Source organism: Arvicola amphibius, chromosome 7 (genome assembly GCF_903992535.2).
Source record: "Arvicola amphibius chromosome 7, mArvAmp1.2, whole genome shotgun sequence".
Taxonomy (NCBI): domain Eukaryota; kingdom Metazoa; phylum Chordata; class Mammalia; order Rodentia; family Cricetidae; genus Arvicola; species Arvicola amphibius.
Window position 1 is genome coordinate 101,163,519 of NC_052053.1, and position 288,358 is coordinate 101,451,876.

Here is a 288,358-nt window from a genome sequence, read left to right on the forward strand (position 1 = left end):
CAGTTGCCTCCAAGCACACTCCGAGGAATTAAAGACCCTCCCTCCACTAGGCTTTACCTCCTGATGTTCCCACACGCCCACAGTGCCTGGACTGAGGACCCAGCCTTTATCACTGGGACCTTTGGAGGACACTTAGGGTCCACCTAGTGTGGGAGAAAAATACCAAGGGGCCTGGCAGGTGGTGTCTACATAAGCAGGGAAAGGAGCATGGTTTTATGCCTGCGCTCTCCCAAGCACCCACATCCCCGGAGGATATGTGAGAAATGATGCCAGCTGCCTAAGAGAAACAGGAAGATGGCTGGAAGTCTCAGATTGAGGGGAGAATTCTCACTTTAATATTTGTAAGATGTTGAATGTGACTTCTGTATTCAAAATGTGAAATGAAATCAAATCACTTGAAGCGAATGTGGGAGGGAGCGACCATTTATTGAAATTGTATCAGTCCCTTTGCCTGTTATTTTTACTTTTACATAATTTTTGAACTTAGAAAACCATATATAAGAAGTCTGAGAAACACAAAGGAAACGTGCAGAAGAAAAATGCCACCTATAATCTCAACTACTTTCAGAGAAAGTGACAGTTGAAACTTTGGTGTAAAGTCTTTCATTTAGAGAGCTGTTTTTATTTTTAAAAAAATAAAAAAAAAAAAAAACAGTACTGCATTATCCCCGCTGCTTCCTTGCTTGTTTCTGGTGCCTCTCATCACACCACGAACACTCTCTCATGCCCACACTGTTCATCTAAGAAATAATTCTGAGCGATTGCAAGGCACTGTTTCATATGGACGTACCACAACTTTTAAGCGAAGCCGCTCTTTTAAATTATATATAATGTTCATGGCATACATATGTATATATAATTACTTTATAATTTCTGTCTTTTCCCAGGAGGATTATTACTCACGTTCACACGATAGCACACAGAATAGCTGTTAGCTCTCAGTAAGTCTGCCTCTAAAACTGGAGTCCACTCCCCTCTTCCCACCCTGGCTGGGTCAGCTCGCTGTAAAGCAGGCTCTCTGATGGGGTTGGATAGGATGGTATCAGTGTTTTGAATAGCTCAAGTGTGAAGGTGTCAGACCACACCACAGTGTCCTAGAGGTGAAAACAGAAAAGCTTAGTGTCACTAGAGTGGGCAAGTGACATCTCAGAGCTGACCGGAAGACATTGTGGTCAATTCTACGGCACTAGCCTGCCGCCTACCCTGAGCTGACCTCTCTATGCCAGGAAAGAAGCTGGCATCACATTCCTGAGGATCTCTCTTCTCTGTGGGTCAGAGTTGTATTATGTCAATAGAAAGCACTTACTCAAGACTGGAAGCAGAAATCCATCTCCCCCCTGGTGATAAGTAGAACAAATGGACAGGTGGATAGCAACTGAGGTTTCCTCTGGTGTCTCGAGGAGCTCCTGAAAATCTGCTGCTTTGGTTGTGCAAACAGCTAAGCCGAAGAAGCTTCCTTGGTATGTAAGGCTGGCATTAACTATCAACTTAACAGAACCGAGATTCACCTGGGAGCGAGGTCTCTGAGTGTCCACAGGGGGTCATCTTGATTGTGCTAATTGAAATTGGAAGACTCATCTCAATTGAGGACAGGACCCTCCCTGGGCAAGGGGTCCCGGCCTCTGTGCTCATGGCTGTTTCCTGGCTGTGGATGCAATGTAGTCAGTTACTCAAGCTCTGGCCACCTGACTTCCCTGCCAAGACAGTGTTAAACCCTGAGCCAGGATAAACCCGTTCTCCCTTCACTTGCTTTCTTCAGAGCTCTTTATCATGGTAAGAGGAAAGGAAACCAAAGCAGTGGGGATCCCAGCACATTTGCACTTTGCAACGTCAAGCAATGACTAGACCTGCTTTTCATCAGCTTAGCCAAAGCTTGCCCTAGTCTTTGTCTTTTTTGAAATCTTTATCTTTTGGAATACCAAGGACATCTTCCATCTCCTGACCATCCCCTTTAAACGAGGAACTTGGTGAGTATCAGGAAAACTACCCATTACCTCTCCTTCCACAGCAAAAGATTTCCATGTCAGTTCAGAGTCTCCACCTGCCTCGGTCTGAATCATTTTCTGTTTACATTACTCTTATCCAGCAGGCTTTGATGGTGCCTGGATGGTTCCAAGAATCACGGACAACGCAGTGTCCTCAGAAAGTGTAAGATCAAATCCCCAAAGCCAGGAGTGGGGGAGGGTGGCAGGAGGCTGGAGGCTGAAGAGAGCGTGAGGAGTGACAGGCGGTAAGACATCCTTCATTCACTGACACACAAATTCTTATGAGGAGAGATGCCAGCAGGCATCCAGGCACATGACAGTATTCACAGACCACACACAGGTAGGTACACACAGAGAGAGATCAGCACACAGGCTACATAGATGTAGTCATATAAGCCTAAAGGTAGATTCATGCAGATGGCGTGGTGAAGGCTTCACCCCGATCTCAGGGCCGTATTTATACGGAATCACACAAAAGTAGCATTTTGCTAGGAATCGTCATATAATTGGTTATATCACCATTTGCTTTTGGCTTCGATGAACATCCAGTGTCAGTCAGGGGTTTGTTTTGTTTTTTTCTGCCTCAGAGCCCCACCCATCTCCAATCTTAGCTATTTTGGACCACACTGGACACCTGTACCAGTGCCGTGTTGTCTAAACATGCATTGGCTGTGCAGCCTTCTGTGCCTTCAGAAAGGCAGCCAGAATAAGCAACAGCACAAGTCGCCAGTGCACCAAGAATCACCCAGCTAAGTCTCTCCTGTGCCTCATCTAAAATATGGAAAAGAAGATGGTCGCCCCTCTGAGGATGTCTCCCTCCCTCTGAGAGTTATTCCTCCATGGTGCGTCCATGGTGACATGTACACTTATTACACTACAGCCCTCAGACACAAAAACCCATTACAGTAACTGGAGCTGCCCCACCATACCGTTATCTCCTCAAAGTGATGTGGGACCTGCTCACCAGTCTCCTCATGGAGGTGCTTATACATGGGATCAATTAATAGAGGTTTGCTACTGAGTAAATGAAATGAATGACTTTATGTTCCCCACGACTCTGTTTTTAGTGGCTGATTTCAGGATTGTACTTTTTTTTTTCCAACTGAAAATGGGAATTCTGAGTTCTGTTTATATCCTGGAGGGTAAATTGTATTGAGCACATTAATTTCCTTAACATTTAGCCAATGAGCCCTGGCTAGGGTCACGAAGTGCCACATACTTCTCTTTTATAGAATGTAAAACTGTGCAGCAGCAATTATGATTATTTAAGGATCACACCTGCTATTGTGAATGATGCCGCGATAATCACAGGAGAGCATATATTTCCATGAGATGCTGATTTCATGTCTTTTGGATATATGCCCAGAATTAGGATTGTTGGATCTTACAGTAATTCTGCTTTTAAATGGGGGGGGGATTCCCTTCATAGTTTGTAAGCCCACCTACAGAGCAAAAGGGCTCCCTTTTCTCCACATTCCCTTCAACACGGATCTTTTGAATTTTTGATAATTTTAAGTCGTCTTAAAGGTATGGGGTGACATCTGATTGTGGCCTTAATTTAATTTCTGTTTTTGTCATACTTAGTGGTACTGGAAACATGTTTATACCTCTCCCACTGTCTTCTTTGGAAAATGCCATTTGCTTCTCTTAATTTTTGTTTTGCTATTGGGTTATATGCTATCCTCTAAGACCATGAAACCCATTATGGACAAGTTCAACAGAACTGCCATCTGCAGGCTGCCCATGCACGTTTCAGCATTGCCAGGGCATAAATTTCATTTCACTCATTTTCATTGAGTTCGACGAGTTCCCTCTGGTCTATTTTGGATTTCATGCCCCTAGCAGATACGTAGTTTGCAAATACTGTCTTTCCCTGTGTAGCCTGCCTTTCCAATTTGTTGACCGTTTCTTCTGCTGTACAAAAACTCGTTGCAGGATCCTTCTCACAGGCGAAAGATGGAGTCCTGCCATTCTGACAGCATGGATGAACCTAGGCCATCACGCTAAGTGAAAGAAGCCAAAATGAAACAGATACTGCAAGAGCTCACTTATGGGTGGAACTTCAGAAAGTGAAACTCATGGGAACAGAGAATAGCATTTTCTGAAGGTGCTGAAGGACTTAAAAGATAGGATTTTAGTGGGAAAAAAGATCATATGAACAAGTTTAGAATCTCTAAGGTGTAGCTCAGTGACTGCTGCTAATAATGGCTGCAATTTGCTGAGAGAGTAAATCCCATGTTTCTGACACATAAAAACAAAGTGTGGTAAGTAGTAAGAAGATAACTGGAATAACATACATTACTTTATTGCAGTAATTATTTTACAGTGTAAATAATTATCAAGGCACCATGCTGCTCACCTTACATACACTCATGCCTTTTAGTCATGAATGAAACCTATGCATCTGAGAATGGTTACCTCCCCCTCTGCAGAGAGGAGGGAATGGAGATGTGGAGAGCTGTCCTTTGCCTAAGGTCACATACTCAATTTTTGTTATTAGTATCACCAATAAAGCTGCAAAATGTAAGCAGATTATAAGTATGTATATATATATATATAGGTGTATATATATGTATATATGTATGTGTGTATGCATAAAGATGAGGATTAAAGGGAAGAGATAAAAGGAAAAGTTAAGTACATATGGATTGTTTTTATTTTTGGCCATAAGTAATCTTGTTCTTTTCACTTTTGTAAGTGATAAACTTTTTACCCATAGTTATTGTTTTAAAAATTGCTTGAATCTTGATAGCATCATTTCTTTGTTTCCTCATAGGTGATTTGATGCTAAATTCCTCTCCCTTTTCATCCCACACATATACTGTCAGCAAATCTGGCTTTATCTTCAAAACATTTAACAAATAGGACCCTTTGTGTTCCACCATGATCACTCTGAGCCGGCACACCGGGATCTCTTACTCAGACAACAAATCCATGGTAACTTCAATAGCCTCAGACACAGACACAGACGGCATTCTATTATGTGTAGCTCATGCCAGAACTGCATTCGGTTTTTCATTTTGCTGGTCATGATAAAACTTAGTGAGATGTGTGCGCTTTGTTTCCGCTGCAGAGATGAGGAAACAGAGACTCAAAGAAATGATGTCATTTGCTTACTGTCCATGCAACCAGTGAGAGGCACAGTTAGGATGCGTTTCCTATTTTTTGGCTTAAACTCTGCCCTTAATCCTTGAACTCTATGCCCATTCCCAGATGAGTGCAGTATTCTCCAAGAAATCTCCCCATTTCTACCTCTGTCCATAGTATAAGTACTCTGTGGTGTGTGTGTGTGTGTGTGTGTGTGTGTGTGTGTGTGTGTGTGTGGTGGGGCATGTTATCCCACCTTTATTTTTTTCTACATGGAATCTCTCACTGAATCTGTATCATCCTGTTCTGGCTAGGATGCTGGCCAGCCATGCTCTAGGACCCACGCGTGCTGGCCCACACCTCAGGAGTAGTGGGGTTATGTAGGCACAACTGTTGTGCCTGGTATATGTAGATGTGTACTGCCACACTCAGCGTTTGCATGGGTGCTGGGAGTTCCTGTCTGCAAGGGAGTGCTTTACCCCCATAGTCACCTCCCCAGCAACCATCCCTATGTAAGTACTATATGGGTCAGAGCATGCATTTAACTGCTCATACCCCCTATAGGTCAAGCCCACCTGCTGGTGTGCAAGACTGTACACCATCACAACCTCTTTCCTCTCTTTACTAGCTGCGCTCCTTCCCAGCCAGAACAGCCTTGTGGTCCTTCAACAGCCCAGGCATGCCCTGGCCTCAGATCCTCTGCATCTGCTACTGTTCTTCATCGGATGCTCTTTGTCTTCTCAGCCTCTTCATTGTGCAGACTCTGGGGGTTTTTGCTCACACATTGTTCTGTAAGAGAGGCCATGGCTGACTAGCTTGTTTAAGACGTCCACCCTCAATCACAGCACAGTGTTCTCTGTGGCCCTCTCTGCTGCGTAATTCTTATCATTTCATACACTATAGTACCATGCATTTATTTATTATCTGTCTTTCTCCTTGATCATAAGTTTCAGGAGGACAGAAATATTTCCCTTTCTTCCGCACGATCTTTAAGTGTTCCAGTTGTGTCTGGTATATATGGCACCTGCTTAAAAAATATCTGTTGGCTTCCCATGCCCTTTGCTATTCCTAGTAACGAGAGCTACTTTGCGCCTGGGAAAACTATAGGCAATGAGAACCACCAGCTAACAGCTTGTGAAGAAAAGGGAGCAAGGATGGGAGAAGAGAAGAAAGCTGGGGTGAGGAGTTGGGTGCTCTGGGCAGCTGGACACAGCCCTTCTCAACTGGAGCTACTGCGACCTGCCTTGTTAACCACACTAATGGATTATGCTTTTGAAATTGTTTTAAAAGCCCAATTGTTCTGTCAAAGGCTTTTGCCTTTTCCTTAGTGGCTGCTACCATGGCGTGCTTGGAAGAGACTTTCCTGAACTCCACGGAATGGTCCAAATCCGACGTAAAATTAGCCAGCACAGAGTCTTCATGAGGGTCAGGCTGGCATGGAGGCACTGTCTTTGGGTAATTATCTTGATTACATTGACCAAGGTTGAAAAGCCTGCCCACTGTAGGTGGCCTCATTCCCTAGGCAGGGGATCCTGAACTGTTAAGAGCTGAGACAGCAAACCAAACACTAATGTGCACACGCTTATTTATTATCCCCCCCCCCCCCCCCCCGTTCCTGATTGCAGGTGTGCTGTGCTGTTCTGTGCAAGCCCCTGCCATGGTGCTTTCCTTACGGTGATGCGCTGTATCCTAGAACTGTGAGCTGAAATAAATCTTTTCTCCGATACATTACTCTCGACAGGGCGTTCATCACAGCGCAGGAAATGGCACTAAGTCACGTCGTCCCATTAATAAAGAGAAATGGCTGGCTGATAAATAAGTCAGCTCAGGAGAAAACTAGGAAAAATGCTGATGAAAGAACAGCCTGCAAGATAGACAAGAGAGGCAGTGTGGAAAAGGGTGGGCAAACAGGGCAGGTTCGAGTCTTAGCTTCCTTCACTACCTTGAGCAGCGGAAAGAACACACACTTAGGAGGCACTCCCAGGTTCAAATTCTGCCTTGGACATATGAAAGTGGTTTACACCTGGTTTCCACGTGGTAAAAATGTGGCTAGCAAACAAGAATATACCACCATCAAATTGCGGTGCGAGCGAGGTGTTGCGGAGAGCCAGGACTGTGCCAGGAACGCAGCAGGCACACTGAAGATTTCATCTTCTTTTTCATGTCCTGAATTCCCAGAGCCTCGCAGTCTAGACTATCAGAGATCCTCTGCATCTAGCCTAGATTCCGCCTCATCCTCATCTTAGATTTAAGAGAGGACGATGGTGATGTTGTGGGGAAACACCTGTGATAGGCCAGGCCCAGGGAAAGCAAAGATGAATGACATGTGGGACCCGAAGTTGAGAGGGAGAGACAGCTGCAATTACCATCACCATAGTGGTGAATCAGCCTACAGTAGGAACTCTATCCGGATCTCACAGACTACTTACTACTAGTAACTAATCAGACTGGGGTGTGGTTTGGGAAGGGCATCATCAGTTTTGCCAGAGGTCTAAGCAAAATACTGGCAGAGGACAGAGAAGAAAGAAGCATTCTGCTTCGAAGTGTCAGTCACAGGGATGTATCTCACCAGAGGCCACAGCAAGGGCAAGAACTAATGCGAAGTCACATTTACCAAGCACTCAAAGTCAGGTTCTGAGTATTTTGCAAGTATGAACTCATCCAGATCCTCACAGAAACCCTGTGAGGAAAGAGTATTGCTCATGGTGCAGGATATCCGTAGATTTAAGGATGAGGTCATGTGGTTTGGAGTGGCAGGGCTCGAGTGTGAGTCTAGACTCCTTGTTCTCAATCCCGAAGTCCTCTCTGAATCTTGAAGGAGGAATACTGTGGACAGCCTCCTCCCGCAGGAGACTAATAGACATTATGTCACCCAGCCAGCCATGCCACTTTCTTTCTGTGTCTATTTTGTGTGAGACTTTGTAAGAGTCAGAACCACAGGACCTGAAGGAGCCGCAAACACGGCCGTTTACTCTGCCTAGGAGCTGTTTTGTTAGGACTGTCTTTGGTTTTGAAGCCTAGAAAGTGGAATGGTGGGAGCAAGGAGAGCCCCCTGGGCTTCCTTATCACCTCTAATCCTCATAGACAGGAGGGTGGGCGCTGGGAGGGTCATGACATAAAGTAGTCGGAAGCTTCTCTCCCTTTTCCTCAGGATTGGAAGCCTTCTCTACTGCCCTCTTTTTATACAGAGTAAATAAAGTAGGATTGGACTCAGAAGAGGGATTAGGAGTTTAGAGCCCCGCACAACCAATGTTCTCTTTATCCCCCCAATCATCTCACATAGCTCTTAAAACATCCCTAAGAAGGCGGTGGGAAAGCCCCGACCTAGGTAGAGAATTGGCAAAACTCTCTCCTGAAGTGCTGCAGGTAGCACCTACGGCAGGCAAGAAGGATCAAAAAGCCAGAAGACATGTGAAGATGGGTACACATTTATGCCGACTCCCTGCCCTAATACACCTGGCTTGGAGTCAGGAAGAGGGATCGGGAAGAGTAGTCTGAGGAGAGAGAGCATAGCAATGGGAGGTGCAGGTGGAGCGAGCCAAGTGCAGGACAGACGGAGGCCCTGTCGAGGGAAGGAATAAGAGAAAAGTCATTCAGTAGATCGAGGGTACCACTGTTAACTCTGCTCTCTAGATAGTGCTTTACGTGGGCAGGGGACATACAGACTTCGCAGCTTTTCCTGTACAGTGCGCTCCTCCAAGGAGAGGGAGGTCCGCATTTTCGCTAGTGACACATCCTCAGCCCTCACGGCGAGGGGGTCTCACTGAGCCAATACTGAAGACTGAGAAGAGATGGCTCAGGAGACAGGAGGCTTGGATTTGAATTTGGGCTCTGTTGCTTGTAACTGTTGAACTTAGGCAAGTTACTACTTTTCTTACTTTCCTCTTCTTCAACACTGGAACAAGAGGAGTCTCCTCCTTGTTTTGTGAGGCTGGAATTAACTAAGGCAGGCAAAGCACTTACAACAGCGCCTCGCGTATAATGACCACTCGAGAAATGCTACTTCTGTTCTCATGGCATTACTATCCTCAGAGGTGGTTTGTTAAAGCTTTGGAGTCCCTAAAAAGTCAAACAACTACTCAGGGTCTCCTCCTGCTTCGGAAGTACATATGCTTAAAGTCTTGTTTGAAGATTGTGGGCAATTAAACACTGTACGTAATAACAGTGACCATTAATAGTCAATCTCTCAGGAATGTCATCGTCTACTACCCGTCCCTCAGTAGCCGGGAGGGGGTGCAGGAGGGGCTTGTTCTGCCCCTTGATAGAATTCTGAAGTCCCAGCTCTTTCACGCAGACTCCAGCACTCCAGAGGAGCTTTGGTTTGGGGGTCTTCACTGCATTTTTCCCACCCAGCCTAGAGGCAGCAAGGACTCTTCATGGTTAGAACTGACGTCACATGGTCTGGCCACAAAACACAACGTAGGAAAAAAGACACTGCTTAGCTGGGTTGATGCCAGGCTTTGCCACTCTTTCAATATTTTGCCATGCTTAATTTAGATACTACTAAACGCGCTTTGTTTTGGAACAGTGACTAAAACCGTAGAGAAAACACTGTGACAAACTTCCATGACATTTCCCACTGCCATTTCCAGCTGAAACGGTCTTATTTCATCTGCACTTCCATCTAATTCTGTCTTCCTCCTATCTTGCTTTAAAGCAAATCTAAGACCCAGGATCATAAGGTTTTTAATTATTTCAGCACACTGCTTTTATAGAATTTGCTATGTGCCAATCACTGTACAAGAACACAATTAAATACATTTTTTTGTTCTTAAGCCGCAGCCAAGTAAGTGGCTTACAAAACAAGGTTTATTGGGGTTAAATCATGGTGAGAATAGAAAGCAGCATTTCTTTTCTTGTTTGGTTGGATAATATCTTGATTTCCAGTGTGGATTTTAAGAAAACAATCATCATTGTGGTAATGAGATTGCTCAGTGGAGTAAAGGTGCCGAGTTCAATCTCTGCCATCTACACGGTGGAGAAAATCAGTTCACGCGGATTACCCTTTAACTCCATCCGTGTGAGGCGGCATGTCACCCTGCCCACATAAACAAAATGTAATAAAAAATTACCCTGAAAACAGCTGGTGATAATAACTGATGGTCTCGCTTTTCATGACCTCCCTATCTTACCAGACGCCCGAGCATCTTGACTCTGTGCACAGCTGCCCTGAGCGTCGTGCTAGCTCAGGAGCTCCGTGTGGTATGGTGCGTGGGCTCGCTTGTTCATGGAGGAATGTGATAACGGAATGGCTGCTGACAGAGGCCAAGAGGCCCTTCCTGGCCTAGAGAGCTCTAAGGGTGTCCACGAGGCGATGAGTTCAGGCTTACCTCTGTCTTTTCTTGGGAGTAGGAATGATAAGTGGTCTCTAAGGGTGAAGAGGCAGAATCTTAATAAAAATGAAACTGAGTGTTGACAGCTCTGCCGGCTTCAAGTTTTCTCTAAATGGAGCTCAGGACAACTTAATGGGTCACTAAACTTGCCCAAGATGCTGTGTTATATATCACCACTATCACAGCTAGGCAGACAAAGCCAGGATAAATCACTGTCTGCATTTTCCACCCCTTCAGTCTCTTCACCGTAAAGTCTGGAGTGTGGGCTTGGGCATGAGACAAGCGGTCACTAGATACAACTAACACCTCATCCAGGAAGAGTGTGCCCATAAACACATGTCATTCCTGCACCAACTTCAGTTACAGAGCACTTCCATTCTCTGAAGCACGCACAGGGAAATAGTTTCTGCTCCGAGATCTATCTTGTTAAGGGGAATGGAATCACACCTAGAGTTCTTTCCGCATTTAGCAACTGGGTAAGAAACAACTTGAGTGGCCCTAACAATTTAGCATCTCTATGTAGGGCAGAGGCTGAGCTGGGAGTGGGCATTGAAAGATACAGGTAGGCAATTGTAGGCAAGCAGAGACCCAGAGGGGTTGAGCCCAGGCACGCCTCGTGAGCCTATCAACTCAGAACCTTCAGTTTTTCTAACCACCTACCTGGTTTCTATTAGGATGGTTAAAGTAAGCAGGAAAAAAAAAGCATAAAATTCTGTTCCAAAATGTTTAAAGAATGGGGCAGGAGGTAAAATAATTTGAAAACTTTGTTAAAAAGATGTTCACCCATACAGTGAGATTGATTGATCAAACTTCAATTGATCAAATACCTTAAATGAATGGTATTTTTACTCAACAAGGAAGACAAGACTGTTTCAAAGCTGCAAGAACAGACTTCAAAATCAGGCAGTTTTGATGCAGGCTTAATTCCAATTGACCACTTATTAAGTATTTATCTTGCATATAATTTAGCTCAGATCTCCCTAGTCATGAATAGATTGGGAGTGTGCCATAAAATGCTGCTGGCCATAAGTTTTAATAATAGTTAAAGCAATTATAATGATACTATATTCTGTAAGATTGAACTACATTTGAACAGTACGTGACTCCCATGGAGACTTCTTGACTATAGCATTTGCTATTTTGTTGCATAATACTTTTTATATCTAGTATCCATTGTAGGAGCAATCTGGGTGACATTCACTCTTCCCTTCCTGATCACCTTAATCAAATTAAAAAGAGAGTACGGAAACATTTACCATCCCATGTACATGCCCCAAGTCCCCTCATTTCCCCCATGTTGCCAGATAGTAGAATATTTTGTCATGTGAAACATACTTAATTTCTGTGAGTAAATGTCACCTGGAAAATTAGAATAAATATACGTATTGAGTATTATGAGGTAATTATGTAAATCATTGGAATACAGTGAATACATAAAAGCAGATTCCTTTTCTCTTCTATACAGGATGGAGATAGTAACACTCCTGGCAGGGCTTTGATTGAGGCTGACGCACTGAGGTCATGCTTGCTAAGCGTGTCTGGCACATAGCAGGAGGTCTGGGAGAACTGTCAGTCTCCAGCGAGCTCAAATGTGCATCACTCGTGCAGTTGATCTTCCCTTTCCAGGGCAGGTCGTATGTGCACATCGTTAGAATCCTTCTGAAGGGTGCCTAAAGTGTGTTCTTCTCTTCAGCACTACTGCAGTTTTAGGACTGCCGAAACCATGCCAAACCCCAAGTGGTAAGTGGTTCTGCAGAGCTGTTAGCCTTTCCAAAGCATTTCCAAGTCTACTTTCTCAAAACAACTTGCAGTCTGGGGTGTAGCTCAGTTAGAAGTGCTTGGTTAGTGTGCATGAAGCCCTGGGTTCAGTCCCAGCCTCTAATAAAAGCAGGGGTAGTGGTGCACACCCGTAATTCCAACACTAGGAAAACGGAAGGAGAAGGATCAGAAGGAGGTCCATTTTGGCTACATAGTGAGTTCAAGGCCAATTTAGGACACTCAAGACTGTCTCTAAACAAAACTACAGTAAAACTCCCCACAAAAACCGTGTATGCCCGTCATCACAAAAGCAAGTAAACTAAGACCTAGCCAGAGCGTGAGGCTTGCCAAGGTGTCAGCAGTACAGATTTCAAGTCCAGCCTCATCTCACCAGACACACTACAGTGGAGTGCTTGCATTTGGGAGGAATGTGACATATGTTGTAGGCGTTGTAGATCTGTTTATTAAGCAGTTTCCTAGTAGACAGCAGTAAGGCTTCTGCCTATTCTAATATTTATGTTGAGAGGCGCCTTTACCAGCACATTCATCAGCAAAGGCCATGATACACCACCACTATACTTTAATTTTGACTTTGATGACTCAGTATTTTGGGATTTCCAGCCCTTTGAATTATGAATTCTAATTTAAATAATATGACAAGTTATAGCAGGGGTCAGTGAGCTTTTGCTGTAAAAAGCCTGAGTATTTTAGGTTTTGTGGCCCCTATAGTCAGTCTTGGTCACAATTCCACTCTGCTGCTGCAGTTGGAAACAAAGTGTAGACTTAGCATAAGTAAGTGGGCATTCTGTGTGCCAATAAAACTTTACTTACAAAAACAAGAAGTGGGCATAGCATGCCAACTCCTGACTTGCAGAATTCTGATTATTTGACATATGAGTTTCTTGAAAGAGTAGCCTCAGATGGAACCTGCTGAGGCAATGGATATGAAGCCAAGGCTGCAACTAGAGCAATCTTATTTTGAACCACTTGCTCTTCACCTTTAACAACAGACACACACTCCCATTCCTGCCTTGTAACCTATCAACACCAGCTATGAGGTCCATTTGTGAACGATTTCCACTGCTTGTGGCTCGAACTTAGGAAACAGTGAAAAGACCAGAAGGGACTCAGAACTTCCTCAGTCTAGTTTAGAGACTATCAACAGTCCAAACAGTCACATTTTGTGTTTTTTGTTTTGTTTTGTTTGGGTTTTATATATTTCATGTTTTTCGGTTTTTGGTGTTTTGTTTTTGTTTTGTTTTGCGATGGGGTTTTTCTGTGAACAATCCTGACTCTCCTAAAACTCGCTTTGTAAAGTAAGCTGGCTTTGAACTCACAGAGATCTACCTATCTTTGCCTCCTGAGTGCTGGGATTAAAGGTATGCACCACCACCACCTGACTTCATGTGTTTTTCTGTCTTTTTGTTTGTTTTGTTTTGTAAATTATCCTGCTGCAGTTTAAAATATCTGAAGATTGTACACAATAGATCTGGTTTGCCTGGGAAGACAAAGATGTGGTCACATTATGCCCTTGAGAAAACTATCAGCTGATGCTGAATCATTACTGCTTCATTTAGACATGTGAGATCCAACTGGACAATTTGCAGACCTTGAACAGGACTAACCAATTTATTCCATACATGAAGACTATAAAGTTCTGAAGAAGTTTTGCCCACTCACATTTGAAACCACAAGTCTAATTTAGGGACAATGGTGAGCACTGAAGGCTTGCTCTTAGAGTTCTGAGGTTCAAGGATATGGCCCGCACTTGTAGGTGCTCTGAATGGGAAACACCACTATTGATCATTTATCTTTGCCCCACTTCCTTCCATTTCCTTCAGAAATTCTTAGTGGCTGTCAGCCTCTATGGAATACTAGCTAGGAACACAAAGCCCATCATTCCTCAGGCTGCTGACCACACCCACGGACTAAAACATTTGTGCCCTGGGTACATTATAAAGTGATGCACATTCCCGCCTCCACAGATGCTCTCATACCCAGCTGGGTTATGAATCAACAAGCTTTTGTCAACGGCCTTTTCTCCCCACACAGGCAGTTAAGAAACAGCAGCCTCTAAAGGACAGTGATGTGGGAGGAGAGATTACTGAGAACAGTTACTGACAACAAAGTCCCTTGTGGCAGGAGGTCAACAGGAGATCTGAACTCTTCCTAAAACATTAAGTGGCCCATGGTCAGAGTCTTCAATAGATTGTTTTTTAAAAAGGTGCCGGGTCTGTCTAGAACAGCATACTTTTACATATAATGTTCCTATCAAGGGTAGTGACATTGATTTGTAAAACTCTTGGGCATGTTGAGTTTAAACAGACATGAATACAGGGGACCCAGCTTTACTATGTCTCAGATCCACAAATTACCTACCTGTAACTCTCCAAGGAGCTGTTTAATCACATTTTCTTACAGATGCCAACAACAAAACTGTGGTCTCTGTAAGTAAGTAGGCATATGAATGCCATGAAGAATGGACTAGTACAAGGGAACCATTTTCATGAGATCTTCTTCCACTAAGGTGGCAGCAACAGAAAACCAAGGTACTCTTGAAGACAGAAAGAGCAAGTGACATCTGAACTGGAAGTGGTACTCTGAATAGCTCAGGAGGACAACAGTCAGAGGTTTTGATTTGTAGAAACAACTCAGCCAAAGAACATGTCATCAAGCATGTATAACGTAGAGAACAAGAGGACTTTTAAATCTATTTCTTTTCTGCCTTGGAACAGCGCCTTCATATTTCTATAAGGGAAAATGCTGCCAGGCACTAGTAAGTATATAATTTCCTTTAAAAAAAATTCCCTGAGCTTGTATCTGCATAAATTGAGGTGTCATAGCCAAGTTTGCAAACTCACCAATCTCTAAGACTCCCATCTATTCTGCAAAAGTCTACTGAGCCCTCTGTAGTTTCCTGGAAGCACAAAGGACATACTGGGCAGTGAATTGTGGCCAAAGGGTTCCCTTTTTGTCCCTTAACCCTCAACTTCCACACTGGAGTTGTTCTTTATTTAATGGGATCTAGAAAACAGGCTTGACTAAAAAGAAAATGGAAAACTAAAATTCACAGAAGGAAGCAACTGGCCTTATTTATTTGGAGCCCAACAAAAATCTTGGTTTGGAGCCCTTTCACAATAGGCCTAAACTCTTTCAGAATCAGAATCTAAGTCAACATATAGTCTTGAGTGAAGGATCAGAAAAGCTTTGATACAACGGTTAACTGCTTTGCTACCAATATGCAGAATCTACTATCCACAGTTAATAATCTAGGGGTAGTAATGTGGTTCCGGGTAAGTCTTTTGAAAAATGAGTCACCCCAAAAGGAAAAGATCCAAATACTTCTACTCTAACCCTAACAGAGGGTTTCTAAGTACCAGGTCCTCATGGATCACACGCCGGGTGATGAAGAAATGTTAGCCTTACCAAGAAGGCAGTGTGTATAAAAGGAATCACTATCCTGCACATGATGGCATATGACATAACACCCCTGGAAAGCTTTTCTGGATATGGTCACCAGCGTTGCTTAGTCCCTTATTGTTATCTTTTCCACTGAAGTCTCTCAGAGTTATACTCATGTGTGGTGGAGTGAGCACCTTATGAATGCACTTTCTACCGATCAACTGCGAGGTTTCAAAACATATATGAGAATACTCAAATGCACAGAGCAGAAGACAAACTTCCAGAGGCAGACTGAAATATGGAGGAAGGTAACAGTACCAGAGAATGTCCTATTCTTAGGACTTTTGAGTTGACAGAGACCTGCAGTCTTGCCGGGCATGGTGGTGCACACATTTATGGTGCATGCATTTAATCTCTGCACTTGGGAGGCAAAGGCAGGTGGATCTCTGTGACTTTGAGGCTAACCTGGTCTACAAAACAAGTTCCAGGACAGCTAGGGCTCTTAAACAGAGAAACCCTGTTTTTAATGCCCCACCCTCCTCACCCCTACCAAAACAAAACCCAAAAAAACAAAACGAAAAAAAAAAAAAAACCAAAAAACTGCAGTCTTTCTGGACAAAGAAACTGAGCACACTACAGAGTCAACAACTGTAGTTGTTGGAAGTGAGAGGGAAATCTCAAAAGAAAGAAACAAAAGCAAAAAAGGTAGTACCTTAAATTCTGTGCATAATTTCTGCCCAGTTTGTTTGTTTGTTTTTAACTAAGCCCTGAAATATATGCACGACAAATGCCGGGAAAGATAAATGAACTAAAATAAAATTTGAGATGCTACCCAAGACAGTTTATAAGCAGAGCTCAATAATGTTTAAAACTATGCTCCTGCAAGCATCATCATCATCATCATCATTAGGAGCAGCAGCAGCAGCAGAATTCTTCAGAGGAATGTAGCAGAGCCTACTACGTGAAGCAGTTATGAAACCAGACATGCTGGTACGTATCTGCAGTCCTAGTACTTGGTAGATTAAGGTAACGTTGGGGGCTTGAGGCCCACCTACGCAATACAGTGAGATCTTGTCTCAAAAAACCTAAGTAGTAAGTAATAAAAACATCCTTATAATGCTCAGGACCTTACTACTTACTCAGTGTGAAGTGTTCTACCATTGGGCTAAATCCCCTACCCACCCCTCCAAGGAAAAGGATTCTTAAAGTAATTATTTAACTATCTTTAGTAAAGAAAAATATGCTTTTGGTGAACAAAGAAGAAATCCTAACAGAGAGGATGAATTAAAAAGAAACTGAACTAGAACTCAAAGATAAAATACACAGAATTATGTTTTTGCCTTCATTTGAGAATCGCTTATTTCGGCCACAAGTTATTCATTTCTTTCAGCCCTGGAACTGGGTCAGTTTGGTTCCACAGCAGTACAGATCAGACCCACAGTTCCCAATGTTCTGATGACAAGTCAGATGGGAGCTGAAGCATGACTCATTCACAGCCTATCTCTGCTCAGCTGGAGATCCCTCTTCACCTGATTTGTATTTGTGCCTAAACTAAATGAAAATTTGCTGAACACTATGGTTAAAAGTTTTGCTCTTTCAGAAGGGTGCACTTTGAGAGGTAGTTAAGACTTAGAGATATTTAGTGGAAAGATTTCACTTCCTGAGGTTATAAAGGTCAGATACTTAATACCAGGTCTATGACTGGCTCCTACGTGGACCAAATATTTCATCCGGGAGGCAACTGGGTGTGGTGTGCACACCTGTAGTCCCAGCATTACAGAGGCAGAGGCAGGAGGATCCCTATGAGTTTGAGGCCAGCTTGGTCTACAGAGCGTGTTCCAGGCCAGCCAGGCTACACAGAGACCCTGTCTTTTCAGAACACGTTATAAAATGCTCCTGTAGAAGGGGCTTCATACAGATAGAGGTGTTTCCTGTGAAAGCAGGGGTGTCTCACGCTTCTGCAGTAATTCCAACATGGGTTCCTAGAAGGAAACTTAGAACGGGTGAGTCTAGGTTTATTCTGGATCCCATTCCGGCCCCCTCTGTTTTGGTCACAAGATTCTCTACCATGAGGTACATACTTCAGAAACAATCAGCTTCCAACCCCTCAGATTCCTTGTGTCCTCAAAAGCAGGACATGACAGGAAGGGCATGTACCTGGATGAAACAACAGAATCTAATTCATAAAAAGTGACAATTGCCATAGTAAGAGAGATTACCACACACACCTGCTATGGATTAGTTTCCCTGGGAGCAAGAGAATGACTATTTCATTCAATTATGACAAATCAATAATATCCAAAGTAAGAGAATAAACACCTCCCCCAAGCACGTCTTGGCAACTTCATAATATGCACCCACTACAGCCACTTACCACTATTAGAGGGACCCATGCTTCTCTTAGTTAAAATAAGATTACTCTACCAGAAAAGGAAAAAAGTAGGACAAGAGTAAAAAAAATCTTAAGAGCTATAATTCCATTTCCCCCATAGTTCTACAAAGCCTATAATACATCATCCAGTGATACAGAATTCCAGAAACTTTACAAAATTCCTTTTTAAAATTTATTTTTTGTTATCAAAGAGAATGTCCAGAAACATTGAGTACTAAAGAAATTTTGTTCATGGCATTGTTTTACAAAACTTCCTAATGGACAGTGAATATTTCATTTTACTTTATTGGTGTATTCCTTCATTCATTAATGATGAGGTGGACGAACTGAACTGATGAAATTACTTAAAAAAAAATCCAGACAACCATATAAAGGAAAAACATCCATTCTCATTCTGAATCTGTTGACTGGAGTGAACTCAGTGGCCACACCACTACCACTGGCTAAGAACCAACTTCCCCACAGAAGGGAGCTGTTCGCATCTTCTCAGTAAGCCACAGAGGTCTCTCAGGTATAGGCACCATGTTTGAAGTCTCACACAAAATGTCTGTGTCACTTAAATTACACAACGTGGCAGTGTTTATTTCATGGGGACATAATATTTAAAGGGGCGAAGTAGAAAAGAATCCGTTTGTATGTTATGTGTGAGTACGTTATTGTACTGTGCATGGGTGTAGGGCGCTGCAGCCCTTCACAAAGAGGCGTTCCACCAGTGCAGCATCCGAGGGTCCCACTTGCTCTTGGTGCCGAGCATGCCTGTCAATGAACATGGTTAGTCTGGGTCTTCTTCTGCTGGCTGAGATGGTCTGAACTGAGTTCTGTTGTTACACGCCATCTCTATTTTTCAGCTTCAGGATATGTGGGGTACTTGACTGTTTCTATCTTCTCTCGGACTTTGTAGGAAGGGTACAGGCCTGTTTTCCCCAGTTTTCTGTTGACACCTTTAGAATAGCCATCCCAATGGTTTCCAGCCACACCGATGATATCTCCAGGTTCCATGGGAATTTCCGCGTCAGTTCGAGGTTGGTGAGGATAAACCGCAATCTGGTTGTGGGCATTCTGACCTCCAAAATAGTAGATGTCATCTAACGAATGGAAGTTTGCAGAAGCATCAGGATGCAACGTTTGCATGATTTCATAAGCAACCCGACAGACCTTGGAAAAGAAGGAAAATGAGGTGTTAGTACACAGTGCAAATACCCTGCCGCACATCAGTCTCTAACCAAAGACAGGCTCTAGGGCAAAGAGGGCTAAGAACAGTCCATTGCTGTCAGGTGATAATGGGTAGTTACTCTTTATGCCTGCCCACATGCGCGCACACACACAAACAGGTGTGCATGTGCACACACAAGTTTTAGAATTAAAACAGCAGGAGCTATAATTATATTGTACAATGTAATTAAAGAATATGAATTAATTGACTTTTAGTAAACATTATTAAGAGCTACAAGATCTTACAAGCTGGGAACTAGTGACACAAAAATAAGTACAATCAAGTTTTTATCTAGAGAATTTAAGGTTTGGGACTAGCACCTCAAATAACACAAATATTGTTGCTCTCATCCTTTCACCCACACTTTTTTTTTTAAAGTTAAATTAATTTTTATTTGTATTAATGTATATGTTCATATGTTCTCTTTGTTTGCATGTGTATTCATGTGCAAGTCCTGTGGAAGCCAGGTTGTCAGATTCCCCGGAGCTTAGTTATAGGAAGCTGTGAGCGGCCCCAGTGGGACTGGACTCTGATCACTGTAAACAGCTGAACCACCTTTCCAGCTCCCTTTATTGACTCTTAATCACAGTGTTTTCTCAGAAATCTCCTCAGTAGAGATTTATGTATTTACTGATGAGCAATGAGCAAGTGGGTTTAAACATATCAGCTATTCCTAAAGAACTCTAAAGCGTGCTCCATACGTAACAGCATGTTTAGATTGATACAAGCTAGACTAATAATCTTTAAGAAAGACGTATTTGCCCAACTTGTGCTGCTTTAAGATTACTTAAAAGATTCTTCTGTTAAAGAATGTTCTCGCTAGCAGGCAAAATGGCATACTCTGAACTTCACTTCTGGGATTTACTATGTTTGGTGACAAAAGCTAAGCTCCTGTCAGAGAAGGGCAGCACTTAGGCAATCGACAGAGTCACTAGAAAGTAAAATGGGCTTTAGATCCCTTCCTGAGTCAGGTAACGACAGGAGAGAACTATCATTTTGCCTACAACATTTTTCTTTTTTACATTCTGACTGAGGTTTCAATTCAGGTCAAATTTCTCTACATCTCTACTTTGGTTATCTCGGTTAATAAATTTTCATAATAAAATTTCATGTTGTCCTTATGCCAACATTTTGCATCTACTTAAAAATGAAACCACTATTAATAGCTGTTAATCTGCTAATGGCACTTTCAAATGATTCAGCAGATGTTTATAAACTGAGACATTCGTGGAGATCAAAAACTGAATGAAGATGTTCTTTTTCTTTCTTTCTTTCTCAGTTATACTGGGCAGTGAGCCCAGGGATTTGTACACAGATAAGCATTATAACCTGAGCAATACTTTATTCTGAGACACTCATCTTCTAACATTTAAAACACAAAACAAACAAACAGCAAAAACAACAAAAGACTAGGTTAACCCTCACCTCAACTTCCTGGAAAATTTGAATTTCAGAAACTGGAGCACAAAGGCTAGATGTAATTGGTAAATCAAACTATAGAGAGACAACTTTCTATTTTTTTTTTTCTGGAATTAAAATACAAAGTGATTAAGAGAAACTGACTTAAGTCTTAGTGCTATAGCTTCAAGTACCGACAGAAAGAATCAAGACAATGTATTTTGTTTGTTTTTGAGATAAGGTCTCCTGTAGCTCAGGATGGCCTCAAACTCTTCTATAGCTAAGGATGACCTTGGACTCTTAGTCTTCCTACCTCAATTTCTAATGCTGGGATATTAGCATGTGCCACCAGAAACTAAGTTTATCTTGGGGACTGCCATGGTACAGATTAGATCAATGATAGAAACAAAAACTATTATAAAACAAGAATAAAAGCAATTTGGAACTTGTAAACTACAAATTCAAAGACCTATGCAGAGAAAGAAAAATTAGATTGAACTCTGGAAAGAAACAAATATCATCAATGACAGACCAAATACAAAATGGTGGTCTCATAAGATTACATCCTCAAATTTCTGTGGCCATCTTAGTTCATAGTATGTCACATTCTGACAATCACAAAAATGCCTAATGACACCTTTCTCAGAATGTGTCCTCACTGAGACACATAACTGTAATTAAAATAATGAAGCTCTATTAATGACAATCTAAATAACATGGAAGAAGCTAATGTTTGCTGAGCTTTTGTTGTCAAATACTGATGTGAGACATTATTTGACATAATCCTCCTAGTATCCCATAAGATTCTTTCATCTGACAGATGCCAAAGGGAACTAAAAACAAAACATCTGCCCCTGTTACACTACTAGTAAGTGCTAGATTTAAGTTTGAACCCAGGCAACCTGCATAGATTTGTAACTGCCATACATATTTTCTCTTACAAATCTTATGCTCCATATTCGTTCTGTCACATCAAAAAGACACAACCTAAGAGCTAAGTCATCCTTGGGAAACCTGAGTTTTCTCTTCTGGGTCCTTCCTTCTACCCTTCAGCCTTTCTTAGCCCAAAATGCAAGGCTGTATTACTCTCAGGATGACCAGAAGTTCTACCATAGCAGTCACCCACAAACGATTCAACCTCTTCAGTTTTTAATGCATTGCTCTCATAAGAACACTGCCCCATGTTCCACAAGGTCTTGCTTTTTGTGAAAATTTTAATAATTAGTTTATGTTTTGTTAGTTATTTGTTAGCCTTTGTTGAGTACGTCTGTATCTTCCTAAACCAAAGGAATAATGATAAATTTCAGTTGGGACAATACAAGAGAGATCTCTGGACAATGTGGATTTGGGTACCTCCAATCACCCTGGTGCTGTAGGTGTGGCATTTTATCTTATAATAATGGTGATAATAGTAGCAGTTGACCTTAATGAGTACTGGCTGCATTCCAGGCTGTCCCGCCCACCAGTTCCTGATTAAGCACTCTGAAACTTAATATATAATTGTTTGGCCAATGGCTTAGGCTTCTTATTGGCAAGCTCTAACTGTAAATTAGCCCATTTCTATTAGTTTATATTTTACCACGAGCCTTGTGACTTGCTGGTGATATCTGAACCTCTTTTTCCTTTGGCAGCTACATGGCGTCTCCTCCATTCTACCTACTCTATCTGTGTTTGGACTTCCTGTCAACTTTCCTCTGCTAAGCCATTGGTCAAAACAGCTTTACTCATCAACCAATAAAGGCAGCACATATATAGAAGGACTTCCCACATCACTAGGCACAGTCTCAGAGCAAGCCCTCCCTACAAACTCCTTTCACTGCCACACCAAACCTCTAAGTACTGTTTCCACTCATTTTACAGATGAAGAAACTAAGTCACAGGGGGATTTTGAGACTTTACTCTAAAAAATACAAAAATCAGATAGTAAATACTACAGCAACAATTAGAATTTGCTCTGGTTTGAGAGTATGTGCTCTCAGGCACATATGAACCTGCTTCTGGATAAGCAACGGGAACTGTAGATGCCATACAGCAGGTGTTCAGTGATTATCTGCCGAGTAAGTGGCGCTCCAGTGATGGATGCTCGAGTCCATGGGTGATATCTAAAACTCAAGGTCCATATACAACATTCTAAATAAATAATGGTTGTTTATCTCAATCCTGGGGGCAATTTGCTGCTAAGAGCTAGAAGGATCATTATAGTATTGATGTCTGCATTCAACTACATTTGACTTCCTGGACTTTAAAATCTCAAATCATGTGTTACACAGAAAAGGCTTGCAGTTGATGGCAATAGTCAAGGTTGGTACTCTGAATATGCATGACAGAGAGGGTTACTCTTACAAACACAACATGGTTGTATACATTTTATTTTATTTCATTGTGTGCCAACATTTCGTTACTTTCTAGCATATTATTAAGCATACAGTGATGACTAACAGCAAAAATTCCTGCTAAACCATATAATACAGGTATAACGGTTTTAAAAAAGTATTTAAAGGGTAAATATCCATTAGTCTGACTATAACCCTTAGAAATAAATATTTAGCTTCCAAGCTTTCTCACAGAAGATAGGACCTTGTTTTTGCCAAATCAGACAGTCAGGCAGAGGCTTTCCTAGTATGAAAATCTGAAAGCCATTCTCAGGTTAGTGGGTGAAGTGGGCAATCTGCACACCTTTCCTTTAGATTAGTTTGTTTTTCTATATCATGAGAGAATGAAACCAGTTTTTGTTACACTGTATGAATGTCCAAATGAATGCAATAAGTGGCACAGTACAGCATCCAGTACCAAAGGTGAGTGGTACCCAGGCTGACTCAGGACAGACTTCTTGTCCTCCATGCTGGGAAGCAGAAACAGGGCTCACATTTTTTATCCTGTGTTTTCTCTTTGCCATTCTCAGAAGGTATTCACTACTGCTTCATGGGCTACACCTCAATGGAAATTCCTACCCAAAATAAATGTTATTCTTAATTTTGTCCTTTGGGATTTCCAAAATCTGATTCAAAGTATATAATGTCACCTGTACTGTGGGTTTGGAATTAAAGAAAGAATGAGACTGTTTTAACAACTGCTATAAAGGGAGGTGTCACGGGGAAAAAGTCAAATTACTAAGCAATGCTGCTCAAAAAACAAAGTAAACTTCAACAGCATTAAGAAGTATCTTTTATTTTGAAGATTCACTAAGTTTATTTTACAAATCATAAAAGATTTCTTACAAAAGAACATTACATTTTATGTGTATGGGTGCTTGCCTAAATGTATGTCTGTGCATCATGTGTGTGCTTGGTGCCAATGGAGGCCAGAAGAGGGCACTGGATCCCTTGAACTGGAGTTACAAATATTTGTGATCCACTTTGTGGGTGCTGGGAATGGAATTTGGATCCTCTGGAAGAACAGCAGGTGCTCTTAACTGCTGAGCCATCTCCCCAGTCCCAATGTTTAGGTCTTTAAGCATCTACAATTGCTTTGGCAAATCAGACTCCAGAGTAATAAAAACTGATTCTACAACTGAATAATCAAAATTTTCAGAAAACCTTTTTGATATTTCATTTATCTACCAATGAGCTGCCAACTACTTCCATTTCTTCAGCAATAATTTGTTTGCTTCAGTAAGATGGTTTTAGCAAAAAAGAACATAAATAATCATGTAGATGGTTTGTGCACGGCGTTTCCACTAACACATAATAGGATGACTAACTTATGTCTGAAATGTCAACTTGACATAAACCTAGACATACCTGGGAAAAAGGAATGGTTTTTTTAATTGATTGATTTTATTGAGCTTTATATTTTTCTCTGCTCCCCTTCCATCTTCTCCCGTCCCCGTCAACCCTCTCCCATGGTCCCCCACAGTGACTGTGTGGGCCCTAAGCATTTCCTACAACCACAGCGGAAATAATGGAGTTCTTGAGTCACACGTTTCAAGTGTCTTTGAAAATGTAAGATCATATAGCTTGGAGTGTAGCAGGTGGAAAACAGCTGCCTGCCAAACAATACTGAAAATTCTCTAGAACAGGCACGTGAATAACTACTCACATGCACAGTATACATATTAGCAGCTAGTGCGTTTAATACATTGCTGAGTACTATCGTTGCTTCACATTGGTGTAGGAGATCCTTCTGTATTTGCGTTGCTTTCATTGGTTGAATAAAGAAACTGCCTTGGCCTATTGATAGGGCAGCCCTTAGGTGGGTGGAGAAGACAGAACAGAATTCTGGGAGGAAGAAAGCAGAGACAGGCAGACGCCTTGATTCTCTTGCCGAAGACCGACACTGGTTAGACTCATGCCAGTAAGCCACAGTCAAGTGGTGATACACAGATTTATTGGAAATGGGTAAATCAAGATTTGAGAGTTGGCCAAGAAGAGGTTAGATATAATGGGCCAGGCAGTAATTTAATTAATACAATTCCTGTGTGGTTATTTTGGGTGTAAGCTAGCCGGGAGGGATGGAACAAAGGGTCCCGTGGTCCTTACTACATCACATGAAGCAAGTTTTTAGTTCTCATAAAACTATGTACTAGACCACATCATTATTACTGTTTTTAAAAGTAAAAGAAAAAACACAAAATACAAATAGTTGACTAACTGATCTGTTCAAGGCCAAACAGCTAAATGGTCAGAGCTGGTCTACATAATCCATCTGCAAAGCCTGTGTTTCCTCATTCCTGTTCTCTGTGAAATTCATGGCATGGTATTCTGACCTGTGAATGACTTTTTCTTTTGTTCTTTTTGTTTTTTTTTTTCTTTTTTCTTTTTTTGGTTTTTCGAGACAGGGTTTCTCTGCAGCTTTTTTAGAGCCTGTCCTGGAACTAGCTCTTGTAGACCAGGCTGGCCTCAAACTCACAGAGATCCGCCTGCCTCTGCCTCCCGAGTGCTGGGATTAAAGGCGTGCGCCACCACCGTCCGGCTCTTTTGTTCTTTTTGTGATGGTAAGACATTTCTGGACCACTTTGCATGCAATTCCAGTTTTAGCTTATGACGAGGAAACTCGAACAATTTTATTAAGCTGCACTAATTATTTCTTTATCAAAAAATATTTGTACAAAAATTCCTATGGTATAAGTGAGAGTAGATATGTGTAACTGAAAGTGGAATTAATCCACATTCTTAAATGCTACAGTTGTAGCCATCAAGTAAGGTAAGTTAATAGAAGCAATCGCCTTGGACAAACTGCCACTAACTGCAGACCATTGCACTGTGTTTCATGAACACTTCTATTCTGCACTCTAACACAAAATACTGCAGTTATTCCAGCCTACTTTGTTAGAAAATATTGTTTGAGATTTGCTTTGGTATAAATGGTCAAAAATTACTCTGGGTAAGCTGGCGGTGGTGGTGCACACCTTTAATCCCAGCACTGGGGAGGCAGAGACAGGTGGATCTCTGTGAGTTTGGAGCCAGCCTGGTCTATAGCACGAGTTCCAGGACAGGCTCAAAGCTACAGAGAAACCCTGTCTTGAAAACCCAAAAAGAAAGGAAGAAAGAGAGAGAGAGAGAGAGAGAGAGAGAGAGAGAGAGAGAGAGAGAGAGAGAGAGAGAGAGACAGAGACAGAGACAGAGACAGACTGGACTAGAGGACAGACTTCAGGCAGGCAGTGACCAGGAAGAGTTACTCCTTGTTAAAAAGTTAATTTTGTATCCCATTTATGAATACATGCATGCACTCCCCGAGACTGGAGTCTGAGCTTAGGTCATCAGGTGGGGCAGCACATACATTTACCTGCTGGGCTATCTTTGTCAAAATGACTCTTCTTAATTTTTTTCATTTATTTTTGAGATTATAATAATATAGTTACATCGTTTCTCCTTTCCCTTTCCTCCTCCTAGTTCTCCCACACACGCCTCTCCTTGCTCTCTTTCAAATTCATGGCCTCTTTCTTCATTAATTTTTTTTCTCATTTTTTTATTCAAGATTTCCATCTCCTCCCCTTCTCCTCCCCTCCCTTCCATCCATACCCCCACTCCACCCCTCTCCAAAAACAAAGAGCCATCAGGGTTCCCTTCACTATGTTTAGTTCAAGGTCCTCCCAGCTCCCCCTAAGTCCAGGAAGGTGAGCAACCAAACTGACAAGGCTCACAGTGAGCCCGTCCATGCTGTAGAGTTCATGTTCATTGCCATTGTCCTTGGTTTCTCAGTCCTCCTCCACCGTCAGCCACATTCAGAGAGTGGGAATTTACCCAAGAGATGCCCAATCATATTACAAAAGCATTTGTTCAACTATGTTTATAGCAGCATTATTTGTAATAGCCAGAACCTGGAAACAACCCAGATGCCCTTCAGTGGAAGAATGGATGAAGAAAGTGTGGAATATATACATATTAGAGTACTACTCGGCGGTAAAAAACAATGACATCTTGAATTTTGCATGCAAATGGATGGAAATAGAAAACACCATCCTGAGCGAGAACCTTCATCTTCATTAATTTTTATCACATGCATTTACGTATATGTACATACATATATGTTCCTAAGTATAACCTGCTCAGACTGTATTATCAGGTAGCTAGGTTCTCAGAAATAGAAGTGGGGTCAAGTAGACACACACCTGATCTCCTGCTATGGGCAAGGAAAAGGTGCTTTTTGCAGACAAAATCCCCAGTTAAACACTGCCATTAGATGCCTCCATGGGAATTTGAAGGCTAATGAGACTTTATGTTGAGATTAAGATTCCTGCTGTGAGACCCTGCTCTGTGTGGCTGTTTCACATAGTGAGTTATATTTCACTATATTCTTATTTCTATAAGAAATAAGCCTTTGCATTGAAAAGCACCTTCCAAAGGTCTCATCAACATCCCACTTTAAGGTACTGACTGTCATACTGTAAAAAATATGGTCCATTTCTTTATTCTTTCCCATGGAAACTGTGCTTTCTCTTATATATTCTCTTTACCATGAGGTTCTCAGCATCATGCACACTTACTTTACACCTATTTATAATTTTTGTAACTGTCCTCTAGTTGTATTTTGATTCTGAATGACAGCAAGACTCATATCTCCAAACTCCATTTAAGTACTCTTCTCACACTGTAATTTTGAGCACAGTCACTCAATGGCTGGTTAAGTTAATCAGGGATAAGTAATAGTGATAAATGGGGAAGTAAAAAATTCACAATAAATACTGCAGTCCCAGTATCTCATGGAGCACAGAAGACTGACTAGACACCACATAAACACATACACACACACACACACACACACACACACACCCCAAACCTGGAACATATATGCAACAACCAGACTAAAGGAGTTATTGCAACAGTGTAGTAAATAAATTTTTAAAACTGAAAATTTTGAAGTTAATATATAGCTCCTTGTTTCACAGAAACGTAATCAGATTCGTGAAAGACTTGCATTCACTATCTTTATTATAACACAAGGGAGGCAAAAGGCTGGGAACTTAAGTCTCATCGTATCGTTGTACTGATATGTAGAAATGGATGGATTCTGGTCACATACTAGCAGTTTGCAGAATCAGGAAGGTATAAACGTAAGCACTTGCTGTTTTTGTTAGATGCTACGAACAACCTTATTAACTGGCTTCAGTGGAGATGTATTCAGTCACTGCAGTAAATAACTAAATATTCAGTGCGCTCAAGCAGTTTTCTGTGGAATCTCTTCATTCTTTCACAAAAGATAGCACTACTGAGTATAAAGGCAATTATACCAGAGTCATGCTAACACTAAAACCACAAACACAATTTTCCTGCTCAGTACCACAGTGGGTGCTTACCATTAAAACATACTACCACTTACCTGGGATGAAAAAGTACACACTAGGAAGTCAGCCTGGGAAAGAAAGTGTATATCCAGGATCACACCCCGAAGTGAATTTTCTGTGTATCGGTTGTGAAGTCCAGCTGACCAAGAAATAGAGTTATCACTGATAAATTCGTAATTGGAGTACCTGAAAAAAGGAAGAGATTTATGCATAACTAAACTTACAGTATTCTACAGGAAGGAGACTGCTTCTTTATCAAAAGCTCCCTCCTTAACAATGAGAACTTGGTAACACTTAATAGTGTAGTCGAAGCATCTCTCAAGTCAACAGTGGAAAATAATATCTTGCACATTAAATGTTATTGAAGCCAGGAGTAGTGGCTATATTCTGTAGTTCAAATATTCAGCTGGCTGAAACAGAAGGACTGTGAGTTCAAGGCTGACCTGGACTACACAGAAGAACCATGTTTTAAAAAATATTATGGATCTAATCTACATGGAATGTAGAAAAAGACAAGATCTCCTGAGTAAATTGGGAGCATGGGGACTGTAGGAGAGTAGATGTGGAGGGGAGAGGAAAGGAGGGGAGCAGAAAAAAATGTATAGCTCAATAAAATCAATGAAAAAGAATATTATGGGTATATTATCTTAGATACACACATACGTCATTACTACCTTTAGCAATTCGTGAAAAACTGAAGACTTTTTATTCTCTTTGTAATGAGAACCCTTCTAAGAATTTATCCAAGCTTCCTCCATATTGGAATGAAGCTGTTTAAAAAATACATCATGACAGACTTTCATTTAGATGGACAACTTTGTTACTTCTGACTCTTTGACTGCCAGTGACTGTGTAATTTTAAACCCTCTACTGTAAACTACCTCAGCCCTGGCCCCTGAAGTTCCTGGGAAGCCAGTGATTAGACCTCGCGGATGAACTCTGTCTCAGTCTAAAGAAACCTGAGGTAATGCCAAGTGACACCAGATTCACGCAGAGCTACGTGGGCAATGCTCATCTTGACGCCCTTTTCAGATAAACTACCTAGAAAATGGTTTCTCTTCCTACGGTATGAACTCCACGAATCATTGAAACTTAAAATTTCATCTAACCTTCTTTTTTTTTTAACTTTGAGTATTATTTATTTCTTTTATATTATTCAGATTTTATTTTTTTCATGGTTTATTTTTTTATATTTAAAAATTTCCATCTCCTCCCCTCCTCCTCCCCCTTCCCTCCCCTCCTCCTCCCCCTTCCCTCCCCTCCTCCTTCCCCTTCCCTCCCCTCCCCTCCATCCATACCTCCCCTCCCTCCCTCTCCAGGCCAAGGAGCCATCAGGGTTCCCTACTCTGTGTTAAGACCAAGGTCCTCCCAACGTGAGGGGTGTGTTCACTCATGGAGACGGTGGGACAGAACTAATGGGAGATCACCAACTCCAGTTGGAATGGGACTGATGGATCATGCGACCAAACCCGTCTCTCTGAATGTGGCCAACAGTGGGGGCTGACTGAGAAGCAAAGGACAATGGCGCTGGGCTCTGATTCTTCTGCATGGACGGGCTCTGTGGGAGCCTTCTCAGCTTGGTCGATCATCTAACCTTCTTAAAGCACAGAGTTCTTACAATATTACCCTGAACACGATATATCCGTTGCAGAATAAATGAATGCTTTTGGTCTCTTATAAATAAGAACAGCACCCTGTCTAGAAAAACCAAAAAAAAAAAAAAAAAAAAAAATAAGAACAGCAGAAGTTTTATGATTTGCTTAGGTATCAAAACCTATCACAAGAGGTCTAAAGAAAGTCAATTCAAAATGAAAATATTTAAGTAAAATAATGAAGAGAAATGGCGGTTAAATTTCTGATTAATATATTAATTAATATATTAATATTATATTCCCAATGATTTGGGAAATTAAAATGAAAGGATTTCCAAAGAGAAAAGATATACATAAAGTGCTACCAGCGAATTTATAATAAAACAGAGAAAACTGCTGTCTAGAACACTACAAGGAGGAGGTTAAAGGTGCTAAGTACAAAGAAGAAATTTAGGTTTTAAAATTCCCACAATAATGGAGATACTTCCAACTGTACCTGGTTGCTCAGCATAAAAATGTCATGTGTGGGACTGGATCAATGTTGTAAAATGTTTATATCCTTTTATCTAAATAGTTCAAAGTCTGGGAACCCAGCTTGAGGAAATAATGTAGTTATTTTAGACACACTTTGTGTCATTATTTATAAGAGTAAAACACTGAAAATAACCTAACTATCCAGTATTAGGAAAATTCTTGCTCAAGTCAATGGCAGAATCACACAGTGGGCATACAGTCATTAAATACGGTGTTTGTACATCGCCAGTGGACACTAGAAGACTGAAATAAGGTATGGGGAATGATGCTCTAAGCAAACAGAGACCAACACAAAGCAGCAGCACCTGTACTTCTATCACCTCAGTCTGCAGGAGAAACAGCTCAACATAAAATGATGTTGATTCTCAAGAGGTTTTAACAATTGTAAAGCTGGTCACAGTGGTATGTACATATAACTCCTGCACCAGAGAGGCCGAGGCAGAAACAATGTGAATTCAAGGCTCGTCTGGGCTACATAGGAAATTGTTTCAACAAAACCAAACAAAATAATTATTAAAGATTATAAATTTATAAGTAATATTAGATAAATGAAATACACAAAGGAGCATCAAAGATCAAAGGGAGACATAGTAACAATACAATAATATCTGGAAACTTCACACTCCTCATTCAACATTGGAAAGTTTCAGACAGAAAAATCAATTAAAAAAAACTTAAAGAGGGTTGGAGAGACAAATCAGCTATGAAAAGCATTGGCAGTTCATTTGGAGAACCTGAGTTCAGTTTCCGCACTCACACTGAGTACACACACACACACACACACACACACACACACACACACACACCCCACCACATGAAAAATCTTAAGCAACACAGAACAAAACAAACAAAACAACATCAAAACATGAACTTGGACTATGCTTCATACCAAATTGATCTAATATGTTTACAGTGTCTTCTGTTCAAAAGCAACAGAATATATGTTCTTCTCAAACGTATACAAGCCATTCTTCTGAAGAAAGCATATGATGGCCATAAAACAAGTAAAAGAAGCTTTTACTGCTTATAATGTTCTTTAACTCGAAATGAGTCACAGATACTCACAAATAAGTACAAATTAAACAAGATGCTCTTGAAATGATGGGTCAAAGAAGAAGTCAAAGCATATCAAAGCAAACACGGAAACACAGTAGGGCAAAATGACCAGATACAACCTGAGAGTGACGCTCACAGCAATAAACCACACAGAGCAGAAAGCCCTCAAACACACAAGCTCAAGCTCAAGAAATGAGAAAAGGAACAAATCAAGACAATCTAAGAGGAAGGAAACAACTTAGACTAAGACATAAACAAAACAGAGGTTTTTAGAAAAACAATGGAAAAGATCATAGATGTTAAAAGTTTGAGTTTTTGACAAGATAAAATCCACACAGCTTCTAGACTTATGAAGAAACAAAAGGAAATTTAAAAAGAATTCAGGAAGTAAGAGGTAACGTAAAGCTGGAAGTACGTAAAGGAGCTTAGCATAAAAGCTTGCCAACCTGAGTTAGATCTCAGGAAGCCATGCTAAGGAGAAAGTTGCCCTTTGACCTCCACATAGAAGCTGTGGCACAGCAGTGTTCCAACACACACATCATATACACATAATTAATAATGATAATAATAAACTGACACCATTAGTACCAATACTATGGAAATACAAAAAAAAATTAAACAACCAACCATGAGACTCCTATGAACAAACTGGGTAACCTAGAAGGAACGGGTAAGTTTTAAAAACAGCAACTCACCATGATGAAATAAGGAAAAAACAGAGAATTTGAACAGAACAATACCAACCAAAGACACTTAGTAATAAAAAGCCTGCCATCAAAGTTCCACTCCTAAATTCCACCAAATATTTAGATAGCATACCAACTCTGCAAATCTTTTATTTGTCTTGAGACAGGGAATTGTTACAAAGACAGATAGCCTGGGATGCACACACCTCCATCCTTAGCTTGTGAGAGTCATACAGGTTTCTGCTCCCATAACTGGCAGTACTTCTAAACATTTTATGAGGCTAGATACCTAAGAGTAAAGCCAGTAAAGTCATCATAAGAAAACTATACAGCAACATTCCCAATTAACAGATAACAAAATTTCTATAAAAATACTAGCAAATTAAATTCAACAGCACATTTAAAAAACATGATCAAATGAGATTGTTCTAAGGATGCCAGGGTGGTCCACCACACAGCAGTCGGTAAACATGATCCATTGCAAGAACAGAAGGAAGAGCAACGGCAATAAACCCCTCCCCCACATGACTATCTCAACTGATACAAACAAAGAATCTGACAAGACTCAACATTTATTCATGGTGACGCTTTCAAAATGTGTAAGAAGAAATATATATCAACATAATACAGGTCATATATGACAAGCCCACAATAACATCACACTGAATAAAGGAAGGGTGACAATTATTTTCTCTAAGGTTAAGAAATAAGAAAATAGGTTAAGGCAGAAAAGAATGCATGAGATATCTGTTTGCTGATGGTGTGGTCTTACAATTAGAAAACCCTAGTGTCTACTAAGGTTTTAAAATTGATTGATAAATCTAGTAAAATTGTAGGTTGTTGATTATAAATACAAATGCAAACAAACAAGCAAACCAGTAACATTTCTATATGCTAACAAACTACTCAAAAATGAAATTAAGAAGCCAATCCTATTTATAATAGAACTAAATAAAACACTTGAGAGTGAAATTAACTAGGTGGAATATCTATATGTTAAAAAGTATAATACACTGAAGAACGATACTAAAACTCAAAAAGTGAAAATCTCAATAATATTGTTAAAAAAAATTCTTTACTCAGCAAGGTGGTAGTGGCGGCGTATGCCTTTAATCCCAGCACTCAGGAGGCACGGAAGGCAGATCTCTGAGTTCGAGGCCAGCCTGGTCTACAAGAGCAGGCTCCAAAGTTACAGAGAAACCCTGTCTTAAGACAAACAAACAAACAAAAACCAAAGAAACCAAAAAATTCTTTACTCAAAGTGACCAGCAGATTCCATGCAATTTCCATTAAAATTCCAATGTCATTTTCCACAGAAGTAGAAAAACAGTCTATAGTTTATACAGAACCAGAAAAGATCTAAATTTCAAAGCAATCTTGAGCAAAATGCCCCAACCTGGAGGGCTCACACTCCCTGATTCAAAGTATATTACTCAGTTGTTGTAATTAGAATAACATGGTTTTGGCATAAAAACAGACACAATAACCAGTGAAATGAAAAACTCCAAAATAAACAGAAGAATCTATGCCTTGATTTTCCAAGAACATCCAACACAGAAAGAACAGTTTGTCTAATAAGAAACTATTAGGAGCCAGGCGGTGGTGGCGCACGCCTTTAATCCCAGCACTCGGGAGGCGGAGGCAGGCGGATCTCTGAGTTCAAGGCCAGCCTGGTCTACAAGAGCTAGCTCCAGGACAGGCTCTAGAAACTACAGGGAAACCCTGTCTCGAAAAACCAAAAAAAAAAAAAAAAAAAAAAAGAAACTATTAGGAAAACTGCATATTTGCAGACAGAAAAAGAAAGATAGGCCCTTGTTAAAAACAAAAGAAACCTAACTTTAAATGCTTAAAAGAGAGGATGCCGGGAGTGTGTGCAGCAGTGTGGCAGGCCATCCAGACCACGCTGGTGAGGTAATGGGTGTTAGTTTGACACTTTCTATAACGTATACACTGTATACATAGTTCTAAGCATTACAAGCACAGAGTTTTTAGTTATAATTAAATAAGGGGGCCTTTTAAGGGATCTAAAAAGATGGGTCTAATGCTAAATATTAAGTTTAAAAATTTTAAATTATATGAACTCCTAACTATTAAAAAACAAAATAAAAACAAACAAATGAAAAAAAAAACACAAAGAAATGGTGGTGGTGTACTTCTTTAATCCCAGCACTCGGGAGGCAGAGGCAGCCAGCCTGGTCTACATAGTGAGTTTCAGGATAGCCAGAACTACACAAACCATCTCAAAAAACCTTTTAAAAAAAGTGCTAAGGCTGGGCTATAGTCAATTGGTAGAGTGCTTGCTTGGCATGGAAAAAGCCCTGAACTTGATCCCTAGCAACACGGAAACTGGATGAGATGGCACAGGCTTGCAATTCTAGTACTCAGGAGATAGAAGCAAAAACCCAGAAATTCAAGGTCATCCTCAGTTACGTACGGAGCTTGAGGCCAGATCGGGACACACGAGATTCCATCTCAAAAAATAAAACAAAAATATGATTATGCAAATTTCTGGGAGGAAAATACCATTTTTTAAATGATAGTTATTACTGGTAATGGGATTGTGGGTAGTATTTTTCCTTTATTCTTTGCATGTATGAACTTCTGTATTTTTTAATGGACATGAATTATTTTGCCAATCAAGGGAAGAAGTAAGTGATACATTCAAGAATAAGTCAAAGAGGAGACAAGATAAATATCCTTTCTTTAGCCAAGTTATAAATTGAGTCTAGTTCTTTAAAATATGTGAGCATGGTGAACTATTACTGCTTGCTTCTCTGATATATCTAAATATTAAATTAAACAATGAACACTTTAATGTCTTGTGCTCAATAATCACTTAATATGTAGTTCTTATAATAACTTAGTCTCACATTTGGCTGATGAGTTTCCTGGCTATGTGCACTCAATGACTTACAGAAACAGCTCTATTTTAGGCCTTACTCTAAAGCTTCTTTTTCCCACCCCCAACTAACAGAAAAAAGAAATCAAGCAGTATATTAAATAGGAAAATGATTAACTGCTAACAAAATGTTTACAAATTGCTTAAGTAAACAAGTCAGCATTTACCCAGTTAGGAATTGCACCAAAAGTGTATATATGTGTTGAAGGGGACAGAAGTGCACAAGTATTCAGCCATACACCAACAACATGCAGACGAGGGATACAACCCACTCAAAGCTTAGGGGTGATTTTTGGAGGAGATAGTATCTGAGCAAAGCTAATACTACATTTTTCTCCCTTCCTCTACTTTCATATATACTTAAACTATCTTATTGACCCAGATCTTCTGAGTAGAAATTTCCAATGTGACTCAAGGCTTTGTCTATGTGCTTCTTAATACTTTGCTAATCCTACAGGAGTACTACTAGCACGTTATTCTAGTAAACAGGAATATTCCATTCCTAGAATGGGAGTTACTCAACAATATAGGGTATCATGACTGGACGGTGACTACCTATAAGCTAAGGAAAGGAACTTCAGAGTGAAATCGACCTCACTAGCACCTTGATCTGGAATGTCCCAGTCTTCAGAACTGAGAACTTCTGTCCCTTAAGCCCCAGTCTATGAAATGTTGTTTAGGGCAACTCTAGTTACGTTAAAACAAATTTTGATACTAACAAGTGTGGTAATGTGTTTAATCACGACTGTTGATGATGCTACAAAAATCAGTAGTCTAGCTCATTTTAGATTTCTTATTACACTATATCAGATATGGCTAATAAGGTATGACTTGATTACATTACTATTTGCACAAATAGTCTTTGAATTTTGGAACCCATTAGTTAACAACAAGAACCACAAGTTTTCAGAATTAAGGATTCTCTTTAACAAAAAGATAATTCCACTGCAGAACCACTAGTTGTTCTAACTTACTTTGTCTTTGCCTCCTTTAACAAAGAAGGGTCATCAGTGGCCAGATACACTCTTTTTTTATCCACTTGCATTCTGCGTGCGAGAAGTTGAAAATGTTCTTCAACGTGTACCATATATTCCTCGATGGGATGGAAGGCTGCTTCTGTTCCCACTTTGTCAGTGCGTCTGACATGGACTCTGGGGAGAAGCGGAGAGTGTGCTGATAATGTACTGCCAACTCAATCAGTACCCTCAGTCACGGTGGCACTGGGGGCATAGTAAACCAATTTTTAATTTATTCTCACCTTAAATATATAAAACCAATTCAAAATAGTTTACAAATACTTTAATATAGTTGCATGTTATATAGTACAGGGCAATATAAAAGTTAAGTAAGGTTTTGAGAAACACTTTCTTACATAAAAAAATAATTGGCATATCCAAGAATATAGTTTTGAGTTTTTTGAGACCAAAATCATAGCAGGATTCACAGCATAAAGATACTCCTTGTAACATCCTGATGCCAAGGTTTATTAATTAATTTTCTCTTTCATTTTACCCTGTAGAGCTACTACCACTTCAGTTCATAGCATTCAAAGTCATCGAAGAAAACAGAAACCCATCTGAACTTTCCCTACAGTTTAAGACAGGCAAGCCTTTTAAAGATATTGGCTATTTTATGTCCATGAAGCCATTACAGACTTTTTGTTACATTTTCTCTATCAAATGTAAATAGAAACATCTCATTTTTTTGTACTGAAGAAAAGTCACAATGTTATAAAGCAAGGGACACAGACTTACACTGTCTACAATGGCTAGGACACTGACTTCCCAGCATTCTCCTGCATCTTAGTGTTGCCAAAGACAAGGTTGAGTCTCCAATCTGGAGTGAGGGCTGTAGAACACCAGGTAACTGTGCCATCTGCATGCTAATGTTTTCTTTGCTTCCAGACTGTATAGTCCAGATGTGAATCTGAGCACAGGGATATCTATCCAGTAATATTTCCTTTCCTACATTCTTCTTAATCACTGCTTCTCTCAGGAAATTGAACTTGTTTCGTGTGCTCTATACAAATGAAGTGGGGCAGGGAGAATTCGCCACACTGAATTTCAATGAAGTTTCAGGAGATGAACACTATTTAATATTCTGATTTCACTACGTACTTTCTTTAGCCCTAACATCTAGAATAGGAGTCAGTAACTACTCTACATATAAAGATTAGGAGAGGAAGAAAGATGTGGATGAGGAAATATAAAAATAAAACAAAAAAGCATCATAAAAAATGAGTGGAAGAAACAAAGGAAGAAGGGCATTTGAGACAGAAGGTACATGCACATTTGCTCTGCTGCCGAGTGAACAAAGGGAGAACAGGCTCTTAAGTGTCAGAACCTTCGTTCTTCGGTGGGATTAGGACTATCAGAGTCTATAAGAAATTTACAGTGAAAAGTAAACATATACACTGCTGCTATCTATTACTGTTCAAGAGGGAAAACAGATTCTTACCCAATCACTGGATGCTTGAAGCCAAGCTTCTTGGTGGCTTCTTCTATTTCCTTTTCCAGCCAAGGTTGTGGACGAATCAAGTATTTGACAAACTGGGAGACCCACCACACTGCAGGATCACCATGGACTCTTAGGAGACGATCTGCAAGGTCTTCTGGTACAGCCAGTGGTAAATAAGGAGGACGAGGATGGAGACTGTCTACAATGGGGAGCTCGACCACTTGAACATTTCTGTCCTTCACTTCACCTAACAGGACATCAAAACACATCGTCACTACATTGCACTCTGCATACACCTATCATGCAACAGAACTCAGAGTACTTGTACCTTGAGGGCAACTCTAAGGAAGTTTATGGTTTTTCACTTTACACAGGAAGTCAAGAAATCTGCCTAAGGTACCAGAAAAAAGTGAGAGAGCTGAACATGCATCTCAAGTCCATGGCCTTTCTAAAAATTTCTATTGTGTTGTCCCATTATCAGTTTATGTTTCAAGTTAGGATGGTAACCAGCATCCAAGGTATTTTACAGCCATATGGTTGACAGATACAATCAGCTACCAAGTTCATGGTTTTTGTTTGTTTTGTTATTACAGCTTTGGAATTATACAGTAAGTACCTCCAACTTCTAGTATGCATTTCTTTTATAACAGACACTAGAAATAACAAAGGATTACAATTATAAATCAAGCCATCTGTATCTTCTGTAGGAAAACAATAGGCAACTAAAAATATTTTTTTACTATATATCCAATTATGATAATAACAAAAACTTGTTCCTTATTTACCTCAATAGTAAAGTTCACAGATTAGATAATCATTATTATAGAAGATGACTGATTTTGGAATTCATCTTGAATTCATCATTGTTATTTCTGTCCCACTAAATTTATAATGTGAGGATAAAAAATGAACCACAACTGACAGGCAATACCCTCAGAGTTTACACATTAAAGATCACTCAGTAATAACTAGAAGGCCAAAATATTACACAGAAAAATTATACTGAGTTACAACTTTAAAAACAGAAAATATGAGCATAAATATACAAAATAAGTCCAGTTAAGAAGTAGTCATAATCATGGTACAATTAAGGAAACAATATACTTGTAAAAAAGAAAGCCTACATGTTGTAAATGTACTTAGCAGTATGAAACAGTCTATTTCTGTATATATTTATTTATTACATTATATCATGTATTTATTAAATTATATATAATTTATTATATATAAATTAAAATATTTTAAAATAAATTATCTGAAACACAGCTAGTAAAGCTAACTACATAGGTATTTTAAAATCAGTTTAGTATTGCTGAGATTTAAAGTCTTGGTAATATTGTACTTTTCTGCTATGTAAAATCATTTCAAGATTTTAAGAACAAAGTCTCTAAAATATGGCATTTGTAGTATGACTGCATGAATAGTAATAAACAATTTAGCATCAGCATTGTGGTTCATCTCGTATGCAACAAAGAAAGATCTGGGCACCTTTTTCAGAAGGGAAATACAGTTAAGAGTGTGAGGGGAAAGAATGACACGCAATTTAAATTAAGCTGTACCAGTCTCCCCTAAGACCAAGATGTCATTGTGCTTTCCCAGATATGGAAGTGATCAGAGGTAAGACACAAATAAAAAAAATACAGAATCAAGGACAAGGGGAAAGGTGGTTATTTTTAATAAAAACAAACAGAGAAAGGATGGAAGTCCCAGTGCTAGGTATAGTGAGTGCTTATAATTTCAGCATTTAAGAAGTTGGAAGAGGAGATCCCGAGTTCAAAGTCGGCATGGGCTATATAGTAAAATGTCTTTAAATGGCATCATCATTGGTCTTAGTGAAAGAAAAAAAAAGGAAGAAAAAAGAAAATAAAAAAGCAGTCATATCCAGTGTCATACGCACAAGAGCAGAATTAGTAGGGCTGTCCTTTGTTACTTCTTCCTAACAAGATTATTCAAAAATGCTCCGCCTAAGTAGCTCAAAATTCACTAAGAAGAACACATTATTCCTGAAGGCACCAACTCCTCAATGTCTTTATCGCTAGTCCTACTGACAACTTTTCGAACAGAATGAAAACTGTATCCACACCTTCCAGCTAGAGAAGTACAGTCTTGTTGATTATTCGTTCTTACCTTCATTAATTCATTTGCTTGTCAAATACTTGTGGAATTATATTCAAATATTTGAGGAACATTGCAAAACAAATACTGTAGTTGTCAGAATAGAAAATGATTACATGCTTCACCAAGCAAAAACTACAAGATTCCAGTTCGAAACCTCACTTAAACTGGACTGTTTCAGTAGAAGAAAAATAAATAAAACATTGCCACTATCAAGTGTGCTTTCACAAAGATTCTAGCAAAATATCAAAAAAAGGTATTTCTACTTACAACTAGTAAGGATTAAAACTTCACTTTCCTCAGAATTACACACACACACACACACACACACACGCGTGCGCACACACACACACACACACACATGCATGCGCACATATACACTTTAAAATACTAAGTGAATGAATTTTATAGATGCTAGTCATAATGATTAATCTACTGAAATTCAAGTCATGCTACTAAATTTTATGTTGGTATTGTTTACTCAAAGTTCTAAGCCCAGCCAGGTTTCTGTTAGAGGGATATTATTTATTAGAAAGGGTTTATTTGTGAATTATGTTTTAAAGGGTGAGAAATGATTTCTCTCTGCATAATATGTAATCTAGCTAAGTGTAGGCTGCATGTAAATGGTAAATAATCAAATATAAGGGGCGCAAGCATCCATGGACGTGAGGGCTTTGGTATCTCCTGCCCATCAGTACCAAGGGGACTGTATATACTGCCAACTGTGGTCACCTGGCAATACATTACTAAAGTTCTTTCTTTCACTGTAAACAAAACTTCGCCCTCTTTCAGCCGTCCTTCCTTCTTCCCTCAGTTCCTAGGCACCATCTTCTGTTGTCTCTATGAGATCTCTTTTTTCAGATTCTACATGTATACATGAGATTATACAGTAACTTTTTATTTCTGGATTATTTCAGTGTAAAAATTAATAAATTCAATAAAGTTGTAGAAATTTGGTGCGGGAGAATTGTCTGTATTCTGCCAATCATGTTTTAAATAAACGCTACTTGGCCAGGTAGGAAGTATAGGCAGGTCAACCAGACAGGAAGTAGAGGAGGGACGATGAGAATAAGAATTCTGGGAAGCAGGAAGCTCCCTCTGCAGTCCTGCCCATACCACATAAGAAGCAAGATGTAATCTGCCTGGCTGAGAAAGGTACCCAGCCATGTGGATAATGTAGATAAGAACAATGGGTTAATATAAGCTACAAGAGTTAACAAGAAGCCTGAGCTAATGGGTCAATCAGTTTTATAACTTATGGAGATCTCTGTGTCATTTTCTCTGGGATTAAAGGGCTGGGGGACCGGGCGGGACAGAAACCCCAACAAGCCCAGCCCTCATGTTACAGAAATTAGTAACATTTTAAAATAATCCTATTTGTGAAAGCACAAAAAAACCTTTAAATACTTAGAGTAAGTTTAGACAACGTGATGAAAAATCAAATTATTGAAAATGATAAACAATAATGAAAGAAACTGAAGACACAAGTAAATGGAATGATAACCCAAGTATATAGGCTAAAAAAATTTTAAAATATTCCTAATACCCAAGGTGATCTATAGCAAAGTATTCCATATCTTAATTCTAAAGTCATTTTTCAAAGAAATAAAAAAAAACCAATCTGTATGCAACTATACTATACTCTACACAGCCAAAGTGATCCTCAAAAAGAAGGGGCAGGAGCTAGAGGCCTTTCAGTTGGGCTCATAGAGGATTGCAATGCTTTTGTAATCAAAGCAGAATGGTGTTGGCAGAAAAACAGACACAGTGACCAACTCAAGGTACCGAGAGCATACACAGGTATCTACTTTGTAAATGGTATTAAGAAAAAATAGATATTAATACACAGGAAGATAAGAATGGACTCACATACCATAAACACAAATGGACTCAAAATGGATAAAGACAAACATAAAATCAGAAACAATAAAGCTACAAAAAACAAAACAAAAGTAGGCAAAGTTCTGCAACATTGGACCAGGCAATGATTTAATGGATGAGATTTCCAAACCACAGGCAACAAAACTAAAACCACGCAAGTGGGACTATAGCAAACTAAAATGTTTCTGCAGAGCAAAGCAAACAACTCAGTGAAGAGACAACACAAAAAATCAAGAAAAATGTTTGCAAACCACACAACTGATACGGTGCTAATCTCTAAAATACACAGAATTCAAACACTAAAAAGAACAAAAACAATCTGATTTAAAAAAAATAGGCAATGGATCTAAGTCAACATTTCTAAAAAAAAATGAAGTATAAATGGGAAACTATAAGGAAAAATGTTCAACATCTCTGATCAACAATAAAATCCAAATCAAAAAACCATGTTAGGATAGTTGTCAGCAAAAACACAGAGGATGATGAATGAACTGTCAAAGCTGTGGTGAAAAAGGAGCGTTTGTGCACAGGGGTGTAGATCAGTGAGTAAGCATTTTGAAGTAAAATTTAAAATAGAAATTATTTGAGAACAGAGCCTCTGATCAATCTGTTGAGACTTGACTACCAGCAAGAGGATGTTCTATGTGGATGATCCATATAGAAGTTGACAATACTACTCACTTGTGACCAATCAGCATCAACTAGCCTGTGCTTTATATAATGGACTGCTTAGTTCAACCCAAACCGACAATAATCATTAATGTTTAGGTGAGAGACTCATTTAAGCCTGCCTTTCTACTATGGTCTGAATGTTAAGATCTAAATAGGGGACAGCTCTATGACACTGGTCAAGGCAATGATTCTGACACTGAAATCCTAACCCCCAATATTAGTATCCTTATAAAAGAAACCCAGTTTATGCAGCTTGCTTATCCCTTCCATTATGTGAGCACACGGCAAAAAGATACTGCCTTAGTTACTTTTCTGTTGCTCTGAGGAGACACCATGACCAAGGAAATTTACAAAAGAAACTGTTCAATTGGATTTACAGTGCCAGAGGGTTTGAGTCTATGATGCCAATGCAAAGGATGGTGGCAGGAACAGCTGAGAGCTCACATTTGGAACTGCAAGCAGGTGGCAGAGAGTGCAACAGAAATGGTATGTGGCTTTTGAAACCTCAAAGCCCATTCCCACTGACACACCTCCTCCAGTGAGGCCACATTTCCTGATCCTTGCCAAGCAGGCCTACCAACTGGGGACCAAGTGTTCGAACATGGGTCTATGGGGCCCATTCTCATTCAAGCAGGACTTCACCTGACAAAGTGTCTACAAGTACCTTGATTTTAGATTTTGTAGTCTCCAGGAGGGTGAGAAGTTAAGACTTTGTTGCTTTAATTCCACCAAGTCTTACAGTACTTTGCTTCAGCAGTAGACTATGATATACCTCTTATTAAGGTCTCTGTTTTATAAGAGCATTCTTCTGTTAAGGACAGAAACTACTTACAGGCTTCTTAGTGCACTAACTTCCCTCTTCTGGAAGCATGACTCTTTGAAAGGGCTATCCTTCATGGACAGCCTCTGCAGAAAAACTTAAGCAGCTTAACGTATACCATGAATGGGTAGGTTCTGATGTTAAGGGTAGAGGATTTGGGATGCCAGGTATAAAAGCTACATCAGAGATTAGCAAAATTTAAGAGGGGATTATTTTTAAATACAACATGTAGGCTGGGCAGCAGTGGTACACGCCTTTAATCCTAGCACTTGGGAGGCAGAGGCAGGTGGATTTCTGTGAGTTCAGGCCAGTCTGATCTACAGAGTGAGTTACAGGACAGCTAGGGCTATACAGAGAAACACCCCCATTACAATATGTTTATTAATTATTTGAGAACTTTATACGATAAATTTTGGTCATATTCATTCCCACTCCCCATAACTCCGCCTGTATCCACTCCTCACCTCCACGCCCCCTTTCAACTTGTGTCTTCTTTTTTATTTTTTAAAATAACCTGCCAAGTTATACCAGGATGTCTGCTGTGAAGCAGTATCTCTCAGAGATAGCTGCATAAACAGACCTGAACAATGACAATATCAACAGATAGGCCAACATGAAAGGAGAAAAATCTCATATGGTCCCATCCTTACACCAACAACTATAGGAAACTAGTTAATGCCAAAAGAGGGAGAATTAGCTGCTCTTAATTATGAGCCTAATTTGCTATCTAATACAAACTGATTGGCCCTAAACCACAGACAAACATACAACAAAAATGACTCTCTCTCTCTCTCTCTCTCTCTCTCTCTCTCTCTCTCTCTCTCGTGTGTGTGTGTGTGTGTGTGTGTAAGCAAAGAAAAAAAGGATATCACTTTGAGAAGGGACATGCAAAGAGTTAGAGGGAGGGGCTAGAGGAAGGAAAGAGAAGGGGGAAAGTAATGTTTACATTCTAATTAAAAATGTATTCTTGAAAGCAGTTTCATTTCCCCTTTCTCAATAAACATTTTCTGAACCACTATGTCCCCCCCCAAAAAAAAGAAAAGAAAAAGAAAACAGACTCTTTCCTTCCTCAGAAGCTATCAACAACCCTCAATTAGAGGTGGAGATGTGTGAGCCCCTTCCCCTCCATGCTAGTACATTGACTGTCTTGACCTTGTCCAGGCGACCACAGCTGCTGTGAGTTCCTGAGTACCATGGCCCCATCATATCCAAAAGACATTGTTTGGTTATGTCTAGTCCTCCCAGACCTCTGGCTCTTACAATCTTTTTCTGTATATGTTTTTTTTTAGTAAACTTATAAAATATGTTTCCACATGGCTTTTTCAAACACACTTACTGTTAATTACACACACCCCACCCCTCATCAGGAGAGTCTTTCTTCAGTCATAACTCCTAAAACTGAGAATGGCCAAGACAAATCTTCAGAAGGCTTGAAGAAAACATGGGATATATATTTTGCTCGAGGGAAAGAGATTATCAACACCTTTCCAGTGGTTAGAATAGCTGTCTGCTTTCTAGATTCAAGCCTCAAAAAGAAGTCTCCTTTACTGCCTCTATAGACAGACAGACAAAGTGAGGTTTTCATATTCCCTTCCTATCACCAGCAATGGGGGATTCAGCCTAATGCCGCTGGCTGTAATTCCTGGGGAGTTCTCCCTCAAGGATCTCCACTCAGGTCTTGTCCAGATCTTGACTTATATAGCATAAAAGAATTTTAAGATGAGTCAGCGTGAAGGAAATTTGAGTTTATTAAGTAAGGATAAGTGATAGTACATTCTGAGATTTACGAGATCCTAAGAATATTACTACCTATGGCTTTTGAAGTTACAGTAATTTACAATCAGGTTCAAAGATGGTGTGAAGTTTAAAAATTAAGTAAAAGCATATAAGCTTGTTTACTTCATGTTCTGTTCTTAAAGAATTCCCTCTGTAATGAAACTGTAAGGAGGTACACTGTTCTGCTTAAAGATGAGAGAACTGTGCTGATAATGAACAGGGAGAGGAATCAAGGAAAATGCACTGAAGCAAATGTCAATTTACATGAGACCTGGACTCTAACACACAGTGATCAAGAGTAGAAATGTTGCAATCACAAACATTGATGTTTAATCCATTATCATTTAACAGCTATGTGATTCAACAATACACATTTAACTTCATTTTAGTTTCTTCATCTAGAAAATGTTATTAGTACTATTACCTATTTATCTGTAAATTAGGATAGTAATAGTTATTATTATCCATGATATATTATCAAGTTGTTTTAAGGAAATGGGATTCAGCAATAGGAATCTAAGCATTATGGACTGTGAGATGGCTTAGTAAGTAAAGTGCTTCCTGCGCAAATATGAGAACCCAAGTTTGGATCCCCAGGACCCAGGTAAAAAGCTGTGCAGAGCACACACCTACAGTACTGGGGGAAAAGATCTATAAGGATCTGAGGCTTGTTGGCTAGAGAGTCTAGAGGAATCTTCCAGCTGTAGGTTCAATGAAAGACCTGGCCTCAAAAAGAAAAAAAAGGAAAGAAAAGAAAAGACTGAGAACCAACGAGGAAGGTATTTGATACTGGCCTCTGGTTGGTACATGCAGGATTCCCTCACACACAAGAAAGCTAAACACAATACTAAATGTAGAGTTGTTTTTAAAATGTTATTTATCTTTGAGTCAATTAGGCTGAAAAATTCTCAAGAAGCAACTACAGTTTGTTCCGGAAGAGATGACCTGCCAAAATATAGCCTCTGAAAAATACTTGGTGGTGCTCTCATTTCAGTGACTGCTTTATACCCAACACATGTCTTATTCATGCTGTTTACCACAGACAATAAAAAATATGCAGCTTTCATCCTTTCCAAGTATTTCAACAATGATCAAGCTAAACAGCAGAGGGACTCCAGCTATTTAGATGTTAGGAAATTTGATGCTGCCACCCAACTTGACCAAAACTCTGCTCTGCCCAGAAACAGCGAGTTAAGCCACTGAGAAATCCTGTCCATATTTCAGTAACTGGTTTTCTTATGTTTAACTTATGTTTACAAAGACTAGATTGCTGGGATTTACATTTTCTTCAAGAGTATATGTCCAAATATGACAAATTAAATTCTTACTAAACTAAGACTTGATAGAGAAGTCAAGAATAAAAGGCGATTAAGAGTGAACACTAACTAGCTATGATGAGACCTCTACCTGTATAGAGAACCTTTAAAATTATTTATATTTGAATAAAATATGGTTGCTTACAAAAATAAATAAAAATCAAAAAGTATGAGGTCTATTCTTTCGCATTTTAACAATGACAGCATAAATATTTATATTCTGGTTTAATGACAGAGATCCTGTCTCATTTAAAATACAGAAGATAAGCTATTAACAAGTCAACACCTGGCTACTTTTCTTTTGTTTTCCAACCACGATCGCTTTTTGAACAAAAGTAAGATGTTGTCACTTGCAATATGAATTCTATCTCTGCTCTACTTAGGCAACTCAAAAGACTATTGCTACTGACAGTATGAAGGCTTCAACCAATTGAGGGAAAAGCTCTAAATCCAATCACGTGAAACACAGCACCGCATTGGCAACATTCTAAAGACAGCATATCACACCCTTAGAACGACTGAGCCGCATTCTGATGAGGTGCTCACTGTGTTTACTAGTAACAGAAACACCTTGGAAGACAACTGGACTCCAGACCTCCGTGTCATTCTGGACTGGAGACTAAAAGAACAGCTGACAGAAAACATGTTCTATCTTGGGGGTTTAGAATTAGGTGGACAGGACAATGTCAAAAGAAAAAGGCCAAGGAGGTTTGTCAGACCATGATGACACTAAATAGAAGGCTCCCGAGGTCATTCTGAATTTCTGAAATAAATTTGCTAATTCTATAGATACACAGAAAGATATAGACTATATCTCTACATATCATTACCCAGAGGTGGCTAGCCTATAGGCTGCTTATAAAATGGATACTGCCAGGCTAATGAGATGGCTCAGTGGGTAAAGGCACGTGCCACCAAGCCTGATGACTTGAGTTTTATTTTCAGAACTCATATGGTAGAAAATGGTAGAAGGGGAGACTGATTCTGTAAGCCGACCTCTGATCTCCACACTCACGTAATTGCACAAGTGAGCTGTGGCACATGCACGATGATGGTATGTTTGTGTATACACTAGATAAATAAATAATTAAATAAACAAATACAACAAAAATTTTAAAAGGATGCTGCCAACAGTCTTTCATTTCTTTCATTGCTTGTAAAACCCTAAGTTCACAGACAAAAATTTAGAGAAGGTTTTGGTTGGTTTTTCTATTCTTCTTCTTCCTCCTCTTCCTCTTCCTCCTCCTCCTCCTTCATTTTTTGTGGTAAGCTAATACTTTTCCTTAATTTGTTTCTTCCAGCCCCATGGATCCCAGAGACCCTAAAGCAGCTTCTCTCATTGGTAGGACGAGAAAATAGAGGAACAGGTACTTGGGAGGACAAGGGTCTTTTTTTTTTAATTAATTGTACCAGAGTCAAATTCCAACCTTTCTTTTTTCATAGAAAGTTACACTTCATTCCTTTACTATCGGTTATATTTCGATGCTGTATGCATCCACAGGAAAGGACCCAAAGGTAACTGACTTCTTTGAACTCATTGGAAAAGGTGACAGTAAACAGGTAAACCATCAGCATTTCAGTGTGACACTGTAGGTTGGGAAGCTGAAGTTCCTTTTGCTTTGTGGGATTTCCAAGATTAATATACTTGGGGAATTGGCAATGAGATGTGTTGTGATGGATTTAAGTCATTTGAAATTTTTGTGCTGCATTCTCTCTTGATTATGTTGACTCATATGGTTGAATTTCAGACCTATTGATAGGGTAAAGGCCAATCCTAGTACTCTAAGACTCAAGAATCATAACTAGAGTGGCTGCTGATAACTCCACTGAGTTTGTCTTGAAAGCATAAAGATCTGAGTTTAATCTTGTAATCCTAGTACTAGGGAGAGAGGGGCAGGCAGATTACTAGAATTTGCTGGCCTGCCAGCCTAATCTAATCTACAAGGTGAGCACCAGTCAAGGGTTGGCTCATTCTAATTTACACACACACACACACACACACACACACACACACACACACACAATTTTAACTAGAAATTCTAAGTACACTATAAGAGAAGAAAATAAAAATACATGTTACCAGGCAGTGGTGATGCACACCTTTAGTCACAGCACTCGGGAGGCAGAGGCAGGTTGGTCTCTGTGAGTTCAAGTCCAGTCTGGTCTACAGAGTGAGTTCCAGGACAGCCAGAGATACACAGAGAAACCCTGTCTTGAAAAATCAATCAATCAATAAATACATAAGTGAATGAATGAATGAATGTAAAAAAACCAAAAATGTATGTTTAGAAAGGAAATAATAATAAAATCAGGCAAGAATTGTGTGGCATTGACCAGAGGATAACTTAGCACAGCACTGTGCATCTTAGCCTGCTGAAACAAAGACTGCAGAGTACCAGTAACTCCAGCCATTGCCTCCATCTTAGACTCCTTGTCATGTCCCAGCTGCCTCTGCTTCCACTGTGAGAACGGGCTGAGATGGTGGCCATGACCTCCTGTGCCGACTACAACTGCTACTGTCACCACCGACACTGACATGGTTTAAATCACCCACCTTCCCTGAGTTAAGTAACACCCAGACAGAGAGCTAACATGTTACAACAGTGCAGTAAACTGTGTCATAGTTGGGACAAATTCTGCAAAGATGTTCCTCTAGAGGTGAGCACCTTTTCTGTTTACCTGGAGAAGGACAGGGGATATCCACACAAGAATAAAAAGAGATACCAAGCAAAATACACAAAACCTTAACTAGCAGATTAGAAGGCAGAAGAAGGAAGAAGGAAGAAGACACATGGAGAAAACAGGGCAAGCAGGGCATGTGTGGTACTGTGGGAAGCAGGTCTTGGTTTCTTGCTGCTTTAAAATTTATAGGATGATTGCAATTATAGTAACTTGATAATTATATTTCTCATGAAATTTCTAATTAGACTGAATATATGGGGCCCTGTCAGCAAGAACTTTAGAGCCTGGGCAAGGAAGGACTTTCTTTCCCTCCATGGCCACTATTTTCACTCTTTACGGCTGTTCAACCTGGTGCACTTAACTATCAGCAGGCTAGCTTATCTCAAAGCCACATATCAATATTTCTACCTTCATCTCAAGCGTAAGATAACAGCTAGCTCTCTCCAAATGCTTTGTTCCTTCTCAAACATATAATTCCTTCTTTGTTATCTCAGCAACTACCACAACATAAATGCTTAACTGAAGGAATGAATGATTTTAATCATACAAGCAGTGTATTTAACAGGGCCCCCACAGTCTGATGCAGGAAACAATCATTTGGTTATCAGCATCACAATCTCAGAGTTACATGTATATTTCGAGGTTTGTAAATGTTACCAGGTTTCCAACTTTTGAGATGTAAAACAGTCAATACTGTTCAGGCTCTGTCTTTAAACCCTTACCAGTTTGTAGATAACGTTCAACACCTTGAATGCTTTAGAAAAGTGTATACAGTACTTACAAAGATACCTACATATCTCTGGCCTTCTCATCACTTACATACTTTAGGAAATAGCAATCCTGCCTTAGGTCATTCAAGAATTTCATTAATAGATGCTATCTACATGGCACATGGCAGGAAAAGGCATCACTTTTGTTATGCCAATGTATATTTTCTAAAGAGCTAGACACAACTCCATGGGGTGGGGGGAAATCACCCTTAAGAGTGATAAATATTGTAGAAAATATAGTTTAATTACTAAATAGTATCAGATGCTATGATTAGTTTTTATATGAAGCACAGAGCCAGAAGAAATTACTCTGCTCATGCTTTTGCTAAAACATTACCTGCATACAGAATTTTGTGAGCATCACACTGGGTTTTAACTTGAAGTTTATAATGAAATTCACTTAGAAGAATCTTACTTTGAATATTTCTTATAGCATAACATAAAACATAAAAATAAATGAAGCATTTCATTTAAAACTTATTTTCAAATTCCTTTTATTACTATTTGTGATCTTTATATCATTATAACAAAACATACTGTACTTTATTCAGTTCCAGATAATTTTCATGAATTATAATAACTCAATTTGCACGTAAGAGTCCTCCGTACTCCTTAACAGTATCTGCCTAGTAGAGTTTTAGCAAGACTCACCTACGTGAGGGAAATGACAGACATAACTAAGGCTCACTGAGGTCTAAGAAATTGCTTTAGAATGTCCTTCCTCCCATACTACCACATCAACAGGACTGAGGAATAATAACGCAGAACTAGAGCTAAAAGAGTTGCCCTTAAAGGAGTCTAGGAAAGTTTAGGACAACAGATTACTAAAGAAAATTTCTGCATCTGAGTCCACAGCTGAGTCCACAGTGGACAGAAACACAGCTTGACTTCCAGTCAAACATAAAACCTTATACTAAATGTTCATTTCCTTCAGTTCCTTTTATTCAGCTCCATGATACCTTGCTTTCAGCAAAATCCCATGCTAAAGGGTATAAAACCAATATAGTCTGAGAGTTAAAAAAAAAAAAAACCCACCAGAACCTAACTCAGACATGGCAGAGATTTTTGGAAAAGACTGTTTATAAATTTAAAAATAACTATGATTAATATCTTAAGAACTTTAATGGAAAAGGGGGGCAACATGCAGGAGCAAATGAGTAGCATAGATGGAGATTAAAAACTCTGAAAAAATGAAAACACGGTGCTAGCACACAAAAACGTTATAACTGAAATGGCAGAAACTCTGAATGGCCTCGTCAGATCAGACAGGATGAAACAGGACCTAGTAAAAAAAATTAGTAAGCTTAAAAATATCGTAATACACTTACAAAACTGAAAGGAAAGAATGAAAAGATGCAACAGGACTTCAAGAAATAGTTGAGGCATGATAACACTTGCCTGTGACCCCAGAATTTGGGAGCTTGAGAGGAAGACTATGAATTTGAGGCCAGTGTGACTTGCCCAAGAATTCTACCTTTCCAATAAATTTGTTCAGAAAGTGCAATGGATAATAATAATGTTACAAGGGTTGGGAGAAAAGAATTGGGAATACTCTGATTATAAACTGGTAGTGACAGCCAAGGAAAAATATATATATATATACATATATATATATATATGTATATATGAAAGAGAACCTAGATTAGTTATAAACATATTACAAACTCTGGAGGACTGCTAAAAAAGGTTATAACTGATAAGCTAAAATAAAAGAAAAATCTAATCTTTACACAAAAACAAGGCAGAAAAACAGAAAAATTTAAAAAGCAATGAAGAACTAGGGCCACAAACAGAAACACAGTACAGACTCTATCACACCATCTTATGGATTCAGCTTGCCACTGACTATGGCCGTCTTGACTTGTAACTGCTATATTTGTTCCTGAGGAATTCTGGTCTGTTTTCTTTTCTTTTTCTTTTTCTTTTTTTTTTTTTTTTTTTTTTTGGTTTTTCGAGACAGGGTTTCTCTGCAGCTTCTTTAGAGCCTGTCCTGGAACTAGCTCTTGTAGACCAGGCTGGCCTCGAACTCGCAGAGATCCGCCTGCTTCTGCCTCCCGAGTGCTGGGATTAAAGGCGTGCGCCACCACCGCCCGGGCTTTCTGGTCTGTTTTCTATGCATAGTTTCCCCAGCACATTAGCCAGAGACAATGTCTTCAGAGTAGTACAGGGGTTCTGATGATTACACTCTGGAACCAGGAATGTTCCTGACTCTTTGAAATAAAACAGGTACATTCTGACTTAGATGAAGTCATCTTTGCCCTGATGTATCTATCCCTATATTTCTTATTTCTGACTAAATCATGGAGATTCACCTAATCCTGTTACCACCCAGGGTCATGCTTCTGTTAACACCCAGTAAGTCACCATACAATCTTGGATCTATCTTCAGTCTCATGGTATCTGGGGCTGGTTCTCATATATTAAGCCTAAGTTGTTCTGGAAAACCAAACATGCCAATAATCACTTTAAGTGTCAGTAGTTTAAAATATACCAATTTAAAAGACAGAGATTATCCAACTTTTTATTTTTTTTTTTAAAGAAATGAATGAGGAGAAAAACTCAACTACATGTTGTCTACAAGAAACTCATTTCAGGTATGAAGATATATTTGCTAAACTTAAAGGGATGAACTACTCCCAAAATTATGCTAACATCAACTGAAAGAAAACTGAAGTAGTTCTTTGAATTTCAGGCAAAATAAATATCAACAAAGCAAGGAATATAAGGAGATTCCACAATGATCTCCAGCATGAAATAAATCCCTTACTTTTACAGAATTAGGGTGGGGGATGTTGAGCCTTCAAAGGGAGGGGAGGAGTGTTTGAGGGAAGTTGAGCTTAGCAGACTAGTAAAGTTTCAAAACAGGATATGAGGTGTTGCTGATCCCCTCTACAAGGGCAGCCTCTCTGATCAAACAACATTGTGGCCAGTCAATACAATTTCTAACCTTGCTTTTTGGTCCTCTAATAAATACAAACAATGCCACTTCCCTTAGGCATATTTTTGGAAGGGTTCTTTAAAGACTTCCTAGTAACTGTTAAATATTATCAGAGATAAGATTTTTTTTTTTGATGAAGATGAGGCTAGGAAGAGAAAGGATTCCACAAAACTTCCAGCCAACCAATAAAAGCAACATGTATCTCAAATTAAAAACACAAAGAAAGTGTTTTGTTAAATCAAAGGCCTGTTTAGTCCAACTCTAAAGCCACAAATGGAAACAGCTTAAATTAAGTACGCAGGTATCATAGGTCACCTGAGACTTCTTAACCTGAAAAAAAAATTGTTCTGTTTGAGCGAATTTACTTTCTCCTTCGAAGTAGATGGTTTTCATTTTGTAAGCAATAATTTCTAGTCAGTATTGATATAAAGACTATATAATGTGATATGAGTGGCAATACAACTTTGATAAAGCCCTCTCATGACAAATACATAAAATTGACTTTATTTTTACTGATGAATTTCTAAGATTCAAAATAAATAAAACCGATAACCAACCCTCTCTACTCATATATGATTATGTTTTCAGTCAGTAAAAATCATTATTCAGATTGACTTCAACAACAAAAAATAAAGTCAACTATTAAAATTAGCTTTATTGATAACAGATTTGATGTAAAAAATATCTCAAATGTTAACAGGCCCAACCCAGCTAGCTCCATAATAATGTGTTTGTTGTTATTCCAGTATAATATTCATACTGAGCACATTATTTTTAAAGACAGACCAAGATCAGGTATCAGGCTAGAGTTTGAATTTCACAAGTGTAACTGAAGAAAACCAGACACCAAGTGTCAGGTCCGAAAGAAAGCTGGGACAAGGTTCAAACAGTACCTGTGGCTCCCCCTAGCCCTTTTCATCCCTTCCCTAAACTGCTCCAACCCAGAGGCTTTACTCTCTTACTCCCAGCTCTCTTTCCCTCATGATCCTCAGCTCCTCTCTTGGTCACTTGTTCCCTTCTCTTCACTCCTCTCTCCCCCACCCCTCCTCTCTTCCAGATACCTCTGGCAACAATCTCCCTCTTATTTAAAAGAAAACCCTCTTCCTAACCACACCTAGGAATGGTTGTGTCCTCATTTTCATTCATCAAATGCAAAGAGCATTTAACAGATTGAGAAGCTAAATAAAGCTGTTTGCCCCAAAGGTTCAAGCTTACTGGTTTATAGCTATTTAGCATTCTTTAACAAAACCTCAAAGGCTCTATTTTCTGGGTGCTTTTGTCCACACAGAGGCCACAGCCTCTGCTCATCATTTGGTATCCTGCTGTTAAGTAGTGACAGCATAGAAATGAATCAGACAAAACAAGGAAAAATAACTTTTTGGATATTCATTCATTTTAAATTATATACAATCATAACACTTTTAATTAATGTGGGAGATATCTGAATATATTGTTCTTAGTGTTCTATGTAATGACTACAGAGAAAAAACAAATTCTTCCACTTGGTATTGACAGAGAAAACTGTTCAAATCTCTTAATTTAACTGGCATGCTCTGTGGCAGACGGTGAAACTATGTCTAATAATTCTCCTGACAAGAGACTGAAAAATGACAAGTTAAGAAAAAGTGCCTGAGCTGTTCCCTTCTACTTCTTCTTTCTGTAGAAGCTGAACTACAGAAAGGAGGAATGACAGGTGCAGAAGCAATGGTCTGTAAAAACGACTGAACAGTCTTTCTGTGTCTTTTATTCATGAGCCTTAATATAAAATAATAATCGATTAGCTTAAGTTGAACTAAATAAACATAACCTGATAACAACATACTATATTTTAGCAAAAAATAAACCCACCATCTTTAAAATGCTAATTTGCTCTCATCAACAGCAAATAATTCTATCACAATACAGCTCTGTGGAACCACTCCCTTGTCTGGATGTCTGTGAAATGGCATGACTAGATAAAGGTTTCAGGGTGGAATTTAGTCACAACTCAAAAAGGCTGCGTTCAAATACTCCTAGAATGATTCTTTTCATTCATTTCTTCAATCATCTCAGCATGTCCTTAAGTCCAAGAGGGACTTAATTTCAACAACACAGAGCAGCAGCACACTCTTTAAAAAATGCTAAGTCAAGCCGGGCGGTGGTGGCGCACGCCTTTAATCCCAGCACTCGGGAGGCAGAGGCAGGCGGATCTCTGTGAGTTCGAGACCAGCCTGGTCTACAAGAGCTAGTTCCAGGACAGGCTCCAAAGCCACAGAGAAACCCTGTCTCGAAAAAAAAAAAAAAAAAAAAAAAAAAAAAAAAAAAAAAAAAAAAAAAAACAAAAAATGCTAAGTCAAAAGTATTAATTTATGAATGTTTTTATATGGATCTGTGGCTACTAATGTTTTTATAACATGACATACATAATTTGGCTACTAAAACGGAGGAATAAGTGCTGATAAGTAGTTATGGGCACATTACAATCACTATAGTATTCATCTTGTGTGAAAAGCAACTGAAAATGCTAAATATATATTTGAATCAATGTTAAACAAAATATCTACTCAAACAGAAAACACTAATAATATTCTTTTCAAGCTGAGAAAAAAATGCTCAAAGAATGGATTTCACTTAATGAGAAACATTTAATTTAAAATATATATCCCCAGAAGAACAGGGAAAAGTGATCTGTTCACATACACATTAATTAGGTCAATGATTATGTATTAATATTAATGATATTCAGAAAATGAAATAGCTTACAGCTATTACCACACTTTTAAAAATGTTATAAGCACAGACATAACATTTATAACTCATACAATATATGCCAGTCTGCATAAAATACAAGACTAGTTAATCTTTATATCCTGTCTACTTTTATTGTTGATATTTTAGAGTATTTTCCAATCAACACAGAATAATTTATCCTTTTATTGCCTTGACTTCAGAATACAAACAATTACCTATTAACTGTCATATTCTAAGTTGCATAAGATAACACTATCTAGTAATGTAACTGGTTTATGTGTGTGCTAGAAATTGGACTAGGGCCTTGCATATGTCAAACACACATCAACTCTGCCACAGACCTATACTTCCATCTCTTTCTAACATAATATAAAACTCAACTTATGTGCTAATTTTAGGAAGTACAAGTTTTTTGAGTTTACATTCATTATACCTTAGGCAATGCTTATAGTGAGGGCTTAAATCACAAAAATGGCAATCCTGTGTTATTTCCTCAATTTAGTTAAATAAAAATCCCCAACAAGCAGTACTATATTAACTTGACTACTTTGGCAATATCTTTCAGAAGATTGCACTGTTTGCCACAATTATTGTACATGTATTATAAAACTGCAAGCGGAATAATCGTAAATAAAAAAGTAATACAAGGGTTACAATAGTGTGACAGTTAATAATGAATACAAAATTCAAGGTGTATTTACTGAAAGAACCATCATTTTTAAACATGTACACCTAAAAATACTTGCATCTAGATGGTGCAATAGTGGCACAAATGTTATGGGAGCAACTAACCACTTTTTTAAGGCCCATTCCATAAGATGGAAACCACACACGACACTGCTAAAGTGGCCTAGAATCTTAGACTAGACAGGTAATGAACCTAGGGTTATCTACCACTAGTATTCTACTAAAGGAAAATAGCAGTAAGATGATTCCTAATGACATATTGCTATACCCATGATCAGTGCATAGGCTCAACTCTTATCAGAGAAGCTTTTTCTTGAAGAAGATAGAATTAACACAAAGACTAGCAGCTAAACAAGGTGCAGAGTGTGTGAGACTTTGGAGCACTTAGCCCTACTTGGGATGTCTTTGTCAAACCCCTCTCCTCAAGGCTTAGGCATCTATGCAGATGAGGAAGATGTAGAAAGATTATAAAGAGCTAGAAGTAGTGAATGACTCCAAGGAAACATTTTCTAGACAAAACAGGACTGAAACACATGAACTCACAGAGACTAAGATAGCACATATAAAACCCACACAGGTTCACACCAAACAGAATCCCATTCCTGAGAAGGGAAAGTGAGCACCAAGAAGTTATCTGAAATTGATACCTGCTGGGGAAATTAGTTTTCTTCAGTGGAGGGTCACTGGGTATATCAAACACATTCCAGGGTGGGCTCTATGCCCAGGAACAGTTGGCCAGAATAAAATGGATTCCATGGTTTTATATGTGCATGCTTTTGTTTTGTTATTATTATATTTTTTAATCTTATTGATTTTTTAAAGTTTGTTTTTCTCTTTTCTTTTTTTTGAGACAGAGAATATGCAGTTGCACAGGTAAGAAGAGGGGAAATATGATCAAAGTATATGTACAAACTATATGAGAAGGCAAGAATATGGAGTTGGGTAGGAAGAGAGATGGGAAAGAATATGATCAAAATACATTGTATGAAAATTTTTAAATAGAAATTACTTAGGTCCAAGTATCTTTTATCAGATATTTTGGTTTTACTTGAAAAATGTAATCTATCAAAACTGAGTTTTCAGTCACATCTGACTAAAGGCTAAACTGAGGAGTAGATGATTTACATATCTCTTCTATGTAATTCAGCAAATTAGAGGCTGAAGAAAAAAGTTTTCCCAGTTTTGATATTTTGGAACCCTCTCTAAGCAAGATGTGACAGGCATGTGGCCATTTTATCTTTATCTGTCAAGTACTCCAAGTGAGTAGGATTCCACCCCTAACATTTCTTGCCATTTTAACAACCCTGCCAAAAGCAGTTTAAACATGCCATTTCTGACTTTTTTGGCTAGAATGGGTATACTTTCCCCTATCCTTTTGAGTCTTGTTTATGGCTTTACAACACCACAGACCACATTTAATTCACAAGTTAGACTTCCTATTATTTTCTGTTTAGACTTGGAGTTTTCTGAGTATAGGAAGTTCAATTATTAACTGTTTTTTTTTATTCTACAAAGGGACACACTGAAACATTTGATGCCTTATAGGCTGTATATGTCCTGATGCTAATGCTTAAAACAACCCTTAAAAATCTAGCAGGTTGAGACTTCTGAAAATGATATTGTGCTGATTTTTTGTTCATTAAAGATCATGTTTTAAAGGTACACTGGGGTTCTGTATCTTAATAGCTGCAGCAACTCTGGCAAGTCACTTACCTATATAAAATGTGAGCAGTGCAGGTTATCGTGGGCATTAAGTAGACGGAGTTCTTGGCAGTCTAGTTAGCAAGGCTCACGAGATCTAGTTACTGCTGTACGAGCCTCCACAGTACATAAACTGGGCAGCATCTAAGCATTCAGCTAACTGTTTACAGAACTGGAGATATCCATTATTTTGGGATGGGGCTTACTAGACTGCCCAAGCAGGCCTTGAATTTATAGTTCTCCTGCTTCAGCCTCTCAAATACTCAGCTGGAAGGAAAAACCATGGTGCTTAACAAATTAGGTGAAGATAAGGGAAAAAAATCAAATAACCTTAGATGCAACATCTGTCTGGTGTCTCATATGATTAACTACCTGAGTCTTCCCCCAGGATGTCTAATCTGTGTCTAACACTGCATGCACCCCAAAGGAGTGATCCATCAATCTGTACATGAAGTGACCTCTCTCCTGTAGGACGCACAATCTGGTTGCAAAGGTGACCCTGATCTCATACAATGGTTTGGAAAGTAAGTGTTCTATTTTTTGGACTGGTATTTAGTCCTCCCTAAATGTTCAGCTTACTGGGAAGACATCTAGACCTGAAACTTCATGGAAAGTTTTAAACCATAAATGAATTCCCTTCCTCCTCTCCTTCCGCCAAGATCCATCCATGTTGCCCAGACCAGCCAAGAACACATCATCCAAGGTCCCACTGCCCAGCTCACCCCAGTGCCACTCTTGGTGTTTCTATGGTAGAATTGTTTGGTTTTCTTTTAAATACTGGGGATAGGTGCTAGGGACTGTGTCTACTAGGCACTGAGCTACAAATCTGGGCCTAAATTCAATTTCTTTATTGAAGGTTATCTATTTTTTGAGCAAGTCTTGATAATGTCCTATTGAGGCAGACACTCTGAATCACACCTGCCAGAGCTGAGTAACTTGTATTCCTATAAATGCTCATGATCTTTGTTGCTGAGTAACTTGTATTCCTATAAATGCTCACGATCTTTGTCGCTGGGTGCATTAAAACTATTTGGAAACAAACATTCAGTAATTTCAAGACTTTCAAAGAGACTTACATAAGTGAATTTTGTAAGAAAAAATACCTTAGTTAGAAAAACATCTAAATTAATATTTTTCACCTTAATTATTTGCAGCTTTTCTGGAAATACCAAAAATAAGAATCTTAAAGCATGTTTTTGATATTAGGACTATTTAAACCAATGCAGACATGTGAATATAAAATACCATAATAAATTAAAGCTCATCATAAAATACCATGCAAATTAGTTCTAATGGAATGCTATAAGAAATAAGGGTGTATTTTGAAATATTTTCAGATATTCTCACGCACATTACCCTATTTGCTCCTCCCCAGAAACCCAGGAACCATATAGTATGGATTTATTTTCTTGATAGATTTAGAAGCAGTTTAAGGGTTAGGGTTGTAGCTTTGTAGTAGAGTGCTTGCCTAATGTGTGTAGCTCTGAGAGTGAGGGGCGAGGGAAAAGGGAGGGAGGGGGAAGAGAGGGAAGGGAAAACAGAGGAAGTGAGCACAAGTTTGCGTCTAAGGAATACATTTGTAGGTAGACTAGTGAGACAAGGAGTACAAAAGTATTTTGAGAAATGAGTAGACGTGAAAGGGGCTAATTTATTATACTCATAAGTTTCTGGATATTGAACTAACTTGTCAGACTTAAACAATAAAACCCTATTTGTTTATGGCAATATTTTAATGGAAGTACTGAAAATGCATTAAAAGAAAAAAGAATGAATTCTAAAAGTAATAGACACTGAAGGAATTATTCCACAAAGGGATAGGTCTATGTTGACAAGTTAACAAAATGCACACTTACTATGACCTAGCAGTAGTACTACTAGACATATGTACTTTACACTAAATGATACAAAATACTTGAAGATTAGCAAAAATTCAAGGTGAAGCATAGACAAAAAATAGAACAGACAAACAGAATGGAGAAAACAGAAATAGATGCTTTTCTACACTGCTGACTACTTTTTACAAAAATGCTAAGAGAACACAATAGAAGGAAAAGATGTTTCGTAGATAAGATTGGGACAACTGGAGAAAAATGTAAAGTAACCACTCTAATCTTTATCTTGCTTTTGCTAAAAATAAAAATTAACACTAGAGGAATAACAGATATATGACAGCTAAAAGTGACACTCCTGGAAGAAAGCAGAAAGAGTCTGAGGCATTGAGTTATCTGCAAATGTCAGACCATGGGATTTCTCATGATCATGTAAGTCAATTCCTTCTAATAAGATTTTCTAAACACACAAATCAAACACCTTTTTATTCTTTCTCTCTGGAGAGCCTTGATTCATGCAGAGGGCCACAAGGTCTCTTACCTATTCTACTCTGCCACAGTAGTGTGAAAGCAGCCATAGGTAGTCTTAGCAAATGGGCAATGTGTTGGACTAAAACTTTATTCTAAGACAAGTAAAGGGGTTTTGTTTGGTCTGAGGACTATAGTTTGTCAACCTAATTTTCAGAGCCTAAAATTTTATATGTAACATAGTGCCATAAAGACCTGTGACTTTACCATATGGCAGCCACACTAAAGTGAAAATATGGGTAATAAAATATATTTTATATGATGTGAACAAGTTTAATAAGGGCTAGCATAGAAAAACTAACATATTAATTATATATGCACAAGGAGTCACACCTGGAGATAACTATTAATCATTGTTTATAATAGCAAAGGCTTGAGATGTAAACGCCCATCACAGAGGCAATACACAAGCTAAGACTTGTACAGTAAAATACAATAGTAGGATGAACTAAACTCTACTTTTTAAATAATTAATAACAGGTGCCGCTAAGATATATGGTAGGCTATAAAACAGTAATATTTCTCTGAAACAAAAATATCATGTTACTTTAAAAATATACATATCAAGGTGTTAATCCAATCTAGATCTTAAATGCTAGACACTTCCTAGAGATTTAGATGGAACACTCTACATACAGAGTAGTGGACAATGATACTCACATGGGATGAGGGAACCTAGAGAGCCACCGCCTGTTTTTGGAGAATGCTTATCTTCATTTTCACTTTGTTCTCTTAGAATTTTCCTCCTCTCCCCACTACCACAAATTATGCAGTAGTTTCCCACATGTGGGGAACTCACAGGGGTCAGCACATCCAGAGTGCAATGAATGAGCTTTGCCTGGGAACACAGCTTTTGTATCTTCCTTGCCAGGTAAGTATATAATTTCCCCGTTTTATTTCCAAATGATTTTTTTAAACCTATCAAATAGTTCTGAATTTTATTAATGTTGTTTGTTAATCCTCTTCAAAAGAAACCTTGCTAAAATCCTAACATTTGATTATGCAATTATTGTTATTTTGTTTCTAAAAAACTAAAGTTGTAATCGTAGCATAAGATTAACTTAGACTGTATGAATTGTCAACTATGTTTCCATGGTAAATCATATTAACAACTTTGTAAAATAAAACACAAAGAACAAGGAGGGTACAGGTACTACCAATCTTAGCTACTGTTCCATTGCTATGAAGAGACAACAAGACCAAGGAAACCTATAAATAGACACATTCAATTGGGGATTTGCCTACAGTTTTAAAGAATTAGCACTCAATACCATGGCAGGAAGCATGGTGGCAGGCAGGCAGAGACTGGACCTACAGTGGGCTTTTGATCCCTCAAAGCCCATGCCCAGTGACACACCTCCTCCCAATGACACACTTACTTCAACAAGGTCATATCTCCTAATCCTTTCCAAAAAGCTCCACCAACTGGGAACCAAATATTCAAACATATGACCTTATGAGATCATTTTCATTAAAATTATTACACTACCCAAAAGTCACATAACTAACTTTTGGCTTAAAATAAATGGCATTGATTTGTCCTTGTGGATAACAACTTTCTGCATTCCATACAGACTTTAGTCTATGCTTCCTTTATGAAAGGGACTTAGTAAAGTCTCTTATTCCTTAAGCCAAAAAGTTACTCTAATGACTCTTAGAACTTTGCATTTCTCCTTGAGCACTGAACATATCCATCTGCTAGAAGTATTTACAGACAACTGTCTTATATAGTCACTGGCAAGTTCCTGAAGAATAGGAACTAGACTTTGTTCTTTTTACACACCCTATAGCACCTACAAACATTTCAGTTTTTAAAACTGGATAACCACTGAACTTCCTCATTTATGGCGATAATAAATTTTACTAAAACTACAAACATAAGTATGCCATTATTGACACCTATATAGTAATTTTTGGCAATTGTATTTAAAAGTGAATTTGTACACCAAAATTTTGAACAGTAACTGATAATACTGTTATTCTTGAGAAAAAACCCCAATTTGACTTATAGTTTTGCTATGTGCACTTTCTCTATGAACTGTTTTACGTTTAAAGATTCTTAGGTTAAAGTTTAATCAAATTACAAAAAATATCTCTTTAAGATGAAGTGGAAGTCTCAACTCTAACTTTTTCCAATATTCAATGTATTTACATAGTTATACCTGAATATTTAAAACTTGACTTGGTTTGGAATAATTTAATTTATATTACATATTTAAGGAATACATGTAACATACAAAGCATGTAAAGTCTTTACAGAAACGCTCATATTTGTGAAAAAGTTATCCAGACAGCTCATAGGAAGTTAGAACATCTGGACTCTATTAGCTATAGCAGCCTTCGGTAGGTTCTAAATAGATCTGAAAAGATTTTTTTTAGAAACCCTTCACTGATGAAACTGTTTTCAGGCTACAGTGACTTTGATGCTAATTGTGTAGTCCTTCTTAAGCCATGTCTCTATCCCTGGACTCATTCTGCTGGAAACTTTCAGGGCAAAAAATTATTGCTAAGAAGATTCATTCTTAACAACAGTCTGTTATCTTTCTACTATTTTTTAATCACTTGGGAAAGCCTGAAATAGTGCAAGCTATCCATCACCAAATGTTTATTGATTATACTTAAATTCAATAATCGAATAATATTTCATTGTCCTCCACTGTAAAATGATGACAGTTACCCGCACAGTCAATCTCAATGATTCTCAAACTTGGTCTCAAGATACAGACATTTTCTCATAAATGAAAATTCTTCGGTCCTACCCCTGACAGCCTGTATCAGAATCCACCATTTTAACAAGTCTTCCAGGCATGCTAATGTTATAGATTCTTGGGTTCTTTATGCAACAGTTATGAAGAGTAAAATAAATTCAATAACATCATCTTAAAAGTGAGTTACATCATCCTTATTAAAATATTAAATTGTTCTCCTTGGGAAAAAAAACCAATAGCAAATTCACTAAATCAAGATAAAATGAACATCAAAGTGAAATAAATTTTTTTTAAATATTTATTTATTATGTATACAATATTCTGTCTGTATGTCTGCAGGCCAGAAGAGGGCACCAGACCTCATTACAGATGGTTATGAGCCACCATGTGGTTGCTGGGAATTGAACTCAGGACCTTAGGAAGAGCAGGCAGTGCTCTTAACCACTGAGCCATCTATCCAGCCCCTGAAATAAATTATTAAATAATCTGTATTTGTTTATTTTAGATACAGATTTTTGTCATGTAGCCCAGACTGGCCTTGAACTCTCAATTTTCTAATCTCAGATTCCCAAGCACTGGAATTATGGGTATATGCCGCTACACACAGGTATACAATACTTAAAACTGTCCCTAGAAACCCACTAATCTGACCTTACCAGAGATCTGTGACAGTGCACAAACTCCTTACCTGACCAGTGTCCAGTGGAGAGGCCAGACCTGTCTGTGCATGTCTCACTTACAGGTCTAAACACAGTCTCCCATCCACCAGTAGCATAGCGCCAATTCTGAGATTCCAAAATGAGTGTTCGCTGGGTGCCATAAGCAATCATGAAGCAGTAAACTACATGATGGAGTTGACAACCATAGCCACAGCCTTTGTTGATGTTACATACCAGCTTCCTGGCTTTACTGCAGTCCTTGGGATTCTGTCAGTGAAACACAGAAGATAAAGATATAAGAAATATATATAAGAACTTCCCATTTTGGTTACAGGTATTGAAAAATCACATAATAAGCCAGAGCTTGTTTGGCATATTTCTTATTTAAATAAATAAAGTCTTATGGATAGTATCCAACAAAAATTTGATTTGCACATTAGCGGATATGGCACAAAAAAAGAATGACTTTGGAAATATCACTAAATAAAAGTGAAATTAAGAAGTTAAATTAAAAACAGTCTCTAACTTTTCTATAACTCAGAACATGCAAGTGTGAACAACCCTGAATTTAATGTTATAACTGCTGAGATCACGCTGGGAGGAGTGGTTTCTCTTACCCCAGCAGCACTTCAGCACTCTTAGAAGATATTCTTTGACAAAATCCAAGGCAGCTTAAATGAAAAGCTGTAACTTTTGTGGTAAGCCATTCCCAGAATTCTGAATGCTACAAAGAAAACTAGGTTTCCATCAAGAAACAAGGGGTATAGAGGAGCTGGTGTGACAGGTAAGTCAGGGAAGGTGCTTGTCACTAAGCCTAATGACAGACACACATGGCAGAAGATGAGAAATGAACCCTAAACATTGTCATGCAGTACATACACGCACACACACACACACAATTTTTAAGGTATTGAGTAAAAGAATCTCAAATTTCAACATTTACAAAATATCAGTCATTGAACTTTATACCCAACCTGATAATAGCTACCAGCAATTTTCACAAGTGAATATAAAACACTTCTATTGTGCCTACTCTGAAAATGTGATATGCCTTTTTAAATTGAGACCATTTTTTATATTTCTATATTTCCCCAGATAACAGCAAATGTTTAATTAGTATGAAAATTTCTTGATTTTCATTGTAAAATTTCAAATCTGCTCTTAATATAGATGAGGAACTACTATATGTTCCTAGCCATGTTAATTTCTTATAACAACTTGTCTTGGTTGAGACTCTTTTTGTTGTTGTTGTTTTTCTTTTTGAGAAAGGGTTTCTCTGTCTGACAGTGCTGGCTGTCCTGGAACTTGCTTTGTAGACTAGGCTGGCCTCGAACTCACTGAGATCCACCTGTTTCTGTCTCCCAAGTTCTGGGATTAAGGTGTGCACCACTATTGCCCAGCTTTGGTTAAGACTCTTGAGCCTGAGTTTCCATACTGATTTTTTTCCCCTGAAAGGGAAGAGAAGATAAACATTTTTAGGAACAGAAAGCCAGCCCTCCTCCCCCATACATCAAGAAACAATTTCTATGATCTTTGACTAACACAGTCACTGAGCTCCTACTAATGGGAGCCCCACTTAGAAATGCTAAGATAGTGAAATGATTCTGAAGGAAACCTGAGGAAGGGAAATGCAGGATTATCACCTTCAGAAGCACCTTTTACATGCACACGTTATAGCAAGCTGGTCATATTTAGATCAAAGCCGAACTGCCATCTCCAAGAAACTTGTGTTAAAGCATTAATGAATCTGAGACCACCCTGAAAATATTGTGTAGATTTTGTCAATATTGTTGCCATAATCAAGCATAAGAATTGTAGATTTTTTTATTTGACTACCAACTCATGACAGACTCATGAGGAAATTATCCCTGTTGTCACAGCCACAAAAGGCATGCATGCATGCATGCATGCGCGCGCGCGCACACACACACACACACACACACACACACACACACACACACAGAGCAAAGGCAGAAGGCAGGTTGACAGTACATTGCAAAGCTGCTCAGTAGCATGTACCCTAGCATATAAGGATCTGGGAATGACACTTTCAAAGTGGTTTGAAGCATTATTACTGATTCAGCAATTTATCAAGGGAGCAGATAAACATCATTTGCCAGATTTTTTTATGAGGCATTAAAAATACAGAACTTAAATAACTCTAAAAATCATATCAAAAAAAGAAAAAAAATGTCCCCATACATGCTGATTATTCTTTGAGGCATTTCAAAAATAGCAAAGACAGCACAGAATGTTCCTAGCTATCACTATGTTTTACATGTCATTTTTGTGTGCGTGTTAAAGAGCAAATGTGAGAGAACAAAATTAGCCAATCATATAGCCTTTACTATAGACTCCAGAGTAGATTGCATCTACATCTAACAAAAACTGTGTGAAGGTTTACTGGAAGAATGCACTAATTTTTTCATGTATGCTATAGGTAACAGAAAGAAAAACATTTATTATGCTTGATTATGAAGAGAAGGATCTACATGTAAAAGGTCTCAATGGAGGACTCCAAGGCAGAGAATGACAAGAGAAACTGGATGACTGGAATAATGGCTATGAGTAAAACAAAGGAAAGCCACAGTATGGCTTCTAGTTTTGCCAAAATACTAATATTTGAAAGTATGGAAAATTCAAAGGATGTTTTTCATAAAAGATCCACAAAATGCAGAAGGAGAAACAAAAACAGAAAAGGTATTTATGTTTATAGCATAAAATTAGGTACACTGGAATAAAAATCTAGAAAAATCTAGAAAAATACTTCTCGGATAATAAAGAGGGATTAATTCTTTTGAGAACAAGTAACAAATCTGAGACTGACAAGGATTTACTGGAACACTCTAGTCTGAACGGTCTTTATCATCCACTGTTGTTACAATAACAAGTATTATTTATAGATTTATAGAGAGCTACAAAAGGGAAGGGAAATAAATTCATAGTTCTGTAGCCTTTAATTACCAAGTAGCTTTTATCAATCACCATTGGTCCTGGCCTTCTACTATCTGGCCGTGGAGGTCTTGAAGGTGTGTCTTACTAAGAACTAGGAGATGGAGACATGCCTTGTCACTGAAGAAGCTTTGCTCCATATGCGAACACTTAATCACTTTATCTAATGATAAAATCTGCTCTGCAGTTGCATTTGGTATACTTAAAGCATCTCTTCTATGTAAATCTCTACCAGTTATGTAAGACTATAGGTATGTGGTTGCTTTATATTGTGATTCTTATCAACCATTCCTTTCCTTTTATAGAATTTCCTTCCCCTGCTACAATTCATACAGAAGATTATGGTGTACTCCAGCAGAGGTAAGCTCACTAGAAAATAATTTATGAGAATAAAAGATGAGGGAATATATATTGAAGATGTTCCAGTAAGTCCCGAAGGAGAAAGTCTTCTTCACCTTAGCATCCTTCTGACTTTAGCATCACAAATTAACCAATCAAAACTTAGGCATTTTACACAGACATTAAGTATTTAATATACTCAATGAACCTTGGATGAAGTATCTAACAAAAATAAGAAAACATACATACAACTTAGTAAGACAGTCTGAATATCCTGATACTGTGGTATATCAAAAATTAAAAAAAAGACTATAAAAACTTATTTTCAGCTAGTCTGAAAGGACTCTAAATAAAACTGCAATCATTAATATATTAAGGCTTTAAAGATACGGCTTATTATACTTATGAAATGCAAAAGTAAACGAAAAGGGAGTGTTTCTTTTAAAAACAAGTTACAAATCAGATTGACAGAAATTTATCCTGATAGAAAGATATTTTATAGAAAATAAACTTAAAATTATTCAATATTATAGAATTACTGTACAAAGTTAAAATAGGAGTTATAATTCATGGCACTTCCACAATCACACATAATGTGCATACATATACACACAAACATCACTGTACTTTGCTCACTTGCTTGTGTGAGAGAGTGTGTGTGTGTAAGGTAGTGGAGGAGTGCATCTGGGGTCTCTTGAAGGCTAGGAAAGCGCTCTACTACTTATATTCTCAGTCTTCTTTTTACTCTTCATCTATTTAGTCAGTAGTTTGGGGTTTTGTTGTTGTTTGGGGTTTTTGTTGCTGTTGTTTTGTTTTTGAAGACAGAATTTCACTATGTAGCCCTAGTTGGCTCAAAATTTACTATGTAGACCAGGAAAGTTCAAACCTGTGGCATCCTCCTGCCATTGCCTCCTATTTATTTTTTATTTTGAGAAAAAGGCTCACTAAATGGCTTAGGCTGGCCTTCTAGGCCTTTACCAACAAGGCCGGCTGTAGGTGGTTTTCTTAAAACAAGATTCATCAATAGACATGTAAGCTTCACTTCTTTACAATGAAGATAACTGTTCAGATTTTAGAATGACAAGATCAATGTCAATCAAGTTCCCTAATTACCCTAATGAATGAGCTTTGGAAGAAGAGGTTTCGAGATGTGTTTGTTCCAGTAAAGACTTTGCTATGAATTCAAATGCATGGCTTTGCTTCAATTTGGTAATTTAAAAATGAGACAAAATAATCTCAATTCTTAACCTCTCCCTGTCAATCCATCTTTTACTACAGAGATACTTTAAGACTAAATGAGATAGAATACACTCAAAATTAATTTAAATATGATCTTACTTATTCATATAATCTGAGGACACTATTTGACTCTAAGTGTAGTTTGGAGATGCTGGGACTGAGATCAGAGCCTTGTGCCTGTCAGGCATGTTCTTTATCACTGAGTAATATTTCACCTAAATCACTGATTTTTGCTACTTAATATTTTCCCATATATACATAAATAAAAGCTCTTTGAAGTACAAATTCCATTCACAATGACATTTCTCACTTTTTTAAACTGACCAAAAATATAATGAAGAACAGCTAATAAGCAACAAGTAAAAACACGCAGTCAATATAAACAGGACATAACATCTCCATATATGTCTTAAAGAGGAAACATTCTGTAAGCTCAACTAAATCTGTTAAAAGATAGAAAAGATGTTCACACTCACAAAACTAAATTCAAAGTTGGCTGGCCTATCAATTATAAATTTCGGTTTCTTAATCTACCTTCCTCAATATGTCTTCAATACAAGAAGTAGCAAGAAACACAAGCTTAGAGCACCAAGCTGGTTACTTTTATAGTCAATAATTTGAATCAGAATTCCAGGGGAACCTTCCACCTCCCTCTTAACCTCCTTCCATTGGGAGGTGTCAAGCCACAGACAGCTTCTCTTTCTAATGAAGAAAGCTTGGTAAAGGAAACCAGGTAAGTTAAATTTCATTGTGCTCTAATCGTTTTTCATAAGATTAGAGAATACAAAAAGCACAATTTTTTAATTTGTTTGATTAAAAAAATTGCAATATCTAGTTTTGTGTTGGTAATGAAGAAATGATTCATTAATAGTGCGGTAAAAGCACTTCATTGTATTGGAAACGATCTGATTTCATTTCTCTAAAATTATTTTCAAAGCCAATGGAGAAAAGGTAATGAGGCAACTAAGAGAAGTGAAGCACCGCATGTTGGAAATTAAAATGAAGACTCTGGACAAAGTTAATAACCATGAAAGTGAAAGTTACAAAAAGCATTCTCATTTTTAAAAGCCAAGACTGGAAACGAGTGGCTGTGGACATATTAAACAAGAATATTTCACCATCTTTGGTGGAGGTGTCCTTTCCATGCTTGCAGAGACAAGCAAGGAGCTTGGTTCAGATGATAACAGTCAAAAAATCTTTTCAGCACTGCAGTGCAGTCATTCTGCTTTACCTGATCCCCAGGACATGTGGCAGTATGACTTTATGATTTATCACTAAATCATACTTATGACTTATTTGATTTTAGAAATGCAGCATCACTTCTATCTTTTAGAAAACTTTTACAATAAGATGTTGAAAAATACAGCAAAAATTAAAGAATTCTAATTGAAGTTCAACTTGCATCCAAGTAAATAAAAAGAATAAGGTATTTGCTAGGTGCACTGCTACCCAAGATGACATGGGGAGGGAACAACAACTGCCATACTACCAGCTATTCCATTTCTAGGATCACAGATGTTAAGAGCATCATATGCAATTTTTCAACTTAGTAATAAATCACATAAAGTCTTTTTATTACTAACAACTAAGAATAGTGTGAACATATAAAAAAACTTAAAACGACAACATGTAGTGAGCTATAGATAGCACAGTGCCACAAATTCAGAAAAGTTCCTTTAGTACCACTAAATATTTCAAGAAATATTTACATTCTTGCCAAAAATGCCTAAACTGTAAAACCACTTTGGCAAGAACTTTGAATGAAGGAACTAAATTTACAATTTACTGTAAATCATGCCTAAAGTTTATACTACTCTAAATTAAGAATTATAAAGTGACTATTGCAAATGTCACCAAGATTAAAGATAAAGAAACAAAGTTAATGACATAATAATCTATGTAGTAAATCCAATAAAATCTGCAAAAACTTTACCTGCCCTAATAAGCAGTTTTGGCAAAATTGCAAAGTTAAGGTCAATGTATAAAATTCAACAGTAGTTTTACATACTTCCAGTACTAAGATATGCTTATTATAGAATATAAAAAATGAAAAGATATATAACCATATTTTGAAAAGAAGAACAAGGTTAGAGAAATCATACTATCCAATTTTAATATCTACTGCAAAGCTATAGGAACCAAGAAGGTGTGGGAATGAAAGAGCAGACGTGACTATACTACTTGGCTTTCAACAAAAGCAATAAAATGATGGGAAAAGGCGAGTCTTTGAACAATGGCTCAAATAAGCAAGAAAATGAACCTGGATTATTGGTTCATATCAGAACTCCAAATGGATCATAGACCTGAATGTAAGAGCTTAATTATAAAACTAGAAGTGGAGAGGCAATGATTCCATTTTAGAGTGTTTGCCTGGCATGCACAAAGCCCCGAATTCAATCCCTAGTGCTAGCAAAAGAGATAAAAAATATAAAAATAAGCCAGTTGGTAGTGGTACACATCTTTAATCTCAGCTCTCGGGAGGCAGAGGCAGGCGGATCTCTATGAGTTTGAGGCCAGCCTGGTCTACAAGAGCTAGTTCCAGGACAGGCTCCAAAGCTACAGAGAAACCCTGTCTTGAAAAAAAAAATAGGCAAATAAAGAAAAAAAAGGAGAAAACAGGAAAAAGGTCTAGCGACCTTACCTTTAGCAAAAGTTTCATAAGTATAAAAGAGCAAACTATAAATAAAATAGGATTTCATTAACCTAAAAACTTTTGCTCTTCATAAGACAGTGATAAGAAAATAAACAGATGCTAGAGAGATGGTTCAGTGATAAAGAGCACTGGCTGCTCTTCCAGAGCACCCAGGTACAGTTTCCACTCATATGGCAACTGATAACTACCTGTAGTTGCCTTGCCAGGGGATCTGACATTCTCTTCTAGACTGCAGGCACCAGGCATGTGCACACACTGCATATACAAATAATGTAGGCAAACACTTATACACATAAAAATTAATTAAAAAAAGAAATAGGTAAGCTACAGACTGGAAAAAAAAAGATTTTCAGAATTCCTAGTAAACTCAAATCTAGAATAAAGAGCCTCAATAACTCAATCATAAGAAAACAAATATCCCTGATAAAAGTTGACCAAAAGATTTGAACTGGTCCTTCATTAAAGGGAGGGGGAGATAGCTGAATTGGCTGGCCTCAATAGCATGTGGACCTGAGTATGATCTCCAGCATGCACGTGAAAAATGCTGGGCATGGTGGTGCATCTCAATAAAACAAAATAAATGGTGGTAAGCACCTGAGAAGTGGCACCTAATGTTGTCCCTACCTGCCCCAAATACATTTGCACTGCTACACACAATAGGATACAAAGATGATAAATAGACAAATATATACCATCCAACTACAGTCAAAAGAAAATATATATATATATATATATATATATATATATATATATATATATATATATATATATATATAAAACTATATAAACTGAACCCATATTATACTAGTAAAAACCTAGTAAGTGGCTAAAATAAGAAGACTGATTATATTAAGTGTTAGCAAGGATGTGGGAGAACTGGTTAAGAGTGTAAACAGGGATATCTAAGACAGAACAGTAGTTAAATGCATTTGTGTTAAACCTGATAACCTGAATTCAATCATTGGAACCCAAATGGTGAAAGGAGAGAACCAGTTCTAGCGAGCTGTCCTCTGTTGTCACATTCATGTGTGTGCATGCACACAGGCAGGCAGGCAAGCACACACACACACACACACACACACACACACACACAAATAAAGCCAAGAAAAAGAGATGTAAATAGTATACCCATTTCTGAAATCAGTACCAGATGGGATTCTAGAACTGAAAGAAAAAGTGGACACATGACCCTATCCCTAAGCCTGAAGCAATCTCCAATAACCACTAGCAAATGAAATTTTAGTGTTCTCCAAGGGAGTCTCTCACTGGGGACATAAACTACCCTTAAGGGTAGGCTGCATGTCTAGCAGAAGATGGTCAACAGAAAACAAATCAATGCATCTTTGCAAGTTCCTTGTTTCATAATGTCATGTCAGGATTTTTCCTTTATGCTTTTTTCTCTTGTGTGTGTGTGTGTGTGTGTGTGTGTGTGTGTGTCTGTATAGGCTTCAGGTTTTGTGTTTTTACGGTATTCCTGAGTTAATGAGTTTCTGTATCTATATGTTTCTTGTGCCTTTTATTGGGCTCTTTTCCTTCTGTTTGTTTTGCCCTGTTCTGATGTGTTTGTTTTTGTTTTATCTTATTTTATCTTATTATTATCCCTTACATGCATGTTTTCTAATGAGACAGAAATGCGGTGAATCCAGATGGGGGAAGAGTTGGGAAGGAAATGGAAAGAGCAGAGGGAGGGGAAGCCATAATCAGGATATATTGTATGGAAAAAAACTATTTTCAATTTTTTTTAAAAAAAGGAAAAAAACACATTAGTGTTTCAATACTGGGATAGTTGCTCTAGAATATTCAAATACATCAGTAGCAAAGGTTATAATTCTGAGAATTGTGCTAGGTAGATATCTCAGTGTTTTCTGTATCACACCATTTCCAATGAGAACCTGACGGGAGATAATAAATTAGTGATGGAGGGCTCCCATTGGCTAATAAAGAAACTGCCTGGCCCATTTGATTGGCCAGCCTTTAGGTGGGTGGAGTAGACAGAACAGGAAGAAGGAAGTGAGGTAGATGGCTCAGTGAGATGCCACACCTCTCCTAAGTGAGACAGACTGCCGTGCCTCTCCAGAGAGAGAAGCCAGACGCGATGAAGCTCCAGCCCAAGATGGATGTATGCTAGAAACTAAACGGTAAGGCACCACTTCATGGTGCTACACAGATTATTAGATATGGGTTAATCAAGATGTGAGGAAGAGGCTGAAAATAATGGGCCAGGCAGTATTTAAAAGAATACAGTTTCTGTGTAATTATTTCGGGGCACAAGCTAGCCCGGCAATCAGGAGCAGGGCAGGACAAAAAGCAGGCCTGCCTGCAGCCCCTCACTACAGAATGGCGCCCAACGTGGGGCTCGAACCCACGACCCTGAGATTAAGAGTCTCATGCTCTACCGACTGAGCTAGCCGGGCAATCAGGAGCAGGGCAGGACAAAAAGCAGGCCTGCCTGCAGCCCCTCACTACAGAATGGCGCCCACGTGGATGACTGGATCCACAGATAGCTTGAGAAAGCTTGGGAAAGACTAGAGTAAAGCATGTTTTCTTGATAACAGCAACTTCTCAGGTCTGAGCAAGCGCTCTCATCTAAGAGAGGCTTCCTGACTCAGCTTCAGCTGCAAAACCCTGCGGCTCATTAAGAGGTCCTGCCACAAAACACTTAAACGGTGTTGATGAAAAGCTGAACGCATGATTTTCAGTTTTCAGCTGTAGCAGGAAAAGAGTTGTGCTGTTTTAAAATGCTGGCTTTCTGGGCCATCCTGCCAGGGCAAACTCTGACTCTTTCAAGCAGGCAGTCCTGACTATGGAGCTTTTGATTGTTTAACACTGTTGCAGCTTGCTTGCTGGCAGGGACCTTGAACCGCCACAGAGTTGTGTGATGAACATGGGTACAGACAGTACCTCTGCCAATGAGGCTGGAAAGCTAAGGAATGGGCTGGATCTTGCTGTCAAAGCCACGGCTCTAGTCCTACCGATATTGTTTGGTAACTTAAAGACTCATATAGTCAGAAAAAGAGAGATATACAGTAAAAGAAAGATTCAAAGTCGAAGAAAAGTCAAAATGGTTTACAATGTGTTGGAAATATATGTAGGCTAAAAATTAAAGTTCTTAAGAAAAAAAAAGGAAGCAGTTGGGTGTGGTAGTACACACCTTTAATCCCAACACTTGAGAGGCAAAGGTAGATTGACCTCTGTGATTTCAAGGGGCAGAAGTGGATTGACCTCTGTGACTTCAAGGTGTGGTGCATACACCTTTAATCTGAATGCCTGGGAGGCAGAGACAGACAGATCTCTGTGAGTTCAAGGTGTGGTAGCATACACCTTTAATCCTAGCACTTGGGAAGCAGAGACGCGGATCTCTGTGAGTTCAAGGACAGCCTGGTCTAAAGAGTTATTCCAGGACAAAGATATGCAGAGAACGTGTCTCAAAAAATAAAAGTAAAAAATAAATGAAATAGAGGCTAAAATAAAGCTGCACAAAGATGGAAAATACACAGAGAATCTTGATGATGTATACTATTATGCTCTCTTTGAATTGTTTGAATGCTGAGGAAGGAGCAACAGCTGCTAAAAGATATTTGTTTATAAATGCTGCTGAACTAATCCAAGAAAGATATCTTGAAAATACCTTGACTTTAAAATTTGGATCTAAGGACATAATGCTTTGGAAAGGAGTTTCTTTTGTTTTTACAGAAAATGAAACCCTACGGATTGCTTCTATCCCAATGTGGTATGATAGACCACGCCCTCCTGAAAGGTTGCTGTGAACAACTTCAGAAAATTACTTCACCCAACTGATGACTAAGATGAACCTGGCACACAGGTTACATTATGAAAGATCTGATTAACAGCGTCCACATTCAGCAGGAAGCAGTTTGGAGAGAAATAACTGCGCCCATTTTCCCAAATATTGTTTATAAATGTTCTTTTACATTTAAAGGGGGATATGATATAGATATGAATAATTTGCATTGGTATGGATTTTAAGGTCAATTTTGTTATATGTATATGTATTTCTGATACTGATTAATGTATTGTGATTGTGTAGTTCATTTAAAAATGTAATGTATATAGGTTGTTAATGGATAGTTATCAATAATAGTAAAGCTTGTAGTCACGTTAGTTAGATTTTCTAGATATATAGAGATATATTTAAGTTAAATATGCATTCTTCATATCTTTCAAAGACTATAGAATATGGCATTTTAAATGTTTTAATAACTTAGGGCTTTTCATGACAATGAGACACATCTGCTCCTGGCAGCACCAATCTACTTCAAGAGGAAGATGGGCATCGAAGAGGCTACTTATGGAGTTTGATAGCCATTTGGGCAAGAAATTGCTCTTGCCTGGACTATTGCATAAACTGGACACAGAGAACCCTCAAAGAGAGGATTGCTGAACTTGCCTATAGGTGAGAAGATCTCTCTGGGTTCCTGATTCATGAAAGAGTCTGCAAGACATTCTGCAGGACACAGCAGATAGTGACTGAACTGTCTTTGAAATTTCCTGCTTCATGGGAAAGTCTGCTGGATACTGTGGACCTATAGGCCGAAGATAGATGCCCCAACAATACAAAAGAACTTTGGGTGACTGTCCAGGCAGCGAGATGTCTCTATCATTTCTAGAGTTTGGAAATTGCATATTTCTTATTTACTTAGGTAATATGGTGTCCTTCTGGAGTCTTTGATGGAGCTGAAGAAGAATAGATAGATAATTATAGTTGTTTTCCTTTGTTATGATAAAAGATAAAGTAGATATAAATATTGTAACAGTAATACTTACTTGATAACTGTTTTGTTATATGTAATTTTACTATGTTAAAGTTAAAGCCTTTCTTTTTTGTTTAAACAGAAAAAGGGGAAATGATGGAGGGCTCCCATTGGCTAATAAAGAAACTGCCTGGCCCATTTGATTGGCCAGCCTTTAGGTGGGTGGAGTAGACAGAACAGGAAGAAGGAAGTGAGGTAGATGGCTCAGTGAGATGCCACACCTCTCCTAAGTGAGACAGACTGCCGTGCCTCTCCAGAGAGAGAAGCCAGACGCGATGAAGCTCCAGCCCAAGATGGATGTATGCTAGAAACTAAACGGTAAGGCACCACTTCATGGTGCTACACAGATTATTAGATATGGGTTAATCAAGATGTGAGGAAGAGGCTGAAAATAATGGGCCAGGCAGTATTTAAAAGAATACAGTTTCTGTGTAATTATTTCGGGGCACAAGCTAGCCCGGCAATCAGGAGCAGGGCAGGACAAAAAGCAGGCCTGCCTGCAGCCCCTCACTACAAATTAGATTTTCAATGAGGATTATGAAGCTGAAATTATGACATCTAATATTTTCTTCATCTATTAAATGGGGAAAATATCGAAGTTATGAACATCTGAATATTATGGAAGACAAATGGTGCAGTATTATGAATGCATCCACTTCTGTCAGTTTGGGATGCATGGCAAAGAGAATAATGGGTGAAAACCTGATAAAGTTTTCTCAATTTGAAAAACAAAACAACAATAACAACAAGCAAACAAACAAAACAATAACAAACTCCCTAAGAAATTAAACATACATTCTACCCTTAGGCAATTTCAGTGAAATGAAGAAGAATGAAAGCATAAGCATGGGTGAACATCTGTCCACAGATGTTCAAAAGAGTTTCTTCATAATAGCCTCAAACTGGAAATAATTAAATGTCTCTCAAAAGGCAAATGAAGAAACAGTGGTGTATCCACAAATGTAGTATGATTCATAAGTAAAAGTAATGAAATACTGATATATACAATGTGACCCAAGGAGTAATTTTAAAAGAGAAACAGAAAATACAGCAGATGGCAGGTACCTGTTACAGTGTGAGGTACTGACTATGACCAGATCATAGTTTAAGTACAGTGGCTGAAAGTTTAATGAGTATGTGGAAGCTTACAAATCATTGTTATTTCCTTTTTATTAATAAACGAGATGATGGTTCTGTACCACCAGCTGTTCACAGTTCATTGAATGAGCATCTAGTTGATAGGAGATAATTACCTCTTCCCTGTAGGAGGTAAAGTGGTTCTCATTCTGCAGACTCCTCTAATGGTCATGGGAGTATGAGACCAAGAGAACATGCCAAAAACAAGTTTGTTTTTAATGACCCCTAAACACTTGATCACCCCATTTACCTGTATGAAAACAGATGCCTTAAAATAGGCAGAGTGATGTCAAGGACTGCCCTTCTGCTTCTGATCTTTAAGAAAAAGCCATTCTTGTACATGGAAACTATGCAAGCATAGAATTAGAAAAAGGATTGAGTGGAGGATATTTTATGGTTATTTCAACTAAAAAAATTCTTATTCAGTTTTAAATACATCTATGAATTCACTATTTTTTCTCAAAAGTTTACTCTCAGTTTATTTCCAGTTAAAGATGCTTCTATTCCCAACATTTCAGCTCTTTCAATTACTTAGAAAGGTCCACTGATCCTATTTTTTCCTCTCTCCAATTTGTCTCTACTTCTAAGGCAAACTCAACACCTCTCAATTCTTCCTGCCTGCACTACAATTTCTTTGTTCTAAATGCTCTCGCTGATTCTAGGCTCTTCAAATATTAATACAGTTCAACCAAATACTACTTTTAGATTCTATCATCCATTGTATCTTTTATGCATAAAACCCTTTTAAAACTAGGTCGTCACTAGTGTACCATGCCCAGGGCCCTGGGTTCAATCCCTAGCACTCTGGGGAGAAACAAACAAAACTAGGATGTAAAACAAAAACCAGAAAGTGTCTAGAGAATAGTAACAATAAAATAAAATTCAAAAGTTTCTCCTTACAAATATCTAATGCTATATATGCATATAAGTAAGAATTTAAAAAGAACACATAAAAAAGATGGAAAAGGCCCTTAAGAAGTTGATCAGTATTTATTTCTTATCAAATGGCATCTATAAAATAGATACCTTTTGGTAATCATTTAATGTTCATATACCATAAAGCCTATCTTCTATAATCAAGCTCCAAAATCTCTTTGCACCTTACTTTTCATCCCTCCTTTTCCCATCCAACCCTAAACTCCCGACAAACTAAAGAGTTCAAGCCCCCTCCACACTCCCGCAATGGGCCAGTGCTCACAACATACTTTTCAGCTAGCATACATATCCTTTGCCTCCATTTCTGGATGTAGAAATCACACTTGACCACCTTCACAGTTCGGGTCAGATAATATATCCTCCATAAACTATCCCCAATGTCTCCTTTAAAATGCCACTAAGCATTTACAACAGAATACAGCATGCTCATAATTACATAGTTTGTGTATATGTGAACAAGTAGCTCTGTTTTAGGCTAGATGGGAACTTTGTTTCAGTCACTGTCATATTCCTGAGGCATAAAATATTATCTCTCTGTTATACGTAAAATGAGTGAGTAGCTATTTTTTTAAAAAAGCACTAGAAAGACTTTTAAAAAGCAAAACTTAATTTTCACTTTTTATTTTATTATGTTTTTAAGAAATTTCTATTCAAGGTTTATTTCTTAACCTAACCTTCTTACCTGGAGATATGTTATTCTCCGCTGGACCAACTCTGTCAGATCTTTGGCCTCTTTTTCCCGCCAATCACCTGCTCCATCTGTTTGACTGAGGTAGTATAGATCTGTCATGATAGATCTGTGAAAGCAAGCAACATTGGAGGTCCACTTATTTGTACTGTTTCAATGGATTATACAAAACTACAGGGAGCCAGGAATATTGTGGTATTTATCTTTTATTTTCCATTAAGACTATGAAATTTAAAAATTAAGCCTCTACCACCCATGACTTATTCCTATAGAAAATCTTTTCTGACAAAAAGATAGACAACTTTTCCCCACAGGCCAACCAGCCACAGTGTCGTTCCCCACCCTCTCCCCCCTGAAAACAGAAAAAGTATAAAGAATGCAATTCAGTAAGCATGGTATTGCTATTTGAATGGACCACTGTGTCCTCTTGTCATTTGACGGCCCCTCTTAGTATTCCACTCTGAGTGATTGAAAAAAGAGTGTCCTAAACAATTAAGGATTACAAATTCTTTCTTTTAAAGGAACAAGTACTAAGATTTTAGGTTATATGAACATCTGCTCATTTTTTTTGGAATTATGCAATGCTTCATAAATTTTCATGTGCAAAGGCCATGGAAATCTCTGTATCACTCCAGTTTTCATATTCCTACTGCCAAAAGGCGTATCATCTGTTACCTTTGTAACAGAAAAGTTGCCATAGAAAATAAGTGAATAGGTGTGTCTCTGTTCCAATAAAACTTTATTTTAAAAAAGGAGGGAAAGAGCCCGATTTAGCCCTTGAACTATAATTTGCTGTTCTTTCATCAAAACTAATGTGGTGGTTATGATACTTTCTCACTGTGTAACCATCATTAATTTCAATGATAACATGTTAGATTTCCTGCCAATAAACTAAATTACCCTGTAAATTGCAAAGAGATAATGTTAGAGTTGGTACAAATGTTTTTACTTATTTTGCACTGAATAAAAACAATTGTTTGCACTTAGTATTAAAGAAAGTTCAAAAGCATTCTCTAACAGGCCCCAAGTAATCTGTCAGTATCTGACTATGATGTCAGTATATGACTGTCACAACCAGTATCTGACTATAAATCTCTACTAGTACTGATAACAACTAAGCTACCAGAATTATTGTTACAGTTTTCTGACAATTCTCCCAGCTCCCAGCTTTGCCTATGTGTAGAGTTTACTCATGGTGGCCAGTTCCTCTTAATGATCAAATAACACTTCTGCTTTGTACTTAACATTGAGTTGACCCTTCAAATCACTTAAAAGTCAAAGCCAAAGTCACTGCTTTGACTTATAAGACCCAACACATCATGATCCACCATTCGATCTGGTCTCTTCCTAATGACTTCTTTGCCTACTTTATTTCAGTCACACTGGCCTCTTTGCAAACATTTAGGAATATGAGCGTATTGCTACTGTGGGCATTTACAATTGCTCCTTTCCATACTGGAGTACCCAGACATCCATCCACATCAACCAAATGTCCTGCAAATATTTGTTCAAATGTCACCTTCTTCATAAGGCTTCCTGGATTAAACTACTTTTAAATAGCCAACATCCTACCGCCACCATCGCCCACCTCTGCTCTTTCCCTCTCCTTCCTCTCCTTCCCTTCATGGGTTCCAATTCTAAAAACTCTCAGAAAGTTGTTTTGCAGAGCTTACCTTGAGAACAAAAAGCACAGACTAATACTTACACAATAAGGGAAAGGAGTTACTCATTGGGGATAACAGTAATATGTGGTAAGGACGGCTAGGCATAGAAACTATTCAATATTCAGTCCCCTGTAAGAACTGAAGAGGACTTATCAATCAGAAGGACTCGGTTAACAAGTGTTGAAATGAGTCCTCAACAACTGTGAGTTAGTCACCTAGGAAGACACAACATGGTTTCAGTAACTTTTATTTCTACCTCTTGACTAAATGTTACATCTGTTAGCAACTAAAACTGGCAGCTCACATAAAGCCATTTGGACTATGAATGATTGCACAGTGAATAATGATATCACATTTGAAAAAAAGAAAATATTGATGTAAAATGACCATTAAAAGCCTAAGACACCATTCAGAATATTCAGCCTGAGTTAGCAGAAGAAGGGCTCTATATATGTTTTGGAACAATGAGTCACTATCAAAGGATTTCTGGCATTTATTGGTGTCAAAATTACCTACTCACAGGACACTCTGAAGCTTAGCTTAGTAATTTCATTTTCATCCTTTTTGAACATGGTTAAGAGTATAAAACACCACAGTGTTTTTATTAATTTTTATACTTGTTATTCTATTTTAAGATTGAAACAATTTCTTTGTATGCAGAAAATTTTAGCTACCTCTTTAACAAATTAACCTGCTAGGTCACATACAGAACAGTTTCAAATTTAAATCTTTTTCTTATCAAACTGAGCTCTGTCTGAAATATTGTATAGCCTACAATATTCTTTATAGTTACTAAGTTAAAAGTTACTATTTTCCATGGCTTGAGTGTTTTCTGAGTGTTCCCAAGCCCCATTGTGTTTAAAATCTTAATATCCAGGGTAGCAGCATTGCAAAGTGGTTAGAATGGGGTGAGGTTATCTAGAAGGGGGTCCTAAGATTCTTGGGTGAGGTGCACCCTCAAAAGAGGCTATGTGACATCATTCATATCCCCCCATGGCCTGATTGTTTCTCCCCTCCTCTTCTCTTTGACTATCTGGCCATGTAACCTCTTCCACACGTCTCTCATGATGCTGGGAGGGCTTCAGCTGAAACTGAGCCAGAACAACATCAAGCCTGTAAACAAGTCTCTTGTCTTTATGAAACTGACTCTTTCAGACATTTCCCTATGGTGCTGCAAACTTGCTTAACACACTGACCACATGGAATTATGATTTCACCTGAGAAGCACAGAAATCTTTAACTATAATTGTGCTGTAAGGCTCAGCTGGAAATTTACAATACTTTCTCAGTTTTATAAAAATCTACCACAACACAGTCATGGTTCTCTCTATTTCAAAGGCACCACAACATCCACTCATTTCCTCCTAGTCATCAAGTAGTAATGGTCACAAAACATATTGCAAATCTCCATGTTAAACAGCAATACTGGTGTAGATAAAGCACAGTGGAATAAAAACCTACTAGCAAATGCCTATTGGAGGGAAGAAGGAAACCCAATATGCTATGCTTAGCTTTAAAATTAAAATAAGCATGTGAATACACATACATATATGTACATACATGAGAACAAAAATCAGTAAGTTTTATTGACATTCATAGCTTCAAGTGGAGGGAAAACATATTGAGCCTAATCTGAAAGGGAGTCTTTTAAAATATAAAAAATGTTGTGTCTTAGGCTCTCTCCTCTTTTTTTCTTAACATAGTTCAGCCTGGGGGCAATTTATGATTTTCTTCTATCAGTTCCTAGAAACTGGGCTTATATAAGCTTCTACATCTAGCTGTGATTTCTAGATTCAGGTCTTACGAGTTAAGAAATTTCTTTTCCATCAAAAATGGAAGTGAAGAGCCGCATATCTTAATGAATTGGTAAATTAAAAAAGCAGTTTACTTTCAAACCAAGTTATATTAGTACTAAGTCTTGGTAATTTATTCCATCTCAATCTGTGTAGAAGTCAAAATGATCAAGCAACTAGATGAAAAGTATTCAATATCATCTGACATAGAAAACACAGATAAAACTTCAATGTAGCAATCATTTCAACCAATTAATATGACATTTACAACATACACACACACATGCATGCACAAGATTTAAAGAAAAGAAACTCAAACACTTTTGAAGGGATGTAGATTAGTTCATCATATGATTCAGTTATCTCACTTCTAAATACATATCTGGTATCTGAAGGAAATATAATCAGCATGTCAATGTAATATGTTTATTGCTGCATTAGTCACAGTAGCTAAGAAGTACAATCAACCTAGATGCCCGTCCTTAAGTAGAGGATAAACAAGTGTCTTAGTTAGAGTTTCTACTGCTGTGATGAAAGACCACGACCAAAGCAATTTGGGAGAGGAAAGGGTTTATTGGTTTACATATCCCAAGTCACAGTCCATTAAGGGAAGCCAATGCAGGAACTCAAACTGGTCAGGAAACTGGAGGCAGGAACCTGGAAGAGGGAGCTGATGCAGATGCCATGAAGGACTGCTGCTTACTGGCTTGCTCAGCCTGCTTTCTTCTTATAGCATCTAGGATCACTGGTCCTGGGGCAGCACCACCCACAAGGGCCCTCCCCTATCAATCACTAATTAAGGAAAAACCCTATAAAGGCATTATCTCAATTGATATTCCCTCTTATCAGATGACTCTAGTTTGTGCCAAGCTGACATAAAACTAGCCAGCACAATAATAAACATTCCTTGTTATTTTTTCCTTGGTGGCATAATTGAGACAGATTAGACGCCTCCTCCTCTATACACACACACTTTCACAAAAAAAGTTTTAGGACCATAAAAATAGAAAAATAACTCAAGAGAAAATATGAAGAACACAGATGGAGCCAATTTTTGAGATGAAGTTTCAAGTGAATATTATTCAGCCATTAAGAAGACTGAAATCAATCCATATCTATCCCTGTGCACAAAACTCATGTCAAAATGGATTAAAGATTTCAATACAAATACGACCACACTAAGCCTGATAGAAGAGAAAGTGGTAAGTAGTCTTCGATGCATGGGCACAGGAGACCACTTCCTAAATATAATACCAGGAGCACAGAAAATGAGAGCAAGAATAAATAACTGGGACCTCCTGAAACTGAGAAGCTTCTGTAAAGCAAAGGACACAGTCAATAAGACAAAAAGGCAGACTGCTGAATGGTAAAAGATCTTCACCAACCCCACATCAGACAAAGGACTGATCTCCAAAATATCCGAAAAACTCCAAAAATTAGACATCAAAATTCCAAATAGCCCAATTTAAAAATGGGATACAGAACTAAACAGAGAATTCTCAACAGAAGAATCTCAAATGGCCAAAAGACACTTAAGGAAATGGTCAAATCCTTAGCTATCAGGGAAATGCAAATCAAAAGGACTTTGAGATACCATCTTACACCTGTCAGAATAGCTAAGATCAAAAACATCAATGATAGCTTATGCTACAGAGAATACGGATGGTGGTGGGAATGCAAACTTGTACAACCACTCTGGAAATCAGTATGGCAGTTTCTCAGAAAATTGAAAATCAACCTATCTCAGAACCTAGCAATACCACTTTTGGGCATAAAACCAAAAGATGCTCAATCATACTACAAGGACATTTGTTCAACTATGTTAATAGCAGCGTTATTTGTTAATAGTTAGAACCTGGAAACAACCTACATGCCCCTCAACCGAAAAATGGAAAAAGAAAATATGGTACATTTACACAAAGGAGTACTACTACTCAGCAGTAAAAAACAATGACATCTTGAAATTTGCATGCAAATGGATGGAATTAGAAAAAAACATCCTGAGTGAGGTAACCCAGACCGAGAAAGATGAGCATGGTATGTACTCACTCATAAGTGGATACTAGCTGTAAAGCAAAGGATAATGAGGCTAAAGTCCAAGACCCCAGAGAAGCTAAGAAACAAAAAGAACCTTAAGAGTAACATATATAGATTCCCCTGGGAAGGGGAAATAAACAAGATTTCCTGAGAAAATTGGGAGCATGGGGGTGGGGAGGAAGAGAGGGCAGAAGAGGAGGAGGGAATAAGGGGAGGGCGTGGAGAACTTGAAGGAGCTGGATAGTAGAGATGGGGGGAGGAGAAAGACAGAGAGCAAGGATAGAAATATCTTGATTGAGGGAGCCATTATAAGGCTAGCAAGAAACCTGGCACTAGAGAAATTCCCAGGAATCCAAAAGGATGACCCCAGCTAAGACCCTAAGCAATATAGGAGGGGAGACCTGATCTTGACTCGCCCTGTAGTCAGACTGATGAATATCTTAAATATCACCATAGAACTTTCATCCAGCATCTGATGGAAACAGAGGCAGAAACAGGCATCGGAGCATTGGACTGAGCTCTCAAAGTCCAGTTAAAGAGTGGGAGCAATGAAAATATAAGCAAAAAGATCAAGACCATGATGGGTTCGCATACTGAAACAGTTTATCTAACCTAATGGGAGCTCACAAACTCCAGCCGGACCAGGAAGGAACAAGCATAGGACCAAACTAGTCCCTCTGTAGTTGACAGTTGCATGGCTGAGCCAGACTGCTGGGCCACTGGCAGTGGATTTATCCCTACTGCTTGTATTGGCTTTTTGGAACCCATTCTCTTTGGAGGGATACCTTGCTCCACCTAGATATAGTAGGGAGGGCCTTGGTCCTTCCTTAAATCAATGTGTCTTACCCTCTCTGAGGAGTGGATGAGGGGTGGGATGGAGGGAAGATGGAGGGGATGGGAGGAAGAGATGGAATGGGAACTGGGATTGGTATGTAAAATGAAAAAGGATAGCTTTTTTGCTTTTTTAAAATAAAATAAAGTAGAAAAAATAATTAAAAAATGAAAAAAGACTGAAATACCATCAATCTTACCAAGATGGACAGAACTGGTACGTCCTATGCTAAGTGAAATATGACAAATACAGAAAGGTAAGTACTGTATTTCTCTTTCCTGTGTAAATGTTTCTTAAAAGTCGACTTTAATATAAAATAGTGATAGCTAGAGGTTGAGAAAGCAGGGATAGCGTATATATAAAGGGGTTTAGATTTAGTCACTGCACAGTGTACACATATATTGAAGACACACATGAATTCCATTAATACCCACAATCAACATATTAGTATAAAAATAAATAAGGGACAATAATTAGTCGAATACTAATATGTCAATCTATTCTCGGTCTAAAATTAAGTCTGATTTTTAAATTCCCCACCCCTTTTCCCTATCAAACACCACATAAATAAGGCAGTGATGACAGGAAACAATGTTAAATTCATATTATTTCTTTTCTGACTCAATGATGTCTGCAAGTTGTATTCCTACAAAATGTAGTTTTTTGTGTTAAAGATCTGAATATAATCTCAGAAAGTTATGGCCCATTACTGGGAATTATGGTGATTAAAAGCATTCTGCAGAAACTCCTGATTTTCTAGAAATTCCACACCCTGGGCCATACTTCCCTATGAAACCCCCAACTAGATTATTTTGCTGTCTTTTTGTCACTAAAGCATAAAGAAATCCCATAGTTGGGCAGTAAGTATGGGTTCATGAGGCCACATCAAGGCTGAACATATGTAAGCATAGACAAGGTTAGGTACCAGCAAAATGAGGGTAGACTACAATGTCTGATGACAATAGGCACATTAGAACAGAATGTATGACTCTGGAGTCGGCAGCTATGAGGGCTGTCACAACTTCATTTCAAAAACTCTCTATAGCCGGGCAGTGGTGACGCTCAACTTTAATACCAGCACTCGGGAGGCAGAGGCAGGCAGATCTCTGTGAGTCCGAGGTCAGCCTGATCTATAAGAGCTAGTTCTAGGACAGGCTTCAAAGCTACAGAAAAACCCTGTTTCAAAAAGAAAAGTTGTCTGTGCTTGTGTTAATTGCACTTTCCAAAGTAATTTTTCTATTTTCATAGTCATAAACTTTCATGTGAAAAGGGAGGGTGTTTAGTCTGTCTCAATTTTGCCATTAAGAAAACTATAATAAGGAAGGTTTTTGCTTATTTCTCATTCAAAATGATAAAACATAAAATTATCCCTCAAGGGCCAGCACAGTTATAATTCATGCAAGAATAATCTGAAAGTGAAGATTCAACATATACTAAGATAAACTTGACTAAGGGAAATTGCTGCAAAGTCTAGTCCCTGGGTAAGTCTAAATCACAGACAAGGAAAATTATCTTAAATTTGTCTAAAGATGCTGTGATGGTTACTTTCCATTATCAGTTTCATTAAATTTAGAAACATCATACAATAGCACCTCTTGTGTAAGACAATGAGAGTATTTTCAAAAAGGCTTGACTAAAGATTCAAGCTGAATGTAAGTAGCACCATTCCCTGTGTTGGGGCCCAAACTGAATAGAAAGGAAAAAGCAAGTGGAGCACCTGCATTCATCTCTTTGCTTTCTTACTGCAAACAATGTGACCAGCTGCCTAATTTCCCTGCCAGCTTGAGTTTCTTACCAAGTGAGACTGAACTCTCAAACTGAGAATCAAAACAGACCTTCCTGCTTCCAAGTTGTTTCTTGTCAGGCATTTGATCACAATAACAAGGAAAGTAACTGATACAGGCACCTCACTTCTCTAGGTCTAAGAATAGCTACAAACAGATTTAAAGTAACTCTTCTGTATTCACTGAAGACACATTTGGAGACCACCACTCAGTGGCTGCTTGAAACCATATACAGTAATATTTCTTCCTATACATACAAACAGAGGCATAGTATGAATTAGACATAGTAAGAATTAGTATTTCTACCCCTGCAGTTTGTGGGTGTTATGAAGTGCAGCAAGTACTACATGAAAACAAGCACTACAACCTGTGATAGTCCACCGGGTAACAAGAACAGCTACTAAGTGACTTACTGGTAGTTAGCATATTCAGATTGGACTGGATATACAAAGAAATGATTCACATCCTGGCAAGATGGTATGAGATCTCACTGTGCTACTTGAAATGATGTGCAATTTAAAACTTGTAAATTGTTTATTTCTGGAATTTTCCATTTAGTATTTCTGGATGTTGGTTAACAATGGCTAACAGACTAGATAGATAAACAACATATAAGAGGGGACTACTGTAATTCTTCTTACTTCGAAGGGTTACTGGATTGGTAATGTGAGTGTACTAATAATGAAGACACTGTATCATTAGTGATTAGCATTAGACAATCTTTGGTAAATCATTTTTAATATGCAAATTTTTCTTAAGTTTGGAACCTCCCTCCAAATAACAATGGATATAGGCAAAACAATGGCTACTATATATAGTATAATCATCTACCTAGATCCTTAATGGAAACTTCATTGTAAGAAGGAGGGGCATCCCTTCAAGAAAATAGAGAATTAGTATTTGGTAGATACAAACAAAGGGATAAAGAGAAAGAGAACAACTTCCCATGAAAATATCTCCCTGCGCTCCTAAGTACTAGGAGGAATGTTCTATTAATACTTGAAAATACTTCTGGATGTCCATAGAGAAACGTTTTGTCCAAGAAATTAAAAAAATTCAGAAAGATTACACACATTGTAGGCTAATAAGAATCTCAAACAAATCACATCTCAAAAAAATTAAGATTTTTTTATCCCCTCTGCACGTGTGTGTGTATGTGTGTGTGAGAGAGAGAGACAGAGAGAAAGAGACAGAGACAGACAGAGAAAGCCATAAAACACAAAGATCTGATCTGAAGAATGGAAAACTTAACTTTTCAAGAGTGGAAGCATCAACTCCTGAGCCTTTCAAAGAAAAAAAAGAGTGGGAAAACAAAACAATGTTCCTAGGCTACAACAGCTATGATCCAAAAATCTTACAGTGTACAAGCCATTAACAAGCTATCAATCTTTCCCTATTATTAGATATATAACTATATTCCTTATCTCCAAAGTTATTTCCCAGCCTCCAGAAAGGTCTTTTGTGTATCAGCCAATTTTTAATCAGGATACTTACTCAGCAATAAGTATCACTTATTATTTGGAGAACATATCTAAGTCTGCTATTAACAATAGTCGTCATTACATATTATTGATAATGAGCTGATACAGACTTAACAGTGGAGATGATAATGCTGCTTCCCAGACTGCTTTTTCAACAGCTTTAGTCAACTTAATTGCAAAACAGTTTATTGGCTATTTGGTTCTGTGAGCCTTCCTGTCCTTCAGTTTGAAGTTCAATAATTGCTGTCATTTAAAAGGAGAAAGAAGAAACTCCAGGAGCTATTTCATAAACTGGTATCTGACAGGATGAAGAAGGCAAAAGAATCTGCAGCAATCTAAAGGGTGATAATACAAAAATCCACAATACACAGAGGTGAAGGTATAAATCTAAGCACTGAATTCATAGTAACAAATAGATAATAAAACCACAGTGGGCAAAAGAATCATTTCAAAATACTTACTTCCTCACTACTTCAAAGAAAGGAGGTTGAGGCCATTTGTGATTAATGATACAAAAAACAGCAAAGCAAAAACAAAAGCAAAACTACCTGGCTGCATTACTATGAAAGACAGTGGCAGGCAATGACTAGAATGAACTTAACTGGAGACTCAGTGGTGCTGTGGATTAGCATGCATGTAGCAGGGAGTAATCTACTCTGCAGAAAATTCTTCTAAGTTCTTCATTTATATTTAAGATTTAATAATTTTATTATCTGACGTGAGTTTTTTCCAGCATGTACAGAGGTGTACCACATGTGTGCCTGGTGCCAAGAGGTCAGAAGAGGGCACCAGATCCCCTGGGACTGGAGTTAAGAGATGGTTGTGAGCTGCCATGTGGATATTAGGAATCAAACCCAGGTCCTCTGTGAGAGAAACCAGTACCCTTAACCACTGAGTCAATTCTATAGCCCTCTGTATTCCTAAAAAAAATCCCTCTAAAAGTCAAAACTATTACTAATTATTATCAGGTAACCTACCAGTTATTAGCTCACACATAGTAGATTAATCAAATAAATACTGTTTTGCTAAAATTCTTAGGTGAGTGGAATCCCAGATATAAGCTTACTATTTGGCTTCTAGGCTATGTTTAATGTCTGGTATTTAGAGTAATAAACCATAGCAGTCATGATCTAGAAGAGAGAACACAATGTTTTCATCATACAGACAACATTGAGTAGGGAAAAAGAAATTCTCCCTTACCTTTCTTACTACCAGAACCTTAGTGAGATCCACCAACCTTGATCTCTAAACAGAACCAGCCTTGTCAGTGGGCCCCAGCTCTTCTCAGATCTGGTCTTAAGGCAGTCCTATCTAAAGTAGGCCTGTGCTCTCAGAGACAGACCTACAGATCCTACAACTATGCAATGTAAGACTAGGCCCTTGCAGCTGCAGTCTGATAAGCCCTGCTCATGTAAGAGTTCATTATCCATTATACTCTACAATTACTTGAGTTTATAAAGGACACAAATTGGCTGATTAGAAAGTAAGATCCAAAAACAAATTCCATATAAGAGATTCCTTTTAGTTTTAAAGATACAGACAGGTTCAAAGTGAGGGATGGAAAAGGAAATAGGGAAGTGAAGCAGTGGTAATCAAAGGGAAGGGTGGCAATACTTATGTTAGACAAAATAGACTTTAGTCAAAATTTGTAAGATGAGACAAAGAAGTTTACTTATTATAACAAAAGGGTTACTTTATTATGTTATATAGGCTATAACAATTACATATATACTTAACACAGTAGCACATAGACAAAGCAAATATTAACAGAACTAAAAAGAAACACTGACAGCAACAGAGCTAATAATATCAGGAGACTTGATACCTCACTTTCAGCAATGCACAGATCATCCAGACAGGTAATCAATGGGAGAACAGTAGACATTAACTCTTAAACCAAAAAGAACATTATAATAGCCAAAAACATATTCTTCTAAAGCATACATGAAACATTCTCCAGAGTGCATGATATGCTTCAAATAAGGCTTAACAAATATAATAAGATTAAAATTATATTAAGGAGATATTTTTCTCCTTGTCTTTACCCTTAATTGTTTCTGAAATGGGGCACCAACACAGAACCTTGCATAAACTAGACAAATGCTTTACCACCAGGCTATTTCCCCCAACCTTCATACTGGGTACCATACTGAGTATAGAAAACAAAGGAAAATTTTCATGAATCATGAATCATGATCACGAATCATGAATCATAGATCAAAGAAGAAATAAGAGGAAAATCAAGATATTTATCAAGACAAACAAAATGTAAACGCAATAAGCTCACACTTGGATGCAGAAGGTGTGCTAAGAGTGTGTCAGAAGTTGTAAACAACCATATTATAAAAGAAAATATTTTAAACATCTCAACTCAACTCAAAACTCAAGGAACCAGAAGAAGTATAAAGACCAAATACAGCAAAAATAGGTAGATAACTAACAGCTAATGTATTCAATAAGAAGTACAAGGAAAGATATTCAGTGATTAAATGTCTTAATATACTTAATGACTTTTCTTCAAATGGCATGCATGTGTCTTCTGGTGTATGTGTGACAGACAGAAGACAATTTGGAGGAATTGGTTCTCTCTACCATGTGGGTTCCAGTGATGAAACTCGGGTTACCAGGCTTGGCAACTTTACCAGGTGAGCCATCTCACCAATCCTAGGAAATCTGTTTTTAAAGACCCTTGAAATTAAAATAATAAAAAAGACTCCTATGTTTTATGTATTTCCAACAGTTCCTGAATTACTGGTGGTACACTGTAACTTAGTCACATAGAGCTTGTTGATATGCATCTACCATAACATTTAATTAACATCTTATAATTTATGTTACATTAGGTATATAAAAAAGATATACCTAATATACTTCTTTTTGAGTGATCAGCTACAAAGGAAACAGACGTTTGACCCTTGAGATTTTTCGCTAGAGGACTTTGTACAAGTCAATATATTTTTTAGGGAACAGCAGTAGTAACAATAAAATAAAAATTTGTCACTGCCCCATAGTGTAAAAATGCTTTACCAGAGTACAGTTCTCCCATCTAATATTTGTAGCACTGCTACAAATACACCTGAGGTCAGTAAGGACTACATAGTGAGGTCCTGTCTTTTAAAAAAAAGAGTAAGGCTCTGGTTTGTCTGTCATGGTACTCCTTGGGTATGGTCTGAAACACTAAACACAATGCTTCACAGCACTTGTTCTCAGTCTTTATCTTGCACAGGACCCTCCAGCATAAATACACAACACAAAGAAAATCCTTGATGTCAGATAGATGGCATGCTTGACAAACGGTGAATAAAGTTTTATATAATCCCTCAGTATTCCCATTTAATTCATGGACAATGAAGCTCAGTGGAAAGACAGGCGCTTCTGTTCAAGTTGGCAAGCCTACCTCTGATGAAGTGAATTTGAGTATTTGCTTTACTGAGGGAACCAGACATAAACATTTTAAGAGCTCTGAGGTACTGCTTTGAGAACATAGCTGTAAGTTCCTAAATAGTGTTCCACTGTTTACACTGAGGGTTTAATCATTATGGTAACACTCAGAGGTGAGCTGCAATTCTAGGCTATCTTTCTAAACACCAGAGAATCTCTCAAGTGGTTTGACTTGAAAGTCAAGTTTGTTTATCAAATTTTTGGCTTCCTCAAACTAAGCACTCATGATAAGATTCAATATTTTCCACCATTTCACAGAGCAAATGCAGTAATCCAGTCAAGTGATCAGCTACAAAGGAAACAGACGTTTGACCCTGGAGATTTTTCACTAGAGGACTTTGTACAGGTCAATATATTTTTTTAGGGAACAGCAGTAGTAACAATAAAATAAAAATTTGTCACTGCCCCATAGTGTAAAAATGCTTTACCAGAGTACAGTTCTCCCATCTAATATTTGTAGCACTGCTTGTATCATCTAAACACAAAAAGAGTCTGCAGGAGGTCCACTAACATTTCAAAAGCACCATGCCTGTCTGTCCACTGAGAAATGCAAATATCCTGCAGTTCTTTACCCCTTTCTTTGATGTGGGAGAGTCTTCTGTTTGTGTTGATTTCATTCATTAATAAAGAAACTGCCTTGGCCCATTTAATAGGCCAGCCCTTAGGTGGGTGGAACGGGAAGAAGGAAGTGAGGTAGATGGCTCAAGACAATCGCCATGCCTCTCTTCTCTGGGACAGTCGCCATGAAGCCAGCCACCAGGTCAGACATGCTGAATCTTTCCCGGTAAGACACCACTCGTGGTGTTACATAGATTATTAGATATGGGTTAAAGCAAGAGATGTGAGAATTAGCTAATAAGAGGCTGGAACAAATGGGCCAGGCAGTGTTTAAATGAATACAGTTTGTGTGTTGTTATTTCGGGGCACAAGCTAGCCAGGTGGCCGGGAGCCAGGCGGGATGAAAGGCAGGCCCGCAGCTCATCACTACATTTCTTCAACGTTCTGGAAAAGAATAAAGTTATATTGTGAAGTCTTGAAAGCAACTGAAGTAATCAATGTAAAGAGGAACAATTCTACTAATTGTTCTTAACAGAACAGATACCCACCACAACCACAATAAGACACCAACTTTGAACTAACTGGGGGCATCTGAGGAGAGGGAGCCTGAAAAGGCCAGTTCCTATAGCCATACTGATGAATTTCTTGCATATCACCATAGAACCTCCACCTGACGATAGATGAAGAAAATGACAGAGCCCCACACTGGAGCACCGGACTGAGCCCCCAAGGTCCTGATGAGGAGCAGAAGGAGGGAGAACATGAGAAAGAAAGTCAGGACCGTGAGGGAACCTCCAGCTGGCGACAGATGGGGAAGGTGACTGAGCCCCACATTGGAGCACTGGACTGAGCTCCCAAGGTCCTGATGAGGAACAGAAGGAGCAAGAACATGAGGGAGAAAGTCAGGAACGTGAGGGGTGCGTTCACTCATGGAGACGGTGGGACAGAACTAAAGGGAGATCACCAACTCCAGTTGGAATGGGACTGATGGATCATGCGACCAAACCCGTCTCTCTGAATGTGGCCAACAGCGGGGGCTGACTGAGAAGCAAAGGACATTGGCGCTGGGCTCTGATTCTTCTGCATGGACGGGCTCTGTGGGAGCCTTCTCAGCTTGGTCGATCACCTTCCTGGACCTGGGGGGAGTTGGGAGGACCTTGGACTTAGCATAGAGTGGGGAACCCTGATGGCTCCTTGGCCTTGAGAGGGAGGGAGGGGAGGTATGGGTGGAGGGAAGGGGAGAGAAGGGGGAGAAGGAGGGGCGGGAAGGGGGAGGAGGAGCAGAGGGAGGGGGAGGAGGAGGGAAGGAGATGGAAATTTTTAAATATAAAAAATAAATAAACCATGAGAATGAAAAAAAAAAAAAAGACACCAACTTTGTCAACCATAGGGTACAAGGAGCCAGCCTTAGGGTACAAGGAAAGCTGCTGTGGGACAATGGTTTTTTATCTTGTCACTTGTGCTTTTTTTAATAGAACACTGATTGGCCAGTAGCCAGGTAGGAAGTAGAGGCAGGGAGACTAGGCAAGAAGTAGAGGTGGGGCAGCAAGAACAGGAGAATTCTGGGAAGAGGAGTCAGTCTGCAGTTGTAACCCAGAAGCAAGATGAGAAGGCCTTGCCGATAAAGTTGACACAGACAAGACTTATGGGTTACTGTAAGATGTAAGAATTAGCTAATGAGAAGCCTGAGCTAATAGGTCAACCAATTTATAATTAATGTGGACCTTTGTGTATTTCTTTGGGACAGAACAGCTGCAGGGCAGGATGGGACAGAAACCTCTGTCAACAGAGAGCAAAGTGTTCGTGGCTACAGGATTATTTCTCTAAAACTCAAGAAGCCACAAACTTAGGGAGAAAATGCACTGGTATATTTTAAGCCCGGTCATAGCAACACTCCACATTTAGTTCCCACTTCTCAGTTATCATAGTGCAAAATTTCACAGCCAGAGTTTTTATACTGGCTTCATAAAACAGGAAGCCCACAAATTCCTCTTTCAGATTATGAGATGCACTAGCCAACCTCGCCAGCACTTGTGGGTAAGTCTTTCCCTGGTAAGTCCTGGTACACGTTCTTGATAATAGAAAACAAGAGCTAGCGTTGCCTCCCTGAGGGTTGCTTCAGAATGAGGCTCTTACAGTTCTCTGTGTTTTGAAAAGTACGAGGTAAATGTGCTCTCAAGGCACCTTCCCTGGATGTCTTTAGAATGTATCCACTCCAGTAGTGCTGGAAGATTATCAAACAGAAAGATCTCCTGGGATTGCCAGGTTCAATCCCTTCCAGACATATGGTATCCTTTGCCATAAAAAACAAATTTTCTGATAAAGATATTAATTCTGTCCTCCTTCTCTCCCAAGTTGGATGTCTTTACCGTCATGAGCATGCCCTTCTTTTTGCAAGGTAGCTTTGAGCACTGCTGTCTACGTTTTGATCTTGTTCAATTGTTTCCTGTTTCATTGCTCTGATTTCATAGTTACTTGATCCTTTTATTCATTTTTTATTGCACTTAATTATTTGGGGTGGCATACCACAGTGCATATGTAGAAGTCAGAAGTCAACTTATAGGATCTCGTTATCCCCTTCTACCATGTGGGTTCCAGGTATCAAATTCAAGCTATCAGGTTTGGCAGCAAGTATTTTACTAGCTGAGCCATCTTGCCTCAGCCATCTTGTTAACCCTAATTCATTTTCTGTGTCTACTACATAGCTTATTCCAATAACTAATAAGATCAAATACTGTATTACCTTGAAGAATTGCCTATAAAGCCCAGTTCTATAGGTCAAAGAGAACTCAACGTGTCTGACATACAATTGTCGTATTTATTTCATTGATCAAATGATTTATTTTCAAAATTTCCTAAAATTCTCTACCCACTGATGACAGCTAGTTGGATGCCATGACGAAGGCCAATCTGGACTGTATGCTGTTTGGTGTGTAGTTGGAGCATCACAGAACTTGAGTACCACTGTGTGACTGCTGATGCTCCCCACTTCCACAAGGCAGCCTATCTAACCACCAAGGACAGGGAGGATTCAAACACTGAATTATAAAGAAACAGAAATTCTCAGGAAACTAATAATAAGGGATTACATTAGTAATCATAATAAACAAAACCCCTGAACCAAGTACATTTGTAGGTGAATTCTATATGATTTTAAAGAAAAATCAATGCCAACTTTTATAAAATTAAAGAGATGAGAATTTTCCAAACTCCTTTGAAAACGTCACCATTACTGCCATGCTAAGCCGTTTGAAAATGTCACCATTACTGCCATGCCAAAGCCAAGTAAGGGCACTACAAGAAAAGATTACAAGAGAGCATCTCTGATTCATTCATATGTAATAGTCTTCAACAAATACAAACAAACCAAATTCACATTAAAAGGACCAAGTGGGTCAATAGAGGCAAACCAGGAACAAGATAAAAGATTCTCACTCTCTATACTTCTCTTGACATGATTTTGGTAGTCACAGACAGACAAATTAAATAAAAATAAATCAGAAAAGAAGTTATACATATTCTGTTTGGATATAATATGATCATACAAACAAAAACCCCTAAAGATACCATCAAAAATTTGGCATACAAAAAACCCTAAAGACATCACCAAAAATTTGGTGGTACTAATAAAAAATCTGAAAAAAACAAAGATATCTAAAGGGCACAAAACAAACATACAAAAACTACATTTGTATATACTAGCAAATCATCTCTTAAAGAAATTAAACAACCTTATTTGTAATAGTAAAAATAGGAATAATCAGTCAAAGGGGTAAGATTCATATACTGTTCTATAAAACTATCAAACACTGATGAAAAAACTAAATATGATACAAAATAGAACAATATCCTATGTTCATGAACTGAAAGAATTAATATTGGTATAAAGTCCACACTACACAAAGTGATCCACAGATTTAGTGTAGTTCCTATAAAACTTCCTATGTCATTTTTTACAGAGCTAGATAAAGTAGTCTTAAAATTATATTTGGAACCGAAAAAGACTCTTAACATGTGAAATTATCTTGGGAAAGAAGAGCAAACCTAAAGATATCACATTTCCTGACTCAAAACTATGGATCTATAATAAACATAACAGTATGATACTTGCTTATAAGTATAATTATGTCTAATTTTAATAATTTTCTAATTATATATTCAATAAGGGATAATAACTAAAACACATAAGGTACTCATAAGCAAAATAAACAACCTGACTAGAAATAGAAAAAGGACTTAAATAGACTTTTCCAAACAAAATATACAAATGGCCAACAGGTACATAAAAAGGTGCTTAAATCACTGCCAGTCAGAGTACTGCAAACTAAAATTTCAATGTATCTTCTCACACTTGTTAGAGCAATTATTAAAAAAAAAAAAAGATAAGGGAGTCACCATATTCCAACCCACAACTCAGGCAGAAGCCCCTGCTCTACCAAGCGATCATGTTGGTACCCCAAACCCCAGGTGAGACCCAGCCCAGAGATCGACAACACCCTTAAGCCAATGCAGCTTTCCCCTCAACAGCCTCCATCCACTCATCACCATATCCCAGCTCAGGGAAAAGGCCCTACTCTACCAGAGGCCAGCCACACAGGCACCCAGAACCCCAGGTAACCCCCCAAAGGCAAACAACCAACAGATCCTCAGAGGCAGTCCAGCCTTGCTCCCAACAGCCCCTCCTCCAAAGCCTGTTCTCATTACCATATCCCAGCCCACAATTCTGGCAGAAGCTCCTGCTCTACCAGAGGTCACACTGGTTCCCAGGACCCTGAAAACCCCAAAGGCAACACTGGCACTGCACCCAGAGACCCAGAGGCCAGGCACGTCGCCAACACCCAAGTGGAGGCACCCTACTAGACCAGAAAGGCCTCACAGGGCACCAGGACCACAGGCCACGCAGGCCAGAAGACCAGAGAGAAATAGAAACCAGGGAAAACACAATCATCCAACAAAAACAAACTTAAAAATCCATACCTAAACCTATAATTATCCCAAACCCAGATGCCTAGAGGCCAGCACAAGAACACAATCAACAACAGCCAGAACAATATGGCACACCAGAGCCCAGTTATCCTACTACAGCAAGTTCTGAACATTCTAACACAGTGGAAGCACAAGAAAACAACCTTAAAATCAACTTTATGAAAATAATGGAGGTCCTTAAAGAGGAAATGAATAAACTGCCTACTAAAGAAAACCAGGAAAAAACAAACAATAAATGTGAAGAAATAAACAAGTACCTTAAAGAAAGCCAAGAAAAAACAAATAGACAAAGGAAATAAATAAAACTGTTCAAGACCTGAGAATGGAAAATCTAGGTAAGCGAACAGAACTGCAGTCACAAGCATCACAAAAGAACACAAGAGATGGAAGAGAGAATCTCAGGCATAGAAGACACAATGCAACAAATGGATACACTGGTCAAAGAAAATGCTAAATCTAAAACATTCCTGACAGAAAACATCCAGGCAATCTGGAACACTATGATAAGACCAAACTTAAGAATAATAAGAATAAAAGAAAGAGAAGAATCACAGCTCAAAGACCCAGAAAACATTTTTTAACAAAGTCATAGGAGAAAATTTTCTAAGTTTAAGAAGGATATGCCTACAAAGATACAAGAAGCTTATAAAACACTAGACTAGACCAGAAAAGAAAGTCCCCACCACCACATAGTAATCAAAACACTACACATACAGAACAAAGAAAGAATATCAAATTTCAAGGTAAAAAGGCCAAGTAACATAAAAATGCAGATCAATTAGAATTATACCTGACTTCTCAATGGAGACTCTAAGAGTCAAAAGCTCCTGGACAGATGTCTTGAAGACTCTCCGAGATTACAGAGGCCAGGCAAGACTACTATACCCATCAAAACTTTCAATCATCATAGATGGAGAAAACAAGATATTCCAAGACAAAGTCAAATTTAAACAATTCACAAATCCAGCCCTAACTAGAAAGAAAACTCCAACCCAAGGAGGCTAGCAATCACACCCATAAAAACACAGGAAAGAAATTGAAGATATCAGAAGATTGATTAGTAGGATTAACATAGTAAAATGGTCATCTTACCAAAAGCAATCTGCAGATTCAGTGCAATCCCCATCAAAATTCCAACACAGTTCTTTACAGACCCTGCAAGAACAATACTAAACTAAAACGCTCCTGTACAATAAAAGAACTTCTGCAGGTATCATCATCTCTGATTTCATGCTGTACTACAAAGCTATAGCAATAAAAAACCACATAGCACTGGCATAAAAACAGACAGGTCAACCAATGGAATCAAATCAAAGACCCAGAAGAAAATCCGCACACCTATGAACACCTCATGTTTGATTGTTTTTTTAAAAAAAGGCCAAATTATAAAATGGAAAAAAAGAAAGCACTTCAACAAATGGTGCTAGTCTAACTGGGTGTCACTATGCAGAAGACTGAAAATACATCCATATCTATAACCCTGTACAAAGCTCAAGTCAAAGTAGATCAAAGACCTCAACATAAAACTAGATACACTGAATCTTATGGAAGAAAAAGTGAGCCTTGAATGCACTGCCACAGGAGACAACTTCCTGAACAGAAGACCAATAGCACAGGCACTAAGATTGACAATTAAGAAATGGGTCCTTGGGAATCAAGTTTCTGTAAGGCAAAGGACATCATCAATAGGAGAAAAATGGCAGCCTATAGAATGGAAAAACTATTTTTTTATCAACTTCACAGCTGACAGAGGATTAATATTCAAAATATATAAAGAACTCAGGAAACTAGACAACAAAGCAAATAATCCAATTTAAAAATGGGGTGATCTAAACAGAGATTTCTCAAAAGAGGACTCTCAAATGGTTAAGAAACACTTAAAGAAATGCAATTCAATAAGACTGAGATTCCATCTTACACCAGGCAAGATGGGTAAGAGCAAAACCACAACAGACAGCTTTTGCTGAAGAGAGGAACACTCAGCCATTGCTGGTGGAAGGGCAAATTTGTACAGGTACTTTGGAAATCAATATGGTGGTTTCTAAGAAAATTAGGAACTGATCTACCTCAAGACCCAGCTATACCACTATTGGGCATATACCCAATGGATGCTCAATCATACCACAAGGTATACCATACACTAGTTCAATTATGTTTATAGCAGCATTTTTTGTAATAGCCAGAACTTGGAAACAACATAGATGCCCCTCAATTGAAAAATGACTAAAGAAAATGTGGTACATTTACACAATGGAGTATTACTCAGTTGTTAAATAACATCATGAAATTTGCAAGCAAACGAATGGAACTTGGAAAAAGTCATCCTGAATGAGGTAACTCAGACCCGGAAAGACAAACACTGTCTCACTTATTTACTCACTTATAAATGGATATTAGATCTAAAGTACAGGATAACCAGGCTATGATCCACAGCCCCAGGGAGGCTAAGTAACAAGGAAGGCTCAAGGGAACACATGAATCACCCTGAGAAGGGAAAATAGAATACATGAACTGGAAGTAGGTGGGGATAGAAACAGGGGGACAACTGGGGGAAGAGATGACTGAAACTGGAGGTGATTTAGAGGTCAAGGTAGAAACCTAGTGCAATGGAAACTCCCAAAGTCAACAAGGGTGGCCCTAGCTAAGACTCCTAGTACTAAGGAATACACAGCCTGGGCTGGCCATCTTCTATAACCAAGCAAGGCTTCCAGTAGAGGGATTGGAACACCAACCTCGTCACAAAACCTTTGACCTACAATTTGTCCTTGCCTGTAAAATGTACTAGGGTAAAGGTGATGTAGAAACTGTGGGAGTGGCCAACCAATGACTGGTCCAGCTTGAGACCCCTGCCATGACAGGAAGTCCATGCCTTACATACCCTACCTGGAGGGCCAGGAACCAGAGTCTGGATAGACCCAAGACCTAGGATAAAACTAAACATGATCAGAAAAAAAAAGTCAATGAAATAATTCCTAATGATACTTTGTGATAGTTATAGACCAGAGCCTAGCATAAGTGTCATCAGAGAGGCATTATCCAGCAACTGATGGAAACAGATACAGAGATCCATAGCCAAGCATTAGGTTGAGTTTGAAGAAACCTGTGAAAGAGGGGGAAGAAGGATTATAGGAGCCAGAAGGGTCACAAAAAACCCTATAGAATTAACTAGAAAGGGTCTATACAGGCTCAAGAGACTGATCCAATAATCATGGAGCCTGTATGGGTCTAACCTAGGTCCTCTGCATATGTTATGGTTGTGTAGATTGGTATTCTTATGGGACTCCTAACAGTAGAATTGGAGGCTGTCTCTGACTCTTTTGCCTGCTTTGGGACCCTTTCCTTCTACTGGGTTGCCTTATCTTGCTTTAATATGAGGGGGTATGTGTAGTCTTACTACAACTTGATATGCCATGTTTGGCTGGTATACCTGAAAAGCCTGGTCATTTCTGAAGGGAAAAGGAGGAGTGGACCTGGGGGAGAGGAAAGGTGGAGGAGAGAGACTGGAAGGAAATAAAAGAGAGAAGATACATACATACATACATACATACATACATACATACATACATACATACATACATACATGAGAGAGAGAGAGAGAGAGAGAGAGAGAGAGAGAGAGAGAGAGAGAGAGAGAGAGATGAGAGCAAGGTATGGTGGTATAGGTCTATAATCCTAGGATCTGGGAGACTAATGCAGGAGAATCATGAGCTTGAGTCAACCTGAGGTACACAGAGAGTACATAGAATTGGTTTTCTCTGTTGCAAATCAAATAAACAAATGAACAAAAAACAGAGGGGATGAGGAGAGGAGGAGAGTGTTCAGGAAGGGAGGGTAGGGTTAGAGAAGAGAAAATAAGTACTGGAGAGATTATAGAGAAAAGGGAATCCTTGTAATGTTCTTGGGAATCTAAATTGGTGAAAACACTTAAAAATATAACTACAGAACACATGACCAATCCCACTTGTGAGTAAATATCCAAATGAAATAAAATCTATATATTGAATTACACCAGCATTATTCACAATAGCTAATCTAGCAACAATCTAAGTGTCCTTAACTGATGATTATATAAACACACACACACACAATACAACATAAAAAAACTATTAAAAGGAAAGGAAGAAAAGACATGAAGTTGGGAAGAGGATATGTTAGGGAATACAGGGTAGAGGTAGGGGGTAGAAGATGAGAAATGGTGGATTGAGACGGTCATTTAACATTATGCCGATTATATATAAAATTGTCAATGAATTTTTTAAAGTAAAAGAAAACATGCCATATCTAGCATCATGAATAACTCTGTTGAATATTATACTAAGTGAAATGAGCCAGTGAGAGAAAAACAAATACTGTAATGTGTTTACTTAGAGACAAAACTTCAACTTCATATGAAAGCATAGTGTGCCTAGGGTTAGAAAATAAATGAAATTCAAAGGTGTTGTCAATTGGTGCAAACATTAGGTTATGAAATAAAATAGGTTCTGGACATCTAATGTACTGGCATGGGTTAGCAATGCTTGATTGGTTTGTTTGAAACTTGTAAGAGCACATTATACACACACACACACACACACACACATTAATGGTGTGGTAAAGGATATGTTCACTCATTTAACTCTGGAAATCATTACACAATATGTATACATTTTAAACAAATCATCAAAAATGTACAACTTGTATATTCACAATTTGGGTTTTGGCAGTTGGATCCAAGGCCAACCACATCTACTGAAGCATTCTATCATTGAGCTACATCCAAAATCCATCATTTATCAGTAAATTATAAGCCTCACTAAAGTCATTTAGAGTTTTTCCCTTAACTGTAGACTGAACAAAAAAGAGAGGTTCACAGAAAAATCTAAACAAGATTCTGATACATTAACACTTCAAATGATTTTTCAGAAAAAAAAACAAATATGCTAGTTCAGAGACAACTTACATATCATAATTTGGACTCCTTCAAAAATAAAAAAGATAACAAGTATACTATAAATTAAGAGGTAAATAAAAGACACTGAAAAAAAAGACAGTGATTTTAGTGTATATAAGAATTCTTAGTGGTATTTTCTTTAATATTCTGTGAATCTACCAATGTTGAGAGAGAGGGGGAGGGAGACAAACACACACACGGGGTGGGGAGGAGACAGAGAGAGAGACAGAGACACTAAGGAAAATAAAGATGAAGCTCTTTATGATATACAAAGCCCAGTGGAGGATACACAGAAGTCCACTTCAGTTCTTATACTTTAAGGATTTAAAAATGGTCAGTATGAGGATATTTTCTATATGACACAAATCCTTCCTGTATTCACTATTTTAAAGATTACTTCTCTAATGTGTTGCTGTGTTTGCTCGTTATTTGTATTGTTACATTCTAATCTGCCTTCCTGGAGTTAAATTACTATTCTGTGTTTTCTCCCAAATTCATCATGATTTCTACTTAAGACAATAAGAATGACTTGTGTACTTGTACTTTGCATTTTGTTTTCAGTGAAATATCATTATTTAATAATATACACTAAATGGCAATGCCAGGACTTATTATAATTTTTTAAAAGTTCAACTAACAATAAAATATAATTGCAATTTACAGACATTTATCATGGGCTTGTTTATTGTATTCATTTTTAATTTATATACATAATTAGAAAAACATGCACAAATTATATTTAAAAATAATTTTAAATTATTTTCATTTACAAAAGACCTGAGAATTAAATTCTCATCAAGTAATTTAAGTAAATCATTTGACTATTTCATCAGAAGTCAATATTCAAATTTTGGTTTTATACCACATAATCTTACATCAAATCTTGTTTTAATCTGCATTTTCTATAAAGCTACCATAAACAAATTACAGAAATACAAAGGTCTGTTTAATAGAAGACTGGAATAGAGAATCAGTTTTAGGGTAGAAGCCTATTAAGGATACAATTAGTCAACATTTGACCTAATGGTCTAAGTATGGCCTTACTGCAAGCTAGCGCAAAAATTTCAAGGGGACTGCCTATTTTGGGGCCTAAAAAAATTCAACAGCCCCTTAAAGACATACTATCATATTTCTATAAAACAACAGTCCTAAAGTCATTCTAGTCCACTGAGATTCTGTATGTAATTTTACTTAAAACAAGAGATCAATACTTCAAAGTCACTGTCATGGTGATGATGTTGTTAATATGTGTGACTCTCTAGTTTGTATGGGTTAATTCACTTCCTCTTCACAGCGGTAGCTTGTACTAACACAATCATTTTTCTTTCATTATTCACTAATAAGACAGTAATTCCCAGGAGAATCCTACTGAGAACACAGGTTTTTAACTATAATAAGCCAAAGGATGTTTCACCTTACTTAGAATGATTCTCATGTACGTTTTATCTGCAGGAACACTAATACCAAAATGTTTTCTTTCCTATAGATGATAAACGGCTTATCACTAGAAATGTGTAAAGAGGAGAAACAACTTTAGATAGGCAGATACTAGGCAAACCTCTCTAGAAAATAAACAGAACAATTAGCAGGATGCTCTCCTTTACCCAAACCTGCTAACCTTTCATTAGAAACCCCTCAAAGATAGCGTTTTTGAGTATGTAACATTTAGAAAATAGAAACATTAACTGCAGCATCAGTGTAAATTCCAGTGCACTGTAACGTGAGCTCACATGCTCTGCTTCAAATGCCAACTGTTACAACGGACTCTGGCAGGAGACACTTTCACGTACCAATAACTGACACCACTAGATACCAAATAATCTACCACTCTTAAACACAGTACCACTGATCAATCAGCACATAAATTAGACAAAGTCTCAATGCCTCATTCATAAATTATAATCTTTATGGAAACTCAAAGGAAGCATGTAGGGACAAAGTACCTTTCGTGGTGTCCTAAATCCAAAAGAATTTCATCTGCATGTCTTTGGAGTTCATTTCCTTCTAAATTCTTTAATTTCTTCAATTCACTTTGTATAAAAAACCAGAGCTCTTTAGCTCCATTTTCAATCCTCCTCCTTAAGATTTCATGATCCTTCCCAAGACCTGCAAAGAATAGAAAATAAGAATATTTCTAACATTTGGTGAGAGGAATTTTCAATATTTGTGCAAAAGTCACTATATTAAAATGGAAAAGAATTTGCATAATCACATACCATTCCTGGCTTGTTTCTTATAATTTTCAATCTTTTCTTTGGCCTTAGCAAGCTGTTCTTCTAAAACACGGATTCTTCCGGTAGCTGTCCCCTGATCAATAGGGCCTTCTGGTATTCTGTAGTTCAGAGATAGAAATATGAACATTTGTCTTTTATATTACACCACAAAACATATGTATACTTTGCTATACCATACTTATTAGTATCTCTACAGATTATTAAGCATACCAAAAAGAGGTACAAAGTGAATCTTTTCAACTGTATAGGATTAATCCTAAAGACTGGCATGATAATAAACAAGACCAGAAATTAATTATGTAGTTGAGATATAAGATCTCCTGAGAGCTAAGAAATCTTTAAAGCTGTTTCCTAAAAGCTTTCTCCTTATTTGAGGTGTTACCTTTGGTGACAAAATGATCAATTTTGTAGTGGTGATAAAATTAACAAAGATATAAGAGGAGATGAAGTGACTTAAGGAGAGTAACAATGAAAAGGTCTCTACAGATACATTAAATATCAAATAAAGCAATTCTGCTTTAATCTCAGTGTCAGGGTATATGACTGTTTCAACTTGTGAAATCATAACTAGCAACAGTTTTATAGGTAAGTGAAAAACAAGACAGAAGAGAAATACAGTAAAAAATATAGAAATCGTCTCCTTTATTTGTCTGAAACAAACAAACAAACAAACAATCATTCAGTAATATAAACTGTTGAAAAAGAACACACAAACTCCAGGATCTTTTAACTTATGTTATCGACCTATCAGTTCTACTTCTTTCCAAATTTGACTAATTTCTAACATGTTTGTTTTTATGTGACTTTTACCAGTACTCTGTACTCCATTTTGGCTTAAATCTATAAATAAAACTTGGTGGTAGGCTACACAGTAATCTTCCAGAGATATTTGCATCTTAATTTCTAAAATTTATGAATATTACTTTATATGGCAAAAGAAAACCTGGAATACGTGATTAAGGATCCTGAGACTGGGAGACTACCCAGGGTGATCTAGGTGGGTGGTAAAGGTGTTCACGAGTAGCCACAGAAGAGAGAGCGATAGGGAGACTCTGCTACAGATAAAAAAGGGTACATGACAGCTTTCATTTAAGATGCAGGAAAGACCTAGGAGTGAGAAATGCATCCTTTTGAAAACTTGAAAAGTGAATGTTTTTTCTCTTAGAGCTTCCCTATGAAATACAGCCTTTAAACACTCTGGTTCCAGCCCAGAGGAAATCATTTCTGACTTCTGACTTCCAAAACAATAACAGGAAAAAAAATGCCTGTTGTTTAAAGATAGCAACTTTCTGGTGTTTAGCATCACACCCATAGGAAACACCACATATTCTTTTGCAAAACTGTGACTATTAAATAATGGATTGATTCTTATTTCAAAATCTAATTATAAAGAAGGAAACATCTATTCTTATCATCACTGTCTTTTGTAGGAACTTAATTTCTAAGTTACATGTGGTGGAACCTAAACTGAGACAGTCATACAATCCTTTACACAAATGAGATGAAACAGGTATTTTACAGCTTTTTAAACATTTTGCAGAACTGATGAGTCCAAATTAACTATTAATTACCTACAGTACTTCAGAATATGTGTTTAGTGATGAAGTTACTGTTTAATCTAAACTAAGTATAGATATCTACTAAAGTAACTAGAACTGTGCACGAAACTGTATGCAACAAACAGGAGAATTAAAATAACAATCTTCCATAAATGTGTCTAAAAATATAGAACATCAATGAAAAAGCTTTCATTTGTATGTGCACAAAGTAAACAATAGTAAAATGAAAGTAAGTATAAAACTGAATAATTTATAAGCACTTAAATATGCATATACATAAACAAGCTTTGCACTGATACATAATTTTTAAAATCTGACCCTTAATCTCTTTCAAAATTAGATGGTTAATTTCTTAGAAACCGTGTAAAAGAACAAACAAAAATCCTTCTACCCCTTGAGATTTATTATGGAGGCACTGTGTCATGGACAGGGATGTTTGTGATCAGGATACAATGTAGATACAGCAATATTCAAACAACAGAAAGATTATCTCTGGGCTCTCCTTATCTTGTTTCTTCCTATACTGCTGGAATAATACCAGGAACAAAATAGACATTTAAAAAATATAACATGCACTCTTTTCAGCAGATTTTCATCAAGTACTAAATCCAATCTAATTATAATAAAATAGATTGGAAGTAGTGATTTACATCGCATTATTATATATAATTATATAATTCAACTGTGAATACACTGTATATAAAGAAAAAATAAAAAAGAAAGCATAAGGACTATTCCTCTAAAACACCATCTATAAATGTCTATCCGCATGAACAGTCTCTTTTCTTTAATCTTGAGAATAGAATGTTCTCTTATCAAATTTAATATAAAAAAAGACACACAGGACTTCTACTTCCTACCATGGTAACATTAAAAGAAAATAGATTTATTATCGTGTCTGAAATTAATCAAAACCCAAACCACATATATAATAATATATGAATATATATTCATACACATTGGGCAACAAAATTCACTGGTTTCCAGAGGAAAAAAACATAATGAGCCCTGCAACTGCTCCAACTTACACCTCAACAGAACTTCCACAACAAAACACAGAGAAGGGACATGTTGGTGGACCCTAGTAGAGCCCCTAAGATGAACAGGAACTAGAGTATAAAATTAAGGCACACAGAGTTCAAATAAGAGAGAGAATTAAAGGAGAAGTGAACACTGAATCCCAGAGACCTGTAGAAGCAATACTTGAGAATTAGCATAATGCCAAAGCACACAGAAAAAAAAATGTACTGAATAAGGAAATTACTCAAGATTGGGGAAGGAACTCTCCAAAAAGATTAGTGCAAGTACCTGGCCTTTAATACAGGGATGCATGGAGCACCGGGGATAAAGCTCAGAAGGATTTGGGGTCAGCAGTGGAGAAAGTAGTCAAGACTAAACACAGTCATTTTATATAAGCAAGATCAGAAGGATCCAACTATTTTCAAGTAACTAAACTTCAGGAGAAAGCTTAAGAATACTTGACTCGATCCTGGTGGCCTGAGCCTATCTTGCCAACTATGAGGAGGGTTGAGACAAGAGAGCTCCAAATTAAAGGACAGTCTGGTCTAATCAAAGTAACTGTCTCAAAAAATAAAAAAAATAATAAAATAAAACATAAAAAGATGGCTGTGTCTATTTCAGTGGTTAACTTGGCTAGCACATGCAAGGTACTCAGTTCAGTTCCCAGTACTACAAAAAGGGGAAGGGAGACTGAAAAATATATGTGTACAACAATCTATAATCAGAAAATGAGAAAAATCAATTAATAAAACACACTCAACATACAAAAGCGGTTAGTATGACTATTTTATAGTTCAAAAGATAAAGACTTGAGGCTAGAAGTGTACATCAGTGGCATCTGTGAGGTTTAGATTTGAGCCCCATAACTGAAACACACATGCACACACACAACCAAGATAAAGAGAGCCAATAAAAGAGATACAAAAGGACACTATACGAACCAGAACAATGGTTTATTAGTTAAGAACATTACTGCTATTGCAGAGGACACGGGTTTAATTCCCAACACTCACCTGGCAGCTCACAACAGTGCATAGCACCAGGTCCAGAAAATCTAACACCCTCTTCTAACCTCCCAGGGCACCAGGGCACAGACATACAAGAAGACAAAGTACTCACATGAGAAAATATAAAGATATATTTAAAAATATAGTAAAGACCATAGTTAAATTTACAGAGATGAAAATGCTAGAAATAAAAAACATAATTGAGGCCAGCCTGGTCTACAGAGTGAGTTCCTGATACCTCATTCTTTTACTATTTTTATATCACTTTTTTGTCCATCAATATAAGTTTCTGTGTAAGGCAGAGGTAACTCCAGTTAATCTAACTTTGTTGCTATATATGCCATGTAATCGCCTGTGTGTATAGTAGGAAGAGACTTATAATCTGATTTGCTGCCAACTTCTCTAGCCAAATCTTGTTGACCTTTTTAAATTCACTTTGTTTTGATTATCTTGTTCCTGAGTAAGTACAGGGACAGATGTTTCAAGAATAGCCTTTAGAAAGAGACCCCTGGCTTCCTTTTTTTAAGATTGATTTATTTATTATCTACACAATGTTCTGCCTGTATGTCTGCCTGCAGGCCAGAAGAGGACACAAGAACTCATTACAGATGGTTGTGAGCCACCATGTGGTTGCTGGGAATAGAACTGAGGACCCCAGAAAGAACAGCCAGTGCTCTTAACCACTGGGCCATCTCTCCAGCCCAGACCCCTGGTTTCTTTATATGTATCACAACCTCCAGGAAAACCTTCAAGGAGATGAGAGTATCTCCCCTAAAAGTGGGAGGGGTACTATGCTCAGGACTTTCCTAGGAAAGATTAGAAGCAGCACTCCTGGGAGAAAACATAAATTATTCATAAGAAATTTCCCATCAACCCAATAATCCCAAATAGTACAAAGACCAAAAGTCCTCTATGCTTGCAACATGTGGAGATCAAAGCCAAAAGTGGCACTGCAGCCATCATGTGGCTCAACATTGCTGGGTCATGGTCAAGTGGCTGTGCTGGCTTTATGACTTTTGTTGCTCATACCTGATATGGCTGTGCCAGAATGGGACTTACTGAAGATCATTTACTAGTCCTCATAGCTTAAGAAACTAAGAAAAAGAGGGCAAATGAAATCTTAATTAGTGAAGAGAATTAACAAAATCAGACAATAAATCGACAACACGGAAATGGTAAAACAGCAATAGGCAAAAGCAATGAATCTAAGAGAGCCAGTATGCCAGAAAAATCAAAAGAAGGGATTGGAGATGGCTCAGTGGGTTAAATGTTTGCTGTACAAGAATGAGGTTCCTGATTTTGGATCCTCAGCACCCACTTAAGGAGAGGGTATGGCAGCAGCAGGCCTCTATCATCAGCACCAGGAAAGGGAGACACGCTAGATGACCAGTCAGTCTAGCAGTAAGCTCCAGGTTCAGTGAGCTGCATCAAAAACAAAAAACAAAAACAAAACAAACAAACAAAAAACAAGGTAGAGGGCTCCCAAGAAGGTTCAGCTGGAAAAAGCAACTGTCACTCAAGTCTGACAAACTGAGTTAGATCCCTAGACCCACAAAAAGAAACCAAGCACAGTGGTTTGCCTCTGTAGTCCCAGTGCTCCTATAGTAAGGAGCAGAAGAACCTTGGAGGTTCAAAGACCAGAAAGTGCCCTGGATGCTTGTGAGCCAGCTAGCACAGAGCGTGGCCCAGTGAAAGCAGAAGCAGAAAAGATGCTGCCTCAAAAGAGGTGAAAGGAAAAAGAATCACTCCAGAAAGTTGTCCTTTGACCTCAAATGAAGATACTGGTCCCTGCACTCACACACACATATCACACACTCACATATACTACACAAAGTTATCAGTACCCTATTGAGAAAAAATATCGTAAGTTATTTTCTTATAATTTTATACAGTCCATCTAACGTGCAAAAGTTTAAATTTTTTCATTTATAATACCCCAAATTTCATATAGTTTTCAGATTCAAAGCAAGAGTATATTTCATAACATGGGATCCCATGGGAAGACCTGGATCTGAATTTAGCTATAAGATACTATGACATGAACATTAGATGGAGCTCATTTCAATTTCCAGGAAACTCTGTCCATATTTATTGTTCCAAGTATGAGCCAAAGCATCCTCTTATCATCTAGCAGCCCCAAACTCAATAATGTAGAGTAAATAGCAATCCATTGTCAAGTCAAAGGAATTAAATGAAGAAATCTTGGAGAAAACTTACAAATCTATGTAATAAGCAATTAAATTCAGGTTTTGTCTCTATATTTTCCACAGGAATGAAATTGCTCATTTATTTGCTTATGTTAGCAAACTGCTAATTTTTACAAATTCTTCTTCAGAATTTAACTAAAAACATATTATATTGGCATGGTTGTTTTGTTCATTTTTGTGGTGTTAGAGAGCAAACCCACCACTCTGCATATATTAGTCAAGTAGTCTACTGAGCTACACCTCCAGTTGTCAGTTACTTGTAAAAAGATATATAAGATTAATACAACTAATTACTCAATTTCATGAACTCTCAGGAAAAGCAATCACCAAGGTGTCTTACTAGTTCTACAAATGTCCTCCATACTTTAATAATTATAAGACATGGAAACATCCTAATCTCACATCCTACTGACAATCACTGAACTTGCTTCTACAGATGTAATGCTATTTGTCTTTCCTCCTGGCTATACCAAGTCCTGTCAGGGCATTATTCTACACCACCTACCAGCTTAGATATTATTTGATGCATGATGTGTTAACAGTTTCTTCACAAATATTCTTTGAATAATTATAGTAACAAATATCTGGGTATGTACCAGAGCTAGCAGGAAGGAAGAAAGGGTGGTGACGGCGGTGAAAAGGAAGAAGCTCTGGAATGTGAGCATCCAAACACCACTGAGGTAACAACAGCTTTGACATGAGTATTCAGAAATCCAGTAACCACTTTACAACTCCAAATGATACACAGTTTAAAAGCTCAGGCTTTTCATTAAGAAATGAAACCTTTAGAGGTTGGGGGAAGCCCAGGACACAGGTTATTGTGAGGAATCCAGACAACTATTCTAGGCTGACTTGGTTAAAGTAAGTATTCAATGCTGTTTCTGCTATTAAATTGCCCTTCTTTTAAAATCTATAGGTTTTTTTTTAAAAAAGACATTTACTGCATCACAACCTTTGACAATAACGCCTTGTTCTTGTCGTGTACTCTAAAGGCAGCCTTGGATATGAAAGTCGATTCTGAATTCTTGTTAGAACGTACATAGTAAGCAGCCAGATAAACTATTAGCAGAAAGCTCTAACAGATAATGACTGCAATAGAAGGCTTTCTTGAGAAACGCAATGACCGTTAGCCATTTCACACCATTCCAAACCTTTTAAATTTCCCAAGGTAAGGAAGATGATAGCAACAAGATAAAAACACTGAGTGAAGCAGAATACTGGGATCACAATGTTGAAAGAAGACTTGGAAATCTTGAAAGACAGAGTATCTTTGGATGTGTAGCCCAAAATAATTTCTGTACTTCCAAATGCAGGCTTCCTGAAGCACAAGTTTTAACTCTTCTACATGACACAAGCTAACAGTATGAGTAAGCATTCAGAATATTTTCAAAAATATCCATAACCAAATCAAGAAACACATTCTTAAAAAGGAACTTTTGCTTCCTTCAAAAACATCAGCGATTTTTCAGACATGCTTTAAGATAAAGATGAAGAGCTTTGCCATGATGAAGAGTGCAAACGGGGACAAGAAGATTGGGAAACACGCGATTCTCGGTGAGTGTGTGCACTTTCCTCTCTCCTCACCTTCTCCATGGTCTTATGGACACAAGTGTCCCCAGAATGGACACCCTTCTAACACATTCTTTCTTTCTACTACTTTAACACTGATGACTGAATCTTCTTAGGCTGGAAACTAGGCTCAGGCAAAACAAGTTTTATGTTCAAAAGATTATTTTAAAATTCTCCTTCCAAACCACTGAGATATTTATAAAATTTTACATAACTTCTAAATAAAATATTTGTCTATGGAAACAAAACATTTTTTTTCTACAATCAACAATGAAAAGTTGAATTAGAGAAATAAAGGAGGCTGGGGGAGGGTAGGAAAGACTGAATATTTATCACAACAAACTGCTTAAGCTTGCAAAGCAAACATTTGAAACATTTTCTTAATTCACCCTTTTGTTTGGCTCTAATGGCAGTGATGAAAATAACACTGTAATAATAGTTATTGTAATATATGGTACTCCTACTATATTCAAAACACTAAATTTAACATTTCATATATGTATGTATGCATACAAACACATTATTTCATCTAAAACAACAATAATATTGAACAATAAAATACAGAGTAAGAAAACTGAGGTTTAGGTTAAGCAGATTTGTTTTCAGCTCCAAAGCTAGTAAATGGCATAGCTACAGCTGGAAATAACTTAACCGTCTTCCTTGTTAGTAGATATAAAACACATAAAGAGCAAATACAAGTGAGACAGCGTGAGTTATAAATACCTGACTCAAAACATTTGCCTGACTTAGTCATCCATATTGGTCAGTTCTGCTAAAGCCAATTATCCTTGGTGCTTTGATAGGGGCTAAGAAGACCCAAGCCTCCAAACTATACTTCTCTCACATTGTCACCGGCTTTATGTAAACCAAACCAGTCTGAGATGTGCATCATCCCAACATACCTGGATAAGGCAGACAAAGCCATTACAGTAACTGGGAAGATCACTGAAAACAAGTGTTTTGTTTTAAAGGCTGGCTACCCATGGTATCTAGAGCAGTACAAGGGATTAAAGTCCAGTGGTGGAGAAAGAGACCTCTTGATAGGAGCTTCAACATTTATTAGTTACACAGCACTGGGTAAGTTATTAGCCCTGTTTCCTTATCTATAAAACTATGAAAATAACAAACACAAAACAACCAAGGATTTCGCAAACTAAAGGTGCTCCAAAAGTAGCTCAACAAATAATGCTAATATTTTTATTGTATTCTTGTGTAAAATGACATAGAATCCTGTGGAGTATCTTTATGGCCTTTCACAAAACTTTTTGGAGGCTATAAAGAATATAATAGCTTCCTTACATGAGATAGTCAGTATTACCAGTTTTAAAATAAAGAAAATCTACCTACAACAGTAAATCTTTAGATAAGACTCTACTTGAAAAATTCAACAGGCAAGAACTTTAAATTATTTTTTTAATAAAAACGAACCTCTTAAGTCATTAAAGATTGCATATTTGGTATTTTGTAATTGGAATTTATGCATTTGGCTTCTATTATGCTACCATGGCAATGTTAGTTAACAACTATCTAAACAAGAGGATTCAGTAACTTCCTTGGATGTTAGGCAAATCCACAGCATAGTTTCTGTATTAGTTCTAACATGCAAAAAGAAAACAGGGATTTTAGAAGCTTCCCTCTCTACTCAATTCAAAGAATTAAGAGATTCCTAAAAATATCAAAGATACTATGTTATTTCCCACTGACCTTCTGTACACTGGGACTGAATCTTTGCTTCAGGATCTTGAATCCCTGAGTCTCAGTGACCAAGGATGTATCTAGCCCTCAGGCATCCGGCTAACTAGTTCTTACAGCATCAGTAAAAGGGCAACCACATGAAACAGCCGGGCACTAGCTTACTGACCGCTCTTTCTTGTACTATTATGTACTGCCCTGTCATCTTTCACCAAGTCACACCAACAGGGCTTTTACTATACCATCTAACCCAGAGATCTCCTAAATGTTTCCCTATAGCAGTTACTTTAAGTAAAAAAGGTAGTTAAATATGCCGCAAAACTTGAGGCTATATTCTAGAGCATAAACTGTTCTGTTCCAAATGAAAGGAGTTTCTGTATAAGTACCAGACAGAACCAGAAAAAAAAAATGGCAGTCTTCAAACACAGGTACACTATTAGAACCTTTGCTAGCGCCATTTTATTTATTTTTTGCCTTCAATCTAAAGTTGAAGGTTCAAAATGCCCTTGATAATGAAAGAAAACCTCATAAGTTACATATTTATCCCCACAGAAAAGAAAATTCCCTCAAAAGTGCCATTGCTGCCGGGCGGTGGTGGCGCACGCCTTTAATCCCAGCACTCGGGAGGCAGAGGCAGGCGGATCTCTGAGTTCGAGGCCAGCCTGGTCTACAAGAGCTAGTTCCAGGACAGGCTCTAGAAACTACAGGGAAACCCTGTCTCGAAAAGCCAAAAAAAAAAAAAAAAAAGTGCCATTGCTTACTTAAATTTAAAAAAATGGACTTTGCATGATTTTGTAATCCAGAAGTTACTTCACAGCCATGCAGGAATGTTTTCCTGAACTACTTTCCAGCAAAGGAGCAACTACAGAGGTAGAGGGACAGACAGACACAGACAGAAAGACAGACAGACAGACAGACAGACAGACAGACAGACAGACAGACAAATACTGATAGACATCTAAAGGGATTTGTACTAGTTTAAAAATAAAGCTGGCAAACAGAGAGACGGGGGAGGAAGAAAAGGAGGGAGGGAAAGAGACACAGAGGAGGAAGGTAGGGAAGGTGGGGGGAAATGCAAAAATAAAATTACCGGAGAGTCTCTGTAATTAATTCTTTAATAGATAACAGGTAGAGCCTTCCCAAAGAGGTAGACTGTGAGATCTAGAAGCAATCAGTTACCATGCCATACAGTTTATACCTTTGCAGTTAGAGCCAACTCATGCAAAGAATTGTTACAAATAATCTGTGATTTGCCTGAACTGCTAATCTATCTGTAAAACCTGAGGCTGCTGGATTATATAAGACACTCAGGCATACACAAATCCTTCTTTAATGCACACATTTCTCTAGGATTTTATGTACTAGAAAGCTTTAGGAGAAGAAGAACGACTTCCCTGCAAAGATATTAAACATGAGGCCTGCTTCATAAAGTATTCTAGCTCTGAGCTGCACTACCTCAGTGATCTAGACCAAGATAAAGACTCTCTTCAGCATCTTCTTTTGCCACATTACAATCTTAACTGCACTAATTAACCCTAAATAGTTTAATCTCCTTTCATCCAACAGTATCAAGCAAGTTTGCCAATATTAAGTTATACAAACTTCCATGAAATGAGCATTTTAACTGGAAAGTTGATTTTTACCCACCCCACCCCCTGAAAAGGCTGAATTTTCCTTGTGTGTTCTTGCTGTCTGGCTGAGGGATAGATAGCACAAACTTTTAGAACAAGAGAGCTGAAGTGAAAATATATGATACATTCTAAAACCTCACAAGAAGACTCCCATCTAAGCCTGAAGGACTCATCACTTGGAAGGCTGAGGCAACTGGATTACAAGTTGATACCAGCCTCAGCTATACAATGAGATATTGTCTCAAAAAACTAACCAACCAATCGGCAAATCTAAATATTAACTTTTTCCTTTCACTGAAAATGAGGAGTGACGGGTCAAAGGAAATGGTAGCAACCAATAATACCAAGTTCAGGGGTATGGTAAATTTTCAGCTTTTCAAATTAAAATGGAAAAACAATTAAATAAATTTACATTTATTTAATTATTCATACAACCATTCTAATGGGAAAATAGTTGACACCTTGTGCAAAAATTTCTAGGCTTCATTTACAAAGTGCTTTCCATTACTGCTGCATACATTTCATGTGTGCTTCAAACAAAACTATTGTTAGAACCTAAACTGAAGGACATAACATTTTCCTGAGTTAACATAGAAAGATTTTTTGGTTTTCTCCTATGGTGAGATGACAAAAATGTAAATTTCCTCCAAATATACAGCAATCATGGCACCTCTTCTTTCCATGAAAATTTTTGTTCAGGCAGATACAATAACAAAAGTTAAGAGAACATCACTATCTTTTGCCCTCAGGCACATAACAGCCCAAAGTCTTAAATCTACTTCTTTTTTTAAATTGATTTTTATTGAGCTCTACATTTTTCTCTGGTCCCCTCCATGCCTCTCCCCTCCCACCCAGCCCTCTCCTACGATCCCCATGCTCCCAATTTACTCAGGAGATCTTGTCTTTTTCTGAAATCTACATCTAACACCAGGAGATGACAAAAACTGCTTTAGTAGCATTTTGAACTGAAATATTAAGTCCTATGTAGACCCTTTTAATTTTATCCGGGAATTTTTAAAAATTCACAAAGTATCGGGCTTTTAACGTGTTGGTGCTTTACAAAAAAACTGGTTCTCCACACGGCCTGATATAGTCCCAACACCATTCCACATTTAGGAAGCACACAAATGACACTGTAGTTCTCATCTGCTGCTATCTAGGAAAGGAACTGTGTGTCTATTATTAACATTCCCCAAAGTTAGATAAATTTTAGAGCAAAGAAAGAAGGGGTTTCCCCATTCAATGCACATACAAAAACAATTTTGTAGGTTGTCAATATGCTTCAACTTCAGCAAAAATTTAAACTCCTCCCATTTTCTGTGGCTTTGTTTTTATCCTGTGTTACAAATGAACTGGATATGTTGGAGCTAAATATACACTCTTTGCAAAGACATTTCCAATCCAAAGATTTAATTTAAGTAACATTTTTCATACTTTAGGTGTGTATGTACATGCCTACATTTCTGAAGGCTACAAGTGGACAGTGGATATTTTCCTCACTTGCTGTTTACCATATGCCTTTTTAAAAGATTTATTTTGTAATATATTTGACCTTGTCCATGCATCATCTTTTTAAAAACCAGAATCTCTTATTATGATAAAAATTAATAATTACTATAAAAGGAGGGAAAAGAACCAAGAGCTTCATAATGAGTGGGTGAAGTGAATCACTTTATGTCATTTCAGGCAAGACACCTGGCTGGCAAAGAAGGAATTTTCAAACCAAAGGTCTGAGAAGTGCTGTGGTATTTTTTGCAGAATTGGAAGTATTCCGTTCAAATTTATAAATCTGTTTTTCTTTCACATACATTTAAGCAAATGTATTATTAATATACTTACAAGGAAGAAGTTTCTAGTGAAAACTCAGGATTTTTTCTAAATGCCGTTTCATCAGAAATCAAACCATCTATACAAAGAAGTAGCACTCACCAATGGATTTATAACAGTTTTTCCCTACAAACACTTCAGACAATGCCTGCCTTAAGTGTAACAATGAAGAAAAAAAAGGAAAGACTTGATACAAAAGAATGAAAGATGAAACAGGCCTAAGAACACAGAGAATGGAAAGTGAATAAAATTTATATTTCTACATGACAAGAATTACAATTCATTCATTTTTTAAAAAAAATTTATTTGTGTTATGGGTTGTGTACTTAATGAAATAAACATCAAACAGGAACAACCTATCTTCAAGGAATTTACATATTATAAATTATTAACAATTATGTTTTGGTATGAGAGCTTATTAGACTATACCACAAAGAAATACATAATACCATTGACACACAGGTTCTCTGGAAGGCCAGCCACAAATGAGTCTAAAAGATGATGAAGAGTGTGTTGTATGATGAAGGCGGTACAAAGCAAAGAGATAGTAGTTTGAAAGGGTCCAGATACTTATGCCCTAGGAACATATTGAGTTCTATTAATTACTACTTGTATAGGCAAGTAAAAGATCAGTAAATAAAGACTCACAAAATTATGGCTATTAACCTGGTTACAAAATAAATATTTGCCCGAAGTCATAATTTTGGCCTCACTTTTTTTAAAAATGTAAGAGTCATGACATGTTACTTAAATAATATTCATTTTATAATAATTTTCCCAAATACAACTATTTGCTTTAAAATTTTTGATAACAATTTTGATGTTAATTTCATAAATAAACTTTTGGATGACCTTAATTTATTTATCAGCCAAGATTATTTTAAAGATATGTGATATCCAAAGAAACCCAAACAAACAAAAACCCTACTAAAACTTTGCCTAATAATGTATTAAGAAACAATTTCCTCAAATGTTAAATGTAAACATGGGATAATGAACCAGTGTTTTTTTCCACTGATTTAAAACATTCTTATTGACAATCTTAAAACTTTGATGCTTTTCTTTACCCTGACCTATAGCTCTCTTTAAATCTAGTGGAAAATGATAGTTCTTCCATGGAGCCTGACTGGAAGCTACTTTTTCTTCCAAGAAATAGTCACATTTGTTTCTTCAAATGTCCCTTAGAGTCACTGCACAGAATTAGCAACAATATACAAGCTAATGAAATAATTTCCCCTTCATTCTATAGTCTTATCACTTTTAGACATGTTATAGCAAAATTTGAAAAATATTTCATCGCTCTTACCAATGACTTATCATTTTCAAGAATGCAAACAAAACCTATTTTCAATTTTGCCTTCTTACTAGAGAAATCATCATTTGCTGTTTATTTCTTGATATTTCAGAGCAAATGGATTCTTTTCATTTATATCCTTAAAATAGTCTCTGAAATCTTTTAGTGAACTTTGACTGAAGGGTTGGAAAAGACAGAGCAACAAATCCTTACATTCAAAACAAACAAAAAGATCGCATCTAAGGATGTTAAATTTTAATACTACAATGACTAATCTAGAGGTACAGATGCTAAGACCAATGCAAAATATAGTCCTAAATCCAATTTATTCATGCAACAATAAAACTACTGAGCTAGGTAATGTGTAAGAACTAAGACATAAAAGGCACAGAGAACCGTGTCTAAAATGATAGTCATCAGTTAGAAATGTGTGAATAATCTATAAGCAGAAACAAAGAATCCCCAAATAAATCGGGCTCATTCATTCAAGTTTCATTCATTTCATGGTTTTTATTAAAGGTATCAGGTTCTGGTTAGAGCCTTTGGCATACTGACAAGATTCAGTTCAAGAGACAAATGCATAAATAAAGTTAACACATTGTGGTAAGTGTGTATAATGGCAAGAATAAATGGTAAGTGCTCAGAGAACACAGGGAAATTGTACCGGGAGGAAGCTCAGAGGTAAGGGTAAAGCGCTCACTGCGCAAGTCCAGGCTCCATTCACCCATGAACGGCCCAGCTGTAGTTCCAGAGCTCAAAAGGTGGGCAGGAGAAAAAAGCTAGTCTATCTTACCATGTCAACATGCATGCTCCTTTCCAGCTGAATCTTTATGTGACAGTACAGTCAAGCACACTGTCCTATTTTCTATATCCTCAATGGAAAATTCAAAACTATGAATTATGGAAACAAGATTCTAACAGTTTCAGTCAGATATAACAAGACAAAGTAAGCTGTATCCAACCAAAACTAAGAAAATAAAGTCTGTTTAGCTGTCAATCTACATCTTTAACTACAATTTATATGCAAAAGTGTTGTTAGAAAAGTCATAAATATCTTCTTGCTGGTTTCCTAATAGTGGCACCCAAAGCTGGAGACCAGAGGTAGAATAAAAAAGGAAAAAAGCAATTGGCCTCTAGTAAAAATCAAATGTCACATATTATATATAAAATATATATGAAAACAGATTTGATGAAATTATTAATTACAAAGCAAAGCTAGGATGAGAAACCTAAAATTACATTTTGAAATTACAAAACTTGGCTTGTAATCTTTGACATGAACATCAACAGCAGCAGTCTGCATTTTTCTTTCATAGCTCTTGCTGTGAAAAACCAAGGCTGCATAGTTAAGGTAAATGTCAAAAAAACAGAAATATCTTATGAATAAAATAGAACGTGTCAAATAAATACTGTGGATTCATGTCTTGTTTTCTTCTGGTCCAAGGTCTCACCCATGCTGGCATGTACTCTATTCACTGCATTTCATTCTTAGGCCCACAGAAACTTTTCTGAACTGAACCTTTCTTTCCCACAACACATGATGCCCTATATAAGCAGGAGATGTACATAAATATTTATTTCACTGGTGCACTACAGAGCCTGTAAAAAACTCTGGTAAATCCCAATGATTCACTATTAGTAACAGCCACAGCCCCCACCTCTCACTCTGTGTGTGTGTTACAAATTTACCGACACAGTAATATGAACATCAAAGTACTATGCATTAGAAAAATAGAGTCTCAAGCTATTCATGTGCATCAGATCCATACTGAGGGCTTCCTAAAAGATGGGTTGCATAGGTAACAACCTCCAATCATGAAGTCACAGAGGATGGGGGGCTGTGAAATGCATTCTTCTGTGACATGGTAAAGCTAATGCACTCATGGTGCAGCAGCTATGACTACCAACACAAGATTGAGAGAATCCACACAGCAGCATGTATGGGGTGAGGGTGGCCTGCTCACAAGGCTCCACCCTGAGCTGAGAAGCTACTAGAAGTTCACAGCTCCAAAAAAAATGGGAATCATTTTTCTTCAGCGGGGTGTGTGACTGCTGGTAGGCTGTCCTTGGATGGTCCCATATCCATATACACATAGCACTAATTGGACTCTGAGTTTTAAAACCAATCAACATACAATGTATATATAGATAATACACATATTTTATATATAAGTATATATTATATAAAATGTATTCACATATTTTAAAAAGAATGTTATTGAAGTACTAAGCTAAATCTTCATACATTTAAAAATTTATCACAAATGTACTATGTCTAAGTGATATTTGTATACAGAAGAAAAATCCCAACACTGAACTTATTTATTTTTCTTAATTCAGTTATAATGTCTTTGTACTTATTTTACTCATGTGACAGCTTTCTCCAAAAATGATATCTTTTCACAAGAGGCGTTCCTAGGTAGTGACAATAACTTAAATCTCTGTATTCTAAATAAAACTAAGGGTGGACAACTACAATTCCCATATGTAAAAGCATCAGCTAAAAAAGGTTAAATTCGTAGAATTTGGTTCGCAGAGTCAAATTATGGGAAAGAAAGCCCATATACTTCTATTTCATTATTCTGTCTCAGTAAAGATATTTATTAAATGCAAATATCTACCAGAATCCACTGTCCCTGATTCTTTGTAAACACAGCAGATCTCCTTCCCTAAGCACCATTTCAGCTCTCAACACAACAGCTCTCTAACGGATACTGGGGAAGAGAACACAGAGAATGTTTGAACAAATTAAAAAGCAAAAGACATCTGAGCTATGGAAGAAGTTTATAAAGACTTAGAGCAAAATCGGCAAGAGCTTGATCAGAATAATATCAGCAACTAGATTTTCTTTCCACAGCCTGTCTTTACTCACATGTAATATACATAATAATTGAAAGACTGAAAGAGGCATGAGCTAATAATAAGAACATCTGATTCACACAAACTTCCAGCTAGAAAACTTTTTCTATAAATGTCCAGATAATAAACAGTTTAGGTCTCGTTGCTACATAACCTAAAATTATCCTCTGAATTTGTTCCCCGCTCCCCAACAACTGAAAAATGAAAAACCATTCTTAGCCTGAAAGTCATCAAAAACAAAAAGGGATAGAGAGCCTGGATGTGTCCCACTAGACAGATTGCCAACTCCTATTAAAACCAAGCAATTTTTTAAAAATGGAAAAAGAAACACCACTATCTTTAGCAAGGCAGTTACTACACGGATTCCTAGGGAGAAGGGAACTGAAATTAATTACTCATATGAAAGCTGTATTTACTTGTGTTTGGGATTAGTTCCACTTGCATTTTTATCTATATTTTGAACTAAATTATTAAGCATTCATCAAAATAGATGCTTCCAAGTGAACGGATAATCAATTTGTCACTTCATAAACAAAAGGACAGGCCAGGGCTTACTGCACTCATCTCCACTAAATTAAAAACTCATATATAAAAACTAAATATAAATAGATAAGATTATATGCAAAAAACAACACAATACAAAATAAGTGAAACTAAAGACAAGTTGAAATACTCCCTGAGTATAATGAGTTAAATAAAGTCTCATCAAACCGCTCTTGAAATACCACATCCAGGTGGACAAATGAAGGAATAAGAGCATGTGTCAGACAAAACAGCAAGGGTAAACGGTTGTTAAGGAATCAACTTCTCTCCTTCTAATAAGTTTGCAGCCTTGGACATAGTCATCCAGCTAGCTCACGTCTACTGAACCATCTTTGTCGGGTGTGAGAAGTGAACAGAGTGTGGAAATGGAAAGGACTTCCAGCTGATCCTAGAAATAAGTAGAAGTTTCCGGAGCCCACACTTCACAATGTACAATTCCAGATACAGACTTCCCTACTTCTTAGAGCAAGGCCATCAAAAGGAGCCTTTAAAATATACTCTGATACAGAAATGCAAATCAAAACAACTCTGAGATTCCATCTTACACCTGTAAGAATGGCCAAGATCATGAACACTGATGACAACTTACGCTGGAGAGGATGTGGGGTAAAGGGAACACTCCTGCACTGCTGATGGGAGTGCAAACTGGTTCAGCCCCTTTGGATATCAGAAAATTAGAAAAGACCCAGCAATACCACTTTTGGGTATATACCCAAAGGATACTCAATTGTACCACAAGGACATGTGCTCAACTATGTTCATAGCAGCATTGCTTGTCATAGTTAGAACCTGGAAACAACCTAAATGCCCCTTGACCGAAGAATGGATAAGGAAAATGTGGTACATTTACACAATGGAGTACTACACAGCAGAAAAAATAATGACATCTTGAAATTTGAGGGGCAAAAGGATGGATCTAAAAAAACATCATATTTAGTGAGGTAACCCAGACCCAGAACGACAATTATCATAGGTACTCACTCATAAGTGACTTTCAGACATAAAGCAAAGAAAAACCAGTGTACAATTTACAATCCCAGAGAACCTAGACAACAAGAGGACCCTAAGAGAGACATACATGAATCTAATCTATATGGAAAGTAGAGAAAGATAAGATCTCCTGGGTAATTTGGGAGCATGGGGATCATGGGAGAGGGGAGAATGGGAGGGGAAATTAAGGGAGAGGAGCAGAGAAAAATATATAACTCAATAAAAACAATAAAAATATACTCTGGTCCAGATAACAGGGGGTACACATCAGAGTAAGAATGTGTTCATGGCAAGTATCTATTTGCTATTGTGAGAGACAATACTCTATCAACTAGGTCCAGCTGACTGACAGTGTTGCCCATGTCAAATATATCCTTACTGATTTTTTTGTCTGCTTCATCTATTACTATAAGAGGGTGATAAAATTTTGGCTATCATAGCAGAATCTACTTCTCTTTGCTTCAGAAATAGTTTGCCTTGTGTATTAGATACTGTTGTCAAGTAAACATCTGTTAAGGCTCAATATGTCTTCATATAATTACTCCTCTTATCATTTTGTAATGCTATTCCACTTCTGTTAAATCTGTTTATTGATAAATGGGGAGTTAAGGAGTCTGGTACAGAGACAAAGCTCATTATAATAGCATATGATCTGGCCTGCTATATCCATACAAACTAAGAAGAATAAGTGCTGATGGAGTGTTGAAGAATTTTCTGTGATATACAAGTTACTCCTAGAGTTATAATAGCAAAATGATTAAAAATAAAACCAAAATGCCTGAGTTTGAAATCCACATCTAGTACCCACAGCTCTACAAACTTTAGACAACTTAGCCAACTACTTTATTGTATTTGCCTGGGTAGTTCTACAAAATGGAAATATACTTACTCAAAGGTCTGTTATGGGATTGAATAAGCTTACATAGTACTTAAGATGTCACCTGAGACAAGGGAGTAAGTAAGCATCCAGGGCTGCCGCAACCACACTACTTACCATTTTTGAATGCTTCTTGTCAGAAAAGGATTTCAAAAACACAATAGAACAGATTCAGATATAAAAGACCTCTAAACAAGACACAGTGTAGTAAAAAAAAAAATGTATGTAGGCTTGGGAGAGAGAGGAAAAAGAGTATAGACAGTTATAAAAAGAAAGAAGTCTTTAAAGAGACAGCAAAAGTAATATAAAAGAGTACAGCCAGTCATAGATAAAAGGAATAAAGAAAATAAGCCACTTAAAGATGGAAAATACACAGAGAGTCTGGATTATGATTATTATTGTGTTTTCTTTGAAATTTTTGAAATATTTGTTTCTGGAGCCTGCTAAGTTAAACCAACATAAAAGTATCTTGACTTCAAATTTTGGGTCTAAATATATGTTGCTTTGTAAAAGGTTCTGCTTTTGTTTGCACAAAGGATGAGAATCTGTGGATTCCTTCCAGGCTAATGTGATTGTAATGTTTAGTTACATACAGATTAATAGACAGTCTTCTGTAATATCAAACTTATTAACTATTAGTTAATTAAGATAAATAACAGAGCCCAATATGCAAATTACATAAAATAATACACAAAGAAGGTATGGTGCTAACAGATTGCAACAAAAATTCAAAAATATTTTTATTGGATGACAAAGAGAAGTTGACATTGTCAAAAATGTAGAACACAAATTAATTTAAAATGAAGTTTTTCAGGTATATACAGATTAAACATTCCTAATCTAAAATGTGAAATGCAAAATACAACAAAATCTAAAACTTTTTATCGCTCTAAAAGTTTCAGATTTCAAAGTATTTCAGATTTCATACTCTTGGATCAGGATATTCATCTGGTAAAGTTTATGAAAATTTTTTTTTTAAAAAGTACAAATCTATAGCAGTTTCTGGTCTCAAAGATTTCAAATAAGGGGCATCCAATTTGTATTACAAAAGAAGCTTTTACATCAGTGATATAACTTTGCTAAGAAGGCTTAGAACAGCAAAATAAACCCCAAAGAAAGTGTAAGAAAGAAATTATCAAACTAAGAGTAGAAATCAATAAAAGATAAAGCAAATGACAGAAAAATATGACAGAAAAAATAAAGAACATAAAAATATAGAGTTGAGAGTCTTCTAACTCTACTATATCTAAAACTTGTGCTACCTGGATAGAGAAGAAACACAAAATGGAACAAGACTTTAGCCAAACAGATAAATAATCTTGGATTGCCTAACCAAGAGTCAAAGATGTATGCAGCCATAACCTTATACATAACTACAGAACTAGACTGAAACCATCCTAAATTAAAAAAAAAAAATCAAGAGTAAATTGTTTTAAGCTGTGATATTTTTTGGTTATACTATTTGTATTATACTATATTGTTGCTGGGTCCTAAAGGCTCCTTCAGGGGAGGAGGGTGAGAAGGCACAGCGTTAATGGCACAGACACCAGGAGTCAGGTAAAAGGCAAACAGCAGCCTCATTTATTCAGTAACGGGGAGAGCCTTACATATTCTCCTCCTAGGACCCAGGCTGTGTTCTGATCTGTTGACATTGCATTGTCACACCTCATTGGCTAAGCACGATCAGGAACTCTGACAATGCCTGTTGCTAGGCCTTCAGGCAGAATCCAGGTTAGTTCATCTCTCAGCCTTATAGGCCTTATCTTCCTATACTATATTATGTATGATATCCACATATATAATTTTGCTTATACATATTTGTATGTTTAAAGCTCCAGTGTTTAAAAAGTAATAAATAACTCTATTTTAAAAGTAGGCAATAGAGCTGGATAGACAGCTCATTAAAAGTTGAGTTCAGATGCTAGAACATAACATAAAAAGCCAGGCCAGGTGTGAGTCTGCACATGCCTGTAGCCCCAGTGATAGGGACAGAAAGATCACCTGGGATTGCTGGACACTAGTCTAGGCTTACTGGCCAATGTGAACCTCTGTCCCAGAAAGAAAAAATAGACAATGATAGAACAGGACACCAGATGTCCCTCTCTGGTCTCCATACGCCTCCACAGGCACATGCTCTACCTACAGTAAACATTATATGCACACATACACCTCCCCTCCACCACCTAACACATACACCAAAAAAATTGCCCAAATAACCCTTTACCAAAAAACAAAGAAACAAACAAAAAATGAAAGTGGCATGTAAATACAAAAAATAATGTTCAACATCCCTAATTACAGAAATAAACACTGAAACCTCAATGAGATGATATTACATACCAGTTTTAAAGGACGGCACAAAATGACTGCCAGTAGCAAGCACTAACAAGGATGAGAGGAGTTAGAATATTGCTGTTTCATGAGTCAGGGAGATGGTAATGTGGGTGGGTGCATGTTTGTAGAGGCCAGAGGTCAACATCAGATGCCTTCTTCCATCACTCTCTGACCTTAATAAAACAGTCTTGAGGGATAATTTTTTTCTACACTGTGAAGATGGTCTCTGCCTAAGGTGCCTTCAGGTTGGTTTAATAAAGAGCTGGATAGCCAATAGCTAGGCAGGAGAGAATAGGTGGACTTCCAGGGAGAGAGAGGAACTTGGGAAGAATCTGAGGCACACAGAATTAAGCCAGCATGACATTGAGGGAATGGAACGTACAGAATGGAGGAGAGTTAAAGAGTCACATGGCAGAAAATAAATTAACAAAAATGGGTTAATTTAAGTTATAAGAGCTAGGTGTAAACAAGCATAAGATAAGGCCAAGTTTTCATAATAAGACTCTGTGCCATTATTTGGGGACTGGTGATCTAAAGAAAGACAAATTACAAAGCAGTCTCTCACTGAACCTGGGGCTATAAATTCACCTTCCTTGGCTGGCCAATAAGCTTCAGGGATCCACCTGTCTTTATGCTCCATCCTCACCCATCCCAGTGCTGCGCACATGCTGCTGTGCCCACCTTTCCCTGGGGACCTAAACTCAAGTTCAAATGATGTGAGGAAATAACTTAACCAAATGAACCATCTCTACAGCCCCAGCAATCCAGGAATTCCATGCCAATTATTTAGAAAATAAAAAAGAATCCTTATGTCATAAGAAGAAAACAGACCCTTACGTCACAGAAACTTATAAGGCAAATATTAATATTGACTTTGTTTGCAATTATTAAAAAGTAGCAACTATCTAATGATCTTCAATAGATAAAAAAATTTTCAAAAAATAAAACCCCAAACTGTGATACATATAATAACACTAAAAAGGAATAAAAATATTTACTTGGAAATAAAAAAGTAAAAAAATAAATATACATAAAATATTGATGAATTTCAAACATATTATGCCAAATGAAGTTGTCAGACCCATAAGGCTATCTATTGCATGATTTCATTTATGATACTCTAGAAAAGCAAACATATTGAGCAGAAGTCACAGTTAGGAGGCAGAGACAGAATTTAACTAAAAGAAGCAATAGAATTTTGGAAAGAGGTAGATGGTGATGATTGTATAACTGTGACCACTTGCCAAAACCCACAGACTTATACACTGAAAGTAATAAATTTTACTATAAGGAAGGTATGTGCTGGTACCTTTCTAGCCCTCAAAGAGATTGTACTTAATTTTCATTTAAATTTATCACAGTATCAAAAAACTAAAAATTATAGTTGGCAAGTTAGCTGTTTATAAAATTATTGTCCTGAATCTTAAAAATCGCCATTTCAGGCTTTGATTTGCTTTTACAACTCCAATTTATATGCCTTTATTTCAAAATAAATTACCTACTATTACATTTACCTGAACCAATACTCAATCTTCTGGCTTAAGAATATATGTTTTACTATAAAAAACAGATATCAAACTGAGCACAAAATATTAGCTGAATTATTATAAGGAAAAATGTCTGAATGCCATAAAGCAACTCCATTGTTCATGTTCTGGCTTTAAATTTAAAATGAAATCCCCGAGGATGGTGTACAAACAGCCTTACCAGAAAAGTATAAAGAAAAGTCTGGAAAGACTTACTTCCCCCCAAGGAGGAAAAATAACTATGTATTTAATACTGAGTTCATATGCTTATTTATAAAATTGTGCTCTTCTGTTTAGTCTGTTTCTAGATTGTATTTACATTTATTAAGTACATCAGCTCTTAATGGCTATTTCTACATTTTAATGCATTTGTTAGAAATTAATTTCAATGGACAAAATAATGAAAGGGGCTTGAGACCCTATGAGAGATGGCTTAGACTTAAGAACAGGTTCTGATCTTGCCTTTGAGTTAAATTCCCAGCAAAGATATCAGACGGCTCACAACTGCCTGCACTTCTAGTTCAAGAGAATCTGATGCCCTCTTCTACACTCCATGGTACTCATGAGGACAAATCCACACACAGAAAGACATATATACACATAATTTTCAAATAAAAATGAGTATTAAAAGAGACTACGATTGCTTTTTATTATATTTTGTTGAGGAACAACTTGTATTTATAGCACATTTTCCTTCATATAGCAAAAAGAAGATACCCTCTGTATAAGATAAAAGGAAACAGAAATATCAGTACTAAAGATGGAACATGGAAAAAATCAGTGATTATTTACGAGTCTAAATTATAAAAGAAAAAAATCTTCTCTGGAAGAGAAGTCTCTCCTGAGACTTTTAATTAAGATTTTCTGGGTCACTGCTTTTTCTGTTTCCAGCTTAGGAAGATAAGACTTCAGGCTGTGTAGGTATATTGCCAGAATTCAAAGAAGTTTCTACCATTTGTTAAAAGTGTAACTTTGGCAAATTAAATTACTTAACATCCCTTATGATTCTTCATCTGTAAATGATTGAAAACAGCACTAGAATCTCATAAAGATATCCTAAAATTCAGTAAAGTAATCTGTCTTTGGCACAGTACCTGGCATATGACAAATACCCAACAAATGACAGTTATTATTAGTAATGCCTAAATCAAGAATAATAAATCACATACAAACATCAGTGCAAAGACCACAACTTCCGATACCCTCCTTTGTGAACCTCCAATAAAATGATTCAATTCAAGAAATTACCGTCCATTATCTTATCACTGACCACTTAATTCCTGATGACTAACCCTACTGTGGCAGCATTTACCATCATCAGCCAACGAGGTGGCTTCACTTGTTTTTGTAAATATATTAATATTCTACATTATCTTCCATAGGCTATTAAAAGAACTGATGATGAGTTACAGAGGATACTCTGTGAAGCACCTGAGTTCTGAAAGCAATGTGAAAATGCAATGGATGCAAATGGCAGAATGGAAGAACCGGGAGGCATCCTCTCTAATGCTCCACTTTCAATTCATGAATTATGTTTCTCAAAAAGTAACGTATAATTCAGCTATATCTCAATACCACTTGCTGGTAGTGCCAGTTACCACCTCTAATGCAAAAGTTTTCATATCTTCCTTTCTAGCCCTGCAGCTTTCTAAGGTGACAGTAAGCACTGCACACATGATCATTCTTAGATGTGAAGTAAGAGAAGCAAAGCTTGTCAAACAACTTATAAACTTAGTGGCTGTGAGTTAAAGACATGTATAAATAGATATCACTGTTTATGTTTTCCATTCAAATCAGACTTTGGCTTTCCAAACAACTGATGTCTTTGAACAACTGTGTCACAATCTTTAGTAGACAGAAGGAATGATAATAATTACCCACGTTCCAGACACACTGTTCTAACAATGAATTTTGCTATTCATCGTAAAAGTTTAAGAGTAACTAAGCCTTTCAAAAAATATGTCTTTGTTGTAGTCTATAGAATAAAAATATTAATATGCACTAATTTGAATCACATAGCTTGTGTTCAATAGGCTTAACATAATTGTAAATGATATATAAGCATATAATATATATACTGATTCATATGCAAAATTGGATTTGTAGCCTTATCTATATTAACTATATAGATATCACCTACATTTTTAAAAGCCTGCTAACATACTTAAAATTATGCAAGGACAGTTTGTAGAAATTGTATTTTTCAACAGCAGAAAAGCCAAGCACAGTATTCCATCAAATCCTTCAGTATTTCAAACCTACCGGAGAGACTCTGCCATCCTCCTCAAGTCTTCATTTTGTTGTTTTAAGCGTTCCAGCTTTGCGAGAATCTTGGAGAGTTCTCTGCTAGAATGATCAGGGTGGTCATTATCTCGAACCAAATGACCACCTATATAAAACAACAAGGTCCCCCAGGCAAAAAGAATGAGCATAATCCAACGCCAGGAACCAGTCCATGGCCGCATTTTCAGAGTTTCAACTCCGTTCTCTATCTTCCTGGAGCTCAAAGAATTGGAAACATTGTACTCCGGTTCCAGTTAGCCACACAGGAAAAAAGGATTCTGTTGTTTCAACACATGATGCTTCAGACAAATTAGTCTCTCTGGTATCCTGTGGTGTACTCTTAACGAAAATATCTTCCTGGCGAGGCAAGGAGGAAGCTCTCCCGTCTTGTTCTTTGTGGACTCTACATGCTGTGGAAAGAGTAAGAAATGGACTAAGTTGTTTAAGATATAAAAAACAATGTAAATTGACATTCATGGAGTCCCAGAAAACCCCATGATAATTGTTTGACCAGGAGGCTGGCTGAAAGATAGTTTGGCTAAATTCGTACATTAAGTCAACCACACACATTAGCATTCTACATGACAGCAAATAGTCCACTCTAAGCCTGGAAGTCTAATTCCATCACAATTATTCTTTCTTGAATTGTTATGTAATAACTCATATTATATAGGGATTAAAAGATTTTATCTTTGAAAAATTAACCAAAACCAATTTGGCTATGTATTTCAGGCTAATGTGTTCATTATCTAAAACAAAAACAAATTCTCGGTATGGGTGAATTCATTTCTACAAATTCTCATCTCTCCATCTCACTATTTAACTTGCAAACTGTCATTTTTAAGATATATTCTCAAACTGACTTGAATTTTAGAGAAACATAGGTTATCATAGCCATCAAGAAGTTGGCAACCACGCCAAACATCAAAAGGTTCAAATGGATAAAGCCAGACTTTACTTTTTCAATTATATTTAAAGCACTAATAATTACAGGGTTGGATATGATGTATGTTATATACATGTATAAAAATGTCACAGTGAAATCAATTTTTCTATATGAACAAATAAAAGTTTCAAAATTCCAAAGAAAGCTAACACCAGTTAAACTCTTAAGGTGTCAATGCATTTTAAACTCCAAATGTTTATTTTTTACCAGGTGGTGGTGGCACATGCCTTTAATTGCAGTACTCAAGAGACAGAGGCAGTTGCCTCTGTGAGTTCAAGGCCAGCCTGGTCTACAGAGCCAGTTCCAGGACAGACTCCAAAACTACAGAGAAACCCTGTCTTGAACCACTCCCCGCCAAAGTTCATTTCTCAATCAGTATGCTTAGAATTCTCTTAGAAATAAAATTATCTTCTTCCCCCAAAGAGCATATATGAAAAGTGTAACATAAAGTGACTGGGTAACTCTAAAGCTATGATAGAAAAGTCAAATATCAAAGAACAAAACTATATATATCACATGACCACAAATCAAATTATCAAAAAGATTTAAAAAGCTGAAGAAAAGAGATTGCAAAAATCAGAGTTTAGGGCGACTATTAATTTTTCTACTTTTGAACCTTAATTTTTTTATTGATTTTTAAATGAACAAAAACTCAAAGAGAAGAAATTCTCTCCAGAATGTTCTAGAAACCCCATTTCTTCTGGTTTTTACTAAAACATAGAATGGGAGGAGGAGGAAATATACTCACTGACTATTATTTAAAAGCAAAATTCAAAAAGCACTAATCCCCAGGGCTATTTAATGTCTTGTCTGCTACTTTAGTAACAGTGTTCGTTTTGCCAGGGATACTGTTTGCTGCTGTTGAGCCCTATTGTTTTATCTTCTCCCTTTCTCAAAATTCTGTGCCTCTAAATCTCAGCTATCCCCATCTATCATCCACATAAAGACTAGAGTCTGTCTAATGGTTCTAGTTGTTTACCACGGGGGGCGGGGCTTGGGAGAAAGGAACCAATGAATGAGGTGAACTGACGTCTCATCCAATAGTCAACTTTATTCAGAGCATCAGACAATTTATACTGAGAGTTAAGAAGAATCACACAAGTGTAAAATCACAAGGACAAGCTGCATGTGGCAAAAAATAATGGTTTTCCATAAAAGCATATAAACAAATAACAATAGCCAGTTGTAATCAATAACCTGAAGTAAACTCACACCTCTCCACTATACCTGGGAGGGACATGAAAACACAGTCCAAGAATTTTGTGTTTAAAAAAAGAAACTGAAGTCACAAGACTCATCTTTCTTTCTTGGAATTTTCTCAAAAACACTCGGAATTCCCCTTGCATAACTCTACTTTTGGACTACATTCTAACCCAGGTGAAGAATCAGTGAGGTCTACTTTTCCACTTATATAGAAACAATGCAGAGACTCTGGGATTTCTGATTAAAATTAAATTCTAGTCTGTCGGCTTAAGCAATGGATTCAATTTAATAATTCATTAAAAACTGAAGCGAAGACATGTGAGTTACTAATACTTTGCTATAACAACTTATATACCACTGAAAAATTCCATCATACCACATGCTGAAACTATTATATACCCTAGCTATTTTCAAGATATTAGGAGATTAGATAGATATGCAAAGACACAAACAAAAAAGTACAACTTTATAGTTCCCTAGACTACTATAATAAACAGCAAAACAAAACTTTCAAAAAAGAATAATTTAAGCAACAAGTGATAACAAAATAGGCTGAAACATTTTACTTGTAATTATACTATAAAGTATCACAATACTCAAAGATAGGATTTTAACAATCAAATTTTATAGAAACATATACTTTTTATAGAAGTAACAGTGTATTTGATAAACCAGTATTCAAAATATCTAAGGTATTAAATTACTATACTTGAATCAAGACTGATATTATATAAGCTATAAAACACTAAATTATTACAAAGTAAAACATGATCATGCTCTTAATTATTAACATTATCTTAACTCTGTTTTTGAGACATTGTTTCTCAGAATTCTAGAGTTCTTAAGAAGTATTTTTAAATTGAATCAACAAAAGAACCAAGTTGAAAAATGAGTATTTTCTATGTAGTTTTTCTATCATGATTTAAAGCATATCTATTGAACATTCCCCCATCTGCTAACCACAGTGAAAGCCTAGTTGTTTTCTTGTCATGTATGAACTGTGACTGCCAAAATATAAACACCGTAATTTTGGTCATTTTGTTTGCTGCTGTCTCCCAAGCACTTAGAGCAGTATTTGCCATTTAGTAATCACTAATGAAAACTTATGAACATGTGAATACATGGACTGTGTCACACATGATTTACAAAGAAACTGAGCACATAAGCTACAACTACATTTATGTCAAACTTTAGACAGCAAATTTGAAATCAGAGAGCACTATTATAAGCAAAGTGGATCAAAAATAAAATCATTTGTAAACTTTAGGATTTACTCTTTCAACATATTGTCTTACAATATACTGAAATTTTCTTGAAGTAGGTTGTTTTCCTTTTAAACGTTTATGATCTTACTCCTATTTAGAATCTCATAATACTCTTCTTCTGCAGAATATTAACTCTATCAAAATATGGCAGGCTTCCCCTGACAATGTATTTGATGAATAATACTAACTTTTAAAAGCATACCCAGAGTGACATACTTCCTCCAAAAAGGCCAAACCTCCTAATCCATTTCAAATACTACCATTCCCTGATGACTGAGCAAGCAAATATATGAATTTATGGAGGCCATTCTTATTCAAACCACCACAGCAGGTACACAGATCCATGCATGTGTGGAGGGCAGAGGTCAATATCTGGCACCTTCCTCAATTTTCTCTGCACTGGTTAGTTTCTTGTCAACATGACACAAACTAGAGTCATCTGGGAAGAGGGAATCTCAACAGCGAAAATACAACCTGTAGACAAGTGCTCCTGGGGTACAGACAAGAAAGCCGACTTAGTAATGTGTCTACTTCAATTCCTGCTGCCAGGTTCCTGACTGGACTACTCTCAGTGATGGACTGTAAGCTAGAAGGCAATATAAATTCTTTCTTCCGTAAGTAGCTTTTGGTCATGGTGTTTATCACAGCAATAGAATGCAAACAAACGCATTAGCTGTCTTTTCCTTTTTGAGACAAGGACTCTCACTGAACCTAGATCTGTAATTGGCTACACAAACTAGTCATGCTCCCCACAATGACAGTCATGGATTCGCCCTCTAAACTGGGAGCCCTAATAAACTCTTTTATAAGTGGCCTTGGCCATTGTGTCTCTTCATAGCAATAGAAAAGTAACTAAGAGAAGTCCTGTAATAAGTAAAACCCTGAAAAAAAATCTAAGTGGTAGTAGACTAAAATATTTGGTTCTTAATGAGCAAAAGAAAAGTAATTTTAACTGGAGTTTATAAAATGCTTTACAATGCTTGAAAACATTTAAGCATATTATCATATAATGTTCACCATTACTTGAGTCTACAGAATATCATTCCAATTTTATAGTTGGGTAAGCTGTTCATATATTTTATAACCATGACTGATTTGAGAAGTTTGCTCTTCACACTACATAATATTACCAATCAAATATATATGCACACAAGTGTATATGTACACATACAACTCAGTTAAAAACTGCAAATGTACACATTTCACTTCAGTTTATTAGTACCATCACTTTACTTGTTTTGTGTGCACACAAGTGTGAGGAGGCCAACAACTGATCATGTGTGTCTTTCTCACTCACTCTCCACCCTATTTTGTGTGTGAGGTTTTGTGCTATGTGTGTGTGTGCTTGTATGTGTATGTTTGTATGTATGTTTGTGTGTGTGTGCATGTGCACATGTGTGCACTGGCCAGTTCAGGCATTTGTTAGGCCAGAGGCTGACCAAGATATCTCCCTCAATCTCTACCAATTCTCTGCCTTATTTTTTTAGATAGGATTTTTAATGCAACCTTGAATTTGACATTTTGACTACACTGGCTACTGGAGAGTCTCTGGGATCTGCCAGTTTCTGCACTTCTATGCTGGGGTTATAGCCACTGAAAAAAGAAACTTGGTTTTTACATGGATGCTAAGGAACTGAACTCAGGTCCTAATGCTTTCAAGCAGGCACCTGACTCAGTGAGCCATCTCTTCAAACATAAGAGTATCACTTTAAACTGCTTTCATTCGAGGCCAAAGAGACAGATGAGCAGTCCAGACTGTTAACTTATTGGAATATTATAAGTTAACTGCATCAGTAAAGACAACCTGTTATATTATTGTGTGTAACTAGTAAAGTAAGATACTCCTTGTTGAAATCTCATTAATGTGATTATAAGTTTGTACTTCATAACTAGGCCAACTAATTCCTAAAATATTAGCAATTTTGATTAATTAAGATAATATTCTGTACTATGTATCAAAAATAACTAATATTTTAAATTGATATGTGCATATATTATTACCGTACCAGAAAAAAATGTAAAAATGTGATTACTACATGTCTTAGTATTTCTATTGCTGTAGAGAAACACCATGATCACAGCAATTCTTGGAAAACATTAAACTGAGGTGGTGGCTTATACTTCAGAGGTTCAGTCCATTATCTCATGGAGGAACATGGCAGCATGAAGGCAGACACAGTGCTGAAGAAGGAGCTGAGAATTCTACATCTTTGGTCCACAGGCAACAGGAAGTGAACTAAACTAAGTGTATGTATGAGCAGACCTCAAAGCCCATCCCCACAGTGACACCCTTCCTCCAACAAGGCGACACCTACTTCAATAAGGCAACACCTCCTAATAGTGCCACTCTCTATCAGCTTATGGGGGGGCAATAACTTTCAAACTACCACACTGTATAAGCAGTAAATAAAAACTGAACTTTATAAACATCTCTCTTCTATCCCTCCCCTCCTTCCTTCCACATGTTAATTCAGTTAGTTTCACCATGGTTCTTTTACAGAAAATGACAGGGGGTTTCAGCTAGAATTAAAGGGTCATTTTAATTCATAATACTAATTTTGCTTGCTTCATTCTGTTTTTATTATATATATATATATATATATATATATATATATACACCTTTTCACTTAGGGGAACTATTAAGAAAGATTCTAATAAATTCGGTAGCACTACTTAATTTTAAAGAGTTGAGCTCAACAATGTGTATTAAAGATATAGATTTGAGGATATGTTAATCTATAATTGAATTGACTTAATTCATATATGGCTCTTTAAATAATAGTACTTTGTAACTCATGATCAGCTTTTCTCTAACATTTTATTTATAATTTCTTTTTCCAAACTGAAGCACTTATGTTTCTTAACCAAGAAAGCACAGCATTAAAATATAACAGTAAAACTAAACATTTGTTAATCTTGCAAACTTAACCTTCATTAAACTATGAACTAATGATTTCTTTTTTTCATTTACTTGAAAATTTTAGTCCATCTCGTGACACGGAATTAATTAGGGAAGCATTCTGAAGTAATGACTTTCTAGTTTGTTTTAATTCAAAGAATTATGAAGTGAATGTTTACAATCATTCCATCTGTTCTGTAAAAAGGTTAGGATATTAGGAAAGTTGGGCACAGTTCTGTCATTTGCTAATTAAAGCACTAGTTATTTGAGTTGATTCTACTGCCTCTGAAATATGTGAAAAATAGAATTTTACATTAGTGATTGAATTTAAACCGATTGCAGAATAATTACTGTTAAAATTCTTTTCATTAAAAAATGATAGGCATGGCACATGCTTGTAATTCTAACACTAGGGAGGCTGAACAGGAGAGTCACAAACCCTAGCCAGTTCTGTGTTACATGACCACATCCTGTCTTCCTGTAGTCCCAGCATGGGAAGATGCAGCCAAGGAGGATCTAGAGCTAAAGGTCATGCTCAACTACATAGTGAATATAAAGCCAGCCAGTGTACAAGGCAATCTCAAAACAAATAAACCAGTGTAATGGGGGGAAGAAAGGAAGGGAAAGAAGAAGGAAGGAAATATCTGAGATAATTTAGTGGAAAAAAAAATCTGTCATTTGAACATAAAATGCAACTGAAAACAACAAAAACAAATTTGGTTTGAAAAATGCAATAATGAAATCTAATTCTCTATAAGCTAATAAAAATGTAATAAAATCACATAATTCAGGCATTTAATAAATTTGTCAATTTTCATTAATGGCATTTTCAATTATATTCACAAGTAGGAGTGATTTAAATTTAATTTGAAGTTGTTTCAACTTTAAGTATAATTTACTGCTACAAAAGGTCCTTATGAGGTACCCGGTTAAACAACTTTTTTCTGATCTGTACCTTTGTACAACTATTATTTTCTCTTTTCAACCAACTTTCTCTCTTACTGACAAATACTAATCTGATTTACACACACACTCCTTGCCAGGACTGAGGGACATTACTGCTCAGTTTAGCTCAAACACGTCCCCTTTTGCCTAATTTCATACTTAGTGATACATTCTCAATACTTCAATTTATGGTGTCAGTGCTGTGTAACTAATGGAGGAGGAAAATAAAAAAAAAGGTAATAATAAATTACACAATTTCCCAGCATCTAAAGAGTAAAATATTCATGAGGCATAGTCCCACAATTATGTCTAATCTTATTGATCAGATGTTTTAAAATTATTTCAAATACACAGTCAAAATAATTATTTTATGGTAAAATAAATTCAGCAGTTCCCAAAAGAAGTCCCATACTAAGTAAGAGTTATGGGTTTTTTGTTTTGTTTTGTTTTATTAAATTCAAGAAAGGAAAGTGAGAGAAAGGGAAGAAAGAAAGAATTGAACCAAACCAATTCACAGGTAGAGATCTTCGGTGAGGCACAGAAAAACCAAAACAAGATCAGCCATTGTAAATCATTAAATTACACCAACCTTCATTTACTGCATCATTTAATTGATAATTAGTATTAGATCAAAAGCAGCTAAAACAATATTTAAAGCTACATGTAGAATAATACCAGAAATGTTACTAAAAAATTTAATTTAGGCAATTTTTAAAATTTATTTATTTTTAATTAAAAATTTCCACCTCCTCCCTTCCTCCCATTTCCCTGCCCCTCTTCCCTCCCCCTCCCCCTCCCTCTCCAGTCCAAAGAGCAGTCAAGGTTTCCCGCCCTGTGGGAAGTCCAAGGTCCTCCCCTCTCCATCCAGGTCTAGGAAGGTGAGCATCCAAACAGACTAGGCTCCCACAAAGCCAGTACATGCAGTAGGATCAAAACCCAGTGCCATTGTCCTTGGCTTCTCAGTCAGCCTTCCTTGTCAGCCACGTTCAGAGAGTCCAGTTTGATCACATGCTATATCAGTCCCAGTTTAGCTGGCCTTGGTGAGCTCCCAGTAGATCAGCCCCACCGTCTCAGTAGGTGGGCACACCCCTCATGGTTTTAAGCAATATTTTAAAATCAGTATTTTTCAGGTGATTGTACTCAATTTGTAATACACCAGATATATTGCTTGCTAAGAATATTCTCCATTTAAAAAAAATGTTATGAGATCTTTACTTCTACCCATAAGGAAATAATGGGTCAAGAATTAATTTCCAGCAGGGGATGGTAACACACACTTTTAATTACAGTACTCAGAAGGTAAAGGCTGGTGGATTTCTGTGAGTTTGAAACCAACCTGGTCTATATAGTAAATTCCAGGCCAGACAGGACTACATAATGAGACCGTATCTCAAAAGAAACAAACAAACAAAAGTAATACTTCTACATGTAAACAATTAGAAAACAGGACAAATTATATATCTGATATCAGAGAGCTGAAAACTGATCTCTACACAAAGAAGACAAAACAAGTGAGCCCCATAACAGCTTGGGATTGCTTCAGTATTCGGGCACTGAAATATGTAAAAGAGGAAGCCCAGATAAAAGCCAGTCACACTAACAAGTTGGAAAGGCAGACTAGAATTCAGAAAAAAAACAAGGTAACAAAAAAATGCTGGAAAATGTCTCACTTTAGAGTGAAAACCCGTGTTTTCAGAGCTCTTTAAATTACCTGAAACCAAGTCCACATGTGCACAGAATGAAAGACCCTAACAACCTAGACAAATAATTTATGGGGAAAAGTACTCTTCTACTACTAATGGTTAATAATTCCTAGGTTCACAAAGGACCAGGAATCCTTTAAGTTATCACAATAAAGAATCCCAACCATGAATCCTTTGAAACATTCCGTAAAGGCTCATCTTACCAATGAAAGTAATAATGGACAAGAGTAGACCTCTGCTAGCAGATCTGGAAAACATTACAAAAAACACAAAAAGGGAAAATGGAGGGAAGGAGGAGAGTAGACTTGCTGCAAATGAATGAGTCTAAAGAGCTCAATTGCAAAACTCTTCCCACTTGGCCAACCAGTCCTCAAAAGGCTAAACCTTGACACACACAGCTCAGAGTAACACCCTCTGAAGATGGGATACCTAGGAGAACAAGGTGTTGCAGGACTACCATCACTACCATGCCTAAGAATGAAGGAGGACCAGTTTGGTTTGGTTGTTATTTTAATGGAAGTGCTAATACTAAGAATGCACATGGATAGATGTGATGTGGGAGAGTCTTCTGTTTGAATTGATTTCATTGGTTAATAAAGAAACTGCTTTGGCCAGCCCTTAGGTGGGTGGAGTAGACAGAACAGGAAAAAGGAAGTGAGGTAGACGGCTCAGTCAGACCGCCGTGCCTCTCCTCAGGGAGACAGACTCGATGAAGCTCTGGCCCAAGATGGACGTAAGCTAGTACTTCCCGCTAAGGCACCACTTCGTGGTGCTACACAGATTATTAGATATGGGTTAATCAAGATGTAAATAAGAGGCTGGAACTAATGGGCCAGGCAGTTTGTGTGTTGTTATTTCGGGGCATAAGCTAGCCAGGCGGCTGGGAGCTGGGCGGGAATGCAGCCCACCGCTCCCAAACACTACATAGATGGATGCAGGGGTAGCAAGATGAGAGCGAGAGACTATGAATGAATGAGAATGGGATGAACAAGACAATGGTGAGGGCTGGCACATCTGCAATCTCCAGCACTTAAGAGCTGAAGCAGAAAGCTGGAAAGTTCAGACTGCTGCAGCTATCTAGTAAGGTCTGGTCGTGTTCTAGACTACCCGGTCTGTACTCCATACAGGACTTGCAGACTTATCTGAAACACACTCTCCTACCTGTTCCATGGCTTTGTCCCTCATCAAATTCAAACTACCACTCAATTACCATTTTCTCAATGAAACTTTCCTTTGTTCTATGTTAAAGCACTGTGTTTCCCCCTTGAACACTTCAATATCTCCTGTGTGCCTGTTTTTCTCTAGAACACTTATCACCATCTGATATACTAAGTATCAGTCTACACAACTGAATAGAAACTGAATAGAAATCAGACAATTTCTCTTTGTTTACTGACTATTATTCAGTCTAGAATACAACAACCACCTAATAAAAATCTTGAATAATAAAAAATGGGTGCAAAAAGAGAAATTTTCATTTAAAATGTCTACCATGCTTTTATCTATATACATGTGTTCATGTAGCAACTAATTTTAAATATCAATTACAAATTCTGTATTCATAATTATGGTATACATTTGGGCACTTCAGTTTTTAGTATTTTCTTCTTATAAAATAATTTTAAACACATGAAGAATTTTAAAACAATGGTATGGCAAGACAATTCATTTTAAAAGAGAATCAACATCTAACAAAATTATTTATTCTCTATTATAGAAACAATTTCATTCTTAAAATTGATAAAATAAAGTTACTATATCACCCAGGTTTAAAATTACCATATTCAGTGATACAGACACACACATGATCATGATCATGATGTGGTGGTGGTGGTGGTACTGATGATGGTGGTGGTACTGGTGGTGCTGGTGGTACTGGTGGTGGAGATGCTGGTGCTGCTGTTGCTGATGGTGGTGGTGGTAGTAATGGAAGTGAAAAAGAAGACTCTAGAGCCACCATCCAATGTTTGCAGTTTGTTGTCCTTGCTTAATATGTTTACAATGTTTGAGGTCTTATAAAATTATGGTACTTATCACTAAATAGCTAGACTTTTTAAAAATAAGAATAGAAAGATCTTAAATTTAGCAAATCAGAATTCAAAGAGCTATATGGTGTAAAAAACATATTTTGGGGGAAAATAAAACTTTATTTTTTTTTTGTTTTTTTTTGGTTTTTTTTTTTTTTTTTTTTTGGTTTTTCGAGACAGGGTTTCTCTGTGGCTTTGGAGCCTGTCCTGGAACTAGCTCTTGTAGACCAGGCTGGTCTCGAACTCACAGAGATCCGCCTGCCTCTGCCTCCCGAGTGCTGGGATTAAAGGCGTGCGCCACCACCGCCCGGCTTAAAACTTTATTTTTAAGCAATATTCACTACTTCATAATAATATCTTAAAAAGCAAACAGTTCTGGGGAATTTAGAGAAACAAAAGCAGAGACGAGAGTGAAAGGCTGATAAAAGGTTAAAGATCAGAGAAGAAAGCATGTTCAAGAGTTGCAGCAAGCTCAAATCTTCAGGGACAAGGGGCTCAAACTCCAGGCTGAGAGCTACAAACTGACCTCTGCCAAGACATAAGGGTCCCAATACCAAATCAGCAAAAGGACTGAGAATTAGGTATGGCTAAGCGTCCTGATAACCTAGGCACATAATACTAGAAAGACTCACTTGTTGCTTCTGCCTGTCTCCTGACATGGTTCTCTGCTGCCAAACACTGAAAGGATTAAGAGTTGCCCCTGCCACAGACCAGTTGTTAAAGAGTCTCTTTGCCTACCCACAAATCCTATTCAGATAAAGCAAAGGAAGCCTCACCCAGCCAACTGCAGAAAGAGCTACAGAGCCAAGATAACCTTGGACTCTCCATACTCCAGCCTCAGTCACTCGCCAGCTAGAATTACAGAATGCATCCCATTCCCAGCTTCTTACAATGTTTTTAATCTCTATTTCTCTTTAACCTCATTTCTCTATTGTTCTTTTTAAGACTGCCCATCTCTCTCCTAAGCATTTTCTACCTGTTCTTATATGTTTATTTTTCTCATTAAGGCCCGTGGCATATTAATCATACATGTTTTAAATTCACAGCTTGGTCCTGACATCCTGGCCCTGAGAGTATGATTCCAATGCTGCTCTTTCTTTATTAAACTATGTGTAGAGGAGAGGGACATACATTTTAGCATATTGTAATTTTTAGCCAAAGTGCTACAGGATATACTGTGCAGAAAAAAACTGTAACAAAGAGGCCTTCAGTACTTCATCAAGGTGTGGAAGAAGGGACCAGATCCCATGATCAGGCGTTAGCCTCCTATTGACCTGTGCCCAACAATGAACTCCACTGGAGCCTCTCAACTTTGCTCTGCTTTCTTGGGAAAACAGTGGCTGGAACAGAACTTGGGAACTCCCCTTCCCCAAGGTCAATGAGATTTTAGTAAAAGACGTTTTTCTTGTTAAGAACAGAAATCTCTGGGATATTTTGAAAATGATTACCTTTCTCCTCTCTAGCTCTAAGAAACGGAATTTTTGTTCTCCCATGCTGATAGTCACTGTAAAGAACTAGAGGGAAAGGCCCAGAAGTATGGGGGTTCCCCCTGAAGTTTTTGTCTCTCTGACTTGTCCATGCCAGCCTTCAAATAGTTCTTATGATTTAGTTTTGGTGCACTAGTTCTCTCTTCTTTCTCTAACTTAAAAGAACTGTTTATTTTTAAATGTTTGCAGCTTTGTATTTCTTTTTTCCGTGTGTGTGTGTGTGTGTGTGTGTGTGTGTGTGTGTATGGCAAATTGGTGAATTTTAACCTATCATCACAGAAGTAATCCTTACCAAAATTAGTTTACCTGGGAAATCCTAACCTGTCCCTCATTGTTGTTCTTATTAGTAAGGAATACAGCTACTTTTCTTGCCAGTTCACATGGGAGATGAATGACTTAGTACGTCTTACATTACTGGCTTAAATTTTATTTGAGTTTTAATCTACTTAGCAAAAAGCATATTGGTTAACTTAAGGTGAACATTGTGCCTAATCAAAACCTGAAAAAATGCTGTAAAACAAGCTTCCAAACTTAAGAAGAATGTCAGAAAGACTGGCCCCAAGTGCAGATATCAATGGTTAGTTGATTTTAGGTGTTTATGATACTATTCTAGTTCTACATACAAGTGTACTATATGAAATAAATAGTCATAACACAACATCAGATAATAAAACATTTAAAAATTAATAATTATTGTAACAGCATAAGGAATAATTAATCGTTTAAATTCTGCTAGCAGATTACACAATTAGACAAATCAGTTTTTCCTAAGAAGATACTGAGAAATTTGAAAAAGATAGGTTAGAAAATATTTGGACAAGGTCACAAAAAGGATGGGTAAAAGGAGAAAAATAAAATATATAAATCATCTAGATTAAAATCTACCATAAAATGAATTAAATGAGAACAGTAATGGATTCATGTAAATGACAGAACATTACCAAAACGTACCCTCTAATTTGCAATATATAAAACATATTTCTGAGACCCTACAATCCCCAAACAAAGACAGTATCTACATAACACTGAGACTAAATACTTACTATAGATTCTAACTAAACAATCCACAAAATGTATTCAATTATGTCCATTTACGTAGGATAAAGGAAAAAAGCAGAAGACAAAGTAAACTACAAAGTAAACTACCTGCTTATGCTTTACTGATTATATGAATAAAAGGAAACCATTTAGGTGACAGTGGTGAGGTGAGGAAGAAGCCAGTCTAGCAAACAAACACAGAAAACAGTCCCTGCTCCAAAAAAAGCATATGAGAAGTTTCTGTATCCTTTTTACAGCTAAAATAATATAAATCAGTTTACTCCCCTAAGGAACAGTGAGACCCATCAACAAATAATAGTGTTTTCTGAGTGAGGGAAAATTATCTAAAAAAAAAAAAGAACAGGGTTTCTGACTTAAAATGAAAAGGATTATTAAGTTACAAAGTTACTTCAATATTAACTGAAAATGGCACTTAGCTTCTTTCCCCTAGAATGTAAGACGTTAAATAAAACCACACGGTATTGCAGAGAAAGGTGCTATAGCTTGAATCTGGGTCTCTAAAATTGTTAGCTGTTTAAATGAGATAAAAAGAAATACTAATTATCTAGAAACATGCTTTTTGCTATTAACATGAAGCATATTTCAAAGTCAACTGAGAAATTTATCTCAAAGTATAAGTTGTAAAGGACAGCTTCTTTGAAGGCAAAGTCTATAGAAATAGTTTAAAATACTTACACAATTCCTGATCACTAAATGTGAATTGATTCAATTTTAAAAAATCAAATCTTTACAGCTTTCACCTTCACTAATTTTTTCCTAAAAGGGGCAAGAAGATTTGGCAAAGACAAAAAGGCACCACAGTTTAGAGGTGGGAGGGGGCCCCATGGAGTTTCAAGGACAAAGCATAATGTAGTTACAGCTCTTCATCTAGAATTCAACTAATATCAAACTGCAGCAATCAGCCAAGCTAAGCAAATTAAAATAACAGTAATTTGACCGATTATCTTCTATAAATATTCAAATACAGATGTTTGTGTGAACATAAGGGTCTCCACATGCCAATCAAAATGTTTTGTTTAGGATCCGAAAATTGAGTTCACTTTTTTACCCTTCTGTAGGAATCCCCTTGAATCTTTAACTCCCTATGTTAACTTTCTCCTCAATTAGACTAATTCTCTCTCCACAGCCAGACTTAAAATTTTACAGATAATATTCACACATACACATCAACAGTCAAGAGGAAAATATCTAGAACCTTTGAATATCTGGGCTCAAGGAAAGCTACGGAAGCATAGTGCCTTAAAGAGAACAAAGCGATGAGCTTTGGTGATACTTTGTGTGTATGTGTGTATACATGTGTATGTGCGTGTGTTTACAGGTACACTATGGAGGAAATCAGAGAAGTGGTCTTCCTCAAATACTTTCTACCTCATTTTCTGAGATGCAGTCTCTCACTGAACTAGAACTCACCAATTCAGCTAGGCTGACAGAACCAGAAGCTCCAGAAATTCTCTTGTCTCCACATCCCTAGCACTAAGCAAACAATTTATCAACTGAGACATCTCCCTAAATTTCTGTTAAGAAAAACTGTATTTATCTGGCTCAAGACTTTATGCTCTCTAAGTTTAAATATCTGCAACTATTACAACAGGGAAAATGCCATCAGTGTTAAATTCAATCCAAATATATTGTTTTGAAACTATAAACAGCCCTATAAAGAGCAATCAGCAGTTAAGAGTCTTAGGAGCCTTAATAAACACAAGATATCTAATGCATTAACTTGCTCTATGACCCTACACCTGGTTAGTCAGTTTCCCTTAAACAAACAGAATTACTGTAAAGCCTGAAGACCTTGCATGAAAACTGTACATGATAGGCATGGCTCTACTCAACTACACACCTGTGTCAAACTGCTCAAAATAGTCCTAGCTACACAAACCCACTGTGGAACAATCTTTTTATATACTATGACTATGTATTGCTCTCAGTGGCTAATAAAGAGCTCACTGGCCTATAGCAGGGTTGGAGTAGGTTAGATGGAAAAATGAGACTAAGAGGACAATAAAAAGAAGGACAGAATCAGAAGAGTTGCCAGCCAAATGCAGAGGGCGCAGGAGATGAATGTGTCATGTTAATAAAGGTATTCCACGTGGCAGAATATAAATAAGTTAAGAGCTAAGTTAAAATGCAAGAGCTAGTTTTAGAAATAAGCCTGAGCTACTGGCTGAGCATTTACAATTTATAGTAAGTCTCTGAGTCAGTTATTTGGGAAACGGCTACCTGGTAATTTGGTAACAGGCACTCAGGACTGGAAAACGCCATCAAACAAACCTGTAGAAGTTCTTACACTATGATCATTCCTTCTCTATACAACCATATAAACCCCACATACAACTGAAGTCCAGTCAAACCAGTGATTTTCAAACCAGGAAGGGCAGAGAAAAATTTGACTTGGAGACCAATACATTTAGCCTCCTCTGGGAACCTATTATAATGCAGAATCCATCACCCCTAATGACATAACAAATTAGAATCAAGCATCTTAAGATCCATCAAGTGGTTAAACGATGAGGAGCTCTTGGGAAGAGAGTATTAGAGAGTCTTTAAGTCTTCAGTTTAAAAACTGGTTGCTACATCAAGAACTGTTTGACAGTGGGCAGCCAATTTTTCAATCCTACCAAATTTACACAGGCTCTTAAACAACAGAAAACCCAACCAATGTGAATCTAATGATTTAAAAAAGTGGGGGAAGGGGGGGAGGAAGAGGAGGAGGAGAAAAGAAGGGAGGGAGGAAGGAAGGAGGGAGGGAGGGAGGGAGGGAGGGAGGGAGGGAGGGAGGGAGGGAGGGAGGGAGGGAGGGAAGATACCAGAGTTGTTTTAGAACAATAGGTCCTATCTCATGTCCCTAATCACATCAAACAGACAAATAAGTCATAGTGACTGATGTTCCATTTATACAGTGGTGGTACCATAAGATTATACTGCCTAACAAAGTCAGGGACACCTGTCTATGTTTTCAAACAGTGACTATATAATCCAGTAATGCAGTCATCAGAACAATTCTTATCCCTAAGCAATACATGGCTATGGTTAAAACACTGGAAATTATGTTTTATTCTAGACCCTCAAGCACTATGAGCATTTAGGATCCTGTTGTCTAGGAAAAGACCAAGAAACACAGGCCTATGCCATCATGTAAGTCAAAGACAAGAGATGGATATACTTGTTACTCAGCTATTGCTCAGGCCCAAACCCATCCTTTAATAATCCTTTCTGTTCAAAACTTTTATACTACTTTTCTCTTTCACTAGATAACTTCCTAATACTGCCAATAAAAGCACTAAAGAGAAACTATGTGTCTTATTCAGTCAGGAATGCCCCAGCACAGGCCCTCTACCCCAAAGCAGCAGTTGGTGGAAGCTACAGGTCTCAGAAACAGCAGCAGCCACCAGACAATAGTTCTCTAGAGGCTCTAATATGTCCTATTCCAAGCTTTTTATTGTCTCACACCTATGGGAAAGAGGCTTCCTGCAGTTATTATCTGTGCTACTTCAGTTACTTTTACTTTTCATGCCTCCTAACACTTCTGGAACCTATCCCTGTATCAAATTTTCATGCCTGAAGTCACTGGTATGGGTTGTTTTGTTGACAGAATTCTAATTGATCCACCATGCCTACATGGAATAAAAGTCAACAAGATCTTGATTACTTTAGAAAACAGATTCACACACATACACACAAATGAGAATGTATAAGAAAATATTGACTAGTTCTCCTCTAAAATACACAGAAGTTGAAAAATATATTCAAGTGGTATGTTTGAAAAAACACAAAGAAAGCAACTATCATGGTAGGAAACATCGAAACGCAAAACGTAACAGCTGATAAAAATCGTAAACAAATGTTTTCTTCTTAAAATAATAAAAATCACGGAACTTTAGAAATGGAAGGTACTATATTCTTCTCCTCAACAATTACCCATTTTTATTGAGTCAGTTTGGGCTAAATCAAGTTTGGGCTGCTATACTTTAAGGAAGCTGCTGAGAGATTAGAAGAGTCCAAAGAAGATTACATAAATAACGAAAGGAGACAAAAATGGAATCCCTGAAGAAAGGTTCACGAAGTCAAATTTTTTAAAAAAGAGTAGTGGAAAGGAAAAACAAATACAAACAAACAAAAAAAAACCTTCAGGCTAACATATTATCTGGCTTTTAGCCCAAGAGTTCTGACTAGGTGTCCTTCAATTTGACAAAGGAAATAGACTTAAAATCAAAAATGCCAAAGTAGGTAAATTGAGAGACTGAGAAGCACACATGAGCATGTAACTTTGCTTAAAAGGCTTCTCAGAAGCAACATTTCAGAACTATTAGGAAACTACTAAATATGTGTTAACCTGATCCCCAAGTAAGTCCTAGGCACATGAAAATCTAGACAGCACTTCAGTCTGAAAGCAGCTTGAGAAGGGAGTAAAGCTCTAACCTGAAAATTACTTTCTGAAATTTTCTAAAAATGCCAAAACAATTTTTATTTGTTAGAATTTATTGAGAATATTATAACAAAAAATTAATAATAACTAGTTATTCAATATATGTCACGTATAGGGATTGTTCCATCTTACAAACTGGTTCAACCCTCAAGATGTCTATTAAGTAGGTATTTTATGATTCTTGTTTTATCCATAAAGCAAAACAAACTCTTAAAAAAAATTACCTTGTCCCAAGTCACACCTAAGCTGACAACTGAGATTTGAGGTAGTCTCTTAAGATCCAACACTCAGTCCCAAAATATTACTGTTTTCTAACATCATTCCAAAAGAATCTGAAGGTATCCAAAAAAAGTATAATTGTTTGTACTAAAATTGCTGTTAAATATAAAGGAAAAATAATGTGTTTTTCTCAAGTTTAAAATAGTTCAGAATTACATCAGCACTGTTAAAGTCTGACACACACTCAGCACAGGAATGAGACAGCAAGGATAGTAAGTGAGAAGATAATCCTGAGTCCAGCATTGTCAGTATTTTTTTAAATGTCTGATATATTCACAAACCAATACTGAACGCAGGACTATCTTACAAAGAAAACATCTGGTAATAACCACATTATTAATTGAATTTGGGCAGCAACTGAAACCCCATATTAAAGAACATTCTCCCCAGTATTGCTCTCATTTTTCCCCTAGCAGCATTATTGATGAATTCTTGACATATTAGAATTTCACTTTGGAACAGGGGACCAAACCGGACTCTCTGAATGTGGCTGACCGTGGAGGAGGACTGAGAAACCAAGGACAACGGCAATGAACATGAACTCTACAGCATGGACGGGCTCACTGTGAGCCTTGTCAGTTTGGTTGCTCACCTTCCTGGACTTAGGGGGAGCTGGGAGGACCTTGGACTTAATATAGTGAAGGGAACCCTGATCTGATGGCTCTTTGTCTTGGAGAGGGGTGGAGTGGGGGTATGGGTGGAAGGGAGGGGAGGGAAGGGGGAGGAGAAGGGGAGGAGATGGAAATCTTTAATAAAAAAAAATGAGAAAAAAATAAAATAAAAAGTCCCAAGGAGAAAAAAAAAGAAAAGAAAAGAAAAAAGAAAATGAAATGTCTATCTTTAAGATTATCTCCATAATTAATTTTTTTAAAAACTGAGTATCTCTTAAATCCATTCCTACAATGACGTCTACCATCACAGCCATTATCACCATTGCTACCAGCTCCTGAGAAAAGTCAAGTACATTGAGCTAGGATTTTTCTCAATGAAAGAGGAGTAACATAAATGACTGTGGATTTTCTTCCCTGTACTTGAGCTGCTCCCAACTTCTAAATATGTCCCTTTTCTTTTCATTTGTAATTTACAAATTCCAATTCTGATAATTTTCTAAAGGACCCAAGGGTTGGGTCCTTCAGAAAATATTGAGGATGATTAAAGGGAAAGTAAAATGGATGTTATAGGTAAAAAGCCTACTAAAAGTCTTAATAATGTATGAGTTCTACATAGCATGGAAGAACAGTTGACATTCTGAGATATAAATAATATCACTGTACTAGCAAAATGGTTAAATTTAAAACATGCAACGTTGTATCTTGTATGTAAGGCAGAGTACTACATATTTTAGCTTCATTCAGTCTGAGCACGCGCCTAAAATGAAGAGAGGCAAACAATGACTTTTTTAACAATGACAAGTTCTGGTGACCTAGTCTGAGAATGAACAGAACTATAGGTATTAAAAATAGAGTTGCTTAAACCAATAATTAAAGATGCTGGAGCCAAAAAGATTTGGAAGCTAAAGACACCAATGCTAAGAGTTAAATATATTCTTCCAAACATGGAAATTTAAAGATATGGTTTGAAACAATTTGAGTAAGAATTTACTTGAAAAATCTAAAATATGTAAGGTCTATGTGAGGCACCAGATGGATGCAACTTGATTTAATAAAAAGTACAATAACACTGCTCTGAAAACCAACAAAGATAAAACTCAAAGGAAGAGTGTTTCTAGCGGGCAAAGCAACAGGCAAAAAAAAAAAAAAAAAATTACACAAAAAAGCATTCCTGACCTGACTCTCATCTAAAACATGACTAATATAGTAACCCAGGCCAAAACACCTGAAAATTTCCATCTGTTCTTATTCATATTAGCTATGTAAATTAGCACTGATTTTGTCCCATTAGTTAGCACTAGAGAATACCTTCTGACCTCAGTTTCACTATTAGTAGCTTCCAGTCTGCCTTCCTTTCCCGCTCATACTGGAGACTATATTACTTGAATAACTTGACTTAAATATATTCATAAAACATAACAATATATTCTAAATAGTATTTGCTAGTCATTTAGTAAATAATGATATTTACTAAGTGATATGTGTTAAATACTAGTTGAATGAGTAAATTTCATAATCCTATCCTTAACATAAGAAAATCACATATATCATGTGACATGTAAAATTTTAACATTTATTTTTATTATTTTTAACCTATGTGTATGTGTGTATGTGCACATGAATGTAGATACCTGTAGTGGTCAGGGTTCCCAGGGGTGTCAGATCATTGTGAACCACCTGTTATGGGTGATAGGAACTGAATCCTCTGCAAGAACTATTCTACCTCCACCATGAACAAATTGTAAAACTTAACACATTAAATAAAAATAACTCCTTAATTATCACCAGAATATTTTTTCATTTCCTTGCTTGTTTTACAAGGCTGGGGATGAAACCCAGGGTGTTGCATGTGATAAGCGAGTACACTAAGACTGAGCTACATTCATAGCCTAGAACCATATTTAACCATAAGAATATAAAGAAAACTCTCAAATTCCACACTGAACGGAATAAAAGAACTCACAATACTGTAGAGCCTAGCAGGCATGTCCAGCCTTTTGACACAGTGTTTCATCTATAAAGTTCATGTTCCAGAACAGCATTGAGCTGCCTTCAGGGCCAGTTTTTGTTGCATATGGCTTATAGGCCACAGGTTGCATACACCTGTGTGGTAGTTTGAATGAGAATGGCCCCATAGGCTCATAGATTTGAATGCTTGGTCACCAGGGAGTGGCACTATTTGAAAGGATTAAGAAGTATAGCCTCGTTAAAGGAAGTGTGCCACTGGACCTGGGTTTTGAGGTTTCCAAAAGCCCAAGTCAAACCCAATGGCTCTCTTGCCTTGCTGCCTGCAGATCCAGATGTAGAACTCTCAGCTACTTCTCCAGCACCAACCCCACCTGTGTGTTAGTATTCAGGCATCTCTAGTGGCCTACACTTGGGGTTCTGATAGGTTATGTCCTCAGCTGTAGCCACTAAGAGCACCTCCTGTACACATTCACTATATTCCCTTTAAAAGGGCCCTACCCACCTCCCAACTCTCTCCCCCCTCTAACTGCCTCTCTCTTTCCTTCTGCTGCTCTAGTTCCCAGAGGCTGGTCTCCCCCTCCCCTTCCCACTTTTTACGCTCCCTTTCCCTCAATAAAACCCTCCACGTGAATTCTGCTGCATGGCGGCTTTCTCTCTTGTGCCACTTTTTTTTTTAATTACAACAATGCGTGCTGCCATGCTTCCTGCCATGATAATGGACTAAGCCTCTGAAACTGTAAGCCAGCCCCAATTAAATGTTTACTTCTATAAAATGGGTTCCTGCTATCATGGTGTCTCTTCACAGCAACAGACCACTAAGTAAGATAAGCTGGTACTAGGCTCTACGCCAGAGAAATTGATCTGAGGTCCTGAAGATAAACCCTAAACTACAGCTTAACAATTCCAGGGTGATTGCCATACAAATATTCTTGAATACACTTAAAGAGAAGAAAGGGGGTGGAACACTGTACCTTCAAAAAACTGTCTACTTCCAAATTAATCCTATAATTCTGACCTGAATGTTCACTTCTATCTCTCTTGTTCGTCTCAAATTCTCATTAAGCTACATGCTTGAATCTAAAACAGAGAAACTAACAGCAAGCAGTTATTATGTATATAATACGAACTGTAGTAAGAGGCTGCTAGTGTGTTCCTGGCCACCCTCTGCTTGTTTGTTTCCAGGCCACCCAGACTCCCGAAATAACCACATAGAAACTGTATTACCTGCAATACTGTTTGGCCAATAGCTCTAGGTTCTTATGGCTAACTCTTACATCTTAATTTAACCCATTTCTATTAATCTGTGTGTCGCGGTGAGGCTATGTCTTACTGGGTAAAGTTCCCCGGTCTCCAGAGGGGCTACATGGCTTCTCCTAACTCTGCCTTCCTTCTCCCAGCATTCAGTTTAGTTTTCCCGGCCTAGCTCTACTCTTTTGCCCTACCACAGGCCAAGACAGTTTCTTTATCCACCAAAGGTATTCATAGCATACAGAGAGGAATCCCACATTAATGGACTTTTACATACACTACTGCAAACACACTGGGCATAGTGGTACACACTTGCAATCCTAGAACTTGAGAGACAAAAACAAGGGAATCAAGAGTTCAAGAACCTCCTCAACTATATTGGGAATTCAGTCAGTCTGAGCTATAGGAGATCCTATCCCAAAGAGAGGGAAAGGGAGAAGGGGAAGCTGGCGAAGAAGAGGGTTGCCCAATTATATCATGCATATAAGAATAAAAGCAAATGTTACTATCTAGCCCTATGTTATACAGCCCTAAGAAGGAGTTATTATCTTCAATTTCAGTTTTCTCAACTGAAAAACAAGAACTTCCCCCAAAGTCACAAGTATACTTAAAAGGGTAATGATTGATGGGTTCCACTCCTAGTGTTAGGAGAAATGAGGAGACAACAAATATTTCTCCAATAGCAACCAATTTCTAGAGTCCTTAGAGAGTTTTCTTTCTAACCCACAGACCTCAAATTGTAGGAAGCCTAACTAAATACTTGGCAAATCCTGCCCCACTTCCTTCTTACTGAGTATAAAATATGTCCCTTTACTAAGCAAGACAGACAAAACTGGACTGCAGTGCCTTTAACACAAACGCCTCTCCACCGTACAGAAGGAAAATAATCCATCTACCCAGAATTAAAATCGGAAGCTTTTTATGAATGTAACATCTGCAACCAAACTTTTCCCCTTTGATAGTATGTGAATGCACTCTCCATTAAGTAGCCAAATATGGCCATTAAGCATATGATTTGTGGCTAATCTGAACTGAATTATGTTATAACTATAAAATACATATAGATTTCAAAGATTTAATATGGATTTGAAAGTGTAAAATATATCACTAATATTATAGTGATTAGTTACTAGTTCTCTTTTCATTTATTTTAATATGATCATAATAAAATTAAAATATATAGTTTATACTAAATTTCTACTGGACAAAGCCACCTTACAAATTAATGATCACTATTCCCGTATCAAGCTTTCAAGGTCACAGAACATCATGAAATTTAGTGATTACAACAGTCAAATTCAATCTCCATCTCTCCAGAAATGTGAAATAAAGAACAACAGCTTACCTGTTTCCAGGTTCCTTACTTTCTGTTATCTTCAACCAGGCTTCAAATCCTTAGTAAGCTCTTTAATATCTTATATCCTCCACCCCCTCCCAAATTATTGATCCTGAAATATTAATCTTTTCTCTCTAATAACTGAAATATTTAGTGAAAGGGAGAAAAAATTATCCCAAAGGGGGTTTCAGGTTATCTTCAAAGGTAATACTGTGGCAATGTTAAGTGTTTTGTCTATAGAATCAAATAGCCAAGCATGAACCCTGCCTCTCACTGTGAAAACTGTTGAAGTGATTTCCTGATTTGTACAGATCTTTGAATAGTAAATTAGCATTTCATTTAAATGATGATCACTATTAAAATATAAATTTTGTGTTGCTGTGGAGTCATATAATCATTAGAACAGTGCCTGAGACTGTCATTATCATTCATCCCCTTTCTGTCTCTCTTCCTGAATCTATCATTCCTTTTTCTATTCCTGGCTACAAGTTATCCCCTAGCCTAGTCTGTAGCACATCCAATAACATATGAAGAATACAGAGTAACAAGCAGCAGAGGAGGTCATCTGCAGTTGCTATAACAAAGAACTCCAACCACAAGAGATTGTACAAAAATGGTTCACATCACATAAAACAAAAGTTCTGGAGCCCTGTACAAAACAGTCTTCAGAGGAGGTATGTGTTTCTGAAGTCATTTCTAATCTTCTGTGCCCTGTCAAAGCTATCGAACTCAAATGTTAAATTTTGAAACCTGTCCCATTAGCAATATTCATCAAGTCTAAGAATTGTACACTCTTTATGACATCTAGCATAGCTATTAATTGCTGCCTGTGCACATAAAACTTTAACAAGCTTTCATCTATTAACGACTGGAAAACATATGTTCACTCTTTGACCACATAGCAATCACAAAGTAACAATCTGAACAAATTACTCAGTATCCCAAAGTATGGGAAGCATCTTTATCAAGAAGTACAAATGCTTGTCACCCATGAAAAATCCAGCTGTATGTTCTTACAAAAGATTTCAAAGTTTCAAGTGGTAGTTCTTTAACTTAAGCTAAAACATAGGAAATCTAAACTTCTCATCACTTTCTATATTGTACCATGATGCAGACATATGCATTATGTCTTATTTTTATTATGTCTTATTTTTTTCTTTCTCTTAAAAGCAAGGACAGTATCTTCCTGAATTGTTCTGATACTACATCCAACATATTCTCAAAAGTTTGTTGTGCTGGACTGACTCTATTGTTTTAACAAGAAAAAAAATTTTTACCTCTGTTACATTACTTCTTAAAATGATTTAATAGTCCCAATAATCATATAATCAGGTATTATATTTTTAAGTAGCTGAGGCTCTGAAGTCCAATTATATAATTCCCATTTTTCATTTTTGTACATATTAATAAGAAACCTACTAATCCAAGACTTTCCTGGTCCATAGATGAAAAAAAAAAGTCATAGTACCTCACCATACTACGTCAAAAATAGTCTCTGGGTGAGCAGAAAGGGAAGAGAAAAGAGAAAAGATGGTCAAAAAGAATGTTTGAAAATGAGCTGAATGTAAGGCCACATCATTTTTCTTATTTTTTTAAAGTTGTAAAGTTTAACTTTTCTTCCTCAAACTGTTTTCTAATTATTTCTTATTTAAAAAATTATTTGTACCTTCATCATCAACATTATGTTCTATCTCAGATTTTACCTGCTGCCTTCCTCATACCTTTAAGTTAATATATGTTCTAAAAGTAACAATTTTGTAAATATACTTCCCTTATTTTGTCTTAGTGAATACATTTAATGCTATGAAAAGGCTTCTGTTAAATTTTACCTACTCTGAAAATAACCAAGTGCATTAATCTCACCAGGCTTGAATGAGAGAAGGTCCAGAAGTTTTAGTCTATAAAAGTATTTGTACTAAGCACTCAACATCAACTAATATCCAAAATGATAAAAAGGAAAGTCAATTTGCTGCCTATTGTCACTCTAGAGTTTGTATTGAGAAAGTCTTATAAATCTCCTTTTTAAATACACAACTTAAGGCAATTCACTACTCATCTGTTTCTTCATGTATAATAATAATTATCTACATCTTTGGAATTATTTTAAGATCTAGAGTTCCTGAGTCAAACAATTAAAATACATGTTTACCTTTTCTTAGGGGGTTTATTGTTTTAACTCATGTGTATGAACTTTGTTTATTCACCGGTACTTAAAGGTAAGAACCATGTTCTATACAGTTTTGTGCCCTTATCACTTTAACCACAGTGTTTCATGCATACAGGCATGATATATATAGTCTAACAGGAAGTGTACAACTGAGCCAGGCAGTGGTGGCGCACACTTTTAATCCCAGCGCTTAGGATGCAGAGATAGGTGGATCTCTGTGAGTTCAAGGCCAGCCTGGTCTACAAGAGCTAGTCCCAGGACAGGCTTCAGAGCTACAGAGAAACCCTGTCTCGAAAAACCAAAAAAGAAAAAGAGAAAAAGGAGAGAGAGAGAGAGAGAGAGAGAGAGAGAGAGAGAGAGAGAGAGAGAGAGAGAGAGAGAGAGAGAAGAAAGTGTACAACATTAACTTCAACGTTCCCATGTATGATTCAGTACTAAGCTACTACAATTTTGAACCAGATTCTGAGCAAGCGAGTCGGAGTAAGGGCCCAGGTTATATTAGATCTCATGATCAATGGACAGTATGATTTGCATCTACAAACAAAAATGGTAACTGGGAGATGGAAATTAGTGTCAAACACTACTTTACCCGTGGCCCTCCATAACCCTTAACAGCCGGTTCCTGACTGATGATCTTTTTTTTTTCTTTTTCCAAAATGGGTGTGCCAGAATCCAACTGGCAGGTAATACACCAAGGTAGGAAGTGCATTTTATTTTTATTCTAATGCAGGTGGCAATCCCATTGGCTAGTGTCTAACCTTAAAGTCTTCTCAGAGAAGGGGTTGGGAGCTTCAGATCATGGGACAGGCAGGCTTTTCATATACAAAGGGTTTTTGAGGTGAGGAGATTAAACTATTTGCATAAAAGCTTTAACAGGTGGGAGATTCATAGTGGCCTTTGGTGGACAAACTACCTTGAATAAAAAATGAAATATCTGTCACATTATCAACTCATCTTCTTCTCCTGTTTCCTCTTAGAAAACCTGCGCTCTAGAATCATTGGCTGGTAAATTTCAATCCAGCAATTTCTTCTAGGCATTTTCCACAATTCTTGCGTTCCTGAAATTAGCATTTTAGTTTTGTTTTGTTGATTATTCCTTTATTTGCTTTATGTTGGAGAACAGGTTTGGCTTATTTTCATTTTTTGCTCCCTGGTTTTGGGGTTTGTTTTTGTTTGTTTCAGTATTTTTGTGTGTGGGGGGGGGTTGTTTTGTTTTGGGTTTTTTTTGGGGGGGTGGGTTTTTTTTGAGACATAGTCTCTCTCTATTGACCTGGCTCTGGCTGTACTGAACTCACTGACAAGCACTTCCTGAGTAGTGGGGTTAAAGGCAGGTGCCACTACACCCAGCTCTAAAGACAGGATCTCCTGTAGCCTAGGGTGGCCTGGAACATAGTATCTAACAAAGGCTGGTCTTTAACTCCTGACCCTCCTGCCTCTATCTATGCAGTGCTAAGAGCACAGGTATGCACCACATATAGCTTTTTCTTTTAACATTCTTCATTTTTTAAACAAAATTCAGATATCTCACCTAAGGATAGGCATGAGATTAAATCCTTCAAGTTGTCCTTCCAAAGTAGGATTTGAAACTATGGTGTGGACTTGAATGTGAATTAGTGACCAATGACTGGGTGGCAGATTCTGTCCCATGATGAGTCGTTTTCACTCTGTAGCCCAGGCCTGAAGTCTTGATGATCTTCCTATCTCACCACCCCCAAGTGCTAAGATTACAGGCATGAGCTATCACGTCTAGCTATTCCTTGTTTTCTTTTTGTTTGTTTGCTTGTTTTTCGGGGGTTTTAGTGTTCTTTTTATTGTTTTTATTGAGCTATACATTTTTCCCACTCCCCTTCCTTCCTCCCCTCTCCTCCTCTACCTTCCCCCTACCCCCCACACTCCCAATTTACTCAGGAGATCTTGTCCTTTTCTCCTTCCTAAGTGGATTCATGTATGTCTCTCTATGTTGTCTAGGTTCTCTGGGTTTGTGGACTGTAGGCTTGTTATCCTTTGCTTTATATCTAATATCTGTTTATGAGTGAGTACATACTGTATTTCTATTTCTGGGTCTGGGTTACCCCACTCAGTATGGTTTTTTCTAGTTCTGTCCATTTGCTTGCAAATTTCAAGATGTCATTATTTTTACCACTGAGTAGTATTCCACTAAGTAAAATGTACCACATTTTCCTTATCCATTTTGTTTCCAGGTTCTGGTTATTACAAATAATGCTGCCATGAACATAGTTGAGCAAGTCTGTGTGGTATGATTGAGCATCCTTTTGGTATATGCCCAAGAGTGGTATTGCTGGACCTTGAGGTAGACTGATTTCTAATTTTCTAAGAAACAGCCATACTGATTTCCAAAGCAGCTGTACATGTTGGCACTCCCACCAGCAATGGAGGAGTGGTCTCCTTACTCCACATCCTCACCAGCATAAACTGCCTGACTGGTGGTTTTAAAAACTGTCTAGAATACCATCTGGTCACTAGATCATCAAACTACAAGGAGAGGAAGCTGGCTAACAAGAGTATGCACTTAGCTTTTGGTTCATTAAAATAGATTTTGCTCAAAAACTTAGATTTGCCAAATTTGTTTTTAAATAGGATTAAAGGTAACTTCTTATTAAAGTAAAAATTTGAAGAAATCATTTTAAAACACGAGTTTCTGCCTTTATTTCTAGTCAAAACAATAATATCAACAACAGCTTAAATTTAAACTGAAACTATTACTCCTGTCAATAGTTTTAGCTTTGACTGAGTATTAATCAAAAATACTGGGCTATGTGGGTATAGGTATATCTATAGCCAAAGTAGATACAGCTAACAAAAACCTATCAGGACACACAGAGCAGAAGAATCTTAACAAAAAGTCATAGGCAATCACCACATCTGCATGCAGTTAAACATAAGGTAAACCAGTTTCAGGAATCCCAAGATTATCAAAACTTCTACAAATATATTTGGGCTATTTGGGGTACGGGAAGGGATGCGAAAGGGCAGAAAAGAGCCTGAAGACACCTATTTTGACTAAATCTGCAGCTGCTATTACAGCTGTTCTGGTGTTTTCTGGGAACCACCCAAGAACTTTTTAAAGAGGTAAGAATAACTAATGGTAGCCTTAAGGAACTAAAGAGTAAAGTAGAACTTTATTTTATTAAATGGTTAAAAGCTATTTTTTACTAAGTGATTAATGTTTTGGGGGATTTCCATCAACTAACTGAGTATAAATTGTTATGTAAATGCAAGTAACATGATTAGCTTCTTTGAGTTTCAATGTTTTTAACATTTCTTCATTATGCCACACATTTTATACAACTCCAAGTCTATGACCCAAATAACATATATGTATGGACACCAATAAACACACAAAATACTTTTAAAACATACTAAACATACTCTCTTATATACTCTAATTACTTAAAAAATAAACATCATAAAACAAAAGAGAAATTACATTTTTAAAAAATACTTTGTACTATATTTCAAATGTAATCAATAGTTCAATTAATTCAAGCTCTTTGTTCAAAAGTTGGATTTTTTTAGAAAAATCATACATCTATAGAATTAAAAAACAATCTATTTGTTTTTAAACAAGGTTTCAGAGATCACAACCATGTATCCAACCACCATTCTCTGCTACTTTTGTTATTCTTAAAAGTACCTGTAATGGCATAAGACTTTTCAATTGTATATATTTCTATTCCTGTTCAGCCACGAATAATAAAAAGAGATATTTTCTTAGGGAAAAACACAAAAAGACAAGGTGTGGTGGCACACACTGTTAATCCCAGGAGGAAGAAACAGGTGGATCTCTCTGTAAGTTTGACTTCAGTCTGGCCTGCATGGCAAGTTCTAAGTCACCCAAGTCCACATGGTGATACCTTGTCTCAAAACATTGCAAAAGAAATACAGATAAATGAAAGCCTTTCAAGTTCAAGACAGGATATAAAAGTAAAAAGGGTACCACCCTCCCCGCAAAAGAAGACCAATAAAGTTAGGATAGTGAACATCTGCTTACACGATTACAAAAATTACAAATAACGAGAATAAAGTTTAAGGGACAAAGTAGTATTTTACAAAAATATTCTCTCTGGTGATTTATTTAGTTTTAGTAAGCATGTTGTTTAACATGCTTTGGCATCCCAAACTAGTAAACAAGCTAGGGAGGTGGCTGAGTAAGTAAAGGCATTCACTGGCAAGTCAACAACCTAAGTTTGATACCTGGAAGCCACATAGTGGAAGTAGAGAACAAGAATTTGCAAATTGTCCTCTGATCTCTATATGTGAATACACACACACACACACACACACACACACACACACAAAATAAATGAATGAACAAATGTAAAAAGGATTATTTACAAAATAATGAACAGAAGTAGTGGTACATGCATTTAATTCCAGGCTACAAAAGGCAGAAGCAGGTGGATCTCTGTGACTTTGTGCCTAGTCTATATAGCCAGTTCCAGGCTAGCCAAGGCTACATAGTTAGGCCTTATTGAGAAAAGGAGAAGGAGAGGCAGATGGACTGAGGGATAATGTAGCTGGGTATGGTGATTCACATAATTGCAGATCACAAGTGTGAGGACAGCCTGGAATAAACAAGACAAGAGCTAATTTAGAAGAGAGAAAGAAGGAGGAAGAGAAGAAAGAGGAGGAGGAGGAGGAGGAAGAGGAAGAAGAGGAGGAGAAGGAGGAGGAGGAGGAGGAAGAGGAGGAGGAAAGGCAGGAGAAAAAATGAGAGAGCAAGAAAAAGGGAATGAACACTGCTAACTGCTAAGCAGCAGTTACATAAAATTAGTAGAGCATTAAAAATATGTAAGTCAGCCTCATGAGTATAATCTCAGGCAGGAAGATGGCAAGTTCAAGGCCAGTTTGGGCTACATAATGAGAATGAGACAGAGACAGAGACAGAAACAGAAACAGACAAAAGACAAAGAAAGAAATGCCTGGTCTCTTCAGTCACAGCTGAGCACCTGAAAACAGGCTTTGAAAGGTTAGATACATACAACAAGCTTTTACATCAGCCATCAACACTGATCTCATTCAACTTATACTAGACTTACCACAGAAGCATGAGGAAATTTTCTTAAGTCAATTGCTCTTTAAGTTGAAGATGAGTCAACTAAAATTGCTGCTACAAAACCCTATTCAGATAGATGGCTCCTCCAGCCGTGTCTACTCAACACCTTTTCATTACCACACAGCACTGTCTCTTCTACTGAAGAGTCAGACCAAACAAGGCAGAGCACAAGACAAAGAACCTAAATGTCAAATTTTTAAACTAATTTCTTGTTCGTAAGGTTTTACAAAGACACTACCTTCTGAAATCAAGAGGTAGAAGTTTAAAATCATGACCAAGATAATGAGCCCTTCTTTCTATTGGAGAGTTACAGAACTCTGGGACTGAGGTAGGGCTCACTAAAGAAACAGAAAAAGGAAAACTCTTCAGTGGGGCTAGTTCATGACTTCAACCTTCTGAGGAATCCAGTAACAAATCTGACTATCTTTCTCCAAGATGGAGACCTTTCTCCTGTCATGATTTTCTAATGTATATAATGTGTAATGTATATAATCACATATATATACATATATATATATGTGTGTATATATATATATATGTATGTATGCTATATGATGCTATTGCTTTCCTTCCAGAAAGTTCCAGGACAACACAGCAGTGAAGTGCTTCATGTTTGTTCCTCTGATGAGGTTCAAGGTAACTATAGCACTTCTGTATGTGTATAAACACTTGGGAAATACACAATAGAAAAGTAAAGCTTCCATTGCTCACTGAAAAAAAAAAATGAAAAGACAAACATTTCTCAAACTGTACAGCACCAGTTCTACCTCACCCTCACTTTCCCTCCGAGACAGTCTCATGATCATTCTACACAAAAAATCAAAACTCAGTTTAAGAAATTTACCCAGTTAGCAACTGGCAAATATAATACTTAAAGTCAATTATCCTAGGTTAATTCTTGATACTCAACAAAAGCTAAAAACTACATTACTATAGGTCAGACAACTGGCCTGTAAGAAACAACTGCATCAATTTTCCTACATCTACTTATTTGGTTCAGGGGGATTTTTTTGTCTTTTTACCTCCCAGAAAGTCTGATGTCTCATGCTTTAATTTCAGAACTTGGGAAACTAAGGTAGATTGCTTGGGCAACATAGTAAGTTCCAGGTCAGAATGAGCTACAGAGTATGACCCTGCTTCTAAAATGGATAGATAGATGATAGATATACAGATAGACAGATAGATAGATAATTCAGAGAAAATATTCACTTATTTTTTCTGATTTTACCTCTCCCTAAATACTCACAAATGAGAATTAAGTATTCTACAGATACCTTTCATGCAGTCATGATGAATCTAATTTTACAGTCAAACAACTTACAGGTTTAGTCAGGATCTGTTTCCCAGACAGTTCCCAGTTGATTATTCTACCACAGTTCAATAACTATATTCCAATAGCATAAAGTATGTCTTTTAACTGTTTAGAAATGGTATTGGAAAAATCTTTGGTATTAAAGAAACAAAAAAAATTAAAACTTGGCTCTATATCAGGAGGATAATGGCTTCATGGAAGAGATTTATTGCTTTAAAAAGTTGCCATTACAAATTTATGTACAATAGATACTTGAATAACCTAGGGATAAATCATAAAGAAATAGTAATTCTCAGAACAGGATTATTTTAACCACCAAAACTACTGGGATTTAAAATAAAAGGACAGAAGTCAACATGTACAAACAGGAAACAGATGTGTGTTCTCACTTGAAACAAAAAAAAAGCCATACAAAGTCTAGGAAACAACAGTTTTCAAGAAACTAGACATCACACAACAAAGAACAGTGACTCTAGAGCAGTGCTTCTCAATCATACTAATGCTGCGACCCTTTAATACAGTTCCTAATGTTGTGGGGACCCCAACCATAAAATTCACTGCTACTTCATAACTGTAATCTGGCTACTGCTATGAATTGCAATGTAAATAACTATTTTTCTGATGGTCTTAGGCAGCCCCTGTGAAAGTCATTCAGTCTCAAAAAGGTCACTACCCACAGGTTGAGAACTGCTCTTGCAGAGGGACAGAAAACAGCACAACAAAATCGTAGCACTGCCCTAGCTCTCCACCTCTAGAGACTTCACAGTCTCAAAACTGGCCAAAGTGAGTTGCTAAACTCAGCCGAAGAGGTACAACAGAAGAACTAAAAGTCCATGAATACCGGGCATCTATCCGGAAAGAAAGTAGCAAAGAAACAATGTAAAAAACAGAAATTTGCAAAACCATGTCTCAAATATTCAGCACAGTAATGACTGTGTATGACCACTACTGGAAGCTAAGAAAAGAACAACTTAAAGAGTTATAGATTAGTGCCTGTCCATACAGAGTAAAGAACACAGCCTGTTCCCACCAGTCAAGCTAGTAACAGCCACTGCGTGGAGTACTCAAGAGGGTCTTGTCTCAGTAGTGAGAAGTAACTAGCCCTAGAAAACACTGCTCTAAGACACCAGATGAAATGTAAAACAAGTCTCAAACTGTCCCCAAACAATAACCCAGACAACTAAAAACATTCTTAACACAAAATACAAAGGTATCACAATATGTATCACCCATCAAATATTACCAGAGCTGAGCACAGTGACACATGCCTGTAGTACCAACACTCAGGAGAATGAGGCAGAAAAAGCATTTCAGCCTAGAAGATTAAGGATTGTCTGGTGAAAAAAATAGCAGTCTGGGGAATGACCAGGTATACAAAGAGGTTGAAGATCATGAATTATAATGAAGAAAACAATTTACTAAAACAGATGTTAGAATTAGGGACAGGGATCTTAAAAGCTACTTTAAATATATTTTACATATTCAAAAATCTCAAGCAGAAACATGAAAGATATAAAAATATATGTAAACTATAGAGATGGAAACTATAATGTTTGAGATAAAAAATATACTACATAGAATTAACAGATGAGACATTAAAGAAAAAAATTAGTGAACTTGGGACAAGAGAAAACCACACAAACTGCAAATATAAACATGAGAAAATATATCAAATATAATATCAAATATAATACAAGGGAAATATCAAAACATATTGAAAACCAGAAAACACTACCAATAGAAACTAATTATCTAAATTATTCTGACCTTATTCAAGGGTCAAAAGACTCAATATTGCTATTTTGTCAATTCTTTTCAAATCAGTCTAAATACAATGTAATTCTAATTAAAATCTCAGTAGACATTTTACAAAATGTTTCTAAAATTCATATGGAAATGCAAAGTCAACTAAAAGAAAGGAAGCTACCCAGGACTTTAAAAAGATAAAGTTTAGTACAAAGGATCATTAACTATATGGGAAAATTAATGAGAAATAAAAGGGCTGCAATGCAGGAGAAGTCAATACCCACTTAGGCCTGAGCCATTTAAGACCTTCTTCCAACCACTAACTGCCCCAGGGCTGATTTCTAGATCCTGCTGAAAAAAACACAGTGCCATCTACTAAATGGCTGAAAAATGCTTTAGTGATGTGTCACCACTACTTCCTCCCTAGAAACCGACAGAAATCTATTCTTTATAGTGTTGATTCTACGCTGCAAACAAGAACAAGCAGCCAGATCTTTGGTAACTGTGGTACACTTGCCTCTCTAAGCATTGCAAGTACTTCTAACAACTCTGCCAAAAAGCTGTACACTAATGGGGAAGCCATGATGTCGAATACTGGGGCAAGTATGTTGATGGAGTCAGCCTAACTAGGACACATGATACAAGAGAAAAAAATTATCGGTGTGTCTCTCCAGCATTCTCTCTAGCCTAAGGTAAGCATTGGGTGCTATGGCAAAGGAACAGTATTTAAAGGGTTTGATCTGTTTTCAAAGAGCAAAGGAAAAAAGATTCATTTGGAACAAAATACCAATAAGCAGCACAATAGCCAAAATAATAATGAAAAAGAAGAACAAACTGGATGGGTGAAGATGACCTGACTCCATAATTCACAAAGCCACAGTGACCAGTAAGGTAGAAAAAGCACTAAGACCCAATAGAACAGAAACTCAGCAACAGACCCAGAGAGACTTGTGGGCAGGGAGGGGGTCAATATGCACCCAGACTAGCCTTGAACTTTTAATCCTCCTGCCTCCATTTCTGAAGTGTTAAGATTTACTGCTAACTCCATCTCCCAAGTGCTGTGATTTACCAGAGCCAGCAACCACGCCCAGCATCAAAAGACTTTTAACAACAAACCTATTTCAACCAATGACAGAAAAACAACTGAACATAGCTTTGGGTGCTCCATTCACTATTTATTACACACATCCACACAGTAACTTAAAATGCATTAACACACACACACACACACACACAAAGAAACACAAAGATCTATTTTCCATCAAATGAGACTATTAAAAGCCCAAGAATACCCACTATTCAAGAAAATGGAGGAAACACAAATGTGCAGATTCATGCTCCTTTCTGAAGGTGACCTATTTCTATTAATCTAAGTCTCAAAAATAATAAAATCTTTTAAGGCAGTTAATTATATCTCAGAGTAGTAATGCAATGGAAAAAACAGAAAAATTCTTTCTGTGCACTTACATATGTATAAACACGTTATTGTTCTTTTAGGTATTTAAAGCTCCCTGAGGGACTTCGGATGATCATCAGTCTGTGGACCATGGCCCCAAAGAATAAAAACCTATACTAAGGGGACTATAATCTATGTAGTAACTCTTGTAAACCTGAAACCGTATGGACAAATACATTATCACATTTAACCAGAGCATATTAAAAGCTGGAGATAGTGTTTTAAAAGGCCTTGTATATCCAAAAATGATACGCAAGGCCTTAAACAGATTTCCACTACTAAATTCTTATGTTCAGTTGTCAGAATTCATGTTCTCTTTAGTGTGAAAAGGGGGGTAAGTACTTTAAGAGCTTGAGATGCCTGGAAGCATTCTAAAGAATGCCACAGCTCTCGGATGTCTTAACCCACTTTTTCTTCTAGGACTTCATCTCAACTCTGTCCCAGATGAAGAAAAATGGTGTTAATATTCTGCAGTTCACTTAAAAGCAGGAATGGACCTCAGAGCTTATCATTTTACTAGCCAGGGAGAATTCTCTGTCACTGCTTATCTCAATAGGTTGACCACAGCCCAGGTGGATTACTTTCTGGTCTCTGTTTCCTTGAACCTGAGTTGAAATGGGTTTTCTGTTCTACATTAATTCGGGTTTCTGAATCTACACAAACAAGTTGCTAAGCTGGTTGTTTAGCAGTCCTTTTGTGGTGTTAAACTTCCTACTCTTCTTCAAACAAATAAAAACAGGGTAGCTACTAGTCATATACAACTAAGAGCATTTGAAATATATCTACTGAGAATAAAGTATTGAAATTTTAGTTTTGTTTAAAATTTAAATAGCCCCCACATGGCTAGCGGTTACCATTTTCGACAACATTGGTCTATATGACTTCTGGACCTTTGACCATAATTAACAGCGCAAGCAAACCTCTGTTAACTGCTCCTCTATTTCTCCACCTTCTGTGAAACCCCCAAGTCAATACACTAACAATTATTTAATCATTACTTACTAAGTACCTCCTACTGGCCACGCCCTATGCAGAACACAAAAAACACATCTTTTTACAGTCTCTAGTCATACAATAATCCTACAACAAAAATAACATTTTAACTTTAACTTATATTTACTTCTTTTAAAGAGATTTAATCTGATATTTACAGCAACACACATATACAAACTTATTACTTTAAGTTAAACAGGCATTTTTTAAGATTTTGTTTTTATATATGTGTTCATGTTTCTGTAAGTGTATACATTGTGTATGTGGGTGCCTACACAGCACAAAGAGAGCATCTAATCCCATGAAGCTGGAGTTACAAGCAGTCATGAATCATCCATTCTGGTACTGAGAACTGAATTAAGGTCCTCTGGAAGAGCAGTGCTCTTAACTACTGAGCCAAAATGGACTTTTTGTTGTTTTGTTTTTTTCAAGATAGCAAAATGTGCATTTATAATAGGGTGACTAATGTTTAGGAAAGTTTAACTACCAGATATTATACTATTAATATTGTGCCATGCTCTAGAATAAAAGTGCCATGTTTGATTTAATAGCTTTGGGGGGCATACTAAAGCATTAAGTATACTCTTTAAATTTCAAACACTGAACTGTACATTACTAAAAGGGGGAAAAACATTTTTTAAAAAAGCCTAGAATTAGTTCCTTTCTTATTATACTGGAAAGATGTCATTTTTTCCAAATTTTCATGAAGACACAAGAAAAATGATAATTCTAGGCAGGAATTTCTTCATGTGTAGCACTGACTCAGTGAGTTTTCGTTGCTATCAATTCAAGAAAGATTTGAAATCACTGCCTTTGATGACTCAGTCTTGTCCTCAACTCAAGTACTATAACTTTATGTAATAAAAAAAAAAACTTTTATAGATACCCATAGCAAGAAAATTAAGACCTCCAATAAAATATGCAAATAAGGGGGTGTGGTTATAACTCAATGGTAGAGCATTTGCGTAGCACATACAAAGCCCTAGATACAACCCCAGCATACCCCCCACCCCACCCCAACACACACACACACACACACACACACACACGACTATGGTGGAATAAAACAAAGATTCAATTTTCAGGTATAGAACTCAAAAATAAAAACTTAAAGGTCTATTAGATACAATAAACACCCCCAAAAATTAATAACTATGACCATATGCAAAATTTTTGATGCTATCACTAAATACTTAAAGAGCAACTTGGGAAAAAACACCCTCTAAATGTGTTATTTAGTCAGCACGCAAAATTTAGCTATCTTATAAGCAATTTGATTCCATTTTTCTTCCTTCTTGCTTGTTGTTTTGAGACAAGATCTCAAAGCAGACTGGCCTCAAACCCACTCTGTAGCCAAGGCTGTCTTAACAACCTATCTGCCACCAGCACCTGAGTACTAGGATGAAGGGTGTGTGCCATTATATACAGTCTTTCTTGGCTCTGTTTTTCAAGAGAAAAGAAAAAATCTACAGTGAGAATACGTGCCAGGCAGAATAAGAACAACTGCTATTCAACAAGGTTATGAAATGTCACTGTTTTTGTGGACTAGCCTTCTGCACTTGGTCCCCACAAATGATAGGAAACTAGAGTGGAGTCACAAGTGCTGAACATCCAAGCGTATTCTGACAGGCCAGTTTCCCAAAACAGCAGGGGTCAACCAGAATCACTATTACAAAGAGCTTTAATCCTACAGAAATAACTGAAACAACCATTGCTTTTTGTTGTCTCTGCTTTCTTCACCCCCTTCCTGCCTGAAAGCCGACCTCTTCTCCCCACTCAGGACATCCTACTGCATAGAATGAAGTATCCAATTCCAAAATAATAAGCAAAAGCTCACCAGATCTTTAAAATTTGCTTTTGTCTTTAACAGCTTCTAGTGACCATAAAGAGATTTAGAGAGATTTCAGACAACTGAGAAACCACAAAAGAGAGACCACTGATGTCTTCTGGGGTCCCCTCCTTTGTTCATCATGGAGCCCTAGGTTTTTAAGTAAATTCCTGTCAGGTCTTACTGTTTGCACCAACTTCCCGGTCTTCCAGGCTTTTAAATCAGGGATCAGTTTGTACTGAGAGGGCAGACAACTTTCTGCAGTCTGTGGTAGCTACCAAGTCACTGGAAAGAGCCAATCTGAAAACTGACTGATGGTGGTTGCAGTAAATGGGCAATTACTGTGGGGAGGATACTTCAGCTTTCAGAATTCACAAGAATTTGCTTCCTGCCTCCTTCCATTTCATTTTCTTGTACACCTAGGAAACATCATTAGCCAAGGTGGTCAATCTCAGCACCAAAGCCACAACTTAACTGGTAGGTACAGATTCAGCATTTAAGAGCAACCAGAGCACTCACCACCAAAGTGAGAGGTCCAATAGAAAGTCAGCTGAGTAACCTGGGCGGGTGACACTACACCACCTTTTGGTCTACGTGACAACAAAATCAGTCTCCTTTAATTATTAATAAAAGCCAATTTGATTTTTTTGCCAATTCGGTCTTTAATATAAGTTTGTCAAAATTTTCTTTTGACCTTGCCACATGGAGAGAGAAGCTACACTGTTTCTAATACAGTTTGATTCACCATTAATTACAGGTATTACTTCTGGGATACTCAAACAGCTGATTTAAGGCACTTTTTAAAAAAGAGAAAGAAAAAAAAAAGTGCTCCTGCATGTATGTCTGCGTGTGTGTGTGTGTGTGTGTGTGTATGTGTGCGCGCGCGCATGTGCACGCAGGATGTGTGTGTGTGTACGTGGGGGGGGTGTTGCATGATATCACACCTGTAGAAATCAAAGACAACTTCTAAGAATCAGTTCTCTCTTTCAATCATATAGGTCCTGAGGGACCTTAAGACTGACAGGAAGCAACTTTATCCACTGAGTCATCTTACCTGTCCCAGGATTACAGCACTTAGCATTTAGCTTCTGGTTAGCCCACACTGGCAATACCAACTCTACTTAAAATTTAATGTGTATTCTTTTCGTACTGCAGATTCTAAAAAGGTTTGACTTCAGAATTTTCCTTAGGCCTTTAACTTTTGGTGCTTTTATAGCATCTCATAGAACTTCTTAAAAATGAAATAAAATTTTGTAATATTTCAAAATTTATTTGGAATTTTTATTACAAAATTAACTTTACCATTTCAAATTCCCAATTTAATGATGACGCATATTTAGCAGAACACAGGGAATGAAAACTATCTAGTCTGAAAATTAATGAGTCCTTATTAAAATGTTTCTCGCATGGTTTTTACAAAATTAAATTACCCAAATATATTTATGTGTCATTCAAACCTGAACCTCTTTTACTCCAAAAACAAAACAAAACACTCTATCCATCAAATATTACTGACTGCCTACTATGCAGATGATCAGAATATAGTTTCACTAGCTTGTATCCTATTATGAAAACAGTAACAAATATGTACCTAAACACATGAAAACAGACTCACATTAAATAGAAGGAGTTACATAGAGATGAAGATAAAAAACCAGATTATTTGTTTTATAAAATGATCAAGAAAAGCTTCTCTACTATAATAAATTTCCTGGTGAATGTTTGGCATAAGGACCTGTGCTGGAACCCCCAGAACCTATACAGAATACATCTGTAATGCCAACACTCCTATGGGAAAGGAAGAGGGAAGCACAGGAGACAGCCTGAAGCATACAAATCAGCCAGCCTGGTATCCTAGCTTGACACCGAGAGGAGAGATACTTTTTTTTTTTTTTTTGGTTTTTCGAGACAGGGTTTCCCTGTAGTTTCCTGGAACTAGCTCTTGTAGACCAGGCTGGCCTTGAACTCAGAGATCCGCCTGCCTCTGCCTCCCGAGTGCTGGGATTAAAGGCGTGTGCCACCACCGCCCGGCCGAGAGGAGAGATACTTAACAGAGAAAATGCCTCCATAGCAGTGGGGTCTCAACTTGTGGGTCGTGACCCCATGGCCCTTTCATAGGGGTTGCCTAAGACCATCAGAAAACACAGTAGCAATGAAAAAATTTTATGGTTGGGGATCACCACAACAATGAGGAACTGCATTAAATGGTCTCAGTATTTGGAAGATTGAGAACCACTACTCTGTAAAATCAAGGGCAAGCCTGTAAGGCATTTTCTTAATTAGTGACTGATAAAGCAGGGCCCAGCCCACTGAAGATGGAGTCAACCTTGAGCTTGTAGTCTAGGGTTCTATGAGAAAGCAGGCTAAGCAAGCCATAAGGAGCATGCCAGTAAGCAGCACTCCTCCATACATACACACAAAAACAAAAATCAAATAATGTATGAGCACAGATTTTAAGTGGAAAAAAAATTCATGGAATTAACTACTCTTGCCTGGTTTATGTAAAACATCCTCTAGAATCTAGAATACAAAAACATAAAATTCTACTTTTTTGGGTTTTTTTTTGTCTGTTTGTTTGGTTGGTTTGTTTTTTCAAAACAGGGTTACTCTGTAGCTTTGAAGCCAGTCCTGGAACTAGCTCTTATAAACCAGGCTGGCCTAGAACTCACAGAGATCCGCCTGCCTCTGCCTCCTGAGTGGTGGGATTAAGGGCATGTGCCACCACCACCGGGCTTAAAATTCTACTTTCAATAACAATAAAATAACCAAGTAACTTGTTGTTACATAAAAGAATTCAGTTACTGTTTTCAAGTCATTCCCTTCTTCCATGTAGCACTTTTTTGAATGAAAATATATAAAATAGATAGAATGAATTAAATTATCTCATATTTATCTCCTACAAATTTTAAAAATGTTTCTACATTATGTATAGTATATAATAAATATTTTAACATGACATTTTGTTTCTGTTCCACAATTCTCTCAAGTCAGCAGTGCAGAATCTAAAGCACAATAATGTTCTAACACCTCAAGTTGTAACATGAGGTACAGAAGAGAAGTTGCTCTTTTTCAGACTAGCAACCACTCATGGGTTCTGTGACTATGAATAAATACATTCAAACCTGCACTGCCCAAGAAGAAACATAAGGAAAAATCAAAGCCCTCAAATGTAACTACACTTAGAGGATACTAACATTTTTTATGCCTGGTTCTAAAGTCAAATCTTGGTTTATTTCTTTTGAAACAAGTCTTAATATGCTATCCTGGCTGGCCTCAAATTCTTAAGTTCAAGCAATCTGATCCACCTGCCTCAGTCTCCTAAGTAGCTAGAACTACAGCAAGCAGACATTATACCCAAAGCTGCACTGACTAAAAGGGAAAACAAAGAACCAAGCAAGTGTGGCACATGCCTGTAATCCCAGTACTTTGGAGGCTGAGGCAGGAGATCAGACCTTCAAGGTGATTCCTTTGTTTCAGGAGTTCAGGACCTGGGCAATATGTGATATTATCTCAAAAATAAAATAAAATAAAATATAAAAGAAGAAAGCAATGTCCTCAAACACACGAGCTCATGAAGTCTCCTGCTGTATACAATCTAGAACTGGCTATTGGTCTCTGACTTTGTTGTCACTTTACTGCTGCCTAAAAACATTTAAAACAAATACTTTCTACATCTAGGACCTTTTCAAAAATGAATAGAAACAAGGCAACAGGACTCACACAAGACAACGTTTCCTGAGTATTTACAGTTCACATTTCTCTTACTCTGGGTCACATTTAACTACACAGAAGCTGCTAACTCTTCCATTATATCTTGCTATACAATCTGTTAATGGTATAAAGGTATCTAATCATGCCAGGTACAATCATGCCATGCTAGAAGCTTGAAGTATGTCAACAGTCTGGTTGTGGGGAGAGGGTACTCACCAGTATGCCCTCCTCTGTGATCCCTTTCTGAACAAACAATGGACTACTACTAAATTCTACAAACCAGTTGTGCTTACCACACTAAGCTAGAATGAGTTCTATATACTACAGATTTATATCTGTAAACAAATAAAGGAAAGGATGAGAAGGCAGAATGATGAAATGTCTGGAACTGTATTACTAATCCTGAGTATGCCATTCGTTTCTTGGTCTGGTCTGTCTGTGAACTTAAGTTTTCTGAAGAAGCTACATCTATGATGAAGATCCTACATACTAACTGACTGACTAGAACTTCATGATTGTAAAAAGACATCAAACTGTTGAAGTTCAAGAGCCAATATTATGGGCTATCTTTAGTCACCTTAATAGCTCTTTACTACCAACCTCAGTCTTTATCCCTAACATCTCAACTTCTTGTTCCTGCCATCCTTCCCAGCGAAGATTCAAATCCTAGAGGCTGCTACCCTCCCCAACATCCCCTGTAAGGTGATTGGGCCCAGGACCCATTTGCTCAACTCCAAAGATGTCTAGCACTCCCATCTGTATACTTCAAATGTGTAAGCATCAACTAGGAATTCTGGTGGCAAGGAGAAACCATGCCCAGGCATTAGAAATATTGCCTAAATAACAGTACTGCAAAAACTCAAGTTTAGCACTTCAGGATAATATTCTATACAAACATTCAGACGGTCTCTACTCCTTTTGTTACTTTTTTTTAAATTTTCAAATGCAATTCGGCAAACATTATCCTGTTCTGCAATCATTAACATATACCTACCTCACCTAGTAAATTTATCAGCTTCCTCTAGAGTCTTTTATCATTTAATATCCCAAATTCACAGTAGTTAGTCACTAATTTTTTGAAAAAAAATGTAGTAACACAAGACTCAGGTGGGAATAAGGATAGAAATATATATATATATATATATATATATATATATATACATTTAAGTAGACAATACTTCAGATTCCTATAAAGCAGGTAAGCTATACTTTTTAGACTATCTTCTCTGAACAAAGCCATTAAAAAAAAAAAACAACTGTGAAATTTTCCTACTTTTACAATAACATGGACCCAATGATTTACAATTGCTTTCTTATCTTGGGCTCACCAAAGTCTCATTGATTTTGTAAAGATATACTTGTTTCGTTCTTGGTAAAAAATATCTTGAAAAAATGGAAAGTTAAATGTAGTTATATATAAAATCTCTAACTTAGAAATCGAGAAGGGGTCATAGAGCCTGAAAGACTCAATCCTTTGACAGCTTTTGCACTTCAGTGAACATCAGAAGTTTTTATTCGGCTTTGTTCTTGCTAACTTCCATTCAAATGTCTAGACCCTACCCAATGTAAACCCTCAATGCAGAGAAAGCACAAGTTTAAAAATATCAAACTAATCCCACAAACATTACATTGTTAATAAGAGACTCAGTGTGTGATCAAAATATTATAAATATGAGACATAAAATGCTGATTTCCTTGACTTATGCCAATTTACAACCTAATTATAAGGGTCTAAAATGTCATCTTTGAACATTTAGATCACTTCTAACACCTAATCACAAAATTTGAACTGTTTTCTTTTCTTTTGTTTTTTTCAAGACAGACTTTCTCTGTTAACTGCCCTGACTCTCCTGGAACTCACTATGCAGTCCAGGATGGCCTGCCTCTAACTCCCAAGTGCTGGAATTAAAGGCATGCCTGGCGCAAAATCTGAACTTTTTTAAACAAAATTATTTGACTCACTTTAACATTGATTTCTAATTATATAAGCGGAGTAAAGAAAACTTAGTCATTGTTTTTTCAAGATCCAATAAAAGGCTTATTTTCCCTGTGATAGAAGATATAAAATGCTTTTTGAAAGACAGAACAGATAAAGATAAAAATAGAGAAATACTACAATTCTAGTCAAGAACAGAGCATAAACATGGAAAAGAAAACAAACGATAAAGAAAAAAATTAAACAAAAAATTTGTTCATGCCAGTAACACATGCAATAAACTGTCCCACTGTCCAACCTAATACAGCATATCAGATAGTGAAAAAATATTGTCTAAAAAACATGAGAAATAATCTATTAACTAAAAAAGCACCTAATTACGAAATAAAACTATGGCCATAACTTTAAATTTTTGAAATCTACACATGAAATAGTTCTCTCTAGGCCATGGTTGCACATTTAAAATTCAAACACCCATGAAGCCGAGGCAAAAAAAGCATTGTGCATTTCAGGCCAACCTAAGCTACATAGTAAGACCTGTCTCAATAATAGGCAAAATAGACCCCAAATGATACCCAGGAAAGAGGATTCCAAAAAGTTCAAGGGCATCCAGAGCTACAAAGCAAGACACTATCTCATGTTAAAATTTTGGAATTACCAGTAGCTCCTTCTTTTAAAAATTGAAAGTCTAAATAATCTAAGATGCAGTGATTTTTTTAATGTAAATGTTTGTCAAAACAAAATTTTAAGACATATTTTTAATTATACAAATTTTTCTTCAAGACATTTATATGAATTTTTTTAAAGAAATATAGACTAACCTCTTAGTTTATGCTCTATTCAATCTACTACTAATTAAGAAACCTATGCTGGGCTGAAGAGATGGTCAGCAGTTAAAAGCACCTGCTGTTCTTGCAGAGGTCCCAGGGTTGAGTTCTCAGCTCACAATCCAGTTCCAGTGAATTTATCACCCTTTCCTGACCTCTGCCACCATGTCACAGTATATGTTATACACATGCAAACAAAACACTAACTCACATAAAATCAATAAAAAATGTTAAAGAAAAATCTCAATGTAAATGGTTCTTATATATAACTTGTTTCACAAATCCAAACACTCAACACAGAAATTTAACCACCCTTAATTTAATCATCAGTGTACTACCCAAAGTGCAATTAGTAAACTTGGCATGAACCAACACTCAGCTTATAAGTATAAAAGCAAATCTTTATCTCACAACATAGGAAACAAAGCTTGCTACTGCCCCAAACTATATTTGCAAGCTAAATAGTAAATATACTGACTCATTTTAATAGTAATAAGAATCTGAACTATGGATCAACTTCCTCTGAAAAAGCTTCCTTGCAAATTAGAATGCTACTCCAAAATGTATAAGCATAATATTAGAAAACAAAATTTCTAATTAGTATTGCCAAATCAAAAGGCATTAATATACAAAGTGTATATCACTGGAAACTACCAAGTACAGTACAAATAATAATAACTTTAATTGGATTAAAATTTAGATAAACTATGATTCATCACATTTTTACCCTCACAACAAGTAAAAAAAGGCTGTAAATCAATACTTTCTTAGATATATTACAGAACAGTCAGAAGGAGTCAGAGACAATAAATAAAAGGAAAAATCTGGGGAAAAGGATCAAGGAGAAAGGAGCAAGAAAAAGAGGGCAGAGAACGTCAGGGACCAGCCATCCAGCTATACAGCCAGCCACAGAGTAAGAAGTAAAGAAAGGTATATGGAATAAAAGAAAGATAAAAGTCCAGAGGCAAAAGGTAGATGGGATAATTTAAGAAAAGCTAGTTAGAAACAAGCCAAGCTAAGGCTGGGAATTTATAAGTCTCCATGTGTGATTTATTTGGGAGTTAAGAGGCAGGCCCCCAAAAGAGCAAAGAGTAAAAACAACCAACTACAGAAACAGTTTACACCTGTGAGAGAAACCCAGGAGTCCTTCAGCTCTACACAAAGAACTACAGGGAACCGAGGAATACTGAGAACGAGAGAAATGTCTTCCCCAGGAAAGGCACTCCAATTGATATACCAACACCAAATAATCAGACCTGAAAACACTCATACAAGCAACTTATACAGAGCAAGTGAGCTGTATTTCTGTATTCAGGAATATACATATAGCAACAATTTTATGAAAAAAGAAACCATGAATTTGAAAGAAAATGAGGAGAGTATATGGAAGGCTTTGGAGGGAGGAAAGAAAAGTGGGAATGATATAACTGTATTATAATCTCAAAAATAAAAGAAATAATTTAATAAAGTTTTAGAACCTATTAGAGGACCCAATCCTTCAAAGTAAATTTTTTTTTGAGTTTTATCCAGATGTTACAGTAGAGATCTGAGAAAAGATCCTTATATTTCTAGCAGAAACTAGAAGAAACCTAACTTATCTGAAATGTGTGCAGGTCTCTGTTCTCTCAAAGACCTTCTCTCCAAAAATGAAAGTAATTTATCAAAACGTAAGCAACTGGGGTTTACCTAGCCTGTTTCTAGGATTTTACAGTACCTAACCAATCCAGGGGAAGGGAAATACCCACTCCAGCCCCTACTATCTTCTGACATGGGGAAACGATACCCACGGTAAACTCACAGAAGACAGATTGATAACAGGACCAGAGAACTTCTACTCCCACCCCTTCTCCTCTTACACATCAACAGGACTCCAGTGCAGTGACCAAAGATCACAACTAAAGAGCTATAAACCTCGGGCTTTATTTAAAGATACTCTGGGAGGGGGGGATCTAAATACAAAGTTTAGCCTTGGACACCACTGCTAGAGAAAACACAAACTACCACTCTGAAAGATAAACAAAGATTCATGCCATATGCTATCACCTTAGCTTCTTTTACCTGATACATCATGTCTACCTATGAACAATATAAGTAAAAGATATTGTTAAGGCAAAACCCACAAAATAATAGAAAGGGAGCAAGGGTAGGCAGAAAGGTACTAGCCTACCTGCCAAACAGGCCAGGGTATGACAGAGGTTTTAGAAATGCTACCAGAAATCTGAAGCACATATGCTAAGAATGCTGATGGGAGAAGCAACTGACATGGAAAAGCAGATGGATAAAGTAAGCAGGGGATGAAAAAATGCAAAGGAAATTCCATAAGTCAACATACTACAACAGAAAAGCATTTTCGCAGTGATAGTGCAGGGTCCAGAGGACATCAAGCAGGATAAATACCAAAATAGTTACATATAGGCATGTGAGATGAAGACTGCCAAAAATCAGACAAATAATAAAAAACTAAAAGGCCACCTTCACAGAGGAAAAAAGATCAGGAATACCCTAAAGCTTTCCCCTTCAGAAATCACCTAGCGAGGAAAGAACAAAAAGAAGTGTCTCGACTATTAGAAAAAAAAATGACCTGTCAGAATTGCAGTATTATACTTTCAAGTAAAGCTGTAATTAATAACAGTTGAGAGAGATGAGTGCTAGCAGACTTGTCTTACAAGAAAGGATTTATTTAGTGATAAGCAAAATTTTGTATCAATAACTTGGCATATGTGTGTCTGGTAACCAGGGAATCCAGAAGAGGTGTCAGAACCCCTGGAACTGGAGTTACAGATAGTTGTGAGCCACCATGTGGGTGCTGGGAATTGAACCTGGGTCCTCTGGAAGAACAGCCTGTGCTCAAAACCACTGAGCCATCTTTCCAGTCCCCTAGCGTTTTAAACCTATCTCAAGCAGAGTAGCAAGACAGTTTTGAATTCTAATGCTCCTATCCTTTTCATTGGAAAGCAGAAATATAAATGGAAAATATGACTCTACCATAATTACAAAACTTATTTAATTTCTGTATCCTGTCCTTTTAACATTTTATGTCCAAGTATTGCTTCAAGATTACAGCAAATTCTACGCTCAAATATATCTCTATCCTCAGAATATACTTTCGAATTTTTATGGCATGAAGTAAAAAAAAAAAAAGGGTGGTAGGCCTGATTTTCCTCATAGCTTTTATCCAGTGATTCTATCTGTAATGATACTACCAATGTATAGATATCATTAAAGTGAACACATACATATAACTACATACTGTACTCATAAGAATTTCAGTATTATCAATTTCCTTTACAATACTTACAGTATCTCTAAGAAGTAATTACCACGACTCTCCACATGATTGAAAGATTTCAAACAAAATGCTTCAATGACCTATTCAAAACACAAGGAAAACCCAACAGTCAATGAATCACAGCTGTCATCTTCACATCACGCTCCACTTCCCAGAAGAGTTAACAGCCTCTAGGAAGAAGCTTTCTAAAGTCCCATGATAACAAGAATGACGTGACAGAGAACTGAGAGCAAAAAGGAGAAACTACATTCCTTATATCCATTTCACTTTATGAACTCAGCAAGAAAGTAGAACAGTAACAACCTTTTTAGGTTTAAATGAATTAACTGTAAAAGTATTCCTCTTTCTGGTGTGCTCTTCAAATGGAAAACTATTAAATATGATCAGTTGGCAAGATCAGGGCTAACACAGGTAGTGATCTTCATTGGTGATCTTCACTGCAGTAAAGCAAACAGAAATTAATCTGCAGATATCACACTCACAAGTCACTACCCAGCTGATAAGTGTCTGACCAGTCTCTCTTTTTGTAATGTCAACAAAACTCTAAGTATGGCAGATAACAGTTGTTCTACAATCACAGAACTTCAGACTCTGAGAGGTAGAAAAGTCCTTACAGATCATTTCTTCCATTATTCTCTTCCTCCAGGCCTCCCATTTTATCCATGAGGAAAGAAATTAACTGGACATGGCTTTACATAGCAATTTCCTAATTTAAACATTTCATCCTGGAGAGATAGATGCTCATTAAGACTCCAGAAATAACAAAACTCAAGTAACCAATTCACACATTCCAGGAAGTTCCTTAAACTTACAAGACCTACAAGGCCCTACCCCCATGGCTACATAAGCACTAACAAGTGCTAGAGAGAAAAGACCCTCTTGTCAGCTGAGATGTCTGTATACAGAAAGCTCTAGGGATGCAGCTTTGGTTAGTCTTCACCACACTACAGAGGATTGAGCTTCTGCCTTTCTGTCATTCATCCTCCCTTAAGGAATACCAATAAATTCACTAGTTCACTAAATTAGACTTGGGTAGAACTGTTACTTTGGCCTGTGGTACTATGAAAAGACATTTGTTCACATCTTGCCAGGAGCAGTTATACAATAAGATAGTTTTCTGAATGGAAACTAGAACCAAGACCCCTTGACATCCAAACTGGTATTTTTTTTCATTACAACATACTGTTGTCAGGAATTTTAAATAGCATGAGATTTTATACTACGTGGAAGCTAACAAAACCAGCCTTCTACAATTTCATGAATCTGAGACCAAAACCATCCAAACCCCACACAAAGCTTAAATAATGAGATCTAAAACTATATGCCCCCTGTACTGTATTAAAGAGTGACTCTGTGTGTACGTGTGTGTCTGTGTCCCACAAAAGTTCAGTACAGTATGATGTTAAGCTCTTTTGGCTCTTTTGGGGGGCCCGCCACTTAGCTCCCAAATGAATCACACACAGAGTCTTATTCTTAGTTATCAATGTCCAGCCTTAGTGTGGCTTGGTTCTTGTCCATTTTTTTTAACATATTATTCCCTCTGCCTTTACATCTGGGCTTTCCCGTTCTCTTCTGTAAATCTTACTCTTACTCCATGAATTGCTGTGTAGCTGGGTGGCTGGCCCCTAATGTCCTCCTCTTTCTCCGGGTACTTCTCCCAATCCTTTCTCCCGGTTTTCTCCTTCTATATATTCCCTTTGCCTGACAGTCCCGCCTATCCTTTCTCCTGCCTCACTACTGGCAACTCAGAGCTTTATTAGAACATCAGGTGTTCAAGACAGACAAAGTACCACAGCTTCACAGAGTTAAAACAAATGCAACATAAACAAAAGTAACACACCTTAAAATAATATTCTTAACAGTTCGGAATCACTAGAACTTATTTGTAAATAGACTTTACAGACATAGCCAAATTACTAAAACATCATATTATATTAGGGTAGGTCCTAAGTAAATGACTGCTGTCATTAAGAAAAGAAAATGTGAACTCACATGCATGGTCTGCTATGTAAATACTGAAGCATAAATTGAAATTATGCTGTAACAAGCTAAGAAACATCAAGGATTTCTAATAATTACTGGCAGTGGCTAAAAGAGGGAAGAAAGGAGGATTCATCCTAGAAATTTCAGAAAAAGCATGGTCCTCCCAACATTAAATTTCTATTGTTTTAAGCCATCCAGTTGATAGTAGTTTGTAACAATAGTCCAAGAAAACTAAAACACACACACACACACACACACACACACAGCTTTTGTATAAATTAACTTCACATTACCCCAATAACATTACCATATTAATATATCTTTTAAATCATAATGAAATACCTAAGGTTGGGTACTTATAAAGAAAGGAGTTGTGTTAGTTTGGTTTGGCATCCTAAAGGTCCAAACAGCATTAAACCAGCTATAAGGACTCCACAACAGAAGATATCAGGGTAGAGTGGTTGTGAAAGGGAGCAATCACATGACCAGACAGCTATCCAGGAAAAAAGGGAGGGCAGATTTGCTCTGTTTCTAACAGCCCTCTCAGATGACCTTACTCAGAGATTTGATTAAAATCCACAATGACCTAAGGACCTCCCACTAGACTATATCACTTAAAGGCCCCAGCTCAACCTCACCAATAAGGTATAGAGATCAAATACCTCCCACATGTGTATTGAATACTTAGTCCCTAATTGATTGTGCTATATTGAGAGTTCTGTGAAATTTAAGAGGCAGTAACCAGATGGTCTCCATGAGTGGGACAGATTTTGGTCAAAAGACTCAGGAGGGCTTGGTATTGGAGCAAAGGTACCTGACTATCAACAGTGGAGTTGTGTCTCTTAAGTCCAATGAAACTCACAAATAGGGAAGTGCAAAAGCAAAAGTAGGTTTACTGAGTACCAGGTGCAAAGGTGACTCACAAGAAGCTTACCAGAGCTCCCTTCCAAGAGAGAAGTTGTGCCAAGAAAGGGGTGATGTTAGCTGGCTCTTACTTGAGTTTTAAAAAGAAATTTGTAGTAAGATCTAATGATTCTCTGAATTTCCTCTGTGTCTGTGGTTATGTCCCCTTTTTCATTTCTGATCTTATTAATTTGTGTGTTCTCTCTCTGCCATTTGATTAGTTTGGCTAGGGGTTTGTCAATCTTGTTGATTTTCTCCAAGAACCAGCTTTTTGTTTCATTGATTCTTTGGATTGTTTTCTGTGTTTCTATTTTGTTGATTTCTGCCCTCAGTTTGATAATTTCCAGTACTCACTCATAATTGGTTTCTAACCATAAATAAAGGACATCGAGCCTATATTTCGTAAAAAAAAATCCTAGAGAAGATATATAAGAAGGTGAATCCAAAGAAAAACATATAGTTATCCTCCTGGATATTGGAAGTAGACAAGATTGCCGGACAAAAAATGGGAACTTGGGAGTGGGGGGGATGGGGGGATGGGGGGATGGGGAGAGAAAAGTGTGAAGTGGAGGATGGGAAGAGCTTGGGAGAATAGGATGGTTGGGATATAGGAAGGGTGGATATGGGAACAAGGAATTATATATCTTAATTAAGGGAGCCATTCTAGGGTTGGCAGAGACTTGATTCTTGAGGGGTTCCCAGGTGTCCAGAAAGACGCCCCCAGCTAGTTCCTTGGGCAGCTGAGGAGAGGGTGCCAGAAATGTCCAGATCCTATTGCCATACTCATGAATATCTTGCATATCACCATAGAACCTTCACCTGGCATTGGATGGAGAAAATGACAGAGCCCCACACAGAAGCACCGGATTGAGCTCCCAAGGTCCTGATGAGGAGCAAAAGGAGGGAGATCATGAGCAAGGAAGTCAGGACCGTGAGGAGTGCGTTTACCCATTGAGACGGTGGGACAGATCTAATGGGAGACCACCAAGTCCAGTTGGAATGGGACTGATGGAACAGGGAACCAAACCGGACTCTCTGAATGTGGCTGACGGTGGAGGAGGACTGAGAAACCAAGGACAACGGCGATGAGCATGAACTCTACAGCATGGACGGGCTCACTGTGAGCCTTGTCAGTTTGGTTGCTCACCTTCCTGGACTTAAGGGGAGCTGGGAGGACCTTGGACTTAACATAGTGAAGGGAACCCTGATGGCTCTTTGGCTTGGAGAGGGGCGGAGTGGGGGTATGGGTGGAAGGGAGGGGAGGGAAGGGGGAAGAGGAGGGGAGGGGATGGAAATTTTTAATAAAAAAAAATGAGAAAAAAAATAAAAAAATAAAGAGGCTGCCTGAAACAGCCTCTTTACCAGAAAAAAAAAATAAATAAAAAAAATAAAAAGAAATTTGTAAAGGGAAGGAGAACTTGCAGGGAAGCCAGCTATCAGTTGACTCTCAGCACACTGTTGGTTGTACTCAGCACACGGCTGTCATCAGAGGAAGCCTTCAGAGTCAGGGCCCCATCCTGACTGCCTAGCAGGGTCTAACTACTGGCCTCCAGGACACCAAACTAGAAAAAATAAGTCAAAGAGAAGGTTTTTTAGGGGCACTTTGTCCCTGTCCCCTCCTTCTCTCTGTCTTCTGTCCACTGTGAGAAGTAGAATCTCTGCTATGCATTCCTGCTATTATGATGTTCTGTCCAAAGCACATAAGACCAAAAATATATGGACTAAACTTTCTGCAATGAGTCAAAATTTATCTTTTTCCTCTTTAAACTATTTCTATCAAGTGTATGGACACAGAGAAGCAAAAGTAACTATTACAACCACCATACACAGGACCAACATGGAACCCTTTGGGCAAGATACTCAAACTGCTGGGCAGTGGTGGCACACACCTTTAATCCCAGCACTCGGGAGGCAGAGGCAAGTGGATCTCTGTGAGTTCGAGGCCAGCATGATCTACAGCGTGAGTTCCAGGCAGGCTCCAAAGCTACAGAGAAACCTTGTCTCAAAAAACAAACAAACAAACAAACAAACAAAAAAGATACACTCAAACCATATTCACTCAAAAAGCCAAGAGCTTTCAAAGCCCTTGCCGTACGGTTGCAGTCTCTCATTACCACTCTGTCCTAATCAAGCCCATCACCACCACTGATAGAGCAAAGTTAAACCAAATTTCAAATTCTCAAACACTGACCCTGACTTTGCTGCTTTCCAACATCTCTGTCAAGGCATGTGACAGTCAGTATTGTCAACCTGACAGAATCTGGAATCATCATCAGGGACACAAGCCTCTGAGTACGTCTGTGAAAGATTATGTAATCATTAATTGAGGTGGGAATACTTTCTTACCATAGGGGCTGTGTCCTGCACTGGATTCTGGGCTGCATAAACAGAAATGGGGAGCAGAGCAACAGCATGCATTCATCACTCTCTGCCTTCTGATTCTGAACGCAACATGACCAGCTGCTTCCGATTCCTGCCACCTGGATTTCCCCCAACATGATGAACTATCAACCAAAATAAACCCTTTCACCCTTAAGTGGTTTTTTTCCAGAAACAGCAACAAGAAACAAACTAAGACAAGATACCCTCCCTACTTCTATAAATAACGAACCCAGCTTTGTTCTTTCCAATAGGATATGCAAACTTCTCTCTAGAAGAATTATCTTGATTTCATCCCAAGACAGCAAAGAAACCTGTCCTCTGTCCTAACAGAGGGACAATTTCTACTCTTCTAGATTGGTATATGGCTTTCCTGGAAAAGATGGCTACTTTAAAATGCTGTCAATACTCTGTTAAACAGATATGCGAAATCACATCAAGAACATAAGACACAGAGAAATGTTTTCTAATAGTTATTGACCTAAAAGCTTAAAAAAACTTTAGATAATCAAAATGAAGTTGCTATCACTCAACTTCTAGCAATCATAAAATGCTTCTAGCAATAGAAAAAAATAAGCAAAAATGTTTAATTTCTGCTCTCAAAATTTGTATAAGCAACCTTAGTCACAATTGTGCAATGTTCCTATACACCAAATAATGAAACCAAATGTTGAGAAGTAAATACTTCTTTGTGTGAATCTTGTTTTGTACTTCTTGAAGAGTATCTCAAACAAGATTTATCATTTGATTGTCTAAGCTTGATAGTATTCACTGAATAAAAGAAACTGGTAATTCTTAATCCTATCCTATCGATTATTGTCTATCAATATTTTTATAAATGAAATTCTGAAGAACAGAAATGTCAGCATTTTAAAGACCTTTCAAAAACTAGAATTAGTTTTTAAATGACATTATTTTAAGGAACTTTTAAAAACTAAAGTAACATATTTGTGAAAGGGATTTACTTGAATTCTATAAAATTTAAATAAATCTCATGTTTTGAGATTGTGAAACAAAATATAATTGTTACATTTTATAGCTATATATTCAAAGTCAGCATTTTTTAATCTGTTTGCAAAATAAGATCACATCCTTAATTATTTATAAATGGTCTATTTTATCTTAAAATCAACTGGAAAGAAATTAATTAAAATTGAGTTTTAGAAACATTAAACATGTAGTTTAGCTTCCTCTCACCCAGAGCCAAGCAGTGATTCTGGAGGAGGGAATCACAGACATAATGAGATTTCTCAGAATAAAATGAATCTAAATACAGAATGCATTTATGTCTCATACAGACCTTTATGTAACGTGAAAGTAACTGCATTAATATTTTTAATATATGTGTTTTTACTTAACGTATCACATGAAGTGAGGTGTGGAATTTTGTACTTACACTGTTATACTGGTTTCAGATTTTGGTATACCGAGTTTTAGATTCTCGTGTTAGGGATGATCAAGCTGTATTCTATGTCAAAAGAATCAACCTCAAAAGTACCCTGACTGTGCTTATCTATTTAAAACATGTTCCTTGATGGGCCAGCAAGATGGCTAAGTGGGTAAAGGTGCTTGCTGCCAAGTCTGATAACCTGAATTCAGTCCCCAGGGCCTACATAATAAAAGAGGAGCACCAACTCCTCCCTCAAAGTATCCGCTGACCTCTACACTCCCAGGGTTGCCCAAATGGCACAAACATACACACGCATACATTCACTCTCTCAAAAGAAAAAAGAAACATTCCCTGATAGCACGATATAACTAACACTAGCATGTGGCCACAGAGATTCTTTGAAAGCTGCAAAATTCATGTAAAAATATTCAGGAATGGAAACAGCGGCACAGTATAATAGCAGGAATCTCTACCACAACATTAGCATTCTCTGACTCAGAGCATTACATTTTCTCAAGATCTTTTCATTTCCATAGCAAACAAAGAACAACTTCGTTACAAATATTCAAATAGCTTTTCAAGCTACTTTTGAAATCATTAATTTCCCCAAGTAGAGCTGTTTAATTCACTTTCATCTCAAATGTCCATTCAGAAAGTCTAACTTTTCCATGCTAAACTTCTGTCCTCTTTAACTAAAATTTTAAGAACAGAGATTGCTTATAATTTATATGAATTTTATAAACTAGTAACTTTAGCCTTATTCTACCTGTACATATCTGATTTAACACTGTACTCAACAAAATAAGGAAACACTGCAAGTTCCACTACAGTCTACTTCTAACAACTGTAAATGGCTCTCTTACTGAACACACAAAATGACCATAAGCTGCAGGTCTCTCCCCCTACCCATTGTCTGTTGAATTTTTTTCTAACATTTTTAGAGCCAGACATGGTGACACATGCTTCTAATCCTAGCAATTAGAAGGTGAAGGCAGGAAAACTGGTCAGATCCAAAGGTCAGTCTAATCTATACAGCAAATCCCTGTCTCAAAAAATAACAAAAAAAGGAGGCCCTTGCTTAGCATGTACAAGCGACTCATTTCAATATCCAGCACAGGATGGGGGAAAAAGTTCTCTTTTTTTGTTTTGTTTTGTTTTTGTGGTTTTTAGAGTCAGGGTTTTCCTGTAGCTTTGGAGCGTGTCCTGGAACTAGCTCTTGTAGACCAGGTTGACTTTGAACTCACAGAGATCCGCCTGCCTCTGCCTCCCGAGTGCTGGGATTAAAGGTCTGTGCCACCACTACCCAGGTGAAAAAAAAATTTTTTTAAATGCAATCATAGGCCCCACTGAAAAAGGTGACAGTTAAATCAATATGGTCTCTTTTAACAACAAAAAAGTTATTTATTTTAATAAAGAATATGAATTAATATTATCTTTTTAAATTCATGACTCTGAAAGCTTTACCATCACTTGAAACTTGAAATAATCCAAATGTCCATCAACTAGTGACTAGATAACCGAATTGTGGTGAATCCACACAGTAGAATACTATTGCACAACTGAAAAGCATCTACTGATATACAGAAATGCATGAATAGCATACAAATATATTATATTAAGTCAAAGAAGAAAACTTCAAAAGCTGAATGCTAGCTAACTGCGCTTAAGTAGCATACTGGAAAAGGTAAACTATACATGCAGAAAACAGATCCAAATTGCTACAGACTGTGCTCAAAGGTCAGGGGTTACCTACAAAGAAACAACATGAGTAAAGCTGGAAGCTCGTGGAACTGTTTTGATTGTAGTGATGAGTATTTACGCCAATACTCTTAGAATTAACATTAAAGTAGAGCTGTTCATGTGTAGACAGTCTTAAAAGAACTACTAAAACATCAAGAAGTTTCTAAGGTGAGTTTATTTGCATTACCAACTATGCCACACAACAATTCCCAAGGTTCAATACAGAAAACTTGGCCACATCTTGTTTTATCAAGTTAAAAACTTGAAAGTCAAAACCATTTAAAAGTAACTTGCTTATGTGTTTATGAAAAACAGATTATACTCAGTAGGCAAACAGCAAGTATTTCCCAACTAATAAACAATTCACTAGAGTTTAGACTAACTTGGCCTTCCTAATCCATTGGCACGTACACATGCAGCTTTAAAAACAAAATCATCCATGTCTCAAAATATTAAAATGGAAACACAGAAGTGCTATTCACAAAATTATACTAACCTGAATTTGCTCAGTTAATCAATAAAGATGGAAAGGACTTGTCTTGAATGAAAACACAATCAAGGTCATAGACGCCTAAGCCAGAGCAGCAACCTGAAATAAAAGAAAGTAAATCAATTCACCCTCCTCAAATTTCACTTAGCATCTTTATACTTACTGTTTACTTTCACGTGGTAGTAATAAGTAAATGTTTGTATTCTGCATTAACTAATTCTGCATCCACCATTTTCCAAATGCCACGAGTTTCATTTTGCAAATTATGCCTGAACTCAGTTGCACTCATTGTCTTAATTTGCTTCATAGTCCATCCCCAAAACAAGCCAGCCCCACAAAGGTCCCTTCCAGTCACATACATCCCTCTTTCCAATCTACAGTTCAAAATCTACACCCCCAACACCTCAGTTAGTTCTGCATCTTTGTTTCTTCCTCCTCCAACACAAACTTCCACTCTAATTTAATCTGCTTGCTTTCCACATAACAATCTTATTATTTTCAGATGCCATCATACAATGAGCCTTCTTGGCATACAGAAGACACTGCAAGGACTCTTGCTGCAGCAAGGCGAGTGGGAGCACCTGGAGCGCGAGCTCGGAACGAGACTCCACAGGTTGTAAGAAAATGGCAGATAAACCGGACATGGGGGAAACGCCAGATTCGATAAGGCCAAGCTGAAGAAGACCGAGACGCAGGAGAAGAACACCCTGCCAACCAAAGAGACCATTGAACAGGAAAAGAGGAGTGAAATTTCCTAAAAGCCCAGACTGGAGGATTACCCCACCTCACCCCATCCCACCCCGTCATCTCCGAGACCCCCTCGTGATGTGGAGGAAGAGCCACCAGCAAGATGGACGCGAGCCACAAGCTGCACTGTGAACCCGGGCACACTGCGCCGTGGGTCTCTGAAGGGGGACCCCCCCCCCCACTAATCGGACTGCCAAATTTCACCGGTTTGCCCTGGGATATTATAGGAAATTATTTGTATGATTGATGAAAATAAAACACACCTCGTGGCAAAAAAAAATGACACTGCAAATTTTACTTTGTTGAGTGTTAAGTAATTTCATACTCCTATAAAAACTGTTTCTGGGATTTAGTCACATTTTTGGGAATTTTCTTTTTTGAGTACTGCTTTTAGTCTTTCTTTGGAGGGGTCATATGATCTAAGGTTTGCCCACTGCTAAGCCACAATTCTTCTGAACTCTTTTGTATTACTTTCGGACAATTACACTACATAAATCAGCTTTTTCAAAACTGTTTTAAGATCTGTACTCTTAATTAATCTTTTTAGACTATTTGCTGCCATAGTCATATGTCTATTTTTTATATTATATATAATATATAAGGTTTTAATATATATTATATATAATTTTCTAATTAGAAAACCTTTGTTGCTGGCACACTATCACCTAGTACATGTTTGACATATGGTAAAGAATCAATATGAATCACAGACAAGTGAAATGGTTTTAATAAATATTCACTGTATATATATGTGTATGTCACTGAGTATAAAAACTCAGTAACAAAAAAAAAGAAAAAAAAAGAAAAAAAAACTCAGTAACATTTCGCTCTGTGGCAATATCTCTCAGTCGCCCTACTCTTGTGATATGACATGTGGCTATTCTTGAAATGACATTATTTGTGAGAAGTTGAAATAATATTTATTATTAAAAAGTGGCTTTTCCTCCAGTGACACCAAAGTCCACAGAAACTGATTTTTGGTAACTAGAACTAATTGCAAGGAGCACCATCCCTTAACCTCCTGTACAATCAAGATCCCAAATACTTTTCATTTCCAAGAGTAGCTCTGAGGGATAACACGTTCTGAGAACCTTCAATAAATTGCCCTAAACACATCCTTTTGTATAGTGCATTGTTGCTTACATTATCTCATCAAGTAGATCAATTTAAAGAGGACAAACAGTAACTCTGAAAAGACTATAAACATACAATTGCTACATAAACATGAAATCTAAAATCTACCTAGATCCACTATAGTTCCTTCCTGAAACTTCACCTAAAAGTTTTTGTCAACTTTCCACAATAATTTAAAAGTGTGGGGCTTATTTATGTCTACTGCCATTGTGAAATAACTGATACCAGATTTACCTTCTGCTGGTAAACAACTGCAAAGTTTTATACACACACATACACACACACACACACACACATACACACACGTGCAAGCCACTTTCCAGATCTTGAACAAAAATTAGTGTAATCTATGTTGTTTGAAAATTGAAACAACCAGATAATCTCTATAAGCACTTTGTCTTTGTACTGAGACATGTTATATATACCACTGCAGACAGATTCAAACAGAACACAAGAGCTGTGCTTACTCTTAAGAAGCAAAGATCCAAGTACACTATAATGAAGCAGCAAGGTTTTCTATAATAGATACTGGAAAACAAAGAGCTTTGTAAACGAACAAAAGCTACCTATCTATACTGGGGTTCACTTGCATCTCAGACTTAATAGTAATTCACACACACTTAGGCACGTGTCCATGAATCAAGGGAGTAAAAAAACACTGAGGGTTGCATTTGTCAATGAGAGTTCTATCAAGCAAAAACAGAGGTTTTCATTATACATTGAATAAAATGGCCCACAAATAAAGACTGTTCTATCATGACCCTGAGAGTTCTTTAAAAACAAACCATGAAGGATAATCTAATCTTCAATCTAACATCTGTAACCACCAACCAAAAAGGAAAAACCTCATACTTCATGGGCATGTGGCATTCAGAAGGGTTGTGGCTCAGAATGGAGCAAACCTTACCTCACATGAAACATTAACAAAGACTAGAAGCAGTGCCCAAGAAAGAAATTTCCAAAAAATGTGAATACATCCCAGAGCAACTCAGGAATATTTTATAGAAGTATGAAATACTTAACACTCCACAAGGTAAAATTTATAATCTCTTTTTTAATGCTTAGTAAGCATCAACTGATTACTAAGTAAATTTTTAAAAAAATTATAAAGGACAATTTCTAGAGCCTTAATGAGAGAAAAATCAATCAAAACCAACCTAGATTAATACTTGATAGAAATAGGAAACTAAAGTTAAAACACAGTAAATAAAATACATGTCATTATACATGTATTTCATATCTTCTAGAAGACAAGAGAAAAGACTAGATATATTAGTAAAGATCCAGAAGAAAAGAACCAAGTGAACATAAACACAATGATGTCAGATATTCTACCAGATACGTAGCAACTACAGTTTTCAATTCTGTCTGGTGGGCTAAGGTCCTATTCTAGTCTATAGGAGCTCCAGGTTTTTACACTGTTCCCTAAATTCCTTTGGGGTGGTTATTTCTCAACATCAAGAAGCTTCTTTTTAGACATATGAAGTATACAGTACAGTAACTAGAGCAATCATAGGCTTATTTATTACTTGTCTTTCAGGAATCAGTTTTTACTGCTTGGTGGTAGTGTTTTAAGAATTGTTATTTCGGAAATAGAATACAACAAGATCTCCTGAGTAAATTGGGAGCATGAGGACCTTGGGGGAGGGTTGAAGGGGAGGTGAGAGGCAGGGAGGGGAGCAGAGAAAAATGTAGAGCTCAATAAAAATCAATTTTAAAAAAAAGAACAAGGAACAAGGAACAAGAAACAGGATACCCGCATAGACCTAGGATAGAACCAAACACAGATGGGGCAAAAACAAAAGTCAATGAAATGATTCCTAACGATAGTCTGCTATACTCATAGATTGGTGCCTAGTCCAACTGTCATAAGAGAAGCTTTACTCAGTAACTGATGGAAACAGATGCAGAGACCCCAGCCAAACATTAGGAGAATCCTGTGGAAGAGGGAGAGGAAAGACTGTAATAACCAGAGGGGTCAAGGACATCACAAGAAAAACCCACTAAGCTGGGCTCACAGGGGCTCACAGAGACTAAACTGACAACCATGGAGCCTGCATGGGACTGACCTAGGCCCTCTGCATATATGTTACAGCTATGTAACTTGGTCTTCAAGTGGTTCTCCTAGCAGTGAGAGCAGGAGATGTTTCTGACTGTGTTGCCTGCTTTTGAAATCCATTCGTCTTGTTGGATTGCCTCATTCAACCTTGGTGGAGGAGGGGGTGCCTGGTCTCACTGAAGCTTGATATCCCTTGGCTGACTGATATTATGGGATGTCTGCTTGTATCTGAAGAGAAACAGCAGAGGAGTGGATGGGGAGATGGGGGTTCTGGGAAGAGGGGAAGCTTTGGGTAGGATGTAAAATCAAGAAAAGATTAAAAAGAAATATAAAAACAAGAAAATAAATAAATGAATGAATGAATAAAAAATTGTCATTTCTACTCAATAGGAGACAAAATATGTCAAGTCTCAGGATCTAGCCAGCTTCCCAAGGCTAGTAAAATCATGGATCTTATAAAAAGAATCTACTATCACTACTTTGATAGACCAGCATTAATTCCTAACTACACTAAGTCCTATCCTTATCCTCACAGGTAAGTGTAGTTACCACCCCTCATCAAAGAAGCTCTTCTTTACAACAAATGGAGATTATCACAAAAAGCACAACTGAATACAATGTAGAAATCACTGAGATAAGAACACATCAGAAACAAAAAAACATAAGAGATACATAATAACTTATAGAAAAATATGATTTATAAAATAAGCAAATACCATCATTGTTCAAGGAATACTCAACAGTAAACAATAACAAAAAGACAATATAAAAAACCCATAATAGACAAAATATAAACTGAATAGTTTTTCTTAAGGTGGGAACAAAAACATATACCTATGACCAAGGTCGCAACATATGATCTCATACTTGTTCAGAACAAATATATAAAAGATGTTATTCATTTAAGAGGGAACACCGCAGATTATTACTAGTGGTGCTGGAATTTGTTCTAATTTGTTTTCTGTTACTATGATACACATCAAAACCAAAGGCAACATGGCAAAGAGAAGGTTTATTTTCTAAGGGAAGCTGAGACTAGAACTGAAGCAGGGATCATGGAAGAACTCTACTTGATGGCCTGCTTCCCTGTCTGCCCAGCGACCTTGCTTGTTCAGCCAGGCATACCTGCTACAGTGGACTGGACCCTCCCACGTCAATCAGCAATCAAGAAATGCCTCACAGACAAGGCCAGGTCCACAGAGCCAGTTCTTCAGTTAAGGTTCTTTCTTCCCAGATTGTTCAGTTTGTATCAAGTTTACAAGAAATAGATCAGCACAGAATCCATGTCCAATATTATGAAATTTGCCTATAATCTGGCCAAAGGTAAAAAAGAAATCTTTAAAACTAAATCTGTGTGATAGCAAAATATAAACTATTTCCTTTTTGATAAAATGCAAAAAAAAGAAAAGGAAGTTATGAATCACAGGTTTTACATTCAGTCTGTGGTAGTGAATTGTCAGTCATTTTCCCATATTGTTAGAAAGAAAAATGACTGTGAATTACAATTAACAAATCTTAGATTGGAAGAGAAAAACAGCAACTGATCCACTGGTGCTCATCTTTAGAGAAATGATAAGTCCTCATCTTAAAAAAAAAAAAAAAAGAAACATAAAACCACATAGGAAATAAAGAAAAATTCTAAACTCATGGGAAAATTACATATTTAACAGATGACAGAAAAAAACTGTTGAAGTAAAATTGGCCATTTTTGAGAAAAAAATCTCTCAAAAGGAGTAAAAGACTGTAAACATATCTAAAATAAAAAGCTATCTATGACTCAGTCACAACTGAATCTTACAAAATCAATGGTCCTTGGGCTATTTAAGGCATAGCAAAAGTTTGACTTCAGAGAGGATTAGATGAGACTGTATCTACAGATTATATGGATGAGACTACCCAGATTGATAGCAGCAGCCCACCAGAAGCTGCTTGCTATATGTAATTTCCCTACTGGAAATACATCAACCTAAATAGAGCGTGAAGATACACTGCGCTGGCTCAGGCATAAAAAGTAGTAAAGTAGAACATCAGTGCTCCCTGGTTAAAGGAGACGACCGAATGAGAGAGCGTCTCAAAGACCATAGTGATGCTGACGGTGTACTGCTCCATTTCCTACTTTTCTTATAGCATTAATAGTCCAGTGAGTCTGGTATATCAACAGAGCTGCATTTTTGCAAAGAAAAATAGATAAGGAAGGTGATATTCATGGGGAAGAACGTATTTCATGCTAATAACAACAAAAGTGGGTGAAAGAGTACATAGAGTGCTCGCCTAGTGTGAATGAGGCCAAGTTCAATTTCCAGCACCAAATAAACCAGGCATGGTGGAATCTTGTAATTCCAGCACTCAGGAGATAGAGGAAGAAGGATCAGTAGCTTAAAAGGTCATTCTCAGATATACAGCAAATGTGAGGACAGCCTGGGATACATCAGATCTTGTCTTTAAAACCAAATAAATAAATGGCCTAAAGGATTAGGAATAAAAAAAATCTGAAAAGTCTATCCCAGCTATATTTTTTTTTTTTTTTGGTTTTTTGAGACAGGGTTTCTCTGCAGCTTTAGAGCCTGTCCTGGAGCTAGCTCTTGTAGACCAGGCTGGTCTCGAACTCACAGAGATCCACCTGCCTCTGCCTCCCGAGTGCTGGGATTAAAGGCGTGTGCCACCACCGCCCGGCTATCCCAGCTATATTTTAACAAAGATGAATTATCGCAAGATTGCCAAATCCACATTTCTTAGTAAGTAAATGCTATCCTATAAGTACCCTGACAACATTATTTTAGAGTCAAATAAGAAGTTAGAAACAAATTTGTTATTCTCCCTCCTTTTCTGAAGTCATCTACTTTGCTAAAATAACACAGTACTAAGTCAGGCCTCAGGGTACAAACCCATCACCCCAGCGAGTCTGAGATTGCAAAGGATTCAAGTTCCCACGGCGAAAACTTAAGAAAAGTGGCTCAACAATGAAAAGCAAAGATATAAAGATTGGGGATAGAATTCAGTCAAAGGGCACTTGCCTACCATTCATAAGGCCCAATATTCAACCCCCCCCCAGGGGCAAAGAAAAATAAGAATTAATTATTGCTAGGTAACTTTACCTGTGAAATTTTGTCTATTTTAACCCTAATTAATGGAGCCCATTTAAATACTTACTCATATTACCTAAGTAAACATGTCTTTGAGTTCTGTATGATATTACAAAATTAGTTCCCTTTTTTCCTTCCTCAAACTATGCTGAAAAATCACTAAAGTAATTTAAGTGACTTCTGTCATCTTTAAGTCATATACTTGTTCAAGTCTTAGAATCACCTGAAATACAAATAAGGATTTTTGAAAAACTAAGAAAGAAAATTATATCAATTATCTCATAATTAACATCCTTTTATAGTGATTATCCTCTCAGTTAATCTGAAATCAGAAGGCAAAATACCAAAATTCCCATCATTTATAACACCACCACTCCTGCGGCTTTCCCCGGGGGCACAGTTTGAATTTCGAAGCCTTTTTTAACTTGCCACACCATGTAACTGGCTGCTTTCCTACAAGATCTCCACAACACTCGGCACACTATAATGAGCCTGTTATTTATCTTTTCACCCCTTAGTGAATTCTAGCACAGTATCTTAAAACATATTATGTTTGATATTTCTTCACACCAATATCCTTCCTACCTATCTCACAAGGCAACTGCAAAGACAAAATAGCAGAATCGTATGTTAGAATATTCCACTACCATTTTCAAGTTTGTATGTTTCATAACAACTGATCTTCTGCTGTTTTAAGTTTGACTTGGTTAGTTGATTGCTAAAATCTTCAAGCTATGTTCTCCCTTACCATGGAAAACAGAAAGGCATAATCAATACGTCAGGGTATTTTGACCTGTAACACTATTTCTGTTGTTTCCATATTTTTTTAAGTTTAGTTAAGACAAACGTGTAATATTATATTACCTATGCTAATTTATGGCTCATCTGAATATTTTCTATTCATACAATAGCATAGTCACAAGCTTTAAAAAGTAAAAATCTATACCAGATGCAAGGAGAAATTAAGAGAAACACAGACAGACATGATCCAGCTCTTGTCTATGTGTACCATATTTTGGAATTTATGGTGTAGTAGAATGTTTTCTACCCTTCAAATGGGTCTCATCTGAATTTCTTGTTTCAGTATTCAGATTTTCTGTAGTAACTTTCAAATGTGTGTGTGTGTGTGTGTGTGTGTGTGTGTGTGTGTGTGTGTGTGTGCTTGGTTGTTACTTTTTTGAGACATTGTCTTATTGCATAGCCCAGGTTAACTCTGGACTCAGCCTTGCTATCTTGGGTGACCTTGATCTCAACCTGTGGAATGCTAGGAACACAGGCATCATGTGTATTTGTAAAAAATTACACGCCCCCCAAAGGCTTTTATAATTTTAAAATGATTCAAAATTGGAAAAATAGTGCTAACACGATCCAATAATTCTTCTTTCATCCAGTTTCTAAATATATTGCCACATCTTATATTATATATATAATAATTTTTATTGTATACATTACTTTTCTAACTATTGTGAAGTTAGTAGATTCACTAAAGCTTTAGTTTTATTTTATGAAGTCTGGGACTTTCTCCTGAATTAACCAGTGGACACTGTCTACAGATCTTAGCATTTAATCTCTATGTATATTTACTAAATTTTACTTAGTCTACCTATAACTTTAAATTTCACCAATTGACCAAATTATACAGCAAAAGTAAACATACATATGCACACACAGAGAAGATAAACAAACAACCAATGGCTGACGATGTAGCTCAGTGGTAGAGCATTTTTATAACATATTCAAAGCTCTGACCCCTCCCAAAACTTCTACCTTATATTCTAAGTTTTAATTTCTAGTATGTATCAATACAGAAACAATAACAAACCTCTTTGTAGTTCCCTCACTAAGTTTTAATAATGTAAAATGGATCTAATCTTAAGTTGAAGCCTGGTTGTGGGCCTGTAATCCAAACATCCAGGAAGCAAAACAAAAGAACAGAAACTCTAGGCTCATTGTGAGACCCTACCTTAGAGCAATAAACTGATCTGTCAGAGAACGTCACTAAACTTCCACAGAATAAGGATCAAGAAATAAGAAAACAAATCACCATAGTTAGTAGTACAGCTTCTATTTAATTCAACACAAGTAAAGCAAATGATCTTTTTGAATGTAATTAAGTTGATTCTGTTAATTATCTTAAAACATTATTTTCCTTAGTCAATGATTAAACTTGTTTTTGTTGTTGTTCTTACAGGAAATTTTAGAACCCCTAAATATCTTCTCATTGTGAATTTCTGTATTCCCAATACATCACTAACATAGGAATGCTGAATGATTTTGGATAAAATATATCTAAATGTTTAAGAAAGAAAATACAGTTGCTTATACTCCTATTCAATCAATAATATATAATCAGAATATAGTCATATAGTCACTCCTGAGACATCACATAATGATAATATTAGAAGAGAAGGCAACAATTATGCGACATTTACTATATGCAAGACACTTTTTTTCCTTACATAAGTCTGTACAGTTAACTCTCAAAATCCTTAAGTTTACTCTTCTGTTGTAGAAGAAACTGAAACAAAATAATCTGTGCAATGACACACTTAAGTGGAAAATGGGATTTGACTCCAGGCTATCTGTCTCTAGAACCTGGACCCTTGGATGCTACATAAACTCTCCAGTGATATGTGTTAAGGTAGAAACTGTTTTCTGGGACCTCCCAGGTTATCGAAGGCTCACAGATTGTCCCATTTTTATTAACACTCATCTCTAACACTGGATCACTCTCCTTCAAGCACTCTTGCCTTGATGCTTGATTAGTTCTGTTGGTTTTCCTTTTCACCTTTTTAACAAAAATTTATTGGATACATATTATAAGCCAAGCATTATTCAAAGATCTGAGGATAATGCAATGAAAAGCAGACCAATATCCTTAGTTTTCTGCTTACTCTTTTAAAAAGAAAGAAAACTAAATGAAATACTGCAAAACAAAAAGTTACTATCTGTTTAATTTCAGAGATGAATAAAGTCTGCTACGCGACTTCCTGTATTTTTTAGTATGTCTGAAATGTTCCATGGATTTAAAAATCTCAGTAGACACTAACAGAGGAATGCATGAGAGGGAAGAGAATGGGAGAGAGAAAGACAGGGAGTAGGGGGAAAGAAACAAAGGAGGGAATAAGGAGAAGAAAGTAAACAAGAGGAGATAAATGGTAGACAGTGAAGAGTAAGCAACCTCATAACTTCATGTTCCACACAAGTAGCTACATGTTTTAAGTATGTTACTATCCATCAACAAATTCACTCTAGGCATTTCCTATTTATTATTGCTTAGCCAAATAACATCAATTAAATGAAGCATTTGTTAGTGGACACAAATCACTTTCACTGTTCAAGGCTAGGAGCATTATTCATTTTAATTGCTTGTAGGTTAACTTGAAACTGGTCTGTAAACACATTAAACTATATTCATTTCTGTGTTCATATAAAAAGTTATCGTGTCCAGTTATATTCTAAGGTTTCTATTTCAGTTTCAATAAAAGAGTTTTTAGGTGAGCACTGACTACTGATAATCTATGCCTGCATTTCGAAAGTATTGAAGACCAGACTCAAGAAGACAAATACTGCATGTTCTCCCGCATGTGTAGCGCTCTCTCTCTCTCTCTCTCTCTCTCTCTCTCTCTCTCTCTCTCTCTCTCTCTCTCTCTCTCTCTCTGTGTGTGTGTGTGTGTGTGTGTGTGTGTGTGTGTGTGTGTGTGTTGGTCATGAAACCAGAGGAGGACTATGAGAAAAGGAAAGAGATCTTATGGGGGGAGGAAGTAATAGGATACACGTTACATGGAATACATGAAAGCAGATAGGGTATGGTGCTAATGGGAAGAGCAGCAAGAGGAAGAGAGGAAACAGAAGGAAAGTGCTGGTGAATAAGAACAAAACAATGCCATAATGAAACACATTACTTCGTACACTAACTTAAAACTAATTTTAAGACATAAAAGTATACAGTACATGCATTTCAAAAGTTTACTATTTTATAAAAAAAAAATAGCCAGGTGGTAGTGATATGTGTCTTTAATTCCAGCACTCTGGAGGCAGAGGCAATCATATCTCTGTGAGTTCCAGGCCAGCCTGGTCTACAGAATGAGTTCCAGGACAGCCAGGGCTACACAAAGAAACCCTGTCTTAAGAAGAAGAAAAAAAGAGAGACAGAAATATACAGAAATACCTCCATAAAAATCTTGCCAAACCAAGCTTACTATCACAACAATTTGAAGCATAAACAGAAGATTGTATTGCCCACCTGAGCTTCATTAATGGGAAGAACTTAATTTCTAAAAGGGAAAGCTTAAAGCAAGTCATCTATTATTTGCAATGGTCAATGAGATACCCACATACACTATCTCATCTGTTTACTACTATGTCATTTAGAACATAATTCTAAATGCAAGTCAGACAATGCTTATGTGCCAAGTTGTGTAAGAACCACCACCAAGATTCCAAGCTCTGATGATATGCTCTTGAGTGCCTAATGCTCACCAAGTGTGTTAGTTAAATATGCACTTTACAAGAACTACTGTTAAATGACTTAAAACCTCATTAACCATACAGTTCTCATCACTGTTTTACAGTTATGAAAAACAATTCAGTTTGTAAATGAAATGGTGGGGCTAGAATCTGTACTTGGATCAGACTCCAAAACTAGTTTTTTCTAATCTAGCAGCTTTACACAGATTAAAGTTTACAGTCTCTAATCATTAAGAAAATATCAGAAATACAATCTACTATACTATGGATGTATCCCCAAAATTCATATGCAAAACTTGAATGACCAATGTAATAAGTAAGAGGTGGGGCTGAAAAGGAAGTCATGAAGGGAGATTGTTCATCGATATGACTAAGGTTCTTCTGAAAGGGTCTGATGAAGTGGGGCCTTTCTCTTCTCGCAGCATTATCCCTCCTTCACCCCTCTACTGCCTTCTTCCTTGGGAGGATGTAGATGGTAGGCCCTCATCAGATACTAAATGCCAAGGCCTGATTATGGACTTCAGAACTGTAAGAAATAAACGTCTGTTCTTTACAATCGGACTATGGTTTTGTTATATCAATATAAATGGACAAAACCACAAAAATATCCATGCCCTGCTGCACAAGTAGACCTATCTTGCCAGACCAGTTGTTGCAGCTCACAGGGGTAAGCCTACTTTTTCAGTGGGGTAAGCCTACTTTTCTACTCCACTAGCATGCATTGCACCTTCCAGCAATACAGAAGCTAGCCAGTAAACGATGGAGCTTCCTGGCCAGGGCCAGCATGATTTTTCCATATCCTTTGACTCAAGTATGTGCTGTCTTCCACAGCAGGGTCTTACCACCAAGTTCCGGAGGGTAACTAAGTGCAATGGTAATAGTCTGTAATATAGTGACTATAGGACCCTACTGACTGACAACTCAAAAAGAGGCAACACATACCTGTCTCTGGGCTTTTTAGCTGATAATCTATAATACCTAGGGGAAGCACTGTCCTCCCTTTATAGGGCATTTAAACTCCTTTTATGTATGTAAATGTATTCGTTTTAAGAAGCTTCTACAGTAGTAGGTTTCCATATGGCTCTGTCAAGGTCATTAGTGTTAGTTATCCCTCCTCAAACTCCTCTATCCTGTCCTGCCATCCCCCACTCCACTGACCCTTCCTGTTCCTTTATTCCCCTTCCCCCTTCTACCACCTGCATTCTATCCCACTTTCCTCAAAATCCAAGCCCTGAAAAGGCTCCTAACTAGTGTTTTGCATTCTGTCGGTACTCCAATGGATGTCATAGAAGTAACCAACCACTTTCTGACTAGATTTCAAGTCTGTGCTACAAGATGAAACTCATACCTTGTACCACAAATTGTACCAAAAACCCTGAGCTGCTTAGGTCATAGGTTCTAATACTGCTATTCTGCCAAATGGATATAGTAATAAACTGCCTCCTAAATTATTATCTTCATACCCAGAGATTATTACATCTCCCAACCTTCATTAGAGGAGGTTCTACAGTAAAGAGCAACTAATACAAAGACCCACAACTCGTCAATCAGCAAAGAATAAGAGACTCTCAATGGTCAACTCTATCACACCCTCTCCCCACAAGGTTCAGGGATCATATTGAAAGAGGGGAACAGAAAGATTATAAGAACAAGAGCTAGTGGATGTCTACAGGACAGCACTATTGCCAGACATGACAGCACTACTGGCCATATGAACTCACAGCAACTGTCACTGGTTGCACAAGATCTGCAAAAGATCAACCAGCCAGAATCCCAGCACAGAGAGGAGAGGGGCTCATGAAATGCCACCCATAGTTGAAGAGCTATTGCCAACTGATGGCTGCTAGGGAAGGAAAGGAAGATTTCTTCAAGGACACAAACTTTGGGAGACTGTCAATGCTCCAGCTTGTGGTCCTACACCCGTGCACATACAAGTAGCACTAAAGGGATTCTGTGAGGTTTTTAAAAGAGCACATGGAAGTAGTAGGGAAGGTGGAGGGAGAGTATAGATAAGGAATTGCTGAAGAGTGAGAGGAAGGTAGCTTTGATCAAAATGCATTAAATATGTATATTAAATTCTCAAACAGTAAATATTTTTTTAATTTTATTTTTTTTCTCATGGTTTATTTTTTTTATATTTAAAAATTTCCATCTCCTTCCCTCCTCCTCCCCCCTCCCTCCCCTCCTCCTCCCCCTTCCCTCCCCTCCTTCTCCCCCTTCCCTCCCCTCCCCTCCACCCATACCTCCCCTCCCTCCCTCTCAAGGCCAAGGAGCCATCAGGGTTCCCCACTCTATGCTAAGACCAAGGTCCTCCCAACTCCCCCCAGGTCCAGGAAGGTGATCGACCAAGCTGAGAAGGCTCCCACAGAGCCCGTCCATGCAGAAGAATCAGAGCCCAGAGCCATTGTCCTTTGCTTCTCAGTCAGCCCCCGCTGTTGGCCACATTCAGAGAGACGGGTTTGGTCGCATGATCCATCAGTCCCATTCCAACCGGAGTTGGTGATCTCCCATTAGTTCTGTCCCACCGTCTCCATGAGTGAATGCACCCCTCTCGTTCCTGACTTTCTCCCTCATGTTCTCGCTCCTTCTGCTCCTCATCAGGACCTTGGGAGCTCAGTCCAGTGATGGGGAAGGTGACTGAGCCCCACATTGGAGAACAGTAAATATTTTTAAAAATACAAAACAATCCATGATTTAACATCTGTCACATGTGTAATCCCTGAGGATTAAAAACTAGTATGTATGGCAAACCTTCAGGCTTAGCATCTGGCAAGCTGAGCATCCTTAAATGGAAAAGAAGACAAATCACTGTGAAGAAACCAGTGATTCCTAAAACTCGTTTGGAAATAATAATAAATTATCTCTTTACATTAAAAAAATATAGAGAAATGGTAATTCTGTCCCTTAGGGAGCCCATATTAAGTATCAAATAGTAATTTATTAACTATTCCTAACTATAATTTAGAAATATAGGAAAACATATGAGTTGTGAATGTATGTACATATATTTATTATATTCCGAGTTCCAGGCCATGGTCATAGTATATTTTCTGTCTCATTTCCCATGAGAGCAGGGATACACTGGTAATGGCATGGCAGCCTTGCAGAGGGGCCGTCATTCAGCAGCAGAATCAGAATTCAGGAACAACGACAGGAAAATCAAGGATTGCTACCAGAGAAAGTGGCATTCCTCCACATCATATCACTCACTTCGTAAGTAAAGTGAATAAAGCGAGAGAAAGGTTTCCACACTGGCAATTTGTGTTCTGCAGAGTACTTAACTCCATGGTGCCTCCAAGTCAAAGACTATAGCACAAGTTAATTTAATGTGCTATAGAAAACATATCTTTAACTTTGTCTACTTACAATTGGGGAACACAAACTAAAAATGCAATGCTTAAAAGCCAATTTAGCAAATATTATGGTTTGAATTATTAGCTAACAAATGAAGCTACAAATGCTATATTTATTTGGGGCAGAAAAATCTATATTGTCAAATTAATTCAGTACTGCTACATACCATGCTGGTAAGGTGTTCACAGTCACCAATTAATATATATACTCCATCCACTTGATTTAAAAATATTAAATAAAATATGATTAGAAAATCACTTGAAGAAAAATATGAGCCCAATGAGAACAGTAATAATGTTTATAGTAAGTGTATTAGATATATACAACTTAACAGCTATAAAGTTGATATATTTAAATTATTCTGCTGAAGTCTTAGAAATTCTATAAATTAGCTATCAATCCATTTTATATATAAAGATGTAAAGTTTAAGATTTTACTCATTTTATGTGTAAATTTTATTATTTTATATATACACGACTACGTATGTGTCTAAATGTATATGTGCACTACCTGCATGCAGGTACCCAAGGAGGCCAAGAGAGAATGTCAGAACTCCTCAAAGTGGAATTAAAGGCAGTTGCTGGGAGGCAATCCAGGGTCCTCTGTAAGAGCATCAAGTACTCTGAACCACTGAGCCATCTCTCCAGCCCCTCAGAAGTGTTTTATATTCAAAGTTACAAAACTCATGACAGGAAGAACAAGGTATGCTACCAAAGCCTAATCTTATTCATTTCACTACACAGTGAGCACCTAGGAACCATACCTTTGGAGTGGGGGGAAGTACAAATCATGGCCTTAAAAAGATATTCACAGATTAATATGTTTATTAAATTTAAAAGGTTTGCATGAACAAGTCACAGTGTCTAGGGACACATGCTTGAACAATGAAAATAAAGATATCACCATAAAAGAAAAAACAGTGGCTGCTACCGGGAAAGGAAGCAGTTATACGTAAGAATATAATTAAATGTAAGCTAAACAAAGTTCTTCTTAATGGTGGTTCTAGTCTATTCTTGAACGAGTATCCCACTACAGAATAATCTCCAAGGCCAAGGACTTTTGGAGAAATGACTGCTTTCACAGAATCAGCAAAAAACTGAAAACATGACCCTGGAACAACTTGTGATACAATTCTATCAAAGATGAGAAGTGTTATGCTAAAGAATTCAGAATCTCTTAAATATGCTCGCTGTTCAAAGATGGAACTATATAATTTTCATTAGCCACAGTAAATGCAGTGGACTGAAATCTAAGTATGTCTGACTATGGACATTAATGAGACGTTAAAACAAAACAAAACAAGACAACACCTAACATTTTAAAAGTGTTAAACTCAGAAAATAAATTCACTATCTTTAACCTTAGTAAACAAAAATTAAGAAGCCAATGTTTATGCTCTTTGTGAATTTTACTAGGCAATAATCAAATAAATAAACAGAGTATTCTATGGAAGTATCCTTTTAGAAGGAATGATTTAGAATATCACCATTTTTCAACCCCACGAAGAGTTAATGGATCACATATCAGAAAGTCGTCCAACATCACATGCCTCCTCAGGTTTTACAAACAGATCACATCAATTCTAATCATATCTGGATTCAGCTGGAAATCTTCAGAGCATACAGAAAATAGAGATACATGTTGAATTATACTATCATATGTAACCAGAAATAATTCAGTCTGTGGAAAACTGTAAACCCAGAGCTCAGCAGTTAAATTAAAAGAGAAAGGAGAGAGAGAGAAGAAGGGAACACATAGATTAAGAGTTCAAAAGACACCAAATTAAAAAGAAAAAGACTAAGTCCAATGTCCAGGGACACATGTATAAAAATACGTACCACCGTAAAATAGAAACCGTGGTTGGAAAAGGAAGTACTCATGACTGAGATAAAATACACAGGAAGCTTGTGGGAGAGCTGACAAGTCCTGGGTAGTTGTTCTCTAATGTGTTCACTTTTAACACATAAAGTAAATATTCATTTGTGTGTTTTCTGCATCTGTGCTTTATGTTACAATTTAAAAGCTTTTTATAAAAACACAAATAAATAAAAGAATGTCTCAGTCTGACATTCTTAAAATTAATTCCAGCCCTATCAGATTCTTGCTGTGTGAACCAACATACTACCTAATACCTCTATACTTCAATCTTCACATCTACAACAGGGAAAATGCACTCTAAGTATGATCATTGTACAGTCTGAATGTTTAGCAAGTGCCGATTGAACAGCAGTTTATCAATAAATGGTAAATTTATCTGTGGCCATCAAAATTTTACCCAGATGGTTATGCCAATTCTTGGAATATTTGTACAGCTTTCTCTTAAAATCAGGTAAGATGGCACAGTCCTACAGTTCTAGCACTCAATAGGCTGGAGAGACAGCTCCGTGGCTGAGAATGCAAGCTACCCTTGTGGAAGATACAGGTTCGATTTCCACCTCCCATGTCTAGTTCCAGGGGGTCTAACGCCTCTGAAAACACCTGTACTCGTATAGATATACCCACACACATATACATAATTGTAAAAATAAATGCTTTTTTTAAAATGTTTCAATGCTTGGTGAGGGCCTTTTTTGCTGCACACTAACACGGTGAATGGCAAAGGGCCAAAATAAAGAAACACTGTGTCATCACAGAGGAGAAAGGAGAAAGCCTACCTACCAGAAACTCTTAAGGGCATTACTTTATTCATAAGGGCAGTAGATATCACCTTACAACACTGTTGCACTGGGAATAATCTCAACACTAACGTTTGCAGGGGACAGAAACAACCAAACTATAGCACCAATGATCTGGTTATGGTTTTGTCTTTTTGCAAATGTCATATAATGGAATAATGAGACTAGCTTCCTTCGCAAAGCATAATGTCTCTGAGAGTCATCCAAGTTGTAAAATGCATAAACTGTCCATTGCTTTTCATTGTGAAATATTTCACTGCATGACCTACCACAGTTTATCCACTCATAAACTGGCATCTGTACTTTCTGGTTTTTGATAATTATGAACATGTGTTCCATTTCTCTCTGGTAAATATTTAGGGTGGGATAGCTCATTCACATGATGGCTCTGTAAGGAATTACCAACAGCGCTGTGCAATTATTCATTATCATTAGTAATACATGGGCATTCTAGTTGCTCTAGTTGGCTACTGCCAGAATTTGTTTGCCTGTTTCTTTACCTTTGGTATTCTAATAGCTAGGAAATGGTATCTCATTATTTTAATTTGCATTTTCTTAGTTAATGATGCTTATAGACTCAGTTTTAGATGACCACACTTAATATTACAGCACTTAGGCTGTTAATGAGATGAAATTCTTTCATAAACTATACTTGGTATCTTTTCAGAATCCTTTACCACACAAAATTTCACACTTGCATCATAAGAAATGAACATTTATGCAAAGTTTTTCAATTCACTGGGTAGAAAATGTACTCAAATTCAATTTATATTGAGACTTTGTAAATTTTTCTTAAATTAAGAAAATTAAAGTCTTTTCAACTTCCTTCTCATCTTTTCAAAATCTTTTTTCAACAAAATAACCTAATTGTAAAAAGCACTTATTCAGTGTACATCTTGTGTTAGGAACCATACTAAGCCTTAAGCTTACAAATATTAACAAAATCTTGACCTGAAGGGTTTTATATTATTGTGTGAATGTGCATATATATGTATATGTGTTTCTGTGGTGTATGTGTTTGTGTCGGTATATGCACTTGTATTTGAAGGCCAGATGTCAATATAGGGTGTACTTCCTCAATCGATCTCTATCTTATTCGCATGCCTGTGTGTGAGCTAGCCCGTGCAGGCACATACAGAGACAGGAGGTGTGTCCTCCTCAATGGCTGTCTACCTTATTTGGTCTCTCACTGAAGCTGGAGCTCACTGTTTCAGCTAAACTAGCTGGCCAGCTAGCCTATGGGATCTGCTTGTCTTTGCCCCTCCAGAACTGTTGCTATAGGTGTGTACCACCACATTCAGCAATTTCTATGGGTGCTGGGGATCCAAGGTCAAGTCTTTGTACTTCACAGCAAAGAACTCACCCACTATACCATCTCCCCTGCCCTGCACCTTAACTTCTTTTTTAATTTATTTTATATATTTTGCATGCATATATGCCAGTGTACCATTTCTGTGCTAGTACCACAGAGGCCAGAAGATTATGTTGGATATTCTGGAACTGGAGTTACAGGTGGTTGTGAGCCATTTAGTTGCTGGAGAGATGACTCAGCAGTCAATAGTACTTGTTGCTCTTGCAGAGGACTCAGGTTCAATACCCAGCACCTATATGTTGGCTCACAACCATCAATAACTCCAATTCAAGGGGATCTGATGCTCTCTTGTGACTTCAAAGAATACCAGGAATGCACACGTTACACATACACACATGCAGGCAAAACACTTATACACATAAACAAGTCTAAAAAATTTTTTAAATACAATCTAAACTAAGAAACTAACCATGAAAATTCTGTATAAACAATTATTTCTATGTAACTTACTGACAATTTAGCTTTTATTCTTTCTCTGTAAGTAAAGGGTATGATTATTGATTATATTATAAAATATAATTCTAATTTTGTTATATTGAGTCTAAAAATAATTACTATGAGATTTCATACTTATATATTATTATACAACTAACAAAGTTTCTTCTCAGTTACATTCAGATGAAGCTGTCTCTCATTAAAAGTGAGCTAGCTCCCTCCCCCCAAAAAAAAAGCTGAGCAGTGACGGTGCATGCCTTTAATCCCAGCACTTGGGAGGCAGAGACAAGTAGATCTCTGTGAGTTTGAGGCCAGCCTGGTCTACAAAAGCAAGTTCTAGGACAGGCTCCAAAACCCTGACTTAAAACACCAGAAAAAGAAAGAAAGAGAGAGAGAGAGAGAGAGAGAGAGAGAGAGAGAGAGAGAGAGAGAGAGAGAGAGAGAGAGAGAGGAAAAGAAAAGAAAAGAAAAGAAAAAGAAAAAGAAAGAAAAGAAAAGAAAAGAAAAGAAAAGAAAAGAAAAGGCGGGGGGAGAACTATCTGGCTGGAAGTGGTGGTACATGTCTTTAATCCCAGCACATGGAAGGCAAAAGCAGGGGATCTCTGAGTTTGAGGCCAGTCTGGTTTACAAAGTAAATTCCAGGACAACCAGGGATACATAGAGAAATCCTGTCAAGAAAAAAGAGAAAAAAAAAAGCAAGTGAGCTATCTGAACCATAATTTAGCTCATCCCTTGATGTTGCTATGGTGCCTTATTTGTTCTTCACATGCACTAACAAAATTCTCAGTAATACTTGTACCCTAAGAGACTAATCACAAATGCCATAAAATGTAAAAGTTGAAAACAAATTCTTCAAGTCAGGAATGGTGGTTCATGACTGCAATCCCAGCATTTGGGAAGTGAATTCAAGGCCAGCTACATACACAGTGAGTGGAAAAGAAAAAAAAAAAAAAAACTTTAAATTCCGAAGGAGAGGGCAGATAGACAGACAGAGATAGGAGAGGACTATCTCACTCACTCCATTGCCCAGGCTGACCTCAAACTCAAGCAATCCTCCACCTCAGCCACCTAAGTAGCTGTGGCTATACACACATGCCACTGCAGCCAGTATAAAAACTATACATGTGCGATATGCGGCATGATGTCTTGACATATATACACATCATATCAAATTAAATCAAGTTAGTTAATATAGCTATCTCATATTCTCACACACACACACAGAGAGAGAGAAAGAGAGAGAGAGAGAGAGAGAGAGAGAGAGAGAGAGACTATTTAAGGAACCAGGGAAATATCTCCACAGATGAAGTTCTTGCTGTAAAAGCATGAGGACCTGATCTCAGATCCCTGGCATCCACATAATAACTGAGCATAGCAATAGCAATGAACCTGTTTAACCCTAGCACTGGGGCGGTGGGGAGTGGGATAATGGAGACAAAGAGATCTTGATGGCTCAATGGCCACCCAGACTGGCTGAAACTGTAAGCTCATGGTTCAGTAAACATGCTTTCTCAAAAAGCAAGATGAAGAAGTGATTAAGGAAAGACATCCCGATGTCAACCTCTGGCTTCCATATGCATCTGTAGAGCAAGCATGCATATACAACACACACACACACAGAGGCAGATATCACACAGCAAAATAAGGTGGGAGACTATTTAAGAGCTGTTCTCTAAACCATTTTTAAGTATACAAATAGAATAAATTGAATTATAATGCTATAACTTCCATGTGCAGAACTTATCCTAAAATTTTGCACTGTTTAACATCTCCCCATTTCTACCACCTCCGGCCTCCAAACACCACCTTTCTAATGCTCTGCATCTATTGAGTTTTGTCTTTTTTCCAATTCTACGCATACATGAAATCACGCAGTATTTGTGCATGACTTGCTTACTTCGATTAGCACAATGTCTTCCAGGCTCATCAAGGTCAGGCAGAGATAAGGATTTCAACTAGGATTCATTCAAATACTATCTTATTTGAGTAAGCTGCATTTTCAAAACTCTACATTGAAATAAATATTTCAGTCTTTCTTTGGCACAGGCCTGATATGGAGGCAACTTTGGTTGGGACAGCAAGTCTAAATTAAGACCTTCACAGATCCTAGTACAGAAAACAATCGTTTTGTCCCTCCTTATTAAATTAAAAAAAAACAGTATTAAACAACTAAGATTATGTTACTCAAAAAAAAGCATATCTCTTTCCTGATTACACTGCAGTAGGTTTTAAAATATTAAAAAGTAAATGTTTACATTTTTGTTTTACAAGTAATCAACACTGAAAGAAACAAGTTAAAAGCAGTTTACATTCCTACTAAGAGTGTATAAGAGCTGTTTTTTCTCTACATCCTAAGTAGCATTCAATATTTTTGCCTCTTTTAATTGGTTGCGGGGAGGGTGGACACAACTGCATGTGTGTATGAAGGCAAGAGTTCACACCAAGAGTCTCCACCATTATCTTTTTTGATGATTTTTACTTTGTGTGTGACTACATGTATGTGCATACATTGGAGGCCACACGGGGGACTTGGACTCCCTAGAACTGGAGTTATGACTGTTGTGAACCACCATGTGAGTGCTAAGTGTTGGACCTGGGTCCTCTCCGAGAGGAGCAAGTACTCTTAACCACTGAGCCTACTATCTCCAGCCTCCTTCCACCTTGAGAGTCACACTGAACCAGCTTACCAACTCACTACACCAGCTGGCCTGTGAATTCCAGGGATCCACCTGTCTCCCCACCCCCTACACTCAGGGTATAGACCTGAGCAACCATACAGGTTGGGTTTGGTTTGGTTCTTCATAGGTGCCAGATACCAGAACTCAGGGCCTCATGACAGGCACTGTACTTGCTAAACCATTTCTCTATTTTTTGCTTTTTAAAAGCAGGCATTATTCTAACTAGTATGTGACTGTAGTTCTGATCAACGTTCCCCAGTGGCTAAAACACTGAGCACATTTTCACAAATTTATTGGTCACATACTTCTTTTTAAAAGTATCTTTTTGGCCAGTTAGTGATAGTACATGCTTTTACTGCACTCGGGAAGCAGAGGCAGGCAGATCTCTGTGAGTTCGGGGCCAGCCTGGTCTACAGAGTTCGTTCCAGGACAGCCAGGGCTGTTTTACTAAGAAACTATCTTGAAAACCTCAATCAATCAATCAATAGTGTCTGTTTGGATCATTTCCCTTATTTATTGACTTGATTGCTTAATTTGACATCACTTCCACTTGTCAATTTTTGCTCTTACTTCCTAAGCAATTGGAATGGGGAGGGGGGGTGTTGTTTGGTTTGGGTTTTGGTTTTTGAGACAGGGTTTCTCTGTATAAAAGCCCTGGCTGTCCTGGAACTCATTTAATAGACTAGGCTAGTCTCAAACTCACAGAGATCTGCCTACCTCTGCCTCCCAAGTACTGGGATTAAAGGCATGTGCCATCATGCCTGGAATGAGTTCTATTCGGGAGGGCATCACCTGTGTCAAACTTTGAAGTGGTTCCTCTTTGTTTCCCTAAGAGCTTCAGAGTTTGGGGATTCTATATTTTCATCCATTTTTAGTTCATTCTTGTACAAAGTATAGGACAAGGATCAGTTTAAATGTTCTCATGTGGATACTCAGTTTTCCCAGCCCCATTTGCTGATGAAGCTGTCTTTTTCCCAAAGCATGTGTTTGGCACTTTTTCAGCAGACAAGATGACTAGACCTGTCTGTATCAATTTCTAGATTTTATATTCCACTGGCCTGTGTGCACTGACTTTTCTCCCGACACCATACTTGCTTTTGTAATTGAAAATCTGTAGTATACTTTGCAACCAGGTATTATAATGTCACTATTTCTCCTTTGGCCCAGGATTGCTTTGCACTTTCTAAGAATTTCATGGATTTCTAGTTGTCATTACAGCTGAGGTGGGAGTTTTATTGAATGTGCATATCGCTTTCAATAGTATGACCATTTTAAAGATAATAATTTTCCCAGTCCATAAACATGAATGTCTTTCCACTTCCTTGTGTCTTCTTCAGTTTATTTGACATTATAGAGGTCTTTTACCTCTTTGGATAGGTTTTATTCCTTCAGATTTTTTTTTTAATTAGGAGAGTTTTTATTTTTTTTTCAGCTAGTGAGAATTGGATTATTTTTCTGATTTCTTCCTAAGTTTGTTATCAGTATAAAAGTTACTGGTTTTAATATGTTGATTCTGTATGTTGCTACTTTGCTGGAAATGTTTGTGAGATCTGATTCTTCTGGGACTGTTCTAGGTCTTCAAGGTATACAACCACATATCTACAAGAAGAGATCATTTTACTTCTTACTGTTCTATCTATATTTCTTTTATTACTTTCTTTTAAAATCTTGTTACTTTATTTAATGCATATGAATGTTCTTACATGGTATCCACAGAGGCCATGTGTATCATGAAGAGGTTATCAGGTACCCTGGAACTGGAGTTAGTGATGGTGAGCCACCATGTCGTACTGGGAACCAAACCAAAAAATGCACTTAAACAAGTCATCTCTGTAGGGTAAAAGGGCCAGCCAAAGAAACCCACCTTGACCCTGAAATGCACCATGGCCCTAGAATCAGAGCCAGTTAAAAAAATTCTCTGGCCCTGAAATTAGAGCCAAAAGGTTAAAAGGGGGCCAGTGAAAGAAACACACTTTGGCCCTGAAACCAGAGCCAAATCTAACCCTGACCAACTAAGCAGAAAACTAACCAATCCCTGAGCAGAAAAATGAACCAATCATTGAGTAGAAAGCCAACCAACCCCTGAGCACAAGACCTAGCCAATCTGAACTCAAGGGACTGAAATCTGACCAGTTCCCACACTGAAAATCTTCTCCCTGGAAAAATTCCACCTCTAAGAAGCCCTATATAAGCCCTGAGCCTGCTCCATTTCCTGCTGCATTTTCTACCCTGGCAGAGGCAGCCACTTTCCTGGATTCTTCCCTCCCAATAAATCTCCTGAATGAGGTTTGGGTGAAGCCTCATTCGATGGAATGGAGCAGAGGAGAGACATAACAACTTTTTGCCAGAGCCAGAGCTGAGCAGAGCAGAACAAGGCTATGACACTTCCACTGGGGAAGCATAGAGCCGAGTTGATACACACCCAGGGAACTGGAGCAGAATTTCACTGGGGAAATCTTGCCCTGCGAGAAAAGAGCTGTTATACTCTACTTTCCCTGGAGCAGGGCTGTAAGACACTACACTTACTGGCACCTGTGGTATTCCTTGGCTCCCAAGTGCCAGGATCCCTTTCCATCTGTGCTCCAGGCCATACTTTTTTCTTTCTTTGTCTGACTACTCTGGCTAAAATCTCAAGTAGTAGGAAGTGAAATCCCTTGACTCATACCTGATTTTAGAAGAAATACTTTGCTCACCAAGATGATGCTGCATATGGGTCAGGTATTTACTGCTTTTATTATATTAAGGTATAACCCTTCTATAACTATTTCCTCAGAGCTATTATCATAAGGTATATTTAATTTTATCACAGGCTTTTTCTAGGTTTATTAAGATGATCAGTATTTCTTCTTGATTCCATTTATTTATTGATTTGTATGCGGATGATCTTTGCATTCATTTCTGGAATGAACTAAAAGATCAGTGTACATGATCTTTTCTAATGTGCTGATGAATTCATCAATAATTCAATTTAACCCTCATGTTACATGACATTTTTTGGTCTGGATGAACTGTTTATGATAGTTGAATATTAAAGTCACCCACTATTATTTTACTGAGGTCTCGTTTCCCATTTTTAGCCAGTAGTGTTTGTTAGATGAAATCAGGTGCTCCAACATTGGTGCATATTTACAACCATACCATCTTGATAAATTGCTTCCCTTAGTGAACTCTGTTCTGCATAGCTTTGGCCCGAAGCCTATTTAGTTATATGCAAGTATGGCTTGGGATATCACTTTCCACCTTTCTACTTTAAGTCCGTATATGTATTCACCAGGAAAATGAATTTCTTGCATGCAGCAAATTGCTTGGCCTTAATTTTTGTTTTATTGTTTTGGCTTTTTGAAACACGGTCTCTCTACATAGCCCTGGCTGTCCTGGAACTCACTATGCAGACCAGGCTGGCCTAGAACTCACAGAGATCTATCTGCCTCCCTCTCAACCTTGGTTATTAGGCCTTTTTTTTTAATTCCAAAAAGCCAGCCTAGCATCTTTCAATTGATAAATTCCAAAACTAATTACATACAGGGTTATTGTTAGAAGCTGCATGCTAGTTCCTATCATGTTGTTGCTTGATTTCTAGTTAAAGAATTGGTGTCTGTTACTTTCTCCTTACTCATCATAGAGGCTTCACTGTTTCATAATTCTCACTTGCTTATCTATTCTTCTGGTAAAATTTATTATTTCCCACAATCTCATGAATGTATTTATCTTGGTCCTTTTTCCTGGCTTAGGATTACTTGAAGTAATTACTTAAGCATTACTTCTGTAATGCTGGTTTTAGTGGTCATAAATCCTTTTATGCCCATCTTGAAAGGTCTTTATTTCTCCTTTGATTCTGAATAACTGTGTTGTATACTGTAATCTACATAGGCTGTTATTTTCTTTTAGGACCAGAAACAAAATGGCCCTTCTGGTCACTAGATTTTACTAAGAAATCTGTTGCTATTCTGATGGGTTTGTTTCAGCATTTCTCCCTTGAAGCTTTAATATTTTCTAGTGTACTTTCGGGAGTTTAATCTATGCCATGTTATTTTCTGGCCATGTCTGTTTAGGGCTCTGCCTGCCTCCTGTGCTTGGATGCCCATATCTTAATCAAATATTTGAGAAATTTCCACTGAGTTAGAAAAGTTTGCCGTCACCTATTTTTATTTTACATGGATTTCCCCTCTTAATGGTATCCCATAAACAATATGCATTCTCATTTTTTTTTATTTTTTATTATTATCTGAACACAGTAATTCACCAATCTTAAAGACATGATATTCTTTCTTCCATTCTTGATCTTGTCTACTGCTAAGGCTTTCAATTTTTTTAGCTGGTTTATTGAACTCTTAATTCCCAAAACTTGTCTGGTTGTTTTTCAAAATTTCTATTGCTATATTTCTCTTTCACATCCTACACTATCTTTTGTAATTTATTCTATTTATTTGCATTTTCTTTGAGTTTTTTAAGCATTGTTTTGAATTCTTTGTGTGGCAGTTCACCCACATGGAAATTGTTACTAAAACGAGTTATTTTTAAGGAGTTGTGTTGTTGCCTTGTTTCTTCAAAGTTCTTATTCTTTTATACTGCTATCTTTTCTACTTTCATGTAAGAGTTTGTTTAGGGAACCACCTTCTCTTCACATACCCTAAAATGTAGTGCTGAATTTAATTCCACGCAGACTTTATAGTGTAGTTTCCTATGGCTTCTCTGGCTATAGTCAGTGGGTTTTGACAGAGCAAACCTTGTCCTGGACTCACAACTCACTTTCTCTGTAGACCTCACAAGTACTCTGTAAAATGTGAAATGGAGTACACTCTTTGTGGTTATCCCTCCAGGTTATGCAGTCTGATTAAGATGAAAGCAGCCTATACTGTGGTTCCAGTAGGTGCCATGTCACAATCTCTGTGTGGTTTCTCTATACTGTCGTTGTGAATGTCCAGGAGTAGGTATTCTGGACCCCTAGCTATGCTTACTTAAGACTTGGTCATCAGGTAGAAGCTTTTATTTCCCCAATTCTTCAAGTAAAATTAAAGTCCACACTGGGTCATAGATAATGTGAGCTTTTATTTCTCTCAGCTAGACTGGAAGTGCACTTCAGAGGAAGAACAGCCACCCATGATTGATGCATCAGGTTCAATCCACATTGCTACCCAGCAAGAAGAAAATGAACAATAAGGGCTGTGAATATTGTTCAGTGGACTAGCCCTAGATGCACAACAAACTGCAGCACAACAAAAAGAAAATAAAAATAGTAAACAGCAACCAGATATAAAAATAAAGCAAAAACCAACTAAATTCTATGATAACCACAACAACCACCAGGAAAAAAAAATCACATGATACAATAAAAGTTTAAAAAGTAAAACTAGTTTACAAGAAAACCAATCAGAAGACCTCCCTGTGGCAAGACAGGAACAAGAAAAGGTGCAGAGGGAAGCCAACAAGCCAAACTGGGCTGCTGTTCTCTTTGGCCGAAGAAGCTTCCTTTTAAAGTTGACATCAGTAACTACAGAGACTCATAACTAGTCGAAGAATTGAGAATAAATGACTGCTGAAGCTCAGCGACTATGTCAAAGGGTAACATAGCTGTCACTACATCACCCCTCCAATTTTCAGGTAACATCATGGAAGAAGGGGCAAAAAGAATGTAAGACCTAGGGGAAGGGAGAGGGAGTGGTGTAAGTGACTTCTAAAACATGACTGTTGTACTCAAACTCAGTGGTTGATTATTTGCACATGATCTGGACCCATCAACAACCTGTTGCGGAAGAAAGAGGGGCGCTTAGTGAACTTTTTATGAAGCAAACTACTCAAAGGCTGATGTGAGTAGGAGACATTTTGTTCAAGAGTAAGGTACTCTTGACCTGTAAACAACCCTAATGAAACACACTGGGCCACAAAAATATAAAAGTTATGAAAGTAGAAGGGGCTAGTTGAGAAGAGGTACTAGCCGGAGTAGAAAAGCAATACATGATAGGGAAAAGGGGGGTGAACACCATCAAAATATATTATGTATATATATGTAAACATTAAAATTGATTCCATTATTATTAATTATACGCTAATAAATAATTAAAAAGGAGAATTTTATAGTAGAGAGAAAAAGAACAATTACAAAATTCAGAAACAGGGGCTGGAGAGATGGCTCAGTGGTTAAGAGCACTGGCTGTTCTTTCAGAGGTCCTGAGTTCAATTCCCAGCAACCACATAGTGGCTAACAACCATCTGTAATGAGATCTGGTGCCCTCCTCTGGCGTGCAGGCATACATGGAGGCAGAATGTTGTATACATAATAAATAAATAAATAAATCTTTAAAAAAAATTCAGAAACAGGCAAAACAAGAGTACTGAAAAATAAAAAGGAAAAAATAATAGAAAATAGAAGAAAGTAAAAGGAGAGAATAAATATTTGAGCAAAAGTCAAGTCAATGAATCATACAGGCAATGTTTTGTTCTGTTTTATTAGTGTTTTGGTATATTTTTGTTTTTATTTTCTTGGTTTTTGGAAGCACGGTTTTTCAAGAAGCCCAGATTGGCCTGAGTAGCATAGAGTACTCTATGCTCACCTCTATCTCATGAATCTCCTGCCTCAGACACTTCACACATACACACATAACAATATATAAAATTTACAACCTGCACTATTAAGAAATGCTAATACAAGTTAATAATTTACCAGAGTAAATTACTTTTTCTAAAATTTATTTTAACATTTAATCATGCATAAGCCTGTGTGTCCATGTGGGAATATGTGCACATGGGCACAACTGCCCAAAGAGGTCAGAAAAGAGAATCAGACGCCCTGGAGTTAGAGTAAGTTATAGGCCACTTGATGTGGTTGTTGGGAACTGAATTCAGGTCCTGCGGAAGAGCAGCAGACAGTAAGCACTAAGCCTTCTCTCTAGCCCCAGAGAAAATTCTTAACTGGTACTTTCCCTTCCTTTCTCCCCTACAAGCAGACATTTCCCTGTCTCTGTGTCTGCCACTCCCTTTTATTCCTTCCTTTCTCCATGTAGATCTATAATGTTAGAGATTGTTTTTGCTGAATCACATATATCCATCCTTTTGGCGGGGGGAGGAGGGAGGACTCTCACTTATGTGGCTCTGATTATAATGCCAGTGACAATTTCCTACAATGGTGAGCCATGGGACAGACCTTTTAAGTGCTCGGCTGTCTAAAGCTATGCATCTCCTTATGGTTGAAGCTTTCTAACATAACCACAAAAATAAGACCAGAAAGAAATGAAGCCAGGAAATGGAAAGTACCCTAAAAGTGTCTAAATTTCTTGATCTGAGTGTTCCTGGATCAATATAGCACTATTCTTCCTATTTATGTAGCAAATAAATTATCTTTCTGTTTAAACTGTTTTAAAGTGTTTTTAATGTTTCCTATTGTAAAAGTACAAAATGTTTTGTTTCTCCAGGGAAGCAAAAATAATAAATGGTCTATTTACTTGTATGACCTTCAGTTTGAGTACTGATGTTATTAGTATAAAGATCAGTCCTGCAATCACGAACATGTGAAAAGAGACAGAAGTAAAAGAAAACCACACATAAATAAACTAAGAGTAGTTGCACATTGAAGATTTCCTCTCCAAGTAATTGGGAACCTTCAAAATAGCCTGCAATGTAAATTTTAGTCCAGTTTTAAGTCTTCACAGCAGGCAGTACTTACTCCCCACTGTTTACATTGGGTCGCTCTACTTTCACTAGGTAATAATACATGTTACTTTGTGTTACTCTGCATTTACATGTTCATTCAAATACTTTAACCAATATCTGAAGACAGTCTGACATACAGCATCAGGAAAAAAAAACACAGCTGTAGTAGGATTAAGTCAGGAGTTAACTCATGTCATATACTTGTAAGGAGCTAGTCACTTCCTTTAATCTAACAATTCCTACTTGCCACACTTTAATAAAAGTACCTCTGGAACCAGTTGTAGTGGCACATACCTATAATCTCACCACACACTGCAACAGGAGAATATCGTCTACAGTGAGAATCTGCCTCAAAAGGAGAGAGAAAGGGCTGGGAAAAAAGTCTCACTTGGTCAAGTTCCTACCTCAGAAGTATGAGAGCCAGAGTTGGATCCCCAGAAACCTCACAAAAAGCCAGGTAGACATGCAGTCCCTTATAATCCCAGCACACAGAAATTGTAGATCCCTGGAACAAACTGGCCAGATTGATCAAAATAAAGAGCTCCAGGTTCAAGAATTGAACTCAGTATATAGATGGAGAGCTATTGAGGAAGAGCCCACCCATGTCATTCTTGAGAAGACACACACACTAACACTTCTGACATACAGATGCAAGCATGCATACACCCAAATACATACATCATATACTTACATAAAAAAGAAAATTGTCTGCCTTCTCTCCCTCTAGCACAGCAATTATCAACTATAATTATTTATATTAATGGTAATGAGAATCTGAGTCATTATATTAAATATGAAACAGAAAGAAAAGAGCAGATGAAGTAGAGAAACATTGTAGTAACAGAACACACAGTTGTTTCATAGCAGAATGGATCTGATTCCTCTATTATTCTTATTCATTCAGAAAAGATCTGAGTCACTCAAAGATGACTCAGAATTCAAGTTTGGGAAATGGGAAGAATAAATCAATAATAGAAAAAGGAAAGCTAAGAGGAAAAATATATTTCGGAACAAAGAAAATTCAAATACGGTCATGTTGAGTTTGGTGGAAATGACAATCATGGCAACTTCAGGCTGGAAACTGAAGTTGGGAGCTTAAGAGTATTGCAGGTGTCTGAAAAATAATGTTGTCATTAAAGCTAAAGAAACAAATACCATTCCAAGGAAAAGTAACTAGAGAAACTGAGGGCTGGAGAGATGGCTCAGTGGTTAAGAGCACTTACTGCTCTTTCAGAGTACCAAGGTTCAGTTACCAGCATCCACATGACAGTTCACAACTAATTTTAACTCCAATTCCAGGGGATCCTATGCCCTCCTCTGGCCACTGAGAGCTCCTGAACACATGCATAAGGTAACACACACTACACATTTTTTTGAGGAAACTAGACAAAACAAAACTGTGTTAGCCTTGTAAATGAACAAAGGAGTTGCATATTCCATAGAAGAAATAAGAAGGCTACAAAGTTAGAAGAATGCAGGAGGAAAAAGGGCAGAACTCAAAATACGAAGCAAAATTTCTACAGAGTCCCTATTTGGAAATTAAAATCACTGGCAGCAACAGTGGGGATAGTTTCAGTGAGAAAGAAGGAAACAAAATGCAGTGAAGAAAGACAAGCCATCCCTCCCTCTAGAGATGATGGAAAGGATGAACAAATAGGAAGGTTTAGATTTTTCATCTTATGCTATTAAAGATACTTGAGGAAAATGAAATTAAAATGACAAATTAATCAATAGACTTACAGATTTTAACAAGCAGAAGAAATAAAAGGGTAGCAATGGGTCAGTCATGGATACTCACATCTTTAATACCAGCAGTAGGGAGGCAGAGGCAGGCAGATCTTTGTGAGTTCTGGGCCAGCCTGGTAAACAAAGCAAGTTCCATGACAACCAGGGCTACATAGTGAAACCCTATCTCTAAACAGACAGACAGACAGACAGAACTTCCTAGAAGCAAAAAAAGTAAGCATAAGGTAAAAAGAGAATATCCCTTGGCAGGGATGGTCTTAACCTCTTTACTCAAAACCAAAATAGAAAACTGGGTCAACCTCCAATGTCTAAGAGCACTATGCTAGAATCAAATACTATAGTGTTGGGGGGTTGTTTTTGTTTTCTGCTTGCTTGTTTGTTAGCAGGGTCTCATCCTAAGTAACCCAGGTTATCCTGGAACTTACTATGTAGACCAAGCTGGCTCAAATTCAGAGATCTGTCTCTGCCTCTCCCTCTCAAGTCATGGGATTAAAGGCCTGCACTACACCATGATCAGCTACTAGAAAGGGTTTGAGACAGACCTTATAAAAAAAATGGAAAAGAACTTCTAACCTGTGTTAGTATTTTACAATCTCTCTCTTTTGCTCTTGATCTCTTTCTCTCTTAATAACCAAGTCTGCATCATCACATGTTGCCTAGGCTAGCCTCAAATTCATGATCCTCCTTCCTCAGCCTCCCAAGCAGCTGAAATTACAGGATGTATCACTTCTCCTAGTTAATAGAATATTCTCTAATTAATTGTTCATTTAATGTTCACAAATTCTTCAGTGTATTTAATCTAATTGCTATTCTTTTAAAATCAGCTTTCTAAGTCTGATCTAAGGTAATGACATTGTTTCTTTTCAATTGTATATTGTCCCAGCTAATTTTTGCTGTTATAAAACTTCTGCTTTAATGTGATTCTTGTTTTGCTTTGCTGCTTTGCATATGTATAAAAGTTCTATTTGATTTCTCAAGAAACATTTAACAGGGGATATGGTTCAGTTAGTAGACTGCTTGCCTAACATATACAAAGCTCTTGATTCCACTCCCAGTACCACAAAAACTGGGCTTGGTGTCATAAAATGAGCTTGGTAGCATACACCAGTAATCTCAATACTCAGAGATGAAGGCAGGAAGATAAATCCAAATTTATCCTCTTCTACATAGTAAATTTAAGGACAGTGTGGGATAAGAGGAAAGATGCTGGCATGATGGTACATGTCTTTAATCCCAGCACTAGGGAGGCAGAAACAAAGAGATCTTTGGGAGTTCAGAACCAGCTTGGTCTACTGTTAACAAGTCTTTCTCTATCCTACCAGCAAGCTCCCAAATAAAGACACATCAGTTATTAGTTATGAAAGTTCAGTCCATAGCTTAGGTTTGTTCTTAACTAGCTCTTAATTTAAATTAACCCATTTCCATTAATCTACAATCTGTCATGTGCCACATATCCTGCTTCTTCCATGTCTCCTGGAACTCACGTGCCTAGATTCATCTCCTACTCCTTGCTCGCTCGCTCTCTGCCTGAATTCCCAACTATACCTCCTGCTTAGCTATTGGCCATCCAGTTCTTTATTAAAACAATCACAGCAATACACTTTGACATAGTGTATAAATATCCTACAACAATCTACATAGAGGATTCCAGGCCAGCCTGGGCTACACAGTAGTGAGACCTTGTCAAAAACAAAAGGATAGAGAGGAATGGCATAAAGAAAGGAGGAACTTGAGGCAAGAGAACCAAAGTTGGTTACATAGTGAGACACTGTCTCAAAAACAAAACAAAATCTTAATTCATAACATCTATTTTAATAAGAAATGTATCAAGAACAGGAATTCTAAATTTATAAATGGCTGTATCATATAACAATTGTGGACTTATTACTACTGAAAACAAATATTCCCTGGGAGAACATGATAGGTCTTTCTTTTTTGTGCTGTGGATTAAATTCAGTCATAGCCTTGACTATGCCTGACTAAAACTCTTATCACTTACATGGCATTCCTAGTCCTTGGCGCTCACTATGTAGCTAAAGTTGACCAGGAATTCACTGTGTAGCCTAAATTAGCCTTGAACTCAATCATCCTGATTCAGCCTCCTACCTGTTGGGATTACAAACCTGGGATTGTGACTAAATTGGGGGGGTGGATATTCTGATGGCATGAAAAGTATAGAAAGTGGGGTCTCTGATGTAGATGGGTCTTCTGTTTTGTGTTGATTTTATTGGTTAATAAAGAAACTGCCTTGGCCCTTAGATAGGTCAGAACATAGGTAGGCGGGGAAGACAGAACAGAATGCTGGGAAGAAGGGAAGTGGATCAGTCGCCATGATTCTCCGACCCGAGACAGACGCCATGGAGCCAGCCGCCAGGTCAGACATGCTAAATCTTTCCCAGTAAGCTACCACCTCGTAGTGCTACACAGATTATTAGAAATGGGTTAATCAAGATGTGAAAGTTAGCCAGTAAGAGGCTAGAGATAATGGGCCAGGCAGTGTTTAAAAGTATACAATTTGGGTGTTGTTATTTTGGGTATAAAGTTAGCCGTGCGGGAGCCAGGCGGGAAAGCAGCCCACTGCTCCTTCTACAGGTCTCTACTTTTATATTGGGTTTTATCTGATGACACAGTAAGGTCTTAGTCATGTACATGTATTCAATTTAGTAGGTCATTTTAGAATAAGTTGGCATACCATATACAAAAAGAGCATCCCACAGTTCCTTTAGGAAACACTGCATTTATTCCTAGAATGCTGTCACTGCTAAAAGCACTGGGATCCAACTTTTGCAACTGCTTAAGAATCTTAACGCGATTTTTACAATATTGTCAGAAGTGACAAATCTTCATACATTAAACATTGTTTTGATTTGGGGATATTTCTGGTTATCATAAAGTGGTTTACCTAATTTAGAAATAACACGAACAAAAAGTATGACTATAAAACATGAAACTATTTTTCTTATGCTGTTATAATAACAGCATCATTAAAATATATTTATAACTATATCCCCCTTCTCCACAGAGGTCTGCTCTGTGGGTTAGCACTCATGTATTCTACAATGTTGGGTAAAAATAAATTCCAATAATTCTACAGCCATACTTCCTACTATTATCAATATTACAATAAGTCCTGAAGGCTTCTGAGTCAAATTACTAAATATCTGAAAATAATTATAGCACTGTGATCTTTAAATTTCTCTAGTTATTCAGCATCCTCTCTTTTTCACACTGCATGGAAAATGCACATTAGGTCTTTGGGATATACCTGACACCAGCCTACTCAAGTGTGGTGCTCACTCCTGTTACAGACATAATTACATAACACATAGGCATGCAAACACACTCTTATTTTTTTAGTCACCCATATAAGCATCTTTGTCCTAGCTTGTTAACCTATTATTTCTGCTCTAGATCTGTTTCCCCTGAAATAGCCATGCTTTTATTTTTCTTTGAAAAACAGCCAATCCCACCTGACCACTTTGAGCTCAGGTTAGCACAAATTTAAGCTAAAACTGTTACATCCCGCCTTTTACCCACAGAGTAAAAGAAGTAAAGTACCCACAAAGCAACACCATCTTTTTACTCATCTTCACAATCATAGCACCCTATTCTTGAGTACAGTGGTAAACACCTGCAAGTCCAGTATTCAAGAGGCAGGGAAGGAAGAGTAAGTATAAGGCCAGATGGGGCCTGAAACCCTATCTCAGAAGGGAGAAAAGAGGGAGAAAAAAGCATTAACTGTTCTCAGAACTACGCACATGAACTAAAATAATACCCATGAAAATGTTTAATTGCCCATGATGCTAATTCCAAGCAGCCCCAAATTTATTCACTGCTGAATCCTCTTGTACAGCATGTCTTAATCTGTTCAGGATGTTATAACAACATACTTGATACTGAGCAATTTGCGAAGAACAGAAATGTGTTGATCCTAATTCAGGGCAGTACAAAATCCAAGATCAAGGCTCAGATCTAATCTCTAGTGAGGGCTGGATCTGATACACAGATGGCACCTTCTTTTACTTTTATTATTTGTGTGTGTGTGTGTGTGTGTGTGTGTGTGTGTATGTGTGTACTAAGGTACATACGTGGGGGCCAGAGGATAACTTTCAGGAGTTGGTTCACTGCCTCCACCAAGAAATCTGGGGGTTTAAACGCAGGCTTGTGAAGCAAGTCCTTTTACCCTCTGAGCCATCTCACCAGCCATCAAATCTCTCTAGTGGAAAGAATGAATAGGTTCCCTTGACACTAATCACATTCTAGAGTTCTGGCCTTCTCATCTAACCTTACTTTGCAAAGTCCCCATACCTCTTATTACCATGAAGGTAGAGGGTGGGTTTCAACACGTTAGCATGTAATGTTAGGACCATAGAAGACATGGCCTATTTTTCAAATATTATCAGAATATGACTATATTTAAGGACAGTAGTTACAGAGTTAAGATACAGTTAAGGAAAAGGTCAGAGAGTATCTACCTAGCTTTGAAAACCAGACAATAGCAATAAAAAGTAAAATAATTCATGCAGTGGTATTTTGTTTATGTTTTAACAAATAAAGCTTGCCTGAAGATCAGAATGCAGAGCTAAACCACTAGAGCCCATGGAGTGGTGGCACACACCTTTAATCCCAGGACTCAGGACACAGAAGCAGAGGAATCTCTATTAGTTCAAGGCTGCATAAGATTAACTTTTGTCTAAAAGAAACAAAGCTCACACAAAGGTGATCCCAGCACTTGGGATCACACATCTTTAATCCCAGCACTAGGGAAGTGGAGACAGGAGTGATATGGCTGGGTGGAGAGAGGAATATAAGGCAGAAGGAGACAGAAGCTCATGGCAGTCTGAAGTTTGGTTTGGTGGAGACAGATGGGAGTCTGGAGATTCAGTCTGAGGACAGGATCACCCCTTCGGTCTGAGCATTGGTAGAGGTAAAAGAATTCTCTAGTGGCTTGCCTCTGTGCTTCTCTGATCTTCAGCATTAACTCCTACATCTGACTCTGGATTTTTATTATTAGGACCAATTAGAATTCATGCTACAAACTCATTTCATGGAGGGGAAAAAAAAAAGACTCCCAAGAGGATAAAGGCTTGCCTTGGTTAATACATTTAGTCACATGGCCAACATCAGTATCTAACTCTTTTGGTTTCCTTTGACCCTTTATTCAATCAAAACACTATATGCAGGCCAGGCACTCCAAGAGACTGAGGAAGGCTAAGTGACACAGGATGATTCCAAGTTCAAGGCCAGTCTGAACAACAAGGAACAGAGAAAAGAAGGAGCAGAGAGGAAGGAGAAAGGCAGAATGGGGAAGGGAAAAAAGGCAGGCTGGCCCCAGGTCATAAGAGTGAGAGAACTAGTCCTACCCTATACCAGCTACAGTGCACAGGAAAGCAGACCTCACCTTGCCTAGGCAGCACACTGGAGCTGACCCTGTTGTTGGGGTCACAGGTGAGCCAGTCCTGAGGGCATGAGAGTTGACTCCCCTACCTCCCACCCCACCCCCATATAACACCTACAGCAATTGGGAGAGAGGGGCCTACACCTTGCCTCGGCAAAAAAGTAGAGTAAGCCCTGGTGATATCCAGATTTGAGAGTCTGAGAGCAAGAGAACTGGCCCCGCCCCTTGCTGAAGGCTGTATTGAGTGAGCTAACCAAGCAGTACTAGAGAGCTCATCCAGGTAGTATTAGCAAGTTGACCAACCTGGCTACCACCCAGGCCCAGAACCATGACTATGAGTTGGCCCACCCCAACAACCACAGAATCTACAAACTGTTGGAGCATGTGAAGAGGATGAACCTACAGATCCAAAACAGCAAGGTGTCCATGACAGCAACAGGATAACCAAGAGAAGCCCCAGTGACAGCCCGTTCATTATCTGATGTAGCAGAAACCAAAGCCTTTGAGCCAGACTCATGGTAATGAATACTTGCAAGTAAAGGCGAACAAACTAAAGGTGAACTGTCTGGACGGATCACACTAAAACTTTCAATACAAGATTCTTCCTTTTTTCTTCTTTGTTTTTGTTTTCTTTCTTCAGTTTGTTTGGTTTTGGTTTTTCTTTTAAATTTGGTTTTGATGGAGGAAGATTACATGGGCAGAGGGTGAATGTGAGAGGACAGAGAGATGAGTGGCTCAGAATGCATGATGTGAAATCCACAAAGAATTGATAAAAGTTAAAAAAAAAAAAAAGAAGGGGGAAGAGGAGAGGGACAGCAACAGTAGAGCAAATTTTCAAAACTGCCTTAAATCTGTATTTTTACCAGTTCATAATTTTTTGATTTTTATTTACTTTGTTACTTTGAAGCAGGGTCTGTCTCACTGGCCCTCCTCTATCAGTCTCTCCAGTACTGACAGGTATACACTACCATGCCCAGCTTCCTAGATTGCAATCTTAACTAGCTCCAAATAAATGTGAATTTTTTCTAAAAAAAAAAAAAAATGAATAATAAAATTACTGAGAAGGAACACAGTAGATAAGAAACTAACCCAACAGCAGGAACACAAGTAACATAGTTTTAAAAGTAGGGCAAAAGGACCTAAATAACATTTTTCAAAAAGAACACAATGAAAAACGACAAATCAAAATCACAATTTCACACCTGTTAAGAGTGACTACTAAACTACTAAACTAAACTAATTTCACTACTGTTAAGAGTGGTGGCTCATGTCCTTAATATCTGAAGTGGGAAGCTGAGGCAAAAGTATCAAGAGTTCATGGCCAGTCTGAACTACATAGCCAGACACAGAGTGACTCCCTAAGTTATCATGTTAACTTAAAATAAGAAAATGCCATATAAATAAGAATAAAAATTCTTATTTTATGATAAGAGTAACCCAAAACAAACAAGATAGCAAGACTCGATAAGAATATGAAGAAAAGGAAACCCTTCTTACACTGCTGGCAGCCATGTGAACTGGTACAGCCATTATGAAACCTGTATGGAGGTTACTCTAAAACTTAAACATAGAATTAACATATGCTCCAGAGGCCCACATACAAAGGGAATGAAATAGGTATGTCAAAAAGATCTCCGTACACCATATTCACTAAATGTAGCAATTAATTCCAACTGGTCTTAATAAATAAAACCCCCTTTTTTAACAAACAAAATATCACTACAAGTGAAGCGTTATCTCTAACAGCTAAAAGACAGAACCAACCTAGGTGAAATCACCAATAGGTAAGTGAATCACCTGTGTAGGGAGGGACTTGGGGCCCACACCTTTAATCCCAGCACTCAAGACAGGCAGAGACAGGCCAAACTCTGGGAGTTCGAGGTCAGTCTGGCCTAAATAGAGACCTCCAGACTGGCCAAGGTTATATGGTGAGACCCTGTCTCAGAAAAAAAGAAAAAGAAAGAGCAAACAAAAGAAATGTTGCAGTCTCTCAGCATCTGTGGGTTAGCTCTAAAACAGCCCCTCCCACAGATAACTAAAACCACAGATTCCCAAGTGCCTTATATAAAATGGCACAGTATTTGCATATAATCTGCAGTAGGATACATAGAACCCTACTTTATAATTTGCTACTATATACTTTAAATTATATAGATTAGATTGCTTACAATACCAAGTACAATGTGAACACTTCGCAAATAGTTAACACATTGTTTAGTGAAAAAGTCTATGTGTTCCAATTTTTTTCAAGCATTTTAAATTCTCAGTTTGTTATTAAAGGGGTGTTACTGTTTTGTTTGTGCAATACTGAAGATAGAACCAAAAGCCTCATGAATACTAGACAAAAGTAATCAACCTGAGCTACAACCCAGTTCTCTATGCTGAACTCAAGCATGTGGAGACAAAAATATATGTGCATGCATAAATGAATAAAATTTATCTTACTTTATTCAGCCTTTAAATGTTATAAAAGATGGAGCTGAAGAGGTGCTCAACAATTAAAAGCACTTGCAGCTCTTACAGAGGACCAAAGCTTGATCCCCAACACCACACTTAGCAGCTCACAGCCACCTGTAACTCTAGCTCCAGGGAATGCAATGCCTTCTGGCTTTATATGTACTCTTAAACACAACATAAATAAATAAATAAATAAAATAAAAACTTTAAAAAGGAAATCCTATCTTTAATAAGCTTTTTTGGTACATTGGCAATTTCAAGTTAAAAGCACTTAAAAAACAGCAGGTACAAGAAAACCACTCTGACCTTCCATCTTTTTCTTATGCAGGAGATAAAATTCCCATGTGAAAAAAATGCCTTCCCTGTTCTTAAAAGGCAAGCCAACATGCTTATCAAAGTTGGTAAGCTGAAACCAAGAGAACTGTGTACAAAGTTTGTTAAGAGACCTTTTCACAACCTGCCAACTGACCATGTAAGTGTTCCACTCTGTCTCTGTTTCCTCATGCGAGTTCAGTGTAGATTTACATTAAATAAATTTGGATGTGTTTCTTCCACTCATCCATTTTATGTAAATTTAATTCTCAGACCCAGATTGAGGGGGAAGAAACACTAAAAGAATAACTAAATTTCTGCCTCCTCTAAAATGTTGTTAAGATGAACGTGGAGGACATCAGACAAAGTGAAACAAGTGACGTACAGAAGAACAAGCACTGCCTGACGACCTCATTTGTATGTGGGATTCTAAGAAGGCAAACTCACAGAAGCAGAAAACAGATGGTGGGTACCAGGGACTCAGGGCAAAAAAGAAATGGAGAGATGCTGGATGAAGGGCACAAAGTTCCACTGCAGCATGCTTTATGCAGGACAAATACCACCTAGAAATTGAATGCACATGTGGTAGCAGTTAGCATCACCGTCATGCACACACACCTGAAATCTGCTAAGAGAAATTGTAGATGCTCTTACAATATAAAAACATAATTATGTGACATATCTTACTGCAGTACTTTCTATATTTTACATATATGTCAATAACATTATATACATTAAATATGTAAATTTTGCCAATTATATCTCAATAAAACTAGGATTTTTTTCTTTTTTTTTTAAATAAATACTTGGGAGGGACAGTGCATACTAGTAGTACAAGCACCAGGGAGGAAGGAGGCAAAGGCAAGATCATAAGTTCAAAGGTGGCATGGCTACAAAGCAAGACACTGAATAAACAGCAAGCTTTTTTCTATATGTCAAGTCCTTCTCCTTTTCCAGATCTCAAAATAAGTAACTTACTTTCTAATCTTTCATTTGCAATGGAAGCAGACAATAATAGAAACTGAATAAAAATACACTAAGGAAATCTGCATACAATTCTTGATTTAAAAACATTGCTTATCAGTTAATTTGGGAGAATATCTGCACTGCTCTAATCCTCTGCACAGTTACAGATTTCAGGAGTTATTCTTACCTGCTACCTGGTCTGCTAAAACTGTTAGAAAATGGGCGTTTTTGTTGATACCATTTCCCATTTTATTTTTGTGCCATTATAGTTAAGCACTAATACCATCGTTTTTATTAAGAAAACTGCACATAACTGTACATTAGCAGGTTTCTTTAGTTCACCACTTGGCCATTTTTAGTAGACAATACTTATTCAGCATTGAGAACAATGGTATTCTTGAGATACTTACAAATTAAAAGTAACATATCACTGATTATACCCACACCTGACAATTTATATACATTGTCGAGCTGTGCTAATATCTGGATAATGAAGGTCAAGATAACTGTAATTCTGTAAGAGTCGGGGTTACTCAGTAACCCTTCATTCCTTAAGGATCAATTTACCAAGGACAAGGAAGTGCCTTCTGGCCTTAAGAATTTCAGGAACCACCTACATAAGCCCTAGAATTTTGTTCAACTTTCTAAAATAAAAAATTAAAAAATAAAAAAAAATCTAAAATGTTTACCATGGTTTAGTTGATTCTGAGTAGTTCTCAAAATTATAATCTTTTGACATTTGATTTGTGAATGAATGAAATACTCAAAGAAAGCAAGACATCAAAACTGTAACCACTTGCTACTAAACTGAACCAGTCTGATACTAAATGAGTAAGGCTCAAGTTATCCAACACTTTCTCCTTGTGAACTCCCAGGGGCAGGGAACACTGTTGTTCATTTTACACTGGGTTCTCTTTAGTGAATCTAGGTGTTCTGGTTTGCTTTTTACAACGTGTTACTGCAATGAGGTATGCAAAGATAAATAACTCATTGTCTTAAAAAACACTTCCTTGTAACTCAGGAACTCTACTGACAAAGAAGGAAATAATATGAGAGACAAGAGAATGCATCCCAGGAAATTAGGAGATTGTCTTAAATAGAATAATATAACTGGCAATCTTTCTAATTCCATACTACCTTTCTCTGTTGTTTTTGGTGTTAAGCACATGTTTCTACCACTGAGATACATAACCACCATCCCATAACCCTTTTCAAATTAAATTACAGTCATTTTCACAAACTGGTATTCTGGTCTTCTGTCTTTGCCTCAAAAAAAAAAAATTGAAGTCATTAGAACAAATCTATACAACCCACCAACTAAAATTTTACCTGAAAAGTCTATGAACCTAAGAGAAAAAAATACATCCTAAAGATAAAGATAGAACAGGACCTGGTGGCACATGACTCCAATCCCAGCACTCAGAAGTCAGATGTGAGGATCACAGAAAACTTGAGGCTAGCCTGGGCTACAGAGTAAGACATACAAAACAAAAGGAAATGCAAAGACAGGCTCATGAACCAGTAAAATCCTCTGCTTCTCTGAGCCTCCTGTCTTCAGAGACTGCTCCCAAGTCCCAGATACTAGATTTAGTAGAGAAGCTATAATTTCCCATCTTTACCAATCAGCTAAATTTACTATCAATTGTATTAGAAATATATAAAGTAAGTATAAAATCAAGTCATTTATAACATTGGGATATGTTTAGTATGATGGTTTGTATTTGGTTTGTGAGGAAGGTTTTTGTTTGTTTGTTTTTTGTCTTCCTGGTTTTGTTTTCCTGTTTGTTGGTTTAAGACAGTGCCTCTATCCCTAGCTAGTCTTAAACTTCTAACCATCCTGCCTTTAACTCCGTACCCCATTTATACAGTGCTAGGGATCATGATCAAATCTGATACTTTATGTATGTTATGCAAGCACTCCACCAACTAAACTACATTCCCCCATTTGTGCTATCTATACCCTAGGCAAGTTTATCTAGGTCTAAGTATTAATAAGATTTGGCATCTTGTTTAAATAGTATTTCCCCCTTACAATGTAATTTTGGCAAAAAGAATTATTGTTTCAAGTAGTAAAGCATGGGTGAGCTACTAGGTTCCGGCAAATAAATTCATCTTGAGGAAAAATAAATAAATGAAGTGTAATGCCCCAGGTCCATAATCCCAGAAGCTGGCAGGGTAAATTCAAGGCCAGCCTGAGCTGTATCTAGTGCCTGCCAGGTCAACCAGGGCTACAGAGTAAGATCCTGCCTCACAAAAGAAAACAGACAAACAACTTAAATGAAGCTAATTCTTTATCACTATGCATTCAGTGATGTACAAGAATAACTTTTAAACTGACATTCCACAGCCCGTTTGACCCATATTCTATTAGAAGGAAAACATACAGTATCACATAAATTCTTTAGTCTCTTGGGGATTTTTTTCAGGGGCCTCTTTAAAAATCAGTTGTAAATATGTGTTTAAACACGTTTCACTGTCTCATTGCAAGTTAAAAAACAATTCACACAGCAATCATTATACTTTGTGGTGGATTGAGAACCAAAGGGGATCCTGCACAATCCTTACTCCTGCCGTGCTCCTCTGAAAAGCATGGGTAAATATAGATTACTCCTCGTTTTCAGAGTTGCTTACAATCTTACTTTTGTTTCCTAATTTTAAGGAAGAAATGTACTGAATTATTTTAAAATCTTGCATTTGTAAGATGAAATACTTCCAGATTTATAAGTATGCTATAAAATGTGTGCATCTATCATTTACTTAAACCAATATGATTTTACCATGCAATTTATAAAATAAATCAATAACAACCACTGCAAGGAAATAAATCTATTTTTCAATTAGCACTAGTAAGATTCTATTTACTTAAGTGAAGAGTATGAATAACAAAAGGCTCAATCTCTATCCTGAAAAAAAATATTTTAATGATTTTTTAAATACACATCATTATCAATTTCTTTGTGTCGGTCTAAAGAACAAATCAAACACACTATAGTTTAGAAATTAAAATGCCACAGATCACAAAATAACTATTCTATATTCAAACAAAGTCAACATCATATTATAGGATTACAAAATGACCTTGAGACTTTGCTGTCCAGCTACCCAAAGGGCCCATTTACTTGCTGAAATTATCTATTTTTGGCAGAGAAAACTCACTACACAATAGATATATCTGCCCCTCCAAGACTCAACTTGAAGCTTTTTATTTTACTTTATAGGGAGTACGGAGTAATAAAGCAGAAACACTCAATGTGCACAAAGGGCCAAGGACACATTTTCACTTTGAAGGCACTGCACAAGTACAGTAAGAAAATGCCACAACATACTCAAGTTTTAGCACATACTTCCAGAAATTTTACTTGAGTTCAAGAAACTTACACACCTTTTATTATTCATGACAATTGATTTTTAAGACTAATTTCTAATACCCAAGATATACACCCAGAAATAATAAATAAATAAATAAATACAATTTATATGTCCACCTCAATGCCCCTGGTATTTTAATTAAAAATGTACACTTTTCCTGATCATAAAGATTTGGTTTAGATGTTTTAAAAGTTCAAATAGCTATTAAGCTACACTTTGCTTTGGCACTAGCTCCCCCTCTAGACCAACCTAAAATAACTGCATTTAAAAAAACAAACAAGAAACACAAATTTTTGTAACCCACTAGCAAATTTCAAAATTCATCACTTTTGAGGACATTGTTATTTCTTTTATTTTAAAAAAAAAAAAGCTGCTTTGAATTTATTTTTTTAAAATACTGTGTTATATAACCAGAATGCTCGTCTTGGGCTCAGTTCTACGCACCTTAAGTAGAACTGATTTGTAGGAAAAACAACCTGAAATGACTTTAAATTTAAAAAAAAAAAAAATCCTTTAAAAACAATCTGTAGTGTACCATATGTAGATTATTTTTAATCACTCTCCTAGTAGATCACAAGACACCCTTCACATTAACTCACTATCTGATCAAAGACATCTCTGCACGTTCCTGCAATCTATGCAAGTCTCATTCCAGCTGCTCAGCTCTTCAACTCAAACAGAATTCTCGATTTATAGAAGAGCAAACGGAAAACCCATGCCTCCAAACCACCCTTGTAGGCTCCTTATAGTCTATTCATCTCTCGTTCCCTACATTTTTAACCGGCCTGTAATTTCAAATGCTTGTATTGCTAAGACACTGCAGTATTTGTAATTAAGACTTCTTATTTCACAGGGACAGCAATGTGGAGGACCGTATTATTGGCACAGACTTCTAGGCTGCCTTAAAGAAAAGTAACATCTTACTCCTTTTCTTCAGTGCACTTTTTCTCTCCTAAAATGCTTCCTTTAAAACCTTTAAAGGCAGTATGCATATAAGATAGAACTTTAATCAAGAAAATAAATAAGTACTAAACCCCAGGAAGAGCAAGAAAACTAAGACCTACTTAAGAGTTTCTACGGAGCAAAGGCAAAGTTAAGTCAGTGAGTTGTGATAAATTTAACTCTTAAGCTGATAAAACTTGCGTTGCATTTATTCCCTGAAACCTCTAAATTTGGAGTGATCTACTGGAGGGTACAGTTTTCCTGGGTTCACCTTATGTTTCCTTAAAAGTAACGTACAAAACTGACACAAAACCGAAAAACACCAATCTCCTTGCTTTTCTCCAAGGCCTCAATGTTTAAAGACAAAACGCTAAAAGCTCATCAGGGTGCTAAACCCTAACCATGACAATGCCATTTAACTTAAGAAATACGTCTCTGGAGATTGCGATGCCCACGTCCAGAGAACAGGTGCTGCCACGGAAAATCCCCCTCAACTCCAGCAGGACAGACCTCGCTAAACTGAGATGACTCATTTAACCTTCCCAAATAAGTTGAGACACTCCAACAGCCGCCAGCTTGTCATTTGTAGATCAAAGGAAAGGGGGCTACCGAGGCACCCAAGCCAATAACTGCCCAGCCTCAGCGGATCTTTGTGCAGGTTCACTCCGACTCCCAGCCCCCGAAGTCCACACAGAAACCCCGCAAAGCAAAGGAGCCCACCTTCCCACGGTCTGACCGCGGGGACCCGGCTGCGGGGGGTGACGGAGAGGAGCGGTAGGTGCAGAGATGCGCTGAGGGACACCTCCCACCCCGCCCCCATCCCTCGGGTCCCGAGCTCCGGCCCCTGCCCTGAGCAGGGATGCAAGACGCCACGGCGCCCCTCACCCTTCCCCGCGCCGAGGCACCGTGGGGCATCTCGGGGGCTCCCTCCCCACTTTTCCCGGGGCCGCGGGATGAGCAGCAGCAGCGCAGCAGTTGCAGCAACAGGCCTGGGATCGGCGGGAGGAGGAAGGAGCGACCGGAGCCCAGGCTCCGCAGAGCCCGCGCCCGCCCCGTCCTGGAGCCCGCGGCGCGCGGGGCCCGGCTCCCTAACGCCCCCTTACCCGAGGCGGGAGCGAGGCGGTCGGCGCCGTCCCCCGTCGCCACCGCCACTGCCTTCAGCCGCAGCTGGACGCGCCGGGAGAGTGGGAGGGGTGGCGGGGTGGAGGATGCTACTCCCGACTGAAGGGAGAGGAAGAAACGGAAACAGGAACCGCGGCCGCCGCTTAACGGAGCCTTCGGCGCCACTGACTGAGGGAAAGCGCAAGGCGGCGCGAGCCAGGCAGCGGCTGACAGCGCGAGACCGAGCGCGAGCCGGGTCCAGGGCGCGCGACCCCGAGCAGCGCCGGCCCCATTCCGTGAGGAAAGGGAGGAACGGGTTGGCTGGGAGCCGGGAGGGGGCGGCGGGGGACCTGGAGCCGAGGGAACCCGGCCACTCGGGTCGGCCCCAGACCACGCGCGCACGCGCCGGAGTGGCTCCGACCCGGAGCGCAGGCGGGGAAGCCTCCGGCCGGCCGGCGCGAGGGAACGGGCGGGCGGGCGAGCGAGCGTGCGCGCGCGGGTAGGGGCGCGCGCCCCTCGGCGTCCCAGCCTTCTGGGGGAGGGCGCGCATGCGCCGGCCGCGGCCTCCTCCAGCGACCCTGGCATGTGCACAGGCTCCTCCCCGTCCCCTTCCTGTGTGCGGGTGGACAGCGGCGCTGCAGCATCCCGGGCCCCGGCGGGACCCGAGTTCCAGCAGGGCAGCGGCCGCGCGCGGGCTCGGGCTCCGGTGCACACCGGCCGTAGGCCGCCTGAGGGCCGGCGGCTAAAGGGAACAACGCTCCCTGCGCCCTGGCGGCCAAGCCCTTCGCCCTGGAGCTCAGGCGGGCTCCGCGCTACTTTTCGGGGTTCTCTCGCTGCTCATCCGTTGCGGCACGAGCACACGATGGCACCGCTGCCACGGAGGCTCTGGGCGGTCCGGCTACCCTGCGGGCTCTGTCTCCACCTCTACGCGAAGACCCCCTGCAAAGGGCCCGAGTTCGAAGCCCGGCCTCTCCGGGCCGCAGCTGCCACAGCCCTTCGGAGGCGGAAGTTTATTGAGTACGGGAGAAAGGAGGGAGAGGCTTTTCCCTGGGATGCTTCCTACCCGCTCGCACTCTGGGATCCTGGCGCCCGCGCTGCTGAGCCGTGGGCCGAAGGGCTACCTCAGACCGGCCCGCGGGGCGAGTTGAGCGGGGGGACCCAGCCGCGCCGCCCCGGCACACAAAGTAGTCGCGGGCCGAGGGGTGCCGTCGTGGCCAATCAGAGCCGGGAGCCCAATGAGTGGAGTGCGAACTGGCCAATCAGAGGGCCGCAAGATGAGCTTCCCGTGCCGAACTCTTCCCTGTAGCCTGGGGACCCAGATCCCATGCTGGAGGGTGCAGGCGGGTTGCTGGGTGGAAAAGCTACCCTCTCGGCACAGATCTATTTAAGTAGATACTGTGGATACTTACCTCTTAGAAAACAGGACTGGCCTTTTCAACGCCAAGTATCAAAAGGCTCACTGAGAAGACATTAAAGGGGCCGAAGTCTGCCAAGAATGCAATCTGTCTAATAGCGCCTATAAATTCCCAAAATTTACTCTAGACCAGGAACTGTGTTTCTAAAATGCAAAGAGGACACTGCTTTCAAAAATGGAAAGGAAAAAAAAAAAAGCCGTGCCTTCAGCAACTCCGCACCCAAAAGCGTGACTGGGTTAAAGTCAGCCCTTGAAATAAAAAAGTACCCTGAAGTGTCTTGGAGAAAACGCACTAATTTATCGAAGATCACGCAAAACTACTCAGGCAGGGACCAGAATTATGTTCTAGCCAAGGAGTTTCGATCATCATTCAAGAAATCAGTAGTCATTTATTAAATGCATGGATACTCGCTATCTTCCTTGAAACTTCCATTTAAGCTGTGTGAAACACACTCTTTGGTTGTTGCAAACAGGCAAACTTTAGGCTTATACCATTCTTAGATTATTAAAGGCTAAGGTTTCATCAGTCAAAAATCTGAATTATTTTCCCTTTTGTGTGAGTATGTATATGCCAGGGATGTGTTTTCCCGTAAGCTATACCCACAACCTAAAATTTGAAGAGTCAGTGGTAGAATGTTTACTTCGGGATGTAAACACAGCATTTAAAAAATATTTTAACAAGTATGTGTGACTTGAATGTTTTCAAGGGGAAAAAAAGCATTTCTATTTAATAACACACTTTATGGTTTGTAGTGCTTGACGATCTCCACATTCGGGGCTTTATGTTTGCCTCAAACTCTCTGGTCCTGTAATCTGGCCTTTAATTTTAAATATTAAATATCTAGGAATCAAAATATTTATCTTCCCCACCCACTTCCTATCCAAATGATGATGATGATGATGATGATAGAGATACTTTTCAGGAAATTAGCACATTTTTATAAGATCACATCGTATATGTGAAAGCACCAAGCTGGGATACAGACAGAAAGTAGTTCTTCTGCAAGTCTCCAGTGTGACAGTATACTGTTATCAAAGCTCTCCCTAGGATAAGCCCAGGATGTAACTACCCTCCCAGAACTGGGAGTATCAGCTACACAACCGATGTGTAGGAGCAAACCTTTACACATTCAGTTCCGGGCCAGGAAAGAGTTCCTGAAAAAGTCACTTCATACAGAAGTACTGGCCTCTTTGAATGCAGAAAAGCAGTCTTGGCTTTTTAAAAACCACAATCCTAAACCAATCGGGGTGGTGCATGTGACTAATCCCAGCACAGAGGAGGGAAGACTGATGCAGGAAGATTGTTGTGTGTTATAACTAGCCTGAACTATCTAGTGAGGTCAGTGCCGTCCTTGGATACATAGCAAAACCCTGTCTCAATACTAGTGGTTAACTGAGTCAACAATAAAAATGGGGAGGAAAGTTCAGGTTATAGGGAGGGATTGTCTAACAGTACATGCCCTAGATTCAACTTCCAATACTATAAGAGAAAAACTGTATCATTATGTTTCTTCTATTCTCTGCAAAGAGAACTCCTGCAACTCAAATCTTTGCCTTGCCCTGTTAAGCTTCTGAGAGAGCGTCCCTAAACAGTTGGGTGGTGTTTTCTCTACAGGCTCCAGCCCCCACTCTGTGGCTGAAACTCCTCACTCTCTCTTCTCACTCCAGCTGCTCACTGGGGACTGATTTGCATCAGCAGGAGATAGTAGGCCACCTCACCCTCCACTGTTGCTCCCTCACCAAATGACGTGATGGGCCTATCTTTACTTATTCTCAAAATCGCAGACGGGTTCTGCCCAAGGAAACAGTTCTTTGGAACTTTCTCCATAGCCTCTTACACTAAGAACTAGCAGGGCCCTGCCAGCTCATCATTTCCCTGCGGTTCAGCCTGGGTCAGTTCTTAGTCATCCCCTAGAACTGTGGACTTGACTGAGAGGTGAGAAGGTGTCAACTCAATAATGGAAAATATCAAAATGAAAGTGAGGTACACGAGTGGCCATTTTATTGAGAGATTAGCTAGATCAAAGTTAATGAACTTGAATGCTATCACATTTCCTAAGTTGTGAACATTCATGTAGAAACTAGTTTGAAATTTACTACCATTTTATTAGGCCTATAATAAAAATAATAGCGAAGGTGTAACATTGCTGAGAACAGGGCCCCATGCTAAACTCTTTTCTTCCATCATTTAATTCTCAAATCAAACCTTTGAGGTGAATCCTATGGCTATAGTGGGGAAATCAGTAGGGTCTCAGGGATACCTGAGGCTCTCAAGAGGCTCAGCAACAGCTGCTTGGCAAGCAATTTAGAAACTTTGCCATCTCTACCAATGTACACCAACTGGTGTCACTCTGAAAATATTCCCTTTTTTTTTAAAGATGTATTTATTTTTAGCCCGGCAGTGGTGGCACGCACCTTTAATGCTAGCACTTGGGAGGCATAGAAGCTAGTACCAGGACAGGCTCCAAAGCTACACAGAAACCCTGTCTCAAAGAAAAGAAAAGAAAAGAAAAGAAAAGAAAAGAGAAGAGAAGAGAAGAGAAGAGAAGAGAAGAGAAGAGAAGAGAAGATGTATTTATTTTTATGTACATTGATGTTTTGCCTGCATGTATATCTGTGCAAGAGTGCCAGATCCCCTGGAACTGGAGTTACAGACAATTGTGAACTGTCATGTTGGGTGCTAGGAATTGAACCCGGGTCCACTAGAAGAGCAGCCTGTGCTCTTAACTGCTGAGCTATCTCTCCAGATCCTGAAAACATTTTTAATAACTTTAATTTTCTTTGTTTTACAGTGGTTGCCATACGCCATTTCCTCTCTGTAGTATTCTATTTTGCAGGCAATCATATGAAGGATGAGACATTCTTGTTATCTCAGACAAGAAGATGGGAGCTTGAATAATGAATGCCACTTTTGAGCAAAGTCCTCATTCAAAAGCTAGAGCTAATCATTCCCATCAGGAGAGTAAATGAACTGACTGATTTAAAGGCTGATGAAGCTAAGCCCACTTTCTCTGACTTGCCTCCGTAGCTGACATTCCTGTCCTCATTGAGTGTAAGCCGCATACACTTCATACTGTCGATTTACTTGCTATCTGCTCCAGCACCCCCTATTAATAAGATTTTGTTTTAATCTGCTAGCTTTTTAGGTAACCATTACTCAGCCTGTTCTACTATTCCCAAACAGTAGAGAACTTCAGGGTTTAGCCTCTCCTTTCAGACATTAAAAAGGTTATACCTGCCCTCAGCATCATGTTTGCATTGAGCCAAACCATGAGACAAGTGATGGCCTCTCTATTGTCAAACATCAGTAGGAATGGCGTCATTTCTGGGCACACCTATGTGCCAGTGTAAGTCCTTACAATGTTTACTACTGCTTATCCTCAAGATCTGCATCCATGGCTTTTTAGATTATTATTGTTGCCTTTACTGGTGTGTGTGTGTGTGTGTGTGTGTGTGTGAGAGAGAGAGAGAGAGAGAGAGAGAGAGAGAGAGAGAGAGAGAGAGAGAGAAAGTTGGACTGTATAGGCTAATGATGCTCCCACCTAACAAAAATTTCAATACCAGACATAAGAAGGATTCTTTTGAGTTCTTGGTCAGGGCTGTCCAAGAGACTCCCAAAACATTCAGCCTACTGCTATTGTCCTTGGATGCCTTGGGGAAGAGGTGAAAGGTAAGTTCCTATCGCTGAAAACACCAAGCACTTCAGAAACAGGGCTCACAGGCCCCTGAGCTGGAGCTGACCTGAATGTCCCCTCCCTGAAGACTAGCTTCCATGGTACCAGAAGGCATGCAAACTTCTGAAAGGGAGAGGCAAGCACAATCCTACTCAATTATGATGCCTGTGAACCACATCAATGACCAGAGTGGCACAATAAGGGTGCAGTACTTGGTGGTAACCAACGGCTCTCTAATTGGACTTACCACCCACTCAGAAAGAGGGAAAGCTTGTCTGGTAATGGGAACCTAGCCAACTACCCAAGGCTAATGAAGTCATAGTTATTGGAGGAGAATCTGTAACCACCAATTTACCAACCTAGCACAATCCCTAGCAACAACCTATAAACATCTGTCCTTATGCCCACAGATAATTGTAGCCATCACTCCTCATCAAGGAAACTTCTCTTTGCAACAGAAGAAGACCTCTACAGAACACCACAACCAACCAACATGCAGTGCAGAGTTAGGAACCCCAGTCCCAATGCATACATCCATAAAACACTCCCATACCTAAGGCTCAGGGGACATTGTGGAAGAGGGATGGAAAGGCTGTAAGAGCCAAAGGATCAGCGAGTTTGCTGTGAGATTGTGTCTCCTAGTAACATCAGAAACTACACTAACAGTGAGCTGAACAAGGATGACACCAAACAGACATGCCAAAGTGAACAAGAGACGAAAGGCCCATGAGGCTTCAACCCAACACAAAGAACTACAGGCAGCTGAGGAAATCTAGGAACGAGAGAGGTGGTCTTCCCCAGAGAAGAGCACACCAATTGGTTGTTCAGTGCCAAACAGCCAGTCTCTAAAACATGCATGCAAATAACATTATACAAACTCAATGGGTTATATTTAGGGATATTTATGAATATGCATAAATGCATGCAGTAACAACTAGTGAAAAAAAGAAGTCATGAATTTGAAGGAGAGTGGGGAGGGATACTTCAGAGGGCTTGAAGGAAGAAAAAGGAAAGGAGAAATGTTGCAATTATAATCTCAAAAAAAATAAAATGTAAAAAGTAGTTAGAGTATTGCTCAGTCCTTCTTATCATGTGCAAGGTACTGGGTTCAATCTCCAGCAGCATGAAGGAGGCTTAGTCAAGAAGATCACATGCTGAATGCCACCCCCAGCTCCATAGTGAGTTTGGCCTGTATAGAGGACCCTGTGTGTGGTACACACACACACACACACACACACACACACACACACAAAGAAAAATTACCATAGTTTTTAACTCAAGACAGAGAACTGGATTGAGATAGTTTATCATCCCAGGAGATGGAAACCTAGGCTCGTGAGACGACTTATTTGGAGAACCACTGGTCATGCAAGCATGAGAACCTGAGTTTAGATCCCCAGCACCCAAGGTGGCATGTACTTGTAATCCCAGCACTAAGGGAGCAGGTACTAGAAGACTCTTAGTGCTTGGTAGCCAACATAGTGAGGTCAAGATTCATTGGGAGGCCTTACCCTGGAAAACAAAGTGGAAATAAAGCAACTGAAGAAGATACCCAATGCTGACTCCTGGCTAATACACACACACACACACACACACACACACAGGTGGCCTTAAAACAAGTATAGTTTGAGCTGGAGAGATGGCTTAGTGGATAAGATACTCTGTTGGGCAAGTATGAGCAGCTGAGTTCTAATCCAAGGGCCTTTATTTTAAAAGAGTTAGGCATGGCAGCCCATGTCTATAACCCCAATAGAGAGAACCAAGACAGGTTGGGTGGCCAGGCAGCCTAGCGGAAACATCAAACTTCAAATTCAGTGAGAGACCCCCTTCTCATGGAATAAGACGGAAAGGAATGGAGGAAGATACCCAACATATTCCTCTGGCTGCTGCATGACTATGCGTGGGCACATGCCTATGCATATATCACACCACGGTACACACATAAAACCCAAGTATAGCTGATTTAATTATATATATGACCTCGGGTAGATTATCTAATCCTACATTCAGATTTTTCTATCTGCAAAGGGGATAATAATAGTTTATAGAGCTATAAAGGAGTCAATGACTCAATATATTAAAAAGCACAGAGCATAATGCCCAACACACAGTAACAATATATACAATTACAGCCTTGTTAAACAATGTTTATCTGCAACTAATTTTGGCCACATCCTTACTAATCATTTAATTTGGACCACCGACCTGTATCTTTACATCATACTTCGGTTGTTTATGGTATGTGGCCAACACCCACCTTCCCTATGAGGAAGCTGTCTCTTTTGTTTCTATATTTCTATCGTGATAGCAACAGAAATAACATCCAAGTTACTGCTGACTGCCCCTTGACCATAGTTCCCTGGGCAAGCGGTGAATACCTGTCCAAAGAGATCCAGGCGTTTTGGATTTGGAACACAGGTTTCCGGCCTCGCCAGATATCAGATCAGATGTTACTGGATGTCGTTTTTCACCAAGTGAAGGAAACTGTTCTTCAACAAGAGAATAAAGTCAGTGCAAGGAAGAAAGTAGAGAAGATGGTTAGCTTGTGGATTTTTAGACTCAACTCCTCGTTTACAGCTTTTCTTGACCAGTGGCTAAATTACTGCCCTCTGTGTAGATTTGTGTCTTCCTAGAGTTTCTTTGTACCCTTCCAGTATGCTCTCTGTTTTGTCTAATATGTTTCCACGTGGGTTTATTTTAGGTGCAGCTAAAGTAATTATATTACCATAAAGAGAAATAAAATAAAAAAAATCTTTCAGTTAGCTATGTTCATTGATGACCCAAATGACACTATCCAAAAGTGAATTTTTTTATCAAATGTGAAACACTTGCAAGGTAGACCTGTAGTAGAGACTTTAGATTACCTCTCTGTATTTATTACCTCATGTTACAAACCCGCATTTCTACATGGTCCTGTTAAGACACAACTAGAACCCTACTTTCCGCAGTCTCCTTTGCAGTGAACGCAGCCATCTAATAAAATTACGGCTACTGAAATCTAGCCAGGTCTGATGTATGGGACTTATATTTTAAAAATTCCTAAAGAGAAAGAGAGACACCACTCTGTCTGTTTACTCCGTGCTGTTATCTGGGGGGGGGGGGGTGAGTTGTTGCCCCCAGATAGAGTAACGGTGAGTTAAGAGGAGTGAGGTCCCTGACCAAAAATAAGCATCTGTGCCGATCCTGAAGTGCTCACCCCAATAGTATTCAATGTGAAAAAGAAATAAATGTGACTTTCTCTAAGCCCCTAGCATCCAGGTTTCTCTGTTACACTACACTGAGCTTCATCCTGATATAATAGATGCAGTGTCATTGTGGTTTGGTAAATTATATTAAGCTGGACCATTCATATGCTACAAAAATGGAAACAAGTCAGGAAACATCCTGAAATAAATGCAGCAGAAACCAGCACATTCTATTACACTTAAAGATTAAAAACTAAAAATAAGGGCACAGCCTGAGAAGTATGGAATAGGTTCAAGGTCAAAGTGAAAATTCCAGCCCAAATTAATAATTGACAACAATAACATTTGCTCCAACAAGAATGAACCTCTCTAAGGTTATCAAAGTTCCAGTGTTTGTTCAGCTTTACGTTCTATGAACTCTCCAGCAAGAGGCCAAAGAGTCAGTTGGAGAAGGCTCGACAGTGGGAGAGAAAATGAAGACAGATACACATGAAAAGGCCACAGTGAAAACCATTGTTTTATATGTAAATTTAAAAATAAAACAAACTAAGTAAATTTCTATTTGAAAACAGAAATCTTTTAAGCTCATCTAAGGGAATATTAGATTCTAAGGAAAAAGACTAAATCTAACCAAACTGATAAAAGACTGAAAACCTAAAAGTCCCCCTTGAAGGCAAAGACACTGTCTACTTATCTTGACTAATACTACCTTGCATATTTATTGAATGAGTTAATTTTTATTGCAGTATAACTTCCAGCAGATACAAGAATATAACCTCTGGTTAGTCAGGATCTTCTATGGTTTCCATGGAAACAAATCCATATAAAGTCGTAATTCAGAATGTAGATTCTAATTATATTTGTATCTTGGCTTCATCATTTAATAACTGTAATGAATTAGAAATGTTTTTATCTCCCTGTTTCATATATCTATATCTGTAAAATGGGAATAATTATACTCTCTACTTCATAGAGTTTTTGTGACTATTAAGGTTACTGATTGAAGGCTCTTACACATGGAAGAAGCACATGGAATAAATGCTGGCCATTTATAGCTCTGCAAAACACTAAGCCAAAGCAAGCCTTTGTGGACATTGTTGCTATCTGATCTAAATTCCAAAGTCAAGATAACATGAAAACAGAATCTAAAAGAGCAAAAGAAATAAGTGATTGACAAGCTTTTCTGGACCAAGGGCTGAATGTCATTTCAGTTCTGGGGTAATGTTAAAACACAATTGTTGATATTTAAAACGAGGAATAAAGGTTCCCAAAACAGCACCCTGTAAACTGCTGGCATGATTTACAGGCAAACTTGTAAATCCATACAGATAGAGGTCAAGTGGGACTAACTTTTATTTATTTCAAAGCTGATCATTTAGTGTAAAGTCAACTCCTCGGGTGGGGACAGAGCTCAGTAATAAAATACATGTTTAGCATACACAAGGCCCTAGTTCAATTTCTATAGCCAAAAATAATATATATATATATTTTATTTTTATATATTTAAGCTACGTTTCATATTTTGTCTCTTAGACTCATGTTAAGTGGCTAAGAAGAGCATACAATTTAGTTGATCTCTTTAAAGTACAAGAAGCCAAGAAGTACCCATTTTCTTCAAAGGAGTGGGGTGTGAGAGTCTTAAAAATACAGTTATGGAAACACGTTCTCCTTGGGCTGAAACCCAAACAGATACTGAAGCAATGGAAACGTGCCTCGAATGTGTCTGTCTCTCTGATATTCCATGCTATTTCTGGTTTTCCTCTCCTCTCCATACCAATGCTGTTCTGTTCTTTCTGTTTACTATGCTGCTTTGCTTTATATTGTTGTATTATACTTTATTGAGACAGGATTGGACTTCATTATGTAGCCCAGGAAAGCCACAGAATGCTGCCATCTCTCTACCTCTCTGAGCTGGAGCTACAGGCACGAGAAACACCATGCTCAACGTTTTACATGGTACTGGGATCCAAACTCTCATATTCAGGCTTGCACGGCTAGCTCTCTACCCATACAGCCATCCGCTCAGGCCCCTCATTTGCATTTCCTATTCTGCCTTTTGGAACCTTTTGCTCATGATTTCAGATTTTTTATAATTTTGTCTCCCTCCTAACAATAGACATATATTAATTTGAAAATTGAAGTAGTTCCTTGGTTCAAATCTCCACAGAAGGAGATCTTGGGCTAGCACATTTCTTTCTACTAAGCCACATTATAGGTCTCCCAGACTCTGTCCAGACTTTTTCACGACACTGGCAGCTGCCCTTCCAGAAGCATCTACGGTCACAGACATAGTGAACCCTCCAGTACATTTCATTTACCAAAAACGAAAGTATCATAACAATCACTTATGGTTAGGTGGATTCGCCATCAAATCCCTAGGGTCTAGAATAGTGTTAGCTGGTAGATACTTGTCGACAGGCTATTAAACAAATACATTAAAGAATGAATGAGCTGGATTTTATTGCAAGAGAAAAGGTTTAAATAAGGAAAAGAAATCTTTACATGTCATATCCGGAAAGCAGTTTCCAAGGAAGTTTTAATAGCTATTAATGGTTATTTTTAAAATATCATACAAAGCTTTATATATGGTTATGTCCACATTCCTAAATAAAAGAAAAAATCCAATTAACTGTGTCTTTCCTTTTATAGAATATTCTTCATTTTAAGAATAAGTACCTAATAAAGTAATCTGTGCAGTCGTTTCATTTTTAATATTTCATGTGCCGCTAAGGGGGAAGAAAGTGCTTGATTAGATTTTCTCCACAACTTGTAATGAATGTATTTGCCAGACCTGTCAAGTAGATATGGTCGTATTGACCTTTCTTCATCAAAGGAGGATGATCTAAAACCTAAATGTGGTATTTATCACCTCAATGTCCCTCAAAAGCCTAGAACATATGAACATTTAAAGATGACTCTAGAATGTTTATTTAAAATCGGTATGGTTAATATTCCTTATGACCTTATATTATACTGAAGTGTCCTTGTCTATGTATCAGGCTACATTCACCAATAGGACAAAATTCCCATAAGCCAGCGAGCTGCCTTTGTTCCCAGTGAGCTTTTAATGGTTAATATTGTCAAACTGGCAGGATCTAGAAACACAGAAGCAAACTTCTGGGTGGGTCTGTAAGAATTCCTAGATGGGGTTAGCTGAGGTAGAAAGAACTATCCTATATGTGAGCAGCACCATCCATGGGCCGGGATCCTGGACTGAACCAAAAGTCGAAAGCAAGCTGAGCACCCGCCTTCCTCTCTCTCTCTCTTCCTCCTGACTGCAGATTGCACATGCTCAGACTCCCTACACAGGGACTGATTATACCCGCAAACCGTGAGCCCAAAATAAAGTGGCCCTGTAGTTGCTGGTAGGAGATAATGTTGTCAAAGCAGTAAGGAAAGTAACTCATACAGAGCTGGCTAATTACAAACTGGCCAGTGAAACCATCATAGAAAGAGCTGCCCCCAAGTGTGCATCATGCTGTGGTATAAAGTTGGGTTTGTTTTTTCCTTTGCCTTCTCCCAATCACCATTTACTGCTTTCCTCTCCAAAAGACCTAGGAGACTGAACAAAATAAATCCTATAGTTGATCAGCAACACATGTCACGTGATGATACAGCCGGCCAATTTGTGTAGGTAGATGTCACCTTAGACATCTGTGCACTTTCAAACGGTTCCAGGCTGAGTCCGTTGTGCTTTGACAGAACAACACAGGCAATTTAATGAGTGGAGGTGGCTCCAAGTATTTCACATAATTCCCAAACTGTTAAAAGTAGGTATTGATTAAATCTCTCCTGAGCTCCGTACAAAACAACGGATACTATGCTTTCCTTATGGCCAAAGTGAACATTGAATTTAGTATACTATCTCCTCTGAACTCTCTGCATTCTTCTCCAACTGCAAGAAGCATCTCATACTCTTTTGCCGCAGAGCAGTTCAAGTAACTGTGCTTCTTGATTTCTCACCTTCCTTGGTAGTCAAGTTGAAACTAAAATCTGCCCAAAAGGATGTGGGCAGAAGTGATGTGAGTTACTTCCTACCCTGGTCAGAGATCAACTGTTAAAACCTCCAACTTTGCCTTTGCCTGACTGGATGACCTTGAAGGTGACACATTCTAGATGGTCCAGCTACAACAAAAAGGTGGCTTGGATCCCTAAGCATGCACTAAAACGAGAGTCACTCTATACGCATTGACTGTGACAATGAGGAGAAAATAAATGTTGATTGCATTAAGTCACCAATGTTAATTAACTACGCACTAGATGGGACAAGGAATTAATGGGGAGCAAAACTCCAGCCCCTGGAAAAATCAAATAAACCATGTGCCCTGAACTGCATTCTCAGAGTGCATTTTCTCATTTAAACACAGCCACATGAACTAGCAGCGGGTTCAGCCCCTCTAGTTTGCTCACCCGGTCTTTTTCTTCTTTGTAGTCTCTAAAGCGCCTCCAGGTTAGCACTGGTGATGCACAGCTCTGACCAGGAAATGCCTTCATAGCTTCAAGTATGCACAAAAGTCCCCCAGACCCTCCAAAATCTATTTAGCAAATCCACTTATGACTCTAGAATGTTTATTTAAAATCTGTATGGTTAAGATTCCTTATGACCTCATATTATACTAAAGTGGCTACATTCACCAATAGGACAAAATTCTCATAAGCCAGTGATCTGCCTTTGTTCCCAGTGAGCTTTTAATGGTTAATATTGTCAAACTGGCAGGATCTAGAAACATAGAAGCAAACATATGCAGAATAATCATTGTTTTTGTCCCCCTCACACCTGTGGTCTCCATCACATATGGGTCAAGTCTGTGGCGACTCCCCTTTTGCTTCTTCTGTAATTTCCACAGCCCAGACTCTCCTCAAGCCCCCCCAGGTTTCTGTGATCAGACCTTCCCTTTTATATCCCAACTAAAAGCTAAATTTCCATCCTGTATAATAATGTTCCTAGCTGTTTATAAAGGGGGGTTGTCTGCCTTGTTCACATTAGCAGACTCCTGCATTCTGGCTCTGTGGTAAGGAAAGAGTTCAGAGGTATCCTCACCCCTCATTGGATCCTGCTTGTGAGAACCAAATGATGAGGGAAAGACACCCACATATTATGTGTCTACTCCAACTCTGTGTGGTTTTTAGGACTGCTAGGAAAAACAGACCAATTATGTCTGACTGTCAAAGAAACAGTGAATTGTTTTTGCTTATTTGGTTGGTTGGTCTTTGTTTGTTGGTTTAGTGTGTCCCAAATATTTCATGGGATATAGCTAAGTTATTTAATGTTATGTCTTGCTTTTTGAAAATCAGATATAACTAGGGGTCCTGCATTTTTGTTTGCTAAGTCTGAACACTCTATTAACGTCCTTCCTCCTATTATTTATCTATGTCTCACACTGGAATGGAGGGGAGAACGACACATAGTCTGCCCCCCCCCCACTCCCCTTTCAACAGCAATGTCTCCCTTCCTGTTTTCATGTGTCATACCGGTTTCTACACAACAAACCTCTCATATGACAAAATTATCCTCTTGAAGTCAGGGATCAAATTCTTCATATTCTTTCATTGGCTGACTGCATCTCGGAGGCATCTTTCAAAAACTGACGACCCATTTGTGACATTGACATTTCAGGAATTCAAAATCAGCAACAGCACCAGAAATTTTAAAGCAGATAAGAGCTTCAGAAGAAAATGCCTTGGGCATGCATAATAGCAAATCTTAGCTCTTTTTCTGACTTGCATAATGAGCCACGGCTTTATAATTTCGGCCTCACACATATGTTTCCAAATCTCTCCCTCTTGTCTTCCAGGGAATACTTGGCTCGGCTTCACCGAGGTACGTCAGACATTCATAGGAACACAGGCTACATCTAAAAGCCATTCTCTTAAGCTGACTGCGAAGGAATAACTCTCTCCTGAAATAAAAGAGGTAGCATTCCCACCTGTTGCTTCTCCACTCTCTTCCATACACACCTACCTCTCACCTGTAACATCTGAAAGTAGAAAAGTGACCACAGATTCACGTCTTTGAATGCACTAGCCTGCTGCAACTGGTACTTAAAAACAAAAACAAAAACAAAAATCCAACTAGCTGTAACTGTAACGAACCTGCTGCCTAGCTCCTATAATCTCTGCTTTCTTAGTTGCTCCACTGAAAACCACAAAGATCGTGGCTTAGAGTATAGAAGTTCATTAAATGCTATAGGCGTTTGGGGTATTTGATAGGTTGGTGTGGTGTGGTTTGGTAATTGTGTGTGTGTGTGTGTGTGTGTGTCTGTGTGTGTCTGTGTGTGTCTGTGTGTGTCTGTGTGTCTGTTATTTGTATGTTTACGAAGACTCTATGAATAGATGTCAGGGCCTTGTCTCCACACTAAGCAAGATCTCTTGTCGCTGAGCTTCATGAGGAAAAAAAGGTATTAGGCAGCATGATAAACACTGCTATGTTGTAGGATATTACTTCAACCATATAAAGATGTGTTATATTTGTTTAAGTGGCATTGTTTAACAATGTGAAGATGTGTTGTTTTGCTGCATAAGGCACCTGATTGGTCTAATAAAAATCTTAACAGACAATAGCTGGGCAGTAGAAGGATGAGTGGGGTTGGCAGGCAGAAAGAATAAGTAGGAGAAGGAATCTAGGCTGGAGAGAAGAGAGGAGAGAGGAGAGAGGAAGAGAAAAAGAAGCCTGGACCAGCCAGGCAGGCAGCCACCAGCCAGGCAGGGAGTAGAACATACAAAATGAAAGGTAAAAAGCCCTGAGGCAAAATGTAGATGAAGAGAAACAGGTTATATTAAGTTATAAGAGCTACTGGGACAAGCATAAGATAATGTCAAGCATTCAAAATTGATAATAAGTCTCTGTGTCTTGATATGGGAGCTGCTTGGCACTCCAAGAAAACCTACTACACTGCTATAATTTTAGAAATTGTGAGGTAGGAGTAGGAGGATCAAGAGTTCAAGACCAGCCTGTGATTCAATCCTGTCTTGGGCCAGGACGGAAGTGACAGAGAAGAACTTTTTTTATAAAGTAGACCAACTCTTCATTTTATTTATTTTTATTTTATTTTTGTTTGTTTGTTTTGGTTTTGGTTTCTCGAGACCGGGTTTCTCTGTGTAGCTCTGGCTGACCTAGAACTTACTCTGTAGAACAGGCTGGCCTTGAACTCACAGAGATCTGCCCGCTGTGATTAAAGGAGTGTGTCGCCACCACCCCATTTTATTAATGAGAAAAGTAGAAAGTAAAACTTCTCCTGTGTCCATGCTTAGGATAATGGAGACCAGATTTACCCTGGAGAAATAGCACAGACAACAGTTTGGGGATGTTGGAGACATGCTGGTTTCTGAAAGGAGAGAAACAAAGGGGGTGAAGCTGAAGAAGCCCCCCACAGCAGCACACGAGGGGAACCCAACAAAACCCCAGCTTTTCTCAGCTGAGGGAGTGGAGCTGAGAGTGCCAGGAGACTGAGAAAGATGCAGAGAGAAGAGAATCCCATGCATTTGTGGGCCCTCAGCTACACACTAGTCAGCACGCAGGTGTCAGGAAGCTACTTGAGTCCCAGAAGAGAGACATCGGAGAGGATTGATCCCTGTCGGGATTGCAGCAGTGGAAATGGTTTCTATCCCAACAGCCTGCATGGAATAACCCCATGATATGGTAACTCTGGGTTGCATACTCAGAAAGCTATTGCCTCTTGAGACCAAATCAGACCTACAGTAATTGTTCTGCTTCCATCAAAGTTCAAGTGTGAGCTTCAAAACAATCCAAACCTTTCCCAGTAGCTTGTGTGTATCCCAGAATACAACTCAAAACATTTAAAGGAGGACTGGGGAGATGACAGGAGGGATAAAGGTGACTGCCATCAAATCTGACAGCCTGAGTCTGATCCCCAGCCCCATCCTCCGGATCCACACAGGGAAAGGAGAGCACAGTCTCCTGAGGGTGGTCCTCTGACCTTCATACACGTGTGCTATGACATGCACATCCCTAACCACACAATAAATAAATAAAACAATAATAATAATTAAAGGAATTTTTAAAAGGCAAACAAAAACTAAGTAAACAAAAACTTAGTTTCCAAAACTGTACCATATTTGAAATTTAATTTTAAAAAGGTATGTGAAATGTACCTTTTTAATAAAAAAATACCTATTATATAAGAAAACAGGAAAATACAGTCCATAATGAAGGAGGTAACACATCAAAGCAAACAGATATAGACAAAGCCTCAGATGACAAAATTACTAGACAGAGATATTAATTAACACGGTAACTATAACTATGTTCAATATATGTAAGAAAGTAAGAAAAACATGAGTGTAGTGAGTAGAGAAAAAAAATGTGTGTTTTTAAAAGACCCAGGTTGAACCTTAGGTGGTAACATACAATGTTTAATATGAAAACTCAAAACTGCTATGGGAATTATAATTTTCCCATTTTTCTATCATTATGAACACTGTGAGTATACAAAATGATATTTTTCACTAGGTTTAAAAATAGTCTTTTTAATATAAAAATCTCAAAGCCATATAAAATTCATGCATCAAAACCAGCAATATAGAACATTGTTTGCATGGTGAAAAAAAAAGTATGCGAGCTACAATTGCTGTTGGCACTTATAAAAGATAGGAGCACACCGCCTTTTCTCTATGCAAAGTGTATTAAGCCAAGCATAGCTTCCATTTGAAGACGAGTTTAAGTCCAATGGAGAGTCAAACATTGAGTTCTTTAACTCCATTTTTAACCTTTGTGCATTCATACATTAAAGAAAGACTTTTTATGTGCCCCACTCAGATTAGGGAACAAAGATAGCAAGTTTTAGGTCTTTGTCAGGATTGGTTATAGCAATATTCCCAACAATTTGTTGGTGAGTCTAGCGCAAGAAATTCGGGTAAAGGGTAGGGAATGATGGAGCAAGAAGCAGAAACAGGACAAAAAAAGAAACGTATGGAAACTCGTTTCCTGTTTAAGGCGAGGACTCTGGTTTATAAGAATACATGAATCTCCTAGCCTGGGGCTGAGAAACGATAACACGAGAATGCAATTAATCCAGCCAGTGTGGGTGCTGCATGCCTGCTCCCTGCAAGACGCTGCACAAGCGAAGAGCTGTCCTTTTTCCTTCGGAGCAAAAAGTACAATGTAAGAGACGGGTGTTGGTACGTAAATAACTGCAGCGAAAGTCAGCCCAATAGCTGCGACAACGAAGACATCACCGCTGCTAAGAGAGGAGAAAGGAGGGCAATAATAACTGGATGCCAAGGTAGGAAAACAGGAGGAAGTTTCACAGAAACGGTGACATTTGAACTGTGCCCTAAAAGATAGAAAGGGATTTTACTACACATAAAAGAGGATACAGTGGTTATTACCAATTTAATTTCTTCCTCCCTCTCATCGTTATTCGTTCCCTGCCTCTCTGTGTCTTGCTTGGCAGCCAATAGATTGCCTCATGGACCATCCTTGCTGGTTGGCTGGCTTCTTCTTGAGTTGGACCAAATAAAGATACTGGCTGGAGAGCAGAAGGCATGAAGAAAGCGAAGTTGGAGACCCTTCTCTGTTGAAGCGCTGTGCTTCTGGTGATGACTGCAACCTCTCTGAATGACTCCTGGTCATGCTCCCTTTCCCATGGCTGCAGTTCTTGTGAGAGATATGAAGACAGTACTCCATCCACTTTGGTGCTCTGGGCGGAGCAAAGAAGTGTTCCCCACTGTGTTGATCTCTGGGTCCCTCTACCACACTTGTGGTTTCCATCTATCCTGGCCATATCTCTGTAAGTGGATCTTTCAGTTAAACCACAGGAGCTGAATCCTGTCTTAGACAGAGAATAGCACAAGCAAAAATAGAAAGAAGCATAATACTGAGGAGCCACCTGAGCAGATGAGCAGAGAAATGCATTTGGGGGGAACGTAACAGAGACAGGAGGCTGGGGTGCAGAAGAATGGTTACAGTTTTTAAAAAAGACTATGATAGAGGCTGGAGAGATAGTTCAGCAGTTAAGAGCACTGGCTGCTCTTCCAGAGGGCCAAGGTTCAATTCCCAGCACCCATATGGCAGCTCACAATCGACTGTAACTCAAGTTCCAGTGGATTTGACTCCCTCAAACACCAACACATACAAAGGTTTGTTTGTTTGTTTGTTTGTTTGTTTGTTTGTTTTTAAGTGGTTACAGAGAACTAGAGGCAAATTGTCAGGGCCCCATAAAGGAATTTGGACACTATTCTCGGGTAAGAGAGATCCACTTGTAGATACTGAGTGGGCACTCTCAAATCTGTGTTCCAGACAGGTCAAAGGGAAAATGGAATGAAGAAGAGATACATGCTGCAGATGGCCTCAAGTGAAGTTGTTTTAATCAGGCCCTAAATGAGGTGTTGATTATGATGGGAATAAAGCATCTGAAAAGGGTAAGCAATGAAGCCCCCCCACCCCAAAGGCAGCAACTTATCAGGTATCCCAGGCTGACTTTGAACACACAGTTGTCTTGCCTCAGTTTCCTGAGTGCTAGGACTACAGGCATGCACCACAATAACCAGCCCAAGGGATTGTTTGGGGTTTTGTTTTTCGAGACAGGGTTTCTCTGAAGCTTCAGAGACTGTCCTGGAACTAGCTCTTGTAGACCAGACTGACCTCAAACTCAGAGATCCTCCTGCCTCTGCCTCCCAAGTGCTGGGATGGAAGGCATGGGCCACTTCTGCCCTGATAAGCACAAGGGATTTTTAAGGATGACTTCCAGGTATCTAGCATGACTGTGTGGGAAAACAGTGGCCCTATAAACACAGCGAGGCAATTCTGGGACGTGAGCACCAGGAGAGTTTGCTTTAGACCACACAGAAAGCAAAGTGCCGTCAGCTGAGCTAGGGTGTTCACACCAAGTCGGACTGTTGTTCTATGTATCAGGGATGAGGCTTTAAAGATGAAAATAAAAGTAGGCTTAGCTGGACCTGGTGAAGTGGTCCTTCTGCATTTCCAGCTATTTCACAAGCATTGAAAGTTTAAGGGCTGGTAACTTAGCAAAATCTAACTCAAAAGAAAGAAGGAAGAGTGAGGTTAGGATATGCAGGTACAGAAGATACATTTCCCTGTTAAAAGGTCAATCCCCAGAACCAAACAGTCAATAAGCAAGAAAAGTAAACAACCAGGGCTGTGAATCCTAGTGGGAGGGACTTTAAAAAAAGATGCCAGAGCCCAGCCCCAGATCTATTAAATCCAATTGCTCTGTGAAGCCTGAAATCGGATTTAATTGGTACGCATCTAATCAGATTTAATGGGATATAATCTGGGTTTGGATTTTTAAAGCGCTCCCTGGGTGATTCCTAGACGCATCCAGAGTGAAGCAATCCTCCAGAACAAAAGAGGAACAACTAGAAAGGATGCTTGGGGGATGCCAGAATGTGATGAATGGGGTCCCAATGAAGAGCCCAGGTGGTAGAGCGGCAGATGACATCCTCAGGGAGAAGTTTGTCCAGGGAGCTGCATGCATATCACATACCACAGGCCAAGGGAAAGGAATGCAGGGTTTGGTAAACAGGCTGTAGAACCACATCATGATGGGAGAACGTTACAGTCAAGGAAGTAGAGGGAGGGAATGTAGATTGTTCTTGGGAGAAAAAGAGAACAGTAAGTAACCTTGGAAGACAAAACGTTAAAAGAATGTTTTGTGTGACTTTGAGCTTAAGGTGTCAGCTGACTGATGGTAAGGGAACATTAAATAAGGACAGCACAAAATGGGCATAGGAGGGGGGTTATTAGAAAAGCAGGGTTCCCCAGGAAGGTGGAGTGGGTAGCGTCAAGATTGTCAGTGGAGGGCAAGGGATATGGCTCGGGCTGTAAAGTGTTTCCCATATAAGTGTGGGGACCCAAGTTTGGACCCCAACACCCACAAAAAAAAGCTAAATGCATGTGGCATTTAGCCACATGTAATCCCAGGACCTGGGAGGCAGAGACAGGGGACTCAGGAGCAAGCTGGCTAGCCAGACAAATCAAAATGACATGCTCCAGGTTCAACCTGAGACCCTGCCACACCATATAAGAAAGAGCCAACATTAACCTAAAGTCCCCACATGCACCTGCCGATACATGTGAGCCCCATACCTGAAAACACACATATAATCGGGTCCACACATCCCTCACACACACACAGAACGCAAAACATTCAAAACTCTCGGTGGAGTTGTCGTCCCAAGGAAGGGATGTCAGACAGGCTTTAAGGTGAATAGCTTTAAGACTTTCAAGTCATTCTCAAAAAGAGATGGAAGTTGTGATTGTTAGCTGAGCAAAGAAAGTAGAAGGGGAAGGCAAATGGTCCAAGAACATATTTTTTTTTCTAGAGTTTTCCATGTACAGGCACCATGATAAAGTACTCCCAAGTTGCTACTATTGAGTTTGAATTTCGAGGGCTAATGTTGCCACGTGAGATAAGAATGAAAAACTTAGGCCTATTCCACCCGACCTCAGCCATCTAGTCACCTGGCTGCTCAGGTACCTTTACTAATGTACGGTCCTTTAAAGCTTGGCCTGTAATCTGTTTTAAGTTAAATGCCCATTTCTTGCTGAATAGGAAGAGATTTCTGTTATGATAATATTGCCTTAGTTTAGCTGGAAGGGGAGAGCTGCAGATCATTTAAGACAAAAGGAAAGGCCTATTATTGAGAATGCTCCATTAGTGAGGGCGAGGGAGATGGGACTTCAAAAAGATAGTGTTTAATGTTCCAAGTTAATGGCAATCAATAAATATTTAGGGAGTAGATTTAGCCTGCATACTTTTTAAATCCCCCCTTTTAAACGTGAAAAATGTAATTTTAAATTACGAGTCTATTACAATAATACCACCTCTCTCTAGGGTGTCTGGGAAATGCTGAGGGCCCAGCCATACCACTTTGCCTTCCCATTCTTATTTATGCCATGTGGTGCAAGCAAGTGGGCCAGAAAGCTAGATGCCTTCCAGTTTTTCAGATGACCCTTGGGATCCTTTATATGAAAAGCTTGTGACATTGGAGGTCCTTTTCTCCGGGAAACCTCTTTCCAAAATTGGAATCAGTAAATTGAGAAGTAATGGCCACGGGTTTCTCTCACTGATGTCCAAGTAAATCAAGTTGTGGAGGGGGCGGGCAAGAAAAGGCAGGAAACCTCACCAGCCTGCTTCAAATGAATGAGCCTTGGGGGACCCGGAAGGAACGAGTCCTCAAATTGACTGAAATCCTGTCAGAGTGGAGGTGGGGATGAAGTTATAGAAGACTGGTAAAGAATAGGAGAAAATCAGGGCGTCGTCTCTACATAGCTGTCCACAGTGTCATTATAAATCATTTCCAAAGCCACTAAGGACTGTCTGTTGTAGATTGCTGAGCCCTGCCTCTAAATGATGACATAATTCTGCCTCCATTCTATTGACTATGTCTGGACAAATGCTGTGATTCGAATGTATTCTCTCCAAAATTCCTGATGAAACTTAATCTCCATTGTGAAAGTATTAAGAGAGAGGAGCTTTGGGGGAAGTGACCAAGGCATAAAGGCTCCCACCCTCATGAATGGATTACAGCATTACAAGAGGGCTGGACCAAAGCAGCTGGGAACCCCTTTTTAGCCTTGCACCCTAGCTGGGAACCCCTTTTTTAAGTTTTGCACCCTCTTCCATTCAGGTGAGGTTGCCAGGCTCTGTCACAAGATGTGCAAGAAGGGTCACGCCAGCTAGCAGATGGTCTTGGACCTGCCATCCTTTAGAACTCTGGAAAATAAACTTTTATTGATTATATCTAACCCGGTCTCTGGCGTTGTGTTATAACAGCACAAAGGGCTAAAATACAGAAAGCGGATCTGAGCCGATCAGATTTGCACAGTGTGCATCTTTTCTACAAGACAGAGCCCGGGTCCTGGTGTGCCTCACTCACCACCATGGTCTGGGCTCCTAGCAACACCTGGCCTGGCACATAAGCTAGGTAGTGCTCGCCAGACATTTATTGTTTCACCGCGGCCTGGAGTGACCAGGGAGCATGCTATTTTTGTTTAAAACTTTTTATGAAGTAGGGGTTTTGAAGTATTACAGTATTTCTTCCCAGTTCTTGATTTGAAAGAGGCCAAAGGATCATTCTAATGCTATTTAAGGAAGAGCACTATGTGGACTCAACAGATGTTTTTCTGATCTGCCAGTGAATTTATTTTGTCTATAGTCCCGGAAACGCCTTAACATTAGTGCACTAACTAAGGGAGTGTCGCTCGAAGGCCCCAGGCCGTCTGTCTTCTATTTCCCAACAAGTAGCTTACAGGTGAAATTGTTCTTGTAAAGAACCTTCAGGTAGGACACCACCTGACACTTTTAACGTCTCTGTAGGGAAGACGCCCTTCCTCTCCTAGTTCTTCCTGCTTACACCCTGGGATACAAGGCAAACACTTTCCTTTCATCTCCTTTCTGGAAGGTTGAAACTTTGCAAATTCAGGAAGAGAGCCGGTACCTGTCTACTGAAGCATTTCTGCTACCTAAGTGTTACTGACTGGCCGGCGCTTCTGGAGAAAGGGTGTGCAGAAGACTGGCTTGAAACAAGCATCATCAACCACATCCTTAGCAGCTCCATCTAGTTGTCTTCCTTCCGTCTTTCATGGTGGGACTGGAACCCAGGACCCATGGACACGGGACAAGTACTCTACCCCTGAGCTACAACCCCAACTTGACTCATTTCCTTAACCTGTGGCCAAGAGCAGCTCAATAGGGTGACTCCTACACCCTGACAGGAACGGAACGTTTCATTTTGGTATGGGATCTTTCATAGAGCCAGCTCCGTTACAAAATGCTTTGCCAACTTAAGAGTTGTAGGATTACAGAGCAACCCTACTGAATTAAATAATAAGTAACAGCTGATACTAATAATTAGCAAAATTTATGGTCTAGTGGAACTGTCACAACAGAGGCAGCTTCCCGCCCCTCCTCGCCCTGTCTCCCCCGGCTGCCTCCTTCTTTGGCAACAGTCACCAAGTGAAGTGCTGGGACCGCCGTGTTAGTCATCATCACTCTTCGGCTTTGCCGTGTTGCTATGTCAAGAATTTCCAACCATTTTAAAGTCAGTCATGTCAGCCGCTACTGTTTGATTTCTCAGCGACTTCTTAGGAAGTCATCCACCTCAGGGGGAGGGGCAGGAGACAGATTCCAGTAGAAGAAATCTATTCAGAAAGACTCTCTCTCTCTCTCTCTCTCTCTCTCTCTCTCTCTCTCTCTCTCTCTCTCTCTCTCTCTCTCTCTCTCTCCAGCCTTGATAATCACTAGTCCGCACGTCTTGTAAAGAGGTATCTCCTCCTCAGTTAAACTCACAGATTAAAAGTCAAACACATTGGAAAGGTCACACCAGGGTCACATGGCAGAAACTGGGAATGACTCTGCTTTTCCAGTCCTGTTCAGCATGGTGGCTTTCCAGGGACAATCTGATCTCACTGTAACTGGAAAGGATTCAAGAATATTATTACATAAACCTGGTTTCAAAACCCAAGCAGCCAGAGGCTGAGGGAAGGAGACGGAAACTTTGAGGCTAGCTGGCTAGCCTGGGCAGCACAGCAAGATCGCCATCTCACAAAAAGTGTCTGTGAAGCTGAGCGTAAGGTACAAGTCTGCAGTCTCAGCGCTTGGGGAGGGAATGGAGGAAGGAGCATCAGTTTAATGTCATCCTTAGTGAAAAGTTTAAGTCCCCTGGTAGTCAACGTCGCCACGGATGTAATGTCCAATCAGAACAAATGAGTAAGTCCAGGTTTAATCTGAGCAGAGCAAAGCAACGCCTGGGTGACCCTTGGGAAGGCAGGGGAGAATCACACGGCAAACATGGCTCTCCCAGGTCTTACATAGCCTACAGGTTTGGTCTTGAGCAGCAGCCCCAGAGAGGGGTTGACTATCCGCAGGCTTTCTCAGGGGCAGGGTTTGGAATGGGAGAAGAGAGACCAGAGCATGGAATGGGACCCCAGCTGGAGATTCCCAATATCCTAACCTTTTGGGGTATATATGAACGACGGTAGGGCCTCCACTTAACAGTTACAAAGGAGTTAGAGGCCAGCCTGGGCTACATGAGCTCTTGTCTTCCCCCTCTCAACTCCACCCCCCACACAAATATTTTAAAGAGTATAAAAAACAAAGCTTATGTACTTTTGTTTGGGTATACTGACTCACACTTTTATAGTACCAGCTGTTCAGAAGACCGAGGCAGAACGATCCTTTAAGCCAGTGAGTTTGAGACTAACCTAGGCAGCATGGTTTGACCCACGTCAAATGCAAGCCACGTGGCTCAGATTTCACACAGAATGCCCATTCTATCATTTTTGTTTTGTTTTTACAAAAATTTTAATACTTATTTGTAATTAACGTTTGCATAGTTAAAGTAAAAACAAACTATATTATATGCTTTTCATTTTTTTCAAAAGCATTTTAAATTAAAATATAATTGTAGCACTTGTTAGTCACCTGTCTTCCCTTTTATAGACTCTTAGGCCCTAAAAGCAGGTATATGGGCTTCTAAAATGAATAAATAATCTCATCACCAAATTATTTGGGGTTACAAAACTGTTTTTTTTCTCCAAGATACGCTCTTGGGAGCTAGAGAGAGTTTGAACCTAGAGGTGGGTTTTTTGTTTGGTTTTCTTTGTTTGTTTGTTTTGTTTTGTTTTTTGTTTTATGCTGTCTGCTGTAGACCGCAGGGTAATTGTCAGGGGGCCCTCTGTGCTCTGATAAACCTGTCAGCTTACCTGAATGAAATGTATCTCAATAACACTCATGCTGAGAGGGGGCCTGAACAGAAAGCAACAATAACATTTTATGTGCATTTTATTATTGCATAAAAGTGATTAATTGACAATCTATTATTAGGTTAAGACATCTAAACGATTAAAATGGACATAAAACTCTAATATTGCCAGACTCTTCCAGGCTCCCTTCAAGTGACAGACATAGCTATCCGTCCTTCTCTTCCTCACAGGGAAATCTTTATAGGCACTCATTTCTCTCTCCTCCCTCCCTCTCCAGAGGACAGACATGCTCCATCCTGAGTCCCATCAAGCTTGGAGGTGTTTGTTTGTCAAGGGAAGGGATGCCTTGGTTTTTCTAAAGCTCATCCACCTTAAAAGAATATCAGTGGGGCTGGAATGTAGTTCTATAGTTGAGCTCTTGCCAAGCACAAGGCCCTGGGTTCCATCTTCAACTACACACACACACACACACACACACACCCCACAGTCAGTGCACTCTAACTGTGGACCTAACCAAGAAAGGACTCTGATTTTTGCTTCTGTCATCATTACCACATCGTCATGACTTGGTTCAGCTCATGCTAATATCAACTTCATGTCTGGTAGCCGCTCCGTCTCTCCACCAAAATAAGTCTTCCCGGTCTCACTGCTCTGTGATATTTGTTAGAAAAGTGACTGATTATGGAAAAATGTGTTTGGAAAGTAGAACTGGAAATTCTCTTCTACAGAAAATACTTTGGTTTTATCATATACCTTTCAAAATACAGACCTAGGAAGTTTTAGGGAGGGGGGATTTGTTTTGTTGAGATGGGGAATCTCCCTATGCTGTTCAGGCTGTTCTCAGACTCCAGCGTTCAATTGATTTTCTCACTCCAGCTTCCTACGCACCTGGGACCTCAGGGACTCTGGTGCAGCTGGCTGGACCTTTTAAATTCTTAATTCAAAGAGGGTCTATGGCTCTCTGTAGCAGGCAGCCTCCAACAAAGGTGAGTTTCCATACCTGTGATACCACTCGCTTGCTACAAGTGTTTCATCAGCTGAAAAAAAATGAGGCCACGTCTAGTGAGAGCTGGCGCCGCTCCTGCCGCCTTCTCGCTGCTTATTTATATTTCCAGTCTACAGTGATTATCAGCCTGAATGGCCTTGCCTACTGCCAATGTTGTTTGCCATGTGGAGTAACCAGTTCGCTTATAAAATGATGTCTTAGCAGGAATTTTTTTTTTTTAAAAAGGAAGTTTTTTGGGTTTTGGTGTTTTCGTTTTTCTTTTAGGTAATCAGTCTATCTGTGAACTTTTCTGGGGTCACCTCAGAGGGTGTGTCTAAGGAATTGGGCAAAGAGTGAGGTTCTCTGGACTTGAGACTGTCCTCCTCTACACAATAAATGACTCTGGGTATCCATTACTGACTTAAGAACCTTTGTCGAAGCAATTGTGAGCAAACAGTACTTACAGTAAGGCAATAAAAAGAGCAAACCTTTCCCTTATCTAAATTCGTTGCCCTAAGCCACAGACATTCTGAGAAGGGTTAGGCTTAAAACTCACCTAAGTAACACCCGAAGAGTTATTTAACACTGCACGGTAATCCAGCACCTCTGGGGAGCTTCAAGTGGCAAAAACAGAAATTTAGAAGGCCAAAGAACTCACTGCAGGAAGCTTTGGCCCTTCGTTGATGGCAGAGGGGGGAAAAGGCCAAGGAAAATTCTAGATAAATCTATATACCTTTTCCTAGGACACTGCAATATGAAGCATGTTGGAAACAAAATAAGTGAAAAAGAAATGCTCTCCTCCCTCCCCCAAAAGACTGCGTAGTACATTGAACGTGCATAGTTATCTTTATTCTCACACACACACACACACACACACACACACACACACACACACACAAAAAAAAAAATTCAGCGGAGGAGATTTTAAGTGGCACAAGCTCACAAACATAAAAAGAACAGCAGACAAAGACACAGCAAACGAAAACAAAATTCAAAGACAGCTGAAAAATAGATCTACAGAAAGAACAAACCAAGCAGTCTCAGAGCCCCGGAAATTCAGAGAGAAATTCAGAGACCTGAGCGACTGGTTCTTCCCAAAATGGGACTGCAGAGGCAGGTCTGAAAACAGTGGGCTGCCGGAAGTTTGTACAGAGCCCCTTTAGAGCTTTCCCAGCCCTCCCCTGGATGATTTCTCCGCCTAGCAGCTGCCCCGCCCTCTCTCCAGGCTGTGTTCAGACGTTAAGGCTTGGCCTCAGGGGCCTGGCTTCTGCACATTGCTTCCCTCCAACAACGGCTTGGCTTGTGCTCTCTAACCAGCTAGGTGCCTGCATCCTGGAGGCCAGAGGACACCTTGTAGAAATCAGCTCTCTCCTTCCACTACGTACGTCCCAGGGATCAAACTCAGGTCACTGGGCTTGGAGAGAAATCCCTTTATCTACTGAGCCGTCTTGCTGTCGCCTGAAAGACTTTTCTTTGATAAAACTGAAAAAATGAGGCCCATACCAGCATCCTTAATGAAATCACTAGCTAAAACCCCATGTAGAATGGTTTTAACAGATAAAAACAGGATGAAGAGATACATGCGAATTTTGGATTTAAATAAGGAGTAAGAGCACTCATTGTTCTTGCAGAGGACCAAGACCACTGGACCGTGGGGTGGGGGACAGATGTTGAATAGTGTGGGAGCTAAGTCTTAGCTGAAAGTGAGGTACCTGCTACTTTCTAGGTTTTCTTGACTGTTTGTGGTTTTGTAGACTACTGCCTTCTTTGGGGCAGGATAAAGCATAAAGTCAACAATTCCCTCTCAGTAGTCCTGGGAGGAGGAAATGCTCTATAGATTAAACTCGCAACTTCTCTGAATGTGCAATTGTCTTGATAGAGTGTGCTATCCCCAAAGTCCTATCTTCATAGAGAGATTGTTTTGAGCTGAAAACAACGGAGAAAAAGCACAAATATATTTGTCTATCCCTCCCGCTCACGTGCCTGAAAGAAAGCCCTGGCTTTTAATCATTAAAAGCTTTTGTTTGCTCAGAGATGGCACTGCGCAGACTCGACATCACAGATCTTATGGAAATAGTGCTTACCGTTCATCAGTTTGTCCTATATATTAACCTTCTTAGGATTTGTTGTTCCTCTCAGCCCTACTTTCCTGTTCATATGGTGTCCCACGCCTTTAGTGAACACTCAGGCAGGAGGATTGCCTGGGTTTGATGTCAGCCTAAGTTACATAATGAGTTCCAGACTAGACCAAACTACATTATGTCCTTGTCTCAAAAACAATTCATGGGGCTGGAGAGATGGCTAAGCATTTAAGAACACCTGGTGCTCTTGCAGAGAATCCAGGTTCTGTCCCCAACACCCACATGCCGGCTCATAACCATTGGCAAACACTGTCAGAGCATCTGATGCCCTCTTCTGGCCTCTGTGGGCACTAAGCATGCACATGATGCACAGACATATAAGCAGGCAAAACACCATTCACACAAAATAAAGTGAAATAAAACCCATACCCTACACCTTTGTCTTGCTACTTCTCTGCATATCATCCTCTGGTCAGATGTTACAGAAGTTGCCGAGTCCCACTCTTAATTGAATCCTGGGGAGGGGAGCTGTGTCCATCTGCAGGTATTAAGAGACCACTTTTCTGTTGTGATTCTGTGTGCTGTCCATTCAGTTTCCATCTAGAGAAGCTAGGATAGGACCCAGCCACAACAAGATCAACAGAGGCCAGAGTCTCAGTAGCTTACCCTAAGGCAATACCTGCTTCCAAGAAAGACCACAAACTGAGACTACCCAGGCACCACCCAGGAACAGACCATCCAAAGGAAATTCCTAACTTTCTAACCATTGTAAATAGGAGCACCTGCCAGCACACACCCATTGCTATTCACCAGGACACTCCTAGATAAATATCAGCCAATCAGGAGTCCTGAATCTTAGAAATCCTTTACCCCCACCTTTGCTACTGTAAGAACCCAACCCCAACTGATCTCGGGGCTCTCTGATCACACCAATACGTTGGACACACAGAGAGCCCGGGTTAGCAAACTTGTGTAAGAACAAAGGCTCTTTGTTTTTACATATAGTACTCGGTCTCCTAGTTGGTTTTGGGAGACTCCGTGATCTGAGTATAACATTAGGAGGGTAAAAGGAAAAGGTTCTCTCTCACTCTTGCTCTCTCTCTACTGAGTTTTAAAAAAACAACAAGCAGCACGTCTACAGTTGTGAAGATTAACCGGACTAACGGAGAGGAGATAAGCCAGGGTTTCCTGCCATTTGGATTTCACAGTCCAGAAAAACTTTTTTTCAGTGTGAGAACACTATAGTTACCATTATTTTATTTACTCACATTAAAGGAATAGCATTAAGAAGAACAAGGCTGCTATCAATTATTATCATATAAGCATTTGTTTCTGTCAGAAGCATTTGACTTCAACAGTCACATTCTCAAATTATGAAACCTAAATGTATTGCCTTAAAGAAAATTCATTATTCTTATCATTACGTTCTTGCACCAACTTGTGAAAGCGTAAACTAAGTGGTGTCCTCATATTTGAGATCTAGTCTTTCCTTTTCTCCTGCATTCACCTACACATAAGACTTCACTGTTTGCTGTATAAGCTAGCCCGTGTGACCAGTAGGCACTTGAAATATGATTAGTTTGCTCTAAGATTATTTGTGAATAATACATGCTATATATTAGAGATATATAAAGTATATAAACTGATGGCATGACTCCACTGTATGGTTAAGAGGAAGGATTTTCTTGTAGATATGAGAGAGAGAACAGCCAGAAGCATCTGGAAAAGTCCAGAGCAGAGAGAGAGAGAGAGAGAGAGAGAGAGAGAGAGAGAGAGAGAGAGAGAGAGAGAGAGAGAGAGAGAGAAGTAGACTGAACATGGCCAAAAGACTGGACCTGGCCACAAGAGAAGCCAGGGGAGGGGGGATGAAAAGAGAGATGGAGAAGAGGAATGTGAGGGGAAGACAGGAAGAACACAGTCACAATAGCAGGCTTATAAGGAGAATGAGTAGCTGGGAGTGGGATGGGGAACCCATAAGCTGGAGAAGCTTAGGGTAGGGGAGGAGGTGAGAAGAGCTAGGATAATAGCATGAACTCTGAAATGTATAACAGGTACTTGTGATACTGAGGGAGCCTGGAGGCCAGCATGTGTTTAGGTAAGCTAATAGGCACCATAGAGAACCATTTGTCTCTTCTGCCTTTTGAAGTTCAGGGTAATGGAGTTTCCTTTGGACCTGGCATAAACAATGCAAAATATTTCCATAACCCTTATAATGATTACATGTATGTGAAAAATAACAGATGTAAACATGGTGTAAACAACAAAAGCTTTCCAAGGCAGGCATGGTGGTGCACACCTGTAATCTCAGTACTCCAGAGACTGAGTTAGTAGGATCTCAAGTTTGAGACCATGGACCATGGAGATGGCTCAGTAGGTAAAGGTACCTGATGCCAAGCCTGAAGACTTGACTTCAATCCACAGGGCCCACAAGGTAGAAAGAGAAAACTGACTCCTGGAAGTTATCTTCTGACCTACACAAACACCACACACACACATGCACACACACACGCGCGCACACATACATACACAGACACATGTAAATAAATAAATAAATGTTTAAATAAAACAACAACAACAAAAAGCTTTGAGGCCTCAAGTTTAAGGCTTGTTCTTGTTGTGAAATATTTAACTATGTAAAGATGTATTACATTTGTTTATGCTGTGAAATATACTTTGTGTAAAGGTATGTTACATTTGTTTCTGCTGCATTTGTTGAATGATGTAAAGATGTGTTTATGCTGCATTTGCTTTATTTTGAAAAGATATGTTGCTGTTTCAGCTTGCCTGCCTAAGGCACCTGATTGGTCTAATAAAAAGCTGAACTGTCAATAGCTAGGCAGAGAAAGGATAGGCGGGGCTAGCAGGTAGAGAGAATAAATAGGAATAGAAATCTAGACTCTAGAGAAGAAGTAGAGAGGGGAGAATGAGGGAAAAAGAGAGGGAGATGCCCAGGGCTAGCCAGACAGCCACCAGCCAGCAGACACAGAGCAAAGAAAGGTAAAAGGCCCCAAGGCAAAATATAGATGAAGAGAAACAGGTTAAGTTATAAGACCTAGCAAGAAACAAGCATAAACTAAGGCCTATCATTCAAAACTAATAATAAGTCTCCATGTCTTGATTTGGGAGCTTCTTGGTGGCCCAAGAGAAAGCCTGATACATATCCTGGTCAGATCTTTGTCTTGATGCAAATCAGAACTATCTGTCACAAAGGAACCTCAGTGAGAAAATACCTCTATCAGATTGCCTATAGGTAACTCTGTGAAGCATTGTATTGATTACTGATTGATGTGGGAGGACCCAGCTCACTTGAGGGACAGTGCCACCAGTCTGAATTATGTAAGAAAGGAAGCTGAGCAAGCCAGTAACAGCATTTCTTTATAGCCTCTGTTCCAGTTCTTGCCTCCAGGTTCCTGTCTGAGTTCCAGACCTGATTTCACTCAGTAATGAACTCTGTAGCCCAGGATGGCAGTGAAGTCTCAGCAGTCCTCCTGCCTCAGCCTTCCCAAGTGCTGGGATTGCAGATTTGTTCCATCACGCCTGATTTCCTAACTCTATAACTAAAGCTTGCAAACTGATTTGCAGAAGAGATTGTCCTTAGAACAGCGCTGGTTAGGGGAAATAGTCTGTGAGCTGCGTGTACAACTTTAAGTGGTTTTATAGCCACATTAGAAAACAACAAAGGCGATTCATTTTAGTGATCTACTGAGCCCAGTAGGCTTCAGTGCTGCCGTTTTAACCGTTGTTGATCAATCCAAAGCACAAAAGTAAAAAAGAAAGATTTTATTGGGCGTCTTGGGGACTGTGATTCAGGAGACATAAGGGAGGGCAGGTAAGGAGTTGTTACCAGACAGAAAAATTACTTTGTGGGAGAGCATCTGTTGTTGAGAACAAGTGCTATGTGTGACAGAAATTATGTGACCTATAGAAGACAAAGAATGTGTGTGTGTGTGTGTGTGTGGTGTACATACACTTAGTGAAAGTCTCTACAAAATAAGAGTAGATAGCCACTGCGCACAGTATGTTTATTTTGTCTAGATACCTGTAGTCTGAAAGGAAGCAAAGGTCACCTGCTGGAGTGTGTATGAGTGCTGCTTCCTCGTTCCAGCCTCCCTATGCGCCTTCTCCTCTGCTTTCCTGGTAGCTTCTTTCTCTGTAGCCCAGGTTAGCCTGTCCTAGTTTGGTTTTCTATTATCATGATAAACACCATGACCAAAAGCAGCTGGGGAAGAAAACATTTATTTTAGCTCACAACTCTCTGAATATTTCCACTAAACATTGTTCTGCATGTAGAACATCTATACAACCCAGGACCGCCTGCCCAGCATTGTCCATGGTGGGATGGGCCCTTGCACACTGATTTTTAAACAAGAAACTGCTCCATAGATGTGGCATGGGCTAATCTGATAGAGGAAATTCTTCAGTTGAGGTTACCTCTTCTCAGGTGACTCAAGTTTTTACCAAATTGACAAACACTAACAGACACAATGGGTAATGAGGTCACACATTAAGAGACTCATCTTAGTGTGCTCTTTCTGAAAGATGGAGGATCATTTGCTTAATGAGATGCCATGCTCCTACCGTCATATATACCTTATTTGGGCCTTGCCTTGATCCCTCCTGAACACTCACCCTGATGGGCTGTTATGACGGGGGCTTATTATAGCATTGTTATAATCAGATCACATGAGTAAGGATTCCATTTTCTACTAGAAAATACAGAAACCATCAGAGGGAAGCTTATGGTTGACTTTCCCATGACTGGTTCCTCTTGTCTCAGTTCAACTATCACTTCCATTATGGGCTGGTTATGAAAAATCCCCAACAGACTCATGGTTTGAATGCCTATTTTCCAGCCAGAGGCACTGTATGGGGAAGTTGCAAAAGCAGTAAGAGATGGGGCCTTCCTCGGAGAAGATGGCCTTTGGGGTGGGGATGTGATTCCTGGCCCACTATGATATGAACATCTTTGTTCTGCTACACCTAGCCCACTATGCTAAACCGAACCTTTGGAGATCAGGAGCTAAAGGGAACCTCTCCTCCCTTGTTGTTTCTGTGGTGCTAATTTGGTTACGGTGATGTGAAGTAGCTGATACTACATCCCTTCCTAAATATCAGTCTCTAATAGCATCTTTTTTAGGCTCTCTTCACCCTGCATGACACTAAAGAATTTCATTTTCTTTATAATACTTACTACGATGTTAAACGTCCTCATTGACTTATTTGTTGTCTTCCTAATTATAACCCACAGTCCATCAGAACAGAAACCTCATCAAGTTTGTGCCCTCTCTCCAGCACTTGGTACATATCAAGTACTCAAAAACTATTTGTTGAGCTGGGCACAGAGCTCTGTAGTATATTACTTGCCTAATGTGAGCAAGGCCTGGGCTGGATTACTTACTCTCTCTCTATATAAAATCACTGTCTATTAAATGAACAAGTGAATGAATGAGAAAGAGAGCAGACAACAGAAAGAATTTGCGAGGTTTGAGAAAGGCGTCAAACCCTTCTTTGCTCTTTAGGAGGGACAGCATGAATACAAACATACGCCGCACACACCACAGACATTGCACAATATTTAATCCAGGTGAGAGCCTTGCAGGTAGGCCACCTGGAACATCTGAAAGAAAAAGGAAAGCAGCACATTGTGGTGCAGGCCTGTAAGCCCAGCACGTGGAGCCGAAGGGGGAGAATTAAGAGTTAAATACACTCCTTAGGCTACATAGTGAGCTCGAGGCCGGCCTGAGCTACACCCCAAGATTCCATCTCAAAGCGAAGAAATGTGGTGAAGAAGAGGAGGAAGTAGAGGAAGAGGAGGAGCATGAGGAAGAAATCAGCAGTCATATGGAAGCACACCTGTAATCACAGCAATCTGGGAAACTGAGGCAAGAACAGCACAAGTTTGAAGCAACCTGGGCTACATAACAATACTAGGGAGTAAAGAGATGGCTCAGAAGTTAAGACGACATATTGCTCTTGCAAAAGACCGGGGCTTGGTTCCTAGCACCCATACAGGGTGACTCAGCATTCTCTATAACTCCAGCTTCAAGGCATTCAACACCACCTTCTTGTACACACATGATTAAAACATGAAAGTAAATCTAAAAAAAATACACACACACACACAAAAAGACAAGGACTGTGCACGCTAGCTGAAATCTGTTTTCCCATTACTTTGTTTCAAGGTGGCCAGAAAGGGTAGAAATCTTGGGAATGGCTTCTAGCCAAAAGGATTAGAATCAAGGACGGGAGTAAAGATTAATGTGAAGTTGATCACTCTGAACTTCAAAAGGCACACACTGTATCTGGGAACACAGCCATGTCATGAGGGTTGGGTGCGGATGCAAACTTCCTTGTACAATCCTGGCTCACGGAGAAAACACATGGGCAATTGAGTGTGGCCCAGAGAGGGTGTGACACTGTGGAAAATGATGTTAGTGGGGTCACTAATGACACAGGTGCATGTAGATTTCGAGGAGGCTATAGCCCTACTAGGAGGTCATCTCAAGCCTTGATTTGGCAAGACTTCAGACAGAAATGTGTGTGGTCGTGTAGCACTCTCTGGGAAAGGGCGTAAAGCCAGGTGAGCCTATCCAGATCAAGTTGCCCAAAGGCAGCTCAGCAAGACTTCTCTCCCCTCGAGTGAATACTTGGAAGCCTCTAGAAGGGTTGGATCGAGACGGGTTACCAGTTGGGGTCTTCCTCCACTGAGGCAAGAGGGTGCCCAGAGGGATGAGGGTGCCCTTTCACTAACACGAGTGCTTTTCAAATGTTTTGAATCTGTTATCTCAATTTACTCCTGTTTCAAACCTTGGAGGTTGAGAGGACAGTGGCTATTCTCACAGGCACCTACAAATATCCAGTGCCGATTGTTTACAATAGAAGAATCAACACTCTCTCCACTAGGTTTCCAAGAATGGGGAACCCCTGCATCAGAATCCCCCTGGGAGAGAATTCCTGAAATGACCCACACTTGAGAAAGAAGAAACCTCTTTTCTTTCTACCCTTCTGAGTTCTTGATTGGGACCTTTGTAACAAAAGACAGATTAACAAAAAGCAAAGCCTATATATGTAATTGATATGAATTGTACGTAATGACAGCCTTCATTAAGAAATGAAGATCTATAGCCCTCCTGAAAGCAAGAGACAGTGGGTGGCTTGGACACTTTGTGGGACCACTGGCAGTGGGAGCAGGAGCAATCCCTAATGAATGATCTAGCTTTTTGGGGCCCACTTCCTTTGAAGAGAAACCTTGGTCAGCCTAGACATGACGGGGAGGGCCTTGGTCTTGCATCAACATGGTGATGTGACAGAATTCATACTCCCTATGGGAGACCTTAACTTCTTTGAGGAGCAAATGGGAGGTAGGGTGAGGGGAAGGTGGGGGAGTGGGAGGGAAGGGAGGGGGAACTGGGATTAGTATGTAAAGAAAGGAAAAGAAAAATAAATCAAATAAAAAAAATGAAGATCTAAAGAATCAGTTAAATTTTGAGCATTTTTGTGGTAGGTTTGATGAGTGCAGAGCACAGGGGACTATGTGATAGGACAGAACAGAGAGCTAAATGGAGAGACCTGGAGGCCAGGCCAGGCATCTGGTTCCCCATGTCCATTTCTGTCAGAGGTCATATGTTATTTCTTCCCGGCATAGGGAGAGCTGCTCTCACATGAAGGTCTTACAACTTGATTCTGGAAAACGTCAGCAAGTCCTTCTTGCATGTTATCATTTCTCAAACCTTTAAAGCTCAGGTTGTGTGATAACAAGGTGGGTGCTATGGAGCATACCTTAATCCTCACTACCAACTGAAACTGAACCAGGAGAGCTGCATGGTCAAGGTGTGGCAGAGCGGCATAGCGAACCCTAACCCCCCACTCCCTGTCTCCACCTTTGCCCCTCAAAAGCTTCATAATGCCCAAGCAGGTGTCCTGAACATGCACTCAAGATGTCCTTAATCAGAGTATAACAGGGATGAGGCCCAGGAATCTGCATTTTACCGTGTCTTTCAAGTGATTCTGGTGCATACTGATTGCTGAGTGTGACATTTCACTCTAAACCTGAAAGCTTTGTGTTCATTTGATCCATTGGCTCAGTTCTGAGCTCATGATTCCTGGGTTCATTTTCTCAAACAGTCCCCCTTTGAGCTTGGAATTTTAGAGTTCCTTAGATGGTGGGGTTGTGAGCCTGTAAAGGAAAAAGTAAGCAAACGTTGACTGTTTGAAGCTCTGACAAGGAGCATTGTTAAAACAACCATACGTAGGTTGGGGATTGTAAAACATGGCAAAGCCTGGGAATCAGCTCTTCAGTGGTTAAAGCAGGATGTAACCCAACTAGGTGCTCAAGAGCTCCAGGCCTGGAAGAACTGACAAAGGACTTCAGAGTTGTCACAACTGGCAAACTCTAAGCCCCACTGGCAGCCAGCGGGCTATTGAAACAAGATCCTCTGCAACAAGTTCTCCAGAGAAAGCAAGCAAGCGGTGCAACAACTGAGGGAAGCTTCCAGGCAGGAGAGGGAAGGCCTACTACAACACTCAATGCAGTGGGAGAAAACACTGAAGAGGATGCATCCTCTCGGGCAGAAGAAATAAGATGTGTAAACTAATTTCAATGTAAGATAATGCATTTGTGTAAGGCAGATTATTATTCTTGCTTAGGACTGTAGTAGTTGAGTCCTTAAGTCTCAATACACTGTCTGTATTAAGCCTTATACTTGAAAAGCTCTTTCTGTAACCACTCTTACCTTGCCCCATTGTACCTTCACAGTGCCTTTCCATCACCTTCATTTTTTAGAATCTTTATCACTACCCTGCAACATTTATCAATTTCTAAAAAAAAAAACAACTTTTTATTTTATGCTCATTGGTGTGAAGTTGTCAGATCCCTTGGAACTGGAGTTACAGGCAGTTGTGTGCCGCCATGTGGGTGCTGGGAATTGAATCTGAATCCTCCGGAAGAGCAGCCAGTGCTCTTAACCACTGAGCCATCTCTCTGTACCCACCCCCACCCCATTTATCACTCTTAAAGAAAAAATAGTGCAGACTCAAAATGATAGTGCTTGCTACTAAGCCTAATGACCTGAATTTGATCGCCAGGACCCACACACATTTTCCTCTGATCTCCATATATGCACTACAGCACATATCCCACCCCCAACAAATAAATTAAATAATGTAAATAAAATGCTTTTTAGAAATGAACAGGTCTGCCCAAGTTTTTTGGTCTTGTTTAGATTTGGTTGGGGGGGGGGGCTGTTTGTTTTGTTGTTGTTGTTTTAGTGGAAAAGCTAGAACTCCACTTTAGGGATTTCCCATGTCTATACAGTCTCTAGTACTGGCCTCTATAAATATTAATGAGGCTTCAGGTCATGTGATTATTAGCAGCGCCTAATACTGAGTTCTTATCCTTCACTTCCTCAACACCTCTCAAGAAGCTAGATGTGAAGGACATGTTAGTTTCAGAACCTTGGGATAACACATTTAAAAAGTTAGTCCCCATGAAGTATGTTGACCATGACGCCTTAAGGATGAACCTTGACAACATGTCAGTGACATCATGCCAGTCACAGAGGGACCCATAATGGATTATCCTTCACACGATAAGATTCACGCAGAGAGATTCATGAAGATATAGTGTACGATGGTGATTGCACACAGTGAAGGGGATGGAAGAATGGGAGTTACCTTTTCAGAAGTCCGGAGAATCTATCCGGGAAGATGAAGGTGTCCAGATGAAGGTGTCCAGTGGATGGGTGGCAGCAATGGTTGCCCAAGAACATGAATGTGCTTAATGTATGCAGTTCAAAATGACAAAAATGGTAAAGTTTATGTTATATGCATTTTACCACAATGAAGGAAAAAATGAGTGTGCCTTGTTTAGGCATTTCATCTCTCTCATGCCATTTTGGGAGAGCCTGGGGTCTCTGGTTTGAGAGCCAGAGTTTATTTGCTCTTCTTCAAACCATCACTGAAAATTCTGTGACAGGCAGACAATAAAGCAAACAGGGAAAAGGGAACACTGCAAGCCAGATGACCTGGTCTCTTCAAAACTCAGTGCTACCACAAAAAGAAAAGATGGGTGGGTGTGTTACAAGGTGGATATGATTTGTCCTTCTGAAACTTAGGATGGGATGTGGGAACTGAGGGGCTGGGGGACATTAAGAAATAGCTAGGTCATAAAGAAAAGATTTAATTGGATTAGTTATTGGGAGAGCACAGGCTGCTTAGCTTTTTCACACCCTCCTGCTGGTCCTTCTGTCTCTCCATCTTAGGATGTGGCACATAGCCCTCACCACAAGTCTCCAATAGAATAGCACCATGATCTTGAACTTCTCAACTTCCAGAACTGATGTGGGATTCCCCTCTGTATGCTGTGATTACCACTGAATAATAAAGAAACTGCTTTGAACCTATAGCAGGGCAGAACTTAGCTAGGCGGGGAAAACTAAACTGAATGCTGGGAGAAAGAAGGCAGAGTCAGTGAGAAGCCATGTAGCCCCACCAGAGACAGATGCCAGAACTTTACCTGGTAAGCCACAGCCTCATGGCGATACACATATTAATGGAGATGGATTTATTTAAGATATGAGTTAGTCTGAAATATGCTAAAGCTATTGGCCAAACAATATTGCAAATAATAAGGTTTCTGTATGATTATTTCAGGAGTCTAAGCAGCCAGGAACAAACAAGCGGCCTCCATACAACAAATTGGCACTCCAATGTGTGCCAGTATAATCCAGGTAAAACCTGAGAAAGCTTAAAAAGTAATTTTAGACACAAAAGAACAGAGTTAAGCATGGCTTCTTGGTGGCCAGCATTTTGCTAATGGCATGCTGTAGCTCCTTTAAGAGAGGTCTTCCTGATTTAGTGGTAGTAGAAAAAAAACCATGCAGTTTTGAAATGGTGGCTTTCTGGGCCATGCTGCCAGCACAAGCTCTGGCTCTTTCAGGAGGCCAAGCATTTAAATGGGGTTTGTGGGAAGCCTGCTACAAGTTACTTGGTGGCAGCATGAGCCAACTGGTTATCAGAGTTGAGGTGGTGAACATGGCTCCTACCCAGCAGTCTCAGAGGCAGTGAAGGACTTCTACCATGTTGGACTGGGCAGAGCAAGCAGGCGGGCCCTGTTTGTCCTAGCAATGCTGCCACTTAGGTTCTTAAGAAGCGCTTAGCATTTTAAGAAGTCATCCTGGTCAGAAAAGGATTACAGATATACAATAAAGACAGATTCAGACATAAAAGACCTCTAAACGAGACACAGTGTGTTTTAAAAAAATGTACATAGGCTTGGGAGAAAGAAGAAAAAGAGTATAGAGAGTTATAAAAGGAAGTAAATGATTTATAAAAACAATAAAAGAAAGTGTGTAACGAAACAGAGTACAGACTGTCACAGATTAAAGGAGTAAAGATGATAAAATAAATATTAAAAAGTAATAAAGTAAGAAAATAATAAAGTAAAGATGGAGTATACACAAAGAATCTGGATTATGTATATTATTGTGTTTTCTTTGAATTTTTTGACTGTGGAGGAGCTAAGTACAGAGAGACATTTCATTGTATGGACTGCTAAGTTAAGCCAACATAAAGGTATCTTGACTTTAGAATTTGGGTCTAAGGATTGGTTGCTTTAGAAAAGAGGTTCTTTTGTTTCCACAGAGGATGAGAACCTGTGGATTGTTTCCAGACTAATGTGGTTTGATGGACCAAGACCACCCAAAAGGTCTCCATGAAAATTCCCCCAAAATACTTTGCCCAACAAAAAGCAGAAAGCAGTTTGGAGAGAATGCTCAAATTCCCAAATATTGTTTATAAATGTTTCTTTACATTTAAAGGGGGATACGCTATAGAAATTTGCATTGGTATGGATCTTGGTTTATTGATACAAATGTAAGGTCCATTTTATTATATGTATATTTTTGCTCTTGATTAAGGTATTGTGTTTGTGCATCTCAATTAAAAATATAATGTATAATTAAAAGTATAGGTTAATAGATAATTGTATTCTTCAAATCTTTCAGAGACCTTCAGAATATGGCATTTAAAATGTTTTAATAACTTAGGACTTTTCATGACAATGAGACACTTCTGTCCCTGGAAGCACCAATTACTTCAAGAGGAAAATGGGCACTGAAGAGGTTCCTTATGGTGTTGGTTAGCCATTTGGGCAAGAAACTGCTCTTGCCTAGACTGCTTGATGCTATGCTGTATGAACTTGACATGCAGGACCCACAGAGAAATGACTGCTGAATTTGTTTAAAGGTGAGACAATCCTCTGGGGTTACTGCTTCATGAAAAAGTCTGCTAGACATTCTGCAGGACACAGAAACAAGTAACTGAAAAACTGCCAATATAGGCTGAACTGCCTTTGAAATTTCCTGCTTCATGGAAAAGTATGCCAGATACTATGGGTATGAAGGCTGAAGATAGATGCCCCAACAGTACAGAAGAACTTTAGGTGACTGTCCAGGCAGTGAGATGTCTCTGTCTATCCTAGAGTTTTGGAAGTTGCTTACTGCCCTTTCTGTTAACTTAGGTAATATTATATCTTTCTGGAATCTTTGATGGAGTTGAAGAATAGATAGTTATAGTTTTCCTAGTTATAATAAAAGATAAAGTAGCTATAAATATTGTAACTGTAATTTTTGTTTGATACCTGTTTTGTTATGTGTAATTTTTACTATGTTAAAGTTAAAACCTTCCTTTTTATTTAAACAGAAAAGGGGAGGTGATGTGGGATTCCCCTCTGTATGCTGTGGTCATTATTGATTAATAAAGAAACTGCTTTGGACCTATAGCAGGACAGAATTTAGCTAGGTGGGGAAAACTAAACTGAATGCTGGGAGAAAGAAGGCAGAGTCATTGAGAAGCTATGTAGCCCCCCGCCCCGAGACAGACACCAGTATTTTTCCCAGTAAGCCACAGCAATACACAGATCATTAGTCATGGGTTAAATTAAGATGTAAGAGTAAGCTAATAAGAAGCTAGAGCTCATGGGTCAAGCAGTAATTTAATTAATACAGTTTCTGTTTGGTTATTTTTGGAGTCTGAGTAGCCAGGAAATAAACAAGCAGCCTCATACGAAACAGAACTACGGCATAAATAAACTATTTTGCTTTAAAAGCTATTCTCAGACATTTTGGAGCATTTCTAGCAATAGAAATCAAATAAAACAGTGACAATATTCTAAATTTAGGCACCAAAAGAACTATAACTGGTTCCCAGTTAGGGATGTGGTGGGCTCAGTTCTGAAAGACATTTTGGAAAAGCAGATGAAAAAGTTTGGATGTGGACATAATATCAGTTGCCTGTCTCATCACAGTGACCAAATCCCTATTAAGAACAATTTAAGGGAGAAATAGACCCTTATTTTGGCTCATGGTTTTAATCTATGATTGCTTTACTATACACACTTTTGAGTAGAATATTGCACAAATAATAAATAATAAAACCTGAAGATCAGAAAAGCAAAGCAGCCAACACTGGAGAGACCTTTTACTTCTACCAAATTTTCAGACCGAAAGGGCAAAATCCTGTCTTCACTAATCCTCAGACTGGACACTCCAGTGAGTTCCCATCTCTTCCCCTCTTATATTCCTCTCTCTGCCCAGCCATATCACTCCTGTCTCCACCTCCCTAGTGTTGGGATTAAAAGTATGTGACTCCCAAACACTGCGATTAAAGGTGTGAACCACCACCACCTGGATCTGTTTCTGAGCCAATCTTATGTAACCCAGGGCAGCACTGAACTTACAGAGATCTGTCTGTCTCTGTCTCCCAAGTCCTGAGATTAAAGGTGTGTGTCACCATTCCCTGGCCTGTATGGCTGCTTTACCCTCTGATCTTCAGGCAAGCTTTATTAAAACACAAATAATATACCACTATCATAGAACATCATGACTGTAGGAATCTACTACAGCAGATAACTGTTTGTGTCTCAGGAGACAGGGAGAGGAGAGGAAGGAAGGCATAATATAGCCCAAAGAGACCCTCTTCTTCCTTTAGCTACTCTCTGCCTCCTAAAGTTTCCTCCAAAAATAACTTCACCAATTGGGAAATGAGGGTTTAAAAGATGGGATTGGCGGGATGGCTCAGCAGTTAGGAGTGCTTACTGCCAATCCGGAAGACCTGCATTTGGTTCCCAGCACTCATATTAGGTGCATCACAGTCACCTATGACTCCAGCTCCGGGAGATCTGACACCCTCTTCTGGCCTCCTCAGACACCTACACTTACCCAGCATTTATTCACACAGATACATACACATGAAGGTTTTTTTTTTTTTAACCTAAAAAGAGAAACAAGGGTTCAAAAATATGAGCCTTGGGGAATATTTTACTGTAACAAGTATTAAGTAATATTGTATAGTCAGTATTTATTATTTTAGATGTAGTAATGGTATTGAGGTTAAGTAAGAGAATGTCCCTCTTTTAAAAAGCTACTTATAAAATATTTAGGACTAAAATATTGTGATTTTGCAACTTACATCCCAATTATTGAGAGGAAAAATACATGCATACATGTAACAGCAAAATGACAGCTTGCACAGACCCAGACCTGAGCAAACACAACACAAAATACAAAGACCTAGATTTAAAGCAAATATTGAATTTAATTTCATGTATAAAGCTGTTCATTGTATTAATTTTTTTAGATCTTTGTGTATTTGATAATTTTTATTATAAAGCACTAAAATTGAGTGTTCAGGGATGAGACCCTAGAGTGCATGCCTAGCATGCATGTAGCCTCCAGTTCTAAACCCTGCAAAGTGTGTGTGGGGGGGGGGGAAATCATGGGTTAATAAATATTAAGTTCTTAACTTATTTCTTCTCTGGTCAAAACAACCATCACTAACAGTCCCTGAGTGTTCAAGGTAGAGCAGTTACTTTCTTAACCTTACACACTGTACGTTTTGTTCTTATGCATTCTATGGGGATGTCATTGTCCTCACTTTCGCAGATGAGGAAACCCGTGCAGAGACAGAATAACTTCTCCAAGATTATACACCTAGCGAGTGGAAGCCAGGATGTAGAGCCACATGCTCTGTTAGATTGGGTTATCTCTTCAGATCTCGCAGTACTGATGAACATGTTAGAAACTAAGCCAAACCCATGATGGAGCTTGTGGCTATTAAAGCAGGAGCGGAGGTGTAGTTTCAACTACTCAGGTATTTTCAAGTGTCAGAGTCTGAAAATAATAGCTTCTGTCATCTGTATTCTCATAGTGAATCAGGCATTTTGCCCTACCCCAGGAGTTATTATCTTATGTATAGTCTTACAAAGTCTGGGATTCAGAAAAAAAAAGTGCAATTCTCTCTTGTTTTAGCTCCATAGGCTTGTCAGAGGATCCTGCCATAATTCTGTAAACAGCAGCAGAAATTGCAGCAGGTAACATTTATATAGCATATGCTATAAGCTGGTCACTTAGCCATAGCCATCTTGGAAGTGCTTTAAGTATATAGTAAGAAATCTTCCAGCCGGGCGGTGGTGGCGCATGCCTTTAATCCCAGCACTTGGGAGGCAGAGGCAGATGGATCTCTGTGAGTTCGAGGCCAGCCTGGTCTACAAGAGCTAGTTCCAGGACAGGCTCTAAAAAAAAAAAAGCTGCAGAGAAACCTTGTCTCGAAAAACCAAAAAAAAAAAAAAAAAAAAAAAAAAAAAAGAAAGAAAGAAAGAAAGAAAGAAATCTTCAGAACATACACTGGATTTGGCATATCCCTATTTTAGAGATGAACACCGAGGCACAATGGAAGAAAATGGCCAAGGTCACATACTGAGCAAACAAAAAGGAATCATCAGTGCTCTGGTGACTCCATGGAACTCCAAAGCCTTGCCTACTGAGTCTTATCTGTCCCCAGGAAGACTATCTCAATTTATCCCTGACCCTATCTGTTTAATGATGTTGTTTCTACCCCAACTGGCACCAAAAGAGTCTGGCAGAGACTTCATTACCTCTGAGAGATCCAGGAGCCTGAGACCTACCCTGCTCTTTAAACTTGACCTTTGAGTCTTTGTTTCTTAAAAAACAGCAATAGCTCCCACATGGTTTGATATCAGGTTTAATCATTCTGCCAAGTTACCAGCTTAGGATGTCATGGGCCAGCCAGAACAAACCACAAGAAACACGTTTGTTAAGCTGGGGATGGTGGCTCAGCATTCGGGAAGCTATAACAAGATTGAGAGTTCAAGGCCAGTCTGGGCTGCATACTTTCAAGCCTACAGTGGAGAGGATGGGTGAGTGGAGGCAGGGGAGAATGTATATTTTCCACCAAAAGAGAGAAGGTTCCCTGATAGGCCTCTCTAAGAGAAGAGCTAGGTGTTATGGTTTAAATAAGATGCTGCAGATTCCCGAGGGGCACAGTGCAGAAATGCTGCTGGTCCCCAAGTGGCGACAGTAGGCAGCAGGCTATGAGACCACACTGCAGGTTCCCAAGCGGCAGTGGGCCACGAGGAGCAGCGAGTCCCAGGTAGGTAGCCATGAGGCGGGTGGGAGACAGATGGATAGGCATGCTATGCAGAATGAGATTGGATATTTAGTTAGTGGGTTATGGAAGGGAAGGGAAAGGGGAGAAGGCAAGAAAGGGGAAGAGCAGAGAGAAGTAGAGAGAGAGAGAACCAGAGGGGGAGGGGAGAAGTGGGGAGAAGAGAGTGAGGCAAAAGCTGCCTCTGAGAGAGAGAGAAAGAGGGGGGGGGAGGAGAGGAGAGGAAAGGAAGGGGCTCCGGCTGTAGGCAGGAAGGAAGATCTGCTGGCCTCAGCAGTGGAGGGGGAGGGTGGAGTTTGTTGCTTAAAAGGACAGGACAGACCATTACACTAGGCACCCTGTTTTCCTTCCTGCCACAAAATGAAATATTGGGTGAGTAGGGTGTTACTCCTGCTTGCTCCTTTCCCAATGGGACATCCTAATAAAGAATTCCAGCTATGTCTCATCTAAAGGGGTTATTCTATGATAACAGAATAATAATCAAATGAAGCTGATTTCCCTTTCTGCTTTAAGGAAAAATGTGTGTGTGTGTGTGTGTGTGTATGTGTGTGTGTGTGTGTGTGTGTGTGTGTGTGTGTGTGTTTCCCTTCAATGCCTCTTAGTTCCCCAGTCACCTAAGATGTTGCGTTCAGGGTCTTAGTTCCTCATTTTATTTGAGGAGAGAAAAAGGATTGACAATGGTCAGCTGGTGACTTCTCTGTAAGTCAAAGGCCAAAGGTCAAGATGGAATTAGATTGGAGGGAAGGAGAGAACCTTTGCTTTCCCTTTCTAGAGAATTCTACAAGCACAGCAGTCAAAGACATCCTCCGTGAAGGCTTGTGTCTCTTCTGCTCATGACTCTAGGGAGGGTCTGAGGGCACCAAGCTGGTTGGAAGCCTAAGAGGAAAGGATGCTCTAAGCTGGTGTCCTGGCTCTAGATAGGAAGATGAGAAGACATTAGCTGGCTGTAACAATGGGAAATGCTGACACCAAGGCTGGGAGAAGGGCTAAGTTTCTTCAAACTGCAAAATTCTCTCTACCACCACCACCACCACCCAAACTCAGCATTCAGTTCAAGGATAATGCCTCAGGGACAGTCTCTAACTATACCATGACCTTGGCAGGTGTGGGGTTGGGATAGACAAAGCTTTCCGTAGCAGACTTAGCGAGCAAAGTAGGCACTATAAGGAGAAACATTTCGTTTAATAGCTGGGCCACACAACAAAGAGGCAATGCTAGTTACAGTGTTGAGAAGCTCAAACCCTTATCCCTTTTCTCCACCACCAAATAAAGTTCTTGCATTCTAACACAGTCTTGACAGAAGGGAAGTGAAATCAATGACACCTCACACAAGTCGGGTCCAGGTGGGGCCCACAACATGGTTTCTCTTGATCTGGAAAAATACAGACGTGTATTTCCATGCTCCTCAGAGAAGAAGAGTGACTGCGTAGCTGTGATTTAGGTGCTTGTCGTGGGGGTGGAGTTGGGGGTTGGAATGATTCTCAGATCACGAGGCTGCTGGAGGAGCTGCCAGGTTCTACCCATCTGCACTTATTTGCCTTTAGTTGGCAAAAGACAAATTACCCCAGCACCCCTTGAGCCCGGGGTTTGCAATGCAGCGTCTGCAAGAATGCTTGCTTGGGGAGCCACACTGTTCTGTATCTCAGCAGGTGTAATTCCATCACATGACGAGCCGGATCTGCTTTTCCCTGCTCCAGTTTTGAGCCTGCCAATTCCGAAAGCCATCGCTGAGAAATAAATATTCCTTCTCCGTGATATCCCAGAAAACACCAGGGGTCCCTTTATAGAGACTGTAATGAGCACTTCCTGGCTTCTAGAGTTACAGAAGTCCTCTCTGCCTGCCTCTGAGATCTGTTAGCTAGGACTTCCTGTTGGCAGGCAACTCACCTGCCCCTGCCAGGAAGCCATGCGGAGTTCAGTAGCCTGGCCTGCCCTGTCCAGAGCTTTACAGGTCACCAATAGACCAAAGCAAGAAGTCTAGGGCCACTGTGAAGACACAGATACGGCTCTAGGGGCTGTGCTGTGTTAGAAACCTCCAGGGCAACCTTGGCATTGCTAGTCCAGAGAGTAATTTCTATGGCAGTTTAAGGTTACCTTGAACACATAACTTACCTTTTGGGAAAATGGTGGTAAAGAATCTAAAAGGAAGCCGGGCGATGGTGGCGCACGCCTTTAATCCCAGCACTCGGGAGGCAGAGGCAGGCGGATCTCTGTGAGTTCGAGACCAGCCTGGTCTACAAGAGCTAGTTCCAGGACAGGCTCCAAAGCCACAGAGAAACCCTGTCTCGAAAAACCAAAAAAAAAAAAAAAAAAAGAAGAATCTAAAAGGAAGATCCTCCCAAACTCAAACCTAAAGGCTCAGCCCTTTATTTCAGGAACAGAGAGACAAGGTAAGCTTTGTAAGGAATGGCTGTCCTGTACCTACTCATGTCTAAAGTCCTTGTCGGATTGCCGGGTGTAGTGGTGCACACCTGTAATCCCGGTGCTCAGAACGAGATAGGAGAATATCTTGGGTTCAAGGCTAGCTTGGGTTACAGTATGAGACCCTATCAAAGAAAAAGTAAAAGGAAAAAGTCTTCTGGGGTCCTATGAAGTCAGCACAATCTCACCTTCCCTTTTCACGTTCGTCTGGCTCTTTGCAAGACTAAGCTGACTGGGAGAGTCAGGATCTGTACAGCTCTGACAGAGATCAAGGGAACAGATGCTGCGACGGAATCCCACGGACTCCTCAGAAGCAGAGTCAGAACCTTGTGGAGACCCTTAATGACCTTAAACCTTAAAAAACCCTTTTCTCTGCTGTGCGTTCTCCTGTGACTCCTGTGACAAAGCAAGAGAGTGCAGAGGTTCCTCCATTTTGTATTCTTGTTGAGGCTGTTTTAGGTTTAACTAGAATTAGATCTTTAAGGAGAATTCTGTGGGAAATTACCCAACTCTGTTCTAGGAACTTGAGGTCAAGATGCCCCAGCCAGTTTATCCACTGTTATACTGCCTGCTGGTGCAAACCTGCCCTTCCAGCTACCAGCTTATCTTAGCTTCTGTTAAACGCTTGCTAGCAAAAGAAAACCTTCCCATGCAACTAACCGCAGAGTGAGAAAACACAATGTGATTTTTGCCTTTGAAAAAAAACCCTTTGCCCTAAACACTGGGCGCTACATTTGGGTCCTGAGTGTAGTCCCAGCCAGCTGGAATAAAGACTTTCAGTTGGCTATAAACTGTCTGAGTGGTTGTCTCTGGTGGCTTCCTGTAACAGTCTTAGGTTCATTCGTAAGGGTTTTCATTCAGTAAACTCTTATATGAACATTATCTTCATCAAAAACACAACTTCAAAGACTCTGTGGACCCTTACAAATCAATTGCTCTTAGTTGTCTGTTCTCTCTGCCTGTACTTGTCTGAATGCATTTATATATCATGCAGAGTTATTTTCACGACAGAGATAGTTTTATTATACTCATAACAAGACCCTGTGATTGCACACACCTATAATCCTAGTGGTCAAGAGACTGAAGTGGTGTTGCCAATTTGAGGTCAGCTTGACCTACACAAGGAGACCCTGTCTCAATAATAAAGAAAACAACAAAACCTCACAATCATGGCTATCCCTCGGTGTTTTCATTTTGTAGCTCAGTGGTTTTGTTGTTGTTGTTGTTTTGTTTGTTTGTTTCTCGGTTTTCGTTACTCTCTGAATGTGCTGCATTTGGAGTGCTTATTTAACTTCAGATTTTGGGGCTGCTTTCAGAATAAGACCTGACCTCCATAGGTCTGGGCATGAGGCATAGGACCCCACCACCACCACAGAAGACCAGAACATGTAATAATATTATGTTTCTTATCAGCACACTGAAGGGTTCTAGAAGGGAGCTGACAGAAAAGGCAATCTCTGCACTGTGTTCTGCTAAGACACTAGCCTCTCCAATCTCTCAGCTTTCCCTGGTAGATGTTGGTTTCCTGTTCACCTGGCATAATCCTTCCTCTGACTTCTCTGCTCCACTCTCTACCAAGAGAAGGGCTGAGTTATGAAGATTGCATCCATGGGCTCCCTTTGTCCTCTGGCCTTACCCAAGGACTTTGAAAAGGAGTCACCTTGTTTATCTTTCTTGTTTCTTCCTGCCAGATGGCTCTCATTTCTTAGCTTGCTCTCTAGGTGTTCATCCTAGTCCCACCCCCTTGCCCTTTCAGGACTCTCGGTGTAAGGGCTCTTATCAGGTTTGACTTCAAGCCCACCCCCTGCTTTGTAAATCCTGCCCTTCGCTACAGAGTTCCTATGTGCTTAGACTTATGGGCATTGTGGTAGAAGGTGCAGGTTATCTAACTCTTAATAACTTTTAGAACATTTACCCTTATTATTCTTCTCGAGATTATATAAGGGAAAATTCATTCTGTCCTTTCCCAAGTTTTTGTAGGCAGATCTCTATTTCTTTCTTTGTAATATTGCTAAAGTAGCTTTTTAAATATACAATTTTGTTTATGAAAAGTAAGACATTTGCTATAACTGCTTTGAATAAAAATTTTTTTGAGACAGCTGTAGTGGCATATACCTGTAATCATCACAATCCTACACTTAAGAGGTTGAGGCAGGAGGATTACAAATTTGGGGTCATCCCGAAGCATGTCTCTAGAGAAGAGACAAGGGAGAGGGGGAGGAAAGACAGAGACAGAGATAGAGGAAAAAGAATGTTTTGGAAAAATAAAAAAAACTTGTAAATTCTGTGTTCTGAAAATGCATGACTCCTAGCTGTTTTGATGTATTTTATATTTAAGAGGTTCCACCCAAAGGAGCTCTTGAAGTTTCTCACAAGGCAGTGTCCTAAAACACCAGCACCCCTTCCCTCTGTTAAGCCAGTCTCGGGAAGTTTGCGATAAGTAGGCATCTGTAAAGGAACAGCCTGGTGTCTAGGTTGCAGAGTCTGTCCTTAAAACCTTGATTTAAAGTCCACGAAAGCTATGTACAGTTTTTTATTTTGTCATTTGACTGGAATTTTTGTTTATTTGGTTTTGGTGTTCGGTCTATACTCAAGCCTTTCATACGTATATTTTCTGTCATATTCCTTATTGTAAAAATTACCCTCTTGTTCACCAATCTCCATAATAGCTTTGCTGTGGAGCTATTGGTCCTCTCACATCTCCAGACAGAATAAGTGTCAAGGTGTTACATTGAAAGCATAAATCTAATTAATCTTAAAATCAGTAAAAATCAGGAGTCAGATATTGGGGTAGAAACCTGAAAGGTCAGAGAAGCAGAGGAGCAGCCATAGTCACTCGCTACCTCTCCAAATTCTCCAACCAAAACGGCAGGGATCCTCTCTAGGCTACCACCTTACTACTTCTTGTCTCCTCTCTCTACAGTCCTCCAAGTCTCTATGGTTAATTTGGTTGACTAGAGGCTGGCCCCGCCCTCTAACTCCAAGCCAGCTTTATCTGTCAGTACACAATCAGAACGTCACATAACACCTCATCTTGGCCTATTATTCTACCTCTCCTCTTCCAGTCTTATTGAAATATTCTTTCCCTTGGTATAAATGGATTATTCCATTTAAATCTGTTCCCTTTAAAAATAATACATGGGAAGGCGCTTAGTCCTACTGCAGCTTGATACTCACGAGAGACCCGCCCTTTCCTGAATAAAAATGGAGAGGAGTGGATTGGGGGGTGGGAACTTGGAGAGGGGAGATGGGGGGAAAGGGACTTGGAGGAAAGGATGGAGGAAAAATTTGGGCCGGGCTGTAAAATAAAATAAATAAAATAACAATTTTTAAAAGAAAAATATGTACATATATTTGAGCTTATTCCAGTATAAACATTATTGTCTTAAATAAACCAAGAAAGTATTTTTAAAAATTCAGGGAAAGAGATGTAGCTCAGTGGCAAATGGCCATGGTTGATATTTTAAGTTTGATCTCAGCCCACAAAAATAAATGAACAAAATAGGAGACTTATTTTATGCACTGTATGTTCACTGCTGTTCTGACTTGCACCTTAGAAGTTGTTGCCAAGTCCTGAGCCATGCATCTACGGTCCACCCCCACTCCCTAGAAGGTTCTTACCTTCTAGGACAAGCGCCAGGCCCTAAGATAAGGGGAATCTGAGCAGACACTGTGTGAACCCTGAAATACCAACTCTCCTTTCGCACAGTGCACCTCTACCTTCTTTATCCATGTCGTTCCCGTCACTTCTTGGCCACTTCTCTTGGACTTGCCTTTGCCTCTCTAAGCCTGTCCTGTATAAACACACCATCTCACCAGAGTCTGCCTGGAGCTCTCATCCCTCATTCCCAAGCTGCCCTGTATTCTAGGCTTCCCCGTTGAGGTCTGAGCGGCCATTTGCTCTCTTGTGAACTTCAGTTTGGCCTGACCCTTTCTTCCGATGGAAGGCAGGTCCCGCCTGACTGCCGGCCTCATTCAGAGTAATCAGGCACTTATTTCCCAGGAAGCAGTGTCAGCCGTAGTCAAAAGCTTTGAGGCAAGGGGGCTAAGAGGGCTGTTCTGTGGCACTGCCCTTGCAGAGCATGGAAAAGCTGAGGGCTCCACCCTGAGCCCCGAAAACAGAGACAAAAATCTTTGAGGCAGTTAATGACATACTCATAGTTTTGTTTGAAGGATTACTTTTTAGAAATCACCTTGGACTGCCCAGTTAGCTCAGTGGGTTAGATCACGGGGCTAATAATAATCTTCTCAGAGCTGGGACTGCTCAGTGGGGGAGAACTCGCCTAGCATACATGAAGCCCCGTGTTCAACTGTTAACACCACAAGAGAAAAATAAATAAATCTGGCCCACAGTGAAGCACAGAGCGACCCCACAGTGTGTAAGGCTCCAGGCATGAATACAAATGGAGGGCCATAGCCAACATCCAAAATTATAAATTAAACAAACTGATAAATAAAATATCCCATCCTCTGATACTGGCAAATATGCCTTTATAATAACCAGGAAGGCCAGGTTTAGCTACAGAGGACTTGAACTTCTGAGTACTGAGTTGTAAAGTAGTGAAATACAAAGGGCTTGGCATCCCTGTCCACCAGCCAAGTCATGTGGGACTCGCCTGATTTTGCAAGATAAGCAATCAAGTTAGTTTTGGCAGCAGGAGAGGGCTAGTTCTCCCCCTGTGCACACTTCTTCCGGGCTTGGCCCATGTGACAAAGAGCCTGGCGTGCCTTCACGTGAGCAATATCCAAGCTCCATTCCCGTTCCACTTCATCATACCCCTTTCCAAGAAGCAATTACCTCTGAGCACCCAGGATGCCTGTTAGGACCACGACAGGGGTGTGGTCTGGAGGTGAGGCTGAGGGAGGAGGGCCATAGGTACGAGGCCTGCCTGCAGGCTGAAGGGAGCCAGCTTTTCTTAAATTATCTCATCTACCTTTCACCTCTGGGCTTTTACCTTTCTGTATTCCATATACCTTTCTTTCCTTTTTGCTCCATGGCTGACTGGGTGGCTGGGTGACTGGCCCCTGGTGTCCTCCACTTCTCCTTTTCTTGCTCCTCCTGTTCCTCCTCTCTTGAGCCTAGATTTCTCCTCCTATTGGTTCTCTCTGCCTGCCAGCCTTGCCTATCCCTCTCCTGCCTAGTTATTTGCCATTCAGCTCCTTATTAGAGCAATCAGGTGTTTTAGGCAGGCAAAGTAACACAGCTTCACAGAGTTAAACAAATGCAACATAAAAAAATACAACACATTTTTGGCAAATATTCCACAGCATAAACTAATGTAATGCATCTCAAACGAATATTCTATATTAGAAAAGTCATTGGGGGAAATAAAACAACCAAAGAACCACTGAGTTCTTGGGGGAGCCCTCTCCTCCAGTTCTCGTCCTTGGCTTTCCTTTTATTCTGCATTCCCCTAGAATAATTAAGGTCAAATCTCACCCTGGGGTAGGGTACCAAGGTGTGTACCAACCTCCACTGCTCTGATGACTGACCCAGGTCAGCTTTCCCATCTTTCTCACCTTGACCATAGTAGTAGAAGTGTGTGTGTGTGTGTGTGTGTGTGTGTGTGTGTGTGTGTGTGTTTTGGGGTGGGGCAGGGAGCAAGACCTTTCTTATAGTCTCAGCAATTTGACAGTATCAACAGCTGAGAACAATGACCAGGAATACAATCTGTGGACAAATTCTCCATTTTAACTGTTTCTTAGAAACCCTCAAGGGGAGAGAATTCAGACATGTGAGGTATGACCTTCATGATAGGAAGTCACTCAGCATTGGGTTCTTCTTCTTTAAACCCCAACCACACTCTCGACCAGTTAGCAAAGTGCAGGATCTCCTGGCTGGGTGAGCCCTCCACTACACCCCCTGCAAAGGACAGAGGGAAGTCAGGCCCCTGTCCATACCTCTGGCATGTTCCCTGAAAGGAGACATTGTCAGCAACTTGTGCCTACTCTGCGGTGCGCATGCCAGCACTTGCAGTCTCCCTCCTTACTGTCTGTGTGGGAATAAAACTGAGCTCTTAGCCGGGCGGTGGTGGCGCATGCCTTTAATCCCAGCACTCGGGAGGCAGAGGCAGGCGGATCTCTGTGAGTTCGAGACCAACCTGGTCTACAAGAGCTAGTTCCAGGACAGGCTCCAAAGCCACAGAGAAACCCTGTCTCGAAAAACCAAAACCAAAAAAAAAAAAAAAAAAAAAAAAAAAAAAAAAAAACTTAGCTCTTTATTGGAAAGCGGGAGAGCTGTGACTTTCCCCTTATTTGTTCATTCATTCATTCATTCTAAAGTGAAAACTGCCAGCCCTGGGTATTAGAGTCCCTTCTAACTTCCTCTGGGTGTCCATGTCCTGATGTCCTTCCTCCCATTCCAGGAGACAGACTTTTTATTGACACATAAAAATGACACAATTTTATGGTCTACTATGTAATGTGTTGGCTCATGTATACATTGTGTAATGTTCACATCGGGGTGAGTATCTCAGTCTTATGCCTTAAAATTTCTTTGTGATAAAATCATCCAAAATTCTTCCATATATATATATATATATATTCTAAACTCATTCTACGGTACAATGGAATACAAGAGCTTATTTGCTCTGACTGGAACTTTGTATCAGTTGACTAATTTTTACCCCTTTTCTCAGCCCCTGAAAACCAATATTCTTCTTGAACTTTTATGAAATAGATACTTTGAGATTCCACATATGAGGAAAATTATGTGATACCATGACAGTCATCTTTCTATGTCTGACACGTGGTGAGATTTATTATTACTATCAATTTTTTTTGTTTTTTTGAGACAAGGTTTCTCTGTAGTTTTGAAGCTTGCCCTGGAACTAGCTCTTGTAGACCAGGCTGTCCTCGAACTCACAGAGATCCGCCTGCCTCTGCCTCCCAAGTGCTGGGATTAAAGGCGTCAACCACCACCGCCTGCTTCTATCATTATTTTTTATGGAGTCCAGGTTCTGCTCTATTGGTAGGACTGACCTGAAACTTGCTATGTAGCCCAAGCTGAACCTCAACTCTCCATTCTCCATACACCTTTTATGTTTTGATCCAGTACATCATACAAACACACACATGAGCATGTGTGGCCCTAGGGCACCTTACCAAGAGTGATGTACTCTGATATATTTTGTTTTAATTTGCTGCCTTCTCTTTTCCTTTTAATGTTGGTTTTGAGCCACAAAATTATTTCATTACCTATGATTGAAAAATACTGCCTTGAACATAAACTCCACACTCAGAGACAATCTTGAAAAAAATACCAACAGGAACAATGCTGGACACACGACATATGTTGAGTAAATACCTGTTACGCTCTATGCTTTTAAGGAACCAATAACCCCCACTGTAGGCGACACCCCAGGGGAAAAGACTTTGTCTTGGAAATTCTCCAATTTGCTTGGTATGGATAAGGTCAGCCTAATTCGAAACCCCAGCAAAGAGATCATTCATACACAGAAAACTGTACATTGTTATCCGTTTTGAAGTTAGAATTGGAATTCTGGAGTAAAACAAAAGCAAACAGGTTTCATTCAGCAGACACGAGCTAAACGCCGGCCCTGTGTTGTGTGCTCACTGTTCTCAGGCTATAATTACAGACTCAGATGAGTCCCAGTGCCTGCCCTGAAGGAACTGGGATATAGCAGAAGCTGTGGAGCAAGAATCTGATGCAGACAAGCAAGGTACAGGGAGGGAGGTGAGGTGCCTAGTCAGTCTCGAGGAGGTAGAATGGTTCCCTTGGAGCTACCGCAAGAGTAGTAGCCAGAGAGGAGAGTAAACACAGGAGACCTGCAGCAGCAGAGAAAACAACATGTTCCAAGATGTGACAGTCACAATCGATTATCCACTGCGCAATGTGTCTCATGTTTGTTTGGATCTCTCTCTCTCTCTCTCTCTCTCTCTCTCTCTCTCTCTCTCTCTCTCTCTCTCTGTGTGTGTGTGTGTGTGTGTGTGTGTGTGTGTGTGTGTGTGTGTGTGTGTGTGTGTGTTTGAGACAGGGTTTTTCTGTGTAATGACTCTGGCTGTCCTGGAAACAGATCCACCTGCTTTTGCCTCCCAAGTGCTGGGATTAAAGGTGTGCGCCACCACTGCCGGATTGAGTCCCGTGTTTCTGACAGGCAGTGCCTCCCTTATTTTAATAAGGAAATGGGCAGTTCACTGTGACTCTTTAACTCAAAGGTGTGATAGACAGTTCTAATTGTCAACTTAACACGATCTAAAACCACCTGGGAAGAGTGCCTCAATGAGAGATTGTCTACTTTGAGTTAACTTATGGGCATGTCTCTGGGGGATTATCTTCAGTTAATTAAGATGAGAAGACCCAGTCTGAATATTGCTGGCACTATTCCAAAGGCTGGGCCCTGGAGTGTATAAGAGCGAAGCGTAAATTGAACATAAGTGAGTGAGTGAGGAAGTGAGCAGGTGTGTATGTTCGTCTGCTCTTGACTACGGTTATGATATGACCAGCTGGCCCAAGCTCTGGCTACTGTGACTTCCCTGCAATAATGGACTGTCACCCAGAATAAAATCATTTTCTTCCCAAAGTTGCATTTTGTCAGGGCATTTTCTCACAGCTATGGAGATGGAAGTAGAACAAAGAAAAATCCTCTGACATGAACCAATCATGGTGGTTCCAGGATCCTTGCCAGTCTCTGACTTAGAAATTGGCAAGAAGACTCCAGTCTAGACAATGGGATCTGAGGAAGGATCTTCAGGGAGCAGTCTTTGGGAAAGCAGTCTTGAAATAAATGCATGTTAATAAGCTGTCTTTTCCTTTGTTGGATTTTTTATTTACTATGTTTGTGGAATACTCGGCTGAGGTACAGCCATCTTGGAATCATGGCAGAAGCTAGCTAGAGCATGCCAATCGAAGTGATAGGAAGACAAGGGTGTTGCTGGGCTTTTCCTCCCTCTGATGAAAATACCCAAGATGATCAGCTTCTAAAGAGGGAAGTATGGTTTTGCCTCATAGTATCAGAGGTTTCAATCCACAGTCACATAGCTCTGTCTGTGGCAACGTAGTCTATCATGGCAGGAGCACGTGTCAACAGAGGCCGCTTATCTCGCGAGGGCTGGGACTTGAGAGGGAGAAAGGTGTCAGAGTTCCAGTACTCCCTTCAAGGACACACCTCAATGGCTTAGCTTCTCTTCACTAGGTCCCACCTCCCAAAAGTGTCACAGGCTGGTGACCAAGTCCTTAATATACAGCTCTCTGGGGGACACTTACCATCCAAACCCTGACAATCAAGCACCTCAATGACCTTGAGAAGCAGATGAATTAATCAAATAAAGGTTCTATATTCAAGGCACAGTGTGAGTAAGCTGATAGAGTTTCTGTATTATAAAAGTCCCCTGAACCAGGGTTTGGGTTGGTTATACTCAAAATTAAATTGAACTAAAGCAGAAGCTGTGGAGAGAGAAAAGACTATTCCAACAGATCAGATCAGAACTTAGGGTGCAGGAAGGAATACTGGGGTTGATAGGTTTTTGTTGTTGTTCTTTTCAACTGGGAATGGCAGGTGGAGGGATGAGGGAGATGAGTGGTGGTATTGTCGAACACAGTCCAGGAATGGAGTCCTGGGGGGAATTCTCAGTGACTGTAGGAAAATTAAAAACAAAAAAACAACAACAAAAAAATCAAGAGTCTTGTGACTCAGTTTCTTCAAAACATGGACTTGTTCTCAGGATGCGTTTCCATGCTCCTCCCGGTGTAACAGATAGGAGCAAGTTTACTTTGGATTACTCATTATTGCTTACCGGTGTTAACCTTTATGTATCTCTGTGGGAAAACATGATTTTTTTTTTTTTGCCACGTGTGGCTTGTCCTTATGGTTTTATACAGTTTAACTCTAGAGAACTTTGCTCGTGTGACCTT

At 38.7% G+C, this 288,358-nt stretch overlaps 1 protein-coding gene, 1 non-coding gene and 2 pseudogenes across 5 annotated transcripts; 1 reads left to right on the forward strand and 3 right to left on the reverse strand.

The window, feature by feature from the left end:
* Positions 1-18,115: 18,115 nt before the first annotated feature.
* On the reverse strand, positions 18,116-232,748 carry Fut8 (fucosyltransferase 8). 4 transcript variants are annotated; one of them, XM_038337844.1, is made up of 12 exons: positions 232,640-232,748; positions 185,637-185,729; positions 176,755-176,825; positions 128,981-129,411; positions 103,766-103,881; positions 103,493-103,655; positions 78,038-78,152; positions 63,357-63,594; positions 37,516-37,762; positions 36,033-36,209; positions 28,327-28,477; positions 18,116-19,112 (listed from the first exon to the last, which is right to left on the reverse strand). In XM_038337844.1, exons 4-12 carry the CDS (start codon positions 129,181-129,183, stop codon positions 18,795-18,797), a joined length of 1,728 nt encoding a protein of 575 aa, XP_038193772.1. In that variant the 5' UTR covers positions 129,184-129,411; positions 176,755-176,825; positions 185,637-185,729; positions 232,640-232,748; the 3' UTR covers positions 18,116-18,794. The 4 variants fall into 4 exon arrangements, with proteins under 4 accessions (XP_038193772.1, XP_038193771.1, XP_038193774.1 ...); XM_038337843.1 differs by lacking the exon at positions 232,640-232,748 and adding an exon at positions 231,579-232,011; XM_038337846.1 differs by lacking the exon at positions 176,755-176,825.
* Positions 60,693-60,839, reverse strand: LOC119820166 (annotated as a pseudogene).
* Positions 72,852-72,924, reverse strand: Trnak-cuu. Its single transcript has one exon. It is a non-coding gene; the product is annotated as a tRNA-Lys (tRNA).
* LOC119819585 lies at positions 186,255-186,388 on the forward strand (annotated as a pseudogene).
* Positions 232,749-288,358: the final 55,610 nt, after the last annotated feature.

Coding starts and splice junctions, on each gene's coding strand:
- Fut8 (XM_038337846.1), bottom strand. CDS start 129,183: ATGCGGCCATGGACTGGTTCCTGGCGTTGGATTATGCTCATTCTTTTT. Junction 103,882..128,980: donor AGGATGGCAGAGTCTCTCCG/GTAGGTTTGAAA, acceptor TCTGAACTACAG/AATACCAGAAGGCCCTATTG. Junction 78,153..103,492: donor GATTTAGGACACCACGAAAG/GTACTTTGTCCC, acceptor TTGCTTTCACAG/ATCTATCATGACAGATCTAT.